Here is a 288,358-nt window from a genome sequence, read left to right as displayed (position 1 = left end):
TTGAGCAAATGAGTCAACATCCTATGGCAAGGACACATAGTCTACCAAACCTGAACTGGTAAAGGTACAACTACCTTATTATGTGTTTAATGATACGATGATAGCCAATGTTCAAGAAAAGCAGAGAACAGAGCAAGCCAATGTGCCTAATGGAGACCAAGTGGAGGAGTCTATTCCCACCAATGGAGTTATGCAGATAGAGATGGTGCAGATTCTTGCCACAAGGGATAAAGTGGCCCTACCTATGGATGATGACAAAGAGGATGCGGTGTGGAGAGAATTTCTCTCTACCTTGGAGGAGCATGATTTAGTGGTAGAAGAGGTGATTGAAGCAGTGGCAACAGAAGCTGACAGGAAAGTGGAGTTGATTGACCCTGAAGAGCATCTGGTTACAAAAGGAGGGCTTGATGATGCTTGAATTGAGTGTGGTGTCAAACAAGAGGAGGTTGTGTTGCCAAAGATGGTGGAGATTCTAATGTAGTAAACATGTCCCGTGATGGATCAAGGAGAATCATAGGCGGTAGCTTTGCTTCCATTGAAGGTATGTGAGCTTTGGTTGTCAAATATGATGGTAGATACAGCTATATGATGGCTGGTTAAACAGGTGTAGGGGTCTATGGTTGAAGCCTCCACTTTACTTGGTTGGGAGGGAGGGTTAGACATGTGTTTGAGCTTGTTGTTAGGTACATGTTTCTTGGATTATGATATGCTTGATGCTGCTCGGTATGGGTGCTTGTTTGCTGAGGGATGCAAGGAGATCTGAAGGCAGGTCATGGACGATCTACACACATGATGGGGTATGTGTTGGGATGCAGCACTATGGTATGTTGTTGTACAAATGGGTGGAAGACAGGTGGATGCTATGTTATGCAGGGCAAGGGGCAACCCACTTGAAGGTTTGATAGTAGACTGCAATAAGACTATGTATATATGGTTTTGGTTTTCTCATAGGGTTTGCCAAGGTTTTGAATTAGAAGTGGAATAAAGCTATCAAGCTATCGTTTGGTTGAACATAAATGTTCAACTAGGGGGTGGGCAATGATGGTGCAACCAAAGTTGGTTGACCGTAGAAGATGGCATGGGCAGGTATGTGCATGCTAGTAGAAGCATGGCAAAGGGCCAAAGTAGCTACAAAGATCCTGAGCAAGCAGGTAGCAGCGGATGCGTATGGATGATGCAGTTTATAGGCCAAGAATGGCTCCAAAAGGGGCTAATTTGGGTGGTAGATGAAGGAGGTTCGAGGTGCAATCTTTCGGCCTAGAAATGTATAGCTTGAAGTGCTCAAGGAACAGGTCCACCAGACATCTGATCAAACAGAGCTACAGAGCCCAAGATATTTGAGTTTGAAGTTGCAGTACATTGCAGATCTGAGACAGACAGGGCAGGTAGTGCCAGGTAATCCGAGCTGGTTTCAATGGATAGATGTGTAGTGCTTGATTTATGGAACCTAGTGGTCTTTTCAAATTGGAAATTGGAGCCAGGGTGAGAGATATACTAGCATAAGAAGTTTTATCGCGGGCCGGGTCTGTGCCCACCTGATAGTACGGGTATCCATGACATCTGGCATCTTTTGGGCCTCAATGCAATTCTAGAGGTAAGAATGTGTTGTGTGAAGACAACACTTCAGGGCGGTGAGATATGTGGAGCTCAAGGTGGGTGTAAATGCAGAGATATGTGGAGCTCAAGGTGGGTGTAAATGCTCAAGGTGGGTGTAAATGCAGAGAAATGATGTGAGATGTTCTTTTTTCTTTTTTCGCGGCCTTGGATGACAGTCTTGGAAATCTCGAAATGTGGCAAGAAGCAAGTGATTTGAAGACAAAAACAGGGACTTTTAGAGGGTCTTCACGGCTTGGAGATTGGGTCGATAGACAAACAATGGGATCTTGGCCAAGGAGGACCTAAAAGCTGGCAGAAAGGGAGGTTTTTTTGAAGTATTGTCATGGAAAATGGGGTCCTTGGAGGGCATTCACCAATACACGCCACGTGGTGGGAGGGAGAAAACCCATATGCAAGAAGGTGGCATGGGGTCGTGGTGTATAAGTTTTAAGGCATGAGCCCATTACTTGATGTGTGTAGTGAGGGAACTCCCCCTCTCTTGAGCCATGGGGTCGGTGCTGTTGATGGCACATTGGGCATGCACGGCACGGTTTTGGCCAAGTCGACCGGTGGCCGGTGGTACCCAGTGGGTGGCGAGGCGGGCAGTCCTAATCAAGTTGATCACATGGCATTATCACCTGGGTAGAGGCGGTTCACAAATTCCCTATAGGGCACCAATCTTTTGAGAGCAAAGGGGGAGCCCCCCCATACTTGATGTGTGTGGTGAGGGAACTCCCCCTCTCATGAGCCATAGGGTTGGTGCTGTTGATGGCACATTGGGCGTGCACGGCATGGTTTTGGCCAAGTCAACCAGTGGCCGGTGGTACCCATTGGGTGGCGGGGCGGGCGGTCCTAATCAAGTTGATCAGATGGCATTATCACCTTGGTAGAGGCGGTTCACAAATGCCCTATAGGGCACCAATCTTTTGAGAGCAAAGGGGGAGCCCCCACTAGCGATATCACTAGTGCTAAGGGGGTTGTCCCGTGGCAATTGTAAGGCAGTGAGAGAGAGGAAGGATCAAAGGGCAAGTGAGCGGCCAAGAGGGCAGTTCCAAGCGGGCCAAACAAGGCAAGGTGTCCGTCATGCAAGGAAAGTACTAATTGAGCATGCCAAGTGGGTGCAAGGCACAAAAAATACCAAAATGATCTCAAGTTCAATTGCACGAGCTAGGAAGCTCCAAAAGAGTTTCTTTTTTTGGTCCTTTACCCACTCCTATAAAAGGTGATTTTGAAGGGTCTTTTTCATTATGCTTTTTTGGCCGAGGATTGTGCTGGCTCATGATTGTTTTGTACACGGTTGTGTTGGTAATAGTGGAATCCATCATTGTTGTCTCTTAGCATCGATTCCCCCCTTCCCCTTTGTCTGCTTTTGCTTGTGTGTGTGCATCTTCAAGCTTGTGTCGGCATGTGTGCCCCCCCCCCCCGCCCCCAAAAGTTTGTTGTGCAAAGGGAAATGGAGAGAGGCTGTGAGTTGGGAGAACAGAATGATTGGGTCTATTTGGTGCATTGCAAGCGTGCGTGTGTGTGTGTGCGTATGGTCGAGTGTAAATGATGGTTTGCTTGCGGATAGTGTCGAGTTTTGAAGGTGAACTCTAGTGGATTGGGGCGCTATGTATACCCTGGGCTATAGTGTGGCATTGTGTTGTGTTCTGTGTGTGTTCCCCTTTCCCCTTCTTCTCCAGTGTGCTTGGATGTGCATAGAGAGAGAGAGAGAGAGAGAGAGAGAGAATCAACACAACAAACGTAATGCTATGTATTGATAAACACCTTTACAATATAAATAAAGTGAAAAACTTGCCATGCATACTCCACCTACAATAGAGCTATATATGCATGCTATAAGGGTATGCTCCCACAGGTTGACACTTACCGAGTGCTTGAAAACCCAACAATCCCCACCTCAAGCCCAAACTAGACTTACCACTCTCAGGACATAGAGTTTTAGGTTCACACTTAAACCATTGATTTTTTAGGTTCTTTCACAACCAAGGGTTTTGGTACACCCATAACCTGGTGCTATGACAATGAACCCCCCCTCAAACATATAGGGTGTAGGTCAAAATAGCTACTGAAATATGGATTTTTTGGTTTACTTCCAAACCCTGGGTTCTGGTTTACCAATAAGCTCATAAGAAGTGGGACAATAGGCTGAGAACATATGTTTTTTTGGGAGGTCTTACCACTTATGCATGGCAGTGTCTATAACCCATTTACAACTTGGATCGAGGGTTAAAACAGTAATTAATATCACCTTCTTGAGTGGCGTACATAACATAATGCAAAAAAAAGAACAATTAAGAGGTTGGGGTTGATAATCTAATTTGGAATAGAACAAGAAAAAAAAAGCCCAAATTAAACAAGATTCAATGTGCTATGGCATCCAATCAACATCCTACCATTGTGGTAGCATTTTGAGATGCTACTCCTGAGATAGGCTTGTTGGGCACTCAGCACCACCAAGAAATCAATGACGTTTTGAAAGGCGTAGGCTTTTGGGTTGAGATGTAGGTGCAAAGCAGCATCTTGAGAATTTGTAGGCAATTGGCACCAGTTGCATAGAAGCATCTCAAGATGCTCTTCATTGCCTTGAGAGTGTTGTGCATTCCACTTATCAAAACCTTCTTCTCATCATTGGAAACCTCATCTCTTGTAGATTGAATTTTCAGGCCTCTCAATGCTCAATGCTTCAGAGTGCTATCAATGAATCCCCCCTTTTCCTTGTTGTCAAGACCCTTTGTGCAATCCTTGAAAAACTTGATCACTTGTGTAATAATTTTGCGGTGCTTGAATTCATTGGATTTGACCTCTTTAGTTATAGATTCCCTTTCTTTGACTCTCTTGAGATATACACGCTTTTTGTTAGCTTCATACTCTTTGATTACACTTTGTTTGCATGAGATGCACTTTACTAAACCAAAACAAATGCATGTGCTAATAGTTGAGTTTATAACATCCTCAATTGGAACGATCACTAGCATCATGCGAGTCTTTGAGAGGTGGAAGACAAAGTATCATGTCCAAAGTTTTAGGACAAGAAACACCTCTAGAGGGATTGGCATGGGAGAGTGTGTGTGTGTGTGTGTGTGTGTGTGTGTGTGTGTGTGTGTGTGTGTGTGTGTGTGTGTGTGTGTGTGTGTGTGTGTGTGTGTGTGTGTGTGTGTGTGAGAGAGAGAGAGAGAGAGAGAGAGCTCATCTATGGAGGGAGGCAAAATACTGAGAGAAAGAGAGAGAGAGCAGCTATGGAGTCAAAAATGGGTAATGTAGAGAGAGAGAGAGAGAGAGAGAGAGAGAGAGAGAGCTCATCTATGGAGGGGGGCAAAATACTGAGAGAAAGAGAGAGAGCAGCTATGGAGTCAAAAATTGGGTAATGTAGAGAGAGAGAGAGAGAGAGAGATCATCCATGGACGGAGGCAAGATACTGAGAGAAAGAGAGAGAGAGAGAGAGAGAGGGGGGGGGGGGGGGGGGGGGGGGACAGGGGTAGCTATGGAGGCAAGGCTTGCATAGGTGCATGCTGAGAGAGAGAGAGAGAGAGAGAGAGAGAGAGAGAGAGAGAGAGAGATGAAAAAGGTTGTAATAGCCTTGGATCGTGGTGAGCACCTATCAATTTTGAAAATTCTTTTAATTATTGGAGTCTCACAAAAGTTTCCCTCCTACTTTGAATTTGGGAGGTAGCTACCATACTGCTAGTGGTGTCCTGACACAAGTAGTAAGTCCACCTATTCATGCATATACCCCATTAGTTTGAGGACGATAAGCATTACGAAAGGCCAATTGGGTGTCTATGATTGAGAAAAAATATTTCCAAAAATTTGAAGCAAACTTTGTAGCACGATCCATAATTATACGATAATGTAAACCATGATACATAAAGACACCTTTCATAAAAACTTGATATATATCCTTAGCCACCATAAATGTTGCCTTGACGGGAAATAAATGCGTCATTTTTGTAAGCATATCAATGACCACAAAAATAGAATCATATCCTAGAGATGTAGAAAGTCTTGTAATGAAATCCATGGATATGCATTCCTATTTCATCTGCGGTGCATCAATTGGATGAAGCTTACGAGGATATTGAACTCATTCAACTTTAGTACGTTGGCATGTCAAGTGTCTTGTTACATAGATTAATATACATGGTGCTTTAATCCTAGCCAAAAGAAACTTTACTCTTAATAGCATAAGTTTTAGTGTAGCCTAGATGTCCTGCAATAGGTATAGCGTGAGCTTCTTGTAGTATTTGAACTTTTATTCCACCATCATTTTGGATAAAAAGACGGATGTTGAAGCAGAGATCATTGGTTCCAACATGAAAGCCTTTAACTTGTCTCTCTTACTTCTATGTGCAATTAATTATCCATGTTTAACAAATAGTGAATCTTCCTATAAAATGGATCCTGGGGTGTATACCCTCATGAATAAGTTCAATCAAAGAGGTAGTAAAAGTTGTAATTGTCACTACCGTATTTTTCTTACTTAAAGCATCATCTAGTAAGTTTTCATACTCTAGTGTTTATTCAATCACAAAATCTCATCAATCCTTGGTATTGCATACCTATTCTTGACTATTACCTAATTAAATCCACGATAGTCGATACAAATATGTAGAGTACTTCCCTTCTTCTGATTAAAAATAATAATACTCCATGGAAAAACATTAGATTGAATGAATCCTTGGTCAAGAAGTTGAGTAAGCTGCTGTTTGAGTTCTGCACACTCAGGTACAACATCTTGTATGGTCTACGAGTAACTAGTTGAGCTCTTGGAATAAGCTCTATTGCATGATCAGCTTCACATTTGGGTGGAAACTCTAAAATTTCTTCAGGAAACACATCATCAAATTTGGCTAGCCACTCAAGTTCAAGTGTTTCTAGCTTCTTCTCCACTGGATAAAGCTCTCATGCATAAATCATCCCATTCTTTCTATGGCTCTTCATTAATTTAGTAAAGTTCATTGTAACCTTGGGTATATGCTCATTTACAAAAGCTAATGAAGCATTTTTGCAATGGAAGTGAGCATCATTCACCTTAAGCCAATCCATCCCTAAAATCCCGTCATAGACTCTTATGGGTAAGACTTAAGACTGAGCTAAAGTGTTATGGCCATCCCAAAAAAAAATTAAGTCACTTGTTGAAGTATAAGATTTGAATTTCCTACCCATTGTAGTTAATTGCACTATGAGGTCAATATCAGGGCGTTCAGACTAAATGAGGTTTTCAATGCATCTAGGAGAGATGAAAGAATGTGTGCTCCTAGAATCAATCAATAACGTAAAATTCTTACCTTGGTACTTTACTAGGGTCTGAATATCTTAAAGCAAATTGTTCCCTCCTTGATATTTGACTGCAGCATGAACATACATGTTTGCTTGATTTTCATCACCTCTCTAGCACCCTGAGCTCTATTGACTTGAGATCTTTCTTGAAGTCATTGATTTCCTCCTCCTCTTCCTGGATGAGGTTGTCAGTTGAAGTTATTCCCATTATTGTGTTATTGGGTGGCCCATTTCTCACAAAACATGAGCTCCTGGTCTAAAATTTCCCTAATTTTGAGGTCTTTGATTTTGATTGAAATTTTGTTGAGTTGTAGGTGGCCTAGGTCTAAAATTCTTGAAATTTTGATTTGGCTTCTGCTTCCTGGACTCATAATTTTTTTCTTATCTTGTAAATCTTGAGTCATTAAATGGAAAATCTCTAGACTGATGGTCAAGGTCAAGGCAAGTGTAACAAAGATGATCTTTCCTAGCCTTCATACATAAGAAATTCTACCTTTATTGCTGTAAGTTTCCAAATCTTGCTCATCTTCAAGACAAGGTCTCTTGATCTCACAAATGGAACAGACTTTGGCTTTTGCTTCCAGTTGCTAGATAATTCAAGTTAAATGGATTTACCATATCAAGACAATCTACACAATTTGTCAGTCAAAGACTTGAAGTCTAGTCTTCATAGGATTATGTAAACCCCTGACTCAAATTATGTCACTTTCACTTCCTATGTGAGCCTTGCTGGAGCATACTTGACAAGGGTCAAGAAATGTTGATAATATGATTATAGATCTTTGGTTCTCTAAGTAAAACCAAGAGACTCATTCATGTGGTCCAAATAATATACCTTCATTTGATAGTTCTTCTTTAGCTATGTTTTAAGATAATCCCAAGTTGCGCGTATTTGAGTTGATGTTCTCATTACAATGTCTTTTCACCAATGATTATCCATATTCTCCAATTTGATGGCTTTGTTATTGTCAAATGAATGAACCAAATCAACATAATCGTCCATATGCTCAATCCAATCCTCAATAACTTTACCTACATCTTTGCATTTTTTGTTGAAGTTTGCAGGTTGAGACTTGCAAAGCATAGCATCGACATCATGATGAATGATCCTTGGTTCCATTCCCACTAGGATACATGATTTAATACTATCAATTCAAGGTTACTCTTAGTTAAAAACATCCTATTCTATCTTAAAATTTCTTTTAATCGAAATAAACCTATCAGTTGAGAGTATGACATGAAATAAAGAAGAGAATAATAATAAAAAAATCAAATCAATTTCTACATTAAAAAAATTTTGTATTTAAAACTCCACTAATACATTGCTTTTTGAAGGCTATCAATATTCTCTAATAGTCCCAATGTAATGCACTCGCTTGTAGCTATTGTGAAACCCTTCAATCACTAGATTGTAGTTGTTCCACTCTATAAGTATGTCCTATGGAAGATTCCAATCATCTCTTCAAATTGTAGATGCAAACATGTCCTCTATTGCATGCAAATTGTACCACTCTTGTATAAGTGAACGGCTGTTCATAGGCATCTGCATGTCACTATAAACAATAAAATTTCTAAAGCTAAAATAATCAACAAAGTAAGAACTTTTTTTGAAAGATTCATCTAGTATCTACAACCCGTCTTTGTATGGTGTATGCTTGCAAAGTGAACTAAGCAGTAGGGTTTGTAGAATCTTCACATTGTGTGGGTTGTGGATAGTGGACCTTTGGAATAGATCAAAGAGTAATTTTCAAGGTATTGGACTAAAGGAATGTGTGAAACTATTTATATATATTACCATCCCCACACATTAAGCATAGAAATGTCAAAACATCCTTATACCATCACTAAAGGAAGTACAACTCTTGTTAACCAAGTCTCCTTTATCGGTCTCACGATAAGCTTGTGGGTGTCAATGTACAATATCTATTTGGTGATGATGATCTCTTTTCTTGTTTTGGACTATATCCACTTGATATTCCCCATAGGTGTAGCTCTATGCCCACTTGATACTCCCCATAGGTGTAGCTATGTGGTCAGGCGGCCTAAACTCTAGGTTCCCTGCAGCATAGTGGTACCATGCCCTGAAAGTATTTAGAACTACACAGTCTGTGGGCACTAGTCTCTTCTTCTCTATCCCATTTTGTCTCGTAACAAGACATTGTACCTCAACTCCCATCTATAAACTCTCTTCAACTATCAATCGTGAGATTATGTTCACCCATATTGCACAAGATAAGATGCCAGTCATCTACACACACACCCCATCACTCAAAGTCAGAAATTGGTAAAACTTAGGTTACAACTCAAAGATTACTATCTTAGAACTTAAATCAAAATCATAATTTTTCAATTATAAATGGTAAAAGATTACATAGTGATCAGGGGAAGGTACATACATATGTAAAGGTCAAATAAACCAATTCTTGGATCCTACGATTGAGGTTCTATCCTTGTATCTACTCAAAATCTTGGGTTTCAAAATTCAAAACTTATACTTGGACACTTAGGTTTACATACTCTTCTTTATACCATCCTTCTCCATGAGAAATATCTATATGTTATAATGCACGATTGAATTTTATATGAGCATGACGTTTGTTTATATCTTCCCTATAGAAATACTTGCTTGGGTTCTTCACCATAGGATGCTTGAGCAAAGTCCCAAGCACTTCTTGGCTTCTTATATCCATCAAGAGTGATAATGAAATTATGAGAATTGTACTTAAGGATAGGGCCATAGACTTTACTAAACCAGTATTGAGGTACATAGTAGAATCGATTCTTGTTGTTTAACTTCTTCCAGAATCTAAATATGACCTTCTCACAAAATCCATATCTTTGGTTGAGCATGAGGGATTTCTTGCTAAGTATGATGTCCAGACTGATTATTTCCAAAGGTGAGCATAGGTCAATGTAAAGAACATATCTTTGCACTTGAATGTTGCCTTCTTGAATATTTTCCTTAACCCAAAGCTATCAATGTGGATCCACCATGTATTTAACAGGTACTTTCATTCAGTGTCCAGGTTGAGCATCAACATTAAATTCCCATGCTATGTAGGAATTTAGAACAAGATAATCTCTAGTCCCCTTTGAAGTTTGAACCACTTCAACTCTCCAACAAACATTGAACCCAACATCATAGTTGAAAAATATATTTCTTGTAAAGTTACTTGGGAGTTCATCTAGATGATTAAGGAGATCCATATAAAAACAAGACAAAGAGAGAGAACTCTTAGTAGACATGGATACTAAAATTGAGTATACGCTCTTTATTCATCAAATTTTGATTTTTATGGAGGCTTTACAATACTATGCATTTCATGGAGCTAACTCTCTAAATACCCTCTTAGCTCTCATCATTGGAAATTCTCTTAGACCTCTCATACAACATTGTGGTCTATAGTTATCTTCTAATCTTTCCTTCCCTATGATGGTAGCAAGTGCTTCAAATTTCTTAGTAACTTTGGAAATCCTAAGCATCTATGTATGGATTTCTAGGTAATAGTACATGTCTCCTAGGCCTAGCCACATCCTAATCTAGATTAGCCTCAAGTTAGCAAACCAATCCTTTGGGCTATCATCAATATAGATAAAGAATTGATGAAAAGGCTCTTGATTACGAGTAAAGTAACTACGGTCAACACTCTTCCAGATGTTGTGGTCATGGTATTGCGAAGACTTTGGTCTCAATCTCAAGGTAAAAGATTTCCCTTGCATCCCTTGTGGTAATCATATCGCCATATTGTTGAACACTATGGCCAAAACTTTGTTTCCCTTGCTAAGCATTTAGATGTTATCTTAGGATCCATTGCTAACTACATGTCACTCATAATGCTCATGAACACAATACTCTTTCCCAAATAGCAAACATGAATGCATGCATGATGCATTAGTAACTCGACTAGTATAAGTATTCAGGCTATTCCCATAACCTCATGCTCTAATACCAGGTGAGAGATACCCCTCCCCAAGCACCTTTTTACAATTGCGATATACATCAAAGCTACAAAAGCGTTTACATAGGGGAGTATTTTTGAGCGCCCGACCTAGCATGGAGTTTAAGCCATGAGTTGGACTACATCCAGAGGTACCCAGCTGCTAGTGCTACCCCTGAATGTGCATGAATAAAAGCATATTGAGAAAAATGACCAAGTGGAGGATGAATTTATATGTACATGGCATTGTGGCAATACAGAGAGAGAGAGAGAGAGAGAGAGAGAGAGAGAGAGGAGTGGAGAGTGAAATATAATGCATAGAGACACAAGAGAATGACAAAAGAGAATCTTTAAATGTCTCATCTAAATCAAACAAGAAAGTCATGAGTTAATGCAATAACACAATTTGGGTATACTATAACTTAAAAATATAAATGACTAGTAGAAGCACCGCACTCTATGTAGGGATCATCCTATCCCCCTATTCACTTTTTCTCTTACTACAAACATAGAGAATTCACTTTGCAAGGAGTGAGCCAGAATACCTGCAACCTAAGCTAGACATAAGCTGAGGATGCTTTGTCCCTCTCTCCATGAATCCGAGCTCTGAAAGGATTCCAAATACTAGCAAGTGGTAGAAAATCAACACCAATCATATCAATTTAGGTGCCACGTCTTTGGTGCCCCACCAAGTGTTTAGGCAAAGCAAGCATCCCTAGGACTCATAAATTAAGGATCCGGCCTTGTTTTTCATTAAGAAAAAGGATTGGAAAGCACAAAAAAAACTTTTAAAAATACAAAAAAATCAAAATTAAATCAAACATCCACTTGACCTACTAGAACATGAAAATGCCCTTGCTTTTCATTTTAAAATCTGACAACATTGTTGAACGATCATCCTAAACCAAAAACAATTAAGAAACAAACATTGGAGTTTAAGCCATGAGCTGAATTGCATCAACAGGTACCTAGCAACTAGTACTATCCCTCAATGTGTATGAATGAAAGCGTACTAAAAAAAATTGCCAATTGAAAGCTGAATATATATGTACATCGCATTGCAAGAATAGACAGAGAGAGGGAGAGAGAGAGGGGGTTGCCATAATCAAATGTCTACAGCATAGATGTCTGACACTAACATACTTTCAATACTTAGAGAAGCGACTCAGATGAGGCACAGAGACTCTTTCAGGGTGTCAACCTCAAGAAATGAACCTACGAAACAAAGCTATCTCTAGCACTACCAAATCTATCACTCTCCACTCAGGAAATCTTCTTATGTCCTGTCTCACCGCTCTCCATCGCCACGCCATTTTGGCACTCAAACAAAGTCCAAATGCAATGCATTTTTGGGAGGAGGTCTAAGACACCTAAGAGCACTATCCTACCAAGTCTGGTTGCAATCCGACAAGGTATCAAAATCACGATCCATCATTATCAAGGTCCTAACAACAACAACAACAGAATAGTTTAGAATGGTTGTTTTATGGTCTAGGAATACTCTCCTATGGTCAAAACATCAAAAAACAACCATTAACGCACTCAAAATATGAGATTTAGCTCCCATACACGTCGTCATGAACCACAAAAAAATTGAGAATGGTTAAAGTTCAATTAAAGAGCACAAGACAAGGCACACAATGCAAAAGAAATATATTCACTACTAATTACATAGTCAAAGACACTCTAAAGAGAAGAAACGCTAAAAGAAAACTAGACAAAGAAAAACACAACGTAGTAATGTGCAATCGACCATCTCTCTTTATATAAGCAAAAAAGGTCTTTTGACTTTCCACTTCCATGGGTCTTTTCATTTCCTAAAGTCACCCTTCACTTATTTTCTTTTGATGTTTCCATTGGTGATTTGCATGCTTGCACAATCTGCTAAGCACTAGGGTTGATTGTAGACGTTGTACAAAATATTTACATTGTGTGGGTTGTGGATTATGGATTTCTGAAACAAGTCAAAGGATAACTTCTAGGATACTAGGCTAAAGGATTGTTTTTCATTGGCTAGACACTGGCAACCCCATACATTAAGCATCACAATATTGAAGCATCCCGATGTCATTACTAAGGGAAAGATATTCCAAGCTATACATGTTTCCTTTGTTGGTCTCAGGGAAAGTTCATGAGCATTTATATGCAAAAATTGGTTAGTGATGATGATCTAGTTCCCTAGCTTAGACCGCACCCACTTGATACTCCCCACAAGTGAGCGTTTATGCCTTGGGGATCTAAAATCTAGGTTTTCCATAGCGTAATGATACCGTGCTCGGACTATATTTGGCACATTACAATTTGTCGATAGTAACCTCTTCTTTTTTTGCCCCATCACGTGTGGTTGTGATAAGCCGTTGTACTTTCACTTTGATATGAAGATGCTCTTCTACCATAAGGCGAGAGAGTATATCCACCCATATCACTGGAAGAGATTTCATTCATCTACACACACACCCATTATTCAAGCTAGTTAGAACTAATAGAACATATGTTAGAACTCAATGATTATGAACTTAAAACAATTTAAAACGTATCAAAATCAAATTTTTCCAATTATAAATGATAAGAGGTTACACGCTACTTCAAAGAAGGTGTGTAAGTATAAAAAGGTTCAATGAACCAATTCTTGGTCCCTACAATCGAGGTTCTACCCTTGTATTTACTTACATCTTGGGTTTCAAATTTAAGAAATTATACTTGTGTAGTGAGATTTACATCCTCTTTTTTATACCGCTCTTCTCCTCGAGAGGTATCTGTTGGTGGTAATGCATGAAAGCATTTACATGGGTGTGTCGTTTATTGACATCATTTCTATAGAAATACCTACTTGACGGTTTACCGCCATTAAATATGCTTGAGAAAAATTCCAAACCCATCTAGGCTTCTCATAGTCATCAAAAGTGATAGTGACATTGTGAGGATTCAACTTAAGGATAGGTCCATAGACTCTACTAAACCAATCTTGGGGTACATAATCAAATCGGTTGCCGCCATTATTTGACTTCTTCCAGACTCAGATTATGACTTTCTCACTGAAGTCATATCTTTGATTGAGCATGAGTACATTCTTAGTAAGGATAATTTTATGGCTTGGTATATCTAGGAGGAGCACAGGTTAAGATAAAGAACATATCCTTGTACTTTGCTGTTGCCCTCTTGAATCTTCTCCTTGACCCATAAATGTGGGTTGACTATATATCTATTAGACACTTGGGTTTGGTGTTCAGGTTGTGCTTTGACATACAATTCCCATGCTACATAGGTGTTTGAAACAAGATAATCTCTAGTCCCCTTTGAAGCACGAGCCACTTCATCTCCCCAATGAGCATTGAATCCAATCGCATAGTTGAAAAAGAAGTTTCCTGCAAAATCACTTAAGAGTTCATCTAGATGGTTAAGAAGATCCATTTATAAAAAAAACAAGGAGAAAGAAGACTTATTACACTTGTATACCAAAACTAAGTCTATGCCTTTTATTCATCAAATTTTGATTTTTATGATTTTTTACAATACGATATTTTGGGGCTAACTCTCTAAATACTCTTTTAACTTTCATGACTGGATATTCCCTTAAACCTCCCACACTACAACATGGTCTATAGTTATCTTCTAGCTTTTATTTCCCTATGATAGCTACAAGTGCTTAAAAATTCTTGGCAACCTCGGCAATCCTTAGCATCTGTGAGCGCATTGCCAAGTAGTAGTACATATCTTCTATGCCCAGCCACATCCTAAGTTCAAGTAGTCTGGATTGGCAAACCAATCTCTCATACTATCATCAATATAGAAAAAGAATTGGCAAAAAGGGTCTTGATGACGAGTAAGGTATGGTCAACACTCTTCCAACAAGTCATGGTTCCTAGCATTGCAAAGACTTTGGCCTTGATCTCTATATAAAAGAGTTTCCCCACATCCCTCAATGACCATATTGCCATATTGTTGAATATTATGGCCAAAACCTCCTTCCTCTTGCTAAAGCATTATGATGTCACCTTAGGAGCCATTTGCTACTACAAATTAAGCATTCAAAGAAATTCATTAATGCAGTTGTTGAACACTTCAATCACTTCATCATAACTCAAGACCACATGAACCCATATAAGAAGACAAGTCAAGCGGGTATCATCAATCAATGTCACTCATAGATGCATTGTGAATACAACATTCTTTCTCAAACAGCATGCATAAATGCATCCATGATGTAGACTTAACCCGACTAGTATCATGCTTCATGTTATCCCCATAACCTTAGGCTCTGATACCAGGTAAGATATACCCCTCCCCAAGGGTCTATGCATAAAATACACAATTTACACTTTTATACAATTTCAATATACTTCAAAGTTACAAAAGCGTTTGCATAGGGGAGGAGTCCTCAGCACCCAACCAAGCACTTGTACAAACCCACATGTGTATTGTCAGTGTTGACTCAACTTGCCATATTCACTCACCTAAGCTTTGCACTAGGAATGTCTAGCTTTGGCGGCTTCTCTTCAGGCTCGACATCAACCTTCTCCTTCGTGCCTGTCAATCCCCACTTGACCACAATATAGTGATTTTGCACAACTAAATACCTCGGAGGTTCAGCACTCAGTACCCCCTATATAACGTGCGTTCACGGGGTATTAAAATTTTTTCTCTTTTAACATGTCTGAATGAATAAAATGACCCCTTCTTTTGAGAATTTTTTTCAAAATTGAATATAAAAAACCCTTATTTTAATGTATCTATGTTAAATTGCTTAATGTTTTTCATTTTAAAACCCTTCCTATCGGACTCACGTTATACATTAACATGATTACATAGTGCACCCCCCAAGCTAAATACATGGTTCCCTCATCATTTAAGTATTGATCGTCACTATAGGCCATAGGAACTATGTCATTGAACTTGGTAGGTCTCTCTTCTAGTTTGATGCAATAGTGATCCATACCATCTTTGTAGATTTTTGCACCCTATTCATTTTCGAATTGAAATTTTAAGTGCAAAAGTTTCATGGTTGGTGCTGGTAGGGATGGTCTGGCTCCCATGCTTGTTCCTTAAAGCTCACACTCTTGAATCCTTCAGCCATATAGGTATATGATCTCTTTGAGAAAGTATAAAGAAGACTCTCCTCTAAGATTGGATCTAGAGTTGGAAATGGTCCCTGATTGACACTCTCTTTGGTTGAAATATGACTAACCTGGTCTCTAGAAGTAGTATTTCTACTCTAGTATAATCTACCTAATCGCAAATACATCAAGAATGCACTTTGCAGAACCCTAACCTGTTACCTCTTATGATGCATTCGTATACTCCAATTGAAAGCACTTTGAGCGGCACACTCTAGGTCTTGCAATTTATACAAAAAAAAAAAACACTTGGTGGCTATGAGTTTACAGTCGCTCTATTAGTCAAAATCTAGAACCAATAAATATTTATCGCACTTTTGGTAGAATTTCTTTGTTTCGCTATTAAAATATACAATACAAATCCAAATTGAAATTTGAAAAGACTATTATGCTCCTAGGGACTAGTGCTAGCTATGGTATGAGTATAGGTTCAATCTTTGATAGGGGTACATGGATCGCAATCCATGTACCTTTATGTTAGATGTTTCTGAAACTTGATACATGGCTTCCCCTTAGTCCACTGATCCCTGCTATATGGTTTTTATGTGATTTGGATCAATTTACATCACCCAAAAGTCAAACCCTAGGTCTTTCTGGAGGTTTTTAGGCATAAAGTACTTTTGTCTCCTTTTGACGCACTTCTTGAAGTTTTTTGGCCACCTTGATTTTGGCTATTTTGTTTGTATTGGTCTCTCCTACAAATATGTATGGTCTTTGTTCAGAAATCAGAAATGGTATATGAATCGCGATCCATGTTCCATCAGATTTGGACCCCAAATTTAGCTTGATGATTACTTGCAATGTAAGTACTCTATTCCACCATTTATTTTTGGATTTGAAAAAATTTTCACCAATCAAAAGCAAATTTTTGTGTTTGCCTTGCGATTTGTGACTAGCTACTAGTTTTTTAATGATTTGGTCAGCTTTTTTGCAATTTTTTATATGGTGCCCTTTGCAAAAGTTGCTCGACTTATTGTCAGCTATCTACTAGTCAAATCTCAGCCTCAGATGATCAAAAGGTACGTATATTGCGATCCATGTTTGACCACATTTGTACATGAAATTTGGTCAGTTGAATGCTTGCACTCTATAGATGCCAATTTTTCACTCACTTTTGAAATTGGATCTCAAAAAGTTAAAACGCCCAAATTTTGGTCAAATTTCAAGGTTTTTGTGCCTTTTGCCCAATTTCTTGATTTCTGTGAATTTTCTGTGTCAATTTCTCACTAAAAGTGTGTATTCAGTGATTAGGAACCACACTTGACCCAAAGGTATCAGTTTTTGCTCAAATAGTCACAGGGGGACATCGACCGCAATCCATGTTCCTACACCAAATGGATTGAAACTTTCCAGATTGACTCTTTCTAGTTTGGTAAACTAAATATGGTTTTTTGCAGTATGTTTTCCTAAAGTTCTCAGCCTAATTTGATGGTTTTGGTTGTTACCTAACCTACTCCTAAGTGCTAAAATGAATCCTAGGAACAAAAACAAACAACAATACAAAATTGAAAGTAAAATGGATGATAGAACAATACTTTCAAAGCATTAAGAAAAATGCAAAATGAAATTCTTTTTTATCTCACTCACAACTCCCTATGCCTCTCAAGAGTAGATCTAGCAAGTCCCCGACTGCTAGCCTCTACCAAGAACTAAACACCGCATCTAGCTATTGACTACTAAGGTGTGAATAGAATAGAAATCAAAATCTAAGGTCTCAAAAGTAAAAGCTACAACTAGGTCACTCACCATCTAAGGACCACTATCCTCGGCAACGACATCAATGTTAGCAGGTCACCGTGGTCAGACATCTGCAGCATAGCTGTCTGGCACTAACATACTGTCAATACTCAGGGAAGCGACTCGGATGGGGCACGAATACTCTTTGAGGGGATCAATCTCAAGAACTCAACCTATGGAACGAAGCTATCTCTAGCACTAGCAAATCTATCACTCTCCACTCAAGCAATCTGCCTATATCTTGTCTCAAAACCATGAATTAATACATTAACAAAATTTGGGTATACATGTTTAAATGAATTTCACTTTGCAATGAAGTTAGACACCATTACATAATTTAACATGCTTGGATTGAACCATTACACCTAAATGAAACAAGAAAACCATGAAATAACGCATTAACAAAATTCATGGACAATAGCTATGTAGACACCATTCCATACTTTTACCCTATACCAAACAAGGGCCAAGCAAAAAATTTGTGGGCTCTATTTTGCGGATGTAAATCAAGTGTTTCTTTCTAGATTAAGTGTATGGATTGGACTATAGAAGGATATGCCAGCAAGTGTTGGCAAAGAAAACTCTAGAATATTTTTTAGTTGGGCGCAAATATAGTAGGTTATCTTCCCAAATATATTCATATGTATCATTGTGCTCTCATAGAAAATAGTCACTCGGATCTAATGGATGAAAGATAAATGTATTTTGACAACACTATTCTTGCACGACTATCTTTTTGGCCTTTTTATAGGGCTTGGTTTTCTATTTGTGGCTTCTTGTTTCAGTTGGAAATTGTGAGGTAGAAAGGTTTTCCTTTGATTGTGTATTTTATAGTAGTGCTAATTCACCATATCATGTCTCCAAATGACTAATATCTAGTATGGTATCTAGGAATCAGCTAGAATGATTGGATACATTCAAAGCAAGCTAGGATAGCATTGACATACACTAAGTAAATAAGATCTTGAACTTAATGTTCCCTATCCCAACAAGATCTAATGCACTTTCAAATACCCTTTGAGACAACAAAGTGACTCGATCTTGATTAGAAAAGCAATTAGCTCCCACCTTCTTTGTGAGGAGAAAGGCTACATTGTGTCTTCAATCTTTAACCAAAAAAAAGACACACATATATATAGAAAAAGTACAAAAAAAAAGATATTTTGTGGGATAGAATGGGTATACCTCATAGAAATTCTTGATATGCAATATGTATTAGCTTAAAGAATCTAAAAAATTTCTTGCTAAATATAACTTTGCATGCAACTTATAATTTTAATATGAACCCTTAGTTAAGTAGCTATAAACTTATGTCAAAAAGGTATACATTTGGGAGCATTCTCATGTACAATAAGCATGTTTGAGCACACAATTATATTCAATACATTGCTCTTACATAGCTAAAAACTAAACTCTAAAGAAAAGGGAAAAGGTAAGGAAAAAGAAATGGTTACTCAAATTAAACTCTAAAGAAAATAAAGAAAAGGAATAGGTAAGGAAGACGAAATGGATACTCACCACTTCTTTATACGGAGATGAAAAGTCTTTTGACTTTCCATTTCCATTGGAATTTTCATTTCCCGAACTCAGCCTTTACTTATGCATTTGAGATCTTTTTGAAAGGATTTTTTTTCCTAGATTGAGGGGCCTACTTGAGTACACAATTAAAAAAGCTCTAAATTAAAAGCTTACAAAATTATTATCCCTATTTGTGCACACTAACAAAACCTCTTGGATTGTAATAAAGCTCTCTACTAAATAAATAAGGCAATCTATTTTTTGACCTTGTTTGCCAAAAAATGTAGCTCCATGTGTTTTGGTTTCATTGTTTGTGCCTCCAATATGTAAACTATGAATGTAGTGTTAAAAAGCTCTCCCCTCAAGAAAAAATGTGTGTGACTAAAAAAGATGCCACCTTTTGTTCTTTGGAGGCTTCAAAAAAGTTACTCCTAGAGAAAGTCACCGGCCAAAATAGCCCTAGGTATAAAGTTTAAATTATTAAGTTTAAACACACTTCTTATCATTATCTAAAGTTTTGGAGCGTTGTTGAGCATACAAATAGAGCGGCTACTCTCAAGCACTTTGTAATCAATGTTTATCAAGCTCTGCTAAATCAAATTTGATTCTGACAAATGCATTGTGTTCCTTGTCTTGTGCTCTTTGAGTTAAGTGCAATCATTATCAATTATCACAAGCAAAGAACATTGGAAGTTATGAGGAACCTAGATTTTTATGCTCACACAAAGCACATTGAGGTGCATTATCATATGTCAAGGAAAGACTCTCAGTATGAGAGATCAACTTGGCTTATGGGGTTAGAGGAGGAAGATTGGACGAAAGAAGAGAATGGGACACCTATGTGAGCCATTTTTGTGATCAAATTAGCTGCAATTGAAATTGTGAAGGGTAAAAAACTTGAGAGAGTATCAATAACCCTCATGAATAGATTTATTGATACCATAGAGGAAAAAAACCCCTAAAAGTTCTAATGTGCAATCAAAGAAGAACATTTGGCGGTTTCTTTTGAGGTAGATAGTGAGGATTTTAATCTGTTAAATTGGGTGTTCCACCACACTAGTATCCTTGCAATCATCGAATCCCAACAAGCTGAGAAGGAGTTAGACGTTGAGGGTTTTGGTAGGTACAAAGTGGAATGGCACATGGGGGGAGATCTAAAGACACTAAAGTGTATGTACAATGTGTTGAAGGGTTCCAATGCCAAAAGCCCCTACATCTACTACATGGGTGGAGCAAAGGAGCTTAATCTTGATAATTGGAACAATGCCCCACATAGACACTCTACAAATCCAAACATTTAAGTTGTTTTAGATATTCCCCTTTCAAATGTCCACATGTGCACATTGCATGCATTGTGTAGAATCATTGAGAAAAAATTTCATCTTTACATAGAGTTTGCATGAAAACTACAACCTTTATAAGCTAGAGAAACTATCATAAAACATATCAAAAGGGTATTGTTTTATATTGGACTTCATGGGGAGAATGTGGTGATTGAGTCAAAATCTAGAGGTCATCCAGTGAAAATAATGTTCCTAGGAAAGCTTTTATTAGTGGGGTGAAGGCTAGAACCTTCTTAGGATTCCATGGAAAATTGGATAGGGGTTCATCTAAAGTCTATTACAACCAATGGAAGCCTCTACACAATGTTGTAAAGGACCATGGAGTTGATGGAAAAGTAAGAAACAAGAAGGCAAAAGTGTGGGAAGCCTTGGATGCACTCTTCTCTTACTATGATAAAAGTCATTGGGGAAATAATAACCTCTCCAAATTCAAGAAAGAGCTAAATAGATGCAAGAAATCTATGGAAAATACTTGGAGCTGAGAGCACTTCACAAGCTTGTCAATTTGGTCTACTCAAGGTATGAGGAAGTCCCAATACTAGGCAAGAACCAAGTTTTTCAAACACACTAGGCATGGTGGAGAAGCTCAAAAGGCTAATAGTTTGGTTCAAGTATTCTAGTGGTTTTACAAACAAGTGTGGCACAGAACCATATCACAAGAAACCACAATACTATTAGACAATTGTGATATTGCTATAGCTATACAGAGGAGTATATAAAAAAGGAAAGATGCATATAGTAGGTCATCCACAAGTGAAAGGTTCTTACAATGGCTTTCCATTAAAAAGAGGCAAGGTAGAAAATGGGGAACCATATCACGATTCACAAGAAACCAAAAAATTATTAGACAAGTTTGATATTGTTATAGCTATACAGAGGAGTATACAAAAAAAGGAAAGATGCATATAGTAGGTCATTTACAAGTGAAAGGTTTTTACAATGGCTTTCCACTAGAGAGAGGCAAGGCAGCAAATGGGGAGCAATACATGGATTAGTTGTGGCTGCTTGAGTCAACATTAGACTTTTTATTTTCCCTCCTCCACTTCAATTACTTTACTTCTTGTAACTCTACAACTTCTTGCCTATGTCACCAGAAGGGGCAAGGAGATAACTAGCCATAGAATCATAGTATGCACTTCTTGAGCCCATAAATCCTGGAGTAAGTCCAAAAACTCTAATGGCTTCTTAATTTTCAAGAAGTATGATTTTGTCCACTTTAGGTAGTATTGGATGTGAACCTACCACCCTTGATAGAGCCAGTACTGCAAGTATGGGGAGAGTGAGTGATTGAAAAAGATTCCTATGGTAGATAGCTATTATCTTCTTATTGAGCTTCCCAATGTAATGGCCCAAAATCTAATCCCTCTTCATATCTAAAGGCCTAGATCCCTTTCCTCTTGCTAGAAACTTGTGAGGTCCACAATATCAATCTATGCCAAAAAAAAAAAACCTCAAATTAGTCAGAGGAAACAAAATTTCATTGGCCTAAACTATGTTCTTGCAAAAGAACCTCTTTCCAAAGGTCGACAAAAAAGCTTGGTTTTTTCTCTCTTGGAACTTCTTTGCCTATTTGCTCAATCCTCAACTGTTTGAAGCCCTTTCTCTTTATACCTTTGAACAACATTTAATATATATTCTCCAGAATGAGAGTCATCAATTGAACTTTTCAAATTATCTATCAATCAATGACAATGGATAGGATATGTTGTCGTCCACAAAACCTTATCCATACTCTGTCCACTCTACCAAAATAGCAAGGTAGTAGTCCTTTCTTTGATTAAACATATTTTGTATATCATATAGCAGTGTATACTCCTTAGTGTTTATATTGTAGGTGGGCAAGTTTGTTGTGCATATCAAGGGATGAAGCTCTTCCTCTGGAATATGAATAGACTCTTATACCTTGGTGATGTTCCTTGCCTTGGAACTATGCCACATCCAAAATCTCTTTGCTTTGGAACTTCTCCATTTCTTCTCTTAGATCTTTAGGTGTTTCTTCAATATCTTTGTCAGTCATAGTAGTAGCTGCAATTTGTAGGGGCTTGGAGTCTCCTTCCTCTATTGGAATAAGACTTAAAAAGAGCAAAAATGCAATGTGTTCAATCACAAGCTTACAACCATACTTTCCATGCCACTCACAAGGGTTATGAACCTTCTTCCAATCATCTTGGAGGATTAAACAGATTTTGTATATCATATAGCAGTGTATACTCCTTAGTGTTTATATTCTAGGTGGGCATGTTTGTTATGCACATCAAGGGATCAAGCTCTTCCTTTGGAATATGAATAGACTCTTATACCTTGGTGATGTTCCTTGCCTTGGAACTATGCCACATCCAAAATCTCTTTGCTTTGGAACTTCTCCATTTCTTCTCTTACATCTTTAGGTGTTTCTTCAATATCTTTGTCATTCACAGTAGTTGCAATTTTTGTAGGGGCTTGGAGTCTCCTTCTTCTATTGGAATAAGAATTAAAAAGAGCAAAAATGCAATGTGCTCAATTACAAGCTTACAACCATACTTTCCATGCCACTCGCAAGGGTTATGAACCTTCTTCCAATCATCTTGAAGTAATGTCAACTTCTTGGACCCTATGCTCTTTGTTAAAGTTCCTAGTTTAAAAATATCATTAAAGTGTATAAAGTTGCCAACCTTATGCTCCTTTTAAGGTCAGTAAAAAACTTTTGAATGTCAAAAATTTCATTATGAAAGCCTTCAAGAAAGCCCTCCAATTGAAAGGGAACATTAACTATCTCTTTGACATAAGCAAACTTTGATGGTTGTTGGACTTGGTAGAGTAGGTAAAACCTATCATTACTTGTCTCTTCAACATCTTCAATGTCCATACCTTCCAAACTCTTCCTGCTAGACACATTAGGGAAATTTTGGACCCTTAAATGGGCCCTATAAGGACTTTGACTTTCTTCCTCTTCTCTAAAACGGGCACACGGTAAAATTTTTACAAATGAAATCAAAACTTTTCGGACCTTCTGGATTTAGAATGTACTCATCAAGATCTATCCATTGATATATAGCATGCCATTAGATTCTTTATATTCCATAAGATTCTATTTTTTTATGTGGCAACTCCGTCTTATAAATGGACTCTCTCCCCACATTTCAGCTTCAGTGGGAAGGCATATCAAAGGTATTCACCTTAAGCTGCTACGTATTTAATAATACATGTGTATTTTACACGTGTCCTTCCTACACAAAAATGCATTACATTGACAGCCATCCGTATACACATATTTTTGTGCAAGGAGGACACATGTGTAAAAACCTCAAATAAACTTTTATACCCCAACATGTGTCCTTCCTATGCAATTTTAAAAGGCTCGACAGATGACCGTCAAACCCGACAACAAAGAATTTTCATAGGGAGGACACACGTTCAATCAAGAGATGTGTACTCCCTACGCGAAAACACAAAGTGAAGTAAGCCATCCGTATACACACATTTTGTGCAAGGAGAACACATATCCAAAATATTTGATAAGAAGCTACACTCCAACATGTATCCTCTCTACGCGATTTTAGAAGGCCCGTCCAACAAAAAAAAATTCTCACAGAGAGGACATAAGTTTGATTGAGAGATGTGTCCTCCCTACGCAAAAATACAAAGTGAAGTGATCTATCCGTATACACACATTTTACGCAAGGAGGACACATGTCCAAGTTACACTCCAACTCCTCCCTATGTGATTTCTTTGTAGTTAAAGGCTTGTTTGGGCCTTCTTAAATTGCATAGGGAGGACGCATATTTGAAGAAAAATTCATTGAAGAAAATTGATTTTATTTTAAAAGTTGAAGAAAAAATGCAGCTTTATGCCCTCTAAGCATCATTGTGGATTGAGAGTCTTGCTCAAAAAATTTGGCAAAATTGAGAAGATTGAGGAAAAAAAGATATTTATAGGAGTTTTAACCTATATATAGTACGTCAATTATGAACCTTGATATTTATGCACAACGGTCAAATCTATGCAAAAGGGTCAAAATCCATGCATGATAATTTGTGCAAATTCAAATTTTTCTTTGTGCACTACTATATATAGAAGAGATCGCATCCAAACAACATTTTCTACTCTTTTTTTTTTGGGATTTCCTTTGAGAAACTACTTCTCCCTCTCCGCCTCATTTCTTCTATCTTTTTGGATACTACACAAATTTCAACACTATCTTTAGTTCTATATGCTTCAAAAGCTCAATTTGAAGCGGATTTTTGAGTTTGCACTTGTAAAAGATCAAGATTTGTCTCCCTTGTGCAAAAATTGAGTAGTCGGCCTCCAACTAGTCGTATTTTTTGTAAGGAAGACACATCTTCATTTTTCTCACAAATCTTTTGCACATATATTTTTCACAAATTCTTATTAGCATGTGCGCAAAATATGGGTAGTTGGATTAGCCTCTACCATCTATATATATTTCATGCAAGGAAGACACTTATTTCTTTTGAGTAACTATGTCCCCTTTCTTTTCACACAAGGGAGACACATCTTTTTTTCATGACATGTATCCTCCTTGTGCAAAAATATGTTTGTCGGACAAGCTTTTGACCACTCTATTTTCATGCAGGGGGACACTAAATGTTTTTGAAACTTTTAATTCATTGAAGCTTATACTTGAATATAGTGTTGTACTATATTTTATCTTATTTTGTAGGTGTGAGCTTTAGTTATGGCAAGGACCAAACAAACTACAAGAAAGGTCCATAGAGAAGCTATCAAACCAGCATATGTGAAAGGAGCACTAGAAGATATCAAACTAGGAGATGCATGCGATAAAGGTGAGAGTTGAAAGGGAGATAAAGGTATTGCATCCTCAAAGCAACCAACAAAAAAGGGAGTTGATAGGAAGCCCTCATCTACAAAGAAAATGAGATTTTCTCAAAAGGTGAGATGCTAGAGAGAGATAAGGAGAGCACAAAAGGTCCTTATAAGTGCAATTCGTAAGCTACCTTGTCAATGGTTCTAGAGAGGTAAGTATCAGAGTAATTTAAGATTATTATGAGGGAGCTCTTACGAGATGCATGCATATGTGCAGCCCACTCTCACAGGGTCACCCTTATGGACAAAGATATGATTATCTTAAGGAGATTAAGGTATAGATTTAGAAAAATTATTGAGCTAGTACCTCTATAAGATGAGAGAACCTTCAAGATCCTCAATATACCTCCATCAAGAAAGGAAAAAGATCTTGAAGTGATGATTGAGGAGATCATAGAGGAGGAGAAGAAGGATGTTGTGGAAGAAGGGGAGGATATGAGTATTGATATGGAGGATCTAGAAACAAATAATCTTAGGGAGATTGAAGCCACAACTCCCTTCATTGCTGAGTGTCAATCTTAATGGCTTCATGCTTACTACCTTCTTAAAGGATAACCTTCTTCAAAGGAAAGATTATGTTTTTCTAGGTGTTGAGTGTGTTGATATTCTTAAAGAGACAGGCAAAAAGAAATCAATGACTCTATTGCCCCAACATCCTTGAGGTTTGTCTTCCCACCCAACTCATTGCATTGAGAAATTTTACTGACATTTATAATTGTTCTTTGTATATTTTTTTAGATTATTGATGCATGATTATAGCTTAGACGTTCAACATAAAGTGGAGGTGGTTGATCCAACCAATTCTCACTTTTTGATTATGATTGTAATTTAAATGTCCAACATAAAGTGGAGATGTTTGATCCAACCATCTCTCACTTTTTGAGAATTGATTTCGACATAAAGGATTGACTAGCCAATATTGATTTGAGACTTGTGAGCTCCTTCTCTACCCATATCATGAGAAGTATGTTTTTCTTTTTTTTGCAACCATACTTCAATATGAGGGTTTAATATTTGAGGCTTTTGACAATGTCCTTTGCTCTTTCCACAGCTCACACTGGTGGAGTCTTATAGCAATTGATATCATTGATAAAACATGTTCCATATTAAACTCCCTTGGGAGCCACCAACTAGGTTGTAAGTGTAATTGTCAATAGTTAATCTAGTGCTCCCACTTTCACTTATTTTTTCTTTGATTAAGCCATTGGTTAAGTTAATGCATTGGATCTTTGTTAATAGGGATGCCTCAACATTAATAGAGGCAATTGAGCAATGTCCTCCTATCACAAAGCTCATGGATAACATGGAGATCTTAAATGTGAAAGTATGGTGATGGTAGGTTGTAAGTACTTGTTTTAGCAATGAATTAACGCTTCCCCTTGTGTTTGTGCAACCTTCCTTGTAAAGGAGTCTTTCTCATGTGAATGGAGAGTGATAACAAATGCAAAGCTAGTGGTTGACTACACCTATTGCAACCCAAACAAGAATATTACGGTAAGTATTTGATCGTATAAATATAGCTTTTACTTGAAATTTTCTTCTCGAGAGCTAACATAGTTATCGTTCTTGGCCACATCAATAGAAATTGCTACACCCACAACCATGTTTGGTGGGTTGGGGCGAAGTTGATTAGGTACATGGTCAAAGCCCAGGTGTCACTACCAATAGCAGCACCAAAAGGCGATCCCAAAGGGACAAAGAGGCCAAAGGAAGAGGCTAAGAACCATAGATTGCAACAAGGAAGACCCACACAAAATAGCAAAGGGGGAGGAAGAGAAGCCCGAGGTAGGTGAGGTTCCAAAGATGATCATGTTGCCCCTAATAAGAGGCCTAGAAAAACACACACGTGTCAAAGAGGAGCTAAACAAAGAGACAAAGAAGTAGAGAAAGAAATTAAAAGAACCAAAGCCCAAGAAGAGGGAGGAAGATAAGATAAGCAATAGAAAACACCAATAGAGCCAGATCCCAAGGATGACAAAAAGAAAACACCAAAATATCCATAGCTCAAGGAGAAAGAGAAGCAAAAGAAGAAACCAAAAGATCCAGAGCCCAAGGAGAACAAAAAGAAAGAAGAAGACCCTAAGAAAGTGCCAAACACTCCAAGAGAGAGCCCAAGAAAAACAGAGGAGGCCAGCACAAGGAGAGTCCTACGACTCTTAGAAGTCTTAAAAACAACTTGTGAACCAGCATTTTGTAAACATTACATATTCTCTCCTTGAGAAATAATATTTTTTGTAAAGAGCAAAAATCTCATCCCTTGTAAATTATATAACTTTCATTGGATCCAGCTCTTGTGTAGCTCCCAATATAGTCTTTTAGTTTCTATTGTAATTGTGGCAGTCCTTGCATGTGATTTTGCATGTTTTTTCCAGTACAATTGTGTTGATAGTAGCGTGTCAAGACCAAAAGCATAATCCATGTCATCTTCCAACCCTACACGTGAAAAGCCTAAATAATCTACCAACCATGGGGGAAGTTTTTGAAGTGAGTGAAGAAAATGAAAATAGGTTGAAAGTCTACCTCTACTTCTCTTCTACTTCCTCTTCTATGTTCTCCTGTTCATGGGATATTCTCTCTCTTTTCTTCTCCTTCTTGCTCATAGGAAGTGAGAAAGAGGATCCTGAAGCCTTATCCATATCCCTTAGCTTGTTCTAAATGGGGTTGGGCTATTTCTAGTGTTGTGAAGCAATTAGATGACAAGACTGTTTTGAACATACAAACAGGATACAATACTGAGGCCATGACAATGTCAAATGAAAATGGAAACCAACAAAATGAAACATTTGCACTAAAAAAAATGGTAAAGGAAATCAACAAGATGTATTTGTTATTGTTATGAAATAATTTTGTATAAATATCAATCTGCTAGCTATTGGTAGGTTAGTAGGGCTCTAAATAGAGAGCAAACTTTAGCTTAAAACAAGATGCACAATCTCTTCTAGCATTTCTCGACATAGAAATTTCTTTTAATGCTCCTCAGGACCTGCAAACCATAATAAAAAAATATGGAAAGAAAAAAACCATTATCTACACACCTTCTTTCCAGCTATCTGAAAAGAGAAATCTATAGGCAAATCTATCTCTTCATTGTGTAAGTCTCATCTCACTCGGTGCAATGTGCACTTGGTTCTTATCTTCAACATTGTGAGCAGGTGTTCAATGTTCATCCATGCATCAATGTCCTGGATGGGGTTCTCATTGAAATCATCCATGTTTTTATCTAAAGAGACTATGCCACTCTCCGCATGATACAATGAACTATAAAAAATGATATAATGAAGTTTTGGATGTAGAGCATGTATTTACGAGTAATGGAGCCAAATTGCACTTCGCAAAGGACTATCTTCAATGTTCTTCTGGCCCAACTTTCATCCAAAAATCCTAATACATTTTCAATGTTTAAGCACTTAACAACATCATTTTATTAGACACTTTCACATCTACCTTTGCAAAAAAATCCATAAATACAATGATGGGCATGCAAAGCAAAAGAAGGTGAAGAGAGGGTAGCGATAAGAGGGAGGAGGTGGTGAAACGAATAGAGAGGTGGGAATTGAGAGGGGGGAAAAGGTCATGAGAAGATTCAAAAAATCTTTGTGGATCAATAAAAAAGATCTTCTTGAGGTAAAAATACAACGTACTTGAAAATTACCTCAGATTATGGCTCAAAGGAAATTTCATTTTAGAAAATCAAAGCAATGCCGAATAGAAGATTTGGTAATGAAGTCCTCCTTTCATTGGCGTAGAGCACTCTCTCTCTAAACATTAAAAGGCAAAAAAGAGACCTCAAATTTTCTCTGAAGTGATCTCATGTGAAATAGTGATTTCCAAGTTGTCATCGTCATTGGGGACTTGAACATAAATTCATAGCAAGAAAAACATTTGTATACAAAGCGTTGTAACCTTTTTGCACATTATATTGCAAAACCAACTACATTACATGGAATTACAATAGACCATCTATTGTCAATTAACTCACCAAATGAAATTTATGGAACAAATTACTCCTTTTGGTTTGATCAATCCACTATCTACATGCTATCTCCACATCCATCATAGCAACATACCCATGTGGCTCATACATAGCACCCTATTGCCTCCAACATTGCTAGTAGAACCTTAGTGTGGCATCTTTGCAACCTTGGAAGCATTATTACCTACATGATGGTTTTTTGTTTATTCCCTTCCCTTTAATTATCCACATTCATGTCCTCCATATAATAGATTATAACATTCGCTTCATGCAAGAAACTTGGAACAAGCACATTAATCTTCCCACTACCAAGCTGCCCTTTTTATTTTTGATTACCTTGTTTGAAGGACTATCTATAATATAAAAAAAAACTTGCCTCGACCACCCTCTGCTATGCCTACCACATTCCCGACCACGTGTTCAACTTTATTTGCCTCCCTTGTGTCGTGCGACTTACCCTTCGATTTAAGCCTTCAATCAAAGTTTCCTTTTTAAAATAAAGGAGAATCTCCTTACATTTCAGTTAAAAGAACTGCCTCATAATCGTAGAGACATACAAGTGGATTGTTTTGTCACCTCGAGCAACTTTTCTTTTTGTTTGTTCTATATTAAAGAGCAAAATACAAGAGAATTCTTGCTTGCACTTCTTATTAGTGATTTTCTTCGTTGGGAAGAAAGAAAAATGGAAGATGTCCATCTAGCAATACATCAAATAATAACACTATCTCCGATGTGATCCATAAATGAGAAGACAAGAAGAAATACATGTGTGACCAATGAATGTATGCTTAAAGGTGCTCAGCAATTTCCATCCATACTTTTATACCCGATTCTACATCATTGATGTTGCAAGTATTGCCCTCAAATTGAGGCTTACCAGAAGCTTTATAGGCCTCAACACACTCTAAGAGATTGTGGTTGCAAGTCTTGTTCAAGTAATTCTCTGCAAAAGAAAACAACATCAATGAGTTAAAGACTTCAAGGTAGACATAGAAAATTTAGAGCTTTGCATCACAAGTGAGGTCACAAAATTAACCTACATACCAATATACTCTCTGATTTTTTTGTTTTGTTTTAAGAATTGGGTTGGGCACTACCAGTCGCTCCCCTCATACACCAAAAAAGTGCACAAGAAGAACAACCAGGACTATGCACCCAAGCTCCTAAGGCAGACGCTTGACTATGCACCCAAAACGCTTTTGTCACTAGTTTCTTCTGGACTACGTGAGGCCGAAATTATCTACACTCTTAGAGCAGTGAACTTGAGAGACCATTCTCGTTGACTAGTTATGGGCGTGACAGCGACCATGTACCTCTGTTCAGAGGCCCATGTACTGCGGGACTTGCTTTGGTCTTCCCTTCGGAGTTGCCTCCTCCATGGAAATTATCACTGACTAGTTATGGGCGTGACAGTGACCATGTACCTCTGTTCAGAGGCCCACGTACTTTGGGACTTGCTTTGGTCTTCCCTGCGGAGTTGCCTCCTCCAGGTAACTTGTTTCGGTTTTCCCTTCGGAGTTGCCTCCTCCAAGAAATGCCATACCCGTTTGGAAGGGTGTCGGCTCACAGGTGACGTCCGCTAAGGTTGGTGGTGTTCCCCTTTGCACCTCCCAATCCCTTTTTGGTGAGGTTGACCCCTCTCAAGGGGCACAAGGCACTTAGGCGCTCTTGTAGCTCAATTGGCTTCGCTTGGGGAGGATGACATTAATTTCCCTCGGGAGGGATCGGATTAAAGAATATAAAGCATAGGAAGGAGGGCATTATCCCTCCATCCGCCAATGCAGAGCACCCAAGTACTGGGTACAACCTCACCGAGAAACTTCACCACAGGCACGTGCCCTGTAGTTCCATTCCTCGAGTGCAAATCACGGCGTACCCAAATGGGCAGCCACTTCCAGCGAACCTCCCCACCAAGGAGGATAATGGTCCTTTCTTCAGGGTCCAACGATGGGTCGATATCGTTGAAGGTGGAATTGAATCGGTTTAGCCAACGTCCCTAGAATCATCTGTCGTCGAACAAGCCACTAGCAAATGTGAAAGCGAACGACCCTTTAACTAGGAGCGCAGCGAGCAAATACTGTGTCCACGTCTCCAACTATCAACCATTTTGTGTCCGCCTACTCTCACAAGAGCCAACACTCTCTCTTCATTCCTATTCACGATAGTGCTCCTATTGAGCTGCAGTATCCAGGTGTTTGTTCAAAGCCGGTCGTCTTATAGGGCTCCATTATCATTTTTTATGAGATTGAAACCTATTATTAGGTTCCATTAGGTTTGGAAGCAATGATACCTTAATCTCAACCATTGGAAGGGGTGCGGGTGCAAAAGGTAGACAACAAAAGGTGAAGTAGTACGACGGGGTTTTCTTTTAGATTTGATGTTTATTTTTTCTTAGCTCAAAACAATATATATATATATATATATATATATAGATAGAGAGAGAGAGAGAGAGAGAGAGAGAGAGAGAGAGAGAGAGAGAGAGAGAGAGAGAGGGTCTCTCTCTCTCTCTCCATGATGTCAATGGAAGGCCATTTTAAATTGAAATGTAAAGTGTGACATCCCTCGATTGTGTATAAAACAGAGACACTAGAACTACAGGGTTCAAAAGTCTATAGTCCTTGCAAAGTTTTCTTGAATATGAACTCTAGATTTTGCAAATCAAAGAGCTTAAGAATATAAACAAAATATTGACGAAAACAGGCCTTCTTGAAAACCACAAGTGGCAGTGTCGTCTTCAGGATGATCAATAAATTTTCTTTTCCCTTCTATTACTTTTGTTTCGTAGCTTGAAGCCCTCTTCTCTTAACGCTTCTGTTGAAAAGCTTAGCACCCTCCCCTCTCATCACTTCACTTTCATAAGGTGTGGGGCCTCTGGATTTCTTTATCTTTTCACCGACAATCCAGTTGACTCACAAATAGCAAACTTTTTGCTTTTTAAAAACATAACTTTAGAGTTTTAGTTAAGGACAAAGTAACACTATGGCCTTGCAGGCCAAAAAAGTTTTTTGACCATTGATATGCACTACAGTCTACAATAACGAAGAAAGTTGGAAAAAAGATGTGAACAATGACACCTGGGGGTGTTGTATCTTTTATGATAAAGTCCTTCCTAAAGGTGAGTTCTCAGCATTCATTGCTTCATTTAGTTGTTGGCTTTCTATTGGTTCATAGTGGGGGCTATAGTTGAAGAGCTTGAGAGAAAAATGAGAAAACACTCAAACTAGAGCCACTGTAGTCATTATTTTGAGTTTAAAAAATAGGTCACATTAAAACTCATGATCAATACAAAATCTAAAACGAAATCCCATTATGCTCCTTTTTAAACCCTTAGGAAAACAAAAGAAATCATTTCAATCATATCAAACTTAGGTAACAGCATATAGTCCTTCCTTTGGCCCACGAAAAAGGCAAGCGAGGTGATTTACTCACTTGGTTTCATTGAATCAAAATTTATGCATTGTTTGGGAGACGATGAGTTTCAAACCTTTTTCAAAGGGTTGATAAAACAACAAATCGAAGTTCTCACTTCTGTTATTTCTAGAAAAGAAAAACCAGTTTTGAATGGTAAAATCTCATGAAATTAAAAAAAGAAACAGCTTCTTTACAGTATGTGCCAACCGATAGGCCAATATTACCAATGTTTGCAAATAAAGACCCCAAGTCAATTCATAGAGGCATAATAAGCCACAAACAGAACATGCTCGGTTTGTTTCCTTGAAATATAGATAATCTTACTAATTACATAAATTAACACTAATCACCTCCGTATAAATTAGCATAGTCTGATCAAAGCCCATTTTCAAAGGACTTACTCTAGTTAGCTCAAATGTCGACTAGAAGGCTGTTTTTTGTAAGTTCTAGTCGATAGAACACATGGTCATTGTAACAATAGGTGCTTTCATGCTCTATAGGCTATCGGTAACATCCTATGTGGAGGCAAAACCTTTTGAGAAAGTCAAGCTAACTTAGAAGAGAAGGTTTCAAGTTGGAAGCGGTAGCAATGGACAAGTCGAGGGGCTCACCAAAAAGTAGGCTAGGTTTAGATTGTACATCCAAGCATGAGCCAAAGGAACGTGGAAGGGATGTGGCAAAGGCAGATTGGCTCACAAAAGGCCAATGTATTTCCGGCCCCACCTTACATACGAAAGGCCTCACAACTTCAAATACCGCAGCATTTATGCACTTTGCAGCCTGCAACGCGGGGAGGCATGGAGCACACGACCTCAACTACTCGTAGCCGATTAATCTAACCCCTCACACGTGCTTGCTTGCTATTGTAGTAAAAAATTAGCATAGTTTGATCAAAACAAAGTTTCAAAGGACTTCTTTAGTTAGCTCAATTGTCCACTAGAAGGCTGTTTTTTTGTAAGCTCTAGTTGATAGAACATATGGTCATTGTAACAATAGGCACTTTCATGCTCTAAAAGCTATCGGCAACATCCTGTGTGGAGGCAAAACCTTTTGAGAAAGTCAAGCTAACTTAGAAGAGAGGGTTTGAAGTTGGAAACGGTAGCAATGGACAGGTCGAGGGGCTCACCAAAAAGTAGGCTGGGTTCAGACTGCACGTCCAAGCGTGAGCCAAAGGAACATGGAGGGGATGTGGCAAAGGTAGATTGGCTTACAAAAAGCCAATGTATATCCGGCCCCACCATACATACGGAAGGCCTCACAACCTCGGATACCACAGCATTTATGCACTTTGCAGCGTGCAACGCGGGGAGGCATGGAGCATACGACCTCAACTACTCATAGCCGATTAATCAAACCCCACACGTGCTTGCTTGCTACTGTAGTAAGATAATGGTCACGCGAGGCTTAGTAATCAGTTATTTGAACGAATAACTAAGCCTCATTCTTGGTCACACGCACAAAGGAGTATTGAATGAGTTACTAAGCCTACCTTTGTAAGTATGCCGATTTTGGCATAGTTGTGAAGTTCAAGGCATAGTTGGGAGAATGAATGAATAACTAAGCCTCGCGTGACCATGCAAGAGGCTTAGTTATTCATTTAATGCTTTGTTTGGGCAAAGTTGGCATATTTATCATTATCTGATAACTAAGCCTCGTGTGACCGTGCTTTGAAAATTAGCATAGTTTGCTCAAAGACAATTTTCAGAGGACTTCTCTAGTTAGCTCAAATGTCCACTAGAAGGCTGTTTTTTTGTAAGCTCTAGTTGATAGAACATATGGTCATTGTAACAATAGGCGCATTCATGCTCTATAGGCTATCGGCAACATCCTATGTGGAAGCAAAACCTTTTGAGAAAGTCAAGCTAACTTAGAAGAGAGGGTTTCAAGTTGGAAATGGTAGCAATGGACAAGTCGAGGGGCTCACCAAAAATTAGACTGCGTTCAAACTGCACGTCCAAGCGTGAGGGAGGGGATGTGGCAAAGGCAGATTGGCTTACAAAAAGCCAATGTATTTTCGGCCCCGCCATACATACAAAAGGCCTCACAACCTCGGATATTGCAGCAATTAGAGGACCTCCACACGGTGAGTTTCAAGACTATGCTGAAACTATTCCATAGACCTAAAAATGAACACTTCAACACATTCACACGTGTTTGATCCATTTGCCACCACCTCTAATAGCAAGTAACCCAATGCCCACAAAAGGTTAACTTATTATTTTAAGAATGGTGACTTGCAATACCAAGTCAAACCTCTCAAAAGGAACGGACCTTTTCTAGTAACCTCTTCTCCTATTTTCCCTCTTAACTACGCCAAACTCTTCGTGTGAATGCACAAAAGTGAAAAAAACTCCCTTAATTCCTTTTCAAAACCCACAGTGTGGAAGCCTTCTTATGCACTTTGCGGGAGGCATGGAACGAGGCATGGAGCACACGACCTCAACTACGTCTTATAGCCGATTAATCTAACCCCTCACAAGTGCTTGCTTGCTACTGTAGTAATAAGCAGTGTGGATTGGAAAGACCCAAAAGGGAGCTCTCAATTTACGACATCCATGAGCACCCTAGGGACCCCCCATTTTTCGATCAAAATTTGAAGGATATCATGATTTTAACGCTTAACCTTATCAAACTATACCGGTTTTCTTCATTTGGACTGTAATACTTAAAACCCTCCCCATGTTTAGCTCAAAATTTGAAGGATTTGACCGGTTTCCTTACCGAATTATAGGGCCGAGATTATAATAAAGGCCAAGGGTCTCACAGATGAGTCAGCCCCTGCCTTCTGTGACATCCCCAGATGTAATCGTCTTGGTGATTGTTTACGCGCGCGCGCGCGCGCGTGTGTGTGTGTGTGTGTGTGTGTGTGTGTGTGTGTGTGTGTGTCACAGAGAGAGAGAGAGAGAGAGAGAGAGAGAGAGAGAGAGACCAATGTTTCCAATGCAGTCGTCGTGAATCTTGCAGCAGGTGTCGAGGTCGTCGCAAGGATCTTGGCCAGGACATCCGGAATATTGCACTCCGCAGTACTTGCCATACCTCAGAAGCGGAGTGACTGCAGCAAAGATAAGGAGCATGAGAGAGAGAGAGAGAGAGAGAGAGAGAGAGGGAAATGAGAGAGAAAACACACTCACCGGAACAAAACCTTGACTCGCACACGGTGCTGCAGTGGCCCAGCTGCAAAGAAATTAGGAAGCAGCATAAATAGGCGCATTCTCGGTTTAAGCAAACAAGCGACGGAGCTGATCATACCAACTTAGACTGGTCGACGACGAGAGCAGACGAACTTTGAAGAAGTAGGGCCAACAGCGCCTGCGCCCACAGCACATGAAACAATAGTAACGCCATCTCCCGAGACCCTGCTCTCTCTGCTTTTTGCGAACGCTGCTTCCTAAATTTAACGCTTGTAGCCCTTTTTATTCCTTCCTAATATTCCTTCCTTTTTATAAAGAGACACTCTCTTTATCTTTGAAGTTTGACACCTGCGCGGCCTTCAATCTTGTCCAGACCACTTAAAGCGTTTAGGTGTGTACAGACACGATTCCATAAATGCTACAGATGCCAAACCAAATAACAGCGCATTCACACGTATAGGCGGCATGACCGCTTGCTCTAATTTTTGGAACTTTGTCCCACATCGAAAACATAGGATCCATTTTGCTATTCACGAGTTGTGACTCGTGAGCATATCCATGTGGCACAAGACTATGGTGTTTTTGGCCTGCGACGAAAAGGCCTTAGTGTTGGGCTTGTTTAGGCATCCTTTCACGGATGGCGTCCACATGGACGGTTAGTAGTTTTGCACAGCAAGGGAGTCAGGACGATGTGAAAGCGTGAAGGAGCTATGTGCAGAATTCTGCTTGGATAATAGAGTTGCGTGCAGAATTCTGTCTTAGAGTCCTGTGCGACTCTGCGAGTCGACTGCTGGCGTTGTACTCGGCACTGAGAGGGCTACGATTCTACGAATGAAGCACCGAGAGGCATTGAGAGCAAGGTCCGCGATGAGTTGAACACAGTACTAGGCAAAGGGGTACCCCTCACCGAACCCGACGTGCCACGGCTGCCATTTTTGCATGCTGTGGTGAAGGAAACAATGCGCTTGCGCATGGCAATCCCCGTTTGGAGTTGGGAGAAGAAGCTGCCCAGGCGCTTCAAATGAGGAAGGTGCTCTGGTATCCAAACGAGGACGAGAGACTGGTGCGCTGCATACCCAAATATGTTCATGGCAGCTGGACTGACATCGCCCGTAAAGCTGGTATGATTAATGCTGCTACTCGATCACTTCAAGTACATATTGCATAGTAATACCGCTTAAACATTACAATGGTGTTATAATAGAGCTACGTTATGTAATATCAGTATATGGCGGCATGGCCTGTCTATCAAAGTAAATTCCTCAACAATCGGTGGTGAAAGATCAGATCTAGGTATATTTACCCAGCTTTGAATAGCACGCCTGATGGAGCAATAAATATGGTTTGGTGTTCCATAGATATCTTTACCTATTCTTGAGAAAATTTGCATCTACAGACCCCGCTTCATTATATCACACCTTTTATAGCAGCACTTCTAAGTTCTGTTGGAAGAGTACTTGTCCTCCATGACTCCGTTTTGCTACCAGAAGATAACACACAAGCTCCACAACAACAACAGCATTTTTGTTGACTGCTTGAATAGTACAATAAAATCACATCAAATGGCAAGGTGCTTGAATATTTTCCAGCAGTACTGCCCAGCTAATCACGATCAAAAGATATTCAATATCTGTAATTTTGGAAATATTGAGGATACATAATCACTACAAGATGCTCTAAAAACCTCTTGCACAAGATGGTATATCTGAGACTCAAAAAGCATGATTTTGGCATGGGAATTATTCTAGCAATTCCCATCGTTTCCCTTGTGCTTGGGCGCCTTGTACAGTCGTTTGAGCTCTTTCCTCCCCCGGGGCAAAGCAAGGTGGATATAACGGGCAAAGGAGGGCAATTTAGCTTGCACATTGCTAAGCACTCGGTCGTAGTATGCAAACCCATCAGTTGATCGTTTGAGAAAGCTCCTTGTCAACAGATGCCTGAATTTTGTAGCTAAATAACTCCATAATTACAGGTTGAATTTCATTAAAACATTTGCACCATTGATTATGCAATGTAGCCTGAGGCACTGAGAGGGCTACGATTCTACGAATGTGGTAGAGAGAATAAATTAAATGCGAGGAGGCTTTTGTCGGGAAGAGATAGCAACGGGCAACTAGCTCCACATGCATGACACAAAGAGGGACAAAGCAACAGGTAACCGGTAATAGCAGATGAAAGGCCCCAACAGGTCTTGTCTAGACCTCGTGTGGAGGCTCCTACCCACTGTTGTCCTACGAGTTCTCACCCTCCGCACCTGTGTATCTTAACCTCCTCCTGCAGGCCCTCGTGATTCCTCACCTTGTTTTTAACATAAGAGTAGCTATGAATAGCAATTGGCAGTGACCATCTAAGGAGGCTTTTAGTTATCAGTTACTTGCTCACACGCAAAAAAGAGTACTAAATGAATAAGTATTGAATGAATAACTAAGCCTTGTGTGACCATGCAACAAGCTTAGTTATTCGTTTAACACTTTATTTGGGCATAGTTAATAATAACATATAACTATCCTTCGCGTGACTGTGTGACCACCACCTAAAAGCTAATAAACAATACTCAAGTGAATTGATCTCGAAAGCAATACTAGTTGAGCCATTCTCTTTGAGTTTCAAGTTTCAACATGCAACAAATGATGAGGCAATCAATAAAGAAACAACTACCACTCTATTACTTATGCCATGTGATACAAAGCACTTAGTAAAGCTTCCGAGAAATGACTTGTAGCATATGTTGCAACACGCACCAGAAGAGCAACGCACATTTGTGTAATCGCGATTCAATCCCTACGTAGTTTACACTTCAAATTTTGTCAACAGCTTGGAGATGTTATTTGTAAACTATTTCCCTACTTTGTGCTTGGTTTGGATCTCGCATTTTTCCTTTTGTATTTCGCAATTTTTGAGTAGTTTTTTTTGTGGGACTTTCGCAATCTTTTTGAGCTGAAAGGGCTAGTTTTGATCTTCTGGAACCCTTGTGATTCAATGTAAACTCAAATTTTTCCCTATCTGTCATGAGGTACATGAATCTTAATCCATGTTCCTCCACAGTTTTCACTTCACTGAGTTGTTTCAGTTTGGTTCTACAAGATCTTTGAAAGTTGTAGTGGGTGATTCTCTAAAGTTTCGTCACCTTTTTCCCTATCTACTAAGGCCCCTGTCACACATGACCGGCGATCATGTGTGAGATGGCACACGTTGTCCACAACGCCCAAGTGGGTTGCACACTGAGTGTCCGCAGCTTCTGTCACACGATGCGGCACAAAAGAAGCCCTGCGCAAGGAGCTGCTCCAATCATCTTCTAGAGAACATTCAACTAGGCGGGAGGGGGCGAGGGTGACCCCTCGGGCGCGAGCAAAGAGGCATCGGCCATGACTTGGGCATCCACGTCTGCTCGTCATCAGCATGACCACCGCTCTGTGTAGTGTCGAAACAAGGCAATCAAAGTAATTGGGCCAGCTCAGCCCTGCATCGCATCCGTCCGGTCTAGTCTGACAAGGGCCTAACACTTCTTAAGATTTTAAGTCCCAAGTGATGGGTTTTGGTTTACTTAACCTACTCCTATGAATTGGAAATGACAAGATGCTATGAAATGAACAAAATGTAAAAAACATGCTAATGGGAGTGGTGTACAACACTTTGAAAGCATCAAGAAAATTAGAGATTGAATTGCTTGAAAGTCACTCAATCACAATACTCTTTGCTAGTAAATGGCACTCCAAACAACCTCAACCTCTAGACTTTACTAAGTTACAAAAACCTCATTTTTCCACTATGTTGCTAATGTGCAATGAGGTGGTTTTAAGATGGTTCTTTTTTTTTAAAACACGAATATGCTCACAAGGTCACTCAACCACCATAGGATCGGATGAGGATCGGTGGATCCTTGGCAATGGTGCCAATGTTAGCTTATCAACATGAATAACATCTATAGCACAGCTTTTTGGAATTAGCATACTCTATATCAATACTCAAGGAAGTGACTAGCTGAGCCTCGGAGATGCATTGAGTTTGTCAAACCCAATGGAGTCATTGTGACTAAGAGAACAATATAGCACAATCACGGGTGAAGTTATTTTTGACAGTTCACTTGTGTAGACTATTCTTGATGTGCTGCTAAACACTTACTCGACTTTTTCTATTACCTGGAGACTTACGACCCGAGGAAACCCACAAGCTTTCAAGTTTGATGCATTATGTACATTGGTATTAAGGGAGTCACTTTCAAGAAATGACAGGGATAAAATAGTGTGCAGTTTAATAGGCTTTTGTTGATGCTCAAAGAATTGATGGTAAGAGCAATGCGCCCACTTCTCATGGTTCTTCAATGAGTAGCTGCTCACTTGTACCTAAAGCTTCTACTGGCAGCAACTCATTTGAAAATTCTGGTGTAAAATGAAAGAAGAAGCATTACCATTATTGCAAGGCTAATGTTCATTTGATAAAGTAATGTCCTAAGTGGAAGGCAAAAAAGGCCAACAAGAAAGAGGTTGAGAATCCACTACCAGTGCAACTATTGTAGAATTTTTTGGAAACGGAGATTATGCTATTGATGTAGATGCACAGTTTCCATTTAGTGTAGAGTGTACTTATCATCCTTCTATCCATGATGCATGCATGTCAATTGCAACAGAGTCACAAGTTTGGTACTTTGATGGTGGTGCTACAAATCACATTACTTTGCATTGTGACTTGCTAGTCTCTCTTGAGGCTATCCCTCACAGGAATACGGTCACTTGTGCCAACAATGCCTCTTATCCACCAGTCAAGGGACTTGGAATGATTGTGCTAACTGTTATAAATGGCAGTTCTTTCGCACTTGTTAATGCACTTCATGTAGGGCTTTGCCATTCCCACGGAGACTAGCCCACCATTGACGGGCAGACTTTTGGAAGTGCATAGCTACATGGCGTAGCTTGGAGGACTCTGTGAAGCCCTTGTCTCCAAAGCCCGCATCAAATTGTTGGATAAAGGACAATACTTTGTCAGTGGCACCAAAGGTGCCATCATAGGTGAGAAAATAGATATTCTTTTCTCGCTCTTTGAACTTCTTGAGCTTTTGGGGCCTTCGCTATGCAGGGTAAGATTTGCAATATCCTCTCTCATGTATTCTCTAGGAGAATAACTATTGCTTTTGTCAGAAGAGGAGGAAGGTGAAGAAGAAGGAGAAGAGGGTGACCTCTTTCTTGCCTTTTTCTTCCTTTGTTTCCTCTCTTCCCTTTTGGAGTGACGATGTCATAAAATCTAATATCTAACCAACCCAAATGATTTTCTCATATTAAATTGATCACTTAATGTGGGAGAATAAACGGGAACAAGTGTTAAGATATAGATATGTGCTTATAGATCTATCTCAACACGGGGCCAATGGTAAAGGGGCCCAAATGAGAGATGGTCTATCAAAGAGCAAGGCTAACCAATGGAGCATAAGACCTTAGGGTTAGCTTCATTAAAGACCTCCAATAATGTGTGTAAAAGTCCTTTGACCTTAGGTAAGCTAGGGTTGAGCTTGAGGCGGGAAACCGGCCCAAGCTCGAGGTGCTTGTCCTGCTTGAGGTGCTTGTTGTGCTTGAGGTGCTTGATTAAGGTGCTTGAGGTGCTTGATCTGCTACATGCTTGAGGTGCTTGACTTGCTACATGATTAAGGTACTTGAGGTGCTTTGACAAGCTTGCCTGAGATGCTTGTGGGAACACCCCCTAGTCCAAGTTCTTAGTCATGCTTGATGACTAAGGTTCTTGAGCACCAAAAGTCAAAAGGATCTCTACAAAGAGGGGGGCGATCCCTTTTCCTAGGGGCTAGAGAGAGAACACACACTCACACACACAAGGAAGTCCCAAGCTTGAAGAGGCAGCAGGGACACATGTTAGGCCCCTACCCATGTTACCTTCATGAGATGCTTAAATCCTATTGGCTAGGCTTCAAAGGGGTCCAATGATAAATTACTTGAATTATCTAATTGTTTTTGCATTTATCAAGTCCTCTCTCTCAAAGGGGAAAGGGGGACACTTGTCCCAAGACTACACCTATTGCTAGAAATGGCCCAAGCTTGTGATTGGCTAGGCTTGGCATGAGCCAATGAGCTTCAATGATGAGCTAGAAGAGGGGGTCGACCTAGCAAGGAGGGGGGTTGCTTAGGGGGTATACTCACCCACACACACTCACAAACACTCTCATTGTGTGCTATGCAAAGTGCAAGAGCTCCCTCTCTTTCTCCAAGCAAGTAGAGGTTGAGAGCCTACACCAACACTCTTGGCTATGGAGTGCAAACCCAACCAAGAGCCATGCTTCAATGCTTAAGCTTGCCATCTCCTTCTTCTTCATTACTATGCTATTATGTATGCTAGCAACAAGAGTTATGATAAGTGAGGAACTAATTCTTTCTTCTACGAAATGTTTCTTCTTCCTCTTCCCTACCCTCATTCCCTGCTAGCTCTCTCCACCTTCGAAGGTGTTTGAGGTCTTGGGATTGAGGCTTGGGATAGTTAAAGCTTTCTTCAAGTTTATGTTATGCTTGTGATGCATGAAGCTTTCCATCTTCATTGCATCACCTAGGTCACAAGGAACACAAAGATTGTATTGTAACAAGTCTCTCTTAATGGGAGAAATCATAATACAAATGCCTATTGGAGGGGGGACCGGCTCCACATAAATCCGGTCCTCAACTGTTGTCATGTTCTCTAAATTCTCTCTCTTGCAAAATTATTGTTCATGCCAAGTTAACTAATTGCTATGATTATGTTGCTATCTTCAATTATGTTCACCCGTTATGCTCACAAAGTCATTTCTCAAAAGTACTCTCATTATTTTCGCTACTCTCAAGTTAAATAGGCCAATTCCATTACAAACGATGAGGAGAAGGACTATGGGTTGATCGTCTTGGGAGGAGTTGGGGACTGTCTAGACCGCCGTCTTCATGGAGCCAAATCTTCAAAGGAACTTAGGGATTCGCTTCTTTCTTGTTCTTTGGATTCCTCCTCTCTTATGGGAGAGAGTCTTCTTTTGGGAGTCTCACCAAGAGGCCTCCTAAGCTCTCTCTCTTCTTGGAGAGGAAGGGAAATCCCATAAGCACGAAGTTGTTGGGTAACTTCGGCTTGCAAAGCAGGGTTGACCATAGCTTGATGCAGCCTAGTAACAAGGTAATTAACAAACATGGGGACATTATCATTAGCACCTTCATGTGAAAAATCAAACTTATCAATGTTCATTCTACTCTCTTGGTTATTGTCATCCATGCTAATTAAACTTATGTATATAATTACTTTGTGCTTTGGTACCCTCAAAAACCTTAGTCGCTGCTCTTGTTTACCTTTGAAAATTAGTTCTCAAGCAGCCACACCCGTGGTTTAGACACTATTTATTGCAAAGACTAGTGGAGAGGGTCTAACATTGCTCGGTTGATTATGGTTCCTGTTGAGATTGCTCGTATAGCTCAATAATGGTTAATCCAAAGGCAAGCCCCGAGAGACTCCATTATTAAGACTATAGTTCCCAATGGTGTACCTCAAACTAAGTCCTCCTCAACCAAGATAATAGAGACTTTTCCCACTTACCCTATTGCAATGAACAGGTCCAACCTTTCATGGACAACTCAAGGACCTCTCTTCTTAAGCAAGAAAAGAGAAACCAATATGTCTCATACCGATGAAATGAAAATGGCCTATGAGCTTTGAGAATAGCGGAATTAAGAGAATTAGAGTGAGCATTTTTGTGAGACTACTTGGAGAACATAGAGGTTGAACTTAATTAGCGGTAGCAACATAACCATAATACTTAATTAAATTGGTATGAACAATACTATTGCAAGAGAGAGAGAGCTTAGAGAAATTGCAAATACACCTTCATGATGATGCAGTGCACCATTACAGTGAATAATGACTGGCACCTCAGTCACCTTTGTGAGTATCTTAATTTCAAATATACCTTGCCCAAGCAATATCTCTTTGTAATCAATGAAAAGGTTGTTCGCTCCAGAAAAGAGAAGAGATTTTTGTGTGAGAACGTTCCGTTTCCGTGATGTATTTTTGTAAAAGCTTGTAACTGACAGGGATTTTGCTCCCATTGATACATACAGTGTTTTGATTCTCGTTTCTGCGCATACTTGTTTATTCTCAACTTGTTCAAGTTTTTGATTGAAACATGCAGTTTCTTTGATGTGGGGCACAAATTTTTCAATGTTTCAATGCTTTGTCCCATGATTCTACTTAAAATTATAGTTTCAAGTTATTTTGACATTAATTTTAAGTGCTTTTTTAAAAGTGACTTTGGGTATATAAGTGACTTTTTAGGTTTTAAACTTCATTTCTCACATTCACAAAACTCTAGCTCTAAGCTCTTTTCGCATCTTCTTCACGAATGAACCCACGGCAACATGTACTGATGCACTTCTCACAGAATTAGAAAGGTAGGACCTGTAGATCGAGCACATGAACTACTTGTGCTTGAGGGAATGGATAAGGGAAAATCAAAGGAAAAGGTCAAGCAAAGACCACCTGTGACCATTGTGGAGAATTCAAATGAAGTTATCGAAGAGATTGATGAGCAGGCTGAAGCATCTATGGCACTCATCCTCTTGCAAGATTCCAGCTCCACTGAGGAGGAAGATCGGATGATAGAGGGAGATGAGGTGCTGGAGGAAGTCCCAGACCTCCAAATTCTTACTTTTCATGCAGTGATGGTGGATGATCGTCACTTTTTGTTTCTTGACGACATTGCCAAAACATTACGACTCAGAGAAGATGAGTCGCTCGCAGTGCTTGCTATCTATGCAGACATGAAGTTCTCTGTGGAAAGGAAGAGAAAGTCAATTTTTAAATTCACTTTGAAGACCAAGGTCTCCCAGCAAGCCTCTCTTTCCTCCCCAATGAAAAGGAATAGAAGTAGGTGCAAACAGTAGCAAGTACACTTGTGGAAATCAAATCATGTGTCTCATTCTACAAAAGCGTACCGAAAAGCACTTTTCATCCACACAAACCACTGGTCGCGATTGGTAGAGATGATCGATCTAGCATCAATCTTACAAAGAAAAACCTTGAAGAGAAGGATGAGGAAATTGAGATAAAAAAATCTTAACCTGGTAGATTGTCTATTGTTCCTTACAACAAGTGTTAAAGTAAGTATGACTCCTATGTGATGGGGTTGTACGCCAAGGGTATGAATCAACTGATGCTGGACATGAATGGTAAGGGGGTGATTGTCCCGATCATCCGACCTATGGACACGCCTCCTGCCCGCAAGACCACTCAAGAAAAAGCTCCGCCTAAGCCACAACCTTACGTACCACCTCAAGCCCGAGGGCAGGTGAACGCAGCTCAGACTAAGACACCGACGCCGACGTAAACGGAAAAAGGGAAGACTCGAGTTAGCTGGGATGACCTAGTCCCAGACTCAATGTGGATCTCGCCAAAGCAAGCAGAGAAGGCTCTCAAACAAGGGGCCCAGGTTCACTGTTGTGTGATGAAAGTAATACTAGCAGATTCAGACGAAGAGTGCACTATCGGGGATAGTCGCATCATCAAGGTGATTGAAGAATTCAAGGACGTGGTACCGCCGCAGCTTCCAGCTGGGCTCCCACCTAAGCGAGCAGTGGACCACAAAATCGAACTAGTGCCTGGCCATTCGCCGCCAGCCCGTCCACCCTACCGAATGGATGCCACACAGCTACAAGAAATGAAGAAGCAACTAGGAGAACTACTTGAAGCAGGTTTTATCAGGCCCAGCAAGTCCCCTTACGGGGCCCCGGTGCTTTTTGTCACAAAGAAGGACGGCTCATCCAGGCTCTGTGTCGACTACAGAGCCCTGAATAAAATAACTATTCGGAACAGGTACCCTCTGCCGCACATGGACGATCTAACAGACAGGTTGGCAGGGGCAAAATACTTCACTAAGGTCGATCTGCGATCAGGATACCACCAGATCCGGATCGTGGATGAGGATGTGCACAAAACAGCTTTCAGGTCACGATATGGAGCTCACGAATGGCTAGTGCTCCCTTTTGGCCTCACCAATGGAGTGGCTACTTTCTCAGCTGGAATGGATACAGATTTCGGCGACATGCTGGATGAATTCCTCATTGTGTAGATATCTGGATGACCTACTAATCTACAGCAAAACTTATGAAGAGCACGTAGAACATGTGCGCCAGGTGCTTCGCACACTCAGAGAATGCAAGTGGTATGCAAAATTGGAAAAGTGCGTCTTCGCAGTACAGGAAGTGGAATTCTTGGGCTTCTTGGTCACTGCAGATGGAATCCACGTGGATCCTAAAAAGATTGAGGCCGTGGTGAACTGGCCCGCCCCCCGAACGGTTACACAGGTACGCGAGTTCGTGGGTTTCACTCAGTATTGCCGAAAGTCCATCAAAGATTTTTCGAAAATCATGGCTCCCATAACAGACACCACCAAGGGGTCGCTAGCGTTCAAGTGGACAGATGAAGCCCAACAAGCTTTTGAGCACATCAAACAAGTAATGTGCTCTCTACCGGTACTCAAGCTCCCAGAGTTCGACAAGCCATTCGAAATTCACACCGATGCCTCACGCATCGCGCTGGGAGGGGTACTAATGCAAGCTGAAAGACCAATAGCCTACATTTCCAAGAAGTTTTCAGATCCACAGAAGAGATGGGCTACACACGAGCAGGAGATGTATGCAGTGGTATACTGTCTTGACCAATGGCGTCACTACGTATTGGACAAGCACACTAAAGTATACACAGATAATGTTTCCCTGAAGTATTTCTAGACACAGCCTAAGCTCTCTCACAAACAGAGTCGATGGCAAGATCAGTTAGCAGAATATGACATAGAAATCATTCACAAGCCGGGCAAGCAGAATGCGATGCCAGATGCTCTCAGTCGCATGCCCGAGGTTAATGCAGTTAGCATAATAAGCAGTGATGAAGTACTAGATCAGATTCGCGAGGCCAGTAAGACAGACCCCGCCGTATTACAGATGATGCAGAGTTGGCGACAAGGCAAGACCTCCGTGGGGCTGTTCGACTTGCGGGATGGGCTATGGTATGCTCATAACCGCGTGTATGTACCAGACGATCCTACACTCAAAGCAAAGCTACTCTGGGAAACCCACGACTGCAAAGTTGCAGGACACGGTGGGCAAAAGAGATCCTTTGACAGGTTAAGCCTCTATTTCTTCTGGCCAAAGATGCAGGAGGATGTGGTGGAGTATGTAAGAACTTGCCCAACATGTCAGCTAGTCAAGGCACAACGAATAAAGCCGGCAGGGCTTTTGATGTCTATGCCTACACCATCTCGACCCTGGGATGTGATAAGCATGGACTTCATTGTCGACTTACCCGAAAGCCACGGATTCACTACCATCTTCGTGATCGTGGACTACTTTTCAAAGCAGGCACATTTCATTCCCGCAAAGCCGCCCCTTACAACCTACCAGACGGCGCGGCTTTTCTTCAAGCATGTCTTCAAGAATCACGGACTTCCACTGGCCATTGTTTCGGATCGCGATGGGCGATTCTTAAGCGACATGTGGCGGGGGTTATTCAAGCTCCTAGGTACGCAGCTCAGGTTCTCTTCGGCCTATCACCCCCAAACAGATGGGCAGACTGAGCGAATCAATCAAGGCATCGAAGATTACATCCGTTGCTATGTCCAAGCAGATCAAAAAGATTGGGCAGATTTTCTGGAAGTCCTTGAGTTTCAGTACAATAGCAGTGTGCACTCGGGGACAGGTTACACACCATTTGAACTAGCGACAGGAAAAGAGGTGATTACGCCCAGACAAAAATCTTAACCTGGTAGATTGTCTATTGTTCCTCACAACGCATATTGAAGTTCACACAGCACACCAATGGGTAGAGATAGCTCACTTTGGCACTACCTGAGCCACCTGGGGCCATTGATTCTTTGAGTTGCTCACATAGAGTTCTACAAGAATGGTTCTGCGGAGCTGCTCAAGTGCAAAGCATTAAGTGCCATACTCACTGAAGATTCCCTCACCCTAAATGCTCACAAATGTATATTGGTGGATCGAGAGGCAGCATTTTACGCCTTTACAGGCAAGCACCTAGGCTCAGTCCTCTCCCAATGTGCCTTGAGCCTAGGTCAAGGGTTGACAAACCCAGAGGAAATTGTAAAATCCCTTGGTGTCAAGTCAACCATTCGCCCCATACCCACAGATGTAATTCGTAGTAAAACTAATTGACCATGATGTAATATCCAAATAAATTTAAAATAAAAAAATTTGTTAACCATTTCTATCAACATTCGGTACTTGTTTTTTTTCCTAATTCATATTGTCCAATAAATTTCATTTCCGAACACATGCATAGAACCTCGAGCATGCAGCGATCCGTCGGCTGGGGGACAGATCTTGGTGATTTTTTTGTGAAACCGGGCGACGGGGGGAGTATGGGGTCAACCAGACCACCAATGAGCACGATGGCGCCTAGCGAGGTTGGATGGGGCCAAAAAAGCCCCTGTGCGCCCCCCGGCCGACGGGTCGCTCCATGTTCAAGGTTCTATGCATGTCGACACCGCCAAACGAGCCGTGTGCCATGGTAGTCAGCTTAATTTAACATACCCAACAATTCAAATACTTAAAAAAAACAATGTACAAAATCAAGTGGAACAATTGCATGGAATGAAAGAAATTCGACACTTGATATTATATGAAAAGATTATAAATCTCATCAAGAGAGAGTACATGGATAAACTATTTTTTATTAAGACATCTTTCATTTTGTAAATTAATTGCTAAATCTAAATCCATATTGTTTAATGTTACGCGCTTAGCATGCACCATACAAGAAATGCCATCGTGAAACAGCTGCACCAAAATGTCTTCGACGGCATCTTGTAGGGCCAGTAAAGCTGCACGTTGTATACGTGTAACAGAATCTCTATATTCATCCGTTATCTCTCTCACCACCCGAGAGAAGGCCGCTTTGGGTATGATTGGCTCAATGCTCTTTAGATATTTTCAAATTTCCCGCAAAGCAGCTGTGTCTAGCTTCCATCTCCGCTTTTTCTGTGCTGTTGGTGGTGGTGGAGGAGGAGCCACCTGCCTGGCCCATTGAGGAGGATCATCTTTATACTTTTTCCTCCTCTCCTCTTGGGCCTGTTGTTCTTCAAACGTCACCTTGTCCTTTTTCCTCTTTGCACATTGCTTTGCTCTTTGAGGTATTTTTGAAGGCCTGGAGCTCCCAGCCTTTGCTTGTTGGGTGGCTTGTTGGCCTCTGCTCGTGCTTGTAAGTTTGCCAAAGGAGCTCTCTCGGTGTTGACTCTTTACCATTCCTCTTGCTCCCTATTTCTTCTTTGTTCTTCTTGCACTATTTGTGCTTCCTTCTTAGCTGTCTCTTTCTTTTCCATCTCCCTCATTCTTTTCCTCCGCTTGGCCTCTCGTGCTTTAGAAACTGGGTCGCCTGGTATTACCTTGATTACTCTTTGTTTGACTCGCAGTGGAAATCTTCGCGGTGGCCTGAGCACCAATTGCTGGTGACAGTAGGCAAGGGCTCCGGATTTTGAAGCGGACCTCAGTATTCTTCTTCGGTTGCTCTTGTTTCTTACGTGGCTCTATGTAGAGATGAAATTGGTGGGGCATCTGGTAGAGGTGTGTGGTTGGCATGGTTTAACGGTTCAAGATCACCAAAAATATGTCGCATGGTGGTTTGATCATCTGGATTCAATGGTTGGGGAGACTGTTGGGCGTCTGGAGCGGGTTAGGGTGCTGGGTTATCCACTTGTAGCTGGGGATGTGGATTTGAAGCCGTAGATTTTGCATGGGGTTTTGACTGTGGATTTTTTGTGGTGTGAGTGGCTTCGTGGTATTGATGTGTGTAGTGCCAGTTTGCTCGTGTGAATCGTCCATGTGGTGCAAGATATGAGTGAGTGCACATTTGTGCTCGAGAGGATCTTCTAGAATGTGCAAACAAGAAATGAACTTCAAGCTTTGAGTTTTGACTTATATAGCACTAATTTTTTATTAAAAAAACTTAAAAACTCAATAATAGTAATAAAAAAAAACTCCAAAATAGACAAAATATGACCCACAGAACCATTGATTGAGATGTCAATAAATCACGTGGCATTACAATGCATGTTTACAATAGAAGTGGTTAGTGTCAAAAATTTATTGGTTTTCCACCTAACGCCTGCCATTTCGTCGCCTTTTCTCCAACCATTGTTGGGATCGATCTTTTGCACTAGAAGCATGATATGATTGTGATTGCCTCAGGCTAACCATTTTCTCTATTCTGCGTTTCAAACTTCTTTGCATCCTAGTCTTCTTCCTTTCTCTCCCCGCTAAAACCAACTGAACATGTAGGGCATTTCTCTTTTTCCTCCCACCTCCATGCCGTGTATTTTTAAAATAGACTACTATTGCTTGATAGTGTGAGTGCTCCATTCCTTGGCTACTGCAGATGCCCAATGAACCAAATGTGTCGAGAAAAAATGAGCTATGAGCAAAAAGAATGTGCTGAAAAATTAATAAAACTTTAGTTCAAACACTGGTGTTTTTTTACTGCAAAGACAAAGCATTCAACCCACGATGTAATGTGTTATGTGTGTCTCCCCCAGGCATCCACCATTTTTGCTGTGAAACTATTGATTACAAACTTTAAGGTGGATATCTTAGCACATGTTAGCTTGCCTTTTCAAGCAAACAAAAGATATCCTCTACAGACTCCCACACACGAGAACACTTAATTCCTAGGGCTGTTTCGTTACCTTTGTAGGTGGTAATGTCACACACCTTTTTCCACAATTGAGACTCATCGGGACTTTGGGAGTCACATTAGTCTTAAAGAAAATACCTAGCTTTGCTACCACCCATACATATTTTATAAGGACGGTCCTATGTACTTTGAGATGCCTTCTTGTCCTTTGATAACTCTACTGCACCCCCATGTAGGCCAACACTTGATAGAATAGATTCGAGTTCTCTGATACACTCTTCTCTTCTTTCTACAGGATCCATATTCCAAGCATAATTAATATGGAACATAAGCAATTTGTCAAGAATTTGTAGATGGGCATGTAGAGTGCACACATGCACATTTATCAGATGAATCGATAGAATAGGATCCCAACTTGGATCGTCCATGTCTCGATTAGGGGGTACACTCTAGTTACAATTGAGGATACCTTGAAACCATTGTTGTAGTGCTTTAGCCACTGTTTTTGTAGTGGGTACACACCTTTTGCAGAGTTGATTGTAGCTTTGCTACCCTTACGCTTACCGCCCTTTGACTTGTTGGCCTTTGCACCCTTGCCCTCAGTTCCTAATGAGACTTTACTGTGGCAGTAATAAATGCATGGAAAGAGGGTCATTGCACCTTTCTTGTACCCTAATATACACTTGAGAGTTTTCAAGTCTCCTGCCAAATACCACTCCACTTGGAACGTACCCAGACTTGAAACCTGCAATCGTTGTCCTTCTTGTTGTTGCCAAATGACATCAATGATTGGGGTGTGATTAAAATCCATTTGAGGGACTCATGTGTCTTGTGTGGGAGATGAAAAGCTACCAGCCACCAAATATTCTTCTCAGACTGAACACCTAAATAGGTGTTTCCCTTCTCGTTGGCATTTAGCTCAACATTGACGCCCACCAAGGGTCTGTTCATAAGGGTAACGCTTACCCTTTCGAGCTGTTGACCTTTGACAATCTGGCACTCATCAAGATTCATCACAAATATAACTTTGCCATCACACTTTTCCTGTTTCAACCCATAAAATCTGATCATTGACTTTTGGAGCTTCAACAAGGCAACATAGACATTATTGAACTCATTATAACGGAAGGATTTGCTCTATTCTAATGACAAGGCATCCTCCACATATTGAAATCCAGCCAATAAGCTTGCAATATCATTATTGGTGCACCTTTTCGCAACGCTGACACTGTAAGGTGTTGGCACCAACCTAAACAAACCTTTTGATTTGTGACCTAGTATGAAAATTCTATACAAAGCTTTGTAGGCCTTGAAGCTTATTCCTGCATTGTTACACACCTGCATCATCTCATGAGGCAACACAATTCTCTTTAGCTCACTGAAATACTTCTGGTGCAAAACATTACCAATGCCCACCAAGCACCCTTTATAAACCCCTACCTTCCCCTCCTCCCTTACAAACATACTTTGCCAGCAACACCACCACTGATGAGCTCTTAAGAGCGAAACGCGTTTGGTGGTACTCCTCCTCCCCCCTCTATTGCCAGCTTTTGTTGACACCCATCATGTTTTTTGCTAAATCCTATGGAGTCGTTTCGCACGCTTGAGTTATTTGTTATCTTTTGAAAAAGTTTTATTTTATTTTATTCCCACCCCTCTCCCAAGATTTTGGGTGTCCCCCCTACAGCACATCAGACTTCTCCCTTTAACTTACCTTGCAAAAACTACCGAAGTAACTCTTATTACAACCCCAACACACTTCACCTTCGACCCTGGCTATGGCTCCCTTCACTATAACTCTGTGTTTTTACCCATCTGCAACTTTTTCCTTTGCCAACACCAACACTTGCGCCTTATGGCCTTTCAGCACTTCAACCTCAGCACCACCCTCCTCTGTCTAAGCCTACTTCCATCTTGCTGTCTCTCTCTTCCCACTGCTTTGCTGCTCGCACCTGCAGCAACCGCCCCTGGCACTAATGCGTCCTCCCTCACAGGCCAGCTGAACGGCATCTGCTCTTCTACACCTGGCGCATGCTCGCTCCCCCTTACAAGCCGATTGCACGGATCTCTCTACTGTTTCGCCTCTGCTTCAAGGCTTCAAATTAAGCGGCTTTAGCCTTTTCCCTGGTCTTTCACCAAGATAAACACAGAGCGGATCTCGCCCTGCTTGTTCATTACACACCCTCAAACTCAATAGACTGCTGTGGCTAAAGGTCTATACCTGCGTCAATCCCGTTCACCCTTCGGCCCCAATACAGTACAGCCCCTGCGCTGAACAGGCCCCGCTACACAAGCTCCGCCACACCTCCCCTGTCTTAGCTTAATTCGCATCACACAGTTGCTTGCATCACACAGTGCCTAGCACACGCTCACTCTTCTTCAAACTGCTTAAGCTAGCCGATCTCAGCAATAAGCCCCTCTTAGCCCCGGTCGCGACCTCCATCCTTAGAAGACTCCTTTGGTGAACTAAGGCTTGAAGAGGCGCTGACAGTGGGCATCGCCTACCGCTACCGCCTAAATCATGGAAGAATTGGAATACTTTTGGTAAGCTATGGCTTGAAGAAGCCCTGATAGGGACGTCGCCTACTGCTACCGCCTAATCCCGGAAGAAGCGGAAGCCTTACCCGCGCATTAGCACACATACATACACCTACATTTTAAGCCCTATTCACGCTCTCCTATTGTGCTTTTGTTAGCTAACTTGACAATTGGGCCCGGCACAGTGCACACTTAATCACTGCACCTATCTTTCATTTTACCCTTACCCACTGATCCCCGAGACCGCCACCTTCGGAAGCCCTACCCTACAAACTTGGGGTTATGCTCTCTAACGCAATGGATACCAACAACTTAGCCCCCCCACAACCTCAAGCTAACCTCACTTCGGATATCTCCTCCTCGGCAGCTATTGGCCCTTCACTCCCCGGCTTCATTTCGGCTGCCGCGTATGCAAGAGCGGAGACTTCGGCGTCTCGTCCGACCACCCCAACTCCAATTCTGACAAACAAAGAAGACGCTACAACCAACCCCTATGAGAACATCACGGAAGAATTGGAGCAACTTCCGGAGGAGTCCTTTGATTTCTCTTCGGTGCTCGCAAAAGGAAGTCTTGATGTAAACCATAATGAAAACACCCCTTCTTTGCCTACAACCAATCCACTCCAAACCGGCAATCTTCCAACCCTTCAACATGGTGGCCTACCCTCAATCAACCCCCATACCAATGAAGAAGTGCTTCCACACCTCAAACAACCTCGGGATTTCGAGGGTATTATCTCCAACTCTCTTCTCGAATATAAGAAACTTTATGGTAAATTAGGTAAAGCTAAAAGCTTCCTTAATCACCTCAAAGATCTTCTTAATAATCAAAGAGCACCCAATAGTTTATGTATGAAGCCACCCAAACTATCCCTAGAGGACACACACGCTCAAGCCCTTCTCAATGCTAAGTTTACCTCACTTACCATAAGATATCAACTAGATTGCACAAAAGCATTGGTACAAGCACAAACCATCCTCATTAATAATCTACAAACCTACCTAGACGGCTATCATGCTTTAGTAGAAGAACGGCTTAACGATCTCATTGTTAAGCTCCTCCAAGTCTCTATCCCCTTAGTCTCCAAGCTTGCTTGGGGCCTCAAGCTACAACAATGGAAAACCGCATCCCTCCATAGCTTCCTCTTGGATATCCAAACCCATGTTGTAAATGCACACCTTGCCACCACAAAAGAGGATGTAGCTAAACTTGCCCGAAAAAAGACCATTAACAACATTGAAGAAGAATTACTCTCACTCCCCAAGGAACAAACCATCAAAGAGCTTGTAGAACAAATTGTCACAGAAAAATTCCATTCATTACCCCCCACGTCTCAAGCCTCCCCTCCCGCCTCCCCTCCTGCCTCCCCACCTAAGCCGGTATTGTCACCGCCCCCCAAAAAATCCACCCATCCATATTCTAAAAAACCTTTTTTACCACCTCGAGCATTCCCCCCCCACCACCACCAACCCCATCCCCAACCCTCCTATGTAACCCCCATTAAACGGCCTCCTCGACCATCCTATAAACCCACCCTTGAAAAACCATTCCCTTTATCTAAAAAACCAAAATTTTCACCTTTCCCTAACACCCCCGCCTATCCTTTGTACCCTCTCAAAACCCTCAAACCTACACTCATCCCCCTTGGTTCCTCCTCTTCTTTTCCACCACAAAAAATCATCAACCACCTGCACCCACACAATAAGGATCACTCCCGTAATAATACCACCCACCACAAGGCAAACCACTCGGGAAAAGACAAAGGGAGGAGGGATTAGGGTTTAGCCACCCATACACTTGGGTACACCTCTACTTCTCCAAACCCCCCCTCCTCCCATATCTATGGATTTCAAAAGCCACTCCTGGGCCCCCACTTCACGAAGGAAGAAAAAGAGAAAAGATGTGGCTTCCACTCACTAATCCACAAGACTACAAACTCTTGCTCTTTGGCAAATACCAAGTCTCAACTTTGGAGCATGATATCTCTAACTGTAAAATCCACAATCTGGCACCTCGAGCTCTCTCCCTCTCTGAAAGGCGTTGCTTAGCCTTAGGCTTAAAATACATCCCTCCCCCTCCAAACCCTTCCCCCCTCTTGCTCCTCAACTCACACTACAATTTATCAAGAAATCTCAACCTTAAGTTCTTCTTCAAAGACCTTAAACCTTCCACCCCCTCTCCTTTTAAGGAAACCAACCCACTTTGGAAACCACCTCTTTTAAATCCCAACCTTAACCATATTTTGTCCTCTAACCGACATAACTTTAACCTCATTTTGAATGCTTGCAATTTTCCATTTTCAAAACGACCCCGTTTTGTCATTGAAGCTTTATCTAGCCTCTCCCTAGACCCTTCAATAATCATAAAACCTGCCGACAAAAACCTGGGTGTTGTTATCCTACCATTAGATTGGTATGAGAAAGATGCCCTCTCACATCTCAATGACCGCTCCACTTATGAACCTTGCCTTAACATCCCTTTTGCCTTCTTAGCTTCCCTTCTTTCCTCTATCACACTCCGCTACTCCTCCCTCCCCTCTATCGAACGCAACTTTATCCTCTCCCCCCTTAACAAACCCCCTAAACCTTGTCCTATCTACTTCATCCCTAAAATTCATAAACCATCCATCGTCTCTCGACCGATATGTTCCTATAAAGGTTACCTCTTTGAGAAAGCCTCTATTTGGCTCCATTCTGAGCTCTATCCAATCCTCCTTTGCCAAAAGCAACACCTACAAAACTCCCTCACCCTAATCCAAGACTTAGACAAACTCCCCCTTCCACCTAACACCCTCCTTTTTACTTTTGACGTAGAAGCCCTATACCCTAGCATCCCCATCATTCAAGGCCTCACCGCACTCAAATCTACCATCTCTCATGTTTTTGACCCTCACAAAACCCATTTTATCCTCTCCCTTGCCTCCCTTATCCTATCCCATCATTACATCACTTTTAAAGGAAAATTTTGGAAACAAACCAAAGGCACCGCCATGGGCTCAAACTTTGCCATGGTATATGCTTGTCTCTTCCTCTGTCACTTGGAAACCTCTTGCCCCCTCTTACTCAACCCTAACCTCCTCTATTTCAAACGTTATGTTGATGATGCTTTTGGATTATGGACGGGATCCCGTAATACCCTTACCCATCTCTTAAACTCTTATGGTGAACCTCTTCAAGAGCACATTAAAATTTCCAACACCATCTCCCATACCCATGCCATTATCCTTGACATTCAATTCTTTAAAGGTACCCGCTTCACTTCATCTAGCCTCTTGGACTCCCACTGCTATCAAAAACCTTTGAATGCCTACAACTACATCCCTTGGATCTCATGGCACCCTACCCATCAAAAGGTTGCCTTCATCATCTCAGAGCTCAAAAGGTATATTATTCGGGAATCAACCATGAAGGGATACCTCCACCTCCGCAACCTTTTCTACCTACGCCTTCGGGCTAAGGGCTACCCAACCAACTTTCTTCTAAAAGTTTTTTGCAAAGCCTCTTACCTCAATCGCACTTCACTCCTCTTACCATCGCACAAAATAACAAAAAATCCACCCACTGTGCTCAAAATTCCCTTCACACCCACCACTAGAAAAATGCTTCCCTCCCAATGTATTAGCAATCCCATTTCTAAAGCCTGCCAACTCAATGCCAATCTTTCCCACCTCCCTAGACCTACCATTTGCTGGACCTCCGGACCCAATATTCATAGCCTTTTGGTACATAGCGTACACCCCCCTTGATACAAACTTTTTTACCCCACTCCTTATGCCTTCCACACCACCCCCACCCACTCTATTGGTTTCCTAAAATTTCTCCATTTTTCCTTACATCTTTTCCCTTCATTTTTACCCTCTCTCTCTCTCTCTCTCTCTCTCTCTCTCTCTCTCTCTCTCTCTCTCTCTCTCTCTCTCTCTATGTGTCTCAAAATTTTGGAGACATTTGAACCCCTCCCCTAGTCTTACCTTTTAAACTCTTTTTATGTCACCTTCATAAAGGTCTAACCACTTTAATTTTGGCATACTGTCCTTCTCACCTAAAGTAGCCCCTCTCTCTCATTTATCCCACCCTCTTAATTCCATAAAATTCCTCTCTTAAAACTTTGTACCCTGGTACCTTGGATTTTGACCTACACCTAAAATCACCTTAACTCCTCTCCCTGTACCTCGTCTTAAATTCCACTCCTCTCCATGTACCATAGTACCCAATTTTAAATGTCACTCCTCTCCATGTATCCTGGTACCCAGTCTTTAATTCCACTCTTTTCAAAAATATTGTTAGCTATCAACAAAATCCCAACCAAGCACCCTTTATAAACCCCTACCTTCCCCTCCTCCCTTACAAACATACTTTGCCAGCAACACCACCACTGATGAGCTCTTAAGAGCGAAATGCGTTTGGTGGTACTCCTCCTCCCCCCTCTATTGCCAGCTTTTGTTGACACCCATCATGTTTTTTGCTAAATCCTATGGAGTCGTTTCGCACGCTTGAGTTATTTGTTATCTTTTGAAAAAGCTTGATAGTGTGAGTGCTCCATTCCTTGGCTACTGCAGATGCCCAATGAACCAAATGTGTCGAGAAAAAATGAGCTATGAGCAAAAAGAATGTGCTGAAAAATTAATAAAACTTTAGTTCAAACACTGGTGTTTTTTTACTGCAAAGACAAAGCATTCAACCCACGATGTAATGTGTTATGTGTGTCTCCCCCAGGCATCCACCATTTTTGCTGTGAAACTATTGATTACAAACTTTAAGGTGGATATCTTAGCACATGTTAGCTTGCCTTTTCAAGCAAACAAAAGATATCCTCTACAGACTCCCACACACGAGAACACTTAATTCCTAGGGCTGTTTCGTTACCTTTGTAGGTGGTAATGTCACACACCTTTTTCCACAATTGAGACTCATCGGGACTTTGGGAGTCACATTAGTCTTAAAGAAAATACCTAGCTTTGCTACCACCCATACATATTTTATAAGGACGGTCCTATGTACTTTGAGATGCCTTCTTGTCCTTTGATAACTCTACTGCACCCCCATGTAGGCCAACACTTGATAGAATAGATTCGAGTTCTCTGATACACTCTTCTCTTCTTTCTACAGGATCCATATTCCAAGCATAATTAATATGGAACATAAGCAATTTGTCAAGAATTTGTAGATGGGCATGTAGAGTGCACACATGCACATTTATCAGATGAATCGATAGAATAGGATCCCAACTTGGATCGTCCATGTCTCGATTAGGGGGTACACTCTAGTTACAATTGAGGATACCTTGAAACCATTGTTGTAGTGCTTTAGCCAATGTTTTTGTAGTGGGTACACACCTTTTGCAGAGTTGATTGTAGCTTTGCTACCCTTATGCTTACCGCCCTTTGACTTGTTGGCCTTTGCACCCTTGCCCTCAGTTCCTAATGAGACTTTACTGTGGCAGTAATAAATGCATGGAAAGAGGGTCATTGCACCTTGCTTGTACCCTAATATACACTTGAGAGTTTTCAAGTCTCCTGCCAAATACCACTCCACTTGGAACGTACCCAGACTTGAAACCTGCAATCGTTGTCCTTCTTGTTGTTGCCAAATGACATCAATGATTGGGGTGTGATTAAAATCCATTTGAGGGACTCATGTGTCTTGTGTGGGAGATGAAAAGCTACCAGCCACCAAATATTCTTCTCAGACTGAACACCTAAATAGGTGTTTCCCTTCTCGTTGGCATTTAGCTCAACATTGACGCCCACCAAGGGTCTGTTCATAAGGGTAACGCTTACCCTTTCGAGCTGTTGACCTTTGACAATCTGGCACTCATCAAGATTCATCACAAATATAACTTTGCCATCACACTTTTCCTGTTTCAACCCATAAAATTTGATCATTGACTTTTGGAGCTTCAACAAGGCAACATAGACATTATTGAACTCATTATAACGGAAGGATTTGATCTATTCTAATGACAGGGCATCCTCCACATATTGAAATCCAGCCAATAAGCTTGCAATATCATTATTGGTGCACCTTTTCGCAACGCTGACACTGTAAGGTGTTGGCAGCAACCTAAACAAACCTTTTGATTTGTGACCTAGTATGAAAATTCTATACAAAGCTTTGTAGGCCTTGAAGCTTATTCCTGCATTGTTACACACCCGCATCATCTCATGAGGCAACACAATTCTCTTTAGCTCACTGAAATACTTCTGGTGCAAAACATTACCAATGCCAACATTGGATGGATCATCCAATAGCTCCACCAACTCCTTTGGCTTGATGATATGCTGCAGCACAATATGTCCAATCATTTGAGCATCGAAATCAATTCCCATCATCATCCTAGCCAAGTTCCTGCATATTGAAATAATATTACAGCAACCTGCAAAAAACATAAGAACTTAGAAGCTTACATTTGTATCCCTAGTGGATACGTTTCTTGCAAGCTCCACCGCTTGAAGATAGCATAGACATCGCATGTCTCTTGCACTTGCAAATGTGGTAGCCCAATGGAATGTATGTGAGATGATAGATTCGCCAGTGCATATTATGCGGAGTGTGTTGTAGCTGAACACAATTGTCTAGACGACGCTCTTGCTCCATTTTTTGATGCTCTGCTTTTTTATTAAGCTTTGACATCTCGTCGTTTAGCCGCTTCATCTTCTCGTTTGGTTCCCCTCTAACTTGTTGAATGTCTTTCAAGTACTTCTCTTGCAATGATAAAGAGGTAGCACAGAGATGTTTTCTTGCTTCTCTTTCATTGACGAAACCTAAATATAATCACCAGCAAAAGCCAAAAAATCCATCTCTCCCATCTCCAACAAAACGCAGTAGCTCAGTGACATTATGAAAGGGCGGTGATGCATTGGTTATTGGATCGCCAAGGTAAATATGTCCATTAACCCATAAGTTGATTACCTTGCACCCAAGGTTCGGTAGCTGATCTCCAGCATTGGGATTAGATGTGCCGAGTCGCACAGTAGTGTACTCCTACTCTAAATTAGTGTTTAATCGATATCCTTTTGTCTTGTTAGTAATTTCTTGCAATGGTAGGAGATTGAATGACATTTGTGTTAGCTAATCAAGCAAATTAGAGAGAGAATGTGTAATGGTGATTGCTACAAGCAGGTGAAGGTGGCTATGGAGGAAAGAAGTGGGGAGTACTCACAGATAGGGGAAAAGGATTATGTTGTGGAGGGAAGAAAGAGAGGGAGTGCATCTCAATCTCCTTTGAATTCAAATTGTTGATCATGAGTGTAGAGAGAGAAATGTTGTTGCACACAAAGATAATGGAGTTTTCCATTGCTCTCAGCTGGAGTTGGGGTGGGAGAAGCATGGGGGGGGGGGGGGGGGGGGGGGGGGGGGGAGAGAGAGAGAGAGAGAGAGAGAGAGAGAGAATAAAGGAAGTGAGAATGGGAGAGGGGCATATCTGCAACCTTGGAGGATCTGCACTCTGTTAGAAAGAGGCAACAAAGAATGTTCCTTAATGATTGGGAGGGGAAATGACAAGAGAGAAGAGGGGGGGAAAGAAAGAGAGAGAGTTAACTCACATTTTAGAGAGAGAATGCAGTGAGAGAATGTGGAAAATTTGCTTTTCTAGCAGGGGGCTGAAAAGTGCCTCCTTTAATGAGATCTAAGTGAGAGAGTGTGTTTTACATTTTAGAGAGAGAAGGGGGGTGAGAAAAGGATATTTTAAAATTCATTTATCCACCTCTCTTTTGGGTTACTAAATATACTATCTTCGGATACAAAATATGGAAATGGCTTTTAAAAAAATGTCATCATAGGCCTTTTTTCCCTCTCTTTTAGGCTTGGTCAAACTTGGCTTAAGCTTTAAGCATTTCCTTAAACTGCCAAATAAAGAGGCCCTCCTACACCCCATTCACTTCATAATGTATGATGTCATTTTTCTACTTGTTTGCGTCTTCAATTAATTTCATCGAACTCATTTTCTCCTTGCATCACCCACGTTAATTCAAAGTGCTTCTTGGTAGCTTCCCATAGAGCCCTCAAACTCTGCAAATAGAGCCTGTGCGTCCCCTTATCTCCTTTCCCCTATTATAATTAGATGTGTATGTGTGTGTGTGTGTGTGTGAATGAGAGAGAGAGAGAGAGTTTGGGTGGAAGGGACTGCCAAGCAAAGGTTAAGAATTTGTTTTTTAGAGGCTACGGCACACAAAGGCACATGTGCCCCTTGGTCTAGATCATCACACTAAAGATAGTGTGCGTATGGTGTGTCGTGGGCTTAAAACCTTGGAGCGTAGCGGGCGGACCGAGCAAGCCTTTAAATCTAGTTTTGTGGGGATGACGGATTTGTAAGTAGCCAGCAAACCTGCGGGCAGCTCTGTCTCAAGGCCGGCGGATGCCAAGGCTTAGTAAAAAAGGCTTTACAACCTCGGTCGGTTCCACAAAAGCCCATTCTTGCGCATTCCCACACGTCGCCTAATCGGGGGTGTTTCCTACAACCCTACTGCCCCAAGCTTTAAATGGGAAATTCCCACAGGCCTCCAGTTTCATCAAAGCTTACCAAGGGCCTGCTCCCACACTCAGACCTGCAGCAAAGCTGAAGGCCATCACATATTTAAAGCAAGTTCGAAGGCTATTCAAGAACTTTAAGGTTCCATCGAACATCAAGTTCAAAGGTTTTCATTCAAATCTTCAAGAGTCTCAACAAGGCTAGTCAAAAGGAAACTTTCTTCTTTGAGCTTACCAAGGATTCCTCAATCTTAAAATATTTTTTATTGAAGGGTAAAGCGCAGGGCTACTTCACATAGAAACATTGAAGGAAAATTTATTTATCTCCCTCTCTCTCCTACGATTAAACTCCAAAATTTTGCAACCAAGCACAACAATTTCTTGCAATGTACATCATAATCTACATCTATGGTGATGATCTCATAGTTGTGCTTGTGTAAAGAGGTAAACACTGGCTAGGAGAGTCGCCTAAGCTAAGACCCCTCTATTAGCGCAATGGAAGAGAAAGGGTTTAGGAAATTTAATGGGGAGGGCTTTCACACTTGGCAAACCAAGTTGAAAGCGTACTTAATGAAAAAGCAGTTGTGGGGAATAGTCAAGCCAACGAGCATTGATCCGACATCTACTAATGGTGCACACATATTGACACAAGCTATGAGTGCACAAAATCAAGTCAAGGACGAGCAAGCATTAGGAAGCATAATCACTGCACTACATGACAATTATGTACACTTTACTGATGATCGTAAAACCTCATCAACTGCATGGGAAGCAATAAAAAAAAACTTTGGAGTTAGGAAAAAGAAGAGAAAAGTGAGCTTAAAGAAGGATCTATACAAATTATAAATGGAACATAACAAAGATGTTGCAAGCTTGGTCAATCGCCTTAAAAGCATGACCACACAACTAGCTTATGTAAATAGTGCAGTATTAGAGGAGGACAAAGTTGCAGTTCTTCTATCACCCTTACCGCCTAGCTTTGACTAGATCACGACCAGATTTCCAAGATTTATTCAACTCTTTAATGTCCAAGGAGAAGAGTCAAGGGAGGAATGCTACTTCAGGGGGAGGAGCTTTTGTAGCTAGCTCTAGTAACAAAACTTGTTTCAAGTGTGGCAAAGAAGGGCACACAGAAAAGGACTATCTAGCATCAAAGACTTGCAGCAGTTGCGGGAAGAAGGGTCACCTTCCTTCGAAGTGTTTCAAAAAGGACAAAGTTAGCACCAACAGAAATCCAAGGCCCAAAGTCTATTTGGCAGAAGAAGACAAAGATGCAGATGAAGAAGACAATAGCCTTCTAGTCTACGATGACGTTATCTAGCTTCTGTTTTGTCTTTCCCCTTTGGTTGTATTTGTTTGGAGATAGCTTGAACTAGCTTGTTCTCAGTTTTATACATCTGTTTGAGGGGAGGTGTTGAGTGTCTCTTGGATTAGAGATAGTTTGTCTCTTGGATTGGAGATGTTCCTTTTTGCTCCTGGATTGGACTATGCTAGAGATGTCAATTTCTTCAGTTTCTTCCTAGTCCAAACGTCAATGGGAGGATTGTAAGGTGTGAGCTTTGTCCTAGAGTACTAGAGTATGAGTCAACGAGAGAAAATAATTAATTGTCCCACATGCAGTGGTGCAAGGTTGTAGAGCTACTTAAAGCTCATTTCATGAATGAATAAGTCAAGTCTATTTTGCATCACATCTCTCTTGTTTATGGTGAGCTTGTGAGGTCTTATCAACAGAGTCCAACATCTTGGAACCTAATTTTCTTGAGTGATAATCTAGACAGCACACACTCACTTATGTGAACGATGTTTCTCTTCCATCCACCCTAGCTAGCACGATCCCATTCCCATCATCAGAGAAGCCATTATTAAGGTCACTCATGTATTACAGTAGCCACAAGAGCTAGTACAACATAATTAATGCCTAACCAATGGCTACTTGGGCAATTATAACCTAGTGTTAGAATCCAACAATGCTATGATTATGCATTCCATCTTCAAATCAAGCAAGCTAAAAAATGTACATTCTTCAATATTGTAAAAATCAGAGTTCGAGTGCCATAACCAATAGTACCACCAAGTTCTACTACGGTTTTCCAGATATAAACTCAAAAGGTACTAGTTGCAATCCATATTGTAGAGGTAGAAAGTGAAGATGTAGTCTAAATTGTTCAAGAATCAAAATTTGTTTTTCTCAAGTTTCAGAACTCTCTCATTCTCTCATTCATTTGTAAGAAAAGTAAAAAGAAAAAACCAACAACTACGTGAAGGATGGAAATCCTCACGTTAAGAAGTGGCCATATTCAAAGTGTGTTGGCATCCATATAGTCATCATGCAAGGCCATAGCATGGTTGTCACATTCCAAGCTTCAAGTAAATGCAAGAGCCTCTTCCATCAACCTAAGCTGAGGTCCAAAGCAACTTCAAACCCAACCATTTGTCAATTGGATGCATCCTAGCAAGGTAGGCAAGACGTTATAAGAGCATGAAGTAACATGCATGAAGTCGGAGGGACAAGAACATCCCAATGAGCTAATAGCATAAAAGGGCAAGCTTTGACTTTGAATTTCTTCAAAAGTAGAATCAGGTACTAACTAGGAGGCACCCATGCTCTCAAGGACATGGCAGCATGAATCCAAGCATAAAAAGGAACCTTTTGTTTGTATTTAAACTTGCAAGACTTGGTCTTGTTGTCAAATTTGTGGGTGACAAATGTATAGCTCACTTTGTATGACAAGTGTGGGTAGAATTTTTCAAATTCACTTGTGGATTTAAAGGCTATTTTAGATGCCAAACTTTGGCAGGCATGTTTTGGGCATATAAATTTTTCCAATTTTCTATGTTTGCAAAAATCTAATATGGTTTCTTCTTTGCCATCTATTTGAAGTACCTTCTAAGCATGTTTACGATGATTACATTTTGCGTAAGATTATCAAGCGGATAAGAAACTGAGCAAATAGCCCTAGTCAACATCATGATATGAGCACAAGCAAGGAAAATGAAAAAGAACAAAAGAAAAATGATATCTCTTGCCATACCATATGTAGTACGATAAATTCTTGGAAGGCTAGAAAAAGATTAATAAATGCTACATGTGAACGTGAAATTGCTACAATTAAGAGAGCAAAGGGAAGTTGATCTCTCAAACAAAAACATGATGTTGACAAAGTCTTTGACCCATTGGATGCTCTTCTAAAAGAATATCAAGCTTGCCACAAGTACAATCAAAGTCTAGAAAAATGATGCTTGACTTTATGGAGCCACCTCCTTCAAGTGCACTTCCAAAGAGAATAGTAACAAAGCCACTGATAGAACAAAACAACCCCTTCACAAGCGATATCAAGCACAACAGGCCAAACCTAAACCTCAAAAAAAAAAGGGCCTAAGTAGCTGAAAACACAACATACATCTCTCAACTTTACTAAGTGTGGGGAGTTAAAACATAGGGAAAATGGGAAAAACTACCTCTATGCAAGAGTAGAGTGAAACTCTCGCTAATGGATGCATTGAAACACCCATAGGAGTGTTGGAGAGAGTAATTGGTACATCCTATGACATTGATTGTGAGCATACTTTTTCCATAATTAACTTTGGGTAAACATAGTAATTATGACAACATTCTTGGATGATCATTCATGAAATAACCGAAGATGGTTTCGGGATGGGGTTATGATTGCATCTATTTGTGCCACATGTAAACAACACAAGGGAAAACTTGCATGACCATAGCTATAGAGTTGTCCAAAAAAACTCATGCATAAGATTTTAATTCATCTATTGTGGTTGATTTACTAATATCTACTTGACTATAGTCAAAAGCAAATCTATTGATGTATGGAGATTCTGAAGTTGGGAGACTCCAAAAAGAGGGTTGTGCCTTGGAAAAGAATATAGCGGACAATGCTTATTAAACTATTTTCAAAACATTCATTTGTGCTAGTGGAATGGTCATAGATTTTGGTGATGCTAGATGTATGTGGCAATGAAGTGATTCTTACCAAATTTAGTGATGAAGGCTATGATTTGGTGCCATTTGAAGTATTGCATTAGGCTCAAAAGATGGGAACGATAAAAAAATGACATGGAAGAGAAAATACAGTCTTAATGTTATGAGATGAAACCTATAATTGGGATATATCACTCCCAAGAGGAGCTCTATCATGATTCACTTGAACACCAAGAACCAATGAAGATTAATGTATAGTTTTCCCACAACATATCATGTTACCATATACATGTGGTAGTGATGTGTGTGAACACACTTAGGACCGTCGGGGCATTTTTTTCCTCTTTAGGAGGTTTTTCCCCCGTGCATTGTATATAAGCACATCATTCTAGGGCTATCTATCTTTACATTGCATACTAAGTAATATGCTCTCTGCTATGTGCCTTGAGCTTCCTTCGTCTTCTCCAAGTTGTGTGTGTTTTCTTGCAACCCTAATTCCAAAAATTGGTGTCATAGCAGGTTGCATCCTCCCGGGCTTAGTTGCCCAGTAGCTCCACCACACTCCTGCTCACTTTCTCCAATTTCAGTGAGCTTTGGTGATCGTTTGTAGGTCGACAAAAATTTTGGGACATCACAAAGAGCTTAGTCTACTCAGGTTTATGATTCGGGCTCATTTCCGCCTGCGTTTCCACTACAGGCAGTACTGCGTAGGCTATTTTGTCATTTTGTGCAAAATTTTTGTAGGTGCCTTTTTTTGCATAACAGGTCCCTTACAGTCTTCTTCAGTTTGTGATATATAGCATGTGTTGTTCTCGCTTAGTTTCTCCTCTTTTGGAGCAGTTTTCACATCAGGTGCAACATTACCATGGCGCACAACAACACAAATGTGTTCAAGATGTTTGCTGCTGAGGACAGATTGGATGGGGACAATTACCCTATGTGGGCTTATATGATGCAACATGTTCTTATGTTGAAGGGTGTCTAGAATATTGTGCAGGTCATTGATGTATGTCATGGTTCTGAGGATGTAGGCGATGTTGAGGTTGTTGCAGGTCTTGCTGCAAGGATTGCTACTGTTAGAGTTGTTTTGCCTATAGCTGAGCAAGCTCGTTGGGATGTAAAATATGCACAAGCTCATGCACTGATTGTGTTGTCTGTGAAGTGCACTATTACTCCCCACATTCCTTCAGTGAAATCTACAAGTCATAATGAGGCTAAAATTGCACTGTTGCGTAAAGAGCTGGAATCAAAGATTATGTATGAGGAAGATGACATGGACACTTTCCCTTACTGGTGTCAAGGATATCAATGAGCAACTTGTTTCTGTAGGTGAAGTCATTTCAAATAGTTCCCTTGTGTAGATTGTTCTTGATGCTTTGCCAGATTCTTACCAGACTTCTGCTAGTATTTGGAGACTTATGACCCAAGGAAATCCCGAAGTTGTCAAGTTTGATGCATTATGCACATTGCTATTGCAAGAGTCCCTTTCCAGAAAAAATAGGACTAGATAGCATGCAGTTGAACATGCTTTTATTGCTGCTCAAAGAAAGGGTGGTAACAACAATGCAACCACTTCTTATGGTTCTTCTGTGAGTGAAAAATCACATTTTCTTAATGCTTCTGCTGGCAGCAATTCATCTGGAAATTTTGGTGATAAGGGCAAAAAGAAAACGCGTTGCCATTATTGTAAAGCTAATGATCACTTGATCAAGCAGTGTCCTTAGTTGAAGGCCAAAGAGGCTAAGAAGAAAGAGGGTGGTTCTACTGCAAATGCTTGTTCCACTACAAATGCAGCTATTGTTGAGTCTTCAGTGAAAGGAGGCTGTGATGCTGCTGTTGATGCAGAATGGGCTGTGCAGAGTGTACCTATAATCTTGATGTCCATGATGTATGCATGTCAATTTTTGTAGATTCATATGTGTGGTATTTTGATAGTGGTGCTACAAAGTACATTATCTCACATCGTGATTTGTTCGCCTCTCTTGAGTCTGTCCCTCATGGGAATTTAGTTACTTGTGCCAACAATGCCTCTTATCCAGTTCAGGGAGTTGGAAAGATTGTGCTTACTACTACAAATGGTAGTTCTTTCACACTTGTTGATGCATTTTATGTACTTGGGATCAAGAAGAATCTATTTTCTCTATCTACACTTGCTAGACTTGGACTTGTAGTCAAATTTGTGGATGACAGATCTACAGTACATGATCTCACTTTTGGTTGTAAAATTGTTTCATCTAGCATTTTATTCTGTGGGCTGTATAAACTCACTTTGTATGACAAGTGCGGGAAAAAATTTGCAAATACAGTTGTGGATTCAAAGGCTATTTCAGATGCAAGACTTTGGCATACACATTTTGGTCTTCTGAATTTTGGCAGTTTGCTGCGTTTGTAGAAATCTGATATGGTTGCTTCTTTGCCACCTCTTGAAGCACCTGTCAAACATGTTTGTGAAGGCTGTATTTTGGGTAAATTGCAGTGTTCTAAATTTCCAAGGGGTGGTTTAGTTAGGGCCACATGTAGGTTGTAGCTTGTACATAGTGATGTTTGCGGGCCTATGCAAACTCCGCCCTTGGGCAATTACCTTTACTTTGTGACTTTTATTGATGATTACTCCAAGCATGTATGGGTGTATTCGCTTAAGGCAAAGTCCAAAGTTTCTATGTGCTTCAAAAAATTTATGGCTATGGCTGAAAATGTCTCAAAATGTACTATGGGCACCCTCCATTCCGATCGAGGCGGGGAGTATATGTCTCATGATTTAATGCATTTCTAGCTAGTCGTGAGATAAAACACCAATGTACAATGCCTTATACGCCTTAGGAAAATGGTGTTGCTGAGAAGAAAAATAGGTCACTTAAGTAATGGCACAATGTATGGTCAAAAGTCAAGCTTTGCCACATTTGTTTTGGCTTGAGACCATCATGTGTGTCACTTATGTACTAAACAGGTGTCCTACAAAATCTTTGCAGTCTATTACTCCATATGAAGCATGGAATAATAGAAAGCCTTCTATTGAGCACGTGCATTTTTTTGGTTGTTTGGCATATGCTTTGGTGCCACAAACGCAGCACAAAAAAATGGATGATACAGCTATCAAATGTATTTTTGTTGGTTATAGTGCTGAAAGCAAAGATTACAGGTTGTATCATTCACAAACAAAGTGTATTCTAGTTTCATGGGATGTTGTGTTTATGGAAGATTTTGTTCAGCCCTTGCTATCATGTACTAGAGATAGTAATGTAAAGTTCACGGGACATTTATGACACTTTGTTGCCTCTTTCTAGTGGTGGAAGTTCGAATGTAAATTCCAATGAGGCAAATGTATAGCCTATAGGGGTTTCTGAAAATGTCACAGATCAACCTATTACTGATGCAGATGTACATGATGTACTTGATGAGGAAAGGGCTGAAAATGTGCAGGCTAGGGGTATGCCAAAATGGCTGGTGCATACATTGCGTGACAGTAAATTGGATGCACCTTTGTCTAGTCACACTCGTTCAGGCTCTCGTCATTCATCTTATGCATCAGATTGTTATGCTTTGGTTGTGTCTAGCTTACATGATGTTGAGGAACCTCTATCTTTTGATGAAGCACATAATTCAAAAAATTGGATGGCTACCATGCAATCATAATATGATGCACTTATAAAAAATGACACATGGACTTTATGTGATTTTCCTCCTGGCAGAAAGGCCATTGGTACAAAATGGGTTTACAAGTTGAAACGCAAGCCGGATGGTGAGATTGATCACCATAAGGCTTGAATTGTTTCAAAAGGCTATGCACAACAAAAAGGCATAGATTATGAAGAGATTTTTGCTCTCACTTGTCGTATGACTACTGTGCGTTTCTATGTGCATTGACAGCTCATTTTGGTTGGGATGTACATCAATCCGACATTGTTAATGCTTTCTTGAATGGTGACATATTTGAGGAAGTTTATGTAACGCAACCTTGTAGTTTTGTCAAGAAAGGACAAGAGGATAAGGTGTGCAAATGGAACAAATCTTTGTATGGGTTGAAGCAATCTCCTCGTGCTTGGTATGAGAAGGCTGACACTCATTTGGTCAAACGAGTCTTTCGTAATAAAAATTCAACAAAAAGCACATTGTATGTAAAGCATGAGGGTGATGTAATTCTCATTATGGTTCTTTATGTGGATGATTGGCTGATCACTGGACAAAATGAGAGACATATTGTTGAATTTAAGACTGATTTGATGCTACTTTCAAGATGAAAGATTTGGGGATGTTGCATCATTACTTGGGTATACAGTTTAAGCAATCTGATGGTGGTATTGCCTTGTGTCAGAAAAGTTACATAAAGACATTGCTATGTAAGTTTGGACTTGAGAATTGCAAACCTATTGCCACTCCCATGGAAACAAGTTTGAAATTGAGTCTTCATGATGTTGGTGATCTTGCAGATGTCACTCTTTACCAAACTGTTGTTGGATGGCTCATTTATGTATGCAACATGAGGCCAGAGATTCAGTTTGCAGTCACACAGTTCAACAAATTTATGCATATCCCAGGGTCTAAGCATTGGCAGGCTGTCAAGAGGATTTTCCACTACTTGAGTGACACTTTACATCTTGGCTTGTTTTATCCCAAGGGGGGATCATTGTCGCCAGACTTATATGCTTTTTCGGACTCAGATTGGGCTAGTTGTTTTGACACACGAGTGTCCACAAGTGGCTTTTGTTTCATGCTTGGCAGCTCATGCATATCATGGTTGAGCAAGAAGCAACCTACCATGGCCACTTCCAGTTGTGAGGATGAGTACAGTGTAGTCTTCACAGCTATGGTTGAGTATATATGGCTCAGATGCCTTATGGTTGATTTGGGTGTTGGACAAGACACTGCCAACACTATCTAGACTATCAGTCAGAGCGCATTGGCAGTTGCGAGAAACCCAATTTTTCATGCTTGCACAAAGCACATCGAGGTGCATTACCACTATGTTAGGAAGAGGCTCTCAGTAAGAGAGATCAGCTTGGCTTATGTGCTAACACAGGATAACCTTGCAGATCTTTTCACAAAGGCATTGTCTCCTGAGAAGTTTGAAGCTTTCCGCAAAGCTTTGGGCTTACTCCCCTTTATGGACTGATAATGTCCTCAAGTCATGGCACTTCCCTTTACTCTATGTGCTAGTTCTCGTTCACCGCAACACTCCAAGGGGGTTTTGTTACCATATACATGTGGTAGTGATGTGTGTGAACACACTTAGGACCATTGGGGCATTTTTTTTCGCTTCAGGAGGTTTTTCCCCCTGTGCGTTGTATATACACCCATCATTCTAGGGCTATCTATCTTTCCATTGCACACTAAGTAATACACTCTATGTTGTGTGCCTTAAGCATCCTTCGTCTTCTCCAAGCTATGTGTGTTTTCCTGCAACCCTAATTCCAACATATCCATGAGACACCCAAACCTAGAACCTCTTATGAGGGCCCAAAAGATGCAAAAAACATAGACTTTGCTAGACTAAGTGAATATCCACAACCGAAAGATATTCTAATAGATTTGACTCCAAAATTGGAAAAGATCTTGATAGTTATGCTCAAGGAGTAGAAATCTATTTGGGCGATCTTAGAAGGACCTTAAGGGTGTGGATCTAGAGATTCATCCGATGCTCCTTGAGTCATATGCAAAATCATGTAGGCAACATGCATTTATAATGCGACATTTGCTCGAAAGATCCAAGAAGAGATAGAAAAACACAAAGGAAGCAAAGTTCATCTACAAGATAGAACATCCCTACTAAGTATCCCCCATCATAGTGGCACCTAATAAGAATAGAAATGTATGATTATGCATTGATCTCAAGAAGGCAAATGTGTATGCAATGAGAGATAATTATCATCTTCCTATCACAACGCATACACTTGAATGTGTGGCAAGCAAACAAGATTACAGCTAGGATCCATGATAGATTTTCAAGATGCAATCAACTTGCCATAAAGCCAAAAGATTGATATTATATGGATTTTTCCACACAATGAAATATATATTCCTATTGAGTCATGCCATTTAGACAAACTAATTCTCCAACAAATTTTCAATATTTGATAAGTCATGCTTTCAAAGAACACGTGCACATATTTTTGGAAATATACCGAAATGATCTTTGTGTTCACTCTCTTTTGCAAGAATATCACACTGAACATTTCAAGAAAGTATTTTGGAGAAGTCCAAGACATGAAATTTTTCTTAGTCCTAAAATTTCTGATTAGATAACTAGACGAGGAAATATTCTTGGTCAAACTGTATTGAAAACAAAAATTTATTGATATGGAGAAGATAAAAGTTATTTGTGGAATTGCCAGATCCACAAATGACTATCAAAGGGGTTTAGTCTTTCACTGAATAATGTGGATATTATAGTAGATATACATATACATTGTTGTAAAAAATTTCTATATTCTCTAATTACAAATTTTGTTTGGACAAAAGAGTATGATGACCCTTTCAAAAAGTTAAAGATACCTTTTTTCTCTACATTGATATTAAAAGCATGTGGCTAGAAAAAAAAAAATCATGTTCACATTGATGCTTCCCCATTGACAAATTAAAGTGTTTTGGCACACCCAAAAGATGAAAGAAACATGGAGTTTCCTATATATTATACTTGTAGATGGTTTATAATGCAAAAAAGAACTTTTCCACTACCGAAAGAGAAGGCTTGGGAATGATCCATGTGATAAAAAAGTTTAGACACTACCTATTGGAATTGGGGCACCTACTAGCTAAAAATTTCATTTATGTTTTAGTTTCTTAAAGATTAAATTCTTAAGAAAAACTAGAGGAGAGGAGAGTCTGAATAAAGGAAACTATGAAAATGAGCCTGCAAGATGCCTTTTACAAAAGTACCATTTGGCTTTTCAAGTCTTTTCTCTCTTTCACCTTCCATCCTCAAAGGTTCTTTCACCCTTCAATTCATGTTTATTGAAAAATTCTTCAATACATATGAATTGGGGGCACCTACTACCAAACAAATTCACATTCTTTATGGATTATCAAGCTTCTTGTATCTTGTTAATAAACCATGCAATATTGGACAAATCATTCATTTGGTTTATAATTTTTCTTGATTTTTGCATGAGTGTTGTGGTAAAGAAAGGGACTACTCACTAGAGAATATACCACCTTTCTAAAATCTTGACTGGGGTCACCTACCAGCAAATCAATTCACATTCTTTGTGGATCATCAACATTGTTGTATCTTGTTTATAAATTATTCAATATTAAAAAAATCATTCGTTAGTTTATAATTTATTTTGAGATTAACTTGAGTGTTTTGGTCAAGAAAGGAACCACTCACTAGAAAATAGAACACCTTTCTAAAATCTTGGTCGGGGAAAGGCTAGGTAGATGATGATCTCCTACAAGCATATCTTTTTAATGATGAAATTTTATCTCAATGGAGTGAAGAGATAATTCCTATTATGGCCTATGGAAGGATCAAAGATTAGCAATTGATAGAGCATACAATTTCATTTAAATTTTTATAGCATCTAGCTGTATATATGGAATAATGAATCTTTGCAACAAGCAAATACAAGTCCAGTGGTATATCATATAAACTCGTATCTAGACATCAGGTACCCATTCCTCAAAAACTCAAACCTATCAAAGACCTTCCACATGTTTTGGCCAACTATGAAAATATATAACCAATTGTGGTGTCCTTTTGAAAGAGATATAGGATGTAGCTATGAGAATGCAAAGAATGTTGGGTATGATATAGTGCTTGGCAATGATTTGTTCAACATGGATATCAAATGTGCCCAACCCTTCTAGTGCCATACCCTCTAGCTTCATGCCGACCGTCTTTCTACTCTATTTAGGCTTTGTACCCACTGCAACAAAAGTTGAGTACATTGTATTACTTGGATCAGTCCATGAACTACACTTGCAACAACTTACGGGATTTGATCTTTATTTTAATGGATTTAAAGTCATGTCATTTCATTGAAAGGATGCCGATGTGTCTATTTTGAGCATCAACGAGTAGACTACAATGCTCCAACAATCCTTGCCACAAAATCTTATCATGGAGATTCTTCTCCTTGTCAAAATCCAATTTTACCATAGTAATTAAGAAGCACAAATAGGTCATTGGATTTGGAAGGGTGCCTTGGCATTACATTGGTTCAAAATAGTCTAAATATTATTGGCCTTGAGCATATTGAGTATATCCTACAACCACTTCACTCCAAAACAAAGTGGAAAAGTTTTCTATTGGCATCTGCCTGTTGGGGTTCATTCCAACTAGCCGGACGCCTGTTACTAACCCATCACAACTTATTCTTTATACATAGAAAAGTATAAGGAGCATGAGATGATTATCCTCACTTTGAGCTCCACCCAAGTCTGTCTCTTCTCTTCTCCTCTCTCGCACTCCATAGGCACCATGCACTCCCCACAATTGGTATCAAAGCGAACAATTCCCCCACTCTCTTTGACATGTGCAATGGCCTCATATCAATCTATGATTGAAGTACCATACACTACACAGGGATTTTGGAGCCTTTGAAGTGTTCGATCATTTTTTTCTGTGAAGGGATAATAGGTATACACACAAAGAAGGTTGGGGGAGAAACAATCTCAATCAAAAGATATTATTGAGCAGAGAAACCTTAGTAAAGGTATTGAAAACACTATAAAATTGGCAGTTTTGTGTAGCGATGAATCAAAAAGACTGTCAAGCCATGATTTTTTCTTCGACCTACAAGTAGCGCTAGCACTTTTAGTTTGTACCTTAGATAGGATTTGAAAATAAAAGTAATGGTACAGGGAGAGCTTTTGTAGCGCAACAAGAGAGAGAGAGAGAGAGAGAGAGAGAGAGAGAGAGAGAGAGAGAGAGAGAGAGAGAGAGAGAGAGAGAGAGAGAGAGAGAGAGAGAGAGAGAGAGAGAGAGAGAGAGAGAGAGAGAGACTCTTGGGGAAGGTAGCAACGTTGGAAGCTTGCCAACAAAGGTGAGGTGGGAGAAGAGAGAGGGAATCTTTTGGTCGGCCCCTCTTGACATCGTGCAAAGACAGGATGTGTGCGGAGTGTGGCTCTACTCAACACACACACACACACACACACACACACACACACACACACACACACACACACACACACACACACACACACACACACACACACACACACACACACACACACACACACACACACACACACACACACACACACACACACACACACATGAGAAGAGAGAGCATATCCGGACATACTTCGGCATCGACATTGGCACCCTATTCATCTTCAAACGTCTCTTTCTCACAACATTGGCACAACTTTGACAATATCAACATTTGACTCCGATTATTCTCATTGCCAATAGACATCCTTATGTCCCTTGTTTCACATTCGGAACATACGTATGGGCTCTCATATCAATAGAGAGCGGCGGGGATAAAGAGCTTGTCAACAGTGGCAGGCAAGGAGAGTGACATCTTGTTTCCATAGTGGCCTCTCAGAGATGGATCATAGATACGACTTTACATGCACATGAACAATCATAGGTTCTTTTGCCACAGTAGATCTGCAAGTATCTTTGATAGTGACAAGTGTCGGATGCATATGTATGACATACGTGGATTGACTTGCTCTAGCCTAGTTAGTTATCGCAAGTGTTGATAGGTTACAAATTTGCTAGAGACAGGTGTATATAGGCATTTCAATGATTTCAAGTCCGGTGGGAGTTTGGATGCATATGGTTTTATGCATAACTAGCACTTGAGAGTGCTTGTTTATTTCCTGCAAGGATCTGAATTTTGTGATCTGTTCTTAACACATGTTGAAACATGTTTGAATGCATGCCTTGCACTTAGTAGTGTCTATTACAACTCATGTATGTTGTGTTGTGGATACTACATCTCTACAAAATTGTGGAGCCTATATTGGCTTGATATGGCAGTCTTGACCATTTTTGAGACTCGGTCTAGAAGATCTCTTTTTGAGACTGTGGCTAGTCATCGTTTCTGCATAGCCTTTTGTGAGGGTTGCGCATGAGGTCTTTTAAAGCCGAACACTAGGGGTCAGGTTACTCCAGTGTAAGGTGGATTAGGTTGCTAGAGATTCCTATTTGTGGCCTTGCCATAGGATATGTATAGAGGGGTATAGGTGCTTTGATGCCAAGTTGGGAGTCTTTCAACAGTGATTCTAGATCAATGTATGTGATTTAATGCCCTATTAGCATTCCTTTATGATTTATGCATTGTTTTGTTGAGTTTTGGTTGAGATTTTGATTTTGTATAGAGGAGACTGTCAAAATTTGGTTGAGATTTTGATTTTGATTCGAGAAGACTCTACCAAAATTTCCACAAAAAAATTACCCTAAATTATTAGTCTCACTCACTTGCATTTGCTCTTGTGAACTATGGCATTGGATCTTCTGAGAGAAGAGTATTATATCAAGAATTTTGATGGCACAAACTTCAAAGTATGGAAGCCTTGGTCAATAAGGCCCTTGCAGTGTCATTGAACAAGTGCAAAGAGGGTGTTTACACTGATGATCAGTGGGGGAGCTTGATGCTCGTGCTATGGTGACAATTTTCTTGCACCTCGGTGAATCCATTTTCATTACGATTATGGACAAGACTACTACAAAGGAATTATGGGAGTCATTATGCTCAACTTGGGATAACAAGAGTGCCTTAAATTAAGTTTTTCTTATGAAAACTCATGCATTTGAATATGAAAGAGGGCACCAATGTCAGTCACACTTTAATGAGTTCAAAAACTTGTTTACACATGAGTTACATCTAAGGGACTCAATTTTGATTATAAAATGAAAGCTATTTTCTTGCTATGTTCTTTGCTTGCATCCTGGGACACACTTAACATTGCCATTAGTAACTCTATCCCTAAGGGTAAGCTTTTTTTCAATGATGTTACTAGTTTTTTTCTCTCAAAAGAGATTAGATGTTAGTCTCTTGACACTAGTGGGCATGGTGATGCAGATACTATATGGCTAGTGATGGTTGTCTCACAAGCAAAGAGGTCGCAGTCATAGTCGCGGTCGATTAAAAGATCTCAAGAGTACTCGTAGCAAGATTCATGGACATGACATGCGAAATGTAGAAAGCTATCATTTACATAAGGAAGGCCATTTGAAAAAGGATTTTTTCATTTTGTAATGTGAAAAGGTTAAATTCATCGTCAACTTGACCCTCCTAAACGCAGTGTGAAAAATCAAGGAGCTCAATGTTGTTCCTAACATGCCATAGCCATCAATTGTTTTGATGTTCACTGGCGGCTTGAGTCTAAATGCATTATTGGATCTTGATGAGTGTTATGCACAAAACAAAATCATTGAATCAGGTGCCAATTTCCATGTTACTCCTCATAGAGAATGGCTCTCCAATTATGCTTCTACACATGATTCGGTCAAGCTAGATGATTCATATCAACTTGACATTTGTGGCATTGGAGATGTGAAATTATGTATGGCTAAAAGCATTGATTTCATGCTTTGAGGTGTCAAAAATGTGCCAAAGTTGACTAAGAACTTAGTGTCAGTAGCTCAGCTTGATGATTTGGGTTATACTATAGTTTTTGGCAATGGTTCTTGGATGATGTGCAAGGAAAATTTGGTCATATTAAAGGGCCAAAAATTTGCCTCATTGTTTTTTTTAATGCGTCTCTTCTATGAAATAGAATTCCATGTATGTTGACGAGATGCCTTCTACTGAGTTGTGGCATAGGCGGCTTGGTAATTTGAGTTCGGAAGGAATGAAACAACTTCAACATTTGGGGTACTTACGTGTCTTAAACTATTCAAATATTAGCTAGTGTGAGCATTGCATTTATTGAAAACAAACTAGGGTTATCACTTTTCCATTGAATAGAGAGCTAGGGAATCCTCTAGGCTTGGTACATAGTGGTCTATGTGGGACTATGCCGCATACATCTCTAGGGGGCATTATATTTCCTAACATTCATTTACGACTCTACTCGGAAGGTGTGGGTCTACCTCTTGAAGAGGAAAGACAAAGTTTTTGCTACATTTTAGGAATTCCTTGCAATGGTAGATAACTAGCTAGGCAAGAAGTTGAAGGCTTTATGCATTAACAACAGGGAATAGTACGTTTCCATTGATTTCAAGAATTTTGTATCAAAAGAGGCATTATATGACAATTTACTACGTCATACACACATGCTCAAAATGGCATTGCTAAGCATATGAATAGGATAATCCAACAGAGAGTCTTGGCCATGTTGTCTATGGAAAACCTCTAGAGTTTTGGGGAGAGGCTGTTATGATAGCAGTTCAAATCATTAATCAATTCCCTATTATGCTATTGAACTATAAGGTTTTGCAGGAGATGTGGGTTGGCAAGAAGCCAAACTATAACAAATTACATGTATTTGGGTGTGAAGCATTCTCACATGTCCCTAAAGAGCTACGCAAGAAGCTAGATTCTAATTCACACAAATGCATCTTCATTGGACATGGCGTAGATGGAGAGATTGGATATCATGTTTGGCACTCGAAATCTAGAAAAGTAATTCGCAACTCACAAGTTCTCTTTAATGAGTCAAAGATGCATAGAAAACCTATTAAAGACGTAGAGTATCACAAGGTTAGACTCAAGGAAACTCAACTAAGATCAAACAAACAGCTCATTCTACGAGCGATGTCCCTACCACTAGCAGTGCTCCATAGTCCAACAATCAAGCAGTGAAGAGATCTACATGAGTCTCTTGCTCCCCTGAGCATTTTCAGCCCAAGGTTAGACTATTTTTTGGTCACTAAATGCAGAGAGCCTACATACGACCAAGAGATTTTTCAAATGGAAGATAGTGTGAAGTAGGAGCTACTGATGCAATCAGAGTATAACTCAATTCTAGAAAATGAACCTGGGAACTGATAATGTTTCCAGAGGGAAAAAATCCTTGCCTTTCCAATGGGTGTATAAGAAGAAATACATGGTAGAAGATCTCAAGCCCAAGTATAAGGCTACATTGTTTTCTAAGGTATTCAAGCAGAAGAAAGGCGTGGAATTTCATGAGATTTTCTCTCTAGTCATCAAGATGACTACATTTGTGTCTTGTGCTTGGACTAGTAGCCATTGAGGACATGGAACTTTTCTAGATGACGTGAAGACAACCTTACTTCACATGGATCTAGAAGAAGACATCTACATGAAATAGCCAGAGGGTTTTGAAGTTAAACCTGACAAGCCTACAAAGGCAAAAGTGGTGTGTAAATTGTGTAAGGCATGGTATGGACTAAAGCAAGGCTCAAGGAAGTAGTACCAAAAATTTGACAAGTACATGCAATCCCAAGGTTATGTATGGAGCCAAGAAGATCACTGGTTGTATACCCAAACGTTGAATGATAGTTTGCTTATCATCTTGATACTTTATGTTGATGACATGTTTATTTTTGGAAAGTCTAAAGACAAGATTTCCATCTTGAAGAAGTCACTTAGCATGTAGTTTTATATGAAGGATTTGGGAGATGCAAATCACTTTCTTGCACACATATCAAGAGGGATAGAAAATGTCGAATACTAGAGTTATCTCCATAAATGTATATCTATGAGGTCTGTTACCATATACATGTGGGATTGATGTGTGTAAACACACTTAGAAACATTGGGGCATTTTTCCCTCACTAGGAGGTTTTTTCCCTCGTGCATTGTATATATGCCCATCACTCTAGGGCTATCTAATTTTTCCATTGCACACTAAGTAATACTACTTTATGTTGTGTGCCTTGAGCTTCCTTCGTCTTCTCCAAACTGTGTGTGTTTCCTTGCAGCCCTATTTCCAACAATTGGTATTAGAGCATGTCGCATTTTCTTGGGTATGGTTGCCAGTATACGCTCGCTCACTTTCTCCAATTTATGTGAGATTTGGTGAGTGTCAGGGTGAGCTTGTGGAGCTCAGCCTGCTCAAATTTTCCATTCGTGCTCATTTGGCCTCCGTTTCACTATAGACAGTATTGTGCAGGTAATTTTGTCAGTTGCTAGTTTTGTTTTGTGCATACATGTCTCTTACAGTCTCTGCGGATTGTGCTGTTTAGCATGTGTTAGTCTTGCTTTATTTCTCCTCTTTTCGGGCAGTTTTCACATCAGGTGCATACATTCGCCATGGCTGACAACAACACACATGTATTCAAGATGTTTGTTGTTGAGGATAAAATGGATGGGGATAATTTCCCAATGTGGGCTTACATGATGCAACATGTAATTGTGTCAAAGGTGTTTGGAACGTTGTGCAGGGCATCGATGCATGCCCTAGTTCTGAGAATGCAAGCGATGTTGAGGATGTTGTAGGTCTCGGTGGCAGGGTTGCTGTTGCCATAGCTTTTTTGTCTATAGTTGAGCAAGCTCATTGGGATGTTAGAGATACGCAAGCTCATGAATTGATTTCATAATCCATGAAGCACACTATTACTCCTCACATTCATTTAACTAATTTGCAAAATAGGCTTGGGATATTCTGGCTGGTCTATGCAAGTCGCGATGAGGCTAAAGTTGCATTGTTGCATCAAGAGCTGGACTCGAATATTATACATGAGGAAGATGAAATGGACACTCTCTTTGCTCGGATCAAGGTTATCAATGAGCAACTAGTTTTTGCACGTGAAGTCATTTTTGATAGAATTCCTTGCGCAGACTGTTCGATGCTTTCCCAGATGCTTACCAAACTTTTGCTAGTACTTGGAGACTTATGACCCAACGAAATCCTCAAGTGGTCAAGTTTGATGTATTATGCACATTGATGTTGCAAGAGTCACTTTCCAAAAGAACGACGCCAAACATCGTGCAATTGAACAAGCCTTTATTGTTGCGCAAAGAAAACGTGGTAGCAATAATGTAGCCACTTCTCATAGTTATTTTGTGAGTGCAAAGGCACATGTTCCTAATGCTTCCACTTGCAGAAGTTCATCTGGATATTCTGATGAAAAGGGCAAAAAGAAGATGCGTTTCCATTATTGTAAAGCCAATGAACTCTTGATCAAGCAGTGTCCGAAATTGAAGGCAAAAGAGTCTAAGAAGAAAGAGGCTGGTTCCACCACAGGTGCAGCTATTGTAGAGTATTCTATGAAAGGAGATTGTGATGCTGATGTAGATGCAGAATGGGCTTTTAGTGCAACAAAGTGCACTTATGATCCTTCTGTCCATGATGCATTTATGTCAGTTTTTGCAAATGCTCATGTGTGGTACTTTGATGGTGGTGATACAAAGCACATTACCTCTCATCGTGACTTGCTTACCTCTCTCAAGGATGTCCCTCATGGGAATACAATCACTTGTGCCAACAATGCCTCTTATCCGATCAAGGGAGTTCGAAAGATTGTGTTGACTACTGCAAATGGTAGTTCTTTCACACTTGTTGATGCATTGTATGTACCTGGGATAAAAAAGGACCTTCTTTTGTATCTGATCTTGCTAGACTTGGTCTTGTTGTGAAATTTATGGATGACAGATGTACAATTCATGATCTCAGTTTTGGTGATGAGATTGTTGCATTAGGCATTTTATGTCGTGGGCTGTATAAGCTCACTTTATATGACAAATGTGGGAAAAATTTAGCAAATACAGTTGTGGATTCAAAGACTGCTTCACATGCAAAACTTTGGCATGTACGTTTTGGGCATCTGAATTTTACCAGTTTGATGTGCTTGTAGAAATCTGATATGGTTGCTTCTTTGCCACCTCTTGAAGCACCTGTAAAGCATGTTTGTGAAGGATGCATTTTGGGAAAAATGCAACGCTCAAAGTTCCCAAAGGATGGTTCAGTAAGGGCTACATGTAGGTTGTTGCTTGTGCATAGTGATGTGTGTGGCCCCATGCAAACTCCGTCCTTGGGCAATTACCTTTACTTCGTGACTTTCATTGATGATTACTCCACGCATGCATGGGTATATCCGCTTAAAGCTATGTCCAAAGTTTTTGTGTGCTTCAAGCAATTTCTGGCTATGGCTGAAAATGTCTCTAGATGTACTATGGGCACCCTCCGTTCTGATCGAGGGAGGGAGTATATGTCTCATGAATTTAATGCATTTTTGGCTAGTCATGAGATAAAACACCAATGTATAGTGTTGTATACACCTTAGAAAAATGGTGTTGCTAAAAGAAAAACAGGTCGCTTACAGAGATGGCATGATGTATGGTCAAGAGTCAAGCTTTTCCATATGTGTTTTGGCTTGAGGCTATCATGTGTGCCACTTATGTACTTAACAGGTGTCCTATGGAAGCTTTGCAATATATGACTCCATATGAAGCATGGTATGACACAAAGACATTTATTGATCATATGCGCGTTTTTGGTTGTTTGGCTTATGCTTTAGTGCCACAAACGCAACGGAAAAAATTGGATGATAAGGTTGTCAAATGTATTTTTGTTGGTTATAGTACTGAAAGCAAAGGTTACAAGTTGTACCATCCACAAACAAAGCGTATCTTGGCTTCACATGATGTTGTGTTTGTGGAAGATTATGTTCATTCTTTGATGTCATGTACTAGAGACAATATTGTAAGCTGAAATGACAATTATGACAATTTGTTGCCTCTTTTCAGTAGTGAAAGTTTGAATGTCAATTCAAAGGAGGCAAATGTACAGCCTATGGGGGTTTCTAAAAATGTTACAGATCAACCAATTTCTAATGCAGGTGTACATGATGTACTTAATGAGGAAAGGGCTGAGAATGAGCAAGCTAGAGGTATGCCAAAATGGTTACTGTATACTTTGCTTGACACTAAATTCAATACACCTTTGTCTAGTCATACTCGTTCATGTAGTCGTACTCGTTCATGTTCTCGCCATGCATCTTATGCATCTACCGATTGTTATGCGTTCGCTGTTTCTAGCTTATGTGATGTAAAGGAACCTCAGTCTTTTGATGAAGCACATGATCCAAAAAATTGGATGACTGCAATGCAATCAAAATATGATGCACTTATAGAAAATGACACATGGACTTTATGTGATTTGCCTCCTAACAAAAAGACCATTGGTAAAAAGTGGGTTTACAAGTTGAAATGCAAGCCGGATGGTGAGATTGATTTCTATAAGGCTCGGCTTATTGCAAAGGGTTATGCACAAGAAAAAGGCATAGATCATGAAGAGACTTTTGCTCCCACTTGTCGTATGACTACTGTGCATTTTCTATGTGCATTGGTAGCTCATTTTGGTTGGGATGTACATCAATCAAACATTGATACTACTTTCTTAATGGTGACATATTTGTGGAAGTTTATGTAACACAATCTCGCGGTTTTGTCAAGAAAGGACAAGAGGATAAATTGTGCAAATGTAAGAAAGCTTTGTATGGGTTGAAGCAATCTCCTCATGCTTGGCATGAGAAAGCTAACACTCATTTGGTCAAATGGGGCTTTTGTAAACAGTCCAACAAAAAGCACTTTGTATGTAAAGTGTGAGGGTGATGTACTTCTCATTGTTGTTCTATATGTGGATGATTTGTTGATCACTGCACCAAATGAGACACATACTGTTGAATTTAAGGCTGATTTTAATGTTACTTTCAAGATGGAAGATTTGGGGTTATTGAATCATTACTTGGGTAAAAAGTTTAAGCAGTGTGATGGTGGTATTGCCTTGTGTTAGACAAGTTACATGGAGACATTGCTATGTAAGTTTGGACTTGAGGATTGCAAACCTATTGCCACTCCTATGGATACAGGTTTGAAATTGAGTCTTCATGATTCCCGTGATCCTCCCAATGTCATTCTTTACCAAAATGATGTTGGATGCCTTGGAAGGTTGTGAAGCGGATCTTTCGCTACTTGAGTGGCACTTTACATCTTGGGTTTTTTTATCCCATGGAGAGATCGTTGCCACCGGATTTACATGCTTTTTCAAACTCATATTGGGCTAGTTGTTTTGGCATGCGAGTGTCCACAAGTGGTTTTTGCTTCATGCTCGGTAGTTCATGCATATCATGATTGATCAAGAAGAAACCTGGTGTGGCCACTTCTAGTTGTGAGACTGAGTACATGGCACTATTCACAACTATGGTTGAGTGTGTATGGATCAGACACCTTATGGCTATTGGACAGGACACTACCAACATCATCTACACTGACAATCAGAGCACATTGGCATTTGCAAGGAACCCAGTTTTTCATGCTCGCACAAAGCACATTGAGGTGCATTACCACTATTTCAGGGAGAGGCACTCAGTAGGAGAGATCTTGGCTTATGTGCCAACACAAGACAACCTTGCAAATCTTTTCACAAAGGCATTGTCTCATGAGAAGTTCGACGCTTTTTGCTGCAAAGCTTTGGGCTTACTCCCCTTTGTGGACTGATCATGTCCTCAGGGCATGGCACTTCCCTATACTCTATGTGCCAGCTCTCGTTCATCGCATCACTCCCAAGGGGGGATTTGTTACCATATACATGTGGTAGTGATGTGTGTGAACACACTTAGGACCGTCGTGGCATTTTTTCCCTCACTAGGAGGTTTTTCCCCGTGCATTGTATATACGCACATCACTCTAGGGCTATCTAATTTTTCCATTTCACACTAAGTAATACTACTCTCTATTGTGTGCCTTGAGCTTCCTTCATCTTCTCCAAGCTGTGTGTGTTTCCTTGCAACCCTATTTCCAACAATGTCTTGCAATATTCTAATATGCAAGGGAGAAAACTACATTGAGTACCCCAATGCACGCATGTGTAGAAATTAGCAAGAACAATGTTCCCAAAACTAATGCTGAGAAAGTGGAAATGGCAAAGGTGCCATATTCTTTAGTAGTAGATAGTTTTATGTACGCCATGGTAGCGACTAGACCAGACATTGCATTTGCAATGAGAGTAGTTAGCAGATTTATGTCAAATCCTCGCAGGAAGCACTGGGAAGTAGTGAAGCCCATCCTCAGATACCTTAAGTGTATACCCAGCAAGTGCTTACACTTTGGGAACAATGATACATCCATAGTGGGTTACATGGATGAGCACTATGCAGCTTGTGTGGATAGTCAAAGAGCCACGTCTGGCTATGTATTCCTATGTCTCAGTTTGACATATCCTATGACAATAAATGTACTTCAATAAATAAAAGTCTATCAAAATTTGATCGTTCAAATATTGTTCATGCTTTAGGTAAAACATCTTTGCATTCTATATGGTCAAAATTTTTTAGAAACATCTTAATTGGCAATATATTCTACTTAAGCATCGTTGAGAGCACTCCAAGAGATCCAAATGTTGCTTTATAGGAAAGATCACCTTAGGTGGGTGCTTAGCATGTTAAAGAAGGTTAGCCATGTAGGATATAGCCTCTAAGTGGGGCTTCCAAGAAATATATGGTCGCAGTAGGATATTATTATGCTTAGATTGCAAATCTCATCTTGTATTTGCTTTCTCTTGTCTATGTATCCAGGTTCAATTTGCATTTTAAAGTTTGGTGGCTTGCAATATTGTTTCCTAGAAATCATTGAAATGTGATTCGTGAATACACGGAACATGATCAAAGTGAATAAACATTGTAAGCTTCCCACCAACTACAATGGAAGGCAAATGAAGAAAATGCAAATGGAAGGTGGATGTCCTTGTCTCGATGGCTTAAGTTCATCAAATAATTTATGGGCTACAATAATTAAAATATGCATGAACATGAAAATTTTATCATGAAACCTCACTTATTGATTGCTCTCAAAAGAAAAGCAAGCTCTGGCCATACTAGCATACTATATGGCCACATCCGCCAAAATAACCAAGCTTTTTTTGCTATCATTTTAGCACTCCAAGAATTGATATAGCAGAAGGGATAATGTCATACCTTGACATCCGAGCACCGTAGCAAAAAAGAATAAATCAACACAGATTCTCTAGGATACTTCATTTGGCACAAAGACATGATGCTTAACATACATTCCCACGAACGTTTTACCATGATGGTCCACCAACTTGTGGATCAATTTCTCATCACAGATCTAAGCTCTTTGTCAAAGAGCACCACCCTTGCTTATATATCCTAAACTCCAATAAGCATCTACCAAAATAATGTTGAAGCTTCCTTAGTCATTACTTACTAGCCACATTTTCTTATAAATGCGGTCCAAGACACTGAATTGGAAAGAAGTGAATTAATCAAGCACAACATGATGCTACAATAATCCTAGATCAATTTCTTATAACTAATCATATATGTGTGAAGAACACCACACTCTCTATACATATGCAAATGACCAATCACCATGTAGAAAAAGAAATTGAGAGCTTTCTTGGCTAGCCTTCATTGCCATAGATAGCTTCATTTAGACTCGCTATACAGATTCAAAGGATTGACAAGTTTCAACAAAAAACAATCCAATGCTTATTGCCAACCAACCATTGTTGCCACACCTTCCAAAAAATGCAGCCTAACAAAGTACATTTGGAACTGAACCCTTTCTTTGAATCATTCAAAAATGGCCCAGAACCTTCTAAGCCCACCCATGTTTGTTCATATTGACCAATTTTGTCCCACGCTTCAAGAAGTACAATTCTTTAAAGCACTTTGCAATTGAGAACCACATTAGGTTGTCTACAACAGGTGCTCCTTTTAAAAAGGCTACCATGAAAGAGGGCTATCATCTTGTCTACAACTCAATGTGACAAAGGTTGCATCCTTTGGTTTAAGATGAAGCACCTACTACTTAAGAGTTATCTTCTCTTTTACCCGACCCAAATCAAAAGAATGGGCCTCATTATAAGTTTTGATTAAATCATTTATACCACATGGCATTAAAAAAGGTGAATTTTGCCATAATCTACAAACAGGCTATCATTGTAATAAATAAACATTGTGATCTTTAATAATTGGATGGAAATGTGAGATGTACATGTAGCTTTTTAAAATTGGGATGCTAATTGTACATTCATATTTGAGAAATCTTTATTAATAAAGATGTCAAATTTATCATAGATTGTAAAAAGTGAAAATAACCGAGGACAAAGAATCATCAACTTTAGATTGCATTCAATAGAGATTCAATCTCTATTAAAATTTTAAAAAACTTAGAAAAACTTTAAAAAAAAACTTAAACTCAAAATCAAAATATAGAAGCCTCCTTAACTTTAAACAAGTTAAATGTATTTGTTGGCTTCTAAAGAGTTCACATAGGAGTAATTGTTTTAATTTTGTTGTGGTGTGTGTGTGTGTGTGTGTGTGTGTGTGTGAGAGAGAGAGAGAGAGAGAGAGAGAGTCAATTGTTAACTCCAATGGTTAACCGAATTTATATATAACTTTCACATTTAAATAAAAATGGAAGGTGATGCAAAACTCTTTTGTCCCAATCGTAAACCTAACGACTGTATAGTCTTAACTACTTTTCACAAAAGCATAATATTTTGATGAATGCTTTGACAAAGAAACAATTTTTTGGAAAATTTAAGCAGCCATGTCTTTGGTATTTAACTTCATGAAAGAGGTTTACCTCATTATCACATTCTATTGATCTTGATAAAGATAAGAAAACCAAACAATATTGAGCGTGTGTGTGTGTGTGTGTGTGTGTGTGTGTGTGTGTGTGTGTGTGTGTGAGAGAGAGAGAGAGAGAGAGAGAGAAAGTCAATTGTTAGAGCCAATGAATAATGTTAAAAAATTATAACTTTCACATGTAAATCAAAATGGAAGGCGATTCAAAACTCTTTTGAGTCCCAATCAAAAACAATATAGTTTTAACTAGTTTTCACAAAAGCATAATGAATTGATGAATGCTTTGACAAAGAAACAAATGTTTGGAAAGGTTAAGGGCAGTATCTCTCTTCACAAGACGAGATTTACCTCATTCTCACATCCTATTAATCTTGGTAAATAGAAGAAAACCAAATAATAATGAACATTCTTATGAAATGTATTCAAAAGAATATTTTTTTAGAATGTTGTTTAACAAAGTGCAAAGGTTACAAGTCTTTTGATGATTTAGAAATCTTTCGTAGCCAATTATGTGATACTTATGAAGGAGCATCTATTGCAAGAGGTCTTTTGGAAAGTCATGAAGAATGGACAATTTTTGTATTTACATCATACATACTTACAATGCAATTTATTTGCAACAACAAACAAATTTTGGACCCAATTTCAACACTTCAATTTTGAGAAAAAAAATTACCATCTTTTTTAAGTGAAGAAGTTTGCCAATCGTTAGCATAGAACAAATCTCTAATAGAAATGAACAATGTACATAGACTACATGTAAAGAAATAAAAGATTTTTAAGATAGCATTCAAAAATTTAATAAAAATTGTATTCTTGAACTTGAGATTCTCCTAATGTTGATCTTTTGGTACTTAAGAAGTAAGACATATATTACAAACTTCTAATTTTATCAAAATTCTATCATGTAATCTACCATTGAAAAGCACTTAAGAATTGGAGTCCATCGCACCACTAAGTGCATAGTTTAGAGTCAATTTCCAAGTTTCAGATAAAGTTCCAAACTAATGGAATGCCCTTATTCACAAATATTCAAATAGCTTATCACACGAATAAATAAGTGTTTAATTATATGGATAGAAATGGTTGTTGGTTTTAAAGGTGGTTTGGTTGGGTGAGTCAATCGTGCCATATGGGCCTCTCTATGTAATGCATTGTGGCGTTCTTGTTGTTGAGCTTTTTATCGTGTTTTCTCTAAATCCCCCTGCTCCAACCACTTGATGCGGGCTTGAATCTTTGCAATTAGCTTGGATTGTAGCTAAGCAACTGCCACTTTTCATGGTTCTAAAGTTGCAGGACTCGGTAGACTTTGGCATACTATCTTTTTCTACTTAGTCCACTTGTCCATTAGGACCGGTCTTTCCTTGATGGCTTTTCAAAGGTCTTCGAGTCTTAGCATAGAGAGATAGTAGTAAATAGTATGGAGAAAAATCTAAAGGATTGTCAATAACATGCATACAAAAAAACTAAAATCCATTTCAAAAGAAGAATTTTTTTCTTATTAGATAGTCCAAAAGAAACTGGAAAAATATATATGCATAATTGCATTTTGAAATGATGGGAAGAAAATGGAATGATTGCTTTGACTTATGCTTCATAAAAAATTGCAGCCTTACTATTGTCAAAAGGTAGATCGATTAGTCCCATTTCAAAATTCTACTGAATTTAACTATAACCAGTACTAGCACACTTGATTGAAAGGAAAAGTTTGATTTCTACAATGATACTCAAATGACTTGAAGATCTACATTTGAAGCGCTTAAGAAAACTTTCAAAAATTTGTTGTCAAATGGCAAACTCTTCAGAGAAAAGAACATTCTATGATGTAATGATTTTCAAAAAATAATGTATCAAAAAGAAATTGAGCTAATATTGTCAACGCATTTTTTTGCACATCTCTATTAACTGTAAGATATGTCCAACAAGGACATTGTAATCCAACATAATAGTCTTTCAAACAAAGGTACTCAATCTTTTTTGCATTTATGAATATTTTTGAAGAAAGCCTCAACAAAAAATAGTAAGAATGCCATAAAAAGGTTGTAATATTGTAATTCATGATATTTTAAGAACATAATGTCAAAATAATTACACATAAAAAGGTAATGTCAAAATAATTACACATAACTAGAAGGAGCATTGTGAGGAGAGATAAGAGGGTTGCAAGTCAAGCATGATTGTGACCTTAACTATTCGGTGTAGCAGGCATAGAGATACAAGTAGAAGAAGCTTTAAGTGTGTAAGGTTTCAATTCATCTTTTTATTTTGAAAAAATCCTTACTATACATCAAGAAGTAATGTATTTAGTTGTCGCGTAACAAGTGATCATTGATAGTTGGTTCCCAATGTTTCAACCCTTATTCTGTGTAGAAATAATATAGCCATAGGTATGAACCAATGAGTTAGCATATTGAAGTGAGAGAGAAACAATTACTTAAGATTTTATTTTCATGAAAACAATGTCTAGTACGTGAAACACTCCTATATTTCTAGGCAACCATAGTATAAACATATGCAATGAAGGAACTCAGGGATGAGTAGAGGCATTTACAAGTTAATTATAAGTGTGCACAAAAAATGTGAATCAACTCGTCCAAAACATTCCTTTCGCCTTGTGGACACACACAAAGAAAAAATGTTAAAGGTCGCTTCTTATACACATTTTAAAATAGATCTTTTTAGTGCTAGTCACGTTTGTGCACATTCTATGCTATAAGTGATTATAGATCGAACACACCACACAGACGATCTTAAACGAGTGTGTGGGGGGAGGTGGCGATATTCTCTCATTAAAATAATCACAAAAAGACACACCCTCCTTTCTGTTAGAGTAGGGGAGTCCTAGTGTTAGGAGCCAAGATTGGGCTTCCAATGTGGAAGCGAATATATTGAATATGATTGGAAACTTCTATAGGTGTCCTTATGCTGGTTCAAGGAACTCCATATGTCATAATCTTTGTGTCACTAAGAACGTCCGCTGTGACTGGGAAGAAATGAAGGGTTGGCTTCAAATTCTAGTTTACGGTATTAAGATGAACAAACATTTTAACCATAATTTTCCTTAACTTCCTTTTCTAGCACCAAATTATATCCCTTAGAACACAACAATAGGAGCGACATTGCAGTTCACAAAGCAAAAAATGCTGAAGTATATCTTGCATGACAAGTAGCCTAAGCAAACTTGGTGATGGCGGCGAGACAATCAAGCTTTGTAGTAGAGAAACAGAACAGGACAATGAAGTGCATTATGTACAACAACTAGCTTGGATTGGAGAGGGGATTGCATCTAAAGAAAGGCCTTCCCATAGCACCCCAAAGCTTCCTTGTTTCCATAGCTATGTTGGGTGGTGGGCATATCTGCAATCATCTCGCTTCAAGAGAGAACATCTAGGAGAGGATGCCCATCAAGATTTTGTGTGCCTTCATGCTAGCATCACCTTTTGCATGCATATCAACCAAAGCACTACCAAGCACAACAACCACGAATTGCATTAGGCCACAAGCCTTCAAGGTGTGAACATAAGTGATTGCATCTAGAGAAGACCTTCCCTTTGCATCTGGTTAAAACCACCCATAGTTTTGTTGTCACAGCCATGTTGTGCATATCTTGCAATCAACAAGTTCCAAGAGATGACATTCCAAAAAGGGTGCAGTACTTCCTTGAGTGTATGGTAAGAACACTCAAAGCTTCCTTGCCATAGCCATGTTGGGAAAATCATGCAATCAAAACGTTCCAAGAGACAACATTCCAAAAAGGGTGCAGTAAATGCTTGAGACTCTCCCTTTCTCCATGTACTAATGTTGCATACCTTATCCAAGAAGCTCATAGTTATCTTGTTATATCCTGATGGTTTACGCCAGACACCTGCAATGACACAATATCCTTTAAGATCTCAATCATCGTTTGGAAGATCCCATGCCAGAAACAAGAGAGCAACATCTCATTGAAGAAATCCTTGGTGTAGACTTTGTGCGTTTGTAGACATGCCAGAGTGGAAGAAGGATACATTTGGTAAGGCACCCACATGCAGCCAACGAGCAAAGAGAAACTATTCCCAATTTCTAGCTAAAATATGAGCTGCTTCGAGCAATCCATGAGAACTACGTTTTGGCTATGATTGGAGAAACTGGTACAGGGAAAATAAAAACAGGACTAATCATAAACTTTTCCTTGATTGTATTGAGCGTTGCATTCTCTAAGGGTCCCCAAGTGATTAAAAATCCATCATGTTGAGCATTGCAAGAGCATTGGTGAGACCAAAAGGCATCACCAAATACTTGTATAGTCCAAAGGATGTCCCACACGCAGTCTTGTATACATCTCTAGGAGCGACCGTGATCTGATGATAGCCACTTCTCACATAAATTCTACTAAAACACGAAGAACCTTGAAGTCTATCAAGTATATCATCGATTTTGGCTATTGGGAACTTGTTCGTGATAGTCATTTTGTTGAGAGCTCTGTAGTCAATGCACATTCTCCAAGATCTATCTTTCTTCAAAACAAGAAGCATTGGTGAACAAAAAGGCGATGTACTAGGCTTAATTAGACCCTTCTCAAGAAGTTCTTTTACTTAGTTCACTATTTCCTCATTCTGGGCCTTGCTCACTCTATAAGTTGGCCGAATCAATGACGTACTACCAAATATCAAATCAATCATATGATCTTCAAATCTCTAAGGAGGTAGCTTCCCATGCAAACCCTCAGAGAAACAATCAGCTTGAGCTTGCAAAATTTCTTATCGTTCTTATTCTAATTTTGACATGTTATGCTCGTCTAATTCTCTCAAAAAGATCGAGTAAACAAAAAGAATTTCATTTATTTGAATATGGCTGAAGTCGATACAAGTGGGAGTGACTCGCCCTTTAATTTTAAATCTAGAATGACTTCTTTGTCTTTCTCGTTGTGCAATGTTGCCTTCCTTGCCCAGTAATCAACCACAACATGGTTCTTGTGGAACCAGGGTACTCTTAAGAGTACATCGCACCCCTTCAGTGGCATGATATAGAAGTCCCCGTGCCTTGAATACCCTTGGCAATGCAATTGCACTTTGCCAATGAGCGGTGTAATTTCAACATCATGCCCCGGTGCCGCTAAAACCGCATTCATCTGTGGTCCCATTTTTTCAAGCGTTATTCCAAGTCAAGCCACCAATTTGAGTGAGATGAAGTTGGCCTTGGTTCCTCCATCGAAGAATATAAGGACTTCTTGATCTTGTACTTTGTTCCACGCTCTGCAGAGCTCCATACTCGCATCCTTCTGCTCGAGGGTCGCTCCCATGAAATCTTGAACGAGTCATGCCTTTGTATTTCCTTTCTTCGCACGCTCCTCTACTAATTCTTGAAGTTTTTGGTTTGTCCTCAAATTGATCCTTCAGTACTTTCTTCAGACACTTTATAAGGATGTGCCCTTAAGGTCTCCTCACAACCGTAACACTTGCCCTCTTTATAGTACTCTGCACATTGCTCCACTAATAATTTCACGCTGATGGGTTTCTTCTCCTTTTTGTCATCGGAATAATATTTCCCTATTGAAGCGGATACAACCTTGTCCGAGGGATAGGTCAAAGAGCTGGAATGCATATGAAAGTCTTTCTTAGCATGTGCCATAAGCCTCTAAATGGATTCTCACTTTTGCTTCAAGAAATACCATTGGATCTTTTTCAAAAAACCACAACAAAACCGCTCTCCCTGCTCCGTATTGGTAATCTTGCAAAAAGAAGCTACTAGCAACCAAAACCACTGGCAATAAGCAACCAAAGTGTCTTCTTTTGTCATCCTCAGATGATGCAAAGCAATGAGAATGTCCTCATATGGTATTGTTTAATATTGTTTTAATGCTTTTGAAAAAAGACCAGCTACAATAGTCTTGGAAAAAAATTTGCCAGGTGCTTAACGGCAAGGTTGACCACCATGTCTGAGCATTACCTTCTAGAAAAGACACCGCCTTTCGTGCCTTGAAGGACGCTTTTGAGAAATGACCTCCAAAAAAGCAATGTCAAACTGCTACATGTATGCAAGGGCTCGATGGGTATCCTTGCAGCTAGAAAAAGTGTCTAACTTAATTGTTTGCCCCCATCCTTGAACTCCTTGGCCATCTTACTCTTTTTCTCTAGGTAATCATACTAAGTCGATAGCATTAGGGCGTTCCGTCCTTTCCATAGATAGTCCCAAATGTGCGGAAATGACTATCCGAACTATGCTTGCAATGCTTTGTAGACTTCTTTTGGAATCTTTCCATTGTCTTTCTCCACTCCTTTTGTGTCTTTTCCTCATTATAATTAGAGGAAGGAAAGCTCCTAAATAACTTGAAGACGAGGATGAAGACAACGCACTGGGGTCATCCTCGAAACGAACAAATTTAGTAGCATCCTCGAAAGTTGATTTCAAAAAGTATCCCTTTGAATTGCTCTTCTTCTGAGAATGCTTTGTGGTCTTCATCAATTGGTTGATTTTCTTTTCAAGTGTGCCATCAAACTCCTCTTGTGAGTCCAGCTTTTGTGTTTTTGCACTCGGCTTTTCTTTCTTCTTCATTGCCGACTTGAGAGGTGAATGACGGTATCTCACCATCGTGAGTGAACCTCATCAAACGGGATACTTTATGTATTTTGAGTATTTAATCATTGATTGGCATGTGTCAACCAATGGCACAATCTGCTTTAGGATTTGTCATTGTTGGAAAGATCCACCATCTTACTCAAGAACTTCTTGGTGTAGGACTTCACATATGCAGACACGCCGGATTGGAAGAAGAATTCATTTGGTAAGGCACCCACATATGGACAATGGTCAAAGCTATCAATAGAGGAGCAAAGAGAAACTCTTGAATTTAACCTTTGTAAATATGATATATCTTAAACATGTTATTATCCCCACCAAGCAGGTCTAATCAAACTAGTTTATAGCTGGCACGTAAGCTGCTAGTAGTATAGAGTCACATGCCTCTCATTCCATCATCTATTCAAAATCCGTGGTGACAGCAAGTGAAGAAAGGATTGGGCATCGAAGCGGGTGTACAGTCGGGGGATTTAGAAGAGATCGAAAAGAGGAGGAAGGGATGAGAGTTTTGAGCATCATTTTCAGGTGCTTTCCAATAAGAGGCACTCTCTTTTGAGTGGGTGTTGCAACTTTGGGATCCAACTCCTTGCAGAGCACAATGAAGACGTCAAAGAGGTTCTCTAAGATGTCATAATAATCAATATCTAATTCTCCTAAATGATTTTCTCATGTTAAACTGATCATTTAATATGGGGAAGTGCCAGGGGAGAAAAAGCTAGAATATTGGTTAAGCTAGCAGACCGGCCACAATAGGGATCCAAAGGAGGGAAAATAGGGATCCAAAGGGGGGGGGCCATCTGCAAAAGAGCCATGTGCAACAATGGGCTAAAAATACCCTAAGGTTCAGCCCATTAAGACTTCCAAAATGCTAAGGTTCCAAAATTCAAAGGTTGTGTCCAAAGGTCAACCATGGGGGGAATTGGATGCTTTGTGTGTGTCCCGAAAGTCTTTACAAATCCCTACATAGGAGGGGGCGAGCCTTGCTTGTAGGGGATGAGAGAGAAAGTCACACACACACACACACACAAGCTCCCTTTACACAAAGGGAATGAGGGACACGTGTCAGCTCCCTAGCCCAGATGCCCACAAGGTGTACCCAATTCCTATTGGATGGCCTTGGAGGTGGACCAATGAGAATTAGGCTAGAGTAAATCTAATGTTATTAATTTAAAAACACTTAATAAAAGAACCAATGAGAATTAAGCCCTCTAGAAGACTATTAGACAGTCTCCCAAGGGGTCCAATGAGCATTCAACAGCCCAATGGCTTGCCTGATTCCTATTGGCCAGGAGGCAAAGGGGTCCAATGAGAGTTTAGTTGAATTATTAAATTACCTAAAGCTCTCACAAAAGGAGAAAGGGGGACACATGTTAAAAGGCTATCACTTATGCTGCTTAATTGTCATTGGCTAGCCCTAGGGAGGTCCAATGAGAGGGTAGCATGAGCAAAATAGCAAGAGGGGTCGACCAAGAGAGAGAGGGGGACTGATTTTTGCAAGGCATTATCACACACACACTCACACAATCTCATGTGTGAAGCAAAGAAGACTCTCTCTCCTTCTCAAGCTTTAATGGAAAGCTTATCACCTACTCCAAGCTTGTGAGAATGGAGGCCTACACCAACAACTCTTGGCTTTGTGATGCAAATCCAACCAAGAGCCAAGCTTCAATGCATGCTCATCTCCTCTACCATGCTAATTACTAAGCTAAGCTATGCTAATATGAGTGATTATGTGAGGAGATGTACATCTTTCTCGTAAGAATACTCCTACTTCCTCTCAATCTACTCTCATACCTTGCTAGCTTTCACCATCTTCGAAGGTGTGTGAGGTCTTGGGTCTGAGACCGGAGACAATTGATGTTGTGATGGATAAGTGTTTTACTTGGTGCATAAAGCTTTCATCTTCATTGCACTAGCTAGTCTTGAAGGAACACAAAGAATTGTATTGTACAATGTCTCTCTTGATGGGAGAAACCATAATACAAAGCCTTTTGGAGGGGGGACCGGCTCCATGTAAATCCGGTCCTCAACTATTGTCAATAGCTTAATTTCTCTCTTTTGAAAGTATCGTTCATGCTATCTAACTAGGTGTTATGCTTTTTGTTGCTCTCTCCACCCAAGCACTCTTGTAATTCTCATTAGGAATCTATTCTAATGAAATGCCCACTATGTTAATGCTAATTTCCGCTACACTCAAGTTTTTAGGCCATTAAATGTTACAAAGAGAAACCAAACAAAGTTCCCAACTCAGGGAAGAGAAGGAAAGAGCTAAGCTTGGACACGATATCCTCGGCCCTAGCCGTGAGCTCAACTAAGGCTTTTTTATGCCAGACCTCCATGTTTTTTGATTGGTCGAGAGCCCACTCACTAGAGTTACCGAGCCAGAAAACTAGAGACCGGAATTATTAAGGCTGGATGGAAAAAATACCAAGGCAAGTATCTTGCATGTTGAAGCCTCACCACAACAAAGGGATATAAACTGCCACACATGGCCATCTACGTCCTCTGTGGAGAGCCCTCTAAATGTCAGAAACTTGACATTCACTCTAGCTAGAATGTATCTAGGTCATCTTCCATGATAACCAAGGTATGCCAAGGAGGTATGGAAGGGCAAGCTAACATGGCAAGCTTCGGGCAGTATCTTGACTAAGGTAGACTTTGACAAGCATGGACCACATTCACCATCGACCTTGTAGACATAGACCAGGCTTTCCAACGACCTTTCACTTCTGCACTCTTCACTTTCCACATCCATGCATCCATCAATCCCCTTGGGAGATTTCACACTTTTGAAAGTGTTTTCCTTCTAATCCTTCAAAACTTTGGTCCTTCATCTTTCAAGAATTCTTCAATTAAAATAAATTGGGAGCACCTACTGACTACTGTATGATACATAAGAAATGTATACTAGATTTAAAGTTACCTTTGACTTGCTAAGCTCAGATGATGCTATGCATTACTGCTTCTATGTACATTGGTTCTTATGGTTTATCTGGCATATAAGAATCATGCTCAATTTGAGCATCGTAAACCAGCATTGTAGACCTTCGCAGTACACCCTACAACACCTTCGAGGAAGTGACCTTCCACCTTGACTGTGACAAGTAGACATGGCACAATCTATCTTGATAGTGGACCTTGAAAGACTCAGATAACAGATCCTTCAAGTGAACCCTGCAAGTAGATATTGGACAGCAAGTCTTGCAGAGGTCCAGCTATGGTAACCTTGACAACCAACCTTAGCTTAGTTGAGGTTCCACCGGCCGTGCCAAAAATGAGATCACCTTAGGAAAGAGAAAATTGTAGTAAGAAGAGAAATTTGAAAATTTCTGTGCGCGTGGTGATGTCTGTAATCCTTGAGCACTATGCTAGAACTCTCACACTAACATGACAACAACACGACTGAGCATAATTAACAAGACTATATACAAACTTTTTTGTACATCTGCTTTGATTAATTTACAAGTGGGAAACCTCAAAGCGAGGAAAGCCCACGAAAAAGAAAGGGATACAAAAAGCGGAGCACTATGAGGCCGAAGGCTAGAAACAGTCAAAGTAAATCCTGCAGGTGTCAAGAGTGATGTCTTCAGCGTCATAGGCAAAATGCAACGCTTGACCAAGAGATAATTTGAAATAGGGAAAGGGGTCAACAGAAGTGCCTTGGAACATTAAGGAGTTCCTATGGTGCCAAATGGCCCACATAGTCCAAAATCTGACCAGGTGAAGAACACCACAAACTGAGATTGTGGTGATTGGAGCACCCCAAAAATCCAAAAGCGTCTGTGAAAAGAGCCAAAAGGAAAACGCAACCGAAGAGCAGTCGACACTTGCCGAATGAAGGCTCTGGAGTGGCGACAACGCCACAGTGTGGCACAGTCTCCTCAGCTTCAAGGCATCTGAGGGAGCGGGAAGGTGCAATATGCCAAGCATGTACACATTGCCAACAAGTAGAGCTCCCACCAAGCAGCGCCACAAGAAAACACGTTCCTTCAAAGGCAGATGACTCTGCCAAATGTGAGACAATATGCGTTGCCACCACAAGGATGAATTGGAAAGCGACAACAGCTGATTACCATGATGCACAATCCATACATTAGACTGAAGGATGGTATAGACACTGCCAGCTGAAATGCAGTCCAATCTGGTAGGAGCCAGATTCCAATCAGAGAAGCGAGAGTCCACTTCCAAAGGAGGAATGGGTGAGTGAGCAACAAGCATCCTTTGAATCTGAGAATAGTGAAGACCCAACCGAAAACGAAACACTACATCAGCAAACGAAAGAACATAACCCGAGTCATCAACCACCTGATGCACCTGATAGATCCCTTTTTAGGAAAGAAAATACGCTTGGCGAGGAGACCGTTGAACCAAAGTCGAAGCGAAAGCCCTACTCCAATGCAGACTCTCAAAATGAAGGGAGTTACCCACAAAGGATTGTCGACCATTCCAAGCCCAATGCGAAGTGACAACCTTCCAATCAACAATTAGAGAAGAAGTAAAGGGACATCTAGGAATGTGTCCTTCAAGCTTCCCAAAAACAACATCCCAATAAGTCGGTTGCCAATGACCAAAAGATGGGGTGACAATGTGCGTACAGAGATCTGTGACCATGAGAGCCCAGGGTTGTTGCTGCTCCACCAAAACTGGCAATAGCATAGCTTTCCGAGCCAAAAGATGACGTCTCAAGTCCAAAATATTTAACCCTCCAAGATGCTTGGGAGAACACAGCTTGTCCATAGATAGAAGCCGAAGACCCTTCTTGCTAGACGAGGTCCGCCAAAAATACTCTAAAATATTGCACATGAGGGACTGCAAACCGAGGCCAGGATAACGAAGGCAAGTAAAACTGCACATAAGCCACAAGGATGCATTGGACAATCCTGAGACGCACATGAAGTGGCCACGTGGACAGTTTCCAATAAATCAACTTGGAATGCAAACATTGGATCACCCAATCCAGTCTCTGGATAGCCAATACATTCCAACCCAACGGATAACCAAAATGACGAACCAAAGTATGTGAAGGAACAATCTCCCAAGGCCACAATATCTTATGCAAGTCACACTCTTTCAAGGCAATAGCTTAGATTTGCAAAAGTTAACTTTGAGACCTGCTGCCAATCAAAACAAGTGAAGAGTATGCATAATCTGTTGTACATCATCATAGTTATTGCGAGGCATGAACAAAGAGTCGTCCGCATAAGCCTGACTAGCAAATTGCTATCCAGAAGGTAAAGTCAGGCCATATAGCATACCCATGGAAGTCAAGGAATCCAAATACATAAACAAGGGATGAGTAGCGATCGCATAAAGCAAAGCACTCAGAGGGAAGCTCTGCCTTACCGACCGTCCCAAAAGCCAAGATTCTGTGAGAGATCCATCCAGCAAGCCCGCAGAAGTGCTATGTGCATACCAAGAAAAGAACGGCACGGGATAGCCTAGGCCCAAAGCCCAAGTGTTGCATGGTATCCGTAATATAATCCCAAAGAACAATATCAAATGCCTTTTCAATGTCGACCTGCATGACCAAGATATCCTGTCGAGTATATTTTGCATATTCCATTCCAATGATGGCATTCGCGAGTCAGTAATTTGACATCATGGAATGAAGCCGTATTGAGATTGATGCAAGCCTTCATGCAAAAAGCACTTGATTCGGTTAGCAAGCATTTTTGCCATTACTTTATATACCACAGACATGAGTGTAATAGGCAACCAGTGAGAGAATTCTTCACACAACGCATGCTTAGGTATCAGCTTGAGCAAACCTTCTTTCCAAGAGGAGGGCAATTCTTGTTGCTCCCAAGCTACATTCACCATGAACAATAGAGGCAACTTCAAATAGTCCTAAAAAGACAAGAAAATTTCCACAAAGAGACCATCCCAACTAGGAGCTCTCCATCGACCCAAATCAAGCAAGCTGGCATACAATTCCGACTCAGTGAAAACAACTTCCAAGTCTTGGGCCTACCGCATTGAAAGAATGGGAGTAACATGCGATAAAAACATGTGACGCGCTTGGCGAGCTTCTCTCGTGGGAGAATAAGGGGCCTCAAAAATCTTGCCATAATGAGAGTGTAGGGCTAGTGCTAGCTCTCTGAAAGTGGAGGTCCACTCCCCGACCGTAATTTAACTCTCCGTATAGCTTGAGACTGCCTAGAGTGATGCAAATGCTGGACGAATTGTTTAGAAGCACATCCTTTATCTGCAAAAGTCTGTTGACGAGCTCGAGTCTGCCATTTGGCCAATTTCCTCTCATCATTGTGCCATAACATAACGCGAGCAGAAAGCAAAGACTATATACAAACAACACAAAATGAAGTGGCAACTCAATAGATACGACACAATTGGATGCACATCTCCACCTCATCACTCTGCAAGAACCAAGTACAAAGTGAGTGGCTGACAGCACACTTACAATAGGGATGTTGACGCTAGAGCATGGAGGGTAAGTGTGTTGTGTAGACTGTTCCTATGGACTGGACTGCTAGAGTCGATGGTGGTAATGATCTGTAAAAGACAAGAACTAAACTAGATATACTCTAGGTACAAGCTAAGATCTCCACTGAATAGCTGATATGTGGAAAGAGGGAAGCCAGGATGCCAAGGGACTCTTTACCAAAGTAAAATCCAGCCTGCCTGGTCTCACCCCAGACCATGCATGCCTATTGCATACTGCATATAGTATACGTACAATGCCTGTAGACCGGCTACACATAAATATACAGTACACAACAACAAACTTCAACAAAGCCTGCAATTCCTCCCATGATAAGTATCAAGGCGGCATCTGCTCACACTGGTAAATACTAAGAAATAATGGCCCGAAGCCTCCCATGCCAAAGAGAGCTGTTTTGACATATTTTTTTTCTATCAGATAAACAACACTAAGACATACCATTATTTTATAACGGGTCAAATTTTCATGGCTTTCCTCCTCAAATCCTTGACTTACCCTGGAGTAATTTAAAAGCTAGTAAACACAAATACCAGGATAGGTGACAGTTGGGCATAGGGACCATCTCACCCGCACACCATAAAAAGATCAATCCTAGACCTTCAAAATACATTACTCAAATCATTTGCAGCAGTGGTTAATCTATGGTATTGTAGCAAAGTTGACAATAATCACGAGTTTTTTTCACTTGATATAGGCCTATTAATTTAAGTAATTCACAATCAAAATGAGGTTTAATACACTTCAAATGAAGATCACTTAGAATTGTACAACAAGCATCAAGCTTCAAAAACTCTTCTCTTCTCTTTGTTGGTTAAGGAGTCATAAAAAATAAGGTAGGCTAAGAGGTTTGATCGTTGAAGTGTGTCAAATGAAGAACAACTTAGAATTGTACAACAAGCATCAAGCTTCAAAAACTCTTCTCTTCTCTTTGTTGGTTAAGGAGTTGTCAAAAATAAGGTAGGCTAAGACGTTTGATCGTTGAAGTGTGAGCTGCAAGGAGAATGATTCCATCTCCATCTCAATCCCTGATGCTACCATAATGCAGAACGAAAAAAGGAGTCCACCCTCACAGAGAAGTCATGTTCCTTTTAGAATTTAGAAAAAGACACCCAAACACATCATCAAAGAACTCGCTGGCCTTAATCATGCTACCATTGCCGAGCACATTGATGACATCATATTTGCATGCTCTAGTACAATCCGGACAATAGGTAACCTGAAAGCAAAAGATGGAAAAAACTTGCACCTTCATGAATTGTCTGGATACAGTAATGACATGGTATAAATTTCAGGCATACCTCAAGTAACCTAGGCTCAAACGAATCTGTAAGCAAGACATCAACACCATATATGGCCCTTGATCTTGAGCAGTGCATTTCAGGATGCAAGGCAAAAGCTCCCTCAAACACTGAACGTAGCATTTGCCGAACCTTTTGGTGTATGTCTCTCCAATTTACTGCAGAATATCAATAGCAGAAAATGACTATCGTAGCACTTAAGAAGTTACCATCACCCCATATTCAAAGACTTTGTTTATTTCCTATGGATTTATGTACCCAAAACACTGAAGAGAGATGAAATGAAATGTACTACTAGCGTTTTCAAAAGGCCAAAATGACGTTTGAGACCAAAGGTTACAACCAAGTGAGATGTGATACAGTCGTTAAGAAAATGTACTCAGATGAAAAATTGAAGAAAGACTTAGGGGCAAACTGCCAATCACATAGGGTAAAGAAGCTAGAGAGTAGTTGGGACACGACAACATGGAAGGGAGCAAACGGGGGAGGGGGGGGGGGGGGGGGGGGGGGATGTTGAAACCAACACGCAGAGAGGATCTCCCGGCTACACAGACCGCCTATGGCGGACGAACCACCCAACCATAACCACCATCCGGCAGCCCCCCCGCGTTGGGCAGCATCCGAGGACGTAGGCGTGCCACCTATAAGACCAAGCGTCCCATACCACCCTGCCTCACCTCCTTGCGGTGACCTCATGCACTCCTAGCCTCTTGGGCTAACCACTGGCACTCTGCCATTGGGGGTCGATAGTTAGAAATGAGGCCTTGGCCTACTTTTATAAAAGTAACTGGCCACATTGTCCGGGTTCACACTACGTCCGCCCGGACACTAGACACCCATCACGACAATGTCATAATAGACTAGATCCCCTCTCTTGTAAGCGGGACATAACATTCTTCCACCCTTAACAACCAATTGTATCCTTCTCAATGAAGTGGGGATACTGAGCTTTCAAAGCTCTGACTGATTCCCAGGTAGAAAACTTTTCATATTGATGCTTCCATTTTATTAAATACTCATCATAAGCACTTCGACGCAAATGATGGGTACAATGATCTAAAACAGCCTTTGGTTCTCGAGGAATATACTCAATTTGGATATCTTCCCATACATTTTCCTCGATAGGCACAACAGTGTCTGTCTCACCAAATTTTCTTTGAGGTGGCTGACATGAAATACCGGATGTACACTAACATCCAAAGGAAGAGCCAATTTATATGCAACTTGGCCAATTTTCTTTGTGATCAAGAATGGACCACGATATCTACCTGAAAGCTTAAAATGCTTTCCAGTTTGCATGGTCTTGGAATCTTTGGGTATCTTCAGATAGACCCATTGTCCCACCTCTAGAGTCCCTAAAGACCTCCTTTGATTAGTATAAGTAGTAACTCGATCACAAGCTGTCCTTATACTATCCTTAGCAATTCGAACATTTCTTGCATATCATACAAGATATCTCGAGCTTGGCGATCTTTTGACTTTCTCTAAGCCAATAGCAATAGGGGATTTAGGCTCAAATCCATACATCAACATGAATGGGTAAAATCCAATAGCAGAATGCTTGCTACTATTGTAGACAAACTCTAATTGTGGAAGGTACCTTTCCTAATCATACTGCCTGTGAGAAACGAACACGAGGAGAGGATCTCCCAGATACACGGAGCGCCTATGGACACGCGTTGGACGAACCACCCGACCATAGTCACCATCCGGTAGCACCCCCACATTGGGGCCAACGTCCGAGGACGTATGCGTGCACCTGTAAGACTGGGTGTCCCATACCACCCTGCCTCACCTCCTCGAGGTGACCTCGTGCACTCCTAGCCTCTCAGGCTAACCACTGGCACTTTGCCTATGGGAGTTTATAGTTAGAAATGAGGCCTTGGTCTCCTTTTATAAAAGTGACCGGCCACACTGGTCGGGTTAACACTACGTTCACCCGAACATTGGACACCCATCCCGACGGGTCATAGGCTAGATTCTCTCTCTTGTAAGTAGGACATAACATACTTCCCCCCTTAAGAACCACTGATACCTTCATCAATGAAATGGGGATACTGAGCTTTCAAAGCTCTGACTGATTCCCAAATAGCAAACTTTTCATATTGACCCTTCCATTTAATTAAATACTCATCATAAGCACTTCGGCGCAAAAGACGGGTACAGTGATCTAAAACAGCCTCTGGTCCTTGAGGAATATACTGAGTTTGGATATCTTCCCATACATTTTCCTCGATAGGCACTACAGTGTCAGCTTCACCTCATTTTACTTTAAGGCGACTGACATAAAATTGTCACAAAATCTAATATCTAACCAACCCAAATGATTTTCTCATATTACACTGATCATTTAATGTGGGAGAATAAACGGGAACAAGGGTTAAGATATAGACATGTGCTTATAGATCTATCTTCAACACGGGGCCAATGGTAAAGGGGCCCAAATGAGAGATGGTCTATCAAAGAGCAAGGCTAACCAATAGAGCATAAGACCTTAGGGTTAGCTTCATTGAAGACCTCCAATAATTAGTAAAAGTCCTTTGACCTTAGGTAAGCTAGGGTTGAGCTTGAGGTGGGAACCCGGCCCAAGCTTAAGGTCCTTGAGGTGCTTAAGGTGCCTGATGACTGAGATGCTTGAGATGCTTGAGGTGCTTGATGATTGAGATGCTTGTCATGCTTGTGATGCTAGGGCTGTACTTGAGGTGAGAACCCAGCCCAAGCTTGAGGGGCTTAAGGGCCAAGCTTGTGGTGAGAACTAGACCCAAGGTTGAGTGGCTTGAGGTGTGCAAAAGTCAATGTCGATCTCTACAAGGAGGGGGCGAGCCCTACATGAGGGGGGATGAGAGAGAGCACACACACACACACAAGGTATGCCTAGTACAAAGAAAGCAAAAGGGACACTTGTCAAGTTCCTCCTCACGTTGCCCTCATGGTGTGCCTGAAGCCTATTGGTTGGCCACCCAAGGCGTCCAATGATAATTTAGAAGATTTAATTAATTGTTTTAGCATTTATCAAGTCTTCTCTCTCAAAGGGGAAAGGGATCCTGTAGCAGGACTTGGACACTCCAACTCAAGAATCAATCGCGACAGCACCAAATAACCACTTAACAATTCACAGATCACAATAGATTTGCACTGGCTCGGTGGAGTTCCGTGCCTAGAGATATTGGCTCCAAAGACTGGCGCCCCTTTCAATATTTCTTTTTGTATTAATCAATTCAAAGTACAAGACAGTGGCTCGGGATTCACTCTCAGACTCTGCGTCCAGATGCTCTGAGAAGTGAGGCCCTCACCACTAATTTAAAGGTTACAAGGCATGCCCAAAAGCAAAGCCCAAAAGCTTGAAAGCAAAAGCAAATTCTCTCTCTCTCTCAATGAGAGTTAAAATAAAGCAATTCAACTCTTTCTCTCATCCAAAATCCTTGCGCTCATCATTATTATTAAAAAAAAAAACCTCCGCGATTTTCGGAAATTAGGGCTTTTGGCAGAAATTAGGGTTTGCAAGAATTTTAGGGTTTCTGTTGTCCGCCACGTCATCACTTTGTGACATACCCCCCTCTTGAAAGCGTTGTAATCGACCGCGATTACGCCTGCAAAACCAACAAAGGCCATAAACCGTCTTAGCAGACACTGACTGTTAGTACCTACGTACTAGGAACACACCTCTAGCACATGTACAAAATCGACAATCACATCATACGACATCCCACTGCACCAAATCTTCGGCCAAGCTGAATTTCTGGGTTCCGTTTGGAGTAGACTATACTAAACCAAAACATCGAGGTAAAGTTTCACAATCCAAGGAGTATCTGCTAGGTCCTCCTTCTCCATCCACTTCTCATCAAATGCAGGAAAGTTCTTGAACTTAACCAAGAACCGCCTTCGGACTTTACCTTTCTTCGTATCCGTATGTGCCAAAATCTGTTCAGGAACAAGGGTCTCCTCGTTTTCTTCCATTGCGGGTTGCTCATCAGGCTCCCCATCATCAGGCACATCACCCTTAACAGGTTTCAAGAGACTCACATGCAATCCATTGTGAATCCTCCAAGTATCTAGCAGTTTCAATCGGAAGGAGACATCATTTATCTTTAAAGTAATCTGGAAAGGTCCGTAGTATCGCATACTAAGCTTTGGAAAAAGCCTCTCCTTTTCCTTTTTCTTTCTTAGGCGTGCCTTCTCAAAAGTAAGAGCACCCAATCATCCTCCTTCAGTTTCAAGTCGTGACGATGGCAATCCGCTACCTTTTTCTGTCATTCTTGAGACTTTTGCAAAGTCTCGCGAACCTTGGCAAAAGCCGTATCCAAATCTCGCGAATATTCATCCGCTTCAAATATCTAATCTTTCGTGCTCAGGAAGGATGGAACCTTCGCAGCACTTTCAACAATCTCAAATGGCGTCTTCCCCGTCGAAGAGTGTATCTTGTTATTGTAGGCAAATTCCACCGAAGGTAAGTCTTTTCCCAATGAGTCTTCTAATCCGAGATACAAGACTTCAATAAATCTAAAACCACTGAATTGGCAATCTCGGATTGCCCGTCAGTCTGCAAGTGGAACGATGACGAGAACTACAACCGCGTGCCAATGTTCTCCCAAATTGCCTTCCAAAACAAACTCATAAATCTGGGGTCTCTGTCGGAGACAATCGTCTCAGACGTGCCATGTAATCGGAAAATCATCATGATCATTCTGTGTTCTCGGGAGATCAAAAATGAAATCCATTTGAATATTTTCCCAGGGGCGGGTGGGTATGGGTAAAGGCTGTAATAATTCCTGTGCCTTATGCCTGTCAAACTTGACCTTCTGGCATACTGCGCACAAACTCTTCCACATCCTTTTTGAGTCTCGGCCAAAAGAAGTATCTCTCTACCCCTTCATGGTGGTAGCAATGCTGCGGTGAGGTGGACAGTGGATTTCAGTCATAACCTTTTCCCGCAACGGCTGGGTAACGCACAACATAGTCTTTCTCATCAAGTAGCCTTCCCGAAGGGAGTATCCAGCTACTGTCTCCCCATCCTGTATCCATGTGAAAATATCTGCAAAATCTGTATCTGTGGCATACTAATCGACCATATCCTCGAAGCTCCTATGATGTATCGCGGAAATATGCCAGAACCAACGGCTTCCGAGACAAAGTATCTGTCACCACATTCTTTTGTCCCTGCACATGGACAATCTGGAAGTGAAACTGTGACAAGATGTTCGCCCACCGCATCTGCTTTTCCGAAAGCTACTTCTGTGGCAAGAAGTAGCGCAAACTTTGATGGTCTGTAAAGACAGTTAAATCTGCTCCGAGTAGGTAATGCCGCCACTGAGTAAGAGCATGGATAACCACCAAAAGCTCTTCCTCATAAATCTGTGCTGTCATCTTCTGCCTAGAGAACAATCGGCTCTCGTAAGCAATGACATGGCCTTCTTGCATCAAGACCGCACCCAGACTACGACCATAAGCATCACAAAATACCTCAAATGACTTTTGCAAGTCCGGCAAAGTCAAATCTGGTCTTGTAGTCAATTTCTCTTTCAATGTCTGAAAGGCAGTCACCTTTGTGGATCCCCACGAGAAAGGGACTCCTTTCTGTATCAAGATATGCAAAGGGGAAGCAACCTCTGCAAACTTTCAAATGAACCATCTGTAGTACGAACACAGTCGCAAGAAGCTTTCAACTTCATGGACATTCTTCAAATCGGGCCAATCACAGATAGTGTCTATCTTGGCCGGATCCATTTGCACTCCTGTTGCTGAGACAAGTGTCCCAAAAAAAATGTTCTCTGAAGCATATGATCTCTCTGTTCTCTTGGAGAAAACAACGATATCATCAAATAAAGTGCCAACAAATAGCCTGTACTCTTGAAAAATCCTGTCCATCATCCGGTTAAATGTCGCAAGAGCATTGGTTAAGCCATCAGGCATCACCAAAACCTCAAATAACCCAAAAGTCGTCCAAAAGGCTGTCTTGTAGACGTCTCCTGGCACGATTCGGATCTGATGATATCCACTCTTCAAGTCAATCCTGCTAAAGCACGAGGATCCCTGTAACTTGTCGAGTATATCATCGATCCTAGGAATCAAAAATCTGTTCTTGATGGTGATTTCGTTGAGAGCGCTATAATTGATACACATTCTCCAAGATCCATCTTTCTTCAAATCCAACAACAGTGGAGAGCAATACGATGAAGTACTATGCTGGACAAGACCCTTTTCCAAGAGGTCTTTAATTGGGTTCATAATCTTTTCATTCTGTGCTCGGCTCACACAGTAAGGTGGCCGGTTCAGTGGCGTGCTTCCAGGTATTAGATCAATGGTTTGATCTTCAGGCCCTCTGAAAAGCAATCGGCATGAGTGTGGAGAAAAATCTTGGCGTTCTTTTGATCAGGTCAAAACATATTCAACCTTTATCCATCGTTCAGTTCTCTCCCAAAAGAATGAGTAAGAAACTGAAGTTCATCAAGTACAATCTCTAAGCCCTTCATTTATCAAAGTCGCTTTCTCGGCCCGATAGTCAACCACGGCGTAGCTCTTGTGGTACCAAGGGATCTTGAGTAGAACGTCACTCGCGTGCCCTCAACACACCCCTCATTGCAAACAAAGTTTGCCAATGCTCGGTGTAATGGCAACATCCCATCCGGGTGCCAGTCGAGCTACCTCCGCCTGTGGCGTCAGTCTGTCGCGCGTAATTCCAAATCGAGCCGCCAATTCCAAGTGAAAAGAAGTTGACCTTGGCTCCTTAAAAAGAGCTTCCCGATCCTTCACTTTGTCCCAAAAGCGGCAAAGTTTGTACTTTCATTCATTAGATTCGGTGCAGGTCCCACGCCATGTGGTACCAGTTCTGCTTTTCTATCTGCCTTTTCTGCCACGTTCCTCCGCTGCTCTCGAACTCTCAGGCCTGTCTTCGTCTTTATCATTCTGTTCTTTCTGTGCCTTTTTAGGGCACTTCCCGGAGATATGTCCCTGTTCCCCGCATCCAAAGCACTTCCCCTCACTGATGAAGCGAGCTCTCTCCTCGGGAGTAAGCTTGGGTCGTGCATCCTTTTTCTCTGGGTTGCTCTTTTTCTTTCTACTTCCATTCCCAGAAGTCTGTTCGGCTCGTTGTGTCATGGCCTCATCTGTGGGGTAGGTCAGACTTCCAGAGTGAATGGCAAAGCCCCGCTTCGCATGACTCATCAACTCTTGAATAGAAGCTGACTTCTGTTCCAAGTAGTGATCTCGGACCTCTGTAGGTAGACCCAAGGTGAACCGCTCAATCTGTTCTCTGAACGAGATCTTCTTGAATGAAGAGGCGGGTAGAAAAGAGCTCCAGAATCTTTCACAATAAGCATTGATTGTATCTTTCTTGGTCATCCGAAGATGGTTCCAAGCAGCTCGTATATCTCGTTCATATTCTTGCGTCAACCAAGAAGAAATAAAAAGATTTTTAAATTTCAGCCATTTAACTGACACAGTCTTGTTTAAAAGAAGCGTGGACCACCAAGTACGAGCATTTCCCTTACGGTAAGAGGCAACTGTCTGAATCTTGGAGTGCTCTGAATAGCGTGCTCCCGCGAAAGCAATGTCAAACTGCTGTATAAAAGACAAAGCCTTCAAAGCATCTGAGTATCCTGAAAAAGTATCAAACTTGATCGAGTGGCCACCTTCCTTAAACTCTTGGACTTTCTTGCTTTTATCTTCGAGAAATTCATACTGGTTGGCTTTGTAAAAATTCCTCTTGTTCGCATAGAAGTTTCCATCATCAGAATCTGAGCTGTCTGTAGACGAGTCCTCAGTAGAACTGTCAGTCTCTGGGCGAGATTTAGTCTTCTTTGCCTTTTTCTTGCCCTTTCCGAAGCTTTGTTTCTTGCTTCGCTTTTTACTTTTCTGTCTTCTTCGCTCGAATCTGAAGAGCTAGAAGAACTATCAGAAGCTGGAATCTTCGTTGTGATCCCTGCCCGCATCTCCAGATGCAGAGGGAGTCGACTAATCCTTGCGTGAAGCCATAAGTGCTGCGGAAAAAAAATTGGGGATCCGATTTCCCGTAGAAGAGAAATCGGACGTGCTCTGATACCACTATAACAGACTTGGACACTCCAAGTCAAGAATCAATCGCGACAACACCAAATAACCACTTCAAAACAATTCACAGATCACAATAGATTTGCACTGGCCCGGCAGAGCTTCGTGCCTAGAGATATTGGCCCCAGAGACTGGCGCCCCTTTCGGTATTTCTTTTTGTATTAATCAATTCAGAGTACAAGAGAGTGGCTCGAGATTCACTCTCAGACTCTGCGTGCAGATGCTCTGAGAAGTGAGGCCCTCACCACTAATTTAAAGGTTACAAGGGATGCCCAAAAGCAGAGCCCCAAAACCTTGAAAGCAAAATCAAATTCTCTCTCTCTCAATATGAGAGTTAAAATAAAGCAATTCAACTTTCTCTCATCCAAAATCCTTACGTAACAAAAAACTAGGATTTACGTCGCTCATCATTAAAAATAAAAAATTTAAAAAAATAAAGAAAATTTGCCTCCACGATTTCTGGAAATTAGGGTTTTTGGCAAAAATTAGGGTTTGCAAGAATTTTAGGGTTTCTCGCAGAAATTAGGGTTTTCTGTTTCTGTTGTCCGCAACGTCATCACTTTGTGACAGGTCCACACTTGTCCCAAGACTACCCTTGTTGCTTGCTATGACTCCTGCTTATCATTGGCTAGGCCTGGAGGGGTCCAATGAGCTTCAAGCATGAGCTACATAGGGGGGTCGTCCAAAGCTAGTAGGGGGCTTGCTTAGGGGGTATACTCTCCCACACACATTCACACACACTCTCATTGTGTGAAGTGCAAAGTGCAAGTAGAGAGGTTGAGAGCCTACACCAACACTCTTGGCTACGGAGGGCAAATCCAACCAAGAGCCATGCTTCAATGCTTAAGCTTGCCATCTTCTCCATCTTAATTACTATGCTATTATGTATGCTAGCAAGAAGAGTGATGATAAGTGAGGAATTAATTCTTTCTCCTATAAAATGTTTCTTCTCCCTCTTCCCTACCCTCATTCCCTGCTAGCTCTCTCCACCTTCGAATGTGTTTGAGGTCTTGGGACTGAGGCTTGGGATAGTTAATGCTTTCTTCAAAGTTTATATTATGCTCGTGATGCATGAAGCTTTCCATCTTCACTACATCACCTAGGTCACAAGGAACGCAAAGATTGTGTTGTAACAAGTCTCTCTTGATAGGGAGAAATCATAATACAAATGCCTATTGGAGGGGGGACCGGTTCCACATAAATCCGGTCCTCAACTATTGTCATGTTCTTTAAATTCTCTCTCTTGCAAAAGTATTGTTCATGCCAAGTTAACTAATTGCTATGTTTATGTTGCTATCTTCAATTATGATCACCCGCTATGCTCACAAAGTAATTTCTCAAAAGTACTCTCATTAATTTCCGCTACCCTCGAGTTAACAGGCCACTTCCATTACATTGGTATCAAAGCATTTGGTTTCTCTTTTCTTGCTTAAGAAGAGAGGTCCTTAAGCAGCCTATAAATGGTTGATTTTGTTAATTATATTAGGGTATGTGGGATATGGTGCACACCTCGGGGGCGTTGGACTTAACAATGACTCTCTCTCCCATTCGAGAGGAGGAATCCAAAGAGCAAGAAAGCAATGAAACTTTAAGTTCCTCTAAAGATGTGGCTCCACGAAGACGGCGCTCTAGACGATCGCCCACTCCTCCCAAGAGGAAACAAAGGAAGAAAAGGGCTAGAAAGAGGTCACCCTCTTCTCCTTCTTTTCACCTTCCTCCTCTTCCGACGAAAGCTATGGCTATTCTCCTAGAGAATACAAGAGGGTAGAACATCGCAAATCATACCCTGCATGGTGAAGGTCGCAAAAGCTAAAGAAGTTCAAGGAGGGAGGAAAGAGTATCTCTTTTCTCACCTATGATGGCACCTTTGGTGCTACCGACAAAGTGTTGGCCTTCATCCAGCAATTTGATGCGACCTTCGGAGACGAGAGCTTCACAGAGTCCTCCAAGCTACGCCATGTAGCTATGCACTTCCAAAAAACAGCTCGTCAATGGTGGGCTAGCCTTCGTGGCAACGACGAAGCCCGAAAGACATGGAAAACTCTACGAGTTTCCATCATGAAGCAATTCCTTGCAAGTGATGCAAAGGACAAAGTGCTCACCGAATGGTGCAGCCTGAAGCTTCTCTCTCATGAGTCTATCCATAAGTATGTAGACAAGTTTTGGGATTTACATCTCAAGGCTACTGTCTTTTAAAAGATAGACTTTGCCGAGCAAAAGCAATAATTTTGTGCGGGATTACCTGAAGAGATGGCTGAATACATCCACACTCAACGGCTTGGTTCTATCACCGAAGTAATCCATCACACCATGGTTGCTTCATGCATCAATTTCCATCAAGGGGCTAGACGAAATGTCAAGCCCATGGAAAACAAAGACAAAAATGATGCAAAGGGGAAAACCGATGCTCAAAATTCTTCTCGAGGCCCTTCCAACAACAACAACAACAATCGGTCCAACGAGAAGGGAGTTTACAAAGGCAAAAACAAACTCTCTCCTGAAGAGCTTGAAGCTTTTCGCAAGGACCATAAGTGTTTCAAGTGTGGGGAGCAAGGACATGGCTATCGTTCTTGCCCCAAGAAAAATCCTCGCGATGAGACTCCTAGGGCTTTCACCATCAAAGCTACAAAAGAGGATGTTCATTGCAAAGGATAATCTCTCTCCTATGCTTGGGGAAAGGTAAGGGAGCATGATGCCTTCATCTTGTTTGACCCTGGCTCTACTCACAACTTCATATCAACGGAGTTGGCCACCAAGTTGGACATTCAAGATTTTGAGATGGGAGATATTGTAACGGCCGACGCAGCTTTCAAAGGACAGCAAGCCTCCGTTACTCCCTTGATTGGGAAGTTGAGGCTTTATATCCAAAGCTATGTCGACAGAGCAAACTTTTTCATCTCTCCTCTCCACCATGAGGATGCTATCCTAGGGGCACCATGGTTTGATCGCATGGTTGCCAATATGAAGTTCCCTGAAAGGAGAATCTACTTCACCTACACGGAAAAGAACATGTATATAGATGCTAGTGAGCGTGGTCGCACTATTCCACTTGTAAATCCTCCTGCTTTTGATAAATCAATGAAGAGCTCAATTTCTGCGTACATGATTTTTGTCAAAGAGTCTCTAAAAGATCCTAATGTTTCATCAAATGTAAATGATAGGAATCAAGAAGAGTTAGACTTGTCTAATTTTCTATAAGGATTCCAAGATGTGTTCATCCCTATGGACTTACCTCAAAAAAGAGGGGATGATGACCATCAAATTGAGCTCCTTCCAAGAAGCTCACTACCTAACAAGCGTCCTTATCAAGTCTCTCAAGCTCAACAAGAGAAGATCATGAGGCAATTGGTAAACAAAGGGATGGTGAGGCCTAGTTCCTCTCCCTTTTGTTCTCCAGTCCTTTTAGTGCAAAAGAAAGATGGTACATACCGTATGTGTGTGGACTATCGAGCACTAAACCATATCACTATCAAAAACAAATTTCCCATGCCTCGAGTAGAAGATTTGTTTGACAAGCTACAAGGCTCTACCTACTTCAGTAGGATTGACCTTAAAAGTGGCTATCATTAAATAAGGATAGTGGATGACGATATCCTAAAGACCGCGTTTCGCACAACATTTGGTCTTTATGAATATCTAGTCATGCCTTTTGGCTTGACTAATGCACCAGCTACGTTCAATCGTCTAATGGAGAAAATCTAGAGGCCCTACCGCAAATTCACTGGAGTGTTCTTTAATGATATCATCATCTACTCCAAGTCTTTGGAGAAACACAAGCAGCATCTCCAAGTGATTTTTCAAGCATTGAGGGAGAACAAGCTTTTTCTCAACCAAAAGAGAATTTTTCCTCCAAGAGATTCAATACTTAGGTCATATTATCTCTCAAGATGGTATCCGTATGGATCCATCGAAGTTAGAGGTAGTAAAAAGCATGGCCTAATCCAAGGAATCTACATGAGCTAAGAAGCTTCGTTGGTATGTGCGCATGCTATAGACGCTTCATAGCAAAATTCTCTCAAATAGCAAGACCACTACATGACTTAAATAAGAAGAACGTTAAGTATGTATGGACTGCTAAGAAGTAAAATGCTTTTGATAAGCTCAAATAAAAGCTTACCTCCCAACCAGTCCTTACGCTTCTGGATCTCTCAAAGCCATTTGAGGTCCAATGTGATGCTTGTGGTGATTGCCTTGAGCAGTTTTGCTTCAAGAAGGGCATGCCATAGCATATGAGAGCCGAAGGGTCAATACGGATGAACAAGTCTTGGGCATTTATGAGAAAGAGCTTTTAGCTGTTCTACATGCCCTAGACACATGGAAGCACTATTTATTGGGAACTCCATTTATTCTACGAACCGAGCACCAAAGTCTCAAATATTTCATGACGCAAACCAAGATTTCCGACAAACAAAGAGGTGGGAAAATTTTCTTTTGTAATTTAATTTCCATATTGCTCGTAAGCACAATCAAGCGGCCGACGCACTTTCACAGTGACCAAAAGTTAATACAGTGTCTATAGCTACTCACAATGATCTATCCTCTTCTATCCTCTATAATAGATGAGTATGCTACTGACCCTGACTTTAGAGACATAATGTCAGCCCTTGCTTTGGGAAAGAAAGAGGAACCATTCACCTTGCAGAATGGTTATCTTCTCCACGGCAATAGGCTATGTATTACCCATTCTCTTCGTGAGAAAGTTATGTATGAATCCCATGCTCCTCCCTATACGGTGCATAGAGATATTCAACCTACTCTTCGAGGAGTAGAGATGTATTTCTATTAGCCTACCATGAAAGTGGACATACAAGAGTATGTTTCAAAATACGCAGTATGCCAAAAGACCGAGTATGATAGAGGGAAGCAACCTAGAGTACTCCAACCATTGCCTATCCCAAATTCACCATGGGAGAGTATATCCATGGATTTTATCTTTAGATTACCCAAGTCTATCCATGGTAATACGGGAATATGGACAATAGTCGACAGGTTTAGCAAGAAAGCACACTTTATTCCTGTCAAAAAGACTATTAAGACACATCAAATGGCAACTCTCTTCATATCACAGATTTTCAAACACCATGGATTTCCAACATCCATCGTGTCAGATAGAGATCCTAGAATGACCAGTAATTTCTGGAAAGATCTCTTTGAAAATCTAGGAACAAGATTCAATTTCTCTTCGGCCTATCACCCACAAACGGATGGCCAAAGTGAGATAGTCAATCTTACGATACTCGATCTACTCAAGACTTATGTTACCAAAGTAGATCAACGTTCACAATGAGAAAAGTACTTACCTCTTGTAGAGTATGCCTACAATAATACTGTACATACTTCTACGGGAAAAGCACCTTTTGAGATCATTGAGGGAAGACCTAAAAGTCCCTTGCTACTCAAAGTACATTGAAAGATCTTCGCTAGCGATGAGTATAGCCGTGACCTACAAGAATCTTTTCAAAAGATTAAAGAGGCTATATCCATCTCTCAACAAAGGCAAAAAGCTGTTGCTGACAAGCACAAAAGGGCCTTAACGTTCAAAGAAAATGATTGGGTCTTACTTAAGTTTCCTAAGGCTCGATTGAGGCAAACGACGGGCAAAAATCTTGCGGGTCATCAAAAGTATTATGTTAAGCTAGCAAGAAAATACTATGGTCCTTTCCAAATCTTGAAACCTATTAATAAGACGGCTAACCAACTCAAGTTACCCAGCCATTGGCTCATACACAATGCTTTTCATGTGAGCCTATTGAAGCCTTACAAAGGAGAGCCACCAAGTGAACCAATTATTGAAGACCCTCCCGAAGTTGAAGACCAAGAAGAGGTGCTACAAGCGGAAGCTATCCTTCGGCATGAAGACAAGGTACTACGACATGGTAAGATTATCCGACGGTATCTTATTAAGTTCAAAAATTATCCTTTTGAAGATGCTAGATGGATGGAAGGAATACAGCTTAAGGAAAGTATGAACCTTGTCAATGCTTACAATGCTACATTAGAGTAAGCAAATGTACAAATTTCTTTTGAATGACCCATGTTTTTGTCTTACAAGACTAGTTCTCTTTTTAATTCTGCACAAATTTAAATAGTATGCATGCTTAGAATCATGTTTGTGATAACGACGTCTCTCAAACACCAAGTAGAATTTGTCACTCTACTTTGAGAGAATGAAATGGACTAAAGAGCAGACATACTTGCGGCAGCTATGTCTGCCAAGCACCAAATGGATTAGTCATCTATCTTAGAAAGATGTCGTAGGGTAGAAAGGGATCCTTTACCCGCTAAGAAAGATTGACTAATGATTAAGGCTTTATCTCGTCTACCTCATAGTCGACAACGACTATGATTTCAAGAGAGAGGTAACGTCTAACCAACCCAAATGATTTTCTCATATTAAACTAATCATTTAATGTGGGAGAACAAACGGGAACAAGGGTTAAGATATAAACGGGTGTTTATAGATCTATCTCAACACGGGGCCAATGGTAAACGGGCCCAAATGAGAGATGGTCTATCAAAGAGAAAGGCTCCCCAATAGAGCATAAGACCTTAGGGTTAGCTTCATTGAAGACATCCAATAATTAGTGTAAAAGTCCTTTGACCTTAGGTAAGCTAGGGCTGAGCTTGAGATGGGAACCCAGCCAGAGCTTAAGGTGCTTGAGAGGCTTGTCGTGCTTGATGACTAAGGTGCTTGAGATGCTTAAGGTGCCTAATGACTGAGATGCTTGAGATGCTTGATGATTGAGATGCTTGTCATGCTTGTGATGCTAGGGTTGTACTTGAAGTAAGAACCCAGCCCAAGCTTGAGGGGCTTAAGGGCCAAGCTTGTGGTGAGAACGAGGCCCATGGTTGAGTGGCTTGAGGTGTGCAAAAGTCAATGCCAATACCTACAAGGAGGGGGCGAGCCCTACATGATGGGAGATGAGAGAGAACACACACACTCACACAAGGCATGCCTAGTACAAAGAAAGCAATAGGGACACTTGTCAAGCTCCTCCTCATGTTGCCCTCATGGTGTGCCTGAAGCCTATTGATTGGCCACCCTAGGGGTTCAATGATAATTTAGAAGATTTAATTAATTGTTTTAGCATTTATCAAGTCCTGTCTCTCAAAGGGGAAAGGGGGACACTTGTCCCAAGACTACCATTGATGCTTGCTATGACTCCTGCTTATGATTGGGTAGGCCTGGAGGGGTCCAATGAGCTTCAAGCATGAGCTACAAGGGGGGGTCGACCAAAGCTAGTAGGGGGCTTGCTTAGGGGGTACACTCTCCCACACACACTCACACACACTCTTATTGTGTGAAGTGCAAAGTGCAAGAGCTCCCTCTCCTTCTCCAAGAAAGTAGAGAGGTTGAGAGCCTACACCAACACTCTTGGCTACGGAGTGCAAATCCAACCAAGCGCCATGCTTCGATGCTTAAGCTTTCCATCTTCACTACTAAGCTATTATGTATGCTAGCAAGAAGAGTGATGATAAGTGAGGAACTAATTCTTTCTCCTATGAAATGTTTCTTCTTCCTCTTCCCTAACCTCATTCCCTGCTAGCTCTCTCCACCTTCGAAGGTGTTTGAGGTGTTGGGACTGAGGCTTGGAATAGTTAATGCTTTCTTCAAAGTTTATGTTATGCTCGTGATGCATGAAGCTTTCCATCTTCATTGCATCACCTAGGTCACAAGGAACACAAAGATTGTATTGTAACAAGTCTCTTTGATGGGAGAAATCATAATACAAATACCTATTGGAGGGGGGACCGGCTCCACATCAATCCGGTCCTCAACTGTTGTCATGTTCTCTAAATTCTCTCTCTTGCAAAAGTATTGTTCATGCCAAGTTAACTAATTGCTATGTTTATGTTACTATCTTCAATTATGATCACCCGCTATGCTCACAAAGTAATTTCTCAAAAGTACCCTCATTAATTTCCGCTACTCTCAAGTTAATAGGCCAATTCCATTACAAAATAGTGGATGTACACTAACATCCAAAGGAAGAGCCAATTTATACGCAACTTGGCCAATTTTCTTTGAAATCAAGAATGGACCACAAATATATAGTTGAAAGCTTACAATGCTTCCAGTTCACACGGTCTTGTAATCTTTGGGTATCTTCAAACAGACCCATTGTCCCACATCTAGAGTCCTTGGAGACCTCCTTTGATTAGCATAAGTAGTAATTCGACCACGAGCTATCCTCATACTATCCTTAGCAATTCGAGCATTTCCTCCATATCATACAAGAAATCTGGAGCTAGGCAATCTTTGACTTTCTCTCGAGCTTGGCAATCTGTGACTTTCTCTTAGCCAATAGCAATAGGGAATGTAGGCTCAAATTCATACATCAGCATGAATGGGTTAAATTGAGTAGCAGAATGCTTGCTACTATTGTAGGCAAACTCTAATTGTATCTTCCCAATTAGACTGCCTATGAGAGACATAAGCCCTTGTAACAGACTTGGATACCCCAAGTCGAAAATCTGACACGACACTCGAGAATCACTTAAAATACTTCACAATTTTATCACACTTTTAAAACAGAGTCGACATGGCCCGGCGTAGTTCCGTGCCCAGAGGTATTGGCCCAAAATCTGGCGCCTTTTTCAGTTGTAACAGACTTGGACAGCCCAAGTCTAAAATCTGACACGGCACACGAGAGAATCCCTTAAAATACTTCACAATTTTATCACACTTTTAAAACAGAGTCAACATGGTTCGGCGTAGTTCTGGGCCCAGATGTATTGGCCGCAAAATCTGGCGCCCCTTTCGGTATTTATTTTTATATTAATGATGAAGCAAAGTACAATTCCCACAGGCCTTCTCTGCTCAGATGCTCGTAAGCACAAAATAGAGTTGACATGGCTCCGTGTAGTTCCGGGGCCTTGTCAACTCTATTTTTTGATGACGAGCATCTGAGCAGAGAAGGCCCGCGGGAATTGTACTTTGCTCCAGCATTAATATAAAAATAAATACCGAAAGGGGCACCAAATTTTAAGCCCAATACCTCTGGGCACGGAACTACGTCGGGCCGTGTCGACTCTATTTCTTTAAAGTGTGATAAAGTTGTGAAGTGTTTAAAGTGATTCTCTCATGTGTCGTGCCAGATTTCTGACTTGGGGTGTCCAAGTCTGTTACAGCCCTCAACATGTCTTCCAAAGTCTGATTTATCCTTTCACTTTGTCCGTCGGACTCAGGATGACATACTTAATTTCGTCCGAAGGTGAGCAAAGACATCTCACCAAAATCGCCGAGTGAACTTGGTATCCCGATCACTGACGATATCCTCTGGCAAATCATATAGCTTATAAAGTTGATCAACAAATACAACTGCCTACTCATGGCCTTTTATTGTCAACTTTGTTGGTATAAACTTTGCCATTATTATGGGTCGATCAACCACAACCCAAAAGGCATCATTGCCATGACTAGTATTTGGCAAACCAACACTAAAGTCCATAGAAATACTCTGCCACTTGGCATATGGGATATTCAATAGATGTATCAGCCCAGCTTTCCTAAGGCGCTCTGCCTTGTCGAACGTCAACTGGTTGCATCTCTTTTTAAAGAAGTGTCCTCACCATAACCTTAAAAAAACAGTTAAGAGACTCAATGTAAAGAAGAAAGAAAATCGCATGCGGTAGAATTTGTCGAAAGGCAAATCTTGCAACGTGCGACACGTGGAGATCTTGTTCGCAACCCACAACGTGTGGATGGGAAGAAATTTGCTCCTGCCTAGCACGCGATCCTTCTCTCTCTTCATGCGCAATCTTTTTCTCTCTTCACGCTGGGAAATCACTCTCTCTCTAGAAAGGCCAGCGTTACAAAGAAACAACAGGGAAAGGCCAGGACTATAGGGGTATGCCTCTTGACTGAGGTACTCTCTCTCTCTCTCTCTCTCTCTCTCTCTCTCTCTCTCTCTCTCTCTCTCTCTCTCTCTCTCTGCTTCGTAGAGTGTGTGTGTGTGTGTGTGTGTGTGTTCTCGCATCGGCAAGAATCACACGAGGAGGCAATGAGGGCTGATATCTGTAAAATTCAACAATTTCCATTAGAAATCAGGAGAAACAGTGAATTGAATGCAAATATTCTGATTTTCGTCAAAATCAATAAAATAAAGGTAAAATTTGCCTGTTTTTCTCTGATTTTTTGCTAAATTTTAGACAAATCAGCCAACGCATACTCTGATTTTATGAAAAATCGGCAAATAATACGTACATTATCACCTACACAGTGATACGCGAAATTGAGGTTATCCGACTTAAACCAACCCATAGGTGTGCACATGATCCTTCTTGCATCCAAGCCGGCTCTAATACCATGAAACGAACTCGCGAAGATGATCTCCCGGCTACACGGATCGCCTATGGACACGCGGGACGAACCACCCGACCATAACCAGCATTTGGCAGAACCCCTCGCGCTGGGGCCAACGTCCGAGGACGTATGCGTTCACTTGTGAGACCAGGCGTCTTATACCACCCTACCTCACCTCTTCAAGGTGACCTCGTGCACTCCTAGCGTCTCGGGCTAACCATTGGCACTCTGCCGGGGGGGGGTTCGATAGGTACAAATGAGGCCTTGGCCTCCTTTTATAAAAGTGACCAGCCACACTGGCCGAGTTCACACTACGTCCATCCGGACACTGGACACCCATCTCAACGGTGTCATAGACTAGATCCCCTCTCTTGTAAGTGGGACATAACTGGGGAGGGGGGTTAACCTTTAGGTATAACGAAAAGGCCCCTTATAAGCAAGCAGAACACTTTAGCCTTGAAATTAGTGAGAAGCAGGTGAACTCTATCTGAAGGATTTAATTGGACCTTTGAAACCTAATTTGAATAGAAAACTAATGATGAAGCCATTTTTACAATTTCCAGATTGAAGCCCTTACCATTATGCTCTTTCTCGAAAGCTGGCACAAAATCATGTGTGTTGACATGAACCAATTTTCTCCCATAATTCTGCATGAGCCAAAGGCCAGTAAAGGCAGTCAAACTACAGAGAGCTCAAGTCAATGCTTTCAACTTATTCTTTAGACAACAAGAACGACCAAGCGTACCATCACAGTGAAGTGAGTCTCATAATCTGACAAGCTCTCCTTTTCAAGTGTATACTTGTTATTGGATATCCTTGCCTGCAAGAACAGGAATAATTTCAATCTCATAAAAGATGCACAAACAGCAGTCGACTTACGCTTATGCTCTTCTTATCCACAAATGTTGTCAACAATTGCACAATCCATTAACAAAAGTGAGCAGTACTGAAGAGCATAAAGTATTGTCCAGTCACCAACATTACATGCACTAGCAACGAAACTTAAAAAAATGAACATTACCAGAAAAGGGACCTGCTTAGACCATTACAATCCCCAAAACCCTATAATGTTGCTTGAAAGATGGTCAACCAAGAAAGCAACACCAAAAAAAGCAGTCCAGGTGCAAAAAGATGCATGATAAACCTCTTTCTTGTAGATGGCATATGGGCAGTCCTTCCTTTTGAATAATGTTCAAGGGTGAATTTTGTCACGGTGCCAATGTTAAGGTTTTTCTTTGTGTTTCTTGAAGAGGGGGGGGGGGGGGGGGGGGGGGGGGGGGGGGGGGGGGGGGGAGAGGAGGGGGGTTATATCAAGTTCAGAAATGTGCCAGCCTTTTATATGCATAAAGACACAAGAAAACTCAAATAAGTACAGTGCTGCCAAAAAGAAATTGCTCAAGCAGAAGTACCCAAAACACATCGCTCAGGAAGATCTCAAAGGGTTCCAAGCTCCGAAGTAGAACAATGTATCGCAAGTCAAACTTCTTTCCTTGAAAGAGCGCAGGATGTTCAATGTATTTTTGGCATATTTTGGGTCCAGTTTCTGCCAGTCTTATTAAAGCAGGCAAGTAATCAGTTATGGTAGTGTCAATTGTGCGAGCCATATTCCAAGGTTTCATAATCCAAAGGTTATCTTTGTTTTCCTTTTTCCTAACAAAATAATCTCCAATAAAGGCTGCCACCTCTGTCTCCATGTCATATGTGGTTTGAAACCAATAAGGAGCCCCAAAAGCCTGTACACAGATTTAACACAGGAGTCAAAAATTGGGCCCTTAATTTGCTAGCAGCTTTAAAAGAGCATGCATGAAGTTTCCATGGATCGAACCAGAAAATCACCAAAAAGTTTACCTGCTGGATAGTCTTAGCAAGGTGGTGTTTCATCACAATGCAGGCTTCAAAAGGAAATTGATTTACAAATTGTTCATCTCTTAAGCCAAGAGACCTCTTCAACTCATCATCAATCTGGGTGCTTGTCCATAAAATATCAGCATTAGCAGGATCATCACCTTTGAAGACCATGGGAAGTAAAAGTCAGTAAAGATAGAACTCAAAGATATTATTCCTTTTGTATTTTGGTATCAAACCTCAAGCACATAGCAAACCTCACAAGACTTCTTCCATCATGCTGAAAGCTACAACAAGAATACTCACAAAACGTAAACTCCGGACGTTTCAATGTTTCCAAAACTTGGGGCAAGTCTGAATATACTGTAAGGACATGATTCGGACCTTTCAGGATACTTTGAATTGATGGAGCTTTACTTGTGTAAATCTTAACACAAGTATTCTCCAACCTCCTCTGAGATTCTTGGTATACCTAAACAACCAGAATGCTCACAATATAATTTTACAAGAACTAATATGACAAATTTCTGCAAGGTGAAACAAACGATATAAGCTCTTAAAAACAGAAGCATGCGTCAAAACAAGAGCAAAACAGCTGAAACTTCTTGCAGACCTCCTGTCACTGCCAGATAGAGGTGCCCCTAAAATGAACTCTACAGCAACTTGTTCCTTCCACTGTCGTTTGTTTCAAGAAATTTTCGGAAGACTTGTAACACAATTGCAGAGTTATACAAAGTCATACTGAAAAGGACTAAGGTCATGAGAATCTTATGTGCTCCATATACAAATTAAAGATTTGGAATAGTTCATAGTCCTGTCACAATGCTGAAACTGTGAAGCCATAAAGGAGGTACTAAGCCTCCTCCCTTCTTTTTCTCCCTCGTCGCTTTAAAGCGTCCTATGAAAAAGTAGATTGAGTTTTCTTGCAAAGAATGACTCTAAAATTATGTCTTTTTCCGGTAAAAAGTGTTGGGGGTTTGTCCTGTGCAGAGATGTGTCATAAGTAGGATGGCACAGATTTAATAATCCATTCCATTTAGAGCCATAGCTTATCTGGTCTAACATTTTCCTGAACCAATGTCAAATCACATGACAAACAAGTACTGAAACTTCCTTTAGGCGGCTTTGGGATTGCCATGATGTCTTGCTTAACTAATCCACTCTCCTGCGTTCAAATTTGCAGCAAAGCTATTCTATCCTTGATAAGATGCAGAATGGTCTGTCTAGATGCAAGCGCAAACCACTAAGTCCTATATTCCTATCTACTACCAATCCCACATCCTTTCACATGTTACATGCATGCATACACCTAAGAATGATTTCACCTACCTTCTCAAAATAATCAGTTGGAGTATGGAACCATGCTGTAAGACGAGCAGACCGCTGTTTGTCCTCTCCAAAACCAAAAAGAAAGTCACGAGTGCATTCTTCTCCTTTAGAAACGTTTCTTACTGGCCATAACAAAGAGTAGCTGCCACAAAGGTAAAAACTCTCATGTGAAACTGTGCATCTTCTTTTCCTTAATTAGGGTTAGAATTTTTTTACCAGTAATATTTATTAAGGTATTTAGGTTTGATTCACTAAACAAGAGATAAATGTACAACCCGTTTGATATCAAAATAATCATGACAATTAGCTCCACGAACATAAAACCTTGTGTCACAACCCTTCTACTTCAAAGCGACGGGGGCAGAACATGAAATTTCAGAATGGTCAAAAACTGCACAATCAGGGATGCAACATCTACCTCCTCTGTCACATGTAAACGCAGAAAACACTGCAACTGAGGAACGAGCAATGGTGAAAGAAATGCCGAAAGAAAGTCGGACAGATCAGCAAACTTGCAAAGCAGAGTACCAAAGGAAAAAACATGCAGCAATCATACACATGAGATTTATCAACATCTAGTATGCTTCTCAATGCATACGTAGGAAAAGCCACTTAAATCTGCTCATGAAACACTACATTTTATTAAGAAGCTGATTGCACATATGCTGAAACATGCAAAGCTCACATTGGCTATATAACTCCAGGGATGGAAAGGTACGACAGACTTAAACGGCCATTATTAAACAAATAATGCTAATAAAACCGCAAATGGTTCATGCAGAATCATTTGAGAGATTATGACCAACTATAAACCCTGTTTCGTCAAGTAGAGAAGACTTTAATTTAAGCCAACTAATCATTGAAGTACAAGAAGCAATTGGAGCGAATAGGAATGACAAAGAGTAAGACTAGCTGAAACGTGGCTTTGAAAATATCTTTTGCAGTAAGTTCATCTCAGGTCGCAGAGACAAAATTATCTTTTGCTCGGAAGTGTTGGGAGGTCTGTCATTGTGTTTGAGTAGGGACCATCCACCTCGGGAGCTGGGAAGGAAGTAGGCTACTTTACTGTTAAAAGTGGAAGTCCACAGCTTTGCGGCTGTGGACTTCCACTTTTAACAGTAAAGTAGCCTACTTCCACACCCCCAAAGCTGTGGAAGTCCACAGCTTTGGCGCTGAGGGTGTATCTGGGATGGACATGCCCATTCCCACCTGTTGAGCTCTTGTTAGGACGCCGTGATGCTCTTATACCGGTGAGGGGCCTTGGAGTGACACTACATAAGTCGTCGCTAGCGGTTTAGGATTGGAGTTAACAGCTATAAAGTTGATTGAGAAGGTGACGTTGACCTCGCTGGATGTAGAAGCACACTGCTTAGGAGACTCCCTTGTACTTAGGACAATGACAACAAGGAGGAGATCCTTCTAGAAGATGACACTCTCTTTGATAGTGTAAGGTGCAGCGGAAGTGAATGTTGAACTTTGCTCAAGATGAGTGCTCCGAACTGTGCTCAAGGATTCCTTTTACTTACGGAAGGGAGAGCCTTCCATTCCTATAGTGAGAGAGTGCAATGGACACAAAGTGATGAACACTGTGAATGAAGGTACTGAGACCGAGAGATAGAGAGAGAAGAATACGACACCAGAATGCTGTCAAACCCTCCTCCGAAGGCCCCACTCTCTATGGCGAGAGTTGTCTACTACTGGTTGCACAAAACTCTACAATGCTTGGACTTGCCGACGAAGTCGACGACAATGAGGACGATGACGAGACGGGACGAAATCTGAGAATGCTAAGGGCGGAAGTCCGCAAATCTTTATCTGCCAGATTCTGACTCTATGTCGGTGGCGGTGTCGATGATGCACTAAAACTCTATCTTCTAGGCTGCTCCTTATCTGCTGAATTCTGTTGTTGCAAAACACTGAAGTGCTGCTGTCTTTACTGCTGAGATAAACGCTGGTATGCTAGGCTTCCAACGCTGGTTTACTGCGTGTAAAACGCTGATCTGAGAGGCCTTTGAAAACGCTGATGTGCTGGTTACAAAACGCTGGTCTTGTTGGCTTCAAAAACGATGAGAGGCTGTCTTCAAAAACGCTGGTCTTGCTTGTTGAAATCGCTGATGTTTAGGGCTGAAAAACGCCGGGCTTCAAAACTGAAAACGCTGGTGTTTTATTGCTGAAAACGCTGGTGGATCATTGCTGAAAACGCCAGGGATTCCTTGGGGTAATCTTGCTTGAGAAGGTGCTCCAGAGGGCCTGCTGCACTGGGTGCCTGTTGCTCTCCTTTCTCCTTCTACCAGAAATGCTTATACATTAACTTAAGCAATTTGCCTTACCCAGTTTCCCAACAAAAGTCACTTAAATTAATAAGTGAAAAATATCTAAAATAGGGACAATAGGTTCTGTGCACTGGAAAATGATCCCAATGGGAATGCTGATGATCATGCTGTGTGGATATGCATCTAATCTAAGTGTCTGGACATGCACGGTCTACAAACAGACTCACAAAAATGCCAGATCACTTCCTATTCTAGACTGACTTGACTGAATTGAACCCTGGTCATGCTGTAGCTTGTCCACTGACACATAGGGTTCGATGTGTCACGTGACATCCCCTCCTTATCAAAGTGAGGTACTGGTACCGAACTGTATGGCGTCGAGAGAGATCGCCAATAGCATCCGAAATTTTGGAAAGGACTCTTCACCGGCCCATTCTGATGCGTGGGTCATGCGATACTAGAACTTCATAAAGGTTTGCAAAGTCTTCTTCTTTGGGCCGCGCCGAAAGCGACACAAAGTCTTCTGTGGCTCCTTTGATGCTTCATCTTCGTCTCTTCTTCAGGAATCTCCGAGGCTGAAAATTCCCGAAGCCACTTCCAACACAAAAACATGAACATACCCATTCCATGTAAAGTGACTGGAAAAAATCTCGTCTTTTTTTAAGACTGTGTATGCAATGTAGATGAACAAATAGACGGAGTGCCAACCCGTTCACCATACACGTGCAAACAATGAGATCGAATCTTGTGTTTCTGATCTAAATCAATCAACTGTGGCAAAACACAATGGAAATGTCGATGCTTGATGCTCAATCCTTCTTGTGCTCTTTCGGAAACTGTGTCATACCAAGGAAGAGACATGGAATGTAAATTCCTTGAATGCAAACATTTCATCTTTTCATGAGTAATCCGCATACATCCGTGCTCATTCATGAGTTAATCGTGTTCAACGTACAATATGTCATGCCTAAGAAAAGGGGTCACATAAAGACGTTGGCTAAAATACAAGAAACGATCACGGATGAAACACTCGAACAATGCGTGCTGACTAATCATTTGTACACATAATACTTCCTGTGAGGGTTCTCTGGACCAAGGCTCGAGAGCCAAGATCGGTTCTTCCTGAGGGGCTTCTTTGGACCTTGACTCGAGAGCCAACATCGGTTCTTCTTGATTGATCGAATCTGCAATGAGGTTAGTTTCACTAGAAAAAGTATCAACTAAACCATCATCCTTGTGAACAATCAAATATTTTTCCTGTAAATCATCATACTTGTGAGTAATCACATCTTGATCATGCAAATCATCATGCTTGTCATCATGCTTGTCGATGTCATCCCAATCATCATGCTTGTCATTGTCATGCAATTCTTCATGCTTATTATCATCATGCAAATCCTGTGTGTCATGCTTTGGAGAAGAAGAGACTGAGAGAGAGTCTCCTTTTCCCGAATCTCTTGCATCTGTGTCTCAACTTGAGAAAAGAGTCGCAACATTTCTTTTATTCTTACTTTGTTCTCGCGATCAAATTTTGCTTCTCTTTCGTCCCGCTCATGCACTATAGCTACCATCCTTTCTTAGTACTTACGATTCATTTCTACCATTCGTTCTGTTGTTCTTGCTTCGCTTTCTAACTTCCTGTCCATCATCATCTTGTGGAAAGCTGGCATAGGATCTGGTGCAATCTTTGGCGTTGATGGGGAAGGGTCGGAAAAACCTCTTGGTGAGGAAAACTCTTCTTCGCCACTCCCATGCTCACCACCTCCACGCGAAGTATCCGTTCCGCTTCGAGTGATGACCATCCACTGAAGTCTTGGGTTCTTAAGTTCACGAGGAACTTGGGTTCTTGTGGGTCTTGGTTCTTGAGGGTCTTGAGGTTCTTCTTTATCTTGCAATCTGTGTTAGAGAAGGATCTTCTCTTCACCCGAGTTCTGCTATTTCCGCGGGCGCACCCCTTGGCGGCCTTGCGCTCACACCAAGGTTGCTTTTTCCCAACTCACGTCGATTGGCCGGCCGCTAAGTACACGGTCCGCTCTCAATGAGTGAAAAGAGAAACAAGGGGAGGCTGGACAAGCCTTTCTTTCTTGGGATTCCTGACACTCTTCAAAAACACGATTAAGAATCGACACGCCCAATAGGACTTGGGTTACGTGCAACCTAAACAAGCAAAAAAAATTATGTGGTACTTGTGGTTCTTTCCTTGAGTGATACACAACACTATCAAAGCTCTGATACCAATGTAAGGTGCAGTAGAAGTGAATGTTGAACTTTGCTCAAGATGAGTGCTCCGAACTGTGCTCAAGGATTCCTTTTACTTACGGAAGGGAGAGCCTTCCATTCCTTTAGTGAGAGAGTGCAATGGACACAAACAAAGTGATGAACACTGTGAATGAAGGTACTGAGACTGAGAGATAGAGAGAGAAGAATACGGCACCAGAATGTTGTCAAACCCTCCTCCGACGGCCCCTCTCTCTATGGCGAGAGCGGTCTACTATTGATTGCACAAAACTCTACAATGCTTGGACTTGCCGACGATGTCGACGACGATGAGGACGACGACCACATGGGCTCAAATCTGAGAATGCTAAGGGCTGAAGTCCGCAAATCTTTATCTGCCGGATTCTGACTCTGTCGGTGACGATGTCGATGACACGCTGAAACACTATCTTCTAGGCTGCTCCTTATCTGCTGAATTCTGCTGTTGCAAAACGCTGAAGTGCTGTTGTCTTTATTGCTGAGATAAACGCTGGTATGCTAGGCTTCCAACCCTAGTTTACACCGTGTAAAACGCTGATCTGAGAGGCCTTTGAAAACGCTGATGTGCTGGTTACAAAACACTGGTCTTGTTGGCTTCAAAAATGCTGAGAGGCTGTCTTCAAAAACGCTGGTCTTGCTTGCTGAAATCGCTGATGTTTAGGGCTGAAAAATGCCAGGCTTCAAAACTGAAAACGCTGGTGTTCTGTTGCTGAAAACGCTGGTGGATCATTGCTGAAAACGCCAGGGGTTCCTTGGGGTAATCTTCCTTGAGAAGGTGCTCCAGAGGGCCTGCTGCACTGGGTGCCTGTTGCTCTCCTTCCTACTCCTGCCAGAAATGCTAGTGCTAGGGTTTCCTTATATATTAACTTATGCAATTTTCCCTACCCAGTTTCCCAACAAAAGTCACTTAAAAATAATAAGTGAAAAATGTCTAAAATAGGGAAAATAGGTTCTATGCACTAGAAAATGATCCTGATGGAATCTGATGGGAATGCTGATGATCATGTTGTGTGCAGCCAGAGGATATGCATCTAATCTAAGTGTCTGGACATGCACAGTCTGCGAACAGACTCACAAAAGTGCCAGATCACTTCCTATTCTAGACTGACTTGACTGAACTGAACCCTGGTCATTTGTCCACTGACACATAGGGTTGGATGTGTCATGTGACAAATAGTGTCCATGCTACCCACGTCTGTCACAAAGAATTGAGTGATTAGCTGGGCAGGAAGGTGGACGGGGGAGGCGAGGTGTCTGGTCAAAGGAGGTCAAATTTGGAGTTTGGGCAATAGCAACAGCAGGGTAATTTCCACCTCTTGGACTTCATAAAAATGTTTATGTTAGGAGATCTAAGAGATTGAGAACCAAGAAATAGTCTTGGTCTTGATTGTATAGTTTATGGATTTTGGGATCACATCTTTGATGTGATCAGCACTTTGTATATTTATCTTGAGGACTGTACCGTTGAGATGTTCATTTTCATATAATATTATTTTCCTTTCTTAAAAGAAAAAGGTTGAGGAGTCATGGTGCCACAGTAGAAGCTCTGAGGTTGGATGCTGCTGTGCAAATGTGTTGAAGGAAGCAAGGGTATGTGACTTGGCTGAGGTCATAGGGGGCGATCATGCTATAAGCTAGGGGTATGCCGCTAGGTTTTGCTGAACCCCTTGAGATAGTAGCAATCTAGAGTCTTATCTTCATGGCTACTCTTCTCACGGAAGGGGCAATATGCTCTCTGAGAAAAGTCTTGACGAGGATGGCCAAGGTTATGGCATGTGCTGCACCAAACTTAATGCCTTCGACTCTTGCTAAGCTTTGAGCTCTTCTAGTTCCCACCTCAACTGCTCCACTGGTTCAGTTGGGGAGACTTTTCTTGCTAAGCGAGTGGAACGAGAACCTTTCCTCCTACAAGGCACATTGTAGCTTGACAGTCTTGAGCTCCTTGCATAAAGAAACCAAAGGGTCAGATGCATCTTCCATAAAAACAAAGGTTGTATGGCGCCTGCACAATCTGTGAAAAGTTTTGTAGCTCCCTCAATTATTTTGGCTGTAGCAACAAACTCGTCAAGGTAGAGCCCATAAACAAGCATCCTCGTGGTTGAGACCATAACCCCAGCATACAGAAATAAAACCCTCTCGACTGATCATTTGCATCTTCTATTGAGTAGCCTCTGAAGGTCAGAAACTTGATGTTGTCCCTCGTCACAATGTTGAATCGTCCATTCTTGATGGCTTTGAGGGGGAAATGGGAGCTGAGGCAGAGGGGACGAGCAAGGTGGAAAGGTTGTGAAACTCGGCTTTGTAAACTCCAGAAGCTCAATTACTGTGAAGCACGCTTGCAAAAAGTGTTATGGCTGAATTTCAAAAAGACTAATGTTAGCAATGATTTGAAAGATGGAGAGAGAAAGAAAGAAAGAAGAAAGAAAGATTTTTAACGTCTATGTCAGGCCGAAATCGGCCTATGAGACAAATCAAATGTACATGGTGTGTATGTCATCCGTCTATCGGAAAGACAAATGAAACAAAACTGATACAAAACTGAACTGAATGTAGGTAGTGGAGTATCTGAGGAGGGATGGAGCTCTATCTCTAGGGGTATATGCATGTCTATATGCTCAAGGTAGTACAATCATGAGAATGCATCAAGCTATCTAGCTCCATCCTGTACTAATGGGGGGATGTAAGATGTGGTACATGGGCGGGTCTGGTGCCAAGGCTACCCGGATGAAAGCTGTCGGGTCGGCCCTCATCTGAGCCACTCGCTCCTCAATGGCACGGCGCTCCCGGGCTCGGATCTCCTCGATCTGTCGGTGGTGGGAGCTCGCGCCCCTGTAGCCTGTGACTCGTGGTCGTCGTCTAGCTCGGCTCACCTCCGCCTGTGGGAGTGTCACTCCCCTCTGAGTGCTGGTGAGGGAGGGGCGGCAATCCTCTGAAAGAAGTCTGTGAGCTGCGACTGTCTCCCCTCTATCTGTGTAGCTGTGTGTGGCTGTAGTAGTGTGTCCCGATGGCTCTGTATCTCTAGTAAGAAACGTCCGAGCTGTCTCTGATCTCGAGAGTCCATGATCTCTCGGAGAGTGGGCTGTCCTCTGAATAAGGCCTCATACCTGCCTCTGATCTCAGTGTATGCTCTGCATCTACATACAAAGTGCTCCTCACTCTCCACCTCCTCTGTGCAGGCTCTGCAGACTCGCTCCTCCCTGGGAACACCAGTATGTCTCCCGATCTCAATCTCTAACCTGTGTGAAGCCACTCTCAGCTGACCAATCGCCACCCGTGAGCTATGTGGCATATATGTGTCCATGTAGCGTGGTCTCTGTATGAACCCCCCAGACAATATGGTGAGAAACTGGTCTCTGTAATCTGACATCCTCGTCCCCAAGCCAGGTGACTCCCAGACTCTCCTAGTGTATAGCTGCCACAGATCCTGTCTCAATACCAAGTTCCTCTCACTGCGAGAGAGGTGAACATATGGTGAGTGGGGGTCGTACTGGAATGGTGGTAGGCTCTCCATGTCAAGACCGTGTCCCTCAAACCATGCTCTGACCTGTGAGTACCATGCTCTCTCATGCCCACTCTCTGATAGCTGTATAGCTGCCTCAAATGCTCTACGAGTAAGTCTGTCAGGAGGTAGCTCTCTCATCCTCTGGATGAAGCAGAGTGTCTGGAATAGTGCCTCTACAACCATAGGTGGTGTGGCGAGCTCGGCTCTAATAATGTCATGTGGCACTGTCTTCTTGCTGCGGAGCAAGCGTGAGATCATACATACCTGTGGCCTCTCAAGCTGTGTCCACTGGTCAGCTGTCAATCTTGGTGCCCATACTGCCGCCGAGTATATCAAGGCCGGGGTGACTAAGGTGTCGAAAAGCCACCCCTTCGTGCGGGGCTCCTGAAAGTGTGCCTGGTGGCATCTCCGCTCTAGCATGGCCAGAGCTGCATATCCTCGGGTGAGCCTGTCAGCAGCAGCCTGCCTCATAGTGAAGGGTCCTGGTAGGCTGGTGAATGTGATGCCAAGGTAGACATAGGAGGTGACTACATCAACCTGTCCTCCTACTGCTGTGAAGGTGGCAGCGCTCCTCACTGCACTGGATGTGTGAAAGATCATAACCTTGGTTTTGCCAAGGTTCACAGTCAACCCCCTGTGTGTGCTGAATTCGTCCAAGGCCTCAAGATGGCGTTGCAAGCCCTCGGGTGACTCTGAAATCAACACAATATCATCAGCATATAACATGATGTGGACCCGAGTACCTGCCAAGTCGCTCCCCTCTCCTCCTGCTCGCACTATGTAGTCGGAGATCTCGTCGATGTAGAGCCCAAAGAGTGTCGGGGAGAGTGGGCATCCTTGCTTAACACCAATGGTGCTAGCAATGGTCTCTGAAAAACCGCCTGGGCAACGAACTCGACCCGTCACCCTCTCGTAGAGAGCATATATGGCCCAAATCATCTCTGTTGGTACCCCAATGCTGTGAAGGCGCTGGAAGAGTCTCTCGCGTGGGACTGTGTCAAAGGCCTTGCGGAAATCCACAAAGCAGCAGTAAAGCCTCTTCTTCCGCGCCTTTGCCCCATCAATGAGGCAGCGCAGAACGAAGATGTGATCAGTGGTGGAGAAAGCTCGTCTGAAACCTGCCTAGCCTGGAGCTCGTAAACCCTCGATCTCTGCGTAGCAGTTGAGCTGTGCCTCAAGTACTGCTCCATATAGCTTGGCCATCGTGTGGCCAATCATGATAGTCCTGTAATTCCCTGGGTCCAGGGTGTCGCCAGATTTGTGGATAGGCACTATGGTGTGCTGTGTCCACTCCTCTGGGAAGCCCTCCCCTATAGCCCGGTTGAAGACATGTGCAATCAACGGGGCTATAGTGGAGGCCGCATAAATGATGTGCTCACTCTGTAATCCAGTATGGTCAGCTGATCGTCTGTGCTGCATGCGGCGTATGGCCCTCTCTACCATCTCTGCTGTAAAGAAGGAGGAGCACGTGGGGCGTGGCTCGTGTGGCTGTGGGATAGGAGGCTGCCCTGGCACCTCATAAAGTCGCTCTGCATAATCATGCCATATCTGTGGATCCTCAATAGCTGTAGTCGGACGTGGCTCGCGCAGGGTGCGCCATGCCGTCGCGCTATCCATGCTCATGAATAGGCGGTATAGCTCAAGCTCCTGTGCCTCTTCGAATGCTCGCCGCTTTTGGCGTGTCAGCGTCTTCATATGCCGTCTGGCCTCTCTCTCTGTGATCTCTCCTAAGGCTCGCCGTGCACGGAGGCGTCGGTATAGCTCTCTGCACTCATCATCATACCAGCGGTTCTAAGGCATAGTCCAGGGGGGGGGAGTGCGTCCTGTGTGAGTGGTGTGTGGAAAAGAGCTAATAGCTGAAGTGTGGAGAACGGAAGAGATATGTGATGTGAGAACTGAGAGTGGTGTGGATGGGTGGAGGAGGCATAGGCCATGCTCGACCTCGGCCGAGTAAAGAGAGGCTAGCTCATGTGTGAAATGGATGGTGGTGTGTGGAGTGTGTGTTGTGGAGCTATGTGGGATGGTATCTCCGGTGATGGAGAAAGAGAGGTATGTGTGGTCGGCTCCGATGGGTATGGGTGGAATGGTGAAGGATGTGATAAGGTGTGTAGCCTCCCTGGGTCCCAGAATATAGTCGACTGTACTCCCCCCTCCCTCTGCAACTCCATGTGGCATACAAGTCAGGCCCCCTGAGGTGGGCCACTGGACCATCCCGTTATAAATAACGAGACGGTGCTGGGAGCCAAGTCGAAGTAGATGTCGTCCGTAGGCTGTGACTGGAGCTCTGTCTGCTGTATCTCTCATAGTAGCCTCCTCATCTAGAGTGTGTAGTGCCTCTGGGTCCTCGTGGTCATATGCCTCACACTGCTCACTGCGCGTACGAGCATTGAAGTCTCCCATAAGGAAGACTTCACCCAGTGTGGAGTACTCCATAATCTCCTCCGTAAGGCATGCGTACGGTGACTCCTGCTCAATAGGGGCGAATCTGGAGCCTGTGGGAGCAAAGTAGCAAAGGGATATAGAAGACTGAAAGATATAGAAGACTAAGACCAACACAGCCCTGAACCAGAATGGCCGGGCCCCTTCATAAGAATATAACCTATTCCTGCAGAATTTACGAAGTGTATGGGCTGATTTTCAGCATGGAATCGCCATCAAACAAGTGAGCAAACAATCGTGTTGGTTACCCCTCATTTGCATGTGTTGCCCTTACAAGCACATAAAGAGCTCGAGAAACTCACCCGTCTGTCTGCCACCTCAAAGGCCTACTACCAATGGGTCACACCAGCGGTTGTCCTTCAATGAAGAGAAATTCAGCAATGGCTTCTTCATGCTATCACTTTGGCACCACCTCCGCCAATGTCTGCCTTCCTCACGTGAGCTTGAATAAGAGAGAGAGGTAGCATGTAGAATGCGAGAAGAAGAAGAACGAGAGAGAGAGAGAGAGAGAGAGAGAGAGAGAGAGAGAGAGAGAGAGAGCATGTAGAGCTTGAGAGTGTGCATGCATAGCAGTGTTGCTTTTTCTCAATGCCCCCAATAAGAAGAAAGGGTCTCTTTGTTAAAGTTATGGCATCTCAAGTGAATAGCCCAATGTGATCCCAATATTTATTTTGGTTTTTTAGGTATTTATATTACTTATTTGTCAAAGTCTGGGAAGGGCAATTTACTGAGGTAGCTATATAAGCACACGTAGTCCCCCATTGCATTAGTATCAATTCATTGCCAGGGTTGGTTGGTTCAGCAATCTCTCTCTCTCTCTCTCTCTCTCTCTCTCTCTCTGCTTGCTCTACACCCCCGCGCTCGCGCTGCCTGCTGCTCTGCACCCTCGCGCTGCTTGCTTTGCACCCCCACGCTCGCCCGCTGCTCGCTGCTGGCCCACTGCGTGCTGCTTGCGCGCGCCCTGCTGTGCTCCCGCTGCCGCTTTCTCTCTCCCCCTGTGCTGCCCAGCCCCCCCTTCGCGCTGCCTTTGCAACACCCCCCCCCCCCCCTCTCCCCTCTCGCGCTCACGCGTCGCGCTGGCCCTTTGCTCCTCTACACGTAGGATGTCCAGCAACGCATCTTCTACACGTAGGATGTCCCACAGCCCCCCCCCCCCCCCCCCCGCCTTACTACGCGTAGGAAGTCTTTTTTTTTTTTTTTTAAATTATTTTTTTTAATTATTATTATTTAAAAAAAAAAAAACCCCTCCCCCACTCTCTCTACCATACTTTACCCCCGCCCCCCCCCACCTCACTTTTGTTTTCGAGACACACACACACAGTTGAGCATATTGAGGGGTCCTAATCATCGCCCCCTCCCCCCCCTTTCACTTTTGTTTTTGAGATAGCTAGTTCATTTTTTTGTAAGTAGTTTTCCATGCCCGCAATCAGATAGGTAACTATCGCTGCCCCTCCCTGGCCATACCGCCTCGCGCTCCACCACCCGCCACGCACGCCGCTAGTGTGGGTGCACACGTACATCTAGTGACTCCCTTGCGGCCGGCTCCCCCCACTCGCCCAGCCGCCGCGCCCGCTGCTAGGGTGGGTGCACACGTATATCTAACTCCCTTGCGGACGGCGATCAAGCATGAGGAAGATGAACGATAAAGCCGACCCCCTAGAGGATGCCATTCAGAAATGCAAAGAGGAAATGACGAAGATCATTACCAAGATGAACCGCAATCTCTGGGGCACAATAAACATGCTCGAAGGACGCGTGCTGATCCAAGAGAGCAAGATAAGCACGCTGGAAGACCGAGTGACGACCCAAGAGGAAGAGATCGCGTCACTCAAGAAAGATCTCGCCGAAGCACGATCAAGAAACACACTGGAAGAGGGCGAACTGCAACCCTCGGTAATCGAAGAAATCAACACGATCAAGGAGCAAGTACGGGCCATCAAAGAGGGAGAAGAGCAACACAAAGAAATGACGACTTCTTGGGTGGATGTTCTTACCAAAACTCAACAGAAAGCGGACGAAGCCGAGAAATGGATCAAGGTGGCCAAGAAAGGAAAAGGCAAGGAGATAACGTCCACGTCCACACCCAACAACATCATTAATCAGACACTAGAGGAGGAGCAAAGCATAAGGGTGCGCGCTTTACATGTGAGAATTTGCAATCTTAAAGACAAAGGCAATGTGGACGAAGAAGTAAAAGAACTCACAGCCTTGATGGGGATTCATGAGCCGACGCACACAAGGGCATGGAGAGTGGGCGATATAAAGAAAAATGGAAGCAGTGGAGAAACCTCAAAAGAAAGAGCACTCATCCTCCGTTTTCCCTCCATGGAAGCAAAGAAGTCATTCTTGAAGAATAGACCAACTCTTAAAGAGACTGGCATCTTTCTCGGGGATGATCTCACCCTCTCGCAGATCGCTCATATGCAGGAAGTAATGTCGGAAATTAGAGCGGCAAGGGAAAAAGGCAAGATCGCTTTTTACCGAGACGGAAAAGTGGTAATACTAGAGCAACGCTCCACATGACGGTGCGAGACTTATGGGACCACACTCAAAGTAGCTGCCTGGAACTGCAATGGATCTATGCGTCTTGATGTGGGTGCTTTTGAGGATAGCTTTACTGGAAGAGACATCATCTTTTACTCGGAGACACACCAGGCCCCTGGGCAATCCATGCCTCACATCAGTGGATACAGGTGGGAGACAGCCCACAGACAAGAGACACGCTCAGAGCATAGAGGGCGGGGCTCGAGGGGAGTGGCAGTGTTATTCAGAGAGGATCTGCAGCCACTGATACATATAGCCCGCAGGGACGAGCAGGCTAGGTACATGTGGGTGAGATTGAAAGCAGAGACAGGCAGATACCTCTATCTAGCTATTTGCTACTTTCCCCCGAGTACATCAGTTTATGCATCACCCAGAGGACAGTCCCCTTTCTCTATTTTGGATGATGACATATGGGAGTTCTCTAGGGACGGTGACATTATCATCCTAGGGGACTTCAATGCTAGGACTGCCCATCACCAGGCGGTGTTTTATGATACTTCAGAGGAGATGCTAAGAGAGCTAGATGTTGTAGAGACGGGCCTTTCCAGACTATCACACGATGTGGAATATACTGAGTATGGGCGACACCTGATAGACATGGGCACTGCACATGGATTGGCCATCTTGAACGGCCTACAGAGATTTCCTGCTACGGGAGGTTTTACATGCTTCTTACACAGACATGGAGCCAGCACAGTGGACTATGTCATGGCACAGCCAAATCTCATCTCTAGTATCCAAGATCTCACAGTTGAGCCCAGACCGGTCGGGGTGGCAGTGGATCATGCTCTGGTGTCGATGACCATCTCCTTCCTGTTCAGTGTAGCACACAGGCCACGAGTAGCAGCCCCTACTCGCTACACATTCACACAGGAGACGGATTCGGTATACATGGACGGAATCTACAGACACCTATGCACTGAGGACCCGGGGCGACCTCTGGAGGAGCTAACTACTATACTGACACAGACATTACATGAGGCAGCAGCAGAAGCATACCCACACACCCAGCCTAAGCAGAGCCACCGATCAGGGAGCATGCCTAAGAACAGCTGGTACGATGAGCAATGCCGCCAGACTAGAGCCAGACTTCAGAGGGAGGTGTTGTTGGGGGACGTCACTCACAAACAGTCACAGATTGACTTCCGACGCCTGGTGCGACAGAAGAAGAGGGCTTTTTTGGCTCGACTCAAGCAGGATCTATATCAGCTATTCTTGAGTCAGGACTCGCGTGAGGCGTGGCGGCTCTTTCATGAGCAGTCCCCCCCCCCCCGCTATTTCCTCCACAGAGACCTGGGGTCAGTACGCATCATCTTTGTACACAGTACCTGGACAGCCGCCCCTCTCCCCAACCCCCCCGATCCATGCCCACACGCATGTGTCTTTTTCACCGCTGAGATGGTGAAGAAAGCTATTGACAGGATGAAGACTGGGAGAGCATATGATCATGATAGCCTAGTCGCTGAGCATCTCATGCATGCCAAAGACCTACTAGCAGAGTTTCTAGCAGTTATGTTTAACCGTGCCATGTGTGAGGGCCTATTGGACACTTGGAGCCTATCTACGATCGTACCTATCTTCAAATAAGGAGACCCCATGGAGCCTGGGAATTATCGCACTATTATGATTGGGCACACATTGGCACGGTTGTATGCATCGATTCTTGAGCAACAGCTAAGTAGATGGGCAGAGAGGGAAGGAATACGTGCAACTAGGCAGGCAGGATTCAAGAGAGGCTTCTCTACTCTTGACCATATCCTAACACTCAGGGCCATCATCGAAGAAGGCAAATCTCATGGGAGACGGATCTATTGTAGCTTTGTGGACTTCCGCAAAGCTTTCGACACGGTACCCAGAGCTAGACTGATGCGCAGATTTCAGGAAATGGGAGTACCCACAAAACTCATTTGGGGGATCATGCATGGCATTGTACAGATCAGTAGTAGGGCATGTACGCACCCCGGAGGGACTTTCTACACCGGTTCACTCCACTATTGGGGTGAAGCAAGGCTGCCCGCTCTCTCCTACTCTTTTCGGTATGTATGTGGATGAGGTACCAGCAGAGGACAGGACATGCCCCTTGTGTAACATGGAACCTGAGACAAAGCTACACTATACATGCCGCTGCCCCGTCTACTACGAGATACGAGGCCGCTTCCATTGCTTGTTCAGAGAGGGTTTTGGACCACTCTCAAGAGTCATGGGATACGAAGATCAAAGATGTCTGGGTTTGTTCTTGCTCGAGCTGCGCAGACACAAAGATAGCCTGATGAATGGCCAGGCTAGCCAGTCTCAAAGACGGAGCACAGACTTCTTCAGAGCAGACACCGGACAGCCGCAAGAGCCACTCCCACAGCAGAGCTCCCCCTCGTCTCACACCAGAGGCACACTGATTGACCGAGCGATTGAACTGGGGAAATCCAGGCGCCCGCGACTACAAAGACTACACAGCATCGACGGAGGCTACGACAGAAAATTCGGAGCACGCTGGCCAAGCATGCACAACGCCGGTCAGACTACTAACCATGGAGGAAATTGATGAGATTCGCCAACGACCGATGCTAGATTTTTTTCTAGTGCTTTTGCTTGACTCACATCGACCAACTTAGGACCCCCATAGCAAATATCTTTGTTTTGTACTGTTGCTAGGTTATTTTGTTACTCTGACAGTTGTAAAGATTCCACCACTTTGTAACTTTCGGGTCTCAAGGTCATTATGTCCATTTGAAAGACGTTAATATAACATTCAATTTCATTTTCATCTCTCTCTCTCTCTCTCTCTCTCTCTCTCTCGTTCATCTCTCTCTCTCTCTCTCTCTCTCCTCTCTCTCTGATCCTCTCTCTCTCTCTTCTCTCTCTCTCTCTCTCCTCACTCTCTCACTTCTCTTCCTCTTCTCTCTCCTCTCTCTCTCTCCTCTCTCTCTCTCTCTCTCTCTCTCTCTCTCTCTCTCTCTCTCTCTCTCTCTCTCTCTCTCTCTCTTCTCTCTCTCCTCTCTCTCCCTCTCTCTCTCTCACCTTCTCTCTCTCTCTTCTCTTCTCCCTCCTCTCTCTCTCTCTCTCCTCTCCTCTCCTCTCTCCTCTCTCTCTCTCTCTCTCTCTCTCTCTCTCTCTCTCTCCTCTCTCTTCTCTCTCTCTCTCTCTCTCTCTCTCTCTTCTCTCTCTCTCTCTCTCTCTCTCTCTCTCTCTCTCTCTCTCTCTCTCTCTCTTCTCTCTCTCTCTCTCTCTCTCTCTCTCTCTCTCTCTCTCTCTCTCTCTCTCTCTCTCTCTCTCTCTCTCTCTCTCTCTCTCTCTCTCTCTCTCTCTCTCTCTCTCTCTCTCTCTCTCTCTCTCTCTCTCTCTCTCTCTCTCTCTCTTCTCTCTCTCTCTCTCTCTCTCTCTCTCTCTCTCTCTCTCTCTCTCTCTCTCTCTCCTCTCTCTCTCTCTCTCTCTCTCTCTCTCTCTCTCTCTCCTCTCTCTCTCTCTCTCTCTCTTCTCTCTCTCTCTCTCTCTCTCTCTCTCTCTCTCTCTCTCTCTCTTCTCTCTCTCTCTCTCTCTCTTCTCTCTCTCTCTCTCTCTCTCTCTCTCTTCTCTCTCTCTCTCTCTCTCTCTCTCTCTCTCTCTCTCTCTCTCTCTCTCTCTCTCTCTCTCTCTCTCTCTCTCTCTCTCTCCATTGCTCTACGCTTCTGCATTGTCAACTTTGACATGGTTTCAGAGCGTCTGGATCTTTGTTCGCGGGAGAGAATTGGCACGAGGAGAAAAGCTCGTGGAGAATCCAGCCGCTGGTGAATTGTCTGCAAAAACGCTGACAGTTTTTACAGCATTTCAATAGGCAGCGTTTTTGACCCACGACGACTTTAAGGTTCCCTTGACGACATTGGGCACCGACAGCAGTGGCAAGGACAATAGCAAGCGTTTTGAAACGCTGAGCGTGGCGATTGTCAATGAGGGGACTGCCAAGGCGAGCGTTTTGAGACGCTGTAGTAGACAGGGTCTATAGGCAAGTCAAGGCAACAACACTGGTCAACGCTTGTGCAGTAGCGTTTTGATATGCTCCCAACAGAGGCACTTGGCGGCGACATCCAAGTCGTCAAAGGCGGCCTGCGTCTATGGAGGGCATTTTGATATGCTAGCTAGTGCGGAGACTGCCAGTGATTGGGGGATCTAGTAGGTGCCATAGCCAAGGCATTTTGACACGCTGAGTCTATAGGGGTTAAGCGACGACATTGCTTAGCCAATGGACCAAGGACCAAGCCTCCAATTCAGCAGTGTTTTGAGAAGCATGGTTGTGAGAGAAGATCCGATGGTGGCCTTGAACTTGCACAACGTTTTGAAACGCGTGGGCTTGAGAGGTCCAAGGAGCATTGTTTGCGGCAGCAAAGGCAAAGGCGGGCCCTCATTAGCAAAGGTGACCCATGACGAAATCTCGTCCTCCAATGAACAACACCAACGAGAGGCTATGGATGGTGCATCGACCAGTACCCAAGTTAGTGGCCTATGCATGGACAAAGTTCTCAAGGAAGAAGTCAGTTTGTTTGGCTCGAGATTGTGAAGTCAAAAGCAAATTCACCAGTTTGCTAGAGGACAAAGGCAAAGGCACCCTTGATGAGGTCAGCCCTACCAATACTCAGTTAGCTGTCTCGGTACCCACGAGGTCAGACAACCGTTGTTATAAATGTGACGACGCTTTGTTTGGCCCGGGAGTTTGTAGCCAAAGACAAAAGCAAGAACTCACAAAAGGACAAAGACAAAGGCAAGTTGGACAGAGATAACCGTAATAAAGAATTGACAGAGGAGATTGGCATGGCACACGTGGTGACGGCCACAGTGGCCACGACACCAGATTTCTAGTCAAGAGGTAGTTGCCGCCAATAGCTTCAGCCAGAGAGAGACTTGTGAGTGGCAAAGAGGGATAAGCAATGCTCCCTATAAATAATTTGGATCCTTGTGTTGGAGTTCAAGCTGTTGGTGTTTGAACCCCTGGGTCGGAGTTCAAGGCACATGCATCTGGCAGGGAACCTAAAACACTATGGATGAGTGCACCAATTCATTGTTGTTGGCCGGATTATGGACGGGATGTGTTTCAAAGTTCATTGTCTGGAAAATTTTGGACGTCATGTGCTCATAGTTCACGAATGGGGATTCTTGAACGTAGTGTGGTCTGTAGTTCAATTTTCTATGAGGCGGACGGTGCTCAAGATGGCATTCACATAACCAAGGTGTATCCAGTAGTTGGCCGCCGCTTCTGGGGTGTCCATGATAGCTTATTCATCGACTTGGTCTCACTATTTATGTCCACTATGAGCTACAGAGAGGGTGTTAAAGTTATGGCATCTCGAGTGAATAGCCCAATGTGATCCCAATATTTGTTTTGGCTTTTAGGTATTTATTTTACTTATTTGTCAAAGTCTGGGTAGGGCAATTTACTAAGGTGGCTATATAAGCACACGTAGCCCCCATTGTATTAGTATCAATTCGTTGCCAATGTTGGTTGGCTCATCAATATATCTCTCTCTCTTTCTCTCTCTCTTGTATTCTCCCCATTGCTCTACGCTTCCGCATCCGTCAGCTTTGCCACTCTTTATAGAGGAGTAAGCTCCCCTTGGCCTTTTTTGACATGTGTGTTCTTTTTGACATGTCATGTCCTTTTAAACATGTTGACCCTTTTCACATGTGATGTCCTTTTTGACATGTGGTGTCCTTTCGGCATGTAATAGTAAGAATGAGTTGTAACTCAACTTCTAGAAAGATTTAGGAATTGTCACTTAAGATAAAATTGTTGAGTTGTGCACGGCAAGTAGACCCGTCGCAATGTCGTTATTTTATTTTAAATAAAATTTTGCTCTTGGGGTTTTTGACCGTCCATATTCTAAATCCGATGTTTCTTTTCTCAAATTCTGAATGGAAAGCTGAGAACTAAGCTGCACTATGGAAAAGTTCACATATCTGAAAAGTTAGTGCAAAAGTAGCATTTCAGCATAAGGAATACTTATTCTTCTACAAAATACGAGTTGCTATGTCAGCAAACAGTATTCATGCATTCACTCGGTGCTCTTACGCCGTATGCGAGAGCTCCACGAGGCATTTCTACAGCTTTGGCATCCAAGGCCTCTCTACACCATGGTACCTGGGGCTCCTGGATGGCACTTCCGGCCACGTGTGGTTTTTCCTCCTCCCATATCCTGATTTAACGGTCATTGTACATATCTCACTTTTTCATTGGGAGAGTCTCTCCTCATGCTAATGTAGCCCCCTGTTGTCGGGGCAGTTTGTAGCCCGCTGGGCAGTCTTATTAACTAATAGAAGGATCTTTTTCTTGGGGGGAAAGAAAAAGTGTTGCTTCTTCACTATGCCCCCAATGAGAAGGAGGGTCTCTTTATATAGGAGTAAGCTCTCGTGGCCTTTTCTGACATGTGATGTCCTTTTTGACATATGGTGTCCTTTTTGGCATGTATTAGTAGTTGTAACTCAAATTCTAGAAAGATTTAGCAGTTGTCACTTAAAGTTGTTGAGCAATCCAAGGTGAGCAGACCTGTCGCCACATCCTCGTTTTTTTTTTTTTTTTTTTTTTCAGTATATTTTAAATCAAGTGTCCATTTTCTCAGATTCTGGATGGAAAGCTGAGAACTGAGCTGCACTACGGAAAAGTTCAAATAACTCAAAAGTTAGTGAAAAAATAAAATTTCAGCATAAGCAATACTTATTCTGCAGAATACAAGCCATTCATGCATTCACTCTGTGCTCTTACGCATGAATGCCTAAAAGCTCAAGCATTTCCAAATCAGCACACACTGCAGTCTGCAAGTCATCAAGCACATTCTTATTGTGTGCGCCAAAGGTGAGATCCACCCATTCCATACACTTTGTATCCTTCTATATTCTCTTCCGTGAAGGTAAGAGGATATACTCCATCATGCCTTACAAGCATGTCTACGCATACTTCCCTATTATAGGATGAAGAATGTCACATGGCCATTTTCATACTCCCCCACTTAGGGATGGAAGCATGTCCAAATAATCATGGTTCCGTAAACACGGAAACACGTGTTCATTTTATGTAGTCTTACCAGTACGAGAACATATCCAAAATTAATTATCTTTCCATATTCCTTCAATACATGGTTTCCTAAAACCAAAGGCTGGTGAGAGGTTGGAGCAAGCATGTAGAGGCTATGGGAGGAGGGGGAGGACTTTGAGTAAGTATGAAAAGTTGCCAGTGGGCACACGAGGGGACTCACTGAAGTATTCCAGAATTTCCTTGTATGGGTCATACATGCGCAATACTATGGACCAACCAGCTCGACTTGTCGTAGTCATGGACCAGCTCCACTCGCTCTAGACAAGCTTGGGAAGTGTGTAGGCCTTGATCGGCTTAGCTTGTAGTGGCCCAACTAGTCAGCGTCTGCTTGCACCTTGGTCAACCTACTAGACCAAGTTGTAGACCTATTTTACCACCAAGTTGACTCCCCCTACCAGTCAGCCTGATAGACCAGCAAGTGGACCACTGTCACAACTTTGCTAGATGGGCGTTGAAAACCCAATTTTAACAATCCTAGGTCCCACCAGGCGTGCCAAAAATGAGAGTGCCTGTAGCAAACAAATATCTACAAGGTGCTCAATGTGTGACATGGGTGAACTCAGAGCTGTATGCTCATGTCCAGTGTTCGGGAAAAGTGTGCCTCAGCTTAGCCTTGAGCCAGTTGCAAAATCAAAGTAGCCGGTTGAGGGGAGGGCAAGAAGGAGAAAATTCCGCTTAAAATACATGGAAAATAGTGTAATTTTGCAAAAATACTAGCTATTATTGTAAAATTTCCGGTTCAGATTTGTCTTGGAGGGCTTTTTGTATGTTTGTGAAAATGATTTTTCCCGAACACTGCTCATGTCCCACACAGATAACAACAGAACTAGACTGGAGAAATGGACTAGAACAGATACTAGATGATAGCACAAGAAACTGAACAAAACAGACACAGTAGACACTATATGCTGCAAAACCCCAGCTCGATACATTGCAATGGCACTCAGCTCCAGACCATGAACGGTGACTCGAGAGGAGGAGTGTCAAGGCTAGATAGTGGAAGGTAAATGTGCTCCGAGTGAACTGACTGCACAACTCCAGACTGTACTCAATCAGAGATATCTCCTAAGATGACCAATATGGAGCTAAGTATCCCAAATACAAGATAAGGGAAGAATACAGTGGTGGACTGATGTGCGGAGAGTGGAGAGCCACGAATGTCAGTAGTACTCTCGCCAAAAAGATAGTCCAGATAAGAGATCCCAGCCGCAAGTCTAGCTCATCCTTGCTCCAGTCTAGTCCCTAACTACCTCTTAGGTCCTTTCAGCCATCCCTGTAGACTGTATGCCTTTCAGCCATCCCTGTAGACTGGCTACACATACCAATCTTCTGATGGAGTTGTTTTATACATATGGAAAAAACTTTTGTGGGAACTGTAAACTGTAGTCATCCGGGAATCATGTTTACACAATGAGCAGTTCTGGATTGTGCTGTCAAGTCAGAATCAGCATGATGTCGGTGGTAGAGCACATCAATTGCCAACTTATGACATTTTGAGCAGGAAGCACATACTTAGACTTCTGTACCATAGTGTTACTTTTGTGTCCTGAATTCAATCAAGAAAAAGACAACAGTAAATATTTAACTCAAAGAAGTAGCATTTTGGTCAATGACGAGCTTCTGCTCTTTTATACCTTCCTAAGTCGTAATATATAACTAATTTTAGAGAGAATAGTATCTGTACAAAGTTCACTCCTACAATGGCATCAAGCAACATGCTCTAGTAGTTATTGTTCACAACATTTACATGTTCTTTGTATCTGATGAAAAAACCCTTACCTCATAGCCGACTGTACAGTTCCCTCTGGCATGTACATGAACGGGGCCACTCTGAAATTGGGCTCATCGCTATGCCGAGCAGCAGAGCCAAGCTCGTCCATTACATACCTGTAATGTTATGTCCAACCGAAATCTGTGTTCATGTCTTGCAATAAGCTTCCCCATTGAAAGATGGCACTATAATTAAAAATAACTGGGTGGCAAAAATATAACACAATGACAAAACATAAAGCAAGCAAGCAAATAGACAAGCTTATTTTCCTTAAGAGGAAGACAAAATCAAATATTTACCATACTGGAGTCTCATCAAGCTTCTCCTCATCACAAAGTCGGTAATTCATTAAGTATGTCCACATTGCACAAAGTACTCGATCTTCTGCAGAATCCATAGCAGACCATTGTGGGAACCTTTGTTCAAGGTTTCCTACTAAGTCACGTCCTTGCTCCATAATTCGGATAGCTTCAACACCGTTCAGCATAGATAGATTGGGCAGACTTTCCAGAATATCTATCCCAGTTTTCCCAAGAGCCCCTGGAATGGCTATCTACATGCAAAATCTATTTTCAGTTGCACAATTCATAGCGCTCAGAATTTCCTTTCTTGACCAGAATGAAAATTAATGATTAAAAATCCAAGCCAATTTTCTACTTAAAGGAAAAGTAAATCAAAGCAGGCACTAACTTTGAACCTCTTCTGGGCTTCGTACACACAGCAGAGGTTTAAAATAACAACTGATTCAACCACGTTCAAAAGTTTCCCATCTTCTGCCAACCGTGTTCAAATGTTTCCAATCTTCTGCTTGGCTGCTTATGACATGAGCATCTTGTATGGTGAAAGGAGCTCTGAAGTTCATTTTGGACATCTTACAACACATATTTTTCAAGCATACAACTTTGATTGTGCCTAAAATTCAGCACTTTCACCATCATAGCAACTCATTGTTATGCTTTCCTCTTATTCCATTCGAGGTTACCTCTAGATGGTACAGATTTTCTTTCTTTATAAAATCCTCTTTATGCTTATGTTCCAGGAGTTTGATGCGACTCTACTTAGTACAGACAAATAAATTTCCATTAACCATTGTTTTATTAGCTCTTACTGACTTGATCTCCCGACAAAGCAGCTAGAGAAGGCACTTTACTAAAGGATGAGACCTGTCAACAACCCCAAGATCAAAAGGGATCTCTAATAACCATGAAACAACTAGAGAGGCCACTTTAGCAAGGGATGAAACCTCTCAACAACCCCAAGTTCCACAGGGACTCTATATAAGTCCGAAAATGGTCAACAGCTGTTAAAAACTTGTTAAGTGGTCAAATCCTGCTCCTAGTAGGTGGCAAAAAGTAATCATTTTATTACTACAAAATGGTTCCTTGGGAATCCTGTGAGAAGCGTTGCACTTTCATTTTGTTTCCATATGGCCTTTATGGCATGGATGCCCAAAAGAAGTAACCAACATGTATATGATCTCTCCTATAGATCAAGTTGGCCTCTAAAGGATCTGATCTCTCCTATAGGTCAAGTTGGCCTCTGAAGGACGTTTAATATAACATTTCATTTCACTTAATTTCTCTCTCTCTCTCTCTCTCTCTCTCTCTCTCTCTCTCTCTCTCTCTCTCTCTCTCTCTCTCTCTCCCTCTCCTATTGCCGTTCTCCAACATGAAGAAGCAAAATGGCAAGGACCATCCTCCCGAGGATGCCATTCAAAAATGCAAAGAAGAAATGGGCGAGACCATTAACAAGATTAAGCGCAACCTTCTAGGCACAATAAAGGCACTCGAAGAACGCGTGTCGGCCCAGGAAAGCACGATAAACACACTTGAAAATCGTGTGGCAGCCCAAGATGAGATCACATTGCTCAAGAAAGAGCTTGTAGAGGTGCGATCACAAAACGTACTTGAAGAGGGAGAGCTTCAACCCTCAGTAGTAGAAGAACTCAACACGATTAAAGAACAAGTGCGGGCCATCAAAGAAGGTGAGAAGCATCACAAAGAAATGATGACTTCGTGGGTGGATGTCATTACAAAGACCCAACAGGAAGCGAACGAGGCCGAGAACTGGATCGAGATCACCAAGAAAGGAAAAGGCAAGAAAACAACCCCCACACTTACCATCATTAACTTGACACTAGAAGAGGAGCAAAAGAGACGTATGTGTGCCTTACACGTGAGTATCTGTGGCCTCAAAGACCAAGATAATGTTGATGAAAAGATGAAAGAACTCATGACTATGATGGGGGTCAATGAGCCAACGCATATGCGGCATATGAGGGCTTGGAGAGTGGGCAGTAAAAAAAGTGAAAGCAAGGGGGAAACCTCAAAGGAAAGGGCATCCTTCGTTTCCCCTCCATGGAAGCAAAGTATTTTTTGAAGAAGAGACCAACTCTTACGAAGACGGGCATCTTTCTTGGAGATGACTTCACTCTCTCACAGATTGCCCATATGCAAGAGGTAATGCCGGATATTAGAGCGGCAAGGGAAAAAGGCAAGATTGCTTTTACCAAGATGGAAGGGCGGTGATATTGGAGCGACGTTTCGCATGACGGTATGAGACCTATGGGACCACACTAAAGATGTTGTTACCATACACATGTGGTAGTGATGTGTGTGAACACACTAGGACCGCCGAGGCATTTTTTTCCTCTTTAGGAGGTTTTTCCCCCCGTGCATTGTATATAAGCCCATCACTCTAGGGCTATCTATTTTTCCATTGCACACTAAGTAACACACTCTCTATTGTGTACCTTGAGCTTCCTTCGTCTTCTCCAAGCTGTGTGTGTTTCTCTACAACCCTAATTCCAACAATTGGTATCAGAGCAGGTCACGTCCTCCCCGGCTTAGTCGTCAGCTGCTCCAGCACAGGCCTGCTCACTTTCTCCAATTTGAATGACCTTTGGCAAGCGTTCGCAGGTCGACAAATATTTTGGAAGAGCTCAAAGAGCATAGTCTGCTCAGAATTTTGATTTGGGCTCATTTAGGCCTCCGTTTCCACTACAGGCAGTACTGCACAGGCTATTTCGTCATTTGGTGCAGAATTTTCGTCAGTGTCGTTTTCTGCATAACAGGTGCCTTATAGTCTTCTACGGTTTGTGCTATATAGCACAGGTTGTTCCCGCTCCGTTTCTCCTATTTTCGGGCAGTTTTCACATCAGGTGCAGCATTTACCATGGCTGACAACAACAACACAGATGTGTTCAAGATATTTGCTGCTGAGGACAGGTTGGATAGGGACAACTACCCTATGTGGGCTTATATGATGCAACATGTTCTTGTGTCAAAGGGTGTCTGGAACATTGTGCAGGGCATTGATATACGTCCTGGTTCTGAGGATGTAGGCGATGTTGAGGATGTTGCAGGTCTTGCTGCAAGGATTGCAGCTGTTAGAGTTGTTTTGCCTACGGCAGAATAAGCTCGTTGGGATGTTAAGGATGCGCAGGCTCATGCATTGATTGCGTTGTCTGTGAAGCGCACCATTGTTCCTCACGTCCGTTCAGCAAAATCTGCAAAACAGGCTTGGGATATTCTAGCAGGTCTTTATGCAAGCCGCAATGAGGCTAAAATTGCTTTGCTGCATAAAGAGCTGGAGTCGAACATTATGCATGAGGAAGATGATATTGACACTTTCCTTCCTAGTGTCAAGGATATCAATGAGTAACTTATTTCTGCAGGTGAAGTTATTTCAGACAGTTCCCTTGTACAGACTATTCTTGATGCCTTACCAGATTCTTACCAGACTTTTGCTAGTACTTGGAGACTTACGACCCAAGGAAATCCAGAAGTTGTCAAGTTTGATGCATTATGCACGTTGCTCTTGCAAGAGTCACTTTCCAGAAAAAACAGGACTAGACAGCGTGCAGTTGAACAAGCTTTTATTGCTTCTCAAAGAAAGGGTGGTAACAGCAATGCAGCCACTTCTTATGGTTCTGCTGCGAGTGGCAAAAATTCTGTTCCTAATGCTTTTGCTGGCAGCAATTCGTCTAGAAATTCTGGTGATAAGGGCAAAAAGAAGATACGTTGCCATTATTGTAAAGCCAATGATCACTTGATCAAGTCATGTCCTAAGTTGAAGGCCAAAGAGGCTAAGAAGAAAGAGGGTGGTTCCACTGCAAATGCTGGTTCCACTACAAATGCAGCCATTGTTGAGTCTTCTGTGAAAGGAGATTGTGTTGCTGATGTTGATGCAGAATGGGCTTTTAGCGCAGAGTGCACTTACAATCCTGTTGTCCATGATGCATGCTTGTCAGTTGCTGCAGATTCACATGTGTGGTATTTCGACAGTGGTGCTACAAAGCACATTACCTCACATCCTGAATTGTTTACCTCTCTCGAGTCTGTCCCTCATGGGAATTCAGTCACTTGTGCCAACAACGTCTCTTATCCAGTTCAGGGAGTTGGAAAGATTGTGCTCACTGCTGTTAATGGCAGCTCCTTCACACTTGTTGATGCACTTTATGTACCTGGGATCAAGAAGAATCTCTTGTCTGTATCCGCACTTGCTAGACTTGGACTTGTGGTCAAATTTGTGGATGACAGATGTACAGTTCATGATCTCAATTTTGGTGATGAAATTGTTGCTTCTGGGCTTTTGTGCCGTGGGCTGTATAAGCTCACTTTGTATGACAAGTGTGGACAAAATTTTGCAAATGTTGTTGCAGACTCAAGGGCTATTTCAGATGCAAAACTTTAGCATGCATGTTTTGGTCATCTGAATTTTGCCAGTTTGCTGCGTTTGCAGAAATCTGATATGGTTGCTTCTTTGCCGCTTCTTGAAGCACTTGTCAAACACGTTTGTGAAGGCTGTATTTTGGGTAAGATGCAGCGTTCTAAATTTCTAAAGGATAGTTCAATTCGGGCCACATGCAGGTTGCAGCTTGTGCATAGTGATGTTTGTGGGCCCATGCAAACTCCGTCCTTGGGCAATTATCTGTACTTCGTGACTTTCATTGATGATTACTCCAGGCATGCATGGGTATTTCCGCTTAAAGCGAAGTCCGAAGTTTTTATGTGCTTCAAACAATTTCTTGCTATGGTTGAAAATGTCTCGAAAGGTACTATGGGCACCCTCCGTTCCGATCGAGGGGGGGAGTATATGTCTCATGAATTTAATGCATTTCTGGCTAGTCGTAGGATAAAACACCAATGTACAGTGCCTTATACACCTCAGTAAAATGGTGTTGCTGAGAGGAAAAACAGGTCACTCACGGAAATGGCACGATGTATGGTCAAAAGTCAACCTTTGCCGCATTCTTTTTGGCTTGAGGCCATCATGTGTGCCACTTACGTACTTAATAGGTGTCCTACGAAAGCTTTGCAGTTTATTACTCAATATGAACCATGGCATGATAGAAAGCCTTCTATTGAGAACATGCGTGTTTTTGGCTGTTTTGCATATGCTTTGGTGCCACAAGTGCAGCGCAAAAAATTGGATAATAAGGCTGTCAAATGTATTTTTGTTGGTTATATAGTACTGAAAGCAAAGGTTACAGGTTGAATCAGCCGCAAACAAAACGTATTCTGGTTTCTCGCGATGTAGTGTTTGTGGAAGATTCTGTTCAGCCCTTGCTGTCATGTACTAGAGACAGTAATGTAAGCTCACAGGACATTTATGACACTTTGTTGCCTCTTTTCAGTGGTGGAAAGTCGAATGTAAGTTCCAATGAGGCAAATGTACAGCCTATGGGGGTTTCTGAAAATGTTTTAGATCAGCCTATTACTGATGCAGATGTACATGATGTACTTGATGAGGAAAGGGCTGAAAATGAGCAGGCTAGAGGCATGCCAAAATAGTTGGTGCACACTTTGCGTGACAATAAATTGGATGCACCTTTGTTTAGTCGTACTCGTTCAGGCTCTCGCCATGCATCTTATGCATCAGATTGTTATGCTTTCGCTGTGTCTAGCTTACATGATGTTGAGGAGCCTCTGTCTTTTGATGAAGCACAGAATTCAGAAAATTGGATGGCTGCCATGCAATCAGAATATGATGCACTTATAGAAAATGACACATGGACTTTATGTGATTTGCCTCTGGCAAAAAGGTCATTGGTACAAAGTGGGTTTACAAGTTGAAACGCAAGCCGGATGGTGAGATCGATCGCCATAAGGCTCGACTTGTTGCAAAAGGTTATGCACAACAAAAAGGCATAGATTATGAAGAGACTTTTGCTCCAAGTTGTCGTATGACCACTGTACGTTTACTATGTGCATTGGCAGCTCATTTTGGTTGGGATGTACATCAATCAGACATTGTTACTGCTTTCTTGAATGGTGACATATTTGAGGAAGTTTATGTAACGCAGCCTCGCGGTTTTGTCATAAAAGGACAAGAGGACAAAGTGTGCAAATGTAACAAGGCTTTGTATGGGTTGAAGCAATCTCCTCGTGCTTGGTATGAGAAAGTTGACACTCATTTGGTCAAACAAGGCTTTCGTAACAGTCCAACAGAAAGCACATTGTATGTAAAGCGTGAGGGTGATGTACTTCTCATTGTGGTTCTTTATGTTGATGATTTGCTAATCACTGGACCAAATGAGAGACATATTGCTGAATTTAAGGCTGATTTGAATGCTACTTTCAAGATGAAAGATTTGGGATTGTTGCATCATTACTTGGGTATACAGTTTAAGCAATGTGATGGTGGTATTGCCTTGTGTCAGAAAAGTTACATAGAGACATTGCTATGTAAATTTGGACTTAAGGATTGCAAACCTATTGCCACTCCCATGGAAACAGGTTTGAAGTTGAGTCTATATGATGCTGGCGATCCTGCTGATGTCACTCTTTACCAAACTGCTGTTGGCTGCCTCATTTATGTATGCAACACGAGGCCAGATATTCAGTTTGCAATCTCACAGGTCAGCAGATTTATGCATAGCCCAGGGTCTAAGCATTGGCAGGATGTCAAGAGGATTTTCCACTACCTTAGTGGCACTTTACATCTTGGCTTGTTTTATCCCAAGGAGGGATCATTGCCACCAGACGTACATGCTTTTTTGGACTCAGATTGGGCTGGTTGTTTCGACACGCGAGTGTCCACAAGTGGTTTTTGTTTCATGCTTGGCAGTTCATGTATATCATGGTTGAGCAAGAAGCAACCTAATGTGGCCACTTCGAGTTGTGAGACTGAGTACAGGGCAGTCTTCACAGCTACGGTTGAGTGTGTATGGCTCAAACGCCTTATGGCTGATTTGGGTGTTGGAGAGGACACTGCCAACACTATCTACACTGACAGTCAGAGCGCATTGGCAGTTGCGAGAAACCCAGTTTTTCATGCTCGCACAAAGCACATTGAGGTGCATTACCACTATGTCAGGGAGAGGCTCTCAGCAGGAGAGATCAGCTTGGCTTATGTGCCAACACAGGACAACCTTGCAGATCTTTTCACAAAGGCATTGTCTCGTGAGAAGCTTGAAGCTTTCCGCAAAGCTTTGGGCTTACTCCCCTTTGTGGACTGATCCTGTCCTTAGGGCATGGCACTTCCCTTTACTCATGTGCCAGCTCTCGTTCACCACTCCAGTGAGGATTTTTTACCATATGTGTAGTGATGTGTGTGAACACACTAGGACCGCCGGGTCATTTTTTCCCTCTTTAGGAGGTTTTTTCCCCCGTGCATTGTATATACGCCCATCACTCTAGGGCTATCTATCTTTCCATTGCACACTAAGTAACACACTCTATTGTGTGCCTTGAGCTTCCTTCGTCTTCTCCAAGCTGTGTGTTTCTCTACAACCCTAATTCCAACAGATGGCAGCATGGAATTGTAATGGGTCACTTCGTCTTGATGTAGGGGCATTTGAGGACAGCTTTACCGGGAGAGAGTTCGTCTTTTACTTAGAGACAAACCAGACACCAGGACAGCCTATGCCACATGTAACTAGATATAGGTGCGAGACTACTTGTTGAGCAGAGACGAGATCAGAGCACAAGGGCAGAGGCTCAGAACGAGTAGGAGTTCTATTAAGAGAGGAGTAACAGCCGCTTGTGCACATTGTTCGGAGAATGATCAATCAAGACACATATGGGTGAAATTGAGGGCTGAGACGGGCAGATTCTTGTACATTGCTTTATGTTACTTTGCCCCTAGCACATCAGTGTATGCCACACCAAGAGGACAATCCCCTTTCTCGGTATTAGACAAGGACATATGGGAGTTTTCCAAAGATAGTGACATCATTCTTTTGGGACACTTTACTGTCCGCACGAGAAATCGTAAGACAATTTTTTATGATACCTCAGATGAGATACTAAGAGAGCTAGATACCAGTGATATGGGGCTTGACAGACGCTCAAAGGATGATGAGTGTCACAAACTGCTGACGTGTCAAGAAACTGAAGAGGAGAGCCAACCTTCAAATCACGGCCGAGGGGCCTAAATCCTAAGAAGAACAAGCAACAACAGAGGAAGAAGTCCTACCAACTTATGGGACCCCGTCCGATGGGGCCCAAGTGACATAAAGGCATATAAATAAAGCAGGACCCACACACACACACACAGAAGGATTTGCATGGAGCTGATGACGTGGCAACTGTACGAAAAACCCGGATTTTGCACTGACATGATGACGTGGCAAACAACACTAATTTCCGCGTTTTGCACTAACTGCTCACGTGGCAGTTGTACGGATTTCCATGATTTACGATGACAGCTTTTGGGCATCACCTTTGGACCAGATGCTTTTCAGTTTGAAGGCATTTCATGTAAACTGCTTTTGGGCCTAGGGCCTTTAAATATGAGGCCATGGGCTCATTCTCGAGCATGCTTCCTGGAGAAGGTGCAGAGTATGGAGTACCGGCTTCTACCTTGATGATGCAATATAAAGAAATACCGAAAGGGGCACCACGGTTTGGGGCCAATACTCTCTGGGGTGGAATTCCGCCACTCCGTGTCGTGTGTCGTCTCTCTCTCTCAATTCAGTTGTTATTGAAGTGCTAAAAGTTTGTTCAGTCTGTTCTTTTCTATTGGCACGTGGCGCCCGTCTTGTGACAATGAGTACACTGAGTACACAAAATATCTCATGGAAATGGGGGCCTCACATGGATTGGCCATACTTAATGGCCAGCCTTCCGACGCCTTGTGCGACAAAAGAAGCGAGCGTTCCTAGCTCAGATGGAGCGAGACATATACCAGTTGTTCTTGAGTAGAAACATAGGAGAGGCATGGCATCTCTTCCATGAGAACTCCCCTCCCTCCCCAGTGATTACTTAATACTTTCCCTGATGTGTGGGTCAGTACGCAACATCCTTATATACGGTCCCTAGACACACTCCTGCCACATCCTCCTGATCCATGCCCATCTACGAGTACCTTCTTTACCACTGAGATGGTAAAGACGACCATTAACAGGATGAGAACCAGGAGGCCATATGATCATGATGGTCTAGTGGCAGAGCACTTTATACATGCTAAAGATATGTTAGCAGCAATTCTTGCAGTTCTGTTTGATCGTGTCATGTGTGAGCTCTACCTGAGACTTGGAGACTATCTACTATTGTGCCCATCTTCAAGGCAAGTGATCCTTTGGAGCATGGCAACTACCGTACAATTATGATTGGACAACATTGGCACGGTTGTATGCATATATCCTTGAGCATCATTTGAGCAGATGGGCACAGAGTGAGGGCATACGGGCAGTGGGACAGGCCAGTTTCACGAGAGGCTTCTCCACTCTTGACCATATTCTGACACTCAAAGCCATCATTGAGGAGGGTAGGGCACATGGGAGACGGATTTACTGTAGCTTTGTGGATCTCAGCAAAGCATTTGACACGGTGCCCAGAGCCAGATTGATGCACAGTGTCACGGGTACGTGGCAACTGTTAACTATGTCACGAGGACGTGGCAACTGTTAACTATGTCACGAGGACGTGGCAACTGCTAACTTTAGTTGTTGGTTTCTTTCCAATGGGTTTTGTTTTATTTTTGAGACCCTCTTCTTGAAGTAGCAAACGGTCGAACATTGTATGGCCAGTGTGAACGGTAGTTTCACCCGCAGATGGGTAGTGGTCGGCACTAGAATTCGTATGGTAAGAAGATGTCTAGGCTCAGAGCAAGATCATATAGGTCCCCCCGTCGCACTTAGCAAGTTGGTGGATACTAGGAAGTGAACTCAATAAAGGCCCAAAGTCAAGGTATGACTACCAACAGAAATTATCCGACAGTTGGGCCACATTGCACTTTTGGATGCGGTCCCAATGAGGATAGATGGTCAGATGACCACAGGGAGCCCAACGGAATCAATTCCTAAAATTTAGGGAACTGCTATTTTGGGCCTTGAAATGTGTTTGCGTCATTACCTCCGGTATGACTAAGGGAACAATTTACAACTTTGCCGCGAAGTCAACTGGGCGACCAGTCGGGAGATTTTTAAGCGGCGAACCGGAAACGGGAAAATGCTTGTAAATGCGCCAAGTGGTAAAATTTCATGAGCTTGCCTCTTCCAAAAAAATGGGCGCTGAATTTTTAAGCTGGGAAGAGCCTCCTTTTGCATTTTCTCACAGGTTAAGAGCTATGGAGTGCTTCCTTTCCCTCTTATGTACAGTGCGGTGCCAGGAGTGATGCCCTACACACTACGCATTGCTCTCTCTCTCCCCTACGAGCAGTATGTTATGCCCCACTAGTGGGCTTTTCATTTGACCAATGTACAGTTATGTGGGTTCATGCGCGATTGCCGAGGCAAGAGCCTCTTGCACAAGTACTGGATTAGCTAGCGGCTAATCCCCCGCAGATGCAGGTGAATTCGGAGAGGTTTCACGTCAGAAATCTCGTCCAATTCAAAGGGCAAATAGGTGCGGGAGCTTGAGGTCTTGCTACAGATGTGATCGGCACGCGAAACGGAGCCCGTAACAGGGAATTACAGCCCGCTGTGTATTTTTGCAGGTTTAGGGTTTCGTCCCTAAACGGACCCTAATACCCCCAGAAAGTTCGGGGACGCGAGGGGACCGCTGTACAGGTGAATTGGCGCATTTTCGGGGCAGAAAACAGAGAATTCAGCGTGCTGCAGATTCTCGCCAGGTTTTGCAAAGTTTCCGTATGCGTGGGGAAAGTCACCTATTGCGCGGGGATACTGATTGTGAAGCGTCCTAGTACAGTTATGCTGCCGAAATCGGGCCAGAACAGGTGTTTCTTAGCCTAGATTGTGCGGGGCACCTTGTAGGAGATCACAGGTTTTATTCCCTCTATTAAAGAATAAAGAAATACCGAAAGAGGCGCCAATTTTGGGGCCTACAGGTTGTCGGCGTCTGCTCGGAGCATTCTAGCTTCCGAGGTGTGTGTGTGATTAAATGTTAATTCCCGTTACAGGTTACCTTTGCAAAGTACTCTGTGTGTGTCTAAAGTAAAGAATTTCGGGTAAAAGCCAACAACTACCGCCCTACGGGCCGGTTTCATGGTCCCATTACCGGGACATCAATCACTTTTTCCTCAAAGAATGAGCCTCATTTGTTTTGGGTAAAGACACAGAGTGCAGGAACGCAGGGATTACACTATGGCCGACAAGGGGAAGGGCATTATGGAAGAGCGTTTCTCTTCTAAGGACAGGCAGGCGATCCCTATGGTTTTTGAGATTGGCGAGAGCTCACGGCCACATCAGTCTGTACCTCTTGTCAATGTGAATGTCCCTCCAGTAGTACAGGGCTTTATGACTGGGCAACTTGAGGATGATGCGTTCAAGACTCAGTTAGTTGCTGGCGTGAACGTCTTTTCGCAGCTGGTGCAGAATCCAAGGTTTATGGAGCTCTTGCAAGCGCCACCGGTGCAACAGCAAAATAGGCAGCCTACGCCGCATACGGAGCTTGTTGATGCTCAAGCCCAAGTACTTCCTGCGGCTCAGGAGGAAAGGGAACACTCGCATGTTGCGGAGTCGAGGGCTCCAAAACAAGTTCCTCCTATGCTTGAACAGGTGGCTAGAGCGCCTATTCCACAGGTTATGCCAGTTCAGCCCGCCACCTTTCAGAGCCAGCATGCTGTCTTGAATGGACATGGAATTCGATACCAGGCTATGCACTCAGTTTTTCCACCACCCGCGGTACATCCTGGGTATTTCGGGGGTGGATCAGTGTTCCAAAGTACGGCTGGTTATGCGCCTAGAAGTCAGCCGTACATGCCAGGAACAGTGTTCGGGGGTATGCAAGGCATCATGCCAAACCCCATGTATGGTAGTATCGGCATGCAGTAGGGTTTTCAGAGCAACCACGGCCAGTTTGGCGTGCCACAGGGTCATTTTGGCATGGCTGGTTTTTCTGGACAGCAGCCAGATATCGCACCTCTGACGCAAAATGCGAATGGCCAAGATGTGCCGATCATGCCTATTACAGTGCCCATGTTGCAGACCATTCCGTATGACAACTTGGGGGCACTAGAGAAGCCGAAGGCTTACAAAGAAGGTGGTGCAGCTGTAAAGTTCAGTACCTTCAATGGTTTCGAGGATAAGACAAAGGCCCTCACTTTCCTCCAACAGTTTGATACAGCTTATGCGGGAGGGAATTTTACAGAGGCCTCGAAGGTCGGAAAGCTGCCACTTTCTTAAAGGACAATGCGCTTACATGGTGGACGACATTGTTAATGCAAGGACAGGCACCCGCCACTTGGGTTTACTTCAAGCAAATGTTTGCTTCTGCTTGGCTGTCAAATGAATTTGAAACCGACGTCATGACAGATTGGCACTAGCTTACTTCAGCTTCATGCAAGAGCTTGCTGGAGTACAACAAGAGGTTTTGTAAAGCGTTACTCTCAGTGACCTCCTACAGATTTGTGTCATTGACAGAGCAGATAGAGAAGTAGTGTTGTGGGCTGCCTAAAGGGCTTCGCGATTACTGTACAAAGAACAAAGTGGCTACCCTCGCTCAGTTTATGGAAGTTGCGAACATTGGTCTTGCCTTGTTGAAAGGAGAGGACAGTGGATTTCCGAGCAGCGACAAAAGAGGGCAGCAAAAGAAAAATTCAATGAAGAAGCCCTTTGTGAAAACGGCTCCTGATGCGTCACAGGGGTCAGAAAAGGCACCAAAGACAAGGATTCAGCTGGGACTTCTGGAGCGCAGGCAAAGAAACAGAAAAGGAAGCCTTTTGTGCGCAAGTCGCTCGAGGAAAAGAACGTCCTAATGGCTGAGAACAAATGCTTTATATGCGAGCAACCTGGTCACTTTTCTATCAGTTGTCCACAAAGGAAAAGACCAGCTGACTCAGAGGATAAAGAAGACCAGAAAGGCAAGAAGCCTAAACCCACGGCAGGTTTAGTGCTAGACATGGTGGGTGACAGGCCCAGCACAGATGCCCGTGAGTTATGCAGGGCATGGGGTAAAGTTAGGGATCAGACGGCACTCATCTTCTTTGATCCAGGTGCCAAAGCCAACTTTATCTCACCAGAGTTAGCTATGAAGCTGGGCACCAGAGCTCAAGAGATGGGGTACACAGCAGAGGCAAGGTTGGCATGTCCTAGCCACTCATAGTGTGTTACTCCCATCATTGGAAAACTGCGTCTGCATATTCAGTCGTATGTGGACACAGAAGAGTTTTACGTCATGCCACTGGAAGGTTGTGACGCCTTGTTGGGGATCCCATGGATTTTCCGAGTGCATGGAGTCTTGGATGCCTACAACAAAAAGATCACTGTACAGCATAGGGGCAAAACTCACATCTTGGATGTAAAGCTTAAAGGAGAGTCAATCCCTATTGTATCTGCTTCTGCTATCACTTCTGTAATAAAGAATCATCTTTCTGTGTACTTGATTTTTGCACGTGATGTCTCACATAGTGATCGGTCAAATTTATCTGTGTTAGATAAAGAAAGCTCAGCATTTTTGCAAAAGCTTAGTGACTGTTTTTCTGAATCATTACCGTCGCAATTGCCGCCAGACAGACCTGAGGACAATCAGATAGATTTGGTGCTAGGGTGTAGCCCACCAAATAGACCTCCCTACATGGTTAGCGCAGCGCAGCAAAAAGAGATTATGGGCCAGGTTGAGGAGTTATTAGAGAAGGGGCTGATTCAGCCTAGTTCTTCGCCCTTTTGCTCCCCAGTGCTCCTAGTGCAGAAGAAGGATGGCTCATGGAGCATGTGTATTGACTACCGTGCGTTGAATAAGAATACCATCAAGAATAGGTTTCCTATTCCTAGAATTGATTATATTCTCGATCGTTTACAGGGTGCTACAATTTTCAGCAGGATAGACCTTAAGAGTGGGTACCATCAGATTCGTATAAGGCCAGAGGATGTGCACAAGACTGCGTTTAGAACGACATTTGGTCTTGATGAGTTTCTAGTGATGCCATTTGGGCTAACAAATGCTCCTGCCACGTTCAACAGAATGATGGACCGGATTTTTCGCTCGCATCAACAGTTTGTTGGAACGTTCTTCGATGACATGATAGTGTATTCGAAGAATGAAGAGGAGCATAGGCGTCACTTGACCATTGTGTTCGAAGAGCTGCGCAGTCACAGGTTACTTGTCAATCCTAAGAAAAGTGAATTCTTCCTCGAAGAGATCCACTTTCTTGGCCACATACTCTCAAAGGATGGTGTTAGAATGGATCCCGCAAAGGTCGAAGCTATCAAGACATGGCTAGACTTGAAGACTGTGCACGATGTCAGAAGCTTCTTGGGATTGTGTTCCTACTATAGAAGGTTTATCAGAAATTTTGCAAAGATAGCATCACCTCTTCACGCTTTGCAAAAGAAAGAGGTCACTTTCAGATGGACCCAAAAAGAGATTTCAGCTTTTAATCTCTTAAAGAAAAAATTGACTTCAGATCCAGTTATTGTTTTATTAAATCTCAGGAAGTCATTTGTGGTCCAGTGTGACGCGTGTGGCAATAGCATCGGAGCAGTGCTAATGCAAGATGGACGGGTAGTAGCTTATGAAAGCCGAATTTTGCAAGGGCCAGAGAGGACTATGCAAGTCTATGAGAAAGAGCTCTTGGCCGTGATTCATGCGCTTTCTAGCTGGAAGCACTACCTCTTAGGGCTGATTTTGTTGTCCAAACAGATCATCAGACCTTGTGATACTTCGTGACACAATCAAAGTTATCCGAAAAGCATATGCGATGGGCAAACATTCTTTCCATGTTCCACTTCCAGATTATGCATGTGGAAGGCAAGAAGAATGTTGTGGCTGATGCGTTATCAAGAAAGCCACAAATTTCAACTGTGTCAATTCCTTATCATCATGAGTTAGATGACATGAAGGAACAGTATACTACTGATGAAGATTTTGCAAGGATCTTTGAACAGTTACAAGAGGGGCAACATCACGAGCACTACCTCCTTAGAGATGGTTTAATGATGATGCATGGCAGACTTTGTGTCACTAGGCCACTGCGACATAAGGTCATGGAAGAGAGTCATGTCCCACCGTATGCAGGGCATCGTGGCATTGATGCAACAGTTAAAGCGGTAGATACATTCTTCTCTTGGCCTACCTTGAGGAGAGATGTGGATGCCTTTGTGCGAGCATGCATAGTTTACCAAAAGGTCAAGTTTGACAGGCAAAAGGCACCAGGGTTGTTACAACCACTGCCGATTCCAGATAAGCCATGGGAAAGCATTGCTATGGACTTTATCTTTGATCTTCCAAACACGCCCACATCGAATGATGGTATATGGACCATTATCTGCAGGTTCAGCAAGCAGGCCCATTTTATCCCTGTCAGGAAGAAGATAAAATCTGATCAGATGGCACGCTTGTTCATGTACAATGTGTTTAAGTATCATAGTATGCCACAATCGATTATCAGTGATCGTGATTCTCGCATGACCAATTTGTTCTGGAGAGGATTGTTTGAGAACATGGGCGTAGTACTACGCTCAAGTTCTCGTCTTCGTTTCATCCACAAACTGATGGATAGTCAGAAGAGGCTAATTCGACTGTCTTAGATCTGCTAAAATGCTATGTGTCAGATAATAAGGGCAAGTGGGAACAGTATTTGCCTATGCTTGAGTATGCGTACAATAATATGGTGCATTCGTCTATTAGCAAAGCACCTTTTGAGATTGTTGAAGGCAGCAAAAAGGTTCCTCCCATTCTGCATACAAAGAACAAGATCTTTGAGGCAGATCGATATGTTGAGAACATGGATGAGATGTATAAGAAGATTAAACTTGCCTTGGAAAAGACTCAGGCAAAGCAGAAAAAGGCTACTGATCGTCACCGTCGTGAATTGTTGTTATCACCTGGTGATTGGGTTCTGTTAAAGTTCGAAAAGGCAAGGTTAAAGAAGATGAAAGGCAAGGAACGGCTGTTTCCAAAGCTCAACATGCGTTACTATGGGCCTTTTCAAGTGCTTGACAAGATCTGGCTTACAGGCTGAAATTGCCTGATGGGTGGAAGATTCATAATGCGTTTCACGTGAGTCTTCTAAGACCCTTCGTGGGTGATGTGCCAGAAGATATGCCAGATGAGGATCAGCCAGAAGTTGAGGAACTTGATGAGATCCTGGTACCTGAGCAAGTTTTGGCACATAAGGACAGAAAAGTTAAAGGACAAGTTGCAAGACGCTATTTGGTGAAGTTCAAGAACTATCCGCCTATGGATGCAAAGTGGATGGAAGAGCATGAATTGTCAGAGTCACCAAATCTATTGCAGCTTTACCTTGAAGCCTTTGGGTTACAGCCTACTTATGCCCCAACCAAACGCGTGCAAAGGAGAGGTAATGATAGAGCTAGTACATCAAATGTACATATGAATTCAGTGTAATAGAGAGAAATGACAAAAGTATAAAGGCCTCATTAAGTCATTTGTATCTATGTGTTATGACCTTTCTTGCGGATACATGCGATGATGAAAGAGTGTTGATAGCACAAGATCATCAATGGCGTGTATTTATGGTATGCAATCAAGGACACTTGCGATTTCAAGAGGGGGGTATGTCATGGGGACGTGGCAACTATTAACTATGTCACAAGCACGTGGCAACTACTAACTTTAGTTGTTGGTTTCTTTCCAATGGGTTTTGTTTTATTTTTGAGACCCTCTTCTTGAAGTAGCAAACGGTCGGACATTGTATGGCCAATGTGAACGGTAGTTTCACCCGCAGATGGGTAGTGGTCGGCACTAGAATTCGTATGGTAAGAGGATGTCTAGGCTCAGAGCAAGATCATATAGGTCCCCCCGTCGCACTTAGCAAGTTGGTGGATACTAGGAAGTGAACTCAATAAAGGCCCAAAGTCAAGGTATGACTACCAACAGAAAGTATCCGACAGTTGGGCCACATTGCACTTTTGGATGCGGTCCCAATGAGGAAAGATGGTCAGATGACCACAGGGAGCCCAACGGAATCATTTTCTAAAATTTACGGAACTGCTATTTTGGGCCGTCAAATGTGTTCGCATCATTACCTCCGGTATGACTAAGGGAACATTTTACAACTCTGCCGCGAAGTCAACTGGGTGACCAATCGGGAGATTTTTAAGCAGCGAACCCGAAACGGGAAAATGCTTGTAAAGGCGCCAAGTGGCAAAATTTCATGGACTTGCCTCTTCCAATAAAATGGGCGCTGAATTTTTAAGCTGGAAAGAGCCTCCTTTTGCATTTTGTCACAGGTTAGGAGCTATGGAGTGCTTCCTTTCCCTCTTATGTACAGTGCGGTGCCAGGAGTGATGCCCTACACGCTACGCACTGCTCTCTCTCCCCCCTACAAGCAGTATGTTATGCCCCACTACTGGGCTTTTCATTTGATCAATGTACAATTATGTGGGTTCATGCGCGATTGCCAAGGCAAGAGCCTCTTGCACAGATACTGGATTAGCTAGTGGCTAATCCCCCGCAGGTACAGGTGAATTCGGAGAGGTTTCACGTCAGAAATCTCGTCCGATTCAAAGGGCAAGTAGCCCTACAGGTGCAGGAGCTCGAGGTCTTGCTACAGATGCGACCGGCACGCGAAACGGAGCCCAAAACAGGGAATTACAGCCTGCTGTGTATTTTTGAAGGTCTAGGGTTTCGGCCCTAAACGGACCCTAATACCCCCAGGAAGTTCGGGGACACGAGGGAACCGCTATACAGGTGAACTGGCGCATTTTCGGGGCAGGAAACAGAGAATTCAGCGTGCTGCAGATTCTCGCCAGGTTTTGCAAAGTGTCCGTATGCGTCGGGAAAGTCACCTATTGCGTGGGGATACTGACTGCGAAGCGTCCTAGTACAGTTATGCTGCCGAAATCGGGCCAGAATAGGTGTTTCTTAGCCTAGATTGTGTAGGGCAGCTTGTAGGAGATCACAGGTTTTATTCCCTCTGTTAAAGAATAAAGAAATACCGAAAGGGGCGCCAATTTTGGGGCCTACAGGTTGTCGGCGTCTGCTCGGAGCATTCTAGCTTCCGAGCCGTGTGTGTGATTAAGTGTTAATTCCCGTTACAGGTTACCTTTGCAAAGTACTCTGTGTGTGTCTAAAGTAAAGAATTTCGGGTGAAAGCCAACGCCTACCGCCCTACGGGCCGGTTTCACACAGGCTACAAGGGATGGGAGTGGCCAATGAGTTGATTTGGGGGATCATGGCTCTATACAAATCAGTGGTGAGACACGTACGCAGTCCAGAGGGGATATCTAATTTAGTTCACTCCACTATTGGAGTGAAACAAGGCTATCCATTGTCTCCTACCCTATTTGGTATGTATATGTAGCGGAGATAATGTGTCGTGCTCTCTATAGTGGTTGCTCCTCAGTGCAATGTACGTGAGATCTCACTCCACAGAATGAAAACACAGAAGACAATGAATAACAGAGCAACCACAGCAAGACTCAGCAGTGGAACCTAAACAGCATGAACATCGACTAACTCAAAGAAACCATTACAGACTCTGGCATGGCAGCACACTCAGCTCCAGCCCAGAACTCCTCGGTACAATTGGGAGGTCGAGGCTCAACTGTGCAAGGATGGTGCAGACGTGTTGTGTATGAACTCAAGATGCTAGACTCTAGACCAATGACCACACAAAGTAGATGATAATGTATATCCAACGACTGAAACAAACCACACACATGTATCTCTAAAGAGCCACCAATGGCTAGCAGATATTCCAATCCAGCTAAGCCTATCTCCAAACTGAGGTGGTGGTGATCTGGCCACAGTATCCACTAGACCACCATCCGTACCACTTGCCACGTGTCAATGCCCAGCCCATCCAGTGTGTACTCCAGCCCAGCTGCAACTAATTGCTTGTCTTGTGCCACTGACACTGTAGCCCTGCCTCAGGTTGCCCGCCACAAGAACGCTCACCGTCTCAGTTAGAGGAAACATTGAATACAGCTACGTGAACCAAGGATCCAAAGGGGCTGCATATCCGAGAAAACATCGAAAATTTCAAAAAACTGCAAGATTATTGAAAGGAAAGGGATAATGCCTAGCCAGATTCTTCAGCCAGATGTAATTTTCTTATGCTAAGCCAGGAGGTTAGGGGCAAGAATAGGAGGACAGGGGCAAGAAGAGGGGAAAGAAGCTAGATAGAAGAGGGTAAGGGGGTGAGATGGATAGGTAGGGGCGAGGAGAGATTAGGTAGGGACAATGGAAAGAGAGGGGGTGGGTAGGGGCGAGAGGGCGAGTGAGGAGAGGCCCAAGGGTAGGGGCGAGAGGGGTTGCGTAGGGGCAAGTGAGGAGAGGGTACGGGGGGGGGGGGGGGGGGGGGGGGGGGGGGGGGGGTGGGAGGGGCGAGTGGGTGAGGGCATGGTCTTGTGGGGGGGGGGGGGGGGGGGGGGGGGGGGGGGGGGGGGTGTGAGTAGGGGCGAGAGGGGAAGGAAGGGTGGGTAGGGGTGAGGGGGTGAAGGTAGGGATTGAATGCCCAAAAGGTGCCACAATAAGCTGGAAGATGTTGAAGATGCCAATGCCGTCTATAACGAAAAACTAGACAAGGACACACAGGAAAAAGACAACCACTGCCTTCTCAGTTTTAAAGCGTTGTAGGCTGCAGAGGATGACTAGAATGGCAATAGAGATAAAGACAACATATTCTTCTTGTAACCGTCCTTTTGGAAGCTCATTGAAGGGAAGTTCATCGTTTACAAAGGAGAGCCTTGGTTTGGTCGGAGAGTCAGACACCGAGGAGCCTAAGGTGAAGGCTTGCACTGCCTCTATGACCGCCACATTGGCTACTAGCTCGGGTGGCACACTTGCTGCTAGCTCAAGGGGATTACTGGGTTCAGTGACAGTAGAAACATTGGACGAGAATGTATCTGTAGTCAGAGATTGAATAGAGACCCCATAACAAGGCATAGACTTGGTAGCGTCCAACCACTCCAGCAGATCTTCGTCTGACACGTCAGGTGGAGCAGGTTGTTCTTGTTCAGGGTTGGTTTCCATTGACAAAGAACTTTGCTGCACTACGGGATCCATGCCTCCTTCTAGGCGAATGGGTTGCATTGGGGAGCCAGGAGTATGTATCCACATGGCGTCGTTTCCCCAATCATCAAGCGCTTTAGTGTGGCGCAGCCATGGTCTACTAATGATGAGCGAAGGAAATCTGCCCTCAACCTGGGGAAGACGAACCACAACAAAATCCAAGTTAAAGGTGAAGTCTTGTACCTCTAGAGGCACCTTGTCCACTATGCCCACTCGGTATATTGTCCTCTGGTCGGCCAATGTAACTGTGAAGGGAGCAAGGCGGGTAGGCTGTAGACCTAAAGCCAACATAGTGAACTCGGGCATCAGGCTAGTGCCAGATCCACCATCCACTATCACTCTTGAGAATTGCCGCCCCAAGAGACGGACACGGTGAGACGAGAGCTTCTATAATCAGTGAGGGGAGCAGCAGGATGGGATATCATATAGGACTCTGATGGTTGCACTTGGAGGTGCCCGCCACAAGGACCTGCTTCGGGGTAAAGTGACTGAATAACTGCAAGGGTGTCACTTCTAAAACTCGCATCTAGCCGCAGCATGTCATAGAGCGACACTTGTTGGAAGATGTTCTTCAAGACTGTCTTTGTTGTAAGCTTTTCTTTTTTTACAAGTAGTTTCTCAGGCACCTTAATTTGTTGTGGGTTGGCTACAGCTGCTAAGAAAGTTTCATCAATATTTGAGAGAAGAGATGAGGATCCTTGCTTGGCACGAGGGGATCGCTTGTTGACAGCTAGGAGCGGGGTATCCATAGATCAATCGTGGGCGGAAGAGGGGAATTGGTTGGAAGGTTGAGACCCAAGGATGCCCTCGGGGCCCGAGTGAGAACATCAGTGGGCTCCTGTACCTGCTTGAACTTGTCATTAGGGGCCACCACATGAGTAGAATGTGATGGTTGAGGGATGGTACTAACTGCTATCAGATTGATCTTGGGAAAGGTAAACTCATTTTTGCTTTGATTTGGGCTCAAAGCCGTGGATGCACGAAGTTTGGGACAATCCTTACTATAGCCGATTCAATGGGCGAGTCGAAGAGCGAGGTGGTCCTTGCTCCTAGTGCATGGAGGTGGAGGTGGAGGGGTAGAAGCTTTGAGGGGATGAGGGAGCATGGGCATGATAAAAGCTCTGAGAGGAAAAAGTACTCTGCATACCTTGCATAGGAGGGACTGTCAGCAAAGGTGGCATGTGGTTTGGATGGCCATAGGGGGAAACCATGTTGGATGCAGGTGTTGGCCCTTGGTGAAGAGTAGGACCAAGACTTTGTTGTATTTGTCGTAATCCCTTGAGGTAGTAGCAATCCTTGTCCTCATGTCCAGACTTTTCACAGAAATGGCAATAAGCCCGAAGGTGGCATGAGCTACACCAGACCACAACCTTAGACTCCTGCTGAGTCCGGAGCTCTTCTAGCTCGCGCTTGATCTGGTTCAGGGCCTCTTGATGAGGAGGCTTCTCCTGTCGAAGAGAGAATGATCTCTCCTCTTGAAGAGCTCGTTGTAACTTCACGGCTTCGAGTTCCCTGCGTGAAGAAGTTAAAGGATCAAAAGGACTTTCCAAAAAAACTGAGGGGGTCTCTACCTGAGGGGAGTCGGTGAATAGCTTCCTAGCTCCTTCTATCCTAGTAGCAGCCACGACAAACTCCTCCAGAGTGGCGTCAGGTCGGAGACTCTCTCGGAGTTTTTGCTGGGAAGTTTTGCGAAGAGCCTTCTCCACCCACTTCTTAACCATAAATTCACCCGGTTGTTGAGGAAGCTTGGCCACCATAGACTTTGTTCTTTTCATGAGCTCTACAAAAGTCTCATTCGGTTGGAGCATCAGGTTGGCCAACTCATCTAGGACCTTATCCTGGAAGTCCCCTAGTCTGAAAGCTTCACAAAATGTTGTCATAATGTGGCCCAAGTCGCAAAGTGGTTCTCTGCAAACTAACTGTACCACTTGTCTACTAAGCCATCCAAGGTGGATGGGAAGAGTACCAAGTAGGCGTCTTCTCGGTTGAGGCCACAACCCCTGCACAAGGAAACAAATCTCGGGGCATGGTCGTCAGCATCCTCTATGGAGAGACCTTTGAAAGTCGAAAACTTGATATTCACCTTAGCCAGAACGCTTGTGAGCTCCTCCATGGCTGTTTGTGCAAGAGCATATTGCTCAAGGGCTTGTTGTGACACAATGGGCGAGAACTTTACTAGAGAGGGTGACCGGGGAGGTGTAGAACTGGTTGAGGGAATGGAGGTAGCCGTGTGAGAAGAAGGTAGGGGTAACGGGGCTGGTGGACTTCTGCTTGGCACAAAGGATTGACGCTTTCTGTGGTAGTACTTCAGAGGACTTAGTAGTGGACTTTGTCGATCCTTGGACTGCCTCCTATGTGTCATGCAGTAATCGAACCCAACCAAGCTTTGGGCACTAAGACTTTAGACTGAGGTGGTCCAGACTCCACTAGACCAATGCGAGTGACCAAGATGAGCGACTAGACCAAGACGAGTGACTGGACTGGGTCAAGTAACTGGACCGGTGCGAGTAACTAGTCCAGGACGAGCGACTAGACCAAGACGAGTGACTGAACCAAGGCAAGGGACTGGACCGGGGCGAGTAACTAGTCCACGACAAGTGACTAGACCAGGGAGAGTGACTAGACCAACAGATCGAGCTGGTCGAGAGGAAGCTGGACGAGGCCAAGCTGGACTTGGACCATAGCAGGCAAGACCAACACACCAACATAGGCGAGAGCTTAAACCAGCTAGCTCATCAACGTGTAGGCGCAATGGAGTGAGACTTCAGTTGAGGTCCCACCGGGCGTGCCAAAAATGAGAGCACCTGTAGCGGAGATAATGTGTCGTGCTCTCTATAGTGGGTGCTCCTTACTGCAATGTACGTGAGATCTCACTCTACAGAATGAAAACACAAAAGACAATGAATAACAGAGCAACCACAGCAAGACTTAGTAGTGGAACCTAAACAACGTGAACATCGACTAACTCAAAGAAACGAATACAGACTCTGGCATGGCAACACACTCAGCTCCAGTCCAAAACTCCTAGGGGTGTCGAGGCTCAACTATGCAGGGATGGTGCAGACGTGTTGTGTATGAACTCAAGATGCTAGACTCTAGACCAATGACCACACAAAGTAGATGATAATGTATATCCGACGACTAAAACCAACCACACATATGTATCCCTAAAGAGCCACCAACGGCTAGCAGATATCCCAATCCAGCTAAGCCTATCTCCAAACAGAGGTGGTGGTGATCTGGCCACCGTGTCCACTAGACCCCCATTTGTACCACTTGCCACGTGTCACTGCCCAGCAAGAGTCCGTCCAATGTGAACTCTAGCCCAACTGCAACTCACTGCTTGTCCTGTGCCAGTGACACTGTAGCCCTGCTACAGTATATAAATGAGGTTTCTGATTACGTTGACAGAGAGGGTGACAAAGGTGCACAGCTGGCAAGTACATGGATTCCATTGTTGTTATATGCTGATGATATTGTATTGATCTCTGACTCACCGCAGGGTATGCAACGACATTTAGGTGCACTACATAGCTTTGCGGAGGATAGTGGATTGTCTCAGAACATTGGTAAAACTAAGGTCATGGTGTTTAACACTAGACCGCAGTGGATCAGGAGATCAACACCTACATTCAGTTATGGCCAGGAGATTGTAGAGTACACAGATGCACACTTATTTTGGGGTAGTCTTCATCGGGCCAAGGTTTTCTTTAAAGAGAGCAGCAAAGACTAGATTAACCAGAGCATATGCAACATTGGGAGGATTGGAGAGGATGTGCTCGCAGGTTCAGTTCCAGGAACCCCAAACAAAGCTCTAGCTCTTTGATACCTTGCTAGCTTCAACTATGCTCTATGGGATTTAGGTTTCGGATGGGTGGAGAGGTATGGAGACTCGAGAGACCCTTTGTAGCTATGATTTCTCAGCTAATTAGAGCCAAGGCCTTCGTGCCACACGAGATCATTAGAGGAGAGTTAGAATTGTTGGAAAGGAGGGGAAATACAGCCCTCAATGATTAAGGAGGTGAGAGCTCGAGAAGATCAAAGAACAAGGAAGAGAAAGAGCAAAAGTCGAGAACAACCTCTTCATGGGCGGATGTCCTCACCAAAACACACAAGAAGGTTGATGAAGCTGAGGAGTGGGTTGAGGTTGCAAACAAGGGAAAAGCCAATGTGGTTGAAGCTACACCGACAGCTAGCATTATCATTATGAACATCGAGGAACAGCAAAAGAGGAAGATTGGAGCCCTTCATGTGCGTGTTACATGCCTTAAGGACATTGGAAATGTGGAAGAAGAAATTAAAGAACTCTTGAAACGCATGGGCATTTCTGAAGCCACACACACAGGTGCATGGAGAGTGGGGAACAAGGCAAACGATGGGAAAGGAAGTTCTAAGGAAAGGGCACTCATCTTATGGTTCCCTACTATGGAAACTCGGAGAGAGTTCTTGAAGAAGAAACCAACTCTTAAGAGAAACTGGGATATTTTTGAATGATGACCTCACTTTAATGCAAATTGCACACATGCAAGAGCTGATGCCAGAAATCAAGGCTGCAAGGGAAAAAGAAAAAATTTCTTTCTATAGAGAGGGGAGAGTAGTGATTTTGAAAAAACGCACTACATGATGATCAAGACCTATGGGATCAGCCTTAAAATGGGAGTATAAAATGTAATGGATCAATGAAGCTAGATGTTGATGCAGTGCAAGATAGGTTCAAGGGAAGAGACATTATTTTTTACTCTGAGACACATCAAATCCCCGGTATCACACTTCCTAGAGTGACGGGACACCATTGAGAGACTACTTGAAGACAGGAGGTGAGATCAGAGCATAGAGGACGTAGGTCAAGAGGTGTGGCAGTTTTATTCAAGGAAGAGTTGGTATATCTGGCATGTACACACTGCACAGTAAAGGGCGGTACTAATTCAATTATCTGTTAACTTTACACGGAGCGTTGAGAAGAAAAGAGAACACAGATGCGTCCAATGACTAGAATGTCATTGCGCACACGAAGACCGACACCCTGTAGGCCCCAAAGACTTGCACCTCTTTCAATATTTCTTTATTCAATTGAAAGTAGACGATCCCAACACGTAGATCAAAGTCTCACAAAGCTGTCCAAACCTGGCGAGGGTTGAAATTGCAGGTTTTTGACCCAATTTCGGCAACATAACGACGCCAAATCCCCTGTAGGTCAAAAGTACCCGTCTAGGATGGATTCCCTAGCAATTTAGAAGCTTTCTGGTGAGCTGTAACAGAATTTCAGCATGCTGTAATTCCCTATTTTGTCATTGCTAGGTGCCTCAAGCCTTGTGTAAGCATCCCAAGACCTTCCCGAGGCTCCCCTTGTGATTTCTTGCAGTTTAGGTGTGAAACCCTAAACCTGCAGAAAAACACAGCAAGTTGTAATTCTCTGTTTTGGATCATTTTGAGTGGAGCAAACACGTCTACGCGTGTCCCAAGAGCTCCCGCACGCAATGGGACAGTTCCCGTGTAATTTGGACGAGTTCTTGAGCAAGAAAACTCTCAAATTCACAATCTTTCGCAATGGAGCTGTGCGTACCTGTGGGGGATAAGCAATTAGCTGGTCCAATACCTGTTCAAAAGGCTCTTGCCTTGGCAAACACACATAAAACCCCTAGAACTGTACATGATCATTTGAGAAGCCCAATTACTAAGGCATAACCATATGTGCAAAGGGGAGAGAGAGATGCGCGAGAGCAAATCATCGCGCTACATGAGACAATAAGGAAGGCAAGCTTTCCATTCAAGCTGTGAACCGGCACCCACTACTCACAAAAATCAGCCTCCACTCTCACTTTTGGGCGCCCCCTCTTGGGATGAGAGTCTTGGGAGGAGTGTGGGTTGACCTGAAGGTTGCTCTCCTATTGCCATGTGTCCACTTTGCCTCTTTTGAGCTAATTCCCTGGTTCCCACCAACTTATAAAGTTGTAAGTGACTGGCCGAGTGGCCCAAATTCCATTTGGCACCTACAGGCTTCCATACTCATCAGAATTCAGTGCTAAGTGGCCCAACCAGTCCCAGACTGACCGACCTAGATTCCAGATGTAGGAAACCCTTTCGACCACATCCGTTTTGTCACAAAGTGATGACATGGCTACCGAGAGCAGAAACCCTAACTTCTGCCAGAAACCCTAAAACCTGCAAACCCTAATTTCTGCCAGAAACCCTAATCTGCAAAAACCCTAACCCTAACTGCTGGCTGAAACCCTAAAAGTGGCTGAAACCCTAATTTGAGCAGCAGAAATGCCACGTGGCAGCAGTATGGACATTCCGGGATTTGCGGCGGAAATTACGGAAAAAAAACAGCCAGCATTTGGCGACGCAATTTGGTATGGAAGAGAGAGAGAGAATCCATTCCTTTATTTTGAATGAAAGCCCTAAAGAGGGTTTGAGAGAGGAACAGAGTCTGCTTTATTTTAGAAGCTTTTGCGGCTCTGCTTTTGGGCATCCCTTGTAAACTTTAAATAAGTGGTTTAGGGCTCACTCTGCAGAGCATCTGGACGAAGAGTCTGAGACTGAAACCCTAACCGCTCTCTTGTACTTTGATCATTGACATACATAGAGAAATACCGAAAGGGGCGCCAGTCTTTGGGGCCAATATCTCTAGGCACGGAACTCCGCCGGGCCAGTGCAAATCTATTGTGATCTGTGAATTGTTTTGAAGTGGTTATTTGGTGCTCTTGTGATTCATTCTTGACTTAGAGTGTCCAAGTCTGTTACATGGTATCAGAGCACAGCCGATTTCTCCTCTACACGAAATCTGATCCCCAATTTTTCCGCAGCACCTATCGCTTCACGCAAGGACCAGTCGACTCCCTCTGCATCTGCAGATGCGGGCAAGGATCACAACGAAGATTCCGGCAGAGTATGGCCCGCCTCGGCCTACTCAGGCGGAGCAACGAGGGATGAAGCGTCGTCAATTGATCAGCGATGCAACAAAGATGATGCTCAGTTTTGCGAAGGAATCGAAATTGGCAAAATATATGAGCAAGACTTCTTTTCAGGAAGTGCATGCGCAATGGCAGAAAACCACTACACCACCCCCGAAACCCGCTCTTAAGAATCCTTCTGATCACAAGCAATATTCACAGAAGGAACTAGAGGAGGTGGTTGATGCACGGATTGCTCAGCTTTTTGACGTGCAAAAGAAAGCCAAAAAGCACAGCAAAAAGGAGAAGAAAGGCACTGACTTCCCGGGTTATTTGGGTCGTCAGTCGACATTTGACAAAGCAAAGAAACAATAGAAGCGTGTTCACTTTGAAGGAGTACCCAGTTCTTCTTCTTCTTCTTCTTCTTCTTCTGACAGTTCTTCTAGCTCTTAAAATTCGAGCGAAGAAGACAGAAAAGGTAAAAAGTGAAGCAAGAAACAACGCTTCGTAAAGGGCAAGAAAAAGGCAAAGAAGCCTAAATCTAGCCCAATGTCTGACAATTCTACAGGGCTCGTCTACAGACAGTTCAGACTCCGATGACGGAAACTTCTATGCGAACAAGAAGAATTTTTATAAAGCCAACCAGCATGACATTCTCGAAGATAAAAGCAAGAAAGTCCGAGAGGTTAAGGAAGGTGGACATTCGATCAAATTTGACACTTTTTCAAGATACTCAGATGCTTCGAAGGCTTTGTCTTTTATACAGCAGTTTGACATCGCTTTCGCGGGAGGACGCTACTCAGAGCACTCCAAGATTCGGAGAGCTGCCTCTTACTTTAAGGGGAATGCTCGCACTTGGTGGTCCACGCTTCTTTTAAACAAGACTGCGCCAGTTAAATGGCTGAAATTTAAGAAGCTTTTTACTTCTTCTTGGTTGACGCAAGAGTATGAACGCGATATACCAGCTACTTGGAACCATCTTCAGATGACCAAGAGAGATACAATAAATGCTTCTTGTGAGAGATTCTCGAGCTCTTTTTGACCCGCCTCTTCATTCAAGAAGATCTTGTTTAGAGAACAGATTGAGCGGTTCACCTTGGGTCTACCTACAGATATCCGAAATCACTGCTTGGAACAGAAGTCAGTTTTTATTCAGGAGTTGATGAGTCATGCGAAGTGGGGCTTTGCCATTCACTCTGGCAGTCTGACCTACCCGAACAGACTTCTAGGAATGAAAGTAAAAAGAGAAAGAGCAACCCGGAGAAGAAGGATGCACGACCCAAGCTTACTCCTCAGGAGCGAGCTCGCTTCATCAAGGAGCAGAAGTGCTTTGGACGCTGGGAACATGGACATATCTCCGCAAAGTGCCCTAAAAAGGCACAGAAAGAACAACGAGCCGAACAGACTTCTAGGAATGAAAGTAAAAAGAGAAAGAGCAACCCGGAGAAGAAGGATGCACGACCCAAGCTTACTCCTCAGGAGCGAGCTCGCTTCATCAAGGAGCAGAAGTGCTCTGGACGCTGGGAACATGGACATATCTCCGCAAAGTGCCCTAAAAAGGCACAGAAAGAACAGAATGATAAGGACGACGAAAGGCCTGAGAGTTCGAGAGCAGCTGAGGAATATGGACGAAAAGGAAAACTGAAAACAGGACTGGTTCCAGATTGTGTGGGTACCGATCCCAACACCATGGACGAAAGTACAAAACCTTTGCCGAGCTTGGGGCAAAGTGAAAGATCAAGAGGCCTTCATCTTCTTTGATAGAGGAGCCAAGGCCAACTTCATTTCACCGGAATTGGCGGCACGGCTCGAGATCACTCCCGATCGGATGGACCACTTGCGGAGGCAGTTCTAGCGGCACCCAACAGGGACGTGGCCATTACACCTGTCATTGGCAAACTTCGGTTGCATTGTCAGGGGTATTTGAAGCATGAGGACTTTTTCATAATGCCTTTGGAGGGTTGTGATGTTCTCTTAGGGATTCCCTGTACCACAAGAACAACGCCGTGGTCGATTATCGGGCGAGGAAAGCGACATTGACTACAGAGAAGGGTAAAAACATTGTACTTGATATTAAACTAAAGGGCGAGTCTGTCCCTATTGTATTGGCTTCGGCCATTTCTAAATTAATGAAATCCTGTCTCTTTCTTTACTCGATCTTTATGAAAAAATTGAGCAATAAGGATAGGACAAATATGTCTAAACTTGATAAAGAACCCCAAGATTTTCTCCACTCTCACGCCGATTGCTTCTCAGAGGGCCTACCAGGTGAGTTACCGCCTGCTCGTCCTGAAGATCATACCATTGATCTGATACCTAAAAGCACACCACCGAACCGGCCACCTTACCGTGTGAACCGAGCACAGAATGAAGAGATTATGAACCAAGTGAAAGACCTCTTGGAAAAAGGTCTTGTCCAGCCTAGTACTTCACCGTATTGCTCTCCAGTGTGGTTGGTTTTCAAGAAAGACGGATCTTGGAGAATGTGCATCGATTATAGAGCTCTCAACAAAATCACCATCAAGAACAGATTTCGGATTCCTAGGATCGATGATATACTCGACAGATTACAGCGATCCTCGTGCTTTAGCAAGATTTATCTGAAGAGTGAATATCATCAGATCAGGATCGCGTCGGGAGACGTCTACAAGACAGTTTTTCGGACGACTTTTGGGTTATTTGAGTTTTTGGTGATGCCTTTTGGCTTAACCAATGCTCCTGCGACATTTAATCGGATAATGGACAGGATTTTTCGGGAGTACAGGCTATTTGTTGGCACTTTCTTTGATGATATCATTGTTCTCTCCAAGAATGAGGCAGAACACAGAGATCATCTGCTTCAGGTCTTTCAGGCATTACGAGATCACAAGTTAGTGATTAATGCAAAGAAAAGTGCATTTTTCCTACCAGAGATAAACTTTTTGGGACACATTGTCTCAACAGCAGGAGTGCAAATGGATCCGGCCAAGATAGAGACTATTCGTGATTGGCCCGATTTGAAGAATGTCCATGAAGTTAGAAGCTTCTTGGGACTGTGTTCGTACTATAGGCGGTTCATTCGAAAGTTTGCAGAGGTTGCTTCCCTTTTGCATATCTTGACACAGAAAGGAGTCCCTTTCTTGTGGGGATCCAGAGAGGTGACTGCCTTTCAGACATTGAAAGAGAAATTGACTACGGGACCAGTTTGACTTTGCCAAACTTGCAGAAGTCATTTGAAGTATATTGTGATGCTTGTGGTCGTAGTCTAGGTGCGGTCTTAATGCAAGAAGGCCATGTCATTGCTTGCGAGAGCCGATTGTTCTCAAGGCCGGAGATGACAGCACAGATTTATGAGAAAGAGCTTTTGGCGGTTATCCATGCTCTTACTCAGTGGCGGCATTACCTACTCATAGCAGATTTTACTGTCTTTACAGACTATCAGAGTTTGCGCTACTTCTTGTCACAGAAGCAACTTTCGGAAAAGCAGATGCGGTGGGCAAACATCTTGTCACAGTTTCACTTCCAGATTGCCCATGTGCAAGGACAGAAGAATGTGGTGGCAGATGCTTTGTCTCGGAAGCCGTTGGTTCTGGCTATTTCCGTGATACATCATAGGAGCTTCAAGGATATGGTCGACCAGTATGCCACAGTACAGATTTTGCAGATGTTTTCACACGGATATGGGATGGGGAGACAGTAGCAGGATACTCCATTCGAGAAGGCTACTTGATGAGAAAAACCATGTTGTGCATTACACAGCCGTTGAGGGAAAAGGTTATGATTGAATGCCACTGTCCACCTTTTACGGGTCACCGCGGCATTGCTACCACCATGAAAGGGGTAGAGAGATACTTCTTTTGGCCGAGACTCAAAAAGGATGGAAGAGTTTGTGCGCAATTGCTTAGTACGGCAGAAGGTCAAGTTTGACAAGCATAAAGCACAGGGATTATTATAGCCTTTACCCATACCCACCCGCCCCTGGGAAAGTATTGCAATGGATTTCATTTTTGATCTCCCAAGAACACAGAGTGGTCACGATGGTATCTGGACTGTTATTGACAGATTTAGCAAACAAGCTCATTTCATTCCAGTGAAGAAGACATTCAAGCCGCATCACTTAGCGAGATTGTTTGTGGCCCAGATCTTCAGATTGCATGGCAAGCCTAAGACGATTGTCTCCGACAGAGACCCCAGATTTACAAGTTTGTTTTGGACGGCAATTTGGGAGAACATTGGCACGCGGTTGCAGTTCTCGTCATCGTTCCACCCGTAGATTGATGGGCAATCTGAATTGCAAATTCAGTGGTTCTAGATTTATTGAAGTCTTATATCTCATATCAGAAGACTCAATGGGAAAAGTACCTACCTTTAGTGGAATTTGCCTACAATAACATGATACACTCTTCGACGGGAAAGGCACCATTTGAGATTGTTGATGATGCTACGAAGGTTCCACCCTTCCTAAGCACCAAAGATAAGATTTTTGAAGCGGATGAATATACGCGAGACTTAGATACGGCTTTTGCCAAGGTTCGGGAGACTTTGCAGAAGTCTCAAGAACAACAGAAACATGCAGCGGATCGCCATCGTCGCGACCTCAAATTGAAGGAGGATGATTGGGTGCTCTTAAGTTTTGAGAAGGCACGCCTGAGAAAGAAAAAGGGAAAGGAGAGGCTTTTTCCAAAGCTTAGTATGCGATATTGCGGACCTTTCCAGATCACTGAAGAGATAAATGATGTCTCCTTCCGATTGAAACTGCCAGATACTTGGAGGATTCACAATGCATTTCATGTGAGTCTCTTGAAACCTTTTAAAGGTGATGTGCCTGATGATGGGGAGCCTGATGAGCAACCCAAAGTGGAAGAAAACGAAGAGATCCTTGTTCCTAAACATATTTTGGCACATAAGGATACGAAGAATAAAGGTAAAGTCTGAAGGCGGTTCTTGGTTAAGTTCAAGAACTATCCTGCATTGGATGCGAAGTGGATGGAGGAGGAGGACCTGGCAGATACTCCTCAGATTGTGAAACTTTACCTCGATGCTTTTGGTTTAGCATAGTCTACTCCGAATGGAACCCAAAATTCAGCTTGGCCGGAGATCTGGTGCAGTGAGATGCACAAGAGGGGAGTCACTCCGCTCCATTGTCAACAAATGCCTTGATTTAGATGCTAGCGTCACTCATGTCTCTTTGAGCTTCAGGGATACTAAAAGCTGACAGTATTCTGCTGTATGACTTTATGAAATGGAATTCCTGATTATGATACTGATTTGTTCTTGACTTCTTTTAAGTGCAGGAACTGATAGACAAAATGACTGCAGCATCTTGGTCTGATTGATCTCGAATAGACATGGTTGCAATAGGGGTTAGTCAATCGGACATCGATGAGGTCCCGATTGGATCTAGATGCGATTGCTAGCTACATTGTCGATAAATCATGGTCTAAGATTTGAATGAATGTTGAATGTCATGTGATGTCTTGTGATGTCTAGTGATGTCCTGTGATGTGTGATGTGACTATCGATTGGTACATGTGCTAGACAGGTGTTCCTAGTACGTAGATACTAACAGTCAGTGTCTGCTAAGACGGTTTATGGCTTCTATTTGTTTTGCAAGCGTAATCGAGGGCGATTACAATGCTTTCAAGAGGGGGTAATGTCACAAAGTGATGACGTGGCTACCGAGAGCAGAAACCATAACTTCTGCCAGAAAACCTAAAACCTGCAAACCCTAATTTCTGCCAGAAACCCTAACTGCTGGCTGAAACCCTAAAAGTGGCTGAAACCCTAATTTGGGCGGCAGAAATGCCACGTCGCAGCAGTACGGACATTCCGAGATTTGCGGCGGAAATTACGGAAAAAAACAGCCAGCTTTAGGCGACGCAATTTGGTATGGAAGAGAGAGAGAGAGAGTCCATTGCTTTATTTTGAATGAAAGCCCTAAAGAGGGTTTGAGAGAGGTACAGAGTCTGCTTTATTTTTGAAGCTTTTGGGGCTCTGCTTTTGGGCATCCCTTGTAAACTTTAAATAAGTGGTTTAGGGCTCACTCTGCAGAGCATCTGGACGCAGAGTCTGAGAGTGAAACCCTAACCGCTCTCTTGTACTTTGATCATTGATTAATACATAAAGAAATACCGAAAGGGGCGCCAGTCTTTGGGGCCAATATCTCTAGGCACGGAACTCCGCCGAGCTAGTGCAAATCTATTGTGATCTGTGAATTGTTTTGAAGTAGTTATTTGGTGCTCTTGTGATTAATTCTTGACTTGGAGTGTCCAAGTCTATTACACGTTTCAAACTGGCCATGCAGATTCCCTTTCACTGACAATTGACTGAGGCATCCGATGACACTTAGAGATAATGCTCATGCATATCTTGACCATGTGTTCTGGCTTTATTTTCTTCCTAACTGGAATGAAATGGGCTTGCTGACTGAACCTACAAAGGATAGTCCAAATCCCATCATTGCCTGTTTGCCTTCTTGGAAGATCAAAGATAAAGTCCATCGCTATGCTTTCCAATGGCCTATCAGGGATCGCCAATGGCTGCAATATCCTAGTTGCTTTTGCCTGTCAAAATTGACTTTTTGACATACAGGCATGATCTTACAAATGTGACAACATCTTGACGTAAAGGTGGCCAATAGAAGAATGCCTCAATCCCTTTCTCTGTTGCATCAATTCCACAATGCCTAGCATATAGTGGAGCATGACTTTCCATCAAAACCTTTGGTCGTATTTAGTAGCGCATAACTTTCCATGCATCATGAGAGTCATTTTTAAGCATATAGTACTCATGATGTTGCCCATCAACAAGATGATCATAGATCCTTGCAAAATCTGAATCTTTAGCATACTGTGTCATCATTTCGCCTAGTTCACAATGGTACGGAATTGACACTGCTGAAATTTGGGGCTTTCGTGACAACGCATCAGCCACCATGTTCTTTTTCCCTTCCACATGCATAATCTGAGAATGGAACATTGACAAGATGTTTGCCTATCGCACGTGTTTCTCAGACAACTTCGCTTGTGAGAGAAAGTATCACAAGGTTTGATGATCTGTTTGGACAACAAAATCAGTCCATAGCAGATAGTGTTTCCAATTAGTGACAGCGTGAATTACTACCAGCAATTCCTTCTCATTAACTTGCAAGTTCCTTTCGGTCTTCAGAAGAATTATGCTCTCATACGTGACTACTCGGTCATTCTGCATTAGAACAGCACCAAGACTGTGGCCACATGCATCCATACGAACCCCATTCTTTGAAACAACGTACCCAAGGGAGTGAATCTCTTCCAAAAAGAATTCACTCTTCTTCGCATTATTGAGTAGCATGTTCTTGCGTAGCTCATTGAAAATTGTGATCAAGTGATCCCTATGCTCCTCTTCAGACTTTGAGTAGACAATCATGTCATCAAAGAATGTACCCACGAAATTTCTATGAGGTCTAAATATTATGTCCATCATTCTATTGAACGTGGCACGAGCATTCGTGAGACCGAATGGCATCAGAAGTAACCCATAGAGACCAAATGTTGTCCTAAACACAGGCTTGTGGACATCTTCTAGCCTAATGTATATCTGATGGTACCCACTCTTTAGGTCTATCCTAGTAAACAATGACGCTCCCTCAAGCCGATCAACGATGTCATCTATCCTCGCTATGGGGAACTTGTTTTTTATGGTATTCCTATTCAGGGCGCCATAATCAATGCACATGAGCCATGAACCATCCTTCTTCCGCACTAGGAGGACACGCGAACAAAAAGGGGATGAACTGGGCTGAATCAGCCCCTCCTCTAAAAGCTCGCTGACCAAACTCATAATCTCTTTCTGTTGGGCTGCACTAACCCTGTACGGTGGTCTATTTGGTGGACTAGAACCTGGCACAAGATCTATAGTATGATCCTCACGTCTCTCAGGAGGTAACTCCCCTGGCAAAGAGTCCGTAAAACAATCATTGAAACCATTCAGAAAAGTTGACCTATCTTTATCTAAGGTAGACAAATTAGATACAACTTCAAGTACTTCTTTTCCAAAGATCAAGTAAGCAGAAAGATGATTCTTTATTACAGATGAAATAGCAGAAGCAGAAACAACTGGAACAGACTCGCCTCTAAGCTTTACATCAAGGACATGTGTTTGTCCTCTTATGTACAAGGGTAATCTATTTGTTGAAAGTATCTACCATAGCATGCAACCAATAACACCATGGGATACCAAATAGCACATCACGGCGCTCAGGTGGCATAATATGAAATTCTTCCGCATCCATAGAACTCTGAATGTGCAAACGAAGCTTCCCCAAAATGGGAGTAACAGGCTCTTGATGATCTGTACATGCCAAACCTGCTTCACATGTCATACCCATCTCCTCTGCACAAATGCCCAGCTTTGATGCCAATTCTCGTAATATAAAATTTGCACGCGCTCTTGGATCAAAGAATACCAGTTCTGTCCGGTCTCTAACTTTGCCCCAAGCTCTACACAATTCCGTGGCATCTATGTTTGGCTGCTCACCAACCAAATCTGGAACAAGTCCTGCACTCGGCTTTGGCTTCATTTTTTTATGCTCTGACTTGTCATCCTTACTATGTGACTTCTTCTGTGGGCATTCATTCGCAAAATATCCCTCCTCTTCACAAATGTAGCGTTTCTTGGCCACTCTTAGAGCTTTCCTTTCTTCAAAAGATTTGTGAGAAAAATGCCTTTTCTGTCCTTGTCCTCGCCCAGAAGAAGGTTTAGATTGCCTCTTGGATGTTTCAGCTTCATCAGTGGAGGGTTTCTTTGTGGGAGGCAGAGAAGGCTTTGTTGCAGCATTGCCCTTGGCTGAAAATTGTTTGCCCTGGGATCCTCTCTTGTTGCTATTAAACCCATCCGAATCTCCTTTCGACAGTTTGCTTGCCACTCTCACATTCTCAATCAACTTCGCCATATTCATGACAATGGTCTTTGTGTGGTAGTCCCTGATTTTCTTGGGCAATCCGTAACAGTACTTGTCAATCTGTTCTGACAATGGCACAAACATATAAGAGGTTACTGGCAACAGTGCAGCCCAGAACTATTTATTGTACTCCTCGAGACTCGTACATTGTTTAGCATTCAACTCGTGCCATTCTGTCATCACATCCGCTTCAAAAGTGTTTGTAAGCCATGCAAGTGCAAAAGGCTGTTTGAACTGGACCCACGTTGCAGGGGCTTGACCTTGATTCAACAATGCGGTCCACCATTGAAGCGCATTCTCTGTCAAGAAAGTGGCAGCCTTGCGTATCTTCGAAGACTCTGTGAAGTTTCCTCCAGCATAAGCTGCATCAAACTGTTGTATGAAGGTCAAAGCCTTCAATTGATCCTCAGTTCCCCTGAAAGTTTCAACTTAAATGCCAGCCCACCTTCCTTGTAATCTTTAGGTTGACTCAAAGGAGTCAAATTGTCATAAACAGGTGTCCATAAAAGTGCTCCAAAATTGACCATTCCAGCAGTCGCATCACATGTTTTACTTGTCATATTTGCATTTTGGGCAAATGGCTGAAAAACCAGTCGTACCAAATAATGCTCCAGGCATTCGAAATTGACCATAGGCACCCTAAAAACCCAGTTGGACACCTATGTTCCCATACATAGGGTTACCCATGCCTGTTTGCAATGTCCCATTTTCTTTGGCCCAAACATTCCCTCGCATATAACCTATAGAAGGTCCATCCATAGCTTGGAACACTGAACCACCTCCAAAATAACCAGGATATGTAGTAGGTAACGGAAGGGTCTAGCGCATAGCTGCTCCTTACTCCTTTGACCATTCACAAGCGGTTCATGTCTAGGTAAAGGAAATTGCTTGGGATCAATGGACACCGCTGGTTGCTCAATCACACGGGCTTTCCCTCGAGCATCCCGAGTCCTTTGTGCATGATGCGCATGGTTGGCCTGAGCAAGAGATTGGAGGATCGTTTTGCTGTGAGCTTGCTTCGCTCCTGGGAGCGGCTACAGAGAGGCCTGGAGCAACACCAGTCCACTTGCATGAAGGAGCGCTTGAGACAGCCCCTTGTTTTGAACCCCATGGTCAGCACTCAGAGAGGCCACTTGGTTGGTAGTAGGCCTCATGTTCTTGGGGTCCCATGGCAGAGGGTCCAGCACGCACTTTAGGTGACTGCTACAGTTCTCAGGTTTGTTAGAGGAGCTTCAGAGCATTCAGCTACAAGGCATGAGTGGGGTGCAGAGCATGTGTCGGGACATCACAGAGACAGTACCAGCTGAGTGGCTTACACCTCTCGAGTCAGCAACACTTAGATGGATGGGGGCCTTCACGCGACTGGAGGTCCTCATCGCAGTTCGGGCTTGCTCAGAGACTGTACCCTCCATGTTTTTCGAGCTACCGAGCGAGGGTCGACTACACAGAGTCTCAGTAGAGGCTCAGAGATTGTACCCTCCATGTTTTGCTCAGAGACTGTACCCTCCATGTTTTTCGAGCTACCGAGCGAGGGTCGACTACACAGAGTCTCAGTAGAGGCTCTGTTAGATTCTTCATCTCCAGATGCTTCGCACCTTGCCTACAGGCTTCACACACATCACGTGCACTCGCCCTTGGTTGTGGGTTGGCCACCCGTACACCTGCTGGACATGGATCTTCAAGCACATTTAGGGTTTTGCTCAGCACTTTGCCCGGCAGGACCTATTCTCGTCCTTTTCGATTTTTTTCTCATCTATAGGTTTTTTGTGCATGGTCGTTGGGGCTTCTAGTCTACCCTACCTACTCCCTATTCTCCTATATATAGGAGGGGGGGATGCACTCTCCCATTCATATCTTGTCTTGTACACAGCAATTTTGCCATCTGGAGTTATTGAGGCTTGCCAGCCTTTTCCATTTGTCTCTTGTGTGTCCATCGCCATTGTCTCTCTCTATCTCTCTCTCTCTCCACCTTCCGTTGCTCACTCTGACATGGTATCAAAGCTCTAGGCTTGGATCAGCCATCGCCATCCCCTGGGAGGACTTTGCGGAGGATTTCATTGTGAAGAGGTGCTTCTTCTCCATCAGCATTTTTGGGATCTAGTGTTATTTTGTTGCAGACCTGCATTTTGTGGACAGCCATCTTCTTCGGCATCCCTTTGCTAGCGCCCTCCCTCCCCCTTCCTCAGTGTCACCACCTGCCCTCTCCTCTGCCTTGCATTTTCCCCCATCCTTGGCCTAGCATTTTTTGCAGGAGGGACTCCCTTGCATCAGCGTTTTTCAGCCAGCCTGTGGATCTTGCGTTTTTGTAGGACGGCAGCCCACTGATCTGCGTTTTTTAGCCCTTTGGAGCTAGCGTTTGTGGGCAGGACAGCAGCCAGCATTCCTAGCGTTTTTTTGTGGCAGTCAGGACACCATTCGACCAGCGTTTTTTACCTTTACTTCAGCATTTTCTTCTTGCAGATTTTGGACAGCCGGAGCCCCGCTCCTTGCCCCTTGGTCTTCCCGCTTGGAAGCTGAACAGTTGTGACTATTGCCAGCAATTTCCCGATCACTTACCTGCAGATTTTCAGCCTGTTTTGGTGCATTTACAGCCCTCACCTACCAACCTCGGCATCCGGTGTTCATCACCTGGCGTTTATGCTCAAACCCCAGCGTTCTTGCGGTGTTTCGAGCTCCATTTTGTTGCGATTTCAGGTTTGGACAGCACCTCGATTTTGCTTCATCAGCATCCTTCGGGTTTCGCTTGCCTCTCCCATCACGTACCCCCTACTTCGCGGTCTTCTGGCGTTCTATCCGGCGTGGTTTTCCGATCATATCCTCACCTTTGCTTTTGATTTTACACACAAGACTTCTCTGCTGATTTTTTGTCTGATCTATGGCAACAATCCCAACCATGCCCATCTTTCCTCCCGGCGAAAAGCTTGACGGCTCCAACTTTGTCGTCTCAAAGATGAAGATCATGGTGATGCTTATGCAGTTTGATCTTTGGGACTGGCTTACCGATCCTGCCAATCAGAGTAACAAGGAACGGACGGAACGCGTTCCCAAAGGGGTCGGAGAGCCGGAACGGAGACGCGGGCGGAACGGTGTTCTCGGAAAACCCGTCACCAGAACGGCAGGCAGAACGGGCGGAACGGGACAAGAACGGGCTGGCGGAATGGCGATTTCAAAAACACAGTCCGTTGGGACAGATTTGAAAAAATATTCGGTTGGGATTTTTTGAACGCTTTTGAATGGTTTAGGGAGGGGGGGGGGGGGGGGGGGAGAGAGGGGGTCTTCTGCGCTCCTATATAAGCCAAGGGCGTCAAGGTAATGAGGCATATGCCATATCTATTATCCCCTCAACTTTCCTCTCTCAAGAGTCAAGCTCCAAGGCAAGGCAAGGCACTCTCAATCCCTCCCAAGGCACTCTCTCTCCCTCCCTTGGGCCTCAAGGCTCCAGCTTGAGGACGGCCGCTCCACTTCTCCCTCAAGCTCCACCTCTCCATCTCACTCAAGTCTCGAGTCATGATTCACTCATTCATCGCCTCTCTCCCTCTCCCTTCGGCCTCAAGGCTTTAAGCCTCAAGGCTCAAGCTTGAGAGTCAAGACTCCACCTCTCCTTCACTCTCCACCGCGCCATCATCTCTCTCTCTCTCTCTCTCTCTCTCTCTCTCTCTCTCTCTCTCTCTCTCTCTCTCTCTCTCTCTCTCTCTCTCTCTCAAGATTCCTTCCACTCTCGAGTCTCATCACTTATGGCGCAAGCTTCCGCATCAAGCGAACGTGGCCCCTTGGGTGCCAAGAAGAAGAAGGATGAAGCATCATGGTGGGATGAAGTGCATTCCCGAGTGTTGGGAAAGTCTGGTGGTACACACGCATGGAAGTGCAAACTATGTGGCTTCGAACGGCAATCCGGCACAACCAAAGTTCGTGCTCACCTCCTTAAGCTAGAGGGACAACAAGTAGCAATATGCAAGGCCGTCAATGAGCAATTGTTGAAGGTATTTGAAGCCAAGGATGCTGCCGTCAAAGCCAACAAAGAAGAGAAAGAAGCGGCAAGGCCTAAGCGTCCCGCAATCGACCTCAACAACTTGGTTTTTCCCTCTTCTACACCTTTATCGGTTGGTGGTGATAGTAATGTGGCAACGACGGAGACGGCGGCGACATCATTTCGATCTGCATTTTCAATGCCTAATACTGCTCCGGTCTCCACTCCCAAGTCTCACCAACGCACCCTACATACCACTTGGGATCCAAAAAGGAAGGAGGATGTGGATGCAAGTGTTGCCCACTTTTTCTATCACAATCACATCCCCTTCATAAAGGCTCGGTAAGACTTACTATTATTTTCATACAATCAATCATCTCGATTCTCATTCTCATCTAAATAGTAAATACTAATACCTCTTGTGTGCAATGTCTAGGCCGGAGTACTTCAAGACCATGTGCACGACAATTGGAGAGCATGGGGCACGCTACGTGCCACCCTCTTCCGAGGCCTTCCGTACTACTCTACTCAATAGAGAGAAGGCCGTTGTGGAGATGGCAACCCTCAACATGAAGAGGCAATGGATGAAGTATGGCCAGATCCTAATTGCGGATGGATGGAGCCACACAAGGAGGAGGTCCATCCATGGCATTGTTGCCTATTCAAAAGGGGAGATGTATTTTGCCGACTCCCATGACGCCATGGTGTCACAAAATGGTGACGTGGCTGTCCAGTGCACACTCACATACACCCTCCCTTGGCCACAAATGCTGACGTGGCAGATTCGCTGAAGTGATGACATGGCTGCACCGTACGGACAGGCCCGCAATTTGCGGCACAGATCACGGAGATCCGTACAGTGACTCTAGGCACGGAACTCCACCGGGCCAGTGTCAAATCAATTGTGAACTGTGAACTGTTTTGAAGTGAACTCTTGTGGTCTTGCGGTAGAGTCTCGACTTGGAGTGTCCAAGTCTGTTGAAGTGATATCAGAGCACGGCCGATTTCTCTTCTACAAGAAATCCAATCCTTTTTACGCGGCACTTATGGCTTCAGGCAAAGATCAGTCGACTTCCTCTACATCCGGAGATGCGGGAAGAGATCATAACGAAGATTCACGCGAGGAGTACGGCCCGCCTCGACCTACTCAGGCGGAGATCGAAGAGATGGAGCGCCGACAATTGATCGGCGATGCAACAAAGATGATGCTGAATTTTGCGAAGGACCCGAAATTTGCAAAATTGATGAGCCAGACCTCCTTCCACGAGGTGCATGCAAGTGGCGGCAGACCACAGAACCACCCCTCAAACCGGCCCCGAAGAAACCTTCTACTCCAAGGATGTATACAGAGCAAGAATTAGAAGAGGTGGTTGATGCACGAATTGCTCAGCTTTTTGACGCGCAGAACAAAGCAGAAAAGCACGACAAAAAGCAAAAGAAAGGCGCTGACTTCCCGGGCTATTTGGGTCGTCAGTCTACATTTGCGTCGGCAAGAAAACAGAAGAAGCGTGTTCAATTTGAAGGAGTACCTAGTTCTTCTTCTGACAGTTCTTCTAGCTCCTCTAACTCGAGCGAAGAAGACAGAAAAGGCAAAAAGAGGACTTCTACATAATGCCTTTGTCAGGGGTATTTGGGGCATGAGGACTTCTACATAATGCCTTTGGAAGGTTGTTTTATCCTCTTGGGAATTCCCTGGTATCACAAGAACAACGCCATGGTCGACTATCGCGCGCGAAAAACGACTTTGACCACAAAGAACGGCAAAACCATTGTACTAGATGTAAAACTTAAAGGCGAGTCTGTCCCTATTGTATCGGCTTCGGCCATTTCAAAATTAATGAAATCTAGACTGTTTGTTTACTCGATCTTCTTGAGAGAGATGAATGATGAGAATAGGACAAATATGTCTGAACTTGATAAAGAACGCCAAGATTTTCTCCACACTCATGCCGATTGCTTCTCAGAGGGCCTGCCAAGTGAGTTACCACCCGCTGGTCCTGAGGATCATACAATTCATCTGATACCTGCAAGCACACCACAAAACTGGCCACCTTACCGTGTGAGCCGAGCCTTGAGCGGAGAAATTATGAACCAAGTGAAAGACCTCTTGGAAAAGTGTCTTGTCCAGTCTCGTACTTCACCGTACTGCTCTCCTATGTTGTTGGTTTTGAAGAAAGACGGATCTTGGCAAATGTACATCGATTATAGAGCTCTCAAAAAAATCACCATCAAGAACAGGATTACAGGAATCCTCGTGCTTTAGCAAGATCGACTTAGAAAGCGGATATCATCAGATCCGAATCGCGCCGAGAGATGTCTACAAGACAGCCTTTTGGACAACTTTTGGGTTATTCGAGTTTTTGGTGATGCCTTTTGGCCTAACCAATGCTCTTGCGACATTTAACCGGATGATGGACAGGATTTTTCTAGAGTACAAACTATTTGTTGGCACTTTCTTTGACAACATCATTGTTTTCTCCAAGGATGAGGCAGAACATAGAGAACATCTGCTTCAGATCTTTCACGCATTACGAGATCACAAGTTAGTGATTAATGCGAAGGAAACTAAATTTTTCCTACCAGAGATACACTTTTTGGGACACATTGTCTCAGCAACGCGAGTGCAGATGGACCCGGCCAAGATAGAGACTATACGTGATTGGCCCGATTTGAAGAATGTCCATGAAGTTAGAAGCTTCTTGGGATTGTGTTCGTACTACAGGCGGTTCATTACAAAGTTTGCAAAGGTTACTTCCCCTCTGCATATCTTGACACAGAATGGAGTCCCTTTCTCGTGGGGACCCACAGAGGTGACTGCCTTTCAGACATTGAAAGAGAAATTGACTACGGGACCAGTTTTGACTTTGTCGGACTTGCAGAAGTCATTTGAAGTATATTGTGATGCATGTGGTCGTAGTCTGGGTGCGGTCTTAATGCAAGAAGGCCATGTCATTGCCTACGACAGCCGATTGTTCTCAAGGCCGCAATTGACAGCACAGATTTATGAGAAAGAGCTTTTGGCGGTTATCCATGCTCCTCCTCAGTGGCGACATTACCTACTCGGAGCGGATTTTACTTTCTTTATAGACCATCAGAGTTTACGCTACTTCTTGTCAGAGAAGCAGCTATCGAAAAAGCAAATGCGGTGGGCGAACATCTTGTCACAGTTTCACTTCTAGATTGTCCATGTGCAGGGACAGAAGAATTTGGTGGCAGATGCTTTGTCTCGGAAGCCGTTGGTTCTGGCTATTTCCGCGATACATCATAGGAGCTTCAAGGATATGGTCGATCAATATGCCACAGATACAGATTTTGCAGATATTTTCACACGAATACGGGATGGGGAGACTGTAGCAGGATATTCTATTCGGGATGGCTACTTGATGAGGAAAACCATGTTCTGCATTACACAACCGTTGAGGCAAAAGGTTATGACCAAATGCCACTATCCACCTATTACGGGTCACCGCGGCATTGCTACCACCTTGAAAGGGGTAGAGAGATACTTCTTTTCGCCGAGACTCAAGAAGGATGTGGACGAGTTTGTGCGCAGTTGCTTGGTATGCGAGAAGGTCAAGTTTGACAGGCATAAAGCACAGGGATTGTTACAGCCTTTGCCCATACCCAACCGCCCCTGGGAAAGTATTGTAATGGATTTCATTTTTTATCTCCCAAGAACACAGAGTGGTCAGAATGGTATCTGGGCTGTTATTGACACATTTAGCAAGTAAGCTCATTTCATGCCAATGAAGAAAACAGTCAAGCCGGATCATTAGCAAGATTGTTTGTGGCCCACATCTTCAGATCACATGGCATGCCCGAGACGATTGTCTCCGACAAGGACCCTAGATTTACAAGTTTGTTTTGGAAGGCAATTTGGGAGAACATTGGCACGCGGTTGCAATTCTCGTCATCTTTCCATCCGCAGACTGACAGGCAATCTGAGATTGCCAATTCAGTGGTACTAGATTTATTGAAGTCTTACATCTCAGATCAGAAGACTCAATGGGAAAAGTACTTACCTCCGGTGGAATTTGCCTACAACAACACGGTGCACTCTTTGATGGGAAAGGCGCCATTTGAGATTATTGAAGGTGGTGCGAAGGTTCCACCCCTTCCTAAGCACGAAAGATAAGATTTTTGAAGCCGATGAGTACACGCGTGACTTGGACACGGCTTTTGCCAAGGTCTGTGAGGCTTTGCAGAAATCTCAGAAAAGACAGAAAAAGGCAACAGATCGCCATCGTCACGATTTGAAATTGAAGGAGAATGATTGGGTGCTCTTACATTTCGAGAAGGCACGCCTAAGAAAGAAAAAGGGAAAGGAGAGGCTTTTTCCAAAGCTTAGTATGCGATACTATGGACCTTTCCAGATCTCCAAAAAGATAAATGATGTCTCCTTCCGACTGAAGCTGCCCGAAACTTGGAGGATTCACAATGCTTTTCATGTGAGTCTCTTGAAGCCTTTTAAAGGCGATGTGCCTGAAGATGGGGAGCCTGATAAGCAACCCAAAGTGGAAGAAAACGAGGAGATCCTTGTTCCAGAACAGATATTGGCACATAAGGACAGAAAGATTAAGGGTAAAGTGAGAAGGCAGTTCTTGGTTAAATTCAAGAACTATCTTGCATTGGATGCGAAGTGATGGAGAAGGAGGACCTAGCAGATACTCCTCAGATTGTGAAACTTTACCTTGAAGCTTTTGGTTTAGCATAACCCCGAATTCAGCTTGGCCTGATATCTGGTGCAGTGGGTTTGCACAAGAGGGGAGTTACTCCGCTCCTTTGTCAACAGATGCCTCGATTTTTGATACTAGAGTCACTGATGTCTCTTTGAGCTTCAGGGATACTGAGAGCTGACAGTATTCTGCTGTATGACTTTATGAAATGGAATTCCGGATAATATGAAATTGATTTGTTCTTGACTTGTTTAAGTGCAGGAACTGATAGACAAAATGACTGCAGCATTTTGGTCTGAATGATCTCGATAGACATGGTTGCAATAGGGATTAGTCAATTGGGCATCTATGAGGTCCTGAGTGGATCTAGATGCGGTTGCTAATTGCATTGCCGATAAATCATGGTGATGTCATGTGATGTCTTGTGATGTCAAGTAATGTCCTGTGATGTCGAGTGATGTGACTGTCGATTGGTACATGTGCTAGATGTGTGTTCCTAGTGCGTCGGTACTAACAGTCAGTGTCTACTAAGACAGTTTATGGCTTTTGTCTGTTTTGCAGGCGTAATCAAGGGCGATTACAATGCTTTCAAGAGGGGGTATGTCACAAAATGGTGACGTGGCTGCCCAGGGCACACTCACATACACCCTCCCTTGGCCACAAATGCTGACGTGGCAGATTCGCTGAAGTGATGACGTGGCAATACTGTACGAACAAGCCCGCAATTTGCGGCACAGATCACGGAGATCCGTACAATGACATGTAGATTTTGCGTGGCTGATTTTTGGCTGCTTTTCTGGCTACGCAATTTGCAAGAGAACTTTTGCTTTATTCTACGCAAGAGAAGAGAGAGAGAGAGAGAGAGAGAGAGAGAGAGAGAGAGAGAGAGAGAGAGAGACCTCTTTTGCTTTATTTTTAAAAGCTTTTTATGAATAGCTTTTGGGGCTCTTCTTTTGGCATCCCTTGTAAACCTTTAAATAAGTGGGCAGGCTTCCCACTTCTCAGAGCATCTGGACGCAGAGTCTAAGAGTGAGAGCCTCCCACTCACTTGTACTTTGAGTTGCAGATTAATACAAAAAGAAATACTGAAAGGGGCACCAGACTTTGGTATCTCTATGCACGGAACTCCGCCGGCGAATCAATTGTGAACTGTGAACTGTTTTGAAGTGAATTCTTGTGGTGCCGCGGTAGAGTCTCGACTTGGAGTGTCCAAGTCTGTTACACACGGAGACCAGAAAATCAGCAGATGTCCTTGCGGGTGAGAGGGCCTCCGTCGTAGAGGCCATTGGGTCGGACCTTGTGATAGGTCTGGTCACCGATGAGGAGGCATCAAACAGGGCAGCCGGAGCTACTTTAGAGGCGCTTATCCTCACATCACGGTGTCCTTTTGCATGGCACATTGCCTTAACAACCTCTTGAAGGATTTCGGCAAACTACCTTGGATAGAGCCTCTCATTGCATCCACGTCCAAGGTGGTTGCTTTCATCAACAACCACAACATACTTCGAGCCGAGTTCTTGAAGCAGTCGGGGGGCAAAGTGCTTCTAAAGTATTATGAGACCCGCTTCGCCTACAACTATCTAATGGTAAGCCGCTTTGTAGAGTGTCAAAGTGCAGTGCGGCAACTCTTCATCAGTACAGAGTTTGTTGAGACTACCCATGCAAATACAATCGCAGGGATCATTTGTATAGAGAAGGTGGAGGATCCTGAGTTAAAGAGTATTGAAAAAATGGTGAAACCAGTGATCCACTTGCTTAGAGTGATGGATGGTATGCAACCTTGCATTGGCAAGGTCTATGAAGCAATGGATCGCATGGTCGAGGCCCTTGAAGAGCATGAGAAGGACCCAAATAGGCTCGAAGAAATCAAAGAGCTTTGCAGTGTAGCAGGTGGAATGCCTATAGTTCACCTCTTCATAATGCCGCTTTTGTGTTGGACCCAAAGTTCCATGGTACACGGCAGGAGCATGATTCAAAGGTAAACACACACACTGGAACACCATCTTGAAGAAGCTTCACCCTGATCGTGACATGCAACGCAAAATCAAGGATCAGCTTGCATTTTACAGGGATATGCGAGGATCATTTGGGACAGCCGATGCCCAAATTGATCGCACCAAGATTTCCTTCGTCTTGTGGTGGCAAGAAAATGGCTCAGATGGTCCCGATCTTCAGCGACTTGCCGTCCGCATTCTCAGCCAAGCGGTTAGCTCCTCTTGCTTGGAGCAATTGTGGAGTGTATATAGACACATTGCATCTAGAAAGAGGAACCGACTCAGAGTGGAGAAAGCAAATGACCTTGTTTTTGTCAGTGCAAACTTAAGAAGGCTTTGCAAGTCAGCATCCAAAGTGACAGATCCCTTTCTACAGTGGGAGATGGAGACAAAGGCAGAGGTGCTTGGAGAGGCAAGAGGATCTACGCATGAGGATGAGCCTATGCAGGAGGAATGGGATGATATTCACGACGTCCAGGACTCCACTATAGATTGGAAGGTGGGATGCTCTTCTACCCCTACCCAGAGGTGAACATCAGGCATGAGTCATGACTCATTGCTCATTGGTTTTTGATATTTGTTTCCTTTGTGGCTGCCGGCTTTGCCCCCTTTTTGTATTGCACTACCATATGAATGATTGAGTCTTGACATGTCCCCTATTAACTCTTACAGTTGTTATTTAGCACTCTTAGTCTCTACATGTCTTTTTATAGCGCCTTGGCTGGCCTTGTAAGCCATCTTTATAATCTATCATCTATCATCTTTTTGCTCCAAGCTTTTGTGTGGAGTCTAGACTCTATTCTTCAACTTTGAGTTAATGTTCGTTCTATGACTAATTAAGATGCTTTTGTAAAGGATGATCCCAATTCATGTATTGTGTATTGCGCAATCGTGTGTAAGCCTTAAGACTGAAGAATCATTGCAGAGCATGCCTAAATAGGATTCTACTTGGACTAATGGGTGTGTATGGCTCTCTATTAACATATAGGTTAAATCCAACCTAATTTAAGCATATTTTAAACTTACCATTCCGGCCCCCGTTCCCGTTCTGCTTTTTTTTTTTTTTTTTTGGGGGGGGGGCTGCTTTGGAAACGTTCCGGAGGCCCCCGTTCCCATTCTGGGTAACTTTGCTGCCAATGACGTGTGTCCAGCCTTACTCCTGCATTTGGTGCTCCTACATCGACATCATCAGCTACCACTTCTTCTATAGTTACACGTGTTGGCTCCTCATCTACTTCTTCTCATGGTGCTGCTTCTGGCGGATCAAGTATTGTGGTTACATAGGCTATGGTGGATCAGTGGAATCTAAACCATCGCAGAGTTTACTATTTCTTACTCATCAACTGTGCGGATAGCGTGTTGATGTCTTTACGTTCTCACACCACTACACATGCAATATGGGGTTTCCTTTGCAATATGTACGAGGCAAAGACACCCGGAAGGATCCTTGCTCTGGAAAAAACTTTGATGGACTTCCAGGTCTCGTCATTTCCGACTATCCAGGACTTCATATCCCCCATACTTTTGCTTCGTGATGATTTTCCGAGGGTATGGCAACTCGGTTGCTGCTCAAGCTTCCCGACACTTATGATTCCTTGTTCCAGTCACTTACTACCTCCACGCGCCCTACTCCTATCACTTGGGAGGAGCTCTTATCCGCAGTGCAACAAATAGCTTCGCACATTCAAGACAAAGCCACCTCAAACGCCTCTGCGGATTCTACTGCATTGGTTTCTACATCCAGTAGGGGTGGTAGTGCTCCCGGACATTCTCGACCTGGTTGTACACCTTCTCGCCCTGACATTACTTGTACCTATTGTGGAAAGAAAGGTCATCTTGCATCAAAATGTTATAAAACGACGGCGGGACCGCAAGAAGGATTCAGATCCTGAGGATGGGACGGCTTCTCGACAGACGTCTGCCACTGCCATCTCTAGCCCTTCACAGGCCGATGGCTTCACCCTCTAGTTTCATCCACCTCCTTCTTCCCTCTTATGATAGACATCACTTTTTGGCTTGGAGTTTGCCGGTTTACCACCTTGGTCTTCTATCCTTGTGTGTCTTGTACACAGCAGTTTTGCCATCTGGAGTTACTGAGGCTTGCCAACCTTTTCCATCTGTCTCTTGTGTATCCATCGCCATTGTCTCTCTCTCTCCACCTTCTGCTGCTCACTCTGACAGGTCCCACAGTTGCAGAGTGTTGTTTTCAGAGGATCCGAGTTGTGGGCATTTGTGAAAGGACTTGTGTCATAGATCCTGACCCAGCAGCTCTTGAGACAAGCCACTGGAGGCTATGGGCTTGGGAGAGATGTCCACTAGCACGAGTGTAGTGGGATGCTAGAGAGTGGTTTAGGAGGGACCCTTTCTCCTCAGCCGACCATCCAAGGGTCCCTTTCTTTCAGTACACTGTTCGACAAGGACGTCACATACTAGCAGCACGGAGAGAGGCTCGTCCTGCTACAGCACCTCATTGGCAAGAGGAGGGTCTCACAGTTGAGTTCATAGAGCTACAGCAGTGGGGAGCTGGCTTGTACATAGTGGCCTCTCGGAAGCATGTGTATCTTGTGACCATCCTTTGGAGAGTCAGCGTCACTATCTTTGGGACTGCCCTAGGTTTGGCTTCGGGTCCTTCCGTTGATGCCAGCTCTCTCCACAGCACGGCAGTACACTTGGGGGGCAGCTGCTTGGTCCACTCTCACGGGCCCTGCATTACACTTTGAGCTATCCTCCACCAGCAGGATGATAGTGATACAGGGGGGTCGACCTACACCCCAGCCTGCTACAGAGCTTACTACACAGGAGTGGTGCAGTGAGAGAAAGGTGTGTTGGGAGCTCGTTTGTGGTCTCACTCTGGTTCATCTAGCGGGCCCACTGCTTCCAAATCTTTGAGGCTCGCCTTGTGCCACTAGCGGAGACTATTCGAGATTTTTGGACGGAGCTGATCCATACTCTCGAGGGACAATTCGAGAGACTTCAGGGCAGCTCCGACCGCATGCGGGAGCGTAGAGAGGCGTTCCTTTGACTCTGGCGCCCTAGGTCTTTCTTCACCATGGTTCAAGGTGTGCTCAGATGGCACTACCATCCACCTGTGTGGCTTTTCCCTCCTCCCATCTCCTGATTTAGCCTCATTGTACATATGCTGTTTTTTCATTGGGAGAGTCTCCCCTTATGATTGTTGTAGCCCTCTCTAGTAGAGGTGGTTGTATCCCTATGGGCAGTTTCATTAACTAACAGAAGGATCTTTTTCTCGAGAAAAAAAAAACGAAGATGAGAACTTTATCGTAGTCCCCATGTTCTCAAACAATACCTTCCAGAAAAGACTCGTCATACGTGGATCCCTGTCACTGACAATTGACTGAGGCATCCCGTGATACTTAAAGATATTACTCATGAATATCTTGACCATGTGTTCAAGCTTTATCTTCTTCCTAACAAGAATGAAATGGGCCTGCTGACTGAACCTACAAATGATAGTCCAAATCCCATCATTGCCTGTTTGCGTTCTTGGAAGATCAAACATAAAGTCCATCGCTATGCTTTCCCATGGCTTATCAAGGATATGCAATGGCTGCAACAATCCCGCTTGCTTTTGCTTGTCAAATTTGAGTTTTTGACAAACTAAGCATGATCTTACAAATGTGTCAACATCTTGAAAGCTGCCAGTAGAAGAATGCCTCAACCCCTTTCACTGTCACATCAATTCCACGATGCCCAGCGTATGGTGGAGCATGACTTTCAATCAAAATCTTTGGCCGTAACTGTTTAGTAACGCATAACTTTCCATGCATCATGAGAAAGTCGTTCTTAAGCATATAGTGCTCATGATGTTTCCCATCAACAAGCTGACCATAAATCCTTGCAAAATCTGAATCTTCAACATATTGCGTATTCAATTCGTGTAGTTCACAATGGTACGAAATTGACACTTCCGAAACTTTCGCGACAACGCATCAGCCACCACGTTCTTTTTCCCTTCCACATGCATAATCTAGAGATGGAACATTGACAAGATTTTTGCATGTATTTCTCAGACAACTTCGTTTGTGTGAAAAAGTATTGCAAGGTTTGATGATCTGTTTGGACAACAAAATCAACCCCTAGCAGATATTGTTTCCAACTAGTGACAGCGTGAATTACTGCCAGCAATTCTTTCTCATAAACTTGCAAGTTCCTTTCAGTCTTCAAAAGAATTTTTCTCTCATATGTGACTACTCGGTCATTTTGCATTAGAAATGCACCAAGACTCTGGCCACATGCATCACATTGAACCACAAAAGGTTTCAAAAGATCTTGCTAAATGATACCGGATGTGAAGTCAACTTCTCTTTGAAGTGTTTGAAGGCTAGAATTTCCTTGGCTGTCCACTTGAAAGTAACTCCTTTTCCCTTCTAGTGCATGGAGTGGAGCAGCAATCTCAGTAAAATTTCGGATGAACTTTCTGTAGTAGGAACATAAGTCTAGAAAGCTTCCAATGTCATGTACAGACTTCAAGTCTCGCTATGACCTAATTGCTTCCACTTTGGCGGGATCCATGCATACCCCATCCTTTGAAACAATGTGCCCAAGGAAGTGAATCTCTTCCAAAAAGAATTCACTCTTCTTCGCATTAATGAGTAGCCTGTTTTTGCGTTAACTCATTGAAAACTGCGGTCGAGTGATCCATATGCTCCTCTTCAGACTTTGGGTAGACAATCATGTCATCAAAGAATGTACCCGCGAAATTTCTATGTGGTCTAAATATTATGTCCATCATTCTATTGAACGTGGCAGGAGCATTCGTGAGACTGAATGGCATGATAAGAAACTCATAGAGACCAAATGTTGTCCTAAACGCAGGCTTGTGAACATCTTCTCGCCTAATGCGTATCTGGTGGTACCCACTCTTTAGGTCTATCTTGGTAAACAGTGACGCTCCCTCAAGCCGATCAAGGACGTCGTCTATCCTCGATATGGGGAACCTGTTTTTCTTATTCAGGGCGCCATAGTCAATGCACATGCGCCATGAACCATCCTTCTTCAGGACTAGGAGACACGCGACCAAAAAGGGGATGAACTAGGCTAAATCAACCCTTCTCTAAAAGCTCGTTGACCTGACTCATAATCTCTTTCTGTTGGGCTGCACTAACCCTGTATGGTGGTCTCTTCGGTGGACTAGAACCTGGCACAAGATCTATGGTATGATCCTCAGGTCTCTCAAGAGGTAACTCCCCTAGAAAAGAGTCCGAAAAACATTGACTAAAACCACTCAAAAAAGTTGACCTATCTTTATCTAAGGTAGACTAATTAGATACAACTTCAGGTACTTCTTTTCCAAAGATCAAGTAAGCAGAAAGATGATTCTTTATTACAGATGAAATAGCAGAAGCAGAAACAACTGGAACAGACTCGCCTTTAAGCTTTAGATCAAGGACATGATTCTGTCCTCTTATGAACAAGGGTAATCTATTTGTTGAAAGTATCCACCATAGCATGCAACCAATAACACCATGGGATACCCAATAGCACATCACAGCGCTCAGGTGGAATAATATGAAATTCTTCCGCATCCACAGAACTCTGAATGTGCAAACGAAGCTTCCCCAAAATGGGAGTAGCAGGCTCTTAATGACCTGGGCATGCCAAACCTGCTTTACATGTCACACCCATCTCCTCTGCACAAATACCCAGCTTTGATGCCAATTCTGGTGATATAAAATTTGCACGCGCTCCTCGATCAAAGAAAACCAATATTGTCTGGTCTCTAACTTTGCCCCAAGCTCTACACAATTCCGTGGCATGTACGTTTGGCTGGTCACCAACCAAAGCTGGGACAAGTCCTTCACTCGGCTTTGGCTTCTTTCCTTTATGCTATGACTTGTCATCCTTACTCTATGACTTCTTCTGTGGGCATTCATTCACAAAATGTCCCTCCTCTTCACAAATGTAGCATATCTTCGCCTCTCTTACAGCTTTCCTTTCTTCACAAAATTTGCGAGAAAAAATGCCTTATCTATCCTTGTCTTTTCCCAGAAGAAGGTTTAGACTGCTTCTTGGACGTGTCAGCTTCATCAGTGGAGGGTTTCTTTGTGGGAGGCACAGAAGGCTTTGATGCAACATTGCCCTTGGCTGAATACTGTTTGCCCTCGGACCCTCTCTTGTTGCCATCAAATCCATCGGAATCTCCTTTCGACAGTTTGTCGGCCACTCTCGTATTCTCAATCAATTGCACCAGATTCATGACAGTAGTCTTTGTGCAGTAGTCCCTGATTTTTTTGGGCAATCCGCAACAGTACTTGTCAATCTGTCCTAACAATGGCACAAACCTATAAGAGGTTACTGGCAACAGTGCAGCTGTCACCAGACGGGCACCACGTGCCAATAGAAAAGAACAGACTGAACAGACTTTTAGCACTTCAATAACAATTGAACTGAAAGAGAGAGACGACACGCGACACGGAGTGCCAGAATTCCACCCCATAGAGTATTGGCCCCAAACCTTGGCGCCCCTTTCGGTATTTCTTTATATTGCATCAACACAATACGAGCCGGTACTCTAGAGTCTGCACCTTCTTCAGGAAGCATGCCAGAGAATGAGCCCTAGCCTCATATTTAAAGGCCCTTGGCCTGAGAAGCAGTTTACATGAAAAGCCTCCAAACTCAAAAGCTTCTGGTCCAAAAGCAATGCTTAAAAGTTGCCAGCGTCAAATCCAAAATTCCGTACAGTTACCACGTTAGCAGTCAACGCAAAACACGGAAATCCATACAGCCTGCCACGTCATCAACCATCGTGATTTTCAAAAATCTGCCACGTCATCAGCCTGCTTCGCAAGTTCTTGTGTGTGTATGTGTGAGTCCTGGTTTATTTTAATTCTTTATGTCACTTGGGGCTGTCACAAAGTGATGACGTGGCTACCCCAGAGGAAACCCTAAAACCTGCAAACCCTAACCCTAAAACCTGCCAAAAATCCTAACCCTAACCCTGATAGGCAGCAGGACTGAGAATTCCGTGAAATGCGCTGACATGCTGACGTGGCACCGTACGGCAGTCCCAGAAAAAGCGGCGAGATTTGCGGAAATCCAGCCAGCGATCAATTGCTTTTTCTCTTTGCAATTGTGTGTGTGTGTGTGTGTGTGTGTGTGAGAGAGAGAGAGAGAGAGAGAGATTTTGCTTTATTTCATTAAAAGCTCAAGAGGGGTCGTGAGAGAGAGATTCTGGTTTTGATTTGAAGCTTTTGGGGCTCTGCTTTTGGCAACCCTTGTAGACAATAAATAAGCGGTGAGGGCTCCCACTCTTCAGAGCATCCGGACGCAGAGTCTGAGAGTGAGAACCCCACCCACTCTTGTACTTTGAACTGATAAATACATAAAGAAATACCGAAAGGGGCGCCAATCTTTGGGGCCAATATATCTACGCACGGAACTCCGCCGGGCCAATGCAAATCTATTGTGAACTAACTGTTTTGAAGTGGTTATTTGGTGCTGTCGTGATTGATTCTTGACTTGGAGTGTCCAAGTCTGTTACAGTGGTATCAGAGCACGGTCGATTTCTCTTCTACGGGAAATCGGATCTCCAATTTTTTTTCCGCGGCACCTATAGCTTCACGCAAGGATCAGTCGACTCCCTCTGCATCCGAAGATGCGGGCAGGGATCACAATGAAGATCCCGGCAGAGAGTATGGCCCGCCTCGGCCTACTGAGGCGCAGCAACAAGAGATGAAGCCTCGTCAATTGATCGGCGATGCAACAAAGATGATGCTCAGTTTTGCGAAGGACCCGAAATTGGCAAAATATATGAGCGAGACTTCTTTTCAAGAAGTGCAAGCGCAATGGCAGAAAACCACAACACCATCCCAAAAACCCGCTCTCAAGAAACCTTCTGATCACAAGCAATATTCAAAGAAGGAATTAGAAGAGGTGGTTGATGCACGGATTGCTCAGCTTTTTGACGCGCAGAAGAAAGCCAAAAAGCACGGCAAAAAGCAGAAGAAAGGCACTGACTTCCGCAGTTATTTGGGTCGTCATTCAACATTTGACAAAGCAAAGAAACAGAAGAAGCGTGTTCGATTTGAAGAAATACCCAGTTCTTCTCCTTCTTCTTCTGACAATTCTTCTAGCTCTTCAGATTCGACTGAAGAAGACAGAAAAGGCAAAAAGCGAAACAAGAAACAACGGTTCGGAAAGGGCAAGAAAAAGGCAAAGATGTCTAAATCTCGCCCAGTGAGTGACAGTTCTACAGAGGACTCGTCTACAGACAGTTCAGATTCCGATGACGGATAATTTTATGCGAACAAGACGGATTTTTATAACGCCAACCAATATGACTTTCTGGAAGATACAAGCAAGAAAGTCCAAGAGTTTAAGGAAGGTGGACAGTCCATCAAATTTGACACTTTTCCAGGTTACAAAGATGCTTCGAAGGCTTTGTCTTTTATACAGCAGTTTGACATCGCTTTTGCGGGAGGACCCTACTCAAAGCACAACAAGATTCGGAGAGCTACCTCTTACTCTAAGGGGAATGCTCGAACTTGGTGATCCACGCTTCTTTTAAACAAGACTGCGCCACTTAAACGGCTGAAATTTAAAAAGCTTTCTATTTCTTCTTGGCTAACGCAAGAGTATGAACGCGATATACGAGCTGCTTGCAACCATCTTCGGATGACCAAGAGAGATACAGTGGATGCTTACTGTGAGAGATTTTGGAGCTATTTTCTACCCGCCTCTTCATTCAAAAAGATCTCGTTCAGAGAACAGATTGAGCGGTTCACCTTGGGTCTACCTACAAAGATTCAGATCACTGCTTGGAACAGAAGTCAGCTTCCATTCAGGAGTTGATGAGTCATGCGAAGCGGGGCTTTGCCATTCACTCTGGCAGTCTGACCTACCCCACTGATGAGGTCATGACACAACGAGCCGAACAGACTTCAGGGAATGAAAGTAAAAGGAGAAAGAGCAACCCAGAGAAGAAGGATGCATGACCCAAGCTTACTCCTCAGGAGAGAGCTCGTTTCATCAGGGAGAGGAAGTGCTTTGGATGCGGGGAACATGGACAAATCTCCGCGAAGTGCCCTAAAAAGACACAGAAAGAACAGAATGATAAGGACAACGACAGGCCTAAAAGTTCGAGAGCAACTGAGAAATGTGGAAGAAAAGGCAAGATGAAAACATGACAGGGTGCAGAATGTGTGGGGACCGATCCCAACACCATGGACGAAAGTACAAAACCTTTCCCGAGCTTGGGGCAAAGTGAAAGATCAAGAGGCCCTGATCTTCTTTGATGGAGTAGCCAAGGCCAACTTCATTTCACGGGAATTGGCGGGCGGCTCGAGATCACTCCCGATCGGATGGGACCACTTGCGGAGGTAGTTCTAGCGGCACCCAGCAAGCACATGGCCATTACACCTGTCATTCGCAAACTTCGGTTGCATTGTCAGGGGTATTTGGGACATCAGGACTTTTTCATAATGCCTTTGGAAGGTTGTGATGTTCTCTTAGGGATTCCCTGGTACCACAAGAACAACGCCGTGGTCGATTATCGGGCGAGGAAAGCGACATTGACTACAGTGAAGGGCAAAACCATTGTACTTGATATTAAACTGAAGGGTGAGTCTGTCCCTATTGTATCGGCTTCGGCCATTTCTAAATTAATGAAATCCAGCCTGTTTGTTTACTCGATCTTTATGAAAGAATTGAGCGTTAAGGATAGGACAAATATGTCTAAACTTGATAAAGAACGCCAATATTTTCTCCACTCTCACGCCGATTGCTTCTCAGAGGGCCTACCAAGGGAGTTACCGCATGCTCGTCCTGAAGATCATACCATTGATCTGATACCTAAAAGCACACCACCGAACCGGCCACCTTACCGTGTGAGCCGAGCACAGAATGAAGAGATTATGAACCAAGTGAAAGACCTCTTGCAAAAGGGTCTTGTCCAGCCTAGTACCCGAAAAAAGTGAAAAATTTGACTGTCGTGCCACCATCTTTGAAATCTTTGGGGGCGCATATCCCGGGTATGGATAATAAGGGTATCCATATGGGCTCCAATCATTGTAACATGGTGGCGGTGGTGGTGGAGGTGGGGGCAATGGCGGTGGCGAAGGCGGTTGCACTAGATCAGGGTAAGATGGCTGCACCATATTCCTAAAGACTCCCCCGATCGGAACAAACGGCTAAGAAGGTTGCCGGTTGGAAGCTCTCTTGCTTTCTAGTGCTGGAGGAGGAGGTACCACCTGAGGCATCAGAGGGGTAACATGTAGTTCAAAAATTGTTGAAAACTTTGCAGCATCGGAAGATTCTACTGAGGATGCCGCGAAAGAATGTCGTGAAGCTCGTTGAGCAGAAACTGCAAATATTCTGTTGAATCCATGAATTCCAAGTCTTGGGTTCTTTATGGCTTATGCCCTGTAAGACACAGCAATGAAGACGGGAGCGCGCCCGATGTGCGATGAAGTAAGGGTGGGAGTGGCTGATAAGTCCGAGGTCTGAGGCCGAAGATACCTCAAATAAAACTCGAATAGCTCTGTCTGCTCTTATGTGGGACAGGTATGCTTTCAGAAAAGCACACGCCTGATGCTCCAATACCACTGTCACAACACGGGCACCACGTGCCAATAGAAAAGAATAGACTGAACAAACTTTTAGCACTTCAATAACAACTAAACTGAAAGAGAGAGACGACACGCGACACGGAGTAGCGGAATTCCACCCCAAAGAGTATTGGCCCCAAACCTTGGCGCCCCTTTCGGTATTTCTCTATACTGCATCTACACAATACAAGCCAGTACTCTAGACTCTGCACCTTCTTTAGGAGCATGCCAGAGAATGAGCCCTAGCCTCATATTTAAAGGCCCTCGGCCTAAAAAGCAGTTTACATGAAAAGCCTTCAAACTCAAAAGCTTCTGGTCCAACAGCAATGCTCAAAAGCTGCCAACAGAAAATCCGGAATTCCATACAGTTGCTACGTTAGCAGTCAGCGCAAAATGCGGAAATACGAACAGCCTGCCATATCATCAGTCAGCGTGATTTTCGGAAATCTGCCATGTCATCACCCTGCTTTGCAAGTTCTTGTGTGTGTGTGTGTGTGAGTCCTGCTTTATTTTAATTCTTTATGTCACTTGGGGCCCCATCGGACAAGGTCCGCATAAGTTGGTAGGACTTCTTCTTCTGTTACTTGTTTTTCTTAGGGTTTAGGCCCCTCGGCCGGCACCTGCGAGTTGGCTCCCTTCTTTAGGGCTTTGACACGTCAGCAGTTTGTGACAGCAGCCCAGAACTGTTTATTGTACTCCTTAAGACTCGCACATTGTTCAGCATTCAACTCGTTCCATTCTGTCATCACAAAAGTGTTTGTAAGCCATGCAGGTGCAAAAGGCTGTTTGAACTGGACCCACATTGCAGGGGCTTGATCCTGATTCAACAATGTGGTCCACCATTGAAGCGCATTCTCTTTCAAGAAAGTGATACCCTTGCGTATCTTCGAAAACTCTGTGAAGTTTCCTCCAGCATAAGCTGCATCAAACTATTGTATGAAGGTCAAAGCCTTCAATTGATCCTCGGTTCCCCTAAAAGTTTCAAACTTAATTGCTTAGTCACCTTCCTTGTAATCTTTAGGGTGACTCAAAGGAGTCAAATTGTCATAAACAGGTACCCGTAAAAGTGATGCTCCAGGATTGACCATTCCAGCACTCGCATCACATGTTTTACCTGTCATATATACATTTTGGGCATAAAGTTGAGAAAAACCAGCCATACCAAATCGTGTTTGAGACATTCGAAATTGACCATAGGCACCGTGAAAACCTAGTTGGACACCTATATTCCCATACATAGGGTTACCCATGTCTGTTTGCATGGTCCCAAACACATTCCCTGGAATATAAACCATAGCTTGAAACACTGAACCACCTCCAAAATAACCATGATATGTAGTAGGTAACGGAAGGGTCTGGTGCATAGCCTGCTCATTACTCCCTTGACCATTCACAAACGGTCCTATTCAGGTAAAGCAAATTGCTTGGGATCAATGGACACTGCCAGTTGCTCAATGCACTGGGCATTTCCTCGAGCATCACGAGTCCTCTGTGCATTGCAAATCTCCTTTTCCCGCAACGGCTCAGTCATGCCCTGTGTCAGAGCCTGAAAACCCTGTGTCGGAGCCTAAAATTCCCGTGTAGGAGCCTGTAAGAACTCCCGCATCCTTGGGTTGTTAGCCAATTGCTGAAACATTTCCATGTAGCTACATGTTAGGGAATAAAGGCCTAAGTGCCTTGTACTTATTAAAATATAAGTTAAAAGACTTATAAGTGAGGGGGCCCAAGTGTGAATGGCCCCCTAGTCACTTACTCATATACTCAAAGGTCAAGCCCAAAATGTGACTATCGTGACTTTTCCCAAAACTTCTACGAGTTCTCTCTCTCTCACGTATTTTTCTCTGCGTGTGCTTCTTCTGCGCCACTCTCCTCTTCTCCTTCACTCTCATTGCATAGAGTAGCAAGTGGGCCCTCTCTCCTGCTCCCCCACACATGGTATCAGAGCTTTAGGGTTTCCAAGAGAGCCATTTTCGCAACACAAATCACAATTCTGTTCTTGCTCGCTGCGGGAAGGATATTCAACCGTTTTCGATCAATTCTGTCGCGAAGGGATCCTCTCACCGTGTAGAATCGACCTCCGGTGACAGTTTCCCCAAAATTAGGGTTTCAAAAACTGGCGAACAGCAGCCTATTTCTGCTGAAATTGACCAATTTCGGGGTCAATTTCATGCAATTTCATTAGGGCAAGTCTCACAGGTCAATCTTACAGGTGTTTCCACCAACGAGGTTCTGAAAATTCAGCAAAACAGGTGTTTACAGGTCTGATTTTTGCCCTAAAACAGGGAATTTCAGCAAGCAAATGATGTATACACCTTGTGGAAACCTTTGGTAAGGGTTTGGCAGTGAATGTACGCCGTTTTGGGGTGATTTCGCGTGAAATTTGCTCGTTGTTTTTTTGTAACAGCAAGCTGTTTTTTGCCCGATTGCGCACATTTGGGCGTGTTTAGGTCGGCAAAACAGGGTTTCAGTGTTTGCAATCACTCAGAATGGCTTCTAGCAGTGAAAGTGGCAATTTGTTGCACATTCGCAAGCTTGAAGGGGCCCATAACTTTGCTATATGGAAGAAGCAATGTTATAATGTGATGTTGCAGAAGAAACAAGCGAAACCTATTAAGTTACAGGGTGTGAAACCGGATGATATTGAGATTGAAGAATGGGAAGAAGTGGACGAGTTGGCTCGCTCCACGATCATGCTTTCGGTGTCTGACAATTTACTCTTCAATGTAGAGAATGAGCAGACAGCATGGGGCATGTGGAAGCGTTTAGACGAGTTGTATGCACAGCAGAGTGCTGCCAGTAAAGTGTATTGGCTTAAGAAGCTTATGGATCTCCGCATGAAGGAGGGCACGCACATGTCAGTGCACCTCAATGAATTCAATTCTATTTTCAGCCAACTGACAGAGCTGAAATTCACGATTGATGAGGAGTTCAAAGCTACTTTTCTGCTATGCACATTGCCCGAGAGTTGGGATGTATTCCGGACAGCTCTTAGTAACTCAAGTGCGTCACTTAAGTATGCAGATGTAGAGAGTTCTCTCTTGATGGAAGAGATGAACAGGAAGAACACCACAGGTGGGTCTTCTAATGCATTGCACTTGAGAGGCAGGTCTCAACAGAGGGAGAAATCTGACAGTAAGGACAGGGCACGCAGCAAATCTCGTAGGAAAGATGTTGTGTGTCATCATTGTGGAAAGAAAGGGCATTATAAACGGGAATGCTATGAGTGGAAGAAAGAGAAGAACAAGGGTGCTGAAACTGATGCAAAGGACAAGGGAAATGCCAAGAAGAGCACTGTGTTGATTGAGGAAATCAATGTTGCTAGTAGTTGTGACAGTGACAGCAGCACTGATGTACTCAATGCCTCTTATGTGGATGCACATACCCTTGCTATGGGTTCTGATGTGGACATGCATACTTGGATTCTTGATTCAGGTGCCTCCTTTCATGTAACACCTCATAGGGATTGGTTTACACAGTACTCAGGTGAGGTGCAGGGCACTGTTTATTTGGGAGATAACTATGCATGTGACATTGCAGGTATTGGCAGTGTCCAGTTTTCCTTTGCTGATGGTATGACTTTTGTTTTGCACAAAGTGCGCCATGTGCCACAACTCAAGAAGAGTTTGATTAGTACAGGGCAGCTAGATGATGCGGGCTATCACACCACTTTTGGTGATAGCAAGTGGAAAATTTGTAAAGGGGCCCGGATTGTAGCCAAGGGTTGTAAATCGGACACTTTGTATCCTTTGCATGTATCTAGTGTGCGTGACCATGTTGTCGCCGTAACCGAGCAGCCAAGTGTTTCTTTGTGGCATGGCCGGTTGGGACACATGAGTAAAAGAGGAATGGAAACTCTGTCTCGTTGTGGTTATTTGCCGTGTTTGAGGTATGCCGATTTTTCTCATTGTGAGCACTGTATTTATGGTAAGCACAGTCAAACACCGCACAAAAGGTCTCTTTCTTTGAAGTCTGACAGGTTAGACTTAGTGCATTCCGATGTATGTGAAATGCCACAGTTGTCCTTAGGGGGAAAGAAATATTTTGTCTCGTTTATCGATGATGCTACACGTAAGGTGTGGGTGTATCCAATACGTGCTAAAAGCGATGTTTTGGATACTTTCAAGAAGTTTCTTGCGTTTGTTGAGAATCAAACTGACAAGAAGTTTAGGTCTTTGCGCTCAGACAATGGGGGGGAGTATGTATCAAAAGCATTTATTGACTTTTGTGCTACTAAAGGTATTAAAAGAGAGCTCACGGCTCCTTTTAATCCCTCTCAGAATGGAGTTGCAGAGAGGTTGAACCGGACTATCCAAGAGAAAGTTCGGAGTATGCTGTCACATGCTGCATTACCTCATGGTTTTTGGGCAGAAGCTGTGCAAACAGCTATTCACTTGATTAATCGCTCACCTAGCAAGGCTTTGGGTGGAAAGGTGCCTGAGGAGGTGTGGTCTGGCAAGCCACCCTCATATGCACATTTAAGAGTGTTTGGTTGTGAGGCCTATGTTCACATCCGGAGTGAACTGCGCACCAAACTAGAACCAAAGTCTCATAAATGCATTTTCCTAGGATATGGTGAGGATGGTGAAATGGGGTATAGATTATGGGATCCCGCATTACGGAAAATCATACGCAGCAATGATGTCATCTTCAATGAGAATTGCATGCACAAACAGCCCACAAAGGTCGAGGAAGTGCGCCGGGTTGTTTTTCGTGAAGATGTTACATATGGACAGCCAAGAAGGCCCAATGTTCAGCAGCCTTTACATGCTGAAAATGGTGCTGAAAATCAGCCATTAGCTGCTGAAAATCAGCCCCAACAAGTTGCCATTGATGCACCACAGGTAGGGGAACAAGTTGATGCTCCTAGACCGCCCGTTGTTGCGATGCAACCGGCTGAACAGCCTGCTGTTTTTGATGGTTTACAGGCTGAAAATCCACCTGTTATGGATCATTGGGTGCGTAGATCTACTCGGGTGACAAGGCCCCCCGATAGATATGAACCGTCTTTGGACTATGTCATGCTTACTGATTGTGGTGAGCCGTCTTGCTATAAAGAGACTATGCAACGGGAAGACAGTAAGAAATGGTTCAAAGCAATGGTTTCGGAAATGCAGTCTTTGGAGAAAAACCATACATGGGACTTGGTTGATTTGCCTAAAGGGCATAAGGCTCTGCCATGTAAATGGGTTTACAAGACCAAGGTCACATCTGATGCTTCTTCTAAGTACAAAGCACGTTTGGTTGCTAAAGGGTACAAGCAAAAGCATGGTGTGGATTTTGATGAGATTTTTTCTCCTGTTGTCAAGCTTGCCACATTACGTCTTGTTTTAGGTCTGGTTGCTTCTGAAGATGGATGTCAAAACAGCGTTTTTGTATGGCGATTTGCTTGAGATGATCTATATGATGCAGCCAGAAGGTTTTGTGTCAAAGGGGCAAGAGAAGAAAGTATGTAGACTCTTGAAGAGCTTGTATGGTTTGAAACAGTCTCCCCGTGCATGGTATCACAAGTTTGATACATTCATGAGGATACAAAAGAAGTAATTCTGATCACTGTTTGTATATCAAAACGGCAAGTGATGGATCTCTTCTATTGCTGATTTTGTATGTTGATGACATGCTTATTGCGGGTAAAAATGTCACGGAGGTGGATGCATTACAGCAAAGCTTAAAGAATCGCTTTGACATGAAGGATCTTGGTGATGCTAATCATATTTTGGGCATGCGTATCTCTCGAGATAGACCCAACAGGCGTCTGTATCTATCTCAACGAGATTATGTTAATAAGGTGCTACATCGTTTTCATATGGATGGGGGAAAGGCACTTGGTACTCCGCTGCCTCCATATGTAAAATTGACTGCACATGACTGCCCAAACACAGATGATATGCGGGCTGAAATGGCCAAGATTCCTTATGCATCAGCCGTTGGCAGTTTGATGTATGCTATGGTTGCTACACGTCCGGACATTGCATTTGCGGTGGGAGTGGTAAGCAGGTACATGAGCAATCCTGGCAAAAAGCATTGGGAAGCAGTGAAGTGTATCTTGAGATACTTGAAAGGCACTAAAGACTTGTGCATTTGTTTTGGGAAGAGTGAGACATCTGTGCATGGCTTTACAGATGCAGATTTTGCTGGACATCCAGATTGCAGGAAGTCTACCTCTGGATATGTGTTTACATTCACAGGAGGTGCAGTTTCTTGGATTTCTAGACTGCAAAAATGTGTTGCTTTGTCTACCACTGAGGCTGAGTATGTGGCTGCCACTGAGGCATGCAAAGAAGCTTTGTGGCTCATGCGTTTGGTAGAAGAGCTTGGCATTAAGTCACCGGTTCCTGTGCTACACTGTGATAGTCAGAGTGCTATTATGCTTGCAAGGAATCCTGTTTTTCATGCCAAGACAAAGCACATAGAGGTGAAGTATCATTTTATCAGGAGTGTGCTTGATGACAAGAGCATTACACTTGTCAAGGTGCACACAGATGACAATCCTGCAGATCTTTTGACCAAGAGTCTTCCAACAGAGCGGTTTGCATATTGCCGTCAGATGATGGGTGTTGGATGAGTAAGTCCATGATCAGCTGATGTATCATAGTTAGCTGATTCTTTGATCTCCCAAGGTACATTGCCTTTAGGTGGGAGGTTGTTAGGGAATAAAGGCCTAAGTGCCTTGTACTTATTAACTTATAAGTTAAAAGACTTATAAGTGAGGGGGCCCAAGTGTGAATGGCCCCCTAGTCACTTACTCATATACTCAAAGGTCAAGCCCAAAATGTGACTATCGTGACTTTTCCCAAAACTTCTACGAGTTCTCTCTCTCTCACGTATTTTTCTCTGCGTGTGCTTCTTCTACGCCACTCTCCTCTTCTCCTTCACTCTCATTGCATAGAGTAGCAAGTGGGCTCTCTCTCCTGCTCCCCCACACTACACAATTGAGCTTTGAACAACCTGTTCTCTTCTTAAAGAGTTGAAGGAACTTTCTCCGTGCCATGTGAGGAAGATCCTTCTTCAAGTACTTGGTGTCTCTTATGTGCTATATTGACAAGCGCTATGTTGCTTTCACCCACAACAATCCAAGCTGCACTTTTTAGAAACAAAGTGACTATCCCGTCGATGGAACCATATAACCGGCTTGTACACCGTAGAGGGCGGTACTAACTCAATTACCTGTTAACTTTACACAGAGCGCTGAGAAGAAAAGAGAACATGGATGCGTCCAGTGACTAGAATGTCACTGCGCACACGAAGACCGACACCCTGTACGCCCCAAAGATTGGCACCCCTTTTGGTATTTCTTTATTCAATTGAAAATAGACGATCCCGACACGCAGATCAAAGTCTCACAAAGCTGTTCAGACCTGGCGACAGCTGAAATTGTAGGTTTTGGACCCAATTTCGGTAGCATAACGATGCCAAACCCCCTGTAGGTCAAAAGTACCTGCCAAAGACCAATTTTCTCGCAATTTAGAAGCATTCTGGTGAGCTGTAACAGAATTTCAGTGTTCTATAAGTCCTTGTTTTGTTACTGCCAGGTGCCCAAAGCCCTGTGTAAGCATCCCAAGACCTTCCCGAGGCTCCCCTTGTGATTTCTTGCAGTTTAGGTGCAAAACCCTAAACCTGCAGAAAAACACAGCAGGCTGTAATTCTCTGTTTTGGATTGTTTTGAGCGGAGCAAACATGTCCACGTATGTCCCAAGAGCCCCCGCACGCAATGGGACAGTTCCCTGTAATTTGAAAGAGTTCTCACACGAGAAAACTCTCCAAATTCACAATCTTTCGCGATGGAACTGTGTGTACCTGTGGGGAATTAGCAATTAGCTAATCCGCCAATACCTGTTCAAAAGACTCTTGCCTTGGCAAACGCACATAAAACCCCCAGAACTGTACATGATCATCTGAGAAGCACAATTAGGGGGGCATTACGATATGTGCAAAGGGGAGAGAGAGATGCGCGAGAGCAAATCATCACGCTACGTGAGACAAAGGATAAGGCAAGCTTTCCATTAAAGCTGGGAACGTGCTACTTACACACACTCTGTAAATGCACAATGATAAAAATCAGCCTCCAATTTGCCTTTTTGAGTGGATCAACTGTGGCCAATCAGGCCGCTTTTTATTGATATCAGTATCCATTCTGTGCAAAAATATTAATTGCATGCAAGGCATCAAAGCTAATGCTATCAATGGTTTATTAAAACTTTAAACCATTGTACCTTATATCTTGCTTTGATTACCGATACCGTTTTTACTCTTTGTTGTTAGCATGTTGCATTGCTACTAGTGTCAATGCAAAACCATGCTGCTGCAATTCTGCTGATAATGTTGATCCCTTAGTACCAGTACTTCCTGCTTTTTTATATTTTACGTCTGGAGGATACTTTCTCCAGCTTCAAGCCTAAGATTAATCATTACGTTTACGCATTTAGTTCTGTCTTGAAGTTTATGGCTTGTTTCAATAATGATTAACTGATCCATAAAGGTTACACTTAAACTTGCATGCAACAGCAACAGGAAAAGACCTCGCCATTGTTTGCAGGAATCTCTTTTATTCACATCGAGTTTACCTCAAGAGTTCGCAGATTCTGGAAACTCCTTAGTGTTTCAAGTAAGTTTGCCTTTGTCTGTCCATCCAAAGGATTTCCTTTTAGATTCAGGGCATTAAGAAAAGGCATCTCTCTGGGATTAAAGACCTGCACAATTCCAAGAAAAAAATGGAGATAAAATATATAAAAATGAGAAGCATCATAGAGTAAATAACAATCTGGCTGTTATTTATAAACAGCTGCTCCATAGGCGTTTATTGGCATACCTTGGGGTGAAGACACAAAATTCCCCTGTCAGAGAGATCCAAAAATTTGACTTCTTCTAACCCCTCTTTCCTGCTAGATGTTTTCGCTGATGAGATCCCAGCACAGAAGGCTACAGCCCACCTACCGTACTTCTCGGTCAATTGGCTGTTATATATTTCCAAGTATGGCAAAGATGAAAGAAGGGTTGTCTTCAACGCATCTCCTCTGTCAACAAAGATGAAACACCGCATTCAATCACAAAGACAATAAAAATTGGTACAAAAAGTCTTGAAAATGGCATTGTTGTCAAAAGCGCCGCCCAGAATAATCACTTTAGTGCTGCATACGTACACAACTCAAAGAGAAAGGCAACAAGAAAAAAAATATAATCTATACAGTTGACCCCTTCTCTCACATTACCTCAGCAGCAGGATGGTCACCCCATGTAGTGCAACCTAAGAGTACGTGATCTTCCACAAATTACGGTCTTGTGGGCAGTAGGGTCATGCAAACAGGTAACAATCACTAAAGCTGTACGGAATGCACTGCTTGAAGAAAAAGGAAATCCCTAAAAAGAAGAAACAGAATACATACATAGAATGTACAGCAGATGATACACCTCAATGCATGACTGACTGGATTGTACAAGAGATGATCGACTGTCAACTCCACAGCAACTCTTTGCAAAGAAGCATCTTTGATGTAGCAATGTGATCAAAAAACAGTGTGGGCTGCATATGGCCACCACAGCAAAAATCTAGGACTGATTTGCACACCCAATTGAGTGGGATCTGTGGCTGTATGAAGACTACAAAAACGCAGATTTGGCTGCGTTCAAAGACTGAAAACGCAGCAAATCTTGCAAGCAATGATGGGGATGTTGCTGCAGAAGACTAGCAACAGAGGATGCACAACCAAAAGCCAAGCAATGGGCTGCAGGAGACGCCAAGAGAAGGTGGGAGATCTATGGCTGGAAACGCAAGAGCGCTGCACATGCCAGAAACGCCACAGAACTCCTCAACCTGCATGCACTAGAGTATGGCGAAGGGACTGCTTATATAGGGATAAAATCGTCTAGAATCTAGAAATTTCTGACTCGGTAGATTTTTTGCGCCTTAAAATGTGCAATGTGCCCACTCAGTTGGAGTGCACTATGAGCTCAATATCTCCCAACCTAATCATCCATGTGACGCGAGATCTAGACTACAACTCTTCCCTATCCTAGCCTACATGCTAGTGTTGTCGAATGTGGGGGAGCAGGAGAGAGAGCCCACTTGCTGTCCTATGCAATGAGAGTGAAGGAGAAGGGGAGAGTGGCGCAGAAGAAGCTTGCGCAGAGAAAAACGTGAGAGAGAGAGAAATCGTAGAAGATTGGGAAAAGTCACGCTATTCCCAATTTGGGCTTGACCTTTGAGTATATGAGTAAGTGACTAGGGGGCCATTCACACTTGGGCCCCCTCACTTATAAGTCTTTTTAACTTATAAGTTATAAGTACAAGGCACTTAGGCCTTTATTCCCTAACAACCTCCCACCTAAAGGCAATGTACCTTGGGAGATCAAAGAATCAGCTAACTATGATACATCAGCTGAGCATGCACTTACTCATCCAACACCCATCATCTGACGGCAATATGCAAACCGCTCTGTTGGAAGACTCTTGGTCAAAAGATCTGCAGGGTTGTCATCTGTGTGCACCTTGACAAGTGTAATGCTCTTGTCATCAAGCACACTCCTGATAAAATGATACTTCACCTCTATGTGCTTTGTCTTGGCATGAAAAACAGGATTCCTTGCAAGCATAATAGCACTCTGACTATCACAGTGTAGCACAGGAACCGGTGACTTAATGCCAAGCTCTTCTACCAAACGCATGAGCCACAAAGCTTCTTTGCATGCCTCAGTGGCAGCCACATACTCAGCCTCAGTGGTAGACAAAGCAACACATTTTTGCAGTCTAGAAATCCAAGAAACTGCACCTCCTGTGAATGTAAACACATATCCAGAGGTAGACTTCCTGCAATCTGGATGTCCAGCAAAATCTGCATCTGTAAAGCCATGCACAGATGTCTCACTCTTCCCAAAACAAATGCACAAGTCTTTAGTGCCTTTCAAGTATCTCAAGATACACTTCACTGCTTCCCAATGCTTTTTGCCAGGATTGCTCATGTACCTGCTTACCACTCCCACCGCAAATGCAATGTCCGGACGTGTAGCAACCATAGCATACATCAAACTACCAACGGCTGATGCATAAGGAATCTTGGCCATTTCAGCCCGCATATCATCTGTGTTTGGGCAGTCATGTGCAATCAATTTTACATATGGAGGCAGCGGAGTACCAAGTGCCTTTCCCCCATCCATATGAAAACGATGTAGCACCTTATTAACATAATCTCGTTGAGATAGATACAGACGCCTGTTGGGTCTATCTCGAGAGATACGCATGCCCAAAATATGATTAGCATCACCAAGATCCTTCATGTCAAAGCGATTCTTTAAGCTTTGCTGTAATGCATCCACCTCCGTGACATTTTTACCCGCAATAAGCATGTCATCAACATACAAAATCAGCAATAGAAGAGATCCATCACTTGCCGTTTTGATATACAAACAGTGATCAGAATTACTTCTTTTGTATCCTCATGAATGTATCAAACTTGTGATACCATGCACGGGGAGACTGTTTCAAACCATACAAGCTCTTCAAGAGTCTACATACTTTCTTCTCTTGCCCCTTTGACACAAAACCTTCTGGCTGCATCATATAGATCATCTCAAGCAAATCGCCATACAAAAACGCTGTTTTGACATCCATCTTCAGAAGCAACCAGACCTAAAACAAGACGTAATGTGGCAAGCTTGACAACAGGAGAAAAAATCTCATCAAAATCCACACCATGCTTTTGCTTGTACCCTTTAGCAACCAAACGTGCCTTGTACTTAGAAGAAGCATCAGATGTGACCTTGGTCTTGTAAACCCATTTACATGGCAGAGCCTTATGCCCTTTAGGCAAATCAACCAAGTCCCATGTATGGTTTTTCTCCAAAGACTGCATTTCCGAAACCATTGCTTTGAACCATTTCTTACTGTCTTCCCGTTGCATAGCCTCTTTATAGCAAGACGGCTCACCACAATCAGTAAGCATGACATAGTCCAAAGACGGTTCATATCTATCGGGGGGCCTTGTCACCCGAGTAGATCTACGCACCCAATGATCCATAACAGGTGGATTTTCAGCCTGTAAACCATCAAAAACAGCAGGCTGTTCAGCCGGTTGCATCGCAACAACGGGCGGTCTAGGAGCATCAACCTGTTCCCCTACCTGTGGTGCATCAATGGCAACTTGTTGGGGCTGATTTTCAGCAGCTAATGGCTGATTTTCAGCACCATTTTCAGCATGTAAAGGCTGCTGAACATTGGGCCTTCTTGGCTGTCCATATGTAACATCTTCACGAAAAACAACCCGGCGCACTTCCTCGACCTTTGTGGACTGTTTGTGCATGCAATTCTCATTGAAGATGACATCATTGCTGCGTATGATTTTCCGTAATACGGGATCCCATAATCTATACCCCATTTCACCATCCTCACCATATCCTAGGAAAATGCATTTATGAGACTTTGGTTCTAGTTTGGTGCGCAGTTCACTCCGGATGTGAACATAGGCCTCACAACCAAACACTCTTAAATGTGCATATGAGGGTGGCTTGCCAGACCACACCTCCTCAGGCACCTTTCCACCCAAAGCCTTGCTAGGTGAGCGATTAATCAAGTGAATAGCTGTTTGCACAGCTTCTGCCCAAAAACCATGAGGTAATGCAGCATGTGACAGCATACTCCGAACTTTCTCTTGGATAGTCCGGTTCAACCTCTCTGCAACTCCATTCTGAGAGGGATTAAAAGGAGCCGTGAGCTCTCTTTTAATACCTTTAGTAGCACAAAAGTCAATAAATGCTTTTGATACATACTCCCCCCCATTGTCTGAGCGCAAAGACCTAAGCTTCTTGTCAGTTTGATTCTCAACAAACGCAAGAAACTTCTTGAAAGTATCCAAAACATCGCTTTTAGCACGTATTGGATACACCCACACCTTACGTGTAGCATCATCGATAAACGAGACAAAATATTTCTTTCCCCCTAAGGACAACTGTGGCATTTCACATACATCGGAATGCACTAAGTCTAACCTGTCAGACTTCAAAGAAAGAGACCTTTTGTGCGGTGTTTGACTGTGCTTACCATAAATACAGTGCTCACAATGAGAAAAATCGGCATACCTCAAACACGGCAAATAACCACAACGAGACAGAGTTTCCATTCCTCTTTTACTCATGTGTCCCAACCGGCCATGCCACAAAGAAACACTTGGCTGCTCGGTTACGGCGACAACATGGTCACGCACACTAGATACATGCAAAGGATACAAAGTGTCCGATTTACAACCCTTGGCTACAATCCGGGCCCCTTTACAAATTTTCCACTTGCTATCACCAAAAGTGGTGTGATAGCCCGCATCATCTAGCTGCCCTGTACTAATCAAACTCTTCTTGAGTTGTGGCACATGGCGCACTTTGTGCAAAACAAAAGTCATACCATCAGCAAAGGAAAACTGGACACTGCCAATACCTGCAATGTCACATGCATAGTTATCTCCCAAATAAACAGTGCCCTGCACCTCACCTGAGTACTGTGTAAACCAATCCCTATGAGGTGTTACATGAAAGGAGGCACCTGAATCAAGAATCCAAGTATGCATGTCCACATCAGAACCCATAGCAAGGGTATGTGCATCCACATAAGAGGCATTGAGTACATCAGTGCTGCTGTCACTGTCACAACTACTAGCAACATTGATTTCCTCAATCAACACAGTGCTCTTCTTGGCATTTCCCTTGTCCTTTGCATCAGTTTCAGCACCCTTGTTCTTCTCTTTCTTCCACTCATAGCATTCCCGTTTATAATGCCCTTTCTTTCCACAATGATGACACACAACATCTTTCCTACGAGATTTGCTGCGTGCCCTGTCCTTACTGTCAGATTTCTCCCTCTGTTGAGACCTGCCTCTCAAGTGCAATGCATTAGAAGACCCACCTGTGGTGTTCTTCCTGTTCATCTCTTCCATCAAGAGAGAACTCTCTACATCTACATACTTAAGTGACGCACTTGAGTTACTAAGAGCTGTCCGGAATACATCCCAACTCTCGGGCAATGTGCATAGCAGAAAAGTAGCTTTGAACTCCTCATCAATCGTGAATTTCAGCTCTGTCAGTTGGCTGAAAATAGAATTGAATTCATTGAGGTGCACTGACATGTGCGTGCCCTCCTTCATGCGGAGATCCATAAGCTTCTTAAGCCAATACACTTTACTGGCAGCACTCTGCTGTGCATACAACTCGTCTAAACGCTTCCACATGCCCCATGCTGTCTGCTCATTCTCTACATTGAAGAGTAAATTGTCAGACACCGAAAGCATGATCGTGGAGCGAGCCAACTCGTCCACTTCTTCCCATTCTTCAACCTCAATATCATCCGGTTTCACACCCTGTAACTTAATAGGTTTCGCCTGTTTCTTCTGCAACATCACATTATAACATTGCTTCTTCCATATAGCAAAGTTATGGGCCCCTTCAAGCTTGCGAATGTGCAACAAATTGCCACTTTCACTGCTAGAAGCCATTCTGAGTGATTGCAAACACTGAAACCCTGTTTTGCCGACCTAAACACGCCCAAATGTGCGCAATCGGGCAAAAAACAGCTTGCTGTTACAGAAAAACAGCGAGCAAATTTCACGCGAAATCACCCCAAAACGGCGTACATTCACTGCCAAACCCTTACCAAAGGTTTCCACAAGGTGTATACATCATTTGCTTGCTGAAATTCCCTGTTTTAAGACAAAAATCAGACCTGTAAACACCTGTTTTGCTGAATTTTCAGAACCTCGTTGGTGGAAACACCTGTAAGATTGACCTGTGAGACTTGCCCTAATGAAATTGCATGAAATTGACCCCGAAATTGGTCAATTTCAGCAGAAATAGGTTGCTGTTCGCCAGTTTTTGAAACCCTAATTTTGGGGAAACTGTCACCGGAGGTCGATTCTACACGGTGAGAGGATCCCTTCGCGACAGAGTTGATCGAAAACGGTTGAATATCCTTCCCGCAGCGAGCAAGAACAGAATTCTGATCTGTGTTGCGAAAATGGCTCTCTTGGAAACCCTAAAGCTCTGATACCATGTGTGGGGGAGCAGGAGAGAGAGCCCACTTGCTGTCCTATGCAATGAGAGTGAAGGAGAAGGGGAGAGTGGTGCGGAAGAAGCTTGCGCAGAGAAAAACGTGAGAGAGAGAGAAATCGTAGAAGATTGGGAAAAGTCACGCTATTCCCAATTTGGGCTTGACCTTTGAGTATATGAGTAAGTGACTAGGGGGCCATTCACACTTGGGCCCCCTCACTTATAAGTCTTTTTAAGTTATAAGTTATAAGTACAAGGCACTTAGGCCTTTATTCCCTAACAGTCGAATGCCCACTGAAGTCACAAAAGTGTAATAACACTCACCAAACACCTGTATAAACCATTCATGCAAACAGGGTAAGGGACTAACAAAAACTTGTTCTTATGGACTTGTCTCGACAATGGGACATGCACTTCCTACCAACAAGCTCAAAAAATTCCCATTACAAAATCCCCTAGGCCAGCTTTTTTCAACACATGACATGGATTCCGATAGAGAATCCGATCGGGAACGGGAAGGCATCCCATCTATAGTTTTGCGGGATGAAGAACCTAATGGCAACAAAGACTAGCAGATCCATCGAAGAGGAGGTAGACGATCAACTTGAAGAATCTTTGATCGAGGATTTACAACTTGCAAATCTTCAACGAAAAATGCAAGTTAGCACCTATGCAAAGCGACTTATGAAGTATTCAAAGGATCCTAAATATGCAAAGTATTTGAAGGATCAGCAAATCTCAAAATTTTATCAGAGGGAGTAAAAGGTCACCAACCCTCCTCTAAAATCTGCAATGAAAGTGAACGAAGACCTCTCTTTCGCATCAGAGGAAATTGATGGAGCCATGGAATGCAAGGTCAATGATACAATGAAGTACACTAAACATTCTCACAAGGGACAAAAATCCAGGTCTTTTCCCGTCTATCTTGGCCAACGATGGACTTTCAAGGATTTGGTAGAGAAGGGTCCTAAAAGGAAACACCGCCAATGCATTCACTTTTAAGACGACTCCACTTCTTCTTCTTCTTCTTCTTTTTCTTCTTCTAGTTCCAGCGAGGAAGAAAGGCAGAAGTTCAGAAAACGAAAGCACCAGAAAAGCAAGTTAAGAAAGCATCACAAGAAATCCTGTCATTTGGATACAAATACTCGATCTTTTAACAGTTATGATGATAAATCTTACGCCTTCAGAACAACTTTCGGTATTAAGTAAAATCACCTGATTCGAGAACTAAAGCATAACAATTTGGAGCAGAGAAACGGCAAGAAAGAATTCGAGGACGGTGATTAGACACGTCCTTCGGCCACAAGGATACCGATAAAACTCTGTCCTTTATTCAATAGTTCAACACTGCTTTCTCCCGAAGCACTTTACAAAGGCTTCCAAAGTTAGCAAAGCAGCACATTTTTGAAAGGGGATGCCCAGACGTGGTGGTCAACGCTTTTGTTGCACGGCAAGGCTCCACGATGATGAATTAAGTTCAAACATTTGTTTGCATCTATCTGATTGACACCCTATATGAAACCGATGTACTGACGGCATGGAACCTTCGCATGAAGGAAGAAGACAATATGTCTATCAGAGATTTTGGGACACTTTCTTACCGGTAGCTTCTTTCCAAAAAAGAACAATAGAGAGTTTTTGTTGCGGTGTTCCCAAAGAAATTCAACATTAGTGTTTCCAGTAGAAAGCGGCGAGCATTCAACAACTTACAGACCATGCTATGGATAGTTTATTTCATGTTTTCTAGTTTCCTTGACTTATGCTACGGAAGAACCAATGTCCAACGCTTCAAATAAGGATGTGTCCAAGAGAAAGAAAAAGAATAAAATGATTGCGCACACAAAGAAATCCACAACCCGCCACTTATCCACCGAGTAGAGTGGAGAATATTACAAGCAAGAAAAGTGCTATAGGTGTGGTGAAGAGGGACACATTCTTGCTAAGTATCCAAATAACGATGAAAAAACTGAGGACAAACCAAAAAATTTGAAAGCGGCTAAGGAGAGAGCAAAGAAAGGATAGACGGAAGTAGGACTTGTACCACATTCCATGGGGACGCCTATAGATTATCACATGAGAATACAAAGCTCTACAGAGCATGGGGCACAGTATGAGATCCAAGGACTGGAAGTCCTAATCTTCTTTAACAGTGGAGCCAAGGTCAACTTTATTTCACTAGAGATGGCGGTTTGCTTGGGAATTAAGCTTGAAGAGATGGGCCACAGATGGATGCCGTGTTGGCGGCACTAGGGCATGAAGTCGCTGCAACGCCTATCTCTAGCGAACTTTAATTGCATTGCTAAGGTTACTGAGGACATGAGGAATTCCACATCATGCCTCTAGAAGCTTCTGATGTACTATTCGGGATGCCATGGCACCACAAGAACAATGTGGCAGTGGACTATCGGGCTACGAGAATTCCATTGAAGAATAATAAGGGTGCAAATGTGATTTTGGATGTTCAGTTAAAAGGAGAGGCAGTCCCTTGTATCGGTTGCGGTCATTTCAAATTAACGAAATAAAGTTTTTTTGTTTACTAGATCTTTCTGAACAACTTGGACAAAAATAAAAACTCAAATTTGTCAAAGTTAAGAGTTAGAGCAACAAAATTTTCTTCACGCTCAAGTCGGTTGTTTTTCAGAACGTTTGCGTGACGAGTTACCTCATGAATGGCTAGAAGCTCATACGGTTGATTTGATCCCAGGTAGTATTCCACTAAACCGGCCACCTTATAGATTGAGCAAAGCCGAGAATGAAGAAATCATGAGCCAAGTGAAAGATCTTTTGGAGAAAGGTTTGATCGCACCCAATTCTTCACCCTTTTGTTCTCTGAGTACTACTCATGTTGAAGATAGATGGTTCTTAGTGAATGGGCATCGACTACAAGGCTCTTGATACGATCACCATCAAGAACACGCTTCCAATACCCAAGATCAATGACATACTTGACACAATACAAGGTTCTACTTGTTTCCATAGAATCGATCTTAAAAGTGGCTATCGTCAGATCAAGATTGCTCCTAGAGATGTACACAAGACCGCGTTCAGGACATCCTTTGGATTGTACAAGTATTTGGTGATGCCTTCAGTCTCACAAACGCTCCTGCAACATTCAATAGGATGACGGACAGGATCTTTCCAGAGCATAGTGTTTGTGGGCATGTTCTTCGATGATATTATTGTTTTCTCCAAGACTGAAGAAGAACATCATAAACATTTGTTACAAGTGTTTAATGCAGTACATTAACAGAGATTGGGGATCAACGAGAACAAGGGAAGAAGCATGAGCTCTTCCTACCAAAGATACACTTCATGGAACACATTGTTTCGTACAAGGGTGTTAGCATGGATCCAGCTAAAGTGGCGATCATTCAAGATTGGCCTACATTGAAGAATATACATGATGTCGGAGCTTTTTGGGATTATTTTCTTACTACCGACGGTTCATCAGACAGTTTGCGAAGATTGCTTCACCGTTACATTTCCTTACTCACAAAGGGGTCCCATTCACTCGAGGACCTCCTCAGATTGCCACACTCCAGAGACTCAAGCAAAAGCTCACTATTGGGTCACTTTTGATCCTACAAGACTTGCAGAAATCTTTTGAAGTTTATAGTGACGCTTGTGAAACCAATTTTCGTGTGGCCTTAATGCAGGAAGGCCAGGTTATAGCTTATGAGAGTCGGATGTTGTCCAAGCCAGAGAGGGTACCATAGAGTTTATTATATTTCTTGTCCCAGAATCTTTCAACGAAGCACATGAGATGGGTGAACATATTGTCGCAGTTTCCTTTCCAGATTGTATATTTGAAGGGAAAGAAGAATGTAGTGGCAGATGTATTGTCTCGAAAGCCACACATATCCATTGTTACATCAATGCATCATAAGGACTTTGATGCGAGGCGGAAGTAATATGCCATAGATCAAGATTTTTGTGAGGTTTTTAGAGTGGGGAGACGATAGCAAGATATTCTCTCAAGAGAGGTTATTGGTTGCAAAAGACCATGTTGTGTGTGACACATGATTTGAGGGCAAGGTTTTGACGGAGCGTCACAATCCTCCTTTTGTTCACCACAAGGACATAGAGGCGACACTTAAGGGTGTTGAGAGATATTTTTATTGGCCACAGCTCAAGAAGGATGTGAACGAATTTGCGCGTTCTTGTTTGGTATGTCAGAAAGTAAAGTATAGCAAGCACAAAGCAACAAGACTCCTACAACCCTTACCTATTCTATATTGACCATGGGAGAGTATAGCGATGGCCTTCATCTTACAATCTTCCCAAGATTTAGAGGGGGCATGATGGCATCTAGACTATAGTTGACAGATTCAACAAGCAAGCTCATTTTGTACTAGTAAAGAAGACAGCAAAGGCTGATCACTCGGCAGAACTGTTTTCTCACACATTTTTTGGTTACATGGGATGCCTAAGTCTATTGTTTCAAATAGACACCCCCTGTTTATCAATGTGTGAGAAGGTTTCTCTTCGCCACAGACCGATGGACAATCAAAAATAACTAATTCAATGGCGTTAAGACTTATTGAAGTGCTATATTTCTGACAACAAAACTTAATGTGAGCAATACTTGCCATTGGTGGAAATTGTCACACTTTGCGAGGAAGACACCATTTAAGATCGTTGAGTGTGGCAAAAAGGTTCCTTCTATTTTGTGCGCCAAGGATAAGATTTTTCATACAAATCATTTTGTACAGGATTTGGAAACTACTTGTGCCAAGATTAAGAAGGCGTTGCAGAAGTCTCAAGAGCAACATAAGAAAGCAACAGACGAGCATCAACACAACTTGCAGGTGAGGGAGAATGATTGGGTGCTTCTTGGGTTTGAGAAGGCAGGCATTAAAAAGAGGAAGGGTAAGAAGAGGCTGTTCCCAAAACCAAGTATGCGATACTATGGAACATGGGCATGCTTCATCGACTTCCAGAGCCAATTCTCTACTATCCCTAGATAGGAGTGTCTAGAATCCTAGGAGAATTAGTACCGGCGATTTTGTCAGCCTGTTCGCATGACCTGCATGTCCGAACAAGTCCAATTAGATTTTCCAGTTTTGGAACCCTATTGTATAAATGGATTGTACAAGCGTTTTGGCAGATATTGTTACATTAGGTGGGTATCTGGCATGACGTGCATGTAGTTTTAGGTTAGAGGAATCCAACGAGCCATTTCCCGTGATAATTGGATTCCTAGGTGGGCAGATGTGCGCGACGATTTTCACCCAAAAACTTTGCCTGAACAAGTTTTTTAATAATAAATCATTTTAAGTGTAAAAGGATTTATTTTTATAACCTTTCTTCTAAGTTTTGCCTACCTAAAGTCTTAAAAGGTTCATAAGCAATGTTTTTCCCTATGGAAGGAGCAAGAGCCCGGCGTTATGCCATCAGATAAGATAGCGCCAGATCCAGCTTTAGCGTTTTCTATAGATCAGCCCTAGCGTTTTGCAACATCAACCTTTGGCGTGTTCCCTCATCATCGCAAGCCACTTCCATGCCGGACAGCCCTTGCACCCAGCATTTTCAGTTTCAAGCTTTCAGCCCATTCCATCACCGGAAATTGCTTGGATCTGCTGACACTAATCTCTCTGCTACAACCCGGTACTTCCCCAGCCCATTTAGTTTTGCATTTGAAAATTGTTTCCCTCTTTGAATTCAAGATAGGTAGAATAGTGCATTTAAGATGGCCACCGATGAGTAGTCACAAGTTAAGGTGGACCCACGCAGTGGGTTAGAACATTGATAATGCACACTCCCACTGAGATAACTTGAAATGAAACTTGTGACATGTAGCTCATGCATATCGGGGTCATACTTGCACACAGAAAGGTTGATGCCTTGGAGTGTGGCTAGGTCCGCCAGAAAAGACAGTTACAATCAATAAGATGGCATAATCATGAAAAATTGCTCATTGTACATATATGGGTTGAATGCTTATATGTCTCTACAAGCATCTTAGATTTATGTTTTGAAGCTAGAATCGTGATCTACACGATAAGAGCTTTCATTTTATACCCATATTGATATTTCATTTTGTGAACAGTTTTCCAAAGAAGGAAGGTTCTAGAAGCTCCTAGAAGGTTCTAGAAATTTCTAGAAGGTTCTGGAAGATTCTAGCACGAAGCTTTGAATTTCAAGCAAGTTCAAAGAAGGCCTTGAATTTCAATGGAGGCCTCGAATTTCAAAGGATGCCTTGAATTTCAACGGAGGCCTCGACTTTCAAAGGAATCCTTGAATTTCAAAGGGGGCCTTGAAATTCAAAGGAAACCTTGAATTTCAAAGGAGACCACTCCACCTATAAATAAGCCTCTTCCCCTCTCATTGCAACATCTCTCAATTGCTGAATTTTCCTCTACCATCAGCCCAAGAAGTCCCCCTTCACTACCATTACCATCTCTCTCTACGTCTACTATTCTCTCATCCTCAAAAAGCCATATCTCTCTCCCTCTAGCTTGCTGTTTTTTATAACAGCACACCTGTAAACTCTGAAATTTCAGCTTTCATCTTCAATTTCGCACTCTTCTTCTCACCCTACAAGCAACCAAGGCGCTGGATCTCTCTTCTATCATACGTAGCACCTGAATTTTCTCTTTGTACATATATTTGAGAAGCCTACTTATGTTTAAGTTTGCTTTTATGCATGTGCACATGACATCTTGCATGATCTACGAGTGTGAGTCTTAAACTCACTCTCGGGTTGATTGTAACTGACGTCAATCCTAAGGTACTTGGATTGAGCATTTCCTTCGGGGGGGTTGCCCATCTTCAACCCTCATTCTGTCTCTTGTATCTTTCTTTTGTTGAGATTCATATTTTGCAAGTTCTTTAAAGTATTGAACCACCAACAAGCACTCTTAGTTGCACGGGGCCCTTACATCCCATCACTGTCCATCCTTCGCTCCATCATCACCTACGTTTTCAGCCTGACATAACGCGACAGATCTACTGCGTTATTGCAGCCAGCCTTTATCCCTTCTTTCCTCTCACATCAGGAGCACAAATCACCCCCAAATCTACCCCTTGGTGGCCATTAGCAACCCCTCATCAAGATGGATCCAAAGGTGCATCAAATCAACCCCAGAGGTGCTTCATCTTGAAGAGTGACCGTAGCAACATCCCCCATTCGAGTCAGTAGAGTCTGCATTGAGGTATTGCATGTGTGTACAATGCATTCATGCAATCAAAAGCAAATACCACATTGGAAACCGTGTGGGGACCTTTGATAGGGTTGGTTGGGACCCCATCGAGTCTCTCTCTCTCTCTCTCTCTCTCTCTCTCTCTCTCTCTCTCTCTCTCTCTCTCTCTCTCATAACAAGTCTTGAGTTCAACTCTTGTCGAATACATCTTTGAGGTCTCTTGGGATAGTTTCCCACGACGTTAAAAATTCTTCTTCTTCTTCTTCTTCTTCTTCTCTCTCTCTCTCTCTCTCTCTCTCTCTCTCTCTCTCTCTCTCTCTCTCTCTCTCTCTCTCTCTCTCTCTCTCTCTCTCTCTCTGTGTGTGTGTGTGTGTACACATTTCTACCTCTCCCTCTCATTCTCTCTCTAAAAGGAACCATAATTCGTGCTAAGTAGCACACAGTAAAGCAAGCAAAGAAGTAAAGATTTCTGGAAGTGTAAAATCTAGGTCTTCATCATTCAATTCTGTTACAGCTGACATGAAGTTGCCAAATACTTGAAAGATTCACAATGCTTTTCACGTGAGTCTATTGAGATCTTTCAAAGGTGAGGTGCCAGGGGATAGGGAGCCACATGGGCAACCACACGTACAAAAACCGAGGAGATTCTTATACCAAATCAAGTCCTAGCTCACAAGGAAAGGAAAGCGAAGAGTAAGTTGGATTCTCTGAGAAGCCGACAAGAGCATGATGCGAGAATCCAAGGAGTGAGCCGAATTCTTTGGTTTGAATTCAGAGAAAACTGAAAGAACTTTCCCTATCATCCACAGTTTCACATATCTCCTCTTTCAGAATATCCATGAACGTTCAGTCCACAACCATAGCCAAGGAATCCCATCATTTTAGGAAGGATATAAAGAAGGTCTCTAAACCTGAGAACACTCCAATCAAGTTTGATACTTTTGACATAAGGGGAGATGTCCCAAAAGCTACCGCTTTCATTCAACAAGTTGAAGTTACCTTTGCAAACGGCAATTTCTCCGAAGAGTCAAAGATGAGACATGTGACCAACCATCTCAAGGGGACTATGACTACTTGGTGGTATACCAAAGCTCTCCAAGGAACTCTAGAAATGACCTCGATTCAATTCAAGGCTGAGTTTTCCAAAAAAAAATCCTCTAAACTTTGAGGAAGCTATTATTGGGATCGGTTTTCCCTAAAGGAGTACAAGCGAGTCCTGGATTATGTGAACAGGTGTTGGTTCACTCTTTCCAAGGTGGCTCCATTCTTGAACTTTCCTGATGAAAACAAACTGACGAAATTCCACGAAGGACTTTTACCCAAACTTCATAAACGCATACTGATATATCCGCAAGATCCTCTCTAGCGGATGGTGGAGTCAGCAATACAAGCTGAAAGTGTACACTTCAGTGTACGAAGAATTTAATCCCTAAAGTGGGATGGGAAGCATGAGCAAGAACACAGTAAATTTTGTTACGTCTCCTCGAAGGATGCGTTGTTATCTGGAGAAAGTTTTGAAGTACAGGAATTCCTGAGATTTTGAATAGAAAACCCCCAGACTTCAAGTGAGAGGGCAAGTCTTTGATCCAAGTTCCATCTTTGAGGATATCGTAAAGTGCATTTTGCTTATTTGCTTTTTTTGCACGAGGTATGGATATGTCTAACCAGGATCGATCACTCTCAAGTGTTTTATTATTATGAACTGGTTTGCTCAACCATCCGGAAGGTCACTGATTGATCCGGTATCTGAAGTTCTCCAACAAATTACCTGCTACTGAGGGTGGGACATTACGATGGAATCATTCCGAGCTTTCAAGTAGAGAAAAGCTTTCACTAACTTGAGTACTCTCTACCCCCACACCTCCTACTAGATAAGGAAAAGTATGGTAGTGCTCTTCGTACTAGTGGATGAACTTTCTCTTTATGAGAGAAGTAGCAAGCGAAGGCTACGGCCTGTGCTCAAGGGATTCCACGATTGAAATCCTAGTTCACTTGATGAGCAGGTTTGCTCTGGGATCGAGTTAAGGGATCATCCGCTTGAGCGTGTTTGCTCTAGGAATCTTAAGAAGGGAAGAGTTCACAAAATCTCTAACACAACATGAGTATTATGTACACCTTTGGGTGCATGGATAACGCATGAACATGAACACCTTGTTGCAAAGGTAAGTCGACTACGAGTCGATTTTTTTTCTCCTAACCAGAATGAGATGAGCCAACTTCCTTTTCAGGAAGTGGATTGGCATTTGAGATACCTTTCTTGAGCGCCTTTTTGCGCGCAATGACATTCTAACACGAGAATCTCTATTTGAGATATGTTTAGTAGCTCGGAGTTTCTTTACTGAGAAGGGGTATTCTCATGGTCATTGATCATCGAGCACACTATGTGGATTGACCACTAACATAGCAAGTTATGGTTGCAACATATGCTTCTCCATAAGCAGGCCAAGTACTATTGGCATATTGTTGGAATGCGCATGAACTCTTATGTCCGTGCGTGTATGATCGGCCAATCGTTATAAGACGGAAAGAACCGTCTTAACCACACATGGGTGAACATCCCTGAGAACCAAAGCAGGTTCGCTTTTATGTGAACCGAGATTGAACATACGTTCCGGGAATGCAATGGCGAGATTTTTACTTGCATGCAATTTGTAAGCCGTCATTGATGTCTGCACGGTCAAAAATTCTTGACCTCCGCAAGGAAGGGAACTCGATGGGCGTCAGCAAAACACTGGTGGTGGTAATCATCCGCAATTGGAAACCACAGAAAGAGCCGCAATGCACAAGGGATCTTTGGATCGGAACAATTAGCCTACACTAAGCAAAGGCCCGCAATAAGAACCTTCTCTAGTGAGATAGCAGTCTTTGTTTGTTAAAAAAAGACATTCTCACATGAGATTAATGTTCTATGATTTGGACATTCCCTATGCGAGAAGATCCAAGAGGTTTAATATCCTCACGACTAACAATGCAAGATTACGCACAAGCACAAATACCTAGATTGATTTCTAGGAAGATCATTCTTCTCAAGATTGAGAAGGTGGAATTGAGTATACAGATTCTCAGGTAAGGAAACTTCCAATATGTTGGAAAGCCGTAAATGACGAGTTCCTTACGCAATTCGTAAGGCTGATAAGTTTCTTGGGACTTTTATACAGTCGGGTGAAAGATACCCTCGAGGAACTAGAGGAAAGACACAAAGTTATTCTAATGGAGTTGAGTAGTAAGATAAGTATTGAATTATTGAATTTTTGTTTAGTTTAACTTTTAAGTTCTCTCTTGAGAAAGGACCAGTTCAACTCACCATTGAGCAAGATTTGGAAATTTTCCAAATTTCTCCCCGGGCAATTCAGTTGGACTGCTACAGTTGAGGACAATTGTTTATAAGTGAGAGGGATGTTGCTATCTTAGCTTTATCTGACAGAAAAATCATTCTAAATAAATTATTGGATTTATAAGTGAGGGTTTTCTCGCTTGAGACACCAGGATAAAAAATATAAATGAATTATTGGAATCATAAGTGAGAGGGTTTTTCTCGCTGGAGACATCTAAGTACTGATATTTCTAGTGCGTCATAACGGGAGCACTGTGAACGGGGATATCTGTAAGGCCACACCAAGAACTGTGCGAGGCTTCTTACTAGAAGAAGGGAGGTCTCCATGGGAGGCAACATTTGCCCTCCGCCATGTTTCAACTTTCCGCATTGACCTCGTTTACCACACATATTCAATACAATTTTCTTAAACCCGATGTCACAGGACGGGCACCACGTGCCAATAGAAAAGAACAGACTGAACAGACTTTTAACACTTCAATAACAACTGTACTGAAAGAGAGAGACGACACGTGACACGGAGTGGAGGAATTCCACCCCAGAGAGTATTGGCCCCAAACCTTCTCTAGGAAGCATGCCAGAGAATGAGCCCTAACCTCATATTTAAAGGCCCTTGGCATAAAAAGCAATTACAGTGAAAAGCCTTCAAAACTCAAAAGCTTCTGGTCCAAAAGCAAAGCCAAAAAGCTGCCAACGTAAATCACAGAAATCCGTACAGCCTGCCACGTCATCAGCCAGCGCAAAACGCGGAAATCTCCCTGTTGCCCTTCGGGTTAGAGTTTCTACAATTTTAGGGTTTCTGGTAGCAGAATTAGGGTTTGCAGGTTTTAGGGTTAGGGTTTTCAGAATTAGGGTTTCAACAGTTAGGGTTTTTGGCAGAAATTAGGGTTAGGGTTTTTGCTCTCGGGCAGCCACGTCATCACTTTGTGACAGTTTAGGCCCCTCGACCACATCTGTAAGTTGGCTCCATTCTTTAGGCTTTTGACACGTCAGCAGTTTGTTACATCTCCCCTTCTTGAAAGAGAGTAATCGTCCGCGATTACAGCATATCTGCAAAACAACTCAAGTTAGCTCAAAAATTTTCGAGGGTCATTCTGAGGGACAATCAGTTTGCTCTTTTGATCAAGGAGTTAGCTTCTCCTTTCTGCTCTTTTGATCAAGGAGTTAGCTTCTCCTTTCGGCTGTTTTGATCAAGGAATTAGCTTCTCAATTCGTCCAGATCGGAACTCTTGATATTCCAGCGTAGTAAAATCAGCCATCACACCCAGACCGTACTGATCTTTCACGGGTGTCTTGATGCACTAAAATTACATACCCAGGCAATCACTCCAATTAGGAATATTCAGTAGTTGGCACGTCACAATACAACACAAATGCTTAAATATGCATGTTACAAGACATAGAAACATAAAGCCGCCAATGAACACTCCTCCCGCATAACCTAACAAGGTCCAGGCCGGGAGATATTCAACGACTCCCTCATCACTCCTCCCGCATAACCTAAAAAGGTCCAGGCCGGGAGATATAGAGGCCTTTTACAACCAAACGCCCCCCAAACCGCAGCCTGCATCGTTTGGAGGTGCTGAGAGTAACCACTGCTCAGACTTCTTAATACTGCTCCCGCATAACCATCCAGGTCTGGGCCGGGAGTCACAACAACAATTATATTACAAGCATACAACCAAACGTTCCCCAGACATCCCGTCTGTGTCGTTCGGAGGTTCAAAAAATAGCAAAACAACATTTCTCACTACTCCACCCGGGAGTAAAATCACCAATCACTGAAACCAGTATTAAAACCAATGTCAAACATCTCAAATCAGCACCAAAACAAGTTCAAAACAGATACTTTCCATTTCAAACATCACTTTCTAGCTATAAATAAAAACAAATAGAGAGAGTTCATTCGAGGTTTTGTTCAGACAACCGAACTTTGAGGACGACTGGCTTGTCCTTCTGCATCATGGTGATGGTTCGGTTCCAAACCTGGAGAGTCGCATCATTCTTGTCGTGCCAAGGCATGTCCAAGAGAACGTCGCAATCAGTGTAACCGCGAAACATTTCACCCCGAAACATGGCGTTTCTAGGCTAAGGCTTCAGTGAAACGTCTAACCGAAACGCCAATTTTGTGTATATATATAGAGTTATGTATCGACAAAATAGGTGTTCACAATGCAGTGAGTACAAACACATGCTATGTTAACCTTGAAATAGCATATACATAATAAATAAATAACTATTTAATGGCTAAATTCTCTAAAGGCAATTTTTCATTTCACGCGTTTCACTTGCAGGTGAAAAGTTTCGGCCGTTCCGCGTTTCAAGTCTGCTGAAACGCGTTTCGCGGTTACGCTCGTCGTAATTGCCCAACTTCATGATGTGGAAATCAACTTTTCCATGATAATCTTGAATAGTCATTGGAAGAGCACCAATGAGCGGTACTACTTTTTGAGTTTGCCTCGTGGCTAGCTCAGCTTCAATTTCTCCACCCTTTTGCCATATGCTCGACCCAATTCATTTGTACTTTCAAGGCGTATGCCATAAATATCAGGAACTAGTCCAATAGCGGGTATAGCTCTCTTAGCAGGAGGTGGCGCTGGGGTTTTGTCGACCGTTGGTGCGAGCATCGGCTCCTCTGGTCTATCAGTGCGTTTGGGACAATTAGAATGATTATGCCCTGTTTGAAAGCATCCAAAGCATCGGCCTTCTTGTAGTAAGGTGTCTCGTTGTTGAGGCATCAAACGAGGCCTTTGCGGTTGATTTTCACGAGACTCTCGAGAATTTGTTCGTTGTTGCCGAGAGTTGTGGTTAGCGGCCGGAGATTCTTCTGTGGTAGACTCTAGCTTTTCCTTCATCGGTTTGTAGCCGACTGCGGCATGGTCCATAAGTTCTTGCATAGTAGAGACTTGCTTGGATAGACAATATTCCTGCAATGGTGATGGTAGTCCAATGGTGTATCGCTCGCACTGGGCCTCCAAGGGAACAGATCTAAAGAAGGACACGGGAAGGTACATGTCGAGAAACCTTTGGTTATATTCGTCCATGGTTTCGGTGGCAAGCATTTTCAAGTTGCCCCACTCTACCAAAATCCGGACTTCAAACATCGAAGTCATGTAACTACGTGCAAAAACTGTCTTGAAGGCTTGCCAGGTCCTTGGAGCATGTTGTTGTGTCGCGATTGAATTCCACCATTTCATAGCATTATCTTTAAGAAATCCCGCTGCTCGACAAATCTTGGATTCTTCTGTATAGTTCCCCAAAGCATAGATATTGTCGAATTGTTGCAGGAACTGCAATGCTTTCTTGCGATCTTTCACCCCGAAATAAGTGAAAAACTTGATTGTCGTGCCACCATCTTTGGAATCTTTGGGTTGGTTAGGCGCATATCCCGGGTATGGATAATAAGGGTATCCATATGGGCTCCAACCATTGTAGCCTGGTGGCGGTGGTGGTGGAGGTGGGGGCAATGGCGGTGGCAAAGGCGGTTGCACTGGATCAGGGTCAGATGGCTGCACCATATTCCTAAAGACTCCCCCTATTGGAACAGACGGCTAAGAAGGTTGCCGGTTAGAAGCTCTCGTCCTTTCTGGTGCCGGAGGAGGAGGTACCACCTGGGGCATCAGAGGGGGTAACATGTAGTGCAAAAATGTTGAAAACTTTGCAACATCGAAAGATTCTGCTGAGGATGCCACGAAAGAATGTCGTGAAGCTCATTGAGTAGAAATTGCAAATATTCTGTTGAATCCATGAATTCCAAGTATTGGGTTCTTAATTGGCTTATGTCCTGTAAGACACTGCGGTGAAGACGAGAGCGCGCCCGATGCGCAATGAAGTAAGGGTGGGAGTGGCTTAATATGTCCGGGTTGGAGGGCGAAGATACCTCGAATCAAATTCCATCAATAGCTATGTTTGCTCTTTTGTAGGACCGGTATGCTTTCAGGAAAGCACACGCCTGATGCTCCTGATACCACTGTCACAGGATGAGCACCACATGCCAATAGAAAAGAACAGACTGAACAGACTTTTAACACTTCAATAACAACTGAACTGAAAGAGAGAGACGACACACGACACGGAGTGGCGGAATTCCACCCCAGAGAGTATTGGCCCCAAACCTTGGTGCCCCTTTCGATATTTCTTTATATTGCATCAACACAGTACAAGCCGGTACTCCAGACTCTGCACCTTCTCCAGGAAGCATGCCAGAGAATGAGCCCTAACCTCATATTTAAAGGCCCTTGGCATAAAAAGCAATTATAGTGAAAAGCCTTCAAAACTCAAAAGCTTCTAGTCCAAAAGCAAAGCCAAAAAGCTGCCAACGTAAATCACAGAAATCTGTACAGCCTGCCACGTCATCAACCAACGCAAAACGCGGAAATCTCCCTGTTGTTCTTAGGGTTAGGGTTTCTACAGTTTTAGGTTTCTGGCAGCAGAATTACGGTTTGCAGGTTTTAGGGTTAGGGTTTCCTGAATAAAGGTTTGCACGCTTTAGGGTTTTCTAGATTAGGGTTTTTGGCAGAAATTAGGGTTAGGGTTTTTGCTCTCGGGCAGCCACGTCATCACTTTGTGACAGTATAGGCCCCTCGGCCACATCTGTAAGTTGGCTCCATTCTTTAGGCTTTTGACGTGTCAGCAGTTTGTTACACCTGACCCATGCCACCTTATGGGCCGCAAAGTCTTTTCTTGCTGCATGACATTTCTAAAGGTTGCGGGGCTGATGCAATTTGTCAATCAGCAGACTACAATCCTCGACCAATCAAGGTTGTGCATGATTCAAGTATGTTTTTGCTTTCTTCCGGTATCAATGCTTGGATATTGTCAATCATTGATCATCAGGGAGATCCTTGTCACTCAAATCATTTGAAAGCACCCCTTCCAGATTCATGTAGAAAAACAGCATCGAAGTAAAGAAGTTGTGATCTACCCTAATAGCCTTCCACTAGCCTAACCCTAAAGCTCTACTTCAAGGACTGACTCTAGAAGCTCTATCTCCTGCACTACCCTATAGCGTTGTGAAATATAAAATGCCTCCTGCAATTACAAAGAGAGCTGAAAAAAACATGGATGGTCCTTCACTCAAAGCCACCCCATGACTAGGTTGGAAAATGGCCACCTCCCAAGCTTGCATGTTCTTGCCCTGGAATCGAGCCATATTTCTTCTCTCAACCACATAATTGCGATTTTTTTATCTTTGCCAAGTGTCAAGAACCCGACAATGGTAAGCATAACCATTGTGCTACAATAGTACGTCTAGTATGTCGGAAAATAGAAATGACCCAATCTACCACGGCTCTTTCATCTTCACCCAAACATGTCAATAGTGGAGCGTTTATAAGAATATCTTCATTTGATGACAAAAAAGTTACATAATTTGTTGTACAACCAAAAAATTTATGACAAAGAACTGAAAGGTGAGTTTATTGGAGGAAAGAGACACCATCAATAAATGACAGTCAAAAGAGAAGCGAGTACCCTTTGACAGCAACAGGGTTTTCATTGAGCCATAAAGCTTTCAGATTAGTCAATCCCGAGATTGCTTCTAGCACAACATCTGTAGAACTGAGCTTGTTCCCCCAAAGACTAAGACCAACCAGATTCTGCACTAGAAAATTGAGCGAATCAAGATTGTTCACAGTTGACCAATCAAAACTACATGATGACAATGAAATCTTACTGGAAATCTTTTTGGTATCTCCAAAGATTTTAAGATTGCATCATCAATGTCTGCCTCATCGAGTTCCAACCAACATAGATCACGTCCAGCTTCCTTTGCCTGAGTCTGTGCTGTGATAATAACAGTTTCTACAGTGTGTTTCTCATCACGAAAACTTTCTGTCTCTTCCTCGACTTCGGAGACACACTCAGAGAGACACATCATGGCACTTAATCTCTCAACCAATCCAGGATGTTCATGGAGCTACAGAATTAAGGAAAAACAAAATGGTGTTTTAGCAATAAGGTGCAGGACTTTGCTTTCTTCAGATGCAAAAGTATGTAAAATCAAACAAGAAATAGAACTGCAATCATCCATACAAGCTTTTCGATCATTAAATGATGTGATTCTGTATGGGAGATAAAGAATGGAAGCTTTATTTTGTAAGCTTAGATATTGGTAGCTCAACAAACCCTACTCCTGTGATGAGCTTATACAGGACGAGGCGAAAATAAAATTACACTCGTTTAAAGTTGCAAAAAGGGGAGAAAAAACAGTAGCTAGGGTGCTTCTATGCTAGAGAACTGGTGGCCCAGACTACCTCACTCTAAACGTATGCAGATAAATCTTTAATGTTGCAGGGAGATGGATCGAATGACCATGAACAGTTCCCCTTCAAACACACTAGCCACAGTAAAATTAATACTATAGTCAAGAACTAGCCCAAGATTCACAAATAGCAATATTACGAAACTCTGAAAGAAACCAGAACTCAAAATCCCTGAACATAGCGCACATGCTAAAGAAAGGACAAACGAATTCAACTAGCATCTCCAAAAGTTTAAAACAACCCACAAACCCGAGAGGATACATACACATCACTAACTAACATATTCAATCCAAAAAAATGTCATGAAAGTATAGGGGTGGGTGATAGCCAATGTTCAAACAGTCTAGCAATAGATCAGACGGGGAATACAATAAAGTACATCTAACGACCACGATCCACTAGACCAGATCACAATAAAGAGGGGCCTCGTAGCATAGTAATACTGCTCAAACTAGCAAGACTGAAGTAGCTGGCAGTTTATCCTCTTGTGTTGAGCAATAATTTGTGCCCACCTTGATGCTGAACGGGGTTTTGATCCTCTAGTACTGGGTCATCTAGACCAGCCCAGCACCACACCCCCATTCAATTGTTACTGCTCAATCCCTGGCACATGGTTTCAAAAATTGAAGCAACGAGTTACATATGCACCGACGTTGCAGATAATGGATCCAAATAAGCCCTTGTACAAACGAATGCCAACAATTATGCCATAGGTGTTGTCCTCTATCCGCACGGCAGACCTCTAGCATTTGAAAGTCGCTAGCTCACAGACACACAATCCCCTCACTCCACACTAAATAAGAAACTGTTGGCAGTCATAAAAATTTGACATCATTACCACTATGGTGTCCGTGTCATAGTATGAAATGACCACCATTCATTGAAATACGGTACCATGAGTGCACATCCATTCTAGCCCACCAAACCCGTGGTTGATGCTCTTAGTAGAATATAATAGGCAAGTGCTCTTTTGCTCACTAAAATCTTGACTGACTTCAATCCTTCTCTCAAAGGGTATTACCAAACACATCCTCACTTTGGTAAGATTTTGTGATGGGTCCAACCGGGATTCGTACCTTGGAAAACAATGACGGTCCAAACGCCCATAGGCTGGCTACAGAGAGAAAGATAACGGAGAAGTACTCCATTCACAATCGATTACTTTTCAAACAAGGCAAAGTGAGTGTGCCCATTGATGAGGATATCCGCAAAAAGATTTTGATTAAGTGTCACAATGCCAACACTCTCGAATGGTGGGAGGCTCCGTCGTCTCCAGAATTCAAGTTTTAAGTGTTTGCAATTCTCTTCCACTTATGTAAAATCTGATCAGTGATTTTCTCATTAGCATGTGGTGCCCGCAGGTTACAGCTGCCTAAACTGAGCCATTCCAAATTAAAAAATGTAATTCTTCCGCATTCAGATTTTGAGTTCGTAAAAGCATGCACATACACATTTATTACCTCATAGAGAGATGTTAAAGATTAGAGCTCAGCACCACATAGAGACAGAGGAGCAACTAGCTCAGCTCCACTCGGATACAGGCATATTCTTCAAGGAGCTCTTCACCCCCTGTCGCTGATGTACAACCTCACTATGGTAAGGTACACTCCAGTCGTTAACCTCTCTCAGTTCTGATGGTGGTGTTAGCTTTAGTTCTAGTTTTGTCATTATGCTTTTCCCGGGAGGGGGGGGGGGGGGGGGGGGGGGGCGTTTGGACACGTCACAACAATTGTACATTGATTCGTCTCGCATGCCAGAAGACTCTAACAAAAGACTCTCTCTCTCTCTCTCTCTCTCTCTCTCTCTCAAGCTTGCCTGAATCCGTGCATCTGGGAGACGAAAAGACCATGCATGGTCGACGAGGAAAACTTGAGATTGCATGGGCAAATGCGTAGAGGAAAGAAGCCTGCGCTGTTTTCCATTTTCGCATACTTCTACATGGAAAAAGTCGCCACCATCGAACAGCTGAGACGAGAGCTTGTGGAAGAGTTGAGCATGAAGGGAAGCAGGAATGCCAGCTGATGCCAATAGCACGCCGTGCACCTGCACAAACTCCTCCACACTCGTGATAGTTGCCATGCTCCTGAGTCTAAGGTTCCGTTTTGGGTACTCAGTGTGCAGTTAACTATTTTGCATTGACTCAATTTGGGACCGCTAAGAGCGTTCTCCCAGTGGAGGGCCCTTTAGGCTAGGCTAAGGGCCGAGTCACAGTCGCTAAGAGAGAGCCAGCTTGGGCAATGAAAACGGCGAGGATAGTGCAAAAAGCAAACTCGCTGATTGGGCAAAGCCAGAGAGAACTGCGCTCGTGTGTTCTTTTCCTGAACTATAGCTTAACGCCTTCAAAAATGAAGGGATTATCGCAACATCAGCAGGGCTTCTACAATTTGGCAGAGAAAATCGTGTTTGCTTCCCCCACTCCCCCCCTGCCTTTGAGTGCGACTCAGCTCTAAGTGGGTTGTCGTGTCCCATAGATCATTTCCACCCCGCTTTTGGAAGGCGCTGCATTTGCGATCCACCTTTTAGAACCGCTTGTAGGTATTTAGGTAAAACTGGTGTCCGCTCCAGGAGATTGCCGAGTCTGCAGGCCTTGAATGACAAGAGAGCGTTGTGTGTTAGAGAGAGAGAGAGAGAGAAGAAGAGAAGGGGGGGAGGGGGCATCAGACACATCTACGATAAGTTCCTTTTAACAATGGCATAGCAGTTCTACTTGTATGGGGGGCACTCTCTACACCCCTCAGGACTAAGTAACACACAAAATTTAATGCGGGGTGGTGAGGGGATCCATGGTTGCCAAGTCCACACACGAGATTTTATGCAATCGTAGCCGTAGAAGCAGTCCTATCGCAACTAAACCAGGCCACAAATTGGAGCCCCTAAACCCGGGCAGTGCATGTTTTTAAGCATAATACATCATAAAAACAGAGCTGAGTACAACATGTGCGCGTGGGTGAGTTGATTAGCCCATGTGACCCAAAACCTGGCTTGCGAGATGGTGGGTTCAAAACCGGCCGACGAAGGCCCGAAATTTTGCGCTGCCCGGGTTCCTTTTCGCCTCGATTTTTGCGTTGGTCGAGTTTATCCCGCCTCGAGATCCCACCTCCCACTTCCGGACCATCGATCCCCTTACCCCCCCCCCCCCCCCCCCCCCCCCCCCCCCCCCAATGCATTAAATTTTGTGTGCTACTTAGTCTCGTGGCCCTACACCTAAGGGGCCCGTTAAAAAGGAGAGGGCCCAATAATTTAAGCACACGTTACAGGGCTTATGGGGGAGCCCTCTAAGGTAAGGTGATTCACTAAATTTCTTCTAGAGCACTTTGCGACATTTGCACATCATCTACTAGCGTGTCAGTCTATGTTGCTTGTCTGTGCTCATATACCCAATATATATGGCAGTATGAAAAGCCTTGCGCCCATAACCTGCCCGCCATCTTCAAACAGGCTGCCATCTTTTGAGTAACATGAGTTTTCTATTTGGCAATGTGTAAACACCCTAAGCATGAGGGTTTGTTATGATGATCAACCCTTAGTACCTACAAGCTCCCTATACGAGCAGCATCAAAAAAGTTTAGAAATGCTTTCAACCAGCCCAAACTAGTGAACTCTTGGTGGTGAGGTGGAGAAATTGTTCAATGTCCATGGTACATGCCCCAAGGGGGAGGGCTGAGGGTCCATTGAGGGAGCGAGGACCTTTGAATTAACAACTTGGGATTGCAAAGATGTATTAGCTAGTGCTTAAAGGAGTGCTAATATAAGGTGAATATTACCTTTAATGGGTGTAAATGTGAGCTATTATCGCACGGCCTTCTCAAGCTAAGAACGTTAGCATGCGAAACATATGGCTTACATGCAACTTGCACCTCCAAGACCTCCTTGTTCTAAGAGCATTCACATAGAAACCTATTGTTGACATGCATCTTGCTTGACATTAGGACACATGTCAAGTTAGGCGGCAGTACTCACACTCGTAAAGTGAGTCTAAAATGTCCCCTATCATGTTTCATAACACAAGTATACAATGTTTCCCCAATTGTGTTTCATATTTTACTTGTTGTAAAGGAAGTTGTATGTCAAGCGTCTAACCCACAAAGGTATACAAAGACTAGCAATCATCTTTCCATCATTGCCCATGCAAAACACTCTCTCTCTCTCTCTCTCTCTCTCTCTCTCTCTCTCTCTCTCTCTCTCTCTCTCTCTCTCTCTCTCTCTCTCTCTCTCTCTCTCTCTCTCTCTCTCTCTCTCTCTCTCTCTCTCTCTCTCACACACACACACACACACACACACACACACACAAGAGAGAGAGAGAGCTAACATTATTGGACAAAAACACCTTTGAATAAACTATACATCATAACTCTAACATGATTGTTCTCACTCGCTCAAGTATCTCTCTATCACACTCAGACAAACGAGACAACGACATTGGACAAAAGACCTTTGAATAGAATTCTTAACTGTGACATGTACATCATGGTCCCATTGTATGGGGATGGCTATGGAGCAAGTTCAACAAAGAAAGATTTGAGGGATTTCCCCCCATCCTCCACCAAGTTGCCACCAACTTCCAGCTCCCCCCTCCTCTCACCATTGTTGGATAGTATCTAGCTCCTCCCTCTTCCTCCTGCCACCACAAGCCACTCCCTGCGTGAGTCATCAACCGCCCCACCAAGGGGGCACCACCGTCCTCCCCTCCCTTTCACCCGCCCTTCTCTCTATCCATCTTTCTATCTCCAAATCCCCTCTAACCTTGACCCTCCTTCTTTCTCTCTTGCTCCATCTCTTTCTATCTCCATCACCCCCTCCCCCCCTCTCTCTCCCCTATACACACACACACACACATCTTGACACTATATTTAGCCTAACTTAGTGACCTACCTAGATAGGACTTCTCATATGGCTTAAGAAGAGTGATTATCTATGTTTTCCTTGTGTTTTATGGATAAAGACCGTATATAGTTACTTTGTACTCTCTTCTATCGAAGAGTCTGGCTTATGCTAAGCTTATTTATTATTGGCTTATGCTAGGCTTGTTGGAGCTAATGATTATATTGGCACTTTAACTTAGCTTGGATTGCTTCTTTTCTTTGACCATTATTGCATTGTTGATATATTGCTTTTGCCTACTATCTTGTAGCTTTTATATTTGATTTTCAATATGCTTGATAGAGCTGATGGATATATTGTCTTCTGTATAATTACCATGGGTATTTTACCTTGCTAGTTGGGAGAATCTAGCTCTATGATGCTTGATGTAGCCAATTGATATAATATTGTGCGACTACCATAACCTTGTGGTGGTTTGCCTTGCAGTTGCTACTACCCTTGGTTTTTAAAAGAAACTTATTAAAGCTACTTACCCTGCTAGAAATTTAACCGGGCTTATGAATAGTTAAGCCATGTGGGACTCTCCCCCTTGGTTGAGTTAAAGTGGGAATTTGGATGAGCTTGGACTTGATAATTTTAACTAACCATGTGGGACTCTCCCTCTGTGCTAGGTTGAGTGGGTGGCTTGGATAATTATTATGGCTTTTAACTTTCCCTAGTGGCGTGGTCCTTTCCCAGCCTTACAGAGACATATGCGCTTTCTCACTTTTTGGCTGAACCCCAAGATATCTCCTCTCTCTCTTGATGTGTCGTGGGTTGAACTTGGTCTCCCGCTCCCTCTGTTGTGTTGATGCTATTCCTTCCCACCCATACTTGGTGTACCCGGTGACGTATCTCCTGCTACCCACCTAGATTCCCGCCTTTTAGTGTCGAATGGCCTCCCCTCTGAGTTCTACTCATCGAGGACTCATGAGGCTTCTTTGATTTGGCATCCAGCTAGAATATGCTTTCAGCCTAATGATAACATATATATTACATGTGAGGGATATTGTTCCCTCACCTAGCCTTGCAATACTATTTAAGTTGAATGAGTATCATGATAATTGTGTTTCTTTGTTGTGCATCTTTACTTCTTACTATACTAAAAAAAGCGAGTGGGTATAAGGGTTGTCATGCTATGGTAAAGGTTCTCTACTATATCTTGGAGCTTGCTAGATACATTACCTCCTCACAGGTTTTTTCAAAATCCACCGGATATTATAAGCATGTTGTTTTGACTAACGTATTGGAAATTTTTACTTCTGATGCTAATTTTATTGGTTATTGTGTAAATCTTATTGGGATTATTTGGTCGAGTGCATGCATTTTCTGGTGATGCTTAAACGATACCTACCTACTTTGATAATGCTGCCATTAATAAACTCTAGTCTCATACTTGGTCTGAGCTCTGCTTATTGTTTGCTATCGTAACCTGGAATATGGTTTAAACATGGAACACCAAAAATATTTTTTGTGGAAGATGGCCTATTAGCATTACTCGTTTATGATATATATATATATATATATATATATATATATATATATATATATATATATATATATATATATATATATATATATATAAAGATTGTTATGGCTTTTAAGGACATTTCTTACCTCTGTTATTCCAATGGTTGTGGCATCGATGATATTTGGCTTGATAATATGGAATGTGAATGCTCAAATTTGAGTGTTATTTCATAAAATTTATTGAGTGTTCTTGATAGTGTGGAATTATCTTTACCAAGGGGCTCTAAAAATTATTAAAAAAGAAAGCCAGTTTTTTTCAGCTTGTGATAAATTTCTCTAAATAAGAATATGGCTTTTAGGACAAGGCTTCTTTGGTGCTGAGGATATTCTCTTAAGGCATATAAATACTTTTTTGAACTGATGGAAAAGATCTCATAAAGTGTAGCCAATGCTTTGCTTTGAAAATTTGATTGGCAACAATGTAGGGAATGCTTTGCTTAAGTGAAACTGTATTGGATAGCCTCTAGCTAATTGTTTTATTTACTCTCTGGAACACTAAGTTGTGAAAATTTGACATAAAAATTATGACGGCTTATAAGCAGTGATTATATTATTTGTGTGAATTACAAATTGAAAAGGTCCCTAGTTATATGCTTTGCTTGGACCTCACTAGCTGGGTTTTGATGTGGATGAGGATGGCATGTGTGATCCTAGTTGTTTGGTACCAATGGGACTCTAGAGATAAAGGAAGCTAGTTTTTTCAGCTCTTGATAATTTTCCAAAAATCGGGGAATATGGCAGGTTGTTTTACCTATAATTATGTTAAAGATGAAGCATTGATGATATTCCTTCAAGGCATATAAATACATGTTTGAGCCACTAGCAAACATCTTATAAACTGTTGTCAATGCTTTGTTTTGAAAAAACTAAAGTCTGGATGACTATTATACACCGACTTCAGGAGCATGGTTTTTTCTCATGACAAAGTAATATATTGCTTTATGAGGATGCTGTAAATAACTTATCTAGATATTCTAAGACCATAATGAAAGATTCTTTTTTTTTTAATGATAACCCAAATTGATTAAATTTGAAAGAAAAACTTTTGATAACTTTGGTTATGCCACTCTAATCAGAAGGGGATGATAGCCTTCTGATCCACATAACAATAAAAAATATTTTTCATGTAAGACAAGTGCATAACATATCTGGATAGTCCAAGACCATAATGAAAGATTATTCAGAAAAAACTTTAACATGTAACCCAACTTGATTAAATTTGAAAGAAAAGCTATAGACAAATTTTCTTATGCCACTCAAATCAGAAAGGCATGATGGCCTTTAGATCCACATAACAGTAAAAAGTAAATTTTCAGACATTAGTTTAAGTTAAAATACTTTTTCAGACAGAAGTTTAAGTTAAAATATTTTTAAGTAGGACAAGGATAACAACCGATAGGTTCGTCGACACTTGTAATACATATTCAAGACTAACGAATCTGTTGTTTTGTTTATATGGATGCATGTGAGAATTCTATCTTTACTTAAGAGTTTTTTGGCTTAGCTGATGTCCGAGCCCTGCCAATTCAACTTGGATGACCTCCATAGTTCTATTTGTTTTGTATAGGATCATTGGAATGATGCTTCATTCTTATTATATTGTAGAAAAATGAATCTAAAACTAAGACATTTTTTACAAATCTCTGTCTAGTTATCTAAAGCCTATTGTCTTTCGAACATTATGTTCTTTTGTGTATATGTATTAAGTTTAATACAACACACACACACACACACACACACACACACATGCTCTTTTGTCCATGATTATTTATATCTTTTTTATTCCGTGTTTATTGAAGCAACATTACATTGGACATATTGACGAGAAAGCATTGCTTGTAGAGGCAATCAAGGCCCATATAAGTTTTGTTGGTGTGTAGCATGGGTGAAGCCCCACCAAACCGCCACCACTCTCCTAATCCCCTCCCCATTATCCCTCTTTGTCTCTCTCCCTTCCACCTCGGCCCTCCTTCTCTCCCTCCCGCTCCCTCTTTTTTTGTCTTCATCTCCCCTCCTCTTCAGGTCTCTCTCTCTCTCTCTCTCCCCCCCCCCAATGTCATAAAATCTAATATCTAACTAACCCAAATGATTTTCTCATATTGAACAAAGTGGAACAAGAGTTATAATATAGACATGTGCTTTTAGATTTATCTCACCAAAGGACTACAGGCAATAGGTCCAAATGGGAGATGGTCTAGCAAAGAGCAATGCCAACTAATGGAGCTTAAAAGACCTTAGGGTTATCTTCATTAAAGACCTCCAAAGGTTAGTGTTAAAAGTCCTTTGACCCAAGACCTTAGAGTATGTTAGACCTTAGACAAGCTAAACATGTGCTTGAGGTGGTTGTCGTGCTTGAGGTGCTTGTCATGCTTGAGTTGACTAAGGTGCTTCTCATGCTTGATGACTAAGGTGCTTGTTGTGCTTGATGACTAAGATGCTTGAGGTGCTTGTCATGCTTTATGACTAAGGGGCCCCACTCTACACACACACACACACACACACACACACACACACACACACACACACACACACACTCATTCTCACTTGGTGAAAGTGCAAGAACTTCATCTCCCTCTCCAAGCTTAAGAAGTTGAGAGCCTACACCAACACTCTTGGCTATGAAAATTAAATCCAACCAAGAGCCATGCTTCAATGCTATGCTATGTTCTTCGTCTTCATTACTATGCTACTGTGCTATGCTAAGCTCTATGAGTAATGGTATGAAAGGACACTACTTATTTCTCTTCAGTTACTTCTCCTTCCTCTTTCCTACCCTCATTCCCTGCTAGCTCTCTAATTATCTCTCTTGAAAAGTATTGTTCATGCCAAGGTAATTAAGTATGATGGTTCTGTTGCTACCTCTAATCAAGTTCTCCCTCTATTTTCTCAAAGTATTCTCATAAAAATGCTCGCTGCAGTCCTCTAAGTTCCGCTATTCTCAATGCTCATAGTCCATTTCCATTACATTGGTATCAAAGCTATTGGTTTCTCTTTTCTTGCTTAAGAAGAGAGGTCCTTAAGTTGTCCATGAAAGGTCGGACTTGTTCATTTCGAGAGGGTAAGTGGGACATGGATCTATTAACTTGGTTGAAAAGGACTTAGTTTGAGGTACACCATTGAGAACTATAGACTTAATAATGGAGTCTTTCCGGGCTTGCCTTCGGCTTAACCATTATTGAGCCACTAGCAAGCTCAACAGGAACCATAATCAATCGAGCAATGTTAGACCCTCTCCACTACTCTTTGCAATCAACAGTCTAAACCACGGGCGTGGCTGCTTGATAGCTAATTTTCAAAGGTAAAGAAGAGTAGCAACTAAGGTTTTTGAGGGTACCAAAGCACCAAGTAGCATATACATAAATTTAATTAGCATGGCTGACAATAATAAAGAGAGTAGAATGAATGTTGACGACTTTGATTTTGCGAACTATCTTGTTACTAGGTTGCAACAATGTATGGGCAACCCTGCCTTGCAAGCTCAAGTTACCCAACTGTGAGTGCGCGAATGCGGTGCGTGTGCAGAGAGTGAGAAGGGGAGAGAGAGAGAGTACAGAGGATGTGGGTGGCTCCCAAATCTCACTGTATGAGCACAATGTGAGAATGAGTGAGAGCTCCTTATTCTTTGTATGTATGAAGAATAAGGAGATAAATGTGGGCGGCCGGCGGACACTGACCGACAAACACGGGCAAAGCATAGTGAGGCACACCGCCTTTACCTAACATTCTCCCACTAAAGGCTATGTGTCGGTAAGTGGAGAGAAGACTAGCCTACAACTAGTATATACAAGAGGTGAGAGAAGACGTCTCTCAATCTATGCCCAATGGCTCACTCTGTAACCGCTCTAGTGTAGATGCAACATGCATACCACTAGGGCTAGAGCTACGATGACACTCCTGATGCAGGTATCGAGTGACGACCTGCATGGCTCCACAATGCACAATGCTAGTGTCAGTCATCGCACGACTGACAACTCTCACTGCAAATGCACCAACCGCATAAGCAAGATCAGGTCTTGAGACCAAAAGGTCAGACATGAGAGACCCAAAAGCCGACGAAACATGCACTATGTGTGCCAACCTATCCCTGTCAGCAACCTCAGTTCCATATGCATCCTCATCAGGATCCACTTGACTATGCATCACCATGTCAGCATCGTTTGGCAAACGCATATCTGTTGAGAATGACTGCAAAACCAAAAAATCAGCACCACTGCAATCACACATAGCTTTCTGAAGGACACTGTCACCCTCAAACATATCAGACGCCTCATAGAATAATGCATCGATCTCTGGCTTAACTGATTTCACCTCAACTGATGACTGACAAAGTTGTGCATCCCCAAATATACCACTGTCTATGTGAACTTCACCACAAGAGAAATGCACAACCTGCTCTCCATGTAGCACATCCATAAAAGAGACACGCCTCTTCTCTCGCTCCAAACATGGCTACAAATACATAGAGACTACACCACCTCGTGTGTCAGAAATATGCAAAGGGTAATACCATACCACTCCTAGCACCCTTGGCTATCACCAATGATCCCCTATGCACCTAAAATAATCGCTCTCCAAGCAGTACACAATATCCATTACTTTGCAAAACTGACGCACTGAAATGAGACTTTGGCTGAGTCCTGGTACATAACGTACAACTCATAGCATAAGCAATGCAGCGCTAGGTAAAGACATGCATACATCTCCAACACCCTCTATGTCATATGTTGAACCATCAAAAAATTGCACACAACCAAGTCTCCCACTAGAGAAAGAGAAAAACAAATCACGACGTGGCATCACGTGAAAAACTACATGCTCATCTAGTAGAAAACGCATAGACAATGTGCTATCCCAAGACATAAAGTAGTCTGAAGGCAAGCTAGACTCAAAAGTGACATGCCTGTCACATGCATACTCTCTAGCATCTATCCTCATAGTAGCACCATGCATCTACCTCTTCTGCTGCCTCATACGCCCGAAGCAACGATGCCTAATATGCCCATCGTAGCCGCAATGACAACATGTCAGTCGCGATCATGAACGAGAACCGCCTGTAACATGAAGCGTCTTCATATCCATGCCATAACTACGGCAAACAAAATAGGAGATAACTCGACCACTACACAATGCTCAAAAGCATGATCAATCGCATCAAAATAGATGCTCACATATGCATAAAATAACTCCACAATCTGCAAACCTGCAAGCATAAACTGGGACAAACTGGTCAACCGAGCGTAAAGCACATAACTATATACGCAAGTAGAGAGCAAACCAGCTCAAAACTCATCCCACAAGAGAAATTGTCTGCAAATATCTACAAAAAACCTATGAAACCTGTGACTAGCCTGTATTGTAGCCACACAAGCATACGCAAATATCTACAAAAAACCTATGAAACCTGTGACTAGCCTGTATTGTAGCCACACAAGCATACGCAAATCCTCACTCCTGCGAGAGTGGATACAAGAACACCAAATTGTGTCCAAACTGACAAAACCTGTCAAAGTGAGAGTAAACACTTGATCACCGTCAAAGTGGGAATATATCGACCACTATACCATCTGAGAGAAAACTGTGAATACACATAAACCATGGCAAGAATCTAAAAAAAATCCGATAGAGTTTTCTTTGATAACTGAGAAAAAACTCAAGTACAATCTCACCAAATACGCATGACAATAGACACTATCTCAGTAGCAAAATCCACATATGGTCTACATGCAATGGCAAAAGCCTGGCAAAATGGCTCACTCCTAACCAAGTAGCTCTATGGACTGCAAACATATAAACTTGCTACTTGCGAGCTATGGTTGGCTCAAACTGTATCCACATAATTCATGCATAGCATGAAATTGCCCAAAACTGTGCTAAAAAAGCTCTCTGAAATGCCCCACACAGTCAAACAATGCGCATAAAACCACATCGAAATGTTTAACAATCCAAAAGTCACATCCCAAAGCACCACTTGCATACACAAAAACAAGGTGAATTCTCTCTCAAACAGCACCACAGTGTGCCATACATAGCCAAAGATGCAAACCGCATCACTCTCTACGCTGTAGGAATCGAACTACAAAACCATGATATGTCGAGATTGTTGACAAGCTGGTGCAGAAAATTCAGCACTCAGAATTTCAAAATTTTGATATGACCAGCGTGTCTGGAACGTGACAAAACCTCAAGGTACACTCCTGGATCACATGTATCCGTGTCCGGGTATAAGAGATATGCCAAAAACCTCCATTTTCGGCCCAAAAACGCAACATAAACTTGTTGTTGTTGCACCTACTGTAATTCAGAGCAATATTTAAGAAAATGGGCATTGCCATCGCATCCGGAATGTACCAAAAACCCCAACTTAAACTCCTGGATCACATCCATCCGACTCCGTGTGATGGAGATATGCAAAAGACACTGTCTCGAGAGCGAAAAATAGCAAAAAGAAGCTGCAACACTTCTTGTTTCTGCTCTTTCTCTGCAAAATTTAGCAATGTCTTGCTACACAAGCTCTATACAAGCTGAACATACATGCCTAAGCTAAGATCTGACACCATCGAACCGTATCCATCGCCGCCGAGCTCAAGCCGCCATAGCCGAACTCTGTCGCTTCCGTCTTGCCGAGAAGCCGTCACGTGTGTCGTCACCAAAGGTCTGATACTAATGGTGAGTGCGCAAAAAGGGTGCGTGTGCGGAGAGTGAGAAGGAGAGAGAGAGAGAGAGAGAGAGAGAGAGAGAGAGAGAGAGAGAGAGAGAGAGAGAGAGAGAGAGAGAGAGAGAGAGAGAGAGTATACAGGATATGGGTGGAACTTCCAAATCTCACTGTATGAGCACAATGTGAGAATGAGTGAGAGCTCCTTATTCTTTGTATGTATAAAGAGTAAGGAGATAAATGTGGGCGACCGGACACTGGTCGGCAAACACAGGCAAAGCACAATGAGGCACACCGCCTTTACCTAACACCAACAACTTCGTGCTTATGGGATTTCCCTACCTCTCCGAGAAGAGAGAGAGAGCTTAGGAAGCCTCTTGTTGAGACTTTCAAAACAAGACTCTCTCTTATAAGAGAAGAGGAGGAATTTAATGAACCAAAAAGAAGTGAATCTCCGAATTCCTCTCAAGATGTGGCTCTACAAAGACGGTAGTTTCGACGATCCCCAACTCCTCCCAAGAGGAAAAGATCATCCTATAGTCCTTCTCCTTATCACTCTGAAAGGAAAGAGAGGAAACAAAGGAAGAAAAAGGCAAGAAAGATGTCACCCTCTTCTCCTTCTTCTTCACCTTCCTCCTCTTCTGACAAAAGTAGCAGTTATTCTCCTAGAGAATACAAGAGGAGAGGAAATCGCAAATCCTATCCTACTTGGAAAAGGTCGCACAAGCTTAAGAAGTTTTAAGAAGGAGGAAAGAGTATTTCTTTTCTCACCTATGATGGCACCTTTGGTGCTACTGACAAAGTGTTGGTCTTCATTCAACAATTTGATGTGGCCTTTGTAGATGAGGGCTTCACTAAATCCTCCAAGCTACGTCATGTAGCTATGCACTTTCAAAAATCTGCTCGTCAATGGTGGGTTAGCCTTCGTGGCAACGGCGAAGCTCCAAAGACATAGAAAACTCTATGAGTTTCCATCATGAAGAAATTCCTTGCAAGCGAGGCCAAAGATAAAGTGCTCACCAAATGGTGGAGTTTGAAGTTACTTTTTAACGAGTCTATCCACAAATATGTAGACAAGTTTTCGAATTTACATCTCAAAGCTACAGTCTTTCAGAAGATAGACTTCACCAAGCAAAAGCAACAATTTTGTGCGGGTTCACCGAAAAAATTACCGAGTATGTCAACTCCCAACGGCCTAGTTCTATTGCCAAAGTCATCCAACACACTATGGTTGCATCTTGTATCAATTTTCAACAAGGGGCTAAAAGGAATGCCAAGCCCATGGAAAACAAAGATCAAAATGATGCAAAGGGGAAGAACAATGCTCAAAGTTCTTCCCAAGGCAATTCCAGCAACAACAACAACAACAAGACTAAGGAGAAAGGAGTTTACAAAGGTAAAAACAAACTCTCTCTTGAAGAGCTAGAGGCTTTTCGTAAAGATCACAAATGCTTTAAGTGTGGGGAGCAAGGACATGACTATTGTTCTTGCCCCAAAAGAAATGCCCTCAATGAGACTCATAGAGCTTCCACGATCGAAGCTCCAAAAGAGGATGCTCATTGCAAAGGATCATCCCTTTCATATGCTTGGGGGAAGGTGAGGGAACATGATGCCTTCATCCTATTTGATCCTGGCTCTACTCACAACTTCATATCAACGGAATTGGCCACAAAGTTGGGCATACAAGCTTTCAAGATGGGAGATACTGTATACAACTACCGATGGGGCTTTCAAGGGACAACAAACCTCCTTTACTACCTTGATTGAGAAGTTGAGGCTTCATGTCCAAAGCTACGTCGACAAAGAAGACTTTTTCATCTCTCCTCTCCAGCATGAGGATGTTATCCTAGGGGCACCATGGTTCCAACCGCATGGCTGCCAACATGAAGTTCCTCACCTACAGGGAAAAGAGCATGTATATAGATGCTAATGAGCCCTGTCATACTATACCACTTGTAAATTCACCTACTTCTGATAAGTCAATAAAAAGATCAGTTTCCTCGTACATGATTTTTGTCAAAGAGTCTCTAAATGATGCTAATGTTTTAACAAAACAAAGTGGTAGGAATCAAGAAGAATTAGAATTGTCTAATTTTCTAAATAGATTCCAAGGATCTACTTATTGATGACATCCCTATGGAGTTACCTCCAAAACAAGGGGATGATAAAAATAAGATAAAGCTTCTACATGGAAGCTCACCGCCTAATAAACCCCCCAATAGAGTTTCTCAAGCTCAATAAGAGGAGATTATGAGGCAAGTGCATGAGTTGGTAGACAAGGGGATAGTGAGGTCTAGCTCCTCTCCCTGTTGTTCACTAGTCCTTTTAGTTCAAAAGAAAGATGGCACATACCGCATGTGTGTGGACTATCGAGCACTAAATCGTATCACTATCAAAAAGAGATTTCCCGTACCGCGGGTAGAAGGTCTGTTTGGTGAGCTACAAGGTTCGACCTGCTTCAGTAGAATTGACCTTAAAAGTGGCTATCATGAAATAAGGATAGTAATTGAAGATATTGTAAAGACCGCATTCTGTACAACAATTGGTCTTTATGAATATCTTGCCATGCCTTTTGGTTTGACAAATGCTCCAGTCACGTTTAACCACCTAATGGAGAAAATCTTTAGACCCTATTGAAAGTTGAGTGGAGTGTTCTTCTACGACATTATCATCTACTCCAAATCTTTGGAGGAGCATAAGCAACACTTCCATGTAGTTTTTCAAGCTATGAGGGAGAATAAACTTTCATTAACCAAAAGAAGAGTGAATTTTCCCTCCAAGAGATTCAAAACTTAGGTCATATTATCTCTCAAGATGGTATCTTTATGGATCCAACCAAGCTTGAGGTAATAAAAGGATGGCCTAACCCAAGGAATCTACATGAGCTAAGAAGCTTTATTGGTATGTGTGCATACTATAGATGCTGCATAGCTAAATTCTCCCATATAGCAGGACCACTACATGACTTGACCAAGAAAAATGTTAACTATATGGACCGCTAAAGAGCAAAGTGCTTTTGAAAAGCTTAAAGAAAATCTTACCTCTCAACATGTGCTTACACTACCGGATCTCTCAAAACCATTTGAGGTCCAATGTGATGCATGTGAATATCTCCTTGGAGCAGTTTTGCTTCAAGAAGGACATGCCATAGCATATGAGAGTCGAAGACTCAATTCCAACGAGCGAGTATTGAGTATTACGAGAAGGAGCTACTAGGTTTCCTACATGCCCTCAACACATGGAAGAACTATCTTTTGGGGACTCCATTCATCCTACGCACGGATCACCAAAGTCTTAAGAGAGTTTCATGAAAGCTTATGGGCTAGACACAAAGGGGTATGGTCAACTTTTGTCAAAATCAAGGACCGTTGTTGGTGGAAGGGAATGTACAAAGATGTTGCTCAATTTGTGGAAACTTGTTTAGTATGCTAACAATATTCTAATGTACGGCATGGAGATTGATTACATCCTACTTATCCACTAGCTATGCATTACAAGTGGGTAGTAGATTTGATTACCATGCCAATGGGGGTTTGGCAGATGAGGTATATTGTTCTTGCTACAGAAGATCTCACAAACCAGGTTGAAGAGCTTTGCGTACAAAGGCTACAAGTGCTGTATGCAAATTTTTGCTTGAAGATGTAATTTCTAGGTATGGTTGTGTTGATAAAATCACTGTTGATAGAAGAGAGCTAGATGCAGATGAAGCTTGTGAGTTCTTTGCTCGTTTCGGCATCAAATTGGCTCTTACTACGACATACAATCTGGAAGGTAATGGAAAAAGTGAAAGAGGGCACCCACCTATTGTTGAGGCTTTAGCAACGGCATACCGAGGACATATTGGTGATTGGGCTAAGATGCTACCTTTTGCTTTATGGGCTGATCCCACTATGCATAGTCCAACTACAGGTTATATGCCGTTTAAATTGATGCATGGACAGAAACCCATTATGCCTACAGAGGAGGCAATTATGTCTCGGACTATAATGCCATGGGAAGTAGATATGTCTACAGAAGATTTGATTGCTTTACGTATGTGTCAACTTGAGAGGCATCAAGAAGATATTGAGAAGGCCAAAGAAAAGCTCAAGGAGGCAAGTTGAAGGATGAAGCAGCATTTGATGAGAAGCATAGGCTACGGCCTTATGCTATCAAAGATGGAGATTGGGTACTTGTTTATGACGATAGCTTGGAGAACCAATACTCTGCTATGCAAAAGATGGTCAAGTGGCGGTTTGGACCATATGTTGTACTTCATGTTTATGACAACGCAATGTATAAATTATGAGAGCTTAATGGCACTGAGCTTAGAGCGCCTATTGCACGAAAAAGGATCAAATTGTTCAAGAAACGGGAAGGTGAGTTCAATTTTGAGGATCAAATCTTAGATCGGCAGCCGAGGGATGATGATGATATGTATGCATCAACAATGTGTCTGAAGAAGCTTTTGATGATGCAAATTAGAAGGAAAGACGGTTGGCACATGCCGGAGGATGTGCACGTTCAGTGGGGTGGATGTCGTGCCGCTCTGCTTCCATGATGGGAAAAAGGGCTAGGGGATGCAAGTTTAGCTTCTTTGAAGCCTATATGTTTATTGAGCTTGATAATAGTCAAGGTTTGATGCTAAATGTATGCAGTTTTAAAGGACCAGAACCTATGTTTTTGATGCTAAAAGTGGGTATGTTTGAGGTGATTAAAAAAATGGGGTTTATGTACTAGAGCTATAGTGCTCAAGGTGCTCTACGGGCTTGTCTTTACGTCTCATCAATTGGAGCTACGGTGAGGAAGTTATGGCAATTTGAAGCTGGGATTGATTCAAGATCTTTACTGGCTCGGACTAATGCAGATGGGAGATCATGGATGAAGTAAGTGCATGGGCATGAAGTGCTCATCTTGTGGAGCATGTTGGTCTTTTTAGATCATCAATCAAGGTTTCAATTGTCAAGATATTGCTAGTTTAAGTTTCGTCGGGAGCCAGCTCCGCACCACCTTGGTCAGCTTGGTCATTTCGTCGTCTCGGAGTTTGAGCTTCAGCCAGGTTCTAGAACACGATAGAATAAGTGCTCGAGGAAAATCTTGTTTGGAACTTCATCTCTTGTAGGGCAATGATAGCTGGGTAAGTAGGTGGAATTGTGCTCGGCACTAATGTGGCCGATATGTAATCAAATGTGGCGCCCTTACGAAAGCACATAGATTTATTGATGAGCTTTCAATGTAAAATTTCGTGTATTGGAACACATTAATTATGATATGCCTACAATATGGCTATGGCAAGGAATCTGCAACAGTTTTAAGTAGATGCAAATTGAGGCCTCTCTCAAAATGCTATCACTTGTGTTTGTCTTGCAATGGCCACCCACTATGCAAAAGGGACTTTGGCTATCGGGGAAATAAATGACACAATTAGACGATGCATCAAAGGGGTGATGGGGTAGGTTCTTTTGCTCGCAATAATGGGAACCGGAGGAACATGGATGTGAACAAGGATGGGTAGTCGTATGATGCAAAGGGTCGTCCATTGGTGAGCTCAATGGCCACCCAAGGCCAAAGTTAAAGCCCGCCCAATGAGGCAATAGCCACCCATGAGCGGAATGGGGATATGGACGCCCAATTAAAGGGGTTTTTTATGAAGTGTGAAGAGGAGAGAAAATGAAGGAGAGTATGACGAGGGCATTGCAGGCAACAATGAAGGGGAGAAGAGGGCTCGCGCTGGGCTATACAGAGCTTGGATGAGCTTGAGCATGAAGCGAAAGTACATCAGCTCAACACGGCGCACCATTTCGGCATCACTCATGCCGAGTTCCACATGGTCGATCTCGCCATGCCACGTCATCAAGAGGCTATTCTCGTGGGCCCTAGAAACGACGGTGCCGTCACTGCTTATGGGGGAGGAGAGCATTAAAAAAGGGGGATAAGGTGTGTAGAGGGAAACCAAGAAGAAAAGGGAGGGCATGCAAGAAAGAACGAAGGGAGAGGAAGCTCTGGAGAAGCGGGGATCTGGAGCTCGACTTCTGGGAGAAGCTCGACTTTGGAGAAGCACAGGAGCAGGAGGTCAAATCACTCTCTCTCGACAAAGCTTGGCTCGGAGGCTTTCCCTCTCGCAATAAAGCTTAACCTCTCTCTTGCTCTCTTGACTAGGCAAGGAGGATCGGAGGTGAAGTACAAGGGGTATGAGGCAAAAAGGAAGGGATTCGAAGAAGAGGGAAGAAGTGTGTGAAAGGAAATTAGGGTGACAAATCTCTCATTCTCTTTTTTGATAAGTGTAAGGATGCAAGCAAAGGGAGAAGTCTCTCTCTCTCTCTCTCTCTCTCTCTCTCTCTCTCTCTCTCTCTCTCTCTCTCTCTCTCTCTCTCTCTCTCTCTCTCTCTCTCTCTCTCTCTCAGCGTATTGGGAGCTTCAAGGACAGCAAGGGAAAGGAGATTAGAAAAGTCGAGGGCAAGAAGCAGAGAATTTTTGGGTCCCATATCTCCTTATAGCTAGTTAGAATCTCTAATTGCAAGCATAAGGAGGAGATTAGCACTCTTGGAAAAATTTGTGAGGATTAAGCTCCATAAGCTCAAGATTTGCTCCCATAGTGCTGTTAACAGCAAGATTTGTAATCTGGCAGCAAGCAAGCGAGGAGCAAGCTAAAGATAAGCAATCAAGGTCAGAAGGAAGCGAAAATCTTGGTAACAGATCTGTCCTTCTTGACCTCGCCATCACCGAGGATGGCATGATAAAAAGCATCAGTTGGTCTAACAGTTGGCATACTAAAGTGGTTAAGCTTTCAAGGTGGTTGATTACTTACTCTCTCGGGCGGATTTTTGGAGGATTAAGCTCTCACCAACTTGGGAATTGTCAAGCAGTGCTGTTAACGACCACTTTTGTAATCAAATTCCACTTTGGGTTAACCATTATCAGCTTGAGGCTTTCAATGTGTCAATTGTAAGTAATTTAAGTGTTATTTGACCTATTTACTTGGTGCACTGCATCTGGTCTATTATTTTTCCCCACAGCAAGCAGCCCAGTACTGACCATGCTCACCTCGTGAACCCCATTAACCGCAACACTGCCTGAGATCAAAGATCAAGAAGAGATGCTTCAGCCCAAATCGATTCTTTGACATGAAGACAAGGTACTAAGACATGGTAAGATTATCTAATGGTATCTTATTAAATTCAAAAATTATCCTTTTGAAGATGCTAGATGGATACAAGGAACATAGCTTAAGGATAGTATGAACCTTGTCAATGCTTACAATGCTACAATAGAGTAAGCAAATGTAAATACTTTTTAAATGAAAAATGTTTTTGTCTTACAAGACTAATTCTCTTTGTATTTGTGCACAAATTTAAGTAGTATGCATGCTTAGAATCATGTTTGTGATAACGACGCCTCTCAAACATCAAATAGAATTTGTCACTCTACTTTGGGAGTATGATATGGACTTAAGAGCAGACATGCTTGCGGCATCTAAGTCTCCCAAGCCCCAAAAGGATTAGTTATCCATCTTGGAATGATGTCGTAGGGTAAAAAGGGATCCTCTACCCGCTAAGAAACATAGACTAATGACTAAGGCTTTATCTTCTCTACCTCATAGTTGAGGACTAGTATGATTTCAAGAGAGAGTTAATGTCATAAAATCTAATATCTAACCGACCCAAATGATTTTCTCATATTGAACTGATCATTTAATGAGGGAGAATAAACGGGAATAAGAGTTAGAATATAGACATGTGCTTTTAGATTTATCTTAGCACAGGACCAAAGGCAATAGGTCCAAATGGGAGATGGTCTAGCAAAGAGCCATGCCAGCTGATGGAGCTTAAAAGACCTTAGGGTTAGCTTCATTAAAGACCTCCAAAGGTTAGTGTTAAAAGTCCTTAGATCGAAGACCTTAAAGTATGTTAGACCTTATACAAGTTAAGCATGTGCTTGAGGTGCTTGTCATGCTTGAGTTGACTAGGGTGCTTGATGACTAAGGTGCTTGTCATGCTTTATGACTAAGGTGCTTGAGGGGCTTCATGACTAAGGTGCTTAAGGGTTGAGGTGTTTTAAAGTCAACAATTTCCCTACACAAGGGGGGGCGAGCCCTACAAGTAGGGGCATGAGAGGGAACACACACACACTCACTCACTCATGGCAAGCCCAAGACCTAAGAGGCAACAAGGACACATGTCAAGCACCTACACATGCTGCCCTCATGTAGTGCCTAAAGCCTATTGGTTAACCTTAAAAGGGGTCCAATGAGAATTCAGTTTATTTAATTAATTTTTAAGCATTTTTCAAGCCCTCTCTCTCAAAGGGGAAAGGAAGACACTTGTCCAAGTGCTACCATGGCTGCTTGATATGTCTAATACATGTGACTGGCTAGTCTAGAGGAGGTCCAATCAACTTCAAGCTTGAGCTAGGAAGAGGGGTCGATCCAAGCAAGGAGGGGGGTAGCTTGATCATATAACCTCTCTCTCTCTCTCTCTCTCTCTCTCTCTCTCTCTCTCTCTCTCTCTCTCTCTCTCTCTCTCTCTCTTTCTCTCTCATTCTCACTTGGTGAAAGTGCAAGAACTTCATCTCCTCTCCAAGCTGAAGAAGTTGAGAGCCTACACCAACATTCTTGTCTATGGAATTCAAATCCAACCAAGAGCCATGCTTCAATGCGGTGCTTGACATATTCTTCATCTCCATTACTATGCTACTATGCTATGCTAAGCTCTATGAGTAATGGTATGAAAGGACACTACTTCTTTCTCGTAACTTACTTCTTCTTCCTCTTCCCTACCCTCATTCTTTGCTAGCTCTTGCCACATTTGAAGGTGTTTGAGGTCTTGGGATTGAGGCCAGGGAAAAGTTAATGCTTTTATTATATTAAGTTATGGGCATAATTGTGGCGCATGAAGCTCTCTATCTTCATTGCATCATCAAGGTCTCAAGGAACACAAAGCTTGTATTGTACCATGTCTCTCTTTATAGGAGAAGCTATAATACAAAAGCCTTTTGGAGGGGGGACCAGCTCCACATAAATCTAGTCCTCAACTGTTATCAAGTTCTCTAATTATCTCTCTTGCAAAGTATTGTTCATGCCAAGTTAATTAAGTATAGTGGTTATGCTGCTACCTCTAATCAAGTTCTCCCTCTATTTTCTCAAAGTATTCTCATAAAAATGCTCACTACAGTCCTCTAAATTTTGCTATTCTCATTGTTCATAGTCCATTTCCGTTACACCATATATCTCTCTTGATCTATCTTGCTATATCTCTTATGCCCTTTTCCCTTGGCATGTGATACCAATCAAAGATGTCAGTTACATTATGTGCCTTGTGGCGAGCAAGAGCCTGACCTTCTCATCAGAGAGAATAGATTGGTGATTGAACATGTTGTGGTTCATGTCCATCCTTAGCACCCTTAAATAAATGTAAAAAATATGTTTACATGGCACAAAAGACAAACCCTCCCCAATCCTATGTTGGAAGTCTTTGCAAGTGCATCATGGATTTCTTGTTATGCTGACTGTACTTCTCATTGCGCATCTTTGAATTCTTAATGTTCACAATGAATGCCTCATGCACGCTCTTCTTGATCACATCCCTTCTAGTAATTCCATCTTCATGGATATTGTGATGTCAAGATGCTTGTTTGCTTCCATGGAAATGCATGTGCAACTCCCATGCCAATGTATACCATCCTCCAACTTTTCCTTATGCAAGTGAAACCTTGATTTCTGAAGTTCATGAAATTGCTCATGGTCAAGTTTATCCCTTCACTACAGCCACTCCAAGGTTGACCGTGATGGATACATCACAACTTGCTCATAGCCTGCCTGGAGGCCGGGACCACATGCGCCCGGTGTTGGAGTTGTACGACCACACCGGTGTTGGATATTGTGATGTCAAGATGCTTGTTTGCTTCCATGGAAATGCATGTGCAACTCCCATGCCAATGTATACCATCCTCCAACTTTTCCTTATGCAAGTGAAACCTTGATTTCTGAAGTTCATGAAATTGCTCATGGTCAAGTTTATCCCTTCACTACAGCCACTCCAAGGTTGACCGTGATGGATACATCACAACTTGCTCATAGCCTGCCTGGAGGCCGGGACCACATGCGCCCGGTGTTGGAGTTGTACGACCACACCCAAGCATCCCTAGTCTTCCCTTCCATTTGGTCTTGCCTAGAAAACTTGGGGCCAACACTATTACCTTCATGCTTGCACTGCTTGCAGTTCTCTTTTTGCATCTGCCTATTGGTCTGATTGTCCATGGTAAGTGACCATGGAAGTTGTCCTCATGCATTAAATAGTCCATGTGGTGTTAGTTATCTACATCTCTCCAACTTTCTATGTGCCACTGTGCTCCTACTCTGTTATGACTTCTTCGTCTCCATTTGCAGAGTCTATTCTCCTTGCTTGATGCTTTCATCACGCATTCAACAAATTCTAGTTTTGTACATCATGTCAGAGGAAGCCTTTATGTATCTCAGCCTTCAGAATCAAGTGTTATGCAACATGATGTAAAAATGTGGAAAGAACATACGCTTCATAGCACTTGTGGAGTTTGGTAGTAGAAGCACCTAAGTGTTCCATAGTGTTTCACTCCCTTGCCTTTGAGGGTCTCTCTACTAGGTCAAAGTTAGATCTTTGTGCTAGGGGGGTGAGGTTCGGTCATAGTGCATCACTTATGTAACATTTAATGGCCTAGTAACTTGTGTGTAGCGAAAAAAATCATGAACATAGTGAGAATTTCATTAGGATAGATTCCTAATGAGATTAACAAGAGTGCTTGGGTGGAGAAAGCAACTAAAAGCATAACACCTAGCTAGATAGCATGAACAATACTTCAAAAGAGAGAGAAATTAAGAAATTGACAACAGTTGAGGACAGGATTTGCATGGAGCCAATCCCCCCTCCAAAAGGCTTTGTATTATGGTTTCTCCCATAAAGAGAGACATTTTACAATACAATCTTTTGTGTTCCTTCAATTCTAGCTAGTGCAATGAAGATGGAAACTTCATGCACTAAGCAAAACACTTATCAAACACAACATCAATTCCCTCACGGTCTTAGACCCAAGACCTCACACACCTTCAAAGATGGTGAGAGCTAGCGGGGTATGAGAGTAGATTGAGAGGAAGAAGGAGTATTCTTACGAGAAAGATGTACATTTCCTCACATAATCACTCATATTAGCATAGCTTAGCTTAGTAATTAGCATGGTAGAGGAGATGAGCATGCATTGAAGCTTGGCTCTTGGTTGGATTTGCATCACAAAGCCAAGAGTTGTTGATGTAGGCCTCCCTTCTCACAAGCTTGGAGTAGGTGGTAAGCTTTCCATTAAAGATTGAGAAGGAGAGAGAGTCTTCTTTTCTTCACACATGAGATTGTGTGAGTGTGTGGTGATAGTGCCTTGCAAAAATCAGCCCCCTCTCTCTCTTGGTTGACCCCTCTTGCTATTTGCTCTTGCTAGCATCCTATTGGACCTCCCCAGGCTTAGCCAATAGTAATTAAGCAGCATAAGTGATAGCCTTCTGACATGTGTCCCCCTTTCCCCTTTTGTGAGAGCTTTAGGTAATTATTTAATTCAACTAAGCTCTCATTGGACCCCTTTGCCTCCTGGCCAATAGGAATCAGGCAAGCCATTGGGCTGTTGAATGCTCATTGGTCCCCTTGGGAGACTGTCCAATAGTCTTCTAGAGAGCTTAATTCTTATTGGTTCTTTTATTAAGTGTTTTTAAATTAATTAAACTAGATTTACTCTAGCCTAATTCTCATTGGTCCACCTCCAAGGCCATCCAATAGGAATTGGGTACACCTTGTGGGCATTTGGGCTAGGGAGTTGACATGTGTCCCTCATTCCCTTTGTGTAAAGGGAGCTTGTGTGTGTGTGTGTGTGTGTGTGTGAGTTTCTCTCTCATCCCCTACTTGCAAGGCTCGCCCCCTCCTATGTAGGGATTGACAAAGACTTTTTGTGACACACACTAAGCATCCAATTTCCCTAGTGTTTGGCCTTTGGACACAGCCTTTGAATTTTGGAACCTTAGCATTTTGGAAGTCTTAATGGGCTGAACCTTAGGGTCTTTTAAGCCCATTGTTGCACATTGTTCTTTTGCAGATGGCCCCCCCTTTGGATCCCTATTTTCCCTCCTTTGGATACTTGCCCATATTAAATGATCAGTTTAACATGAGAAAATCATTTAGGAGAATTAGATATTGATCATTATGACATTAACTCTCCCTTCAAATCATAGTCGTCCTCGACTATGTGGTAGAGAAGATAAAGCATATTCATTTCCTAGTGGGTAGAGGATCCCTATGTTACCCTACGACATCATTCCACAATGGATGATTAGTCCATTTGGCGCTTGAGAGCCTGAGGCTACCGCAAGCATGTCTGCACGTTAGTCCTATCATCTTTCATAGTAGAGTGACAAGCTCTACTTGGTGTTCGGGAGACGTCATCTCCGCAAACTTGCTCTAAGCATGCATACTACTTCATTTTTGTGCACAATAAAGCAAAAGAGAGTCTTATAAGACAAAAACTTTGTTCATTTTTAACATTTGTACATTTGCTTACTCTAGGGAAGCATTGACAAGGTTTAGGTTATCCTTTAATTGTATGCCTTGCATCCATCTAGCATCATCAAAAGGATAATTATTAAACTTAATAAGCTGTCGTCGGATAGTCTTACCGCCTCTTAGTACCTTGTCTTCATGTCAGAGAATGGACTCGGGCTGCAACACCTCTTCTTGGTCCCTGATCTCCGGTGGGTCTTCAATAGTTGGTTCTTGAGGTGGCTCTCCTTTGTAAGGCTTTAGTATGCTCACATGGAAAGCATTGTGTATGAGCCAATGGTCGGGCAACTTGAGTTGATAGGCCATCTCATTGATTGGCCTAAGAATTTGGAAGGGACCATAGTACCTTTTTGCTAACTTCGCATAGTACTTTTGGTGTCCCATAGGATTCTTGCTCGTCGTGTGCCTTAATCGAGCCTTGGGAAATTTAAGTAATACCCAATCATTTTCTTTAAAGGCTTGGGCTCTTCTGTGCTTGTTAGTGGCATCCTTTTGCCTTTGTTGTGAGATAGAGATAGCATCCTTAATCTTTTGGAAAGATTCTTGTAGGTCTCGGCTATACTCATCTGCAACGAAGATCTTCCCGTGTACCTTAAGTAGCAAGGGACTTTTTGATCTTCCCTCTATTACCTCAAAAGGTGCTTTTCCCGTGGAAGTATGTACAGTATTATTGTAGGCATACTCCACTAAGGGTAAGTACTTCTCCCATTGGGACCTTTGATCTACTTCTGTTACATAGGCTTTTAGTAGATCGAGAATTGTTAGGTTAGCTATTTCACTTTGGCCATCCATTTGCGGGTGATAGGCCGAAGAGAAATTTAGCCTTGTTCCTAAATTCTCAAAGAGACCCTTCCAGAAGTTACTAGTCAATCTAGGATCTCTTTCAGACACTATGGACATTGGCAAGCCATGGTACTTGAAGATTTGTGAAATGAAGAGGGTTGCCATTTGATGGGCTTTGATAGTCTTTTTGACAGGTATAAAATGAGCTTGTTTACTGAACGTGTCTACTATCATCCATATTCCCGTATTCCCATGGATAGACTTAGGCAATCCAAAGATAAAATCCATGGATATGCTCTCCCATGGTGAATTAGGGATTGGCAAAGGTTAAAGCAATTCAAGTTGCTTCCCTCTATCAAACTTCGTCTTTTGGCATACCAAACATTTAGAAACATACTCTTGTATGTTTGCTTTCATGGTAGTCCAACAGAAATATGTTTCAATCCCCTTTAGGGTAGACTGAATCCCTCTATGCCCGGCATAAGGAGGAGCACGAGATTCATACATTAATTTCTCAGGTAGTGAGCTATTAACGCATAGTCTATTGCCATAGAGAAGATGACCATCTTGTAAAGTAAATGGTTCCTCTTTCTTCCCTAGTGCAAGGGCTGAAATCACATCTCTAAAATCAGGATCAATAGCATACTCATCTATCATAGAAGATAGATCATTGTGAGTTGCTATGGAAACCGCATTCACTCTCGACCGTCTTGAGAGTGCATCGGCTACTTGATTATGCTTTCCAGCAATGTGTGCAATATGAAAATGAAATTGCGAAAGAAAATTTTCCCACCTCACTTGTTTGTTGGAGAGCTTGGTCTGCGTCATGAAGTACTTAAAACTTTGGTGATCCGTTTCGCAGAATGAAAGGAGTCCCCAATAAATAGTGCTTCCATGAGTCTAAGGCATGTAGAACTGCAAGGAGTTCCTTTTCATATATGCGTAGAGCTTGCTCAACAGGGTCGAGCCTTCGACTTTCATAGCCTATGGCGTGCCCTTCTTGAAGCAAAATAGCTCCAAGGCAATCACCACAAGCATCACATTGGAGCTCAAATGACTTTGAGAGATCCGGTAGTGTAAGCACAGGTTGAGAGATAATCTTTTTGAAAGCATTGTTCTCCTTGGTAGACCATGTGTACCTAACATTTTTCTTTGTTAGGTCATGTAATGGTCCTGCTTTAGTGAGAACTTTTCTATGAAGCGTCTATAATATGCGCACATACCTATAAAGCTTCTTAACCCATGAAGATTCCTTGGTTTAGGCCATCCTTTTATTACCTCTAACTTTGATGGATCCATTTGGATGCCATCTTGAGAGATAATGTGACCTAAATACCGAATCTCTTGTAAGAAAAATTCGCTTTTCTTTCGATTAACATAAAGTTTATTCTCTCTTAGAACTTGAAATATTACCTGGAGGTGTCACTTGTGTTCGTCTATTGAATTAGAGTAGCTGATGATATCATAAAAGAACACTATAGTAAAGGTTCGGTGAGGCCTGAATAGCTTCTCCATCAAGTGGTTGAATGTGGCTAGTGCATTGGTCAAGCCAAAAGGCATGACAATGTATTCGTAAAGACCAAACGTAGTGCAAAATGCGGTGTTTACAATGTCTTGATCAACTATCCTTATTTGATGATAGCCACTTTTTAGGTCAATCCTATTGAAGTAGGTGGACCCTTGTAGCTTATCAAATAGGTCTTCTACCCGTGGAACGGGAAACCTATTTTTGATAGTGATCCTATTTAGTGATCTATAGTCGACACACATATGATATGTGCCGTCTTTCTTTTCCACTAGTAGCACAGGAGAACAAAATGGAGATGAGCTAGGCCTAACCATGCCCTTCTCAACTAACTCATGCACTTGCCGCATAATCTCCTCTTGTTGAGCTTGGGAAACTCTATAAGGAGGTTTGATAGGCGGTGAACTTCCTGGAAGAAGTTCAATTGCATGGTCATCATTGCCTCGTTTAGGAGGTAGCTCAGAAGGGATGTTGTCAATAAAGACATCTTGAAACCCCTTGAGAAAATTGGATAACTCTAATTCCTTTTGATTGTGTATATTTTCTTTTGCTAAAACATTAGGTTCATTTTAAGAATCTTTAACAAAAATCATGTACACGGAAATAGAGCTCTTTATTGACTTGTTGAAAGCTTGTGTATATACAATGGGTATAGTGTTACCCATTTCCTTAGCATCTATATACATATCTTTTTCCCTGAATTTAAAGGAGATTCTCCCTTCAGGGAATTTAACATTGGCAGCCATGCGATCAAACCATGGTGCCCCTAGGATTACATCCTCATGCTTGAGAGGAGAGATAAAGAAGTCCTCTTTGTCCACATAGCTTTGGACATGGAGCCTCAATTTCCCAATTAAGGGAGTGACTGAAGCTTCTTGCCATTTGAAAGCACCGTCTGCGGGTAGGACATCTCCCATCTCGTAGGTTTGTATGCCTAGCTTGGTGGCCAACTATATAGATATAAAATTATGAGTAGAACCAGGGTCAAAGAGAATAAAAGCATCATGTTCTCTTACCTTTCCCCAAGCATGGCATAGAGGAGATCTTTTGTGGTGAGTTTCCTCCTCTTGGATTTTGACCAAGGTAGCTCTAGGAGGATCATGGCGGTTGTTTATTTGGGGACAAGCGCGGTACGCATGCCCTTGTTCGTCGCACTTGAAACAGTGGTTATCCTTGTGATAACGCTCAAGCTCCTCAGGAGAGAGTTTATTTTTGCCTTTACAAACTCCCTTCTCTTTAGATTTGTTGGAGTTGCCCTTAGGAGCCTTTTGGACATTGTCCTTCCTCTTAGGCTCATTGGAACCCTTGTTTTCAGGGGGCTTAGAATTCCTCTTAGCCCCTGTTTGGAAATTGATTCAAGAGTCCACCATAGTATGATGTATTACCGCCGATATGGTGTGTGGCCTTTGGGAGTTGACATACTTTGCCATTTCTTCGTTTAAACCCACACAAAATTGTTGCTTTTGCTCTCCAAAATCCAACTTTTTGAAGACAGTGGCTTTGAGTTATAGGTCCCAAAACTTGTCTACATATTTGTGGATGGATTCATAGGGAGAGAGCTTCAAGCTTCGCCATTCGGTGATTACTTTGTCTTTGGCATCGGTGGCCAAAAACTACTTCATAATGGAAGCTCTTAAAGCTTTCCATGTTCGTGGAACTTCACCGTTGGTCCATAGGCTAGACCACCATTGTCTGGGGGACTTTTGAAAGTGCATAGCTACATGGTGTAGCTTAGAGGACTCCGTGAAGCCCTCATCTCCAAACACCGCATCGAATTGTTGGATAAAGGCCAAGACTTTGTCCGTAGCACCAAAAGTGCCATCATAGGTAAGGAAAGAGATGCTCTTCCCTCCCTCTTTGAACTTCTTGATCTTGGATGACCTCTTCCATGCGGCATAGGATTTCCTATGGCCTCTTCTTTTTGATGGTTCAAAGGTTGCACCATCACTTTCTTCAGAAGATGAAGAATTTGAGGAAGATGGAGAAGAGGGTGACCTCTTTCTCGCCTTTTTCTTTTCTTGATCTTCTTTGTCTTCACCATCACTTTCATAAGAGGAAGAGGATGAAGAAGATGGAGAAGAGGGTGTCCTCTTTCTCGCCTTTTTCTTCTCTTGCTTTTTGTCATCCCTCTTTGAAGTATGGTGTGGAGAAGTATGCGATGGTCTTCTCTGTTTTGGAGGTGATGAAGAGCATTTAGCCCGCCGTCTTCGTGGAGCCATCTCCACCAAGGTGGCGGGAGACTCACTTCTTTCTCGTTCCTTCGGTGGAGGCTCTTGAATTCTCCTTTGAGAAGGAGATGCGTCATCAAGGAGAAAATTTCTAAGCCCTTCATAGGGATCCTCTTCTTCTTCCCGAATCGGAGAGAGACCTCTTTTGGAAGTCTCGCGAGGAGGCTTCCTAGGTGTTCTCTTGTCATGGTGGGGAGCTTGGAGAATCCCATGAGCACGAAGGTGCCGTTGCACTTCACTTAGGAGGGATGGATTTCCCATGGCTTGTTGAAGCCTAGAAACAAGATAGTTAACAAGCATCAGGGCATCATTAGTAGCTTGCTCATTAGCAGAATCAAAGTTATCAACATTAATTTCACTCTCTTTACTATTGTCAGCCATTCTAACAACTTTTAGGTGTAAACTTTTTAGGTATACTTTGGCACTTCAAGCCCTAGTTGCTACTCCTCTTTACCCCTTTAGAAAAAGCACTCAAGCTACTGTACTCGTGGCTCGAATACCATTAATTGCAAGGAATAGAAGAGAGGGTCATTCAACACCAAAACAGCACCGGCTCCTGTCCTATTCTACTTACTCACATGCAATTAATAGTACCAACCGTTTATAGCTAGCTTGAGGACCTCCCTTCTTGAGCAAGAAAAGAGAAACCTTGTGCTCTGATACCAATCTAACATTAAATGGCCTAGTAACTTGTGTGTAGTGGAAAATAGCATGAACATAGGGAGCATTTCACTATAATAAATTCCTAATCAGATTAACAAGAGTGCTTGGGTGGAGAAAGCAACTAAAAGCATAACACCTAGTTAGATAGCATGAACAATACTTCAAAAGAGAGAGAAATTAAGCAATTGACAACAGTTGAGGACCGGATTTGCATGGAGCCGGTCCCCCCTCCAAAAGGCTTTGTATTATGGTTTCTCCCATAAAGGGAGACATTTTACAATACAATGTTTTGTGTTCCTTCAATTCTAGCTAGTGCAATGAAGATGGAAACTTCATGCACTAAGCAAAACACTTATCAAACACAACATCAATTCCCTCACGGTCTCAGACCCAAGACCTCACACACCTTCGAAGATGGTGAGAACTAGCGGGGTGTGAGAGTAGATTGAGAGGAAGAAGGAGTATTCTTACCAGAAAGATGTACATTTCCTCACATAATCATCATATTAACATAGCTTAGCTTAGTAATTAGCATGGTAGAGGAGATGAGCATGCATTGAAGCTTGGCTCTTGGTTGGATTTGCATCACAAATCCAAGAGTTGTTGATGTAGGCCTCCCTTCTCACAAGCTTGGAGTAGGTGGTAAGCTTTCCATTAAAGATTGACAAGGAGAGAGAGTCTTCTTTTCTTCACACATGAGATTGTGTGAGTGTGTGGTGATAGTGCCTTGCAAAAATCAGCCCCCTCTCTCTCTTGGTTGACCCCTCTTGCTATTTGCTCTTGCTAGCATCCTATTGGACCTCCCCAGGCTTAGCCAATGGTAATTACGCAGCATAAGTGATTGCCTTCTGACATGTGTCCCCCTTTACCCTTTTGTGAAAGCTTTAGGTAATTATTTAATTCAACTAAACTCTCATTGGACCCTTTGCCTCCTGGCCAATAGGAATCAGGCAAGCCATTGGGCTGCTGAATGCTCATTGGTTCCCTTGGGAGACTGTCCAATAGTCTTCTAGAGAGCTTAATTCTTATTGGTTCTTTTATTAAGTGTTTCTAAATTAATTAAACTAGATTTACTCTAGCCTAATTCTCATTGGTCCACCTCCAAGGCCATCCAATAGCATCTTCAGCTCAGATTCTGTTTCGGACTCATTTCGGCCTTCGTTTCCACTACAGTTAGTACTGTGCAGGCTATTTTGTCATTTTGTGCAAAAATTATGTCAGTGCCGTTTTCTACATAACATGCCTCTTACGGTCTTCTACGGTTTGTGCTATATAGCATGTGTCGTTCTCGCTTTCCTTCTCCTCTTTTCGCATAGTTTTCACATCACGTGCAACGTTTACCATGGCTGACAACAACACAAATGTTTTCAAGATGTTTGTTGAGGATAGATTGGATGGGGACAATTACCCTATGTGGGCTTATATGATGCAACATGTTCTTGTGTTGAAATGCGTTTGGAACATTGTGTAGGGCATTGATGTACGTCGTGGTTTTGAAGATACATGCGATGTTGAGGGTGTTGCAGGTCTTGCTAGATGGTGAGATCGATCGCTATAAGGCTCGACTTGTTGCAAAAGATTATGCAGAGTAGAAAGGAATAGATTGTGAAGAGACGTTTGCTCCCACTTATCATATGAGTACTATGCATTTCTATGTGCATTGGAAGCTCATTTTGGATGGGATGTACATCAATCAGACATTGTTATTGCTTTCTTGAATGGTGACATATTTGAGAAAGTTTATGTAACGCAACCTCACGGCTTTGTTAAGAAAGTACAAGAGGATAAAGTGTGCAAATGTAAGAAAGATTTGTATGGGTTGAAGCAGTCTCCTCGTGCTTGGTATGAGAAAGCTGACACTCATTTGGTTAAATGAGACTTTTGTAACAATTCAATAGAAAACACTTTGTATGCAAAACGTGAGGGTGATGTACTTCTCATTATTGTTCTATATATGGATGATTTATTGATCATTGGTTCAAATGAGACATATATTGCTAAATTTAAGGCTGATTTGAATGCTACTTTCAAGATGAAAGATTTGGGGCTGTTGCATCATTAATTGGAATTACAGTTCAAACAGTGTGATGGTGGTATTGCCTTGTGTCAAACATGTTATATAGAGACATTGCTATGTAAGTTTGGACTTGAGGACTACAAGCCTATTGCCACTCCCATAGAAATAGGTTTGAAGTTGAGTCTTCATGGTGTTGGTGATCACGCCGATGTCATTCTTTACCAAACTGCCACTTTTAGTTGTGAGGCTAGGTATAGGGACGTCTTCATAGCTACGGTTGAGTGTGTATGGCTTAGACGCCTTATGGCTAACTTGGGTGCTAGACAGAACACTGCCAACATCATCTACATTGACAGTCAAATCACATTAGCAATTGCGAGGAACCCAAATTTTCATGCTCGCACAAAGCACAATGAGGTGCATTATCACTATGTCAGGGAGAGGCTCTCAACAAGAGAGATCATCTTGGCTTATGTGCCAACACATGACAACCTTGCAGATCTTTTCATAAAGGCATTGTCTCATAAGAAGCTCAAAGCTTTGGGCTTAGTCTCCTTTGTGGACTAATCAAGTCGTCAGGGCATGGTACATCCCTATACTCTATGTGCGAGCTCTCATTCACTACAACACTCCCAGGGGGGGATTTGTTACCATAATATGTGGTAGTGATGTGTGTGTGAACACACTTAGGACTGTTGGGGCATTTTTTCACTCACCAAGCAATTTTCCCCCCTGTGCATTCTAAATACGCCCATCACTTTAGGGCTATCTTATATTTCATTGTGCTCTAAGTAATACATATCTCTGTTTCATGCCTTGAGTATTTTTGTCTTCTCCAAGTTGTGTGTGTTTCCTTGCAACCCTATTTCCCATAGTTGAATTAATTATCATCAGAACCTCAAATACAATGTTGTCATTATATGTTGTTGGTATTTCATGCACATATTTGATAGGCATGGACTTGGTTACCATGTTCCTAAGCTTTGGTGATTTTGAGGTCATGTCTAGAGCTACTACTATGATGCTATACTCACTACTTCTCTAACTTGCCAATGGTGGCACATTTTTTGGAGAGTTGCAAACTATTGCCTCCTCCGACAGCACACTTCGGTGAACCCATGCGGCTCTCCACTTGATGACTTAGTCTAAATCAATGAATAAATGCTTGCAAGCTACATCAGAGGGCATGGACATGCTACTAGCTATATTTTGAATACCAAGCCTCACTAGATACTGACAACATATATTTTTGTCAATCACATGGATGGGATTGTTGATGTCCAAACTTGAGTTCTTAAGAAAGATGAGGGAATGTTTGCAATCTAGCACACTATCATGCCACTTGTGCAAAAATCCGGAGTAAGTATTCCATGTTTTATGCTCGAGTTGTGTTATGATATTGGCGACCAAAGTTAATTGGAGTTTGGATTAGAATGTATGAGAAATTGCATACTTTTTTGGGGCTTTGATCATGGTTGAAAGGGGAAATTGGTCAATATGTGTGTCAAATACAGAATTAGAACTTGGAAACTCATGGGAAATTGGTGGATTGGTTAATATGTACGTAAAAAATGGTGACTATATGTGAACGTTTAAGGCCTTTGAATGGAGTTCAAAGTTCCGCCATGGGTATTTTGGCCCTTGATTCCCAATTGGCCAATCAAAATGTCCTATACAAGGGGGAATTTTGTGGTTTTTCTTGAAGGTGAGATGGGGAGCTCTATGGATGCATCGCGTGGTGGACAATGAGCCCATTTGCAAAGTGGGAAGCATCAGGAAGAGATATATATGTAGGAGGGAGACCCTCTTGTTGGTATCAATGGGGAAGAGGCTCCCCTCTTGGGGGAGCTCCCTCATGGTGATGCACACGGTAGCGTAGATGGTGTGCCAAATTATACAAATAGCACACTACATACGATAACATAAAAAACTCTACATACCTGGAAAATCCCGTGAATGCATAATTGAAGTTATGCACGACTTGAGAGAGACAGAGAGTGAGAGAGAGCAAAAGAGCACGTGCAAATGTACCTCCTAGAGCAAGTACTACACTGACACGGTGAGAGAGGAGAGATGAGAGGAGAGAAGAAGGACACACACTCTAGGTGCAATTTTTCCCCGTGCAAGAGTGAGCATTTTCCCTTGCATGTATTTATTTATAGATTGCTCAATGCTCAAAAATGATTACAGAGTGCCCGCCTGGACATAAAAATGACCATAGCTCATAAAGAGCATTTCAATAATGAAAGGTTTATAAATGTGCTACCCTTTTGCATAGCCCATAGTTTTTCCACATGTCAACGACAATAAATACATATTTATTCATTTCCATTACACACGGGAGGCTATGAAGACAACCGTTATCATTGTATGTGGTGACATCTTGTGCACACATGCGTCGGGAAATGGAATCGTTGCCCATCGTGGGTGGTGTTTGGTCGGGTGTCGATGTCATTGGTTGCTACAAGTTTCACATTAGGCATGCGACCATTGGCCAACACCTTTGTAATGGACATACCCCCAAGGCATTTTCCCACCCTATATATATATATATATATATATTTTGGGGGGAGGGGGGGTATGGGCAATTGTGACTATTGGATTAGCATCCAAGTGGGGATGTTGCATGGAGAGGTGTCAAGCCCATCAAAATAGATTAAAAACAAATTTCTTTTTCTGCTATCTGTGGGGGGAAAAGCAAAACGTGTGGGGAGAAGAGGAGGGTGGAGTTTTTTTGGAGTATGTTAGCATTTCAATAGTGGGGATGAACGAGGGATGAACTTGGTGACGAAGAGAGGAAGAAGAAGATGGGTAAAGTAGTTTTATAGGAGCGAGAAGCGGGGAGATTTCTCTATCTCCATCGAAATTTTTTGGCAACTTTCATTGCCAATCTACAACCAATCATCATCATCATCGTCGGCTTGAAGCAAGAAAAGACATAAGATCTAATACCTAGTAGAGTTTTTTGAACTAAATTATATTTGGTCAAGCAATTTAGCCTCGATTTTTTTCAAACGCTCCTTAAGAAGTAAACTAAATTCCACAACTTTACGTTAAGAACTAAATAAAAGGTTTTTTTTAAACAGTGCCCCCCACACAACAACAACAACCCCCCCCCCCCCCCCCCCCCCCCCTCTTCCTCTCTCTCTTTAGTGGAGATCACTATGAGCTTTTACCTTTTTAAAATGGATTTTAAACTCTCATGACCCCTCAATAGTCACCTTTTTGCCTTTTGAAGGTCTCTGTGAATACTTCACCTTGTTAAGCATTGAGCAAAAAATGCTCATACATTGGATGGATCTTTCATGACAAGATGGCTTGTTCATATTGAGTTCATATTAGTGCCTAGCAGCTTGCCTCTCACACCAGAAGCACGTTGTGCATGAGCATGCTCATAGATTCTTGTTTAGGTAAAAAATAAAAGGCTTTGTTTAGTCCTTCATGCATATCATGGTCTGTCATTTTGGGTCGCAAACAAGATGATTTGGCAACATAGTTTTTTTTGTTTTTGTGGTAGGGTGGTAGGTAGCAAAATCGGTCCACATTCTCAAAACCTATTAGTTTCTCTTCGAGATTTCGAAGGAATCTTCTCATTCAAAGGCAAAACTTGCAGTGAGTTGTCATCGTCATCACCATCCTCCCCTGTGCAATGATTGGCTCTATGTCGTGCTCTCGTATCACACCTTCTTTCTCTCTGTACACGTATGCTCTCAAAGCCTTTGTGCCACTAAAAGTTGCTCTTGCTACGGCTCTGCCTTTGGACTTGCTTGCATACGTGCCTTTGGACCTACTTGAGAGAGAGAGAGAGAGAGAGAGAGAGAGAGAGAAGGGAGAGGGGGGGGGGGAGATCACAACAAAACTACATCAACCTCGCTTCACTCGCAACTCTCACAAACTTGCCCTAGCATGCATCGCGACACTTGCTTATGCCCTTGGCTCGCTTCACTACCCCCTACGTACACTGGCAAGGGGAGGGAAGAAAGGAAGGAGAGACAAAGTCTCTTCGTTTGAGAGAGAGAGAGAGAGAGAGAGAGAGAGAGAGAGAGAGACTCTATTGGTTTGACGCACACGAGCCTAGCTGCCTCCCACCTTGGCAACCCTGCCCTGGTCCACAGACAAACCTTGCTTGCCTTGCGATAACCAGGTTGTATTCCTCCTTTTCGCCACGCCCCCCTGCAATGCCGACAACATCGACCTTAACAACTAAAAAATCATATGCTCCTTTGATCACCTTCGCATTGACACGCGGCATCGCGAGGGATCTTTTTCTCTCTCTTTGGTTTGGTCCAGATGACCTAGAAGAGCTCTCTCTCTCTCTCTCTCTCTCTGCTCCACATTTCGAGCATTGGCCTTTTACTTCAAATTTCCAAAGGGTATTTGTTGAGATACCCTCTAATTAAGCACATTAAACAAAATTGGTCATACCTATTTAGTATATTTGCCCTCAATTTGCAAACTTTTCTTATATAATACTTTGATAAATGAAAAGTACTCCATTAATTTGACCTGACTAACCAAGGTTGTATTATTTCTTATTGCTTATCCAAAAACACACACACACATACACTACCGTGAATATAGATAAACGCACACACTCATACGTTTACACACATTCTCCTCCCTTGTTAATCGATAATTTTTGTATCTCGATAGGAAGGATAGATTCTTGAGGTCATTCTTACCTTCCATATTTCTAAATTTATGAAATTTTTATGCATTTCAATAATTTTTAAAAGGGTAAATCACCCTAAACACGTGATAATTGATCGTTTAATTTTAAAATTATTGCTTAGGTCACTAGGTTCGACCATGAATGTGATCCAGTCCCTAACGGATTGGTTTTTACTCTATATTTACTACTACAAAAAATTGCTTAAATTTTGAACGCTTATCCTCTAGGTATGTGGTCTCCTTTTATGACTCCTTGTCTTACCACCTCATTTTCACTTTAAGGGCATTACACTTGCGGCTAATGTAACATGGCTGAGCACGAGCATGGCAAGATCTTGTAATTTTTTGGGATGATCAATATAATTCACTCACAATTGTGAGTTTTGCAAAAAAAAAAAAAAAACATTACAAGTCTAGCTTTAGAGAAAAGCACTCTAAGCTACTCTATGCCAAGCATTCTGAGAAAAATCATCGCAAAATCATCGCATGTAAACTTCTTCCTCTGTGCCTTTACTCTCGGATGGTAGCAAACAATGGACCCTTCCATTCCAAACCCTTCTCAAGTAAGCCTTGTCAGTACCTTTTTCTTCCCCTACACACAGACACACAGACACACACTATATTGATTTACCTTTTTTAAACTGGGACTCACTTGCTGGCTAATGCTAAAATCCTTACTTGGCTTGACCTAAGGCATGTCTCGACATGATTACTCATAATGCTTGAGAAAATGACTTGTTTGTGCTTCCACACACACACACACACACACACTCACCCACACTTGGTTACTATACTTGGCTATGATTGCTTTACCCTACTATAATCCCCTAGAGGCCTTACTACTACACACACTCACTTTGTCACTTCAGGTTGCACTATTTAGCTTATGCATGGTGGAGCTGATGGCTATTTTATGGGTGATCAACATGAGTCTTTACCTCTCTCTCTCTCTCTCTCTCTCTCTCTCTCACACACACACACACACACACACACACACACACACACACACACACACACACACACACACACACACACACATGCACTTGGTCAGTTCACTTTGTTGTGATGGCTTCATCCCACTACAATCTACCAGTTGTCATTGCATGATTCTTTTGGCATATGACTTTTGCTAAGAAGTTGTTGCAGCTTGCTAACTCTGAATTGATTATAGTGATTAGCTTATATTAGGCTTGATGGAATGGATGGTTATATTTCTTGTGGATGATTATCATGATTATCATAAGTCTTTACCTTGTATTTACCTCAATGGATGAATGGGGCTTATGATATGCATAATGTTGCTAATAGTTATATTGTCTTGTGGATGATTACCTTGATTCTTTACATGGCACCTTTCTCAATGGATGTATTTTGATTTTTCCTCTTTTCCTTGCTATGGGTGAATTTATGCTTCTCCTCTTCTCCCTACTATGAATAATTACCCTACACTCTCCTCAATAGGATAGTCTAGCCTATGCATGATGAAACTGAGGGTTTACATTGTCGAATGGGTGATTTCCATGAGTTTGGACCTGATACTTCCCTCAATGGGTGAATTTGGCATATGATGGGTATAATGGAGGTGATCGTTTTATTGTCGTGTGGGTAATTTTAATTCTTTTTCCATATACTCTCCTCAATATGTGAATATGGGCCTTTCCTCTTCTCTTTGTCATGATATGATGGAGCTGATGGATATATTGTCTAGTGGGTGATTAAACCATATGGGACCCTCCCCCTTGGATGCGTTTAGTGGGTGCTTGGATAATTATTAATGTTTTTAACTCCCCCCAATGGCGGGTCCTTGCCTTGATTTTTTGAGATATACTACAATTATGCACTCTCTCTTGCCCCCTTCACTTTCTAATTGAACTTCAAGACGTCTCCTCTCTCTCTTGATCTACCAACAGGTTCGACCTGGTCTCCCTCTCCCTCTGTTGTGTTGATGTTATTCCTTCACGTCCATGCTTGGTGTACCTAGGTGGCATATGTGTCCTGCTACCCACCAGGGTTCTCGCCCCTTTGATGTGCCAATTGGCCTCCCCTCTGGGTGCTACAAACCGTGGATGCTTGGAGGCCTCTCACAAGGTGCTGCAGTCATCTATAAAAATGGTGAGAGTTCCCTATTTCCCTCACTTAGCCTTGCAATACTTTTTGGTAGTGTGAATGCGAGGAGAGTTGTGCATCCTTTTTTGTGGCATAACACTGTCAACTTTAACATGAAGCTAGTTAAAAATACTGCAACTTCACAAGTTCTCTTTTGTTTCGGTCATCTGTTGGCCTTTTGCTTGGTATCACCATTGCAATTAATGACGACATGTCATTTGGATATCAATGACCATCATAATGGTTTTTTTCTTCCCCTACTTACTCTTACACACACACACACACATTCACTCTCTCTCTCTCTCTCTCTCACACACACACACACACACACACAAACACACACTCTCTCTCTCACTTGTGCATGCAAACACACGCACACCCACACACACTTGCATGCTTGCTCAAATACACTCATTTATAGATTGAGACAGACTTCCTCCTTTTTATAATTGCGCTCCACCTCTTACGAGACTTTCATCTTTTTCTATCCTTGTTGAGCTTCCAACAATGTTTAATTTTTAATTTGTTGAGTTAAACTTATTGACCATGTTCACTTATTGGGTACTTTGCGTGCGCGCGTTGACCATGTTCACTTATTGGGTACTTTGCGTGCGCGCGTTGACCATGTTCACTTATTGGGTACTTTACGCGCACACACCCCCTCTCTCTCTCTCTCTCTCTCTCTCTCTCTCTCTCTCTCTCTCTTATCCTTGATCAGCTACACTCACCTAAACTTTGAGGCACCTATCCTTATATTAGTGTTGCGCTCTACCTCTCACAAGAACTCTGTCTCCTTTTTTGTACTTTTTGGGTTTCTAGCATTTTATAACTTTTAGCTTTTGTGTAAATTTTAATGGCCTTTGTTCACTCTAATATCATAACTCTTTTGACAATCTACTTGTACGATGTTAAGTTATAGCGGTAGGAGTTTATTTGCAGCTTGTTTATTGATTAAGAGTTTATTTGCACCTGGTTTATTGATTAAGAGTTTTTACTTGCAACCTCTCACACACTATCACTCTCACTCACTCTCTCTCTCTCTCTCTCTCTCTCTCTCTCTCACACACACACACACACACACACACACACACACACACACACACACACACACACACACACACACACACACACACACAATCGATATACTTCTAAGATTTACAACACCTTCTAGATGAGGCTTGGTTGGAGCACCTCAATTTTACTTTTGTTCTCAAATGCAATATAGGTATTTGCCTTCACACTGGGAAAGTTCATAACCTTGATGTAGCTGCTCGACTTGATTGCAGTCCTTAAACTTTCAATCTTGAGTAGGATTGTCCTCGTGACACTCCTTTTTGTATTAGACTTGTGGTTAGCTTCCCTAAATGGGGGAGCTTCTAGTTTTCGCTCATGAATACTCAAGTATGGATCTCTCCCTTCTGGAAAGTTTAGACCAGTCCCAAGCTTGCATTCCGCTGAAATTTGTGGACCTTTTTAAACCTCTACTTAGTCCCAATGTCTTGATGATTCCTTTTGAGTTCTCGATATTCCCACCTAGAATGCCCCATGCTATGGGCCTCTTGTTTGATATGCGGTACTTTTTATACTTAGAAATCCTATTTACATGGTTGCCCCCCTTCACTATACCTACCTTTTTGTGAGATACTCCCTTGCTTAATGTGATACTTCCCTTGAATAAGTATAGGTTGTCAAATTGGACCTTGATGGCATTAATTTGGTCACGACTCTCTCTCTCTCTCTCTCTCTCTCTCTCTCTCTCTCTCTCTCTCTTCTTCACTCTCCTTGCATGCATCAAACCCGCTTATGAGCTTGCATCATCTACATGCTAAATCACACTCTCTTCTCTGAGCCGATGTTCACCATGCGGTCACTCTTGCTCCCCCCTCTGTTTTGCTTTTCTATATCACCACATCACCCTTGAAGGATCCAAATGTTATCCTTCCCTTGTGTTTTGTTGATGGGCTCAACTGCCTAGGGTAAGTTCTATAGGACGTATTTACTCCTTATATCCATTTTTGCATCTTGCATTCATGCTGCCATGTCCTTGAGAGCATGGGTGCCTCCTAGTTAGTACCTGATTCTACTTTTAAAGAAATTCAAAGTCAAAGCTTTTCCTTTTATGCTATTAGCTCATTGGGACGTTCTTGTCCCTCTGACTTCATGCATGTTACTTCATGCTCTTATAATGTCTTGCCTACCTTGCTAGGATGCATCCAATTGACAAATGGTTGGGTTTGAAGTTGCTTTGGACCTCAGCTTAGGTTGATGGAAGAGGCTCTTGCATTTACTTGAAGCTTGGAATGTGACAACCATGCTATGGCCTTGCATGTTGACTATATGGATGCCAACACACTTTGAATATGGCCACTTCTTAACGTGAGGATTTCCATCCTTCACATAGTTGTTGGTTTTTTCTTTTTACTTTTCTTACAAATGAATGAGAGAATGAGAGAGTTCTCAAACTTGAGAAAAACAAATTTTGATTCTTGAACAATTTAGACTACATCTTCACTTTCTACCTCTACAGTATGGATTGCAACTAGTACCTTTTGAGTTTATATCTGGCAAACTGTAGTAGAACTTGATGCTACTATTGGTTATAGCACTGGAACTCTGATTTTTACAATATTGAAGAATGTACATTTTTTAGCTTGCTTGATTTAAAGATGGAATGCATAATCATAGCATTGTTGGATTCTAACATTAGGTTATAATCACCCAAGTAGCCATTGGTTAGGCATTAATTATGTTGTACTAGCTCTTGTGGCTACTGTAATACATGAGTGACCTTGATAATGGCTTCTCTGATGATGGGAATGGGATCGTGCTAGCTAGGGTGGATGGAAGAGAACATCGTTCACATAAGTGAGTGTGTGTTGTCTAGATTATCACTCAAGAAAATTAGGTTCCAAGATCTTGGACTCTGTTGATAAGACCTCACAAGCTCACCATAAACAAGAGAGATGTAATGCAAAATAGACTTGACTTATTCATTCATGAAATGAGCTTTAAGTAGCTCTACAACCTTGCACCACTGTATGTGGGACAATTAATTATTTTCTCTCGTTGACTCATACTCTAGTACTCTAGGACAAAGCTCACACCTTACAATCTTCCCATTGATGTTTGGACTAGGAAGAAACTGAAGACATTGACATCTCTAGAATAGTCCAATCCAAGAGCAAAAAAGAACATCTCCAATCCAGGAGACAAACTATCTCTAATCCAAGAGACACTCAACACCTCCCCTCAAACAGATGTATAAAACTGAGACCAAGCTAGTTCAAGCTATCTCCAAACAAATACAACCAAAGGGGAAAGACAAAACAAAAGCTAGAGAACGTCATCGTAGACTAGAAGGCTATTGCGTTCTTCATCTGCATCTTTGTCTTCTTCTGCCAAATAGACTTTGGGCCTTGGATTTCTGTTGGTGCTACCTTTGTCCTTTTTGAAACACTTCGAAGGAAGGTGACCCTTCTTCCCGCAAATGCTGCAAGTCTTTGATGCTAGATAGTCCTTCGTTGTGTGCCCTTCTTTGGCACACTTGAAACGAGTTTTGTTACTAGAGCTAGCTACAAAAGCTCCTCCCCTTGAAGTAGCATTCCTCCCTTGATTCTTCTCCTTGGACATTAAAGAGTTGAATACATCTTGGAAATCTAGCCATGATCTAGTCAAAGCTAGGTGGTAAGGGTGATAGAAGAACTACAACTTTGTCCTCATCTAATATTGCACTATTTACATAAGCTAGTTGTGTGGTCATGCTTTTAAGGCGATTGACCAAGCTTGCAACATCTTTGTTATGTTCCATTTATAATTTGTATAGATCCTTCTTTAAGCTCACTTTTCTCTTCTCTTTCCTAACTCCAAAGTTTTTTTTTATTGCTTCCCATGCAGTTAATGAGGTTTTACGATGATCAGTAAAGTGTACATAATTGTCATGTAGTGCACTGATTATGCTTCCTAATGCTTGCTCCTCCTTGGCTTGATTTTGTGCACTCATAGCTTGTGTCAATATGTGTGCACCATTAGTAGATGTCAGATCAATGATCTTTGGCTTGACTATTCCCCACAACTGCTTTTTCATTAAGTAGGCTTTCAACTTGGTTTGCCAAGTGTGAAAGCCCTCCCCATTAAATTTCATAAACCCTTTCTCTTCCATTGCGCTAATAGAGGGGTCTTAGCTTAGGCGACTCTCCTAGCCAGTTTCTACCTCTTTACACGAGCGCAAATATGAGATCATCACCATAGATGTAGATTATGATATACATTGCAAGAAATTTTTGTGCTTGGTTGCAAAATTTTGGAGTTTAATTGTAGGAGAGAGAGACAGATAAAGAAATTTTCCTTCAATGTTTCTATGTGAAGTAGCCCTGCACTTTACCCTTCAATAAAAAATATTTGAATATTGAGGAATCCTTGGTAAGCTCAAAGAAGAAAGTTTCCTTTCGATTAGCCTTGTTGAGACTCTTGAAGCTTTGAATGAAAACCTTTGAGCTTGATGTTTGATGGAACCTTAAAGTTCTTGAATAGCCCTTAAACTTGCTTTAAATATGTGATGGCCTTCAGCTTTGCTGCAGGTCTGAGTGTGGGAGCAGGCCCTTGGTAAGCTTTGATGAAACTGGAGACCTGTGGGAATGTCCCCTTTAAAGCTTGGGGCAGTAGGGTTGTAGGAAACACCCTCGATTAGGCGACATGTGGGAATGCGCAAGAATGGGCTTTTGTGGACCTGACCGAGGGTGTAAAGCCTTTTTTACTAAGCCTTGGCGTCCGTCGGTCTTGAGGCAGAGCTACCCGCTTACGAATCCATCATCCCCACAAAACTAGATTTAAAGGCTTGCTCGGTCCGCCCGCTACGCTCCAAGGTTTTAAGCCCGCGACACACCATACACACACTATCTTTAGTGTGATGATCTAGACCAAGGGGGCCATGTGCCTTTGTGTGCTGTAGCCTCTAAAAAACAAATTCTTAACCTTTGCTTGGCAGTCCCTTCCACACAAACTCTCTCTCTCTCTCTCTCTCTCTCTCTCTCTCTCTCTCTCTCACACACACACACACACACACACACACACACACACACACACACACACACACACATCTAATTATAATAGGGGGAAGGAGATAAGGGGACTCCTAGGCTCGATTTGCAGAGTTTGAGGACTCTATGGGAAGCTACCAAGAAGCACTTTGAATTAATGTGGGTGATGCAAGGAGAAAATGAGTTCGATGAAATTAATGGAAGATGCAAACAAGTAGAAAAATGACACCATACATTAGGAAGTGAATGGGGTATAGGAGGGCTTCTTTATTTGGCAGTTTAAGGAAATGCTTAAAGCTTAAGCCAAGTTTGACCAAGCCTAAAAGAGAGGGAAAAAAGGCCTATGATGAGATCTTTTTAAAAGCCGAAGATAGTATATTTAGTAACCCAAAAGAGAGGTGGATAAATGAATTTTAAAATATCCTTTTCCCACCCCTCTTCTCTCTCTAAAATGTAAAACACACTCTCTCACTTATATCTCATTAAAGGAGGCACTTTTCAGCCTCTGCTAGAAAAGCAAATTTTCCACATTCTCTCACTACATTCTCTCTCTAAAATGTGAGCTAACTCTCTCTCTTTCTTTCCCCCCATTTTCTCTCTTGTCATTTTCCCTTCCAATCATTAAGGAACATTCTTTGTTGCCTCTTTCTGACAAAGTGCAGATCCTCCAAGGTTGCAGATCTGCCCCTCTCCCATTCTCACTTCCTTTATTCTCTCTCTCTCTCTCTCTCTCTCTCTCCATGCTTCTCCCACCCCAACTCCAGCTGAGAGCAATGGAAAACTCCATTATCTTTGTGTGCAACAACATTTCTCTCTCTCAACACTCATGATCAACAATTTGAATTCAAAGGAGATTGAGATGCACTCCCTCTCTTTCTTCCCTCCACAACATAATCCTTTTCTCCTATCTGTGAGTACTCCCCACTTTTGTCCTCCATATCCACCTTCACCTACTTGTAGCAGTCACCATTACACATTCTCTGTCTAATTTGTTTGATTAGCTAACACAAATGTCATTCAATCTCCTACCATTGCAAGAAATTACTAACAAGACAAAACGATATCGATTAAACACTGATTTAGAGTAGGAGTGCGACTCGGCACATCTAATCCCAATGCTAGAGATCAGCTACCGAACCTTGGGTGCACAGCAATCAACTTATGGGTTGATGGCCATATTTACCTTGGCGATCCAATAACCAATGCATCACCGCCCTTTCATAATGTCACTGAGCTATTGCGTTTTATTGGAGATGGGAGAGATGGATTTTTTGGCTTCTGCTGGCGATTATATTTAGGTTTCGTCAATGAAAGAGAAGCAAGAAAACATCTTCGTGCTACCTCTTCATCATTGCAGGAGAAGTACTTGAAAGACATTCAACAAGTTAGAGAGGAAGCCAACGAGACGATGAAGCAGCTAAACGACGAGATATCAAAGCTTAATAAAAAAGCAAAGCATCAAAAATGGAGCAAGAGCGCCGTTTAGACAATTGTGTTCAGCTACAATACACTCCGCATAATATGCACTGGCGAATCTATCATCTCACACACATTCTATTGGGCTACCACATTTGCAAGTGCAAGAGACATGCGATGTCTATGCTATCTTCAAGCGGTGGAGCTTGCAAGAAACGTATTCGTCAAACTCAGTAGGGATACAAATGAAAGCTTCTAATTTCTTATATTTTTTGCAGGTTGCTGTAATATTATTTCAATATGTAGGAACTTGGCTAAAATGATGATGGGAATCGATTTTGATGCTCAAATGATTGAACATATTGTGCTATAGCATATCAGCAAGCCAAAGGAGTTGGTGGAGCTATTGGTGATCCATCCAATGTTGGCATTGGTAATGTTTTGCACCAGAAGTATTTCAGTGAGCTAAAGAGCATTGTGTTGCCTCACAAGATGATGCAGGTGTGTAACAATGTAGGAATAAGCTTCAAGGACTACAAAGCTTTGTATAGAATTTTCATACTAGGTCACAGAGCAAAAGGTTTGTTAAGGTTGCTGCCAACACCTTACAGTGTCAGCGTTGTGAAAAGGTGCACCAATAATGATGTTGCAAGCTTATTGGCTGGATTTCAATATGTGGAGGATGCCTTGCCATTAGAATAGAGCAAATCCTTCCGTTATAATGAGTTCAATAATGTCTATGTTGCCTTGTTCAAGCTCCAAGAGTCAATGATTAGATTTTATGGGTTGAAACAAGAACAGTGTGTTGACAAAGTTATATTTGTGATGAATCTTGATTAGTGACAGATTGTCAAAGGTTAACAGCTCGAAAGGGTAAGCGTTACCCTTATGAACAGAGCCTTGGTCGGCGTCGATGTTGAGCTAAATGCCAACGAGAAGGGAAACACCTATTTAGGTGTTCAGTCAGAGAAGAATATTTGGTGGCTGGCAGCTTTTCATCTCCCAGACAAGACACATGAGTCCCTCAAATGGATTTTAATCACATCCCAATCATTGATGTCATTTGGCAACAACAAGAAGGACAACGATTGCAGGTTTCAAGTCTAGATATGTTCCAAGTGGAGTGGCATTTGGCAGGAGACTTGAAAACTCTCAAGTGTATATTAGGGTACAAGCAAGGTGCAATGACCCTCTTTCCATGCATTTATTACTACCACAGTAAAGTCTCATTAGGAACTAAGGGCAAGGGTGCAAAGGCCAACAAGTCAAAGGGCGGTAAGGGTAAGGGTAGCAAAGCTACAATCAACTCTGCGAAAGGTGTATACCCACTACACAAACAGTGGCTAAAGCACTACAACAATGGTTTCAAGGTATCCTCAGTTGTAACTAGAGTGTACCCCCTAATCGAGACATGGACGATCCAATTTGGGATTCTATTCTACCTATTCATATGATAAATGTGCATGTGTGCACTCTTCATGCCCGTCTACAAGTTCTTGACAAATTGCTTATGTTCCATATTAATTATGCTTGGAATATGGAGCCTGTAGAAAGAAGAGAGGAGTGTATCAGAGAACTCGAATCTATTCTATCAAGTGTTGGCCTACAATGGGAGTGCAGTAGAGTTATCAAAGGACAAGAAGGCATCTCGAAGTACATAGGACCGTCCTAATAAAATATGTATGGGTGGTAGCAAAGCTAGGTATTTTCTTTAAGAATAATGTGACTCCCAAAGTCCCAATGAGTTTCAATTGTGGAAAAAGGTGTGTGACAGTACCACCTACAAAGGTAACGAAACAGCCCTAGGAATTAAGCGTGCTCGTGTGTGGGAGTCTTTAGAGGATATCTTTTGTTTGCTTGAAAAGGCAAAGCTAACATGAACTGAGCTCAACATCCACCTTAAAGTTTGTAACCAATAGTTTCATAGCACAAATGGTGGATGCCTGGGGGAGACACACATAACACATTACATCGTGGGTTGAACGCTTTGTCTTTGCAGTAAAAAAACACCAGTATTCGAACTAAAGTTTGATTAATTTTTTAGCACATTCTTTTTGCTCATAGCTCATTTTTTCTCGACACATTTGGTTCATTGGGCATCTAGAGTAGCCAAGGAATGGAGCGCTCACACTATCAAGCAATAGTAGTGTATTTTAAAAATACACGACATGGAGATGGGAGGAAAAAGAGCAAATGCCCTACACGAAATGTTCAGTTGGTTCTACAGAGTTTTAGCGGGGAGAGAAAGTGGTTAGCCTGAGGCAATCACAATCATATCATTCTTCTAGTGCAAAAGATCGATTCCGACGATGGTGGAGAAAAGGCGACAAAATGGCAGGCGTTGGATGGAAAACCAATAAATTTTTGACACTAACCACTTCTACTGTAAACATGCATTGTAATGCCACGTGATTTGTTGACGTCTCAATCAGTGGTTCTGTGGGTCAAATTTTGTCTATTTTGGAGTTTTTTTAAAATTTTATTACTATTATTGAGTTTTTAAGTTTTTTAAATAAATATTATTGCTATATAAGTCAAAACTCACAGCTTGAAGTTCATTTCTTAATTGCATATTCTAGAACATCCTCTCGAGCACAAATGTGCACTCACTCATATCTTGCACCACATGGACGATTCACACGAGCAAACTGGCACTACGCACATCAATACCACGAAGCCACTCACACCACAATAAATCCACAGTCATAACCCCATGCAAAATCTACGGCTTCAAATCCACATCCCCAGCTACAAGTGGATAACCCAGCACCCCAACCCGCTCCACACGCCCAACAGTCTCCCCAACCATTGAATCCAGATGATCAAACCACCATGCGACATATTTTTGGTGATCTTGAACCCTTAAACCATGCCAACCACACACCTCTACCAGATTCCCCACCAATTTCATCTCTACACAGAGCCACGTAAGAAACAAGAGCAATCGAAGAAGAATACTGAGGTCCGCTTCAAAATCCGGAGCCCTCGCCTACTGTCACCAGCAATTGGTGCTCAGGCCACCACGAAGATTTTCACTACGAGTCAGACAAAGAGTAATCAAGGTAATACCAGGTGACCCGGTGTCTAAAGCACGAGAGGCCAAGAGGAGGAAAAGAATGAGGGAGATGGAAAAGAAAGAGGCAGCTAAGAAGGAAGCACAAATAGTGCAAGAAGAACAAAGAAGACAGAGGGAGCAAGAGGAATGGTAGAGAGTCAACACCGAGAGAGCTCCTTTGGCAAACTTACAAGCACGAGCAGAGACAGAGAGAAAGGTGGTATAGGTTAGAGCTGAATCCACCCAAGAAGCAAAGGCTGGGAGCTGTAGGCCTTCAAAATCTCAAAGAGCAAAGCAATGTGCAAAGAGGAAAAAGAACAAGGTGACGCTTGAAGAACAACAGGCCCAAGAGGAGAGGAGGAAAAAGTATAAAGATGATCCTCCTCAATGGGCTAGGCAGGTGGCTCCTCCACCACCACCAACAACACATAAAAAGCGGAGATGGAAGCCAGACACAGTTGCTTTGCGGGAAATTTGAAAATATCTAAAGAGCATTAAGCCAATCATACCCAAAGCGGCCTTCTCTCGGGTGGTAAGAGAGATAATGGATGAATATAGAGATTCTGTTACACGTATACAACGTGCAACTTTACTGGCCCTATAGGATGCCGCCGAAGACGTTTTGGTGCAGCTGTTTCACGATGGCATTTCCTGTATGGTGCATGGTAAGCGCGTAACATTAAAAAATATGGACTTAGCTTTAGCAATTAATTTACAAAATGAAAGATGTCTTAATAAAAAATATTTTATCCCATGTATTCTCTCTTGATGAGATTTATAATCTTTTCATAAAATATCAAGTGTCGAATTTCTTTCATTCCGTGCAATTGTTCCACTTGATTTTGTACATTGGTTTTTTTAAGTATTTGAATTGTTGGGTATGTAAGCTGACCACCATGGCACATGGCTTGTTTGGTGGTGTCGACATGCACAGAACCTTGAACATGTAGCGACCCGTCGGCCGGGGGGGCGCACAGGGGATTTTTTTGCCCCATCCAACCTCGCTAGGCGCCATCGTGCTCATTGGTGGTCTCGTTGACCCAGTAGGCTCCCCGTCGACCAGTTTCGCAAAAAAATAACCAAGATCTGCCCCCCCAGCCGACAGATCGCTGCATGCTCGAGGTTCTCTGCATGTGTTGAGGAAATTAAATTTATTGGACAATATGAATTAGGAAAAAAAAGTACCGAATGTTGATAGAAATGGTTAACAAAAGAATTTATATTGAATTGATTTGGATATTACATCATGGTCAATTAGTTTTACTATGAATTATGTCTGTGGGTATGGGGCAAATGGCTGACTTGACACCAAGGGAGTTTACAATTTCCTCTGGGTTTGTCAACCCTTGATCTAGGCTCAATGCACATTGGGAGACGACTGAGCCTGGATGCTTAGGCGTACAATGCTGCCTCTCGGTCCACCAATATACATTTGTGAGCATTTAGAGTGAGGGAATCTTCAATGAGTATGGCACTTAATGCTTTGCACTTGAGCAGCTCCGCAAAACCATTCTTGTAGAACTCTATGTAAGCAACTCAAAGAATCAATGGCCCCAGGTGGCTCAGGTAGTGCCAAAGCGAGCTATCTCTACCCATTGGTGCCTGTGTGAACTTCAATATGCATTGTGAACTTATCAACATGGTATGCCATCTGCAAAGAATTTTAAATGACTTTAACACTTGTTGTAAGGAACAATAGACAATCTACCAGGTTAGGATTTGTTTTTCTCAATTTCCTCATCCTTCTCTTCAATGTTTTTCTTTGTAAGATCGATGCTAGATTGATCATCTCTACCAATCGCGATCAATGGTTTGTGTGGATGAAAAGCGCTTTCCGGTACACTTTTGTAGAATGAGACACATGATTTGATTTCCACAAGTGTACTTGTTACTGTTTGCACCTACTTCTATTCCTTTTCATTGGGGAGGAAAGAGAGGCTTGCTGGGAGACCTTGATCTTCAAAGTGAATTTAAAAATTGACTTTCTCTTCCTTTCCACAGAGATCCTTCATGTCTGCATAGATAGCAAGCACTGCAAGCGACTCATCTTCTGTGAGTCGTAATGTTTTGGCAATGTCGTCAAGAAACAAAAAGTGACGATCATCCACCATCACTGCATGCAAAGTAAGAATTTGGAGGTCTGGGACTTCCTCCAGCACCTCATCTCCCTCTATCATCCGATCTTCCTCCTCAGTGGAGCTGGAATCTTGCAAGAGGATGAATGCCATAGATGCTTCAGCCTGCTCATCAATATCTTCGATAACTTCATTTGATTCCTCCACAATGGTCACAGGTGGTCTTTGCTTGACCTTTTCCTTTGATTTTCCCTTATCCATTCCCTCAAGCATAAGTAGTTCATGTGCTCGATCTACAGGTCCTACCTTTTCTAATTCTGTGAGAAGTGCATCAATACATGTTGCCATGGGTTCGTTCGTGAAGAAGATGCAAAAAGAGCTTAGAGCTAGAGTTTTGTGAATGTGAGAAATGAAGTTTAAAACCTAAAAAGTCACTTATATACCCAAAGTCACTTTTAAAAAAGCACTTAAAATTAATGTCAAAATAACTTGAAACTATAATTTTAAGCAGAATCACGGGACAAAGCATTGAAAGACACCAACATTGAAAACATTTGTGCCCCACATCAAAGAAATTGCACGTTTCAATCAAAAACTTGAACAAGTTGAGAATAAACAAGTATGCGCAGAAATGAGAATCAAAACACCGTATGTATTAATGGGAGCAAAATCCCTATCAGTTACAAGCTTTTACAAAAATACATCGCGGAAACGGAATGTTCTCACACAAAAAGCTCTTCTCTTTTCTAGAGCGAACAACCTTTTAATTGATTACAAAGAGATATTGCTTGGGCAAGGTATATTTGAAATTAAGATACTCACAAAGGTGACTGAGGTGCCAGTCATTATTCACTGTAATGGTGCACTGCATCGTCATGAAGGTGTATTTGCAATTTCTCTAAGCTCTCTCTCTTGCAAAATTATTGTTCATGCCAATTTAATTAAGTATTATGGTTATGTTGCTACTGCTAATTAAGTTCACCCTCTATGTTCTCCAAGTAGTCTCACAAAAATGCTCACTCTAATTCTCTTAATTATGCTATTCTCAAAGCTCATAGGCCATTTTCATTTCATTGGTATGAGACATATTGGTTTCTCTTTTCTTGCTTAAGAAGAGAGGTCCTTGAGTTGTCCATGAAAGGTTGGACCTGTTCATTGCAATAGGGTAAGTGGGACAGGTCTCTATTATCTTGGTTGAGAAGGACTTAGTTCGGGGTACACCATTGGGAACTATAGTCTTAATAATGGAGTCTCTCGGGGCTTGCCTTTGGCTTAACCATTATTGAGCTATACGAGCAAGCTCAACAGGAACCATAATCAACCGAGCAATGTTAGACCCTCTCCACTAGTCTTTGCAATCAATAGTGTCTAAACCACGGGTGTGGATGCTTGAGAACTAATTTTCAAAGGTAAACAAGAGCAGCGACTAATGTTTTTGAGGGTACCAAAGCACAAAGTAATTATATACATAAGTTTGATTAGCATGGATGACAATAACCAAGAGAGTAAAATGAACATTGATAAGATTGATTTTTCACATGAAGGTGCTAATGATAATGTCCTCATGTTTGTTAATTATCTTGTTACTAGGCTGCATCAAGCTATGGGCAACCCTGCTTTGCAAGCCAAAGTTACCCAACAACTTCGTGCTTATGAGATTTCCCTTCCTCTCTAAGAAGATAGAGAGCTTATGAGGCCTCTTGATGAGACTCCCAAAAGAAGACTCTCTCCCATAGGAGAGGAGGAATCCAAAGAACAAGAAAGAAGCAAATCCCTAAGTTCCTTTGAAGAAGTGGCTCCACGAAGACCGCGATCTAGACGGTCCCCAACTCCTCCCAAGACGATCAACCCATAGTCCACCCATAGTCCTTCTCCTCGCCGTCACTCCAAAAGGGAAGAGAGGAAACAAAGGAAGAAAAAGTTCACCCTCCTTCTCCTTCTTCTTCACCTTCCTCCTCTTCTGACAAAAGCAATAGTTATTCTCCTAGAGAATACATGAGAGAGGATATCGCAAATCTTACCCTGCATAGCGAAGGCCCCAAAAGCTCAAGAAGCTCAAAGAGCGAGAAAAGAATATCTCTTTTCTCACCTATGATGGCACCTTTGGTGCCACTGACAAAGTATTGGCCTTTATCCAACAATTTGATGCGGGCTTTGGAGACGAGGGCTTCACAAAGTCCTCCAAGCTACGCCATGTAGCTATGCACTTCCAAAAGTCTACCCGTCAATGGTGGGCTAGTCTCCGTGGGAAAGGCAAAGCCCCAAGAACATGGAAACTCTACGAGTTTCCATAATGAAGAAATTCCTTGCAAGCGATGCCAAAGACAAAGTGCTCGCCAAATGGCAAAGTTTGAAGCTACTCTTCAACGAGTCTATCCACAAACATGTAAAAAGTTTTGGGATTTACATTTCAAAGCTACAGTCTTTCAAAGGATAGACTTTGCCGAACAAAAGAAACAATTTTGTGCGGGATTAACTACGAAAATGGCCCAGTATGTCAACTCACAACGGCCTAGCATTATCACTGAAGTCATCCACCACACTATGGTTGCTTCAAGGATCAATTTTCAACCAGGGGTGAGAAGAAATTTCAAGCCCATGGAAAACAAGGATTGAAATTAAGCTAAAGGGAAGAGCAATGCTCAAAACTCTTCCCAAGGCAACACCAACACCAACAACAACAAGGCCAAGGAGAAAGGAGATTACAAGGGTAAAAATAAGTTCTCTCCCAAAGAATTAGAGGCCTTTCGTAAAGACCATAAATGCTTTAAGTGTGGGGAGAAAGGACATGGTTATCGTTCTTGTCCCAAAAGAAATGTACGCAATGACACTCCTAGAGCTTCCATGGTTGAAGCTCCAAAAGAGGATAATCATTGCAAAGGATCATCCCTTTCCTATGCTTGGGGAAAGGTGAGTGAGCATGATGCCCTTATTCTCTTTGGCCCTGGCTCTACTCACAACTTTATATGAAAGGAGTTGGCCACCAAGCTGGGCATACAAGCATTTGAGATGGGAGATACGATCACTGCTGATGGAACTTTCAAGGGACAACAAGCCTCCTTCACGCCCTTAATTGCAAATTTGAGGCTTCATGTCCAAAGCTACGTTGACAAAGAAGACTGTTTCATCTCTCCTCTCCAACATGAGGATGTTATCCTAGGGGCACCATGGTTCAACCTCATGGCTACCAACATGAAGTTCCCTCAAAGGAGAATCTACTTCACTTACATGGAAAAGAGCATGTATATAGATGCTAGTGAATCCGGTTGTACTATATCACTTGTAAACTCACTTGTATAAGTCGATGAAAAGCTTGGTTTGATTTTTGTCAAAGAATCCACTAATGATGCAAATGTTTTATTAAATGAAAATGGTAAGAATCAAGAAGAGTTAGACTTGTCTACTTTTCTAAATGGATTTCAAGATGTTTTTATCGATGATATCCCTATGGAATTACCTCCAAAACGAGGGGATGATGACCTTTGAATTGAGCTCCTACCAGGAAGCTCATTGCCTAACAAGCCTCCTTATAGAGTTTCTCAAGCACAACAAGAGGA

At 42.6% G+C, this 288,358-nt stretch overlaps 3 protein-coding genes across 3 annotated transcripts; 1 reads left to right on the top strand and 2 right to left on the bottom strand.

The window, feature by feature from the left end:
• Positions 1–29,947: 29,947 nt before the first annotated feature.
• On the bottom strand, positions 29,948–36,142 carry LOC147465998 (putative phospholipase A2 homolog 2). The gene is made up of 4 exons (XM_086523216.1): positions 35,985–36,142; positions 35,867–35,909; positions 35,665–35,787; positions 29,948–30,267 (listed from the first exon to the last, which is right to left on the bottom strand). Exons 1-4 carry the CDS (start codon positions 36,078–36,080, stop codon positions 30,113–30,115), a joined length of 417 nt encoding a protein of 138 aa, XP_086379342.1. The 5' UTR covers positions 36,081–36,142; the 3' UTR covers positions 29,948–30,112.
• A 64,520-nt stretch (positions 36,143–100,662) lies between these two features.
• On the bottom strand, positions 100,663–235,799 carry LOC147465997 (tubulin-tyrosine ligase). The gene is made up of 15 exons (XM_086523207.1): positions 235,458–235,799; positions 233,054–233,296; positions 232,852–232,976; positions 210,695–210,899; positions 210,450–210,575; positions 144,849–145,102; positions 144,558–144,665; positions 122,711–122,852; positions 121,688–121,853; positions 121,385–121,542; positions 120,946–121,269; positions 120,282–120,356; positions 120,114–120,183; positions 101,185–101,342; positions 100,663–101,102 (listed from the first exon to the last, which is right to left on the bottom strand). The coding sequence occupies exons 1-15, from the start codon at positions 235,719–235,721 to the stop codon at positions 100,953–100,955; spliced, it is 2,568 nt and encodes an 855-aa protein (XP_086379333.1). The 5' UTR covers positions 235,722–235,799; the 3' UTR covers positions 100,663–100,952.
• Positions 235,800–250,203: 14,404 nt separating this feature from the next.
• On the top strand, positions 250,204–250,787 carry LOC147465996 (uncharacterized). The gene is made up of 2 exons (XM_086503560.1): positions 250,204–250,229; positions 250,337–250,787. The coding sequence occupies exons 1-2, from the start codon at positions 250,204–250,206 to the stop codon at positions 250,785–250,787; spliced, it is 477 nt and encodes a 158-aa protein (XP_086359686.1).
• Positions 250,788–288,358: the final 37,571 nt, after the last annotated feature.

Source organism: Adiantum capillus-veneris, chromosome 1, assembly GCF_014529385.1.
Source record: "Adiantum capillus-veneris isolate H3 chromosome 1, ASM1452938v2, whole genome shotgun sequence".
Lineage (NCBI taxonomy): Eukaryota > Viridiplantae > Streptophyta > Polypodiopsida > Polypodiales > Pteridaceae > Adiantum > Adiantum capillus-veneris.
Note: the sequence above shows the minus strand (reverse complement) of the source record. Positions and strands in the feature narration are given on the sequence as shown.

Coding starts and splice junctions, on each gene's coding strand:
- LOC147465998 (XM_086523216.1), bottom strand. CDS start 36,080: ATGGCGTTACTATTGTTTCATGTGCTGTGGGCGCAGGCGCTGTTGGCC. Junction 35,910..35,984: donor TCGTCGACCAGTCTAAGTTG/GTATGATCAGCT, acceptor ATTTCTTTGCAG/CTGGGCCACTGCAGCACCGT. Junction 35,788..35,866: donor CGAGTCAAGGTTTTGTTCCG/GTGAGTGTGTTT, acceptor TCTTTGCTGCAG/TCACTCCGCTTCTGAGGTAT.
- LOC147465997 (XM_086523207.1), bottom strand. CDS start 235,721: ATGGCAACTATCACGAGTGTGGAGGAGTTTGTGCAGGTGCACGGCGTG. Junction 144,666..144,848: donor CTTGATGAGACTCCAGTATG/GTAAATATTTGA, acceptor ATAACATTACAG/GTATGTAATGGACGAGCTTG. Junction 122,853..144,557: donor ACTGTACAGTCGGCTATGAG/GTAAGGGTTTTT, acceptor CCTTTGTGGCAG/CTACTCTTTGTTATGGCCAG.
- LOC147465996 (XM_086503560.1), top strand. CDS start 250,204: ATGCCAATGGGGGTTTGGCAGATGAG. Junction 250,230..250,336: donor ATGGGGGTTTGGCAGATGAG/GTATATTGTTCT, acceptor TGTAATTTCTAG/GTATGGTTGTGTTGATAAAA.